The sequence below is a fragment of the Kogia breviceps genome, chromosome 3 (genome assembly GCF_026419965.1).
Source record: "Kogia breviceps isolate mKogBre1 chromosome 3, mKogBre1 haplotype 1, whole genome shotgun sequence".
NCBI lineage: Eukaryota > Metazoa > Chordata > Mammalia > Artiodactyla > Physeteridae > Kogia > Kogia breviceps.
Window position 1 is genome coordinate 26,211,626 of NC_081312.1, and position 282,205 is coordinate 26,493,830.

At 47.3% G+C, this 282,205-nt stretch overlaps 1 protein-coding gene, 1 non-coding gene and 1 pseudogene across 6 annotated transcripts; 2 read left to right on the forward strand and 1 right to left on the reverse strand.

Moving 5' to 3' along the window:
* Positions 1 to 14,024: 14,024 nt before the first annotated feature.
* ESRRB (estrogen related receptor beta) lies at positions 14,025 to 190,615 on the reverse strand. 5 transcript variants are annotated; one of them, XM_067028031.1, is made up of 9 exons: positions 190,546 to 190,613; positions 190,143 to 190,295; positions 74,601 to 74,768; positions 68,297 to 68,706; positions 49,751 to 49,867; positions 32,841 to 32,951; positions 31,850 to 32,011; positions 23,302 to 23,571; positions 14,025 to 17,769 (listed from the first exon to the last, which is right to left on the reverse strand). In XM_067028031.1, exons 3-9 carry the CDS (start codon positions 74,663 to 74,665, stop codon positions 17,525 to 17,527), a joined length of 1,380 nt encoding a protein of 459 aa, XP_066884132.1. In that variant the 5' UTR covers positions 74,666 to 74,768; positions 190,143 to 190,295; positions 190,546 to 190,613; the 3' UTR covers positions 14,025 to 17,524. The 5 variants fall into 5 exon arrangements, with proteins under 5 accessions (XP_066884132.1, XP_066884133.1, XP_066884134.1 ...); XM_067028032.1 differs by lacking the exon at positions 74,601 to 74,768 and adding an exon at positions 177,171 to 177,257; XM_067028033.1 differs by lacking the exon at positions 32,841 to 32,951 and having other exon boundaries at positions 190,546 to 190,615.
* Positions 174,722 to 174,794, forward strand: TRNAE-UUC (transfer RNA glutamic acid (anticodon UUC)). Its single transcript has one exon. It is a non-coding gene; the product is annotated as a tRNA-Glu (tRNA).
* A 28,326-nt stretch (positions 190,616 to 218,941) lies between the features above and the next one.
* LOC131753093 (small ribosomal subunit protein uS10-like) lies at positions 218,942 to 219,287 on the forward strand (annotated as a pseudogene).
* Positions 219,288 to 282,205: the final 62,918 nt, after the last annotated feature.

Sequence of the window (282,205 nt, forward strand, 5' to 3'; positions counted from 1 at the left end):
TAAGAAGTCCACATGCTGCAACTAAAAGATAACGCACGCTGCAGTGAAGATCCCACATGCTGCAACTAAGACCTGGCACAGCCAAAATAAATAAATATTTTTAGAAAAAGAACAGGGTGGGGACTAGCAGAGGGACATTTTGTGAGCTGTGAGCGGTGTGGACACTGGCTGAAGGCAAGCTGGTAGGTGGCATGGGTGTGCTATTGTGTGAGTTGTGACCTCCTCCCCCCCTCAGGGTGTGTATATCTACCTATAAAGGGTGTCTCAGGGTACATATTAGTTAGGAGTGGGACGAGGCTCAGATTTAGAGGGTAAACGCACTGTGAGTTTTAAGGATCCCCAAATAACTGGCTATATAGAGGACAGGGAGGAAAACTACCCAGCTCCCCCTTTGCTGTCTGAGGATGGGTTGGTCTGTCTTCATGGTGGTGAACTCGCTATGGACTTCACAGTTCTTGAGGCCATGTCTCCCAAGTGGCCATTCAGCTGGGTTCCTGGTTAATGGTATGATGGCTTTCCTTCCTTCCTCCCTCCCTTCCCTCCCCTCTTCCTTCCTTCCTTCTTTCCTTCTTGTTTCTGGGTGAGAGGGGGCTGGTTAGGCAACGGTCAGCATGAGCAGTGAACTAGACCAGAATGACGATAGAAGGATAGAATATAGTTTAGATTAAGTCTTTTGGACCCCAGGGGCTACATGGGTGTGTTAGTTGTGATAGGTAATGCTGGTTAAACAAAAAAAAAATCAGAAACTTACTGTAACAAAGGCTTATTCTCATTTATCCCACATGTTAATCACAGGTCAGCAGGGGGCTCTACTTGGCATTGTAGGCACTCTAGGATTCTGACTGATGGAGAAGCCACCATCTGGATCATTGCAGGTTTTCAGAGCAGAAGAAGGGAGAGCTCTGGCATTAAATGCTTCAGCCTAAAAGTGACTCTTGGTAATTCTGCTTATAACTCATTGACCAGAATAATCATATGGTCCCCACCATGTGGGGGGCTACAGGGGGGCCAAGGAGTGCAATCCTACTGTGTGCTGAGCAGGTGGGAAGTTAGAACTACTTGGGGGATAGCACTAATGAGTTTAAGAGGCTCCATGGTTCCAAGCCCCTTCATCATGAGCTTTCCCAGGACTGTGGCTATCAGCTACTCAGTTGTCAAATATTTGCTGAGGGCCTCATTCTCAGTCCATCATTGGGCTGGGTTCTGGAGATATAAAAGTGAATAAGCCGGGCTTCCCTGGTGGCACAGTGGTTAAGAATCCGCCTGTCAATGCAGGGGACATGGGTTTGAGCCCTGGTCTGGGAAGATCCCACATGCTGCGGAGCAACTAAGCCCGTGCACCACGACTACTGGGCCTGCGCTCTAGAGCCTGTGAGCCACAACTACTGAACTCCACGCGCCTACAGCCCGTGCTCTGCAACATGAGAAGCCACCGCAATGAGAAGCCCGCGCACCTCAAGGAAGAGTAGCCCCCGCTAGCCATAACTAGAGAAAGCCAGCACACAGCAACAAAGACCTAACGCAGCCAAAAATACGTAAACTAAATAAATAAAATTTTTTAAAATGGTGAATAAGCCATGGATCCTGCCTTCAAAGACTCTGAGGATTTATGAGGCAGGTGGGCAAACAAACAACTGGGACTCATTATTGTAAGTACTAGGATAAGTAAGGGCAGGTGCTGTGGGAACATGAAACCCAAATTGAAAAGTCTGGGCTGGCTTCTTGAAGGAGGTGAAGCTTCAGTGGATCCTGAGGATTGAGGAGGAGTGAGGCAGAAGAAGAAAGGGAAGGGCATTTCAAGCAGAGGGAGTGGTATGTGCAAAGGCCCAGATGCATGGAGCTTTCAGGGAGAACTACAATATGGCTGGTGAGTGGGGTAGGGAATGCAATTGGTAAGAGATAATGTGGGAGAGGCAGACAGAGGCCAGGTCACGAAAGGCCTTGTCTATCATTCTAAAGACTGTGAGTTCAACCTGTGAGCATCAGGAAGCCATCGGGGGTGGAGCTGCATTTTGGAAACAATCCACGGGCTGTTGGGTGAAAAAAATGGCTTAGATATGGTAAGACTGGAGACAGGGACAGTAGTCAGGAGATAGCAACAAACAATATTTCAGGTGAGAAATATTGGTGGCCTGACCCGGGCGGTAGCAATGGGGATGGATGGCAGTAGACAGAAGGGGTGGTTTTAAGCTACTTATTGAGTGGTTGGGATTGGTTGACCAGTTGGACAGGATAAGCGTGTTGTGAAAAAGGGCTAGAATTTGTGTCATGCTTTGTTTCTGTGCAAGTCTACTCTGTGTTGTCTACTTTAATTGTTTTCTAGAGGAAGGCAGGGCATAAAACTATTATTCAATTCGTCAGTACTTCCTATTTGCTGGCTGTGCACTAGACACAGAGGAGTCAATGTGAACGAGGCCCAGCCAGTGCCTGGAGGAGCTCACAGACTCAAGATCAATTCCTCACCCAGCCACACAGAGGCAGAGGCATTGGCTGGAGGTGGTGAGGGGGCGGGGCAGGAAGTGGGGGGAGGCTCAGAGCTTCTCTTACACAAGTGCTGCCCAACTTCAGTTACTCCAGCTCCACCTTCGCAAAGGTCACCAAATTCATATCCCACTTATACTGTTACATACTTAATATCTTTATTCAAACGAACTCACTTTTTAGCCTTATGTACCTACTTTAGCTTCTTTCTAAGCAAAATATCTGTAGATCATATTTGGATAGGTTAGTAATATTTTCTCTAATACACATTAAAGTAAAATAAAGCAAAACAAAATTTTAAAATAAAAAGAATTTTTTTTTTTGGCCGCACCGTGCGGCATGTGGGATCTTTTTGTTCCCTGACCAGGGATTGAACCCGTGTTCCCTGCATTGGAAGTGCAGAGTCCTAACCACTGGACAGCCAGGGAAGTCCCAATAAAAATTTTTTAAATGTCCAAGCATCATGAGAAAATGTTTCATAATCACACTTTGAGAAACACTGTCCTATAGGGAAGAACTAGAAAGTCCAAAACAGAGTTCCTTTTCAGGTCTGTTCCCTGGGTGGCCAGGTGACCTCCCTTCATCATTCTTATACTCAAATTCATTGAGCAAAGGTGAAGTACCTGACCTCCACTCTTGCTCAAGTTCTTTTCTTTCCAGCTACGTAAGGTTTTATACATTCAACAGCACGCTTGTTAAGGGCTTCTTGTAAGGCCAGCTCTATAAGCCCATGGAGGGCACTCAGTGGCTCCTTCCTTGTTGACTTGTTAAATGCTATTGGGCAGTGTTGGGTCAGGGGCAGTTGCTGAGATTATGTGAACTGCTGACTCACCTGGCCTGGCCTGTGGGAAGTATCATTTCAGGTCACAGGTGCACCCATGTCTGGGCTCAGGCACAGAGGAATACCCTCAGTGGGAAATGCCAAAAGATACTGGCATATATGGCATTCTCTCAGGGAGCCTCAGAGTTTTCTCAGAATTCTCCAAGGGATCCCCAGTTGCTGAACAGGCGCCCTTTTCTCTCAGGAGCAGACAGTAAAGCTTAGCAAGATTACTCCCTGTTTCTCTATTAAAAGTCTCCCCAGCCAAGAGGCAGCTTTACTGACAATTCAATCTGTGCCACCTCCAGTCACTTTCTGATCCTGGATTCAGGATTCTAACAATTTATCATCAAGGTCACTGATTATAAGCACCAGACATTGACCCTGGAGAAAAAGGGATTTTATTGGAGCAACACTGGAGAGTTTGAAGAACTGAGGAGATGGACAATCTGACCTCAGGCAGGGCAGGAACCTGGGCAGCTGGGCAGCTGGACCCACAGTAGGTCCCTTGGGGGGCTGCCGACACGTGACCCTGTCCCAGAGTCTGATTGGCCGAGCTTGGATCCTGGCCCCACCCCTTGTTGGGGAGGGCAGTATGGTTGACAGCCTGGCCAGGACTATGTGGAAAGGGAATGGTGAAGTGGGGTGCTGGGATCATAAAGACAGAAATGGGTTGAGAAAACCACAGATGCCCATCGCTGAGCTGCACAAGGAATAATAGAATAAGAAAATAGGAAGGTAACTTGGGGTTCATTTACTCAACCCAACAAGTTAGGGATTAGGAAATCAAGACTCAGAGAGGTTAAATAACTTTTCCATGGCAAAGCCAGACCCCGAACCCAGGCAGGTTTCCTGACTGTCAGAGCATGGCTTCTTCCACTTCACACCCTACTGTGGACAAAGGAAGAAAATAGGCAACAGTTAAGTCTCTGGGATCTTCTCATCACCCCCAGCAGTTGTGTTTCAGTTTGCTTAGTCTTGGAGCATCTTTACTTTAATATTTTAGTGCTCCATAAAAGAGGGTGGGACAAATGCCCTGCAACACGCATGGAAGCCAACACCATCTCGTTGACCCCAGGCAAGGAAAGGACCAGTAGGGTCACACGAGACCGCTACTGCCCAGGAGGGGGACATTGAAGAGGACAGCTGGCTCAGGTTGACCTCCTTCCCTCTCACCAACCCCAGGATACACATCTCCCCCAGTTTCAGAAGACACCCCAAGGAAGACGAGCAGAAGAGGACTGAGAGTCTGTGCCTCTTCCAAAAGCAAGGCACTGCCAGGTGCCCGCGTCTTGGAATGTGTTGGCTTCATTGCTCTGACAGCATGAAAGATGTTTGGTTTTGTTCCCAGCGCTGTTATCATTTATCATCCTCTTATAAAAGCTGGCACCCTCTGCCTGTTCCCCCTTCCTTCCCTCTCTCCCCACCCCCATCTCCAATCCAACCACCTCATTCTGCCACTGAGGGGAGCCCTCTCACATTTACCCCAGAGGAACTTCTCTCGCATTTGTTCCCAGAAGTGTCCCAAGAGACACGCCAATTGAATTCAACTCATCAATATGTACTGAGCGAGTCCTCTGGGCAGAGTAATGTGCTTGGGGCTTTGGGTGGGAAAACAGAAGACAAGTCCCTGACTTCAAGGACCTTGCATTCAAACAAGGAAATAACATGATGTCCCAGGCAGCAGAACACAGACCCGTGCAGAGGGTGAGGGAGAAGAACCACTTGTTTAGAAAGTCTGGGAAAGGCGGTACTGACTGCCTTTCAAAGAGCAGAGGCCATTGGGTGGAAGATGGCAGAAGACAGAAGGCATGTGTGAAGCGTGAATCAGGAGGGAGACAATGAAGACATCAATATCTTCAGAACAGAACAGCTAAGAACACAACGAAAGGGATGAAAGTCACAGCTGGAAGAGGAGCTATCAAGTTTGAGCTAGTTTGAAGGTGAAAGAGGAGGAGCCAGTGGAATGGGCAAGGTTGAAAGTACAAGACAGAGGAAATAATTGATGAAGCAAAGGCCCCAAAGGGGCTGGGGGGAGGGCTGGCTATGGAGGGAAGTCAGAACAGATTTCAAGAACAAAGGAAAAGAGAAATTGGTGTGTGACCATGGGAGGAAACTTGGTGATAAAAGGAAGTGTGTTGCCTCCATCTTCTTAGTGAATCAGGAGGTGAGGTCACCTGCTAAAGGATGAGATTGGCTTGGGATCTTAAGAATACTGGAAGTCAGAATATCCACTGAAGATAAAAATATAAATATAAATATAAAATAAAAATTCTGAGCAATGAAAGAGTTGGCTAACATTAAGCCCCACTGCTGAGATTCAGCCTCACCCCAGGGCCTTTGCACATGCTGTTTTCACTATTTAGAACATACTTCCACTCACTGTGCACAGTTAACATTGTCTCATCTTTCAGAGCTTGGCTTTAATGTCATCTCTTCAGAGTGACCCTCCCCAATAATCCCACCTAAAGTAGCTTTCCTCCCCATCCCATAATTCTCCATCTCAGCTTCCTTATTCCTTTCTATCCCTCACACTTATAATTACTTTATTAGCTGCTGCTTCTTCTTTTTAAAAAAATCTGTCTAACCCAAGTAGCATGGAAGCCCCAGTGAAGCAGAGACCACAATTGTCTTTTTTACTACTGGATCCTCAGTGTCTACCCATGTGTCAGACACATAGCATGAACTCAACAAACAGTTGTTGAGTAGAGGAATGAATATTGAAGACAGTGCGTTTGGAGTGGAGCTCACAGCAAAGCTGAGCAGTTTTCCCCAGGGTTGAGGACCACAGGCAGAGGCTAAGATGGGGTTGGGAATGCAGGACATTTATGGGTGGGGGGATGTGGGGGGAACCTGTGAAAGATAAAGGGAAGGAAGTAAAGTTGTTGCATGTGGCCTGGAAGGCAGAATCAGGATGGGCTGGGATGCATAGAAATAACAATAAGACAGAGGTGGGCTCAACCCATGACTTAGTGATTAGATACGTGCAGAAATGGAATGGATCGTCCAGGCTGTAGGGTTGCCAGATTTAACAAGCAAAAATACAGGACACCGAGTTACATTTGAATTTCAGGTAAACGACAAAAATCTCATGCAATATTTTGGGCATGCTTATACTAGAAAATTATTCCTTATTTATCTGAAATTCAAATTTAACTGAGCATCTAGGATTTTACCTGCTAATCCTACCAGGCTAAGTTTTTGTCACTGAAGTTACACAAGCCGAGTCTGGAGCACCATGATGAAGACCAGGTATGGTGATTGGCTGAGATATCAGATGGTGGGCTTGAGTTTAAGAGCCCCACCCCACCCCTAACCAGGCCTTCAATTTCCCCAGTTTTCCTGGGGCAGAGTGTTCAGGCTAGGGGCATCCTCCCCGCTCACCCATAAGGATTTAATTCACTGTCCCTGAGCCTGTCAGCTCCTTGTTTAGAGCTCTGTCCTTCTATCACCTGCAGCAGCATCCCAAGAGCAGCTAGCCTGGGGCGGGGGGTGGGTGGTGTGCGCAGGTGGCGAAGCTCATCCCTATTTCTGGGAATCCACCGACACCCCGACCCCTTGCCCGGGGCTGGGCTCCCTCCTCCAACCCCCTATCCAGCCCCTCTTCTGGGTGGCGAGCTGTCATCCACCCTTGTGCTGCTCCCCGGCCTGCCTTCACCACAGGCACTCGATTAGGGGATCCGAGTGACTTACAGGGGCTCCTCTTCCCCAGGGTCTGTATTTGCATAGGGTGATGGATGCTAAGATGTCATCTAAACACATCTGCACTTCGCTTTTTTTTTTTTTTTTTTTTTTTGTGGTACGCGGGCCTCTCACTGTCGTGGCCTCTCCCGTTGCGGAGCACAGGCTCCGGACGCACAGGCTCAGCGGCCATGGCTCACAGGCCCAGCCTCTCCGCGGCATGTGGGATCTTCCCGGACCGGGGCACGAACCCGTGTCCCCCGCATCGGCAGGCGGACTCTCAACCACTGCGCCACCAGGGAAGCCCTGCACTTTGCATTTTAAACAAAGCAATTTCCAGAGGAAGCTGAGGGAGCTCTTTCTCCTTCCAGGCACATTGCCTCTGAGTCAAATTCTCTCTCTCTCTTTCTCTGTTGCCCAGCTTGTCACATCTGTCTCAGGTCCCCCTCCTCTACTGGCCTCCTACTCACTCCCACACCCACCCCACCCTCATGGCAGTGATCCCAGTGTGGAGCAGGGGGTTACATGTGCCGTAGGATGAAGAGGACGTAGGACCTGGCCGGGGACAGGCAGGGATCGTCCATCCCCTCCTCTGTGCTGGACACTTGTACCCCCTCCTCATGTCCACTCTGCAGGAGACCTGTGACTAAGAAAGTGACCTTAGGTAGAACCAACCACCTACCAGACATGGTTTGAGGGACACACAATACCTGCCCCAGGCATCCCTGTCTACCTCCACCTCCCAGGGTACCCTACGGTCCTCCACGTTTTATTGGGGGACAGAGGATCCCTTCTATCTAAGCTCTGACCTCTGATAGCATATAACTGAGGCTTTTCCTCTTAATGAGTCTACACCTTCCATCCAGGGAGCTTTAGGATGACGACAGAAATGTCATCACAATATTGGCCCATGAGGCAAGGCTGAAATTTTTCAAAGACAGGTGGGAAAGAATAAGGTATGGAGTTCCTGGAATTTTGTCCCCGGTAATGTAATCTGAAGGCCAGCAGCGTCACCCCAGCTTACCTACAAGGGGCATGACTTTGGGTAAAGTCACTTAACTGGCACAGCAAGACCCCCCTCCAGAGGCCCCTTTGCGATTGTGCACATGAGCTACATGGCACAGAAGAAGGCTCCCTCTCCAGCTGGAAATACTGGTGAGCTGACCTGGATGGGCAGCAAGCTGGCCCTGGCAGGGGTGGAAGCAGACATCTGTGGCTTGGGGTGGCTCCTGTGAAGCCATGTGGCCCCCTGCTGCAGGAGGAGATCTGGGAAAGGAACGGACACTTGCTGAGTGCCTACTATGTGCCTGGCCCTTAAATAATTAGTCTGAAATATGGTGTGGTGGTTAAGAGAAGAGATTTTCATTGAACTCATAGACATCTGGATTCAAATTTGAGCTCTGTGACCTTATGCAAGTTGGTTAACCTTTCTGAGCTTTAGTCACCCACCAAATGAAGACAGCAGCATTCGTGTCAAACACTCATCATGAGGAACGAACGGGATAATACGTGTAAAGTGTCTGGGAGGTAGCTGGGGTCCCACGAATATGTAACTTGTTAGCATCTTTACAGGGTATGGTAAGCTCCATTGTGCAGATGGAAAGGGAGGTGCCTGGCCTTGGCCACACTGCCAGTGAGGGCAGAGCCTAGGCCAGTCTGAACCCAAAACTTGTGCTTCATGACCATAGCCAGCCCATGGAGGATAGAAAGCTTGACCCACTATCTCTAGGTGGGAGAGATGGATCTGACTATGTCCCTTCCCTGTTTAAAACTCTGCCAGGCTTTCCCATTTGTTCTGGGATAGAGAGCAATGTCCTCAACGAGGCTGACCGACCCCTATGCAGTCTGGCCCCTCTGATTTCCAGCCTTCTCTCCTCTTCCATCCACTCCTCTGCCACCGACCAACCAATCAAATGGCCTTCTTCCCATTTCTTGAGCAAGCCTGGAGCACATCATCCTCTGTGTGTGTGTGTCTCTCCTCTCTCTATTCTGGAAATTCTCTCCCCAAGGCTCACCTGGCTTCCTCCTCTCCTACAGGTCTCAGCCTCCACCTGCTCCCAAAGGATGGTTACTTGCACAAACCCCACTCCCCCAAAGACCGGGTTGGTTGCCTTGTTACACATGCCCATATGTTGCTGAAAATCTCCTGGATAAGATGGCCTCATAAACCGCTAGTTCGCCATCTATCTTCTCTGCTAAATCAGGAGCCCTCACCATATCCCCAGATCTAGCCCCATGCCAGGTGATGCATTCATCACCTGAGTAAAGAGAGCAGGCCAAAGTGACTAGAATTAGCAAGGAAAAAGAGGGCTTACTGAGAAGAGACAGCACATCCTGGATCGGAAAAGATTTGCCTTTCTGGGTGTTTCCCTAAAACAGCTGCCAGCCTTTGAGCCTGGAGGTGGGTTCCTGGATGGGCACGTCCTGGTTCTGTGGGACTACAGTCTGCACGGCAGAGCCTCGGGGCAGGTAAGGGGCAGCTCTCTGGGATTCCATGTAGCATCTGTTCCTTTGGGGGCGAAGTGAATTTGCATCAGAGGCAAAATAAAATATACAAGGTGGTGAGGTTTTCAGTCTTCTTCCACTGCCCCCACCCCATGCCCTCTGCTCAAGAAGAGATTTTGCTTCGTGGATCAGCTTCTAACTCCTCTTTAGCTTGTTCAGAAAAGTAGAAAGAAGCTGGAGAGGCTGAGCTGATCTAGGTAGCAAAGAGCCGAATCAGGGATGGGACAGCTAAGAAGGGGTGCCCAGAAGATTGAGTTAGGGGGAGCTGGGACAGTATGGAGATGCACAAGAGAGATGTCCAGGAGCAGGTACTGCCTGGGAGAGAGAGATGAAAAAAGAGGTTCTTGATGAAGCTTTGCTGCACATTGATCATTTAGCATCCCACTGGTGGTGTTAAGGGTATGTATGCTAAGAGTAAGACTACAGTCACTTTTAGTTATTTTGTGGTTGCTGGACTGTTGTTTCTTTGTAAGGGACCAGCTGGACATTGAATGTGGTATTGGGGCTTTACCTGGAACATGTATTTAACGAGGGGCCTTGAGAATGGGGTCGAGTGCAGTCCGTGTGGCCCATGGGTTGCTCCGGAGTCTTCTCTCCCTTGTGCCAGCCCCTGTCCCAGCCTTGCTCCAAGCTTGACTGTAGGGCTTGTCATGTGCGTCTGTGGGAGGAAGTGACAGGAGGCTCTGGTGGTCCTTCTTCTCCGCAGGGGAGATGGGGAGACTCTTCAGTACCCAACTGAGAGCCACAGTGCCCTCTCTTTGACTTGAAACAGCTGCCAATGGGATCTTTGCACAGATGGGCTGGGCATTTGGTCTGAGAACAGGGGGATGACTGCAGAAGTGAGACCAACTTCCTGGAAAAAGTAAGTTGGCAAAAAGGTCTCCTGTAGAGAAGAAGGCTTGGCATCTGATAATCAGACAAGGGATTTTGAAAGGCTAAGAAGCCCCAGGTTCCCTGCGCATTCCAGGCCAGCGAGGAAAATGATCAGAAAAAAACCCACAGATGGAGCTGAACATGTAGGGACAGTCATGGGAGGGCCACTTGAGGCCAAGAGGAGGTGGAGGCACCTTCATTCTCAGCACCTTAAACAGGGACCACAGGGTTTGCCAGCAAGGCTCTCCACTACTTCCAGACAGGAAGCCACAGGTGCCATCTTGTTTCCCCAAACCAAAAGTTTACATGTAAAAGGAAACCAGATCGGCCTGACTGCAGAGACTGCAGGACCGGACCCCTCTCTCCTCACACCGCTAGGTTGAGTCTAAGTAGGAATCGTTCACGTAGAGCGTGGGACGTCTGCCCCTGACAGATGTGTCGGGGTCAGAGCAAGACCAGGTGAGGCAGAGGTGGCATCTAGTGGTGGGAGGAGCTTGGTAAGGTGAGTTGACACCCCCAAATTCTGTTCCCTGGAACCCAGAGTGGGGGGTTTCCTTGATAATGCCCAGAATGTGTGTAAATCAGTGTTTTTCAACCTCAGCGCTGTTGAAATTTGAGGTCAGATTATCCTTTGTTGCGGGGCCTGGCCTCCGCCCACTAGATGCCAGTAGCGCCCCCGATGTGACAGCAAAAGATGTCTCCAGACGTTGCCAGTGTACCCCTGGGGACAAAGTCGTCCCCACTTGAGAACTTCTGGTCTAAATCAAGTCAAGCAGCTGTTCATGCCTCGGTCCAGCACCCTGCACTGTTTTTGAGAATCAAGGGTGAGGTTAGAGTTTAGGCTCATTTCTCACAACTGTCAAATAGGGATATAAAACGGTAGTTGCTAAGCCCCTTCTGTTCCAAAAATCTGTGTTTCTAAGATGAATTCTACTTTACTGCCTTAGAGAGCAACGGCTGCTGTTGGCTGGATGTGAGAAGGAATTCACAGCCGCTGAAGATGGTCAGTGCTAATATCTGCTCTCTAGGGATGCTCTCTCATTGCCTGTTCCCTATTTAGCAGGCCCCACCCCTGCTGTCTTCTTGGTGTCTCCTCTGGACTTTCAATAGCTTCTCAAACGTAACACAGTTGATTCCCCACCTCTGGCTCCCGGAGCTGCCCTCTCTGAGGCTTCCCACCTCAGTGGATGGCAACCCTAGACTAGTCGTTGGGGCCAAAATCTTTGAAACCCCATATGTCTCCTCTTTTCCCTCACATTCCACATCCAATCTACCAGCAGATCCTGGTGACTTCGAAATTGATCCAGGACTCAAGCACTTCTTAACCCCTGCTCCTCCCTGACCCCTGTCTAACCCACTGTTCGCCTTACCTATGGTCTCCTAATTGGTCTTCCTGCTTCCATCCTTGTCCTTCTATGGCCTGTTATTAACACATCAGCCAAAGACTCCCACTGAGACATGAAATCACAGGACTGCTTTATTCAAAATCTTCCACTTAAAGTGAAAGCCACACTTACTGTGGCCTCGAGCCCCCCTGTGATTTGCCCACTCTCCCTTGCGTTACCAATTCCACTTCAGCCACACTTGTTCCCTTGATGTTCACTGAACGCACTAGGCATACTGCTACTCAGGGACTTTGTACGGGCTGATCCCTCTACTTGGAGAATTTTTCCTCCAGACACCCACATGACCCTCACTTTTTCAACTTACTGTTCAATGAAACATTCTCATTGAGGCTGCTCTGACCACTCCTTTAAAAATTGTTTTTTAAATTAATTAATTTATTTGGCTGCTCCGGGTCTTAGCTGGGGCATGTGGAATCTTTAGTTGCAGCATGTGGAATCTTTAGTTGCAGCATGCTGGATCTAGTTCCCTGACCAGGAATTGAACCCGGGCCCCCTGCATTGGGAGCATGGAGTTGTAACCACTAGACCACCAGGGAAGTCCCTCCTTTTAAAATTATAGCCCAACCTCCCATTCTTCATCCCCCGTATCCTGCTTTTTTCCCCTCACGGAACTTATCACATTCTAACAAACTATATAATCTGGTTATTTATTGTGCTCATTGTCTCTCTCTTTCTCCCACTAGACTTTGTGCTCCATGAAGATAGAGACTGTGCTTGTTCTCTTTACTGGTATCGTCTCTCTGCCCAACAGTGCCTGGCACAGGGTAGACCCTCAGTAAATATTTGTTGAATGAATGAATGACCTTCAGTTGTGTTTTTTCTCCTTTCTTTGAAGCTTCAATTCTTTTGCTAACACAAAGGGGGGAATATTTGGAGAACGAATGAAGAGAGATAAAGAAATGGATGAGGCTTAAGTCTCTGAAAAAATGAGCTATTAGCCAGTCTGATCACAATTATCTAGACAAATCAAAGACGTAGTACAGAAAATCCTAAAATAGATAGTCCAATAAAAATTTCTATTTTGATTGCATTATATGATGCTCTGGTTGACTCTTTCCTAATTATTTTTTCTTAAGGTAGTAGCAGGAATACCAGCTGTGTGTTTGTGTACACACGTGTACACATGCACCAGATGTAGGTGAATTGGGAATTTACCTAAAATAATCCACAGACCAGGTACTTTCATTCCCACAAACACTTTATGTATTAAATGCACAAGACTTGCTAGGTATTGCGTTCAAAGACTGCCATGTGGATCTTCTCTTCCAAGAGCTTCAGGAAACTTACAAAGAGCCTATTGAAAGTTGACCAGACCTTGAGTTGTCTAGGTGTGTGGGTTCTGTGGGCATCATGATTGGTTGGTCACCTCCCAGACTTTCAACCTAACCCTTTTTGTGTAGCAGCTAGACTAATGTGGGGGACTGGTCCCACCCCAAGGTGGTCAGAGTGGTCCATTAAAGGATAAGCACAAAAGCCATTGGGATTTAGCATGAAGCTCTCAGATATTTTCCATGGTTGTAGGAAGAGACTTTTTTCTCTCTCCCTATGATGCTAAATAAAAATCTGGCAGCCTTCTTGCTACTATGAAAGAGGCTAGTTTGAGGACAAAGCATACAGACAGAAGAGGGCAGAACTGAGAGAATCACAAATGTAGAGCCAGAGCCCTACTGATTTTGTGAACCTCTGGATCAAACCCTGCCTGAAGCCTGATCCACTTTTAGACTTCACATATATCCAAGGCAATAAGCCCAGCAAGCCTTATAAGCTGTGGTGTCTTTAACTTGAAACAAAAAATAATCCTGATATAGTCCTCTTGATTTCTTTCAGGCCCTCCCTTCTGCCTCTCACAGGTCCTTAGTGTGTCCTGGTACAACACGTGGGCTTTCTGCACTGTCTGCGTCATGTACATGCATACACAGGTGCATTGCAAAATCCTAAGGCAATGAAATGTTTTTGGTTCACATATACCTGGTGCTCCATTTCTCTGACATTAATGAAAATAATAAAGGGCCTCACCATTAATACTAAAAGTCTGAAAAGAAGTAGAACTGGTTCTCAGACCTGTATCACACTGCTCAAGTTACGTTACTGAGTTTTGCTGCTGAATACACATTTTAATGCTCACTTGAATCCCCAGAGGACTCTGAGGCTGAGCTGGTTCTCCTGAAGGTCTCTTCTAGCATCAGCCTGAGACCCGAGGGCAGTGCTGTCCAGGGGACAGCCAACCAGCAAAGATAACATGTGAAGAAACTCTCCGATAGGCCGTTCCTTATTTATTAGATTCCAGATACATGGGACCAGGATGGAAGCATCCTAGGGTGTTTGGGAGAACACATACAGAGGTGGAAGTACGTACAGGTGGGTGATGCAATGAGGGACTGCCATTTTAAAAAATATATACATCTTAAGAAGCCATTCCAGCCATATTATCATTATTAGAAAATAAAACAATCTCCACATAGTGCTTTTCTTTGGTGATCTTCCGTGGGCATGGGCCCCTCTGTCTTCTGGTCACAAGTTTGTCACTACCTCCCCTCACCACAACCTCCCTCCACCTTCGCCAACTGCGCAGGGGGAGGGGAGAGTCTGGAGGGAAGGGAGGCCCCTGACACAGGGGTGGGTGCAGATTCTGGCTCCTCTAAGGCCCTGCCATGGCCTCCCACCCAACATCCTACTCTGGTCTTCCTACTCGGTTCTTAAACTGTGCCCTGGGAAGTCACTGAAGTTTCCTCTATGCCCAAACTTGGAGCCACCATCAAGGTTCACATGAGACAAAACCAGTCTAGAATCTCTAGAAAGGGTGGGGACATGGGGACCAAACAAAACCCAGCCAATACCACCTTCTCCATGGTTGGATTTTTTTTCATTTTATTTCTTGGTTCATTTCAATGACCTGTATCATGAGAGTACAACTGAGAAGGGCTATTTCCTCTTTACAGATTTTCCAGGAACAGCGGATTTGCGGGTAAACTTCAGTTTTGCTCTGTTTGGGGAGATGGGGTGTACTGAACTCTCCTTGCTCCACCGTCTTCCACTAAGTCAGGGCTCCCCTCTTCCCGGGAGGTCCCAAAGCTGGCTAGACTTCCAACTAAGAAGTTGGCTCCTAAACTTTTTCTCTGAATGCCAATGGATCCATCACGTACACACCAGGGCCTTTCCCATTGGACAGAATTCTCATCATTCCTGATACATTTCCTGTTGCCATTGGTGTTCTTGAAGTGTAAAAGCAGCAGCAGGATCCATCTCACTAGCACCAAGCCGTCAGGACCACCGCCCCCTCTTTTCTTTAAAGGGGCTCTGATGCCGGGACACTTGCAGATGTATGCGATCCGGCGAGGCAAAGCTGCCCTGTGTACAGAACACCCACCCACCGCAAACCAGTTGTTGCACTGTTAGCCAGAGATGCTTTTTCTAGAAAAGGTGGACTGCAGAGGCCACTTGTGCACAAGCCCCTGCCGCAGCTCACAGCTTGGGTCCTCATGCTTGAGCAGTGACGCTACAGAGAAGGGGGTGATGAGGTGCGACTCTCTGCCCCACCTCCTCGAGCACACAGCACAGTGAGGGGCTAGGGGAGGCTCCCGCAGAGCAGACACCAAGTACTCGCACTGTGCCATCTCCCTCGTCCAGACTTCATGGCATGGCCCCCAGTGGCTAAGTTAGGCCTGAGTTTCACCCCTGGTTCCTTAGAGGCACCTGTGCATCTGTCCGCCCAGAATGGAGGCTGCACAGAGAGCTAGGGCTGAAGCATCCCGGATCATTTCAGTGCTGACTGACAAGTGACTGTGGCTGTCCCCACAGGCAGAAGGGAGGGGGGACACACTTTGCTGGTCTGTGAAGTCTCCTGGAACCCCTGACATTTTCTATGTGAAGGTATCTGAGAGCAGCTGCTAGGATTTAGCCAACCCTCCTGCCTGGGGTGACCTCAGCACGTCCCAGCAAAAGTTCAGAAGGAGCGGTGTCTGGGGGTGGAGAGGTGGAACCAGCAGTAGCTGCTTCCCTTGGAAAGCTGCGAGGTTGTGGAGGAGGGCACCTGGCCTCCTGGTCCTAGTGACGGGTGGGTGGGACCTGCCCAGCCTCTCCAAGTGATGAGAGGTGGGGTTAGAATGTGTGGGGATTCCCCAGGGATGTGCCCCAGGGGGGATGCTCTTAGCCCTGCTTTCGAAGGCAGCTGATGGGAAGGAGCTTCTCCAAAATGCTCAAAACCCTTCATCCTTGGGAGATCCTCTGAGCGGCCCTCAGCCAACCCCGTGAGCACCGGATGGCATGTTCAAGGCTGCCCCCGACCTGCCACAAGTGGGTGAGAACAGACTTTCACAGCCACTCGCAGAAACGGGTGACCAACTGTCCCCATGTGGGCAGGACTGAGGGGTTTCCTGGGAAATGGACTTTCAGTGCCAGAACCAGTCCTGGGCGAACTGGAGTGCTTGTCACCTTACACAGCAGCCTGGAGGACTGATGGGTAGCTGGAGTGGTTGTCCTGCCAGAAAGCTGGTCTTCTAAGTGCACCCAGGGAGCTAGCTATGCCTCCTTAGGCCAAGGATGGCAGGAGCAAAGCCCCCTGTGGCGCTGATTCACCCAGCCCTTGGAATGCAGGGGAGGGGGCTTCCGTGTCCACTGCCCCTGGATACCAGGAAAGATCTGGCAGGCTGGTGACCTCCACCGAGCCTCTGTCCGCAGGGCTCCCCGGCCTGCTCATCTCTGCTTCTGGGCCTTTCTGTGCTCGGCAAAGATTGGTTTGGGCCTCTCCCTATCCTGACCCGGTCCTCCCAGGGCTGCCAGAATCAAGTGCCCAGGGTGCCCTCAGATGGGGTCAGGCCCCTGCATATCCCTCAGCTCCCAAGGCCTACCTGCTCTGGACCTGTCCCCGGGGACTGGGAGAAGCCAGGAGAAGGGGGAGCGCTGGGGAGTGTTGCCTGGACCCTGCTCTTCTCTGAGCCAGCACCATTCCCACCTACGGGCCCTGAAGTCTTGGCTGGCTGACCCCACTGCAGGAGTGAGCTCTGAGGTAGGGCCGGGAGTAGCAGCAGGACTCCTGGGGGAGAGAGGGGGAGGACAGGCCCTGGGGCCGCGGTGACAGGCGGGCAGGGGGTGCGCCGAGGGGTGGGGTAACCAGGAAAACGCATCATGAGTTCTGGCGGCTACTCTCCTGATGGTGAGCCGGGCCTGGGAGCTTAGAGGAAGGATGGAGGGAGGGAGCCGTCTGGACTGTGGAAGGCGTAGGGCCTCTTGAGTGGCCCCACAGAACCCCAGAGTAGGCAGCACCACTGCAAGAGAGTAACTGCCCTCTGGGAAAGGGAAATCTCCAGAAGGTACCCCACTTGAGTATGCCAGAGTCCTGGGCGCTAAGCACTGCCCACCCAGGCCACGGACAGAGGACAGGGGGCTCGGGCATGGGGTTAGGAAACGTGTTATGTTAGTGCTGCCCCTTGGTGATTTGGCAGGGAGAGGGGGCGTTTCCTCGGTGGTCTCCAGCCTCAGGGGAGTCAGCTCTGGCCCAGGCCTCAGCGTTGCCCGCGGCGGAGGAAAAACATACCAAAGAAAAAGCCAGTTACAGATGAGCCCCGCACCCTGCCCTCCCATCCCCGTTCCCCACTCCACAGCACCCAGGACTCTGCACACAGCCAGGAGGCCAGGAGCCCCTTCCTCTGGGACTGTTCGTGGCCACGATACAGGACTTGAATGTTGAGGCTGGTGGCTGTGGAGGTCTCCCCGTCGGTGTGTCTGTCCTTGGGTGGGAGTCGGTCCTTGTGCCAGGCCATCAGACCTTGGCCTCCAGCATCTCCAGAAAGAGTTTGTGCATGGGCACCTTGCCTTGCAGTTTGATGCTGTAGAAGTGCTGCACGGCCTTGGCAGCTGTCTGCCGAAGCAGGGGCAGCGTCAGCAGCAACTTGCCCGTCCTCCGCGGCTCCTCGTGGCGCTGGCTCATCTCGTAGTCCTGCAGCGCCTCATGCAGCAGGTCCTGCAGCTTCTGGACCGCCTCCAGATCCTCGATGTACATGGAATCTATGGACACAGGCAGAGCATCAGCGGGTGTGGCCGGAGAGCAGCGCCCTGGGCGTTGGGGCCACCCCAGGGTCCTTGATCTCCGCTTTGGAGCCTTCCAAACCCTCGCTTTACAGAGAGAGAAACCCAGGCTCAGAGAGGTTACGTTGCCAGTCTGAAGTCACAGAGGCCAATGACAGAGCTGTGGTTCACACCCAAGGAGAGATCTGTATCCACGGAGGACTTTTCTTGAGAGCCCACCAAGAGGTGGCAGTGGAGTCCCTGAAGGGCTTAAACACGAGCAGACCTGTCATTGTCCTGGAGGTGCCAGGTGGACTCTGGACCCAAACTGGTGGAACTGTAATCTTGCGTCCCTCGCCTCCTAGCTCTGTGACTTTAGGAAAGTTCTAGGCACCAGCTCAGGTCTTCAGTGCATTCAGTAACCTCACAAAATAGCTGTTACAGTATACATACACAGATAAAGGGGCTGAGCTCCGTGTCTGGGTGCCCTGTGGTGGGGGATATGGGGGGACTAAGGTAGCATGGCTGGACACATGGAGCATAGTGATGGAAGATGCTCTTGGGAGTTCTACAGAATCCTGGGGAGGGCTTTGGACTCAGGCCGTGAACTTCAAATGAAATTTACCTAAATCCCAGAGGCGCAGGGAGGCGCCTGCTGACAGCTGGGTCTGAGCAAAAGCAAAGTAGAACCCACTTCATCGCCTTGGGGAAAATAACCAGCCCTCTTCTGATGTGCCTTAAAGATATGGAGCCACCACCCTGAACAACAGCCCCCAGGGCCTGCCAAAGGTGGGAGGATAAGGGTGCATGTGAATCGAGGGAACTTGAAGCTCTGGGTGGGTTGTCAAGGAAGACTGGGCACATTTCCTGAATTCTTCAAAAAAAGCAGGGCAATTCCTTTGCATGTTGGGTTGGTTTATATTGGTTTTTTTGTTTGTTTTATTTGTTTTCTGTACGTGGGCCTCTCACTGTTGTGGCCTCTCCCGTTGCGGAGCACAGGCTCCGGAGGCGCAGGCTCAGCGGCCATGGCTCACGGGCCCAGCCGCTCCGCGGCATGTGGGATCTTGCCGGACTGGGGCACAATCCCGTATCCCCTGCATAGGCAGGCGGACTCTCAACCACTGCGCCACCAGGGAAGCCCTGGGTTGGTTTAGATACCAGACTGCCAAGGGCAGTTGTACCAACTGGCTAGCCCCAGTAATTCCCTCTGACATTTTGAATCCATACTCAGCCCATGCCTCCAAGGGTCCAATCTCTTTTTCTTAGGAGAATAGCAGTAGAATGAGGTGGATAAGACTCTGGAGTCTCAGATGCTGTGTGACTCTGGCCAAGTTACTTAGGCTCTCTGAGATTGTTTCCTGTCTGTGAAATGGAGCCAATGAGAGTGCCTACCTCACAGAGTAGTGGTGAGGGTTAAAGGAACTAGCACATCACCAGGCACTAATAAATGTTGTTATTATCATTACTGTGAAAACTCAGACTGCAGGAGAGTGCTCTAGCAGGGCCGGCCCCATACCTAAGACCCCTCCACATTTTTCTGCTCCTTGTTACCAAGGCGGTAAGGACTCTTCCTTTGCCAGCTGGGGATGAAGCGTGGCTCCATTCCTACACTCTTGGCTGATTTCAGAGCTTGCAGTCAAGATGTGCTAGTCCCTGTAAGGCTGGGACCTGGCCATTCAGATTCCTTGCCTCCTGCCAGTTTCCTCCCCACCCCCCCGCACCCCACACTCCCCAAGGAGGCCAAAATTGGTAGCTGCCTTCGACCAAAAATGAAATAAAATAACATTGGAAGATTAATTCCTTTGCAATCCATCAGCAAGTCTGTATCAATGGCATTGATAAACTGTTAATTACAAAATCAATGGCTATGAATTTTTTTCTGCTGTCAGGGAGGCTTGGAGAGGCCGGGAGGTGGGGTGAAAGACAGCCAGCAGGCTCCGAGGGGCCGTGGTTTGGGGCCAAAGCCTCTGACCTGCTGCCGCCCACTCAGCCTCAGCAGTGGCACCCATGGTGGCCCTCGGGGCTGCCACCAGCCCCACTCCAGTGATCTCCTAGCCCCTGTCTCTCCTTCAGCTAACACACTGTCTTCCTGGGTGACTTTCCTACCTCGCTGCTGGGGACAGGTCGCTCCTCCACAGCCTTTCAGGGCTCCCTATACCGACCCTATTCCACCCCACTCCCTTCAGAGTCCTGGAGCCTCTGCTCTGACACCAACAGCTCTTCCAGTCTAACCTCCAAACAGGCCTGTTCTTTCTGTTTCCTGCCTGCATCTGATCGCTCCATGATGCAGCCAAGGCCCAAGGCATCACAAGCTCCTCTTTTTCCACTTGGAGCTCTTGAACCTGCACAGAGCTGCAGGATGGCCTGGTAAATGCCACTGGGGCAAGAAGTCCAGGTTCCCGGCACTTTGTCTCTCATGGCAAAGCACCTACTCCGGCAAAGTTTGACGCTAGCGGCAGCTCCTGCCGGGCTCCGTCGGTCCTCAGGTGTTTTGTATTTGTACGTGTGTATGTCTGTGTGTGCGCATGTGCATGCGTGCATGTCTGTATGTATTGAGATCTAAGGCCAGAGCAGCTGGCAGAGATAAAGAGTCCTCTGAAAGCTTGGCGTTGAGGAGTGGGTGGAGGAGACAGCTGAGTGGCCTCCTACCTCCTCACATTCCTCTCCTGGCCTGGGCAAGCATGAGCTCCGGGTCTTGTGAGAAGTGGTCAGGAAAGTCCAACATCCAGGAGGTGCCCTCCAGGGTCTGGGCAGCCTTGCTGCATCTCGCTGTGCTTGCCCTGTGTCCTCTGATTTCACTGGTTCCCTCTCCTCCTCGGCCCACCCAGACCCCCAGCCCCTCTACAACCGCTGATGACAATGCTTCCCTTGGAATAGGAGAGTGCAGGGAACTGTGAGGGTGTGAAACTATTCTGCATGATAAGTGATGATGGAGATTTGTCGTTGTGCATTTGCCAAAACTGATAGAACCGGACAACACAAAGAGTAAGCTCAGAAGGCAACTGTGGACTTTTGTTAATAATAATGTATCAGTATTGGCTCATTGGGCTTCCCTGCTGGCGCAGTGGTTAAGAATCCGCCTGCCAATGCAGGGGACACGCGTTCAAGCCCTGGTCTGGGAAGATCGCACGTGCCGCGGAGCAACTAAGCCCGTGCGCCCCAACTACTGAAGCCTGAGCGCCTAGAGCCCGTGCTCTGCAACAAGAGCAGCCACCGCAGTGAGAAGCCCGCGCGCCACAACAAAGAGTAGCCTCCGCTCGCTGCAACTAGAGAAAGCCAGCGTGCAGCAATGAAGATCCAACGCAGCCAAAAATAAATAAATAAACGAAACTTGAAAAAAAAATAATCCGTCAGATTAAAAAAAAAAATTGGCTCATTAATCGCAACAAATTACCACGCTAACGCAAGATGTTAATAATAGGTGGAATTGTGTACAGGGGCTGGGGAATAAAGGTGAGATGGTGTATGGAACTCTATACACTATCTGCTCAGTTATTCTGTCAATCTGAAACTGTACCAAAACGAAACCAACAGCATTAGCATTCTCTAACAGACTACATTACAATTTTGGAATCAAGGTGTGTGTAAATGGTCTTTACAGAAGTATGTAAAATGATTAACTCTTATTTTGCATTAGTTTTTTAATAAAAGGGATTTGAACTAAAAAAAAAAAAAAAAAAAAAAAAGCTTCCTTCTGTCTATTAGGTCACATTCCCTGGAAGCAGAGCCTAAGATGGGGGTTCGGGTGCATGGGGTTTGTGGCGAGCGTGCTTTCAGGAGAGAGGAAGGTGAGGAGGTGGGATAGGGCGAGGATGGGGCAAGCACGGTAAGGATGCGTGCAGCCTGGCTTGTGCCTGATCCCACTCCAGGAGTCCAGCCTTTCGTTCCCCTGTGTGGGTCCGCTTTGGGCTGAAGGTGCGAAGGGGCCGGGGAGGGGGGTTGGATATGTAACCCTCCAAGCAAGGCAGGTGAGGGTAGGTCTCTGGCGAAGGGGGCAGTTGTGTGCTATCAGCAGCAAAATTCAGCAGCTGGGGCACGGATGCACTAACCTAGTAAAGGGGGTCTTGAGTGGAGCAGTGACAGCATCCCCTGTATTCTCTGTGAAGCCATTTGCTAGGGGACCAACTGTCTCAGTTTTACAGGGAGTGAGCTTTCCCAGGACATGGAACTTCCAGTAAAAGTGTGACAGCATTAAGCAAACTGGCTGGTTACCCTATTTGTACTGTCTCCATCTGGAACCAGCTTTCTCTCTTCCATACACTGATAACACTTGTTTTCTCTAATATTAATAATAATGATAATAATTACTATTTATTGAACATTTCCTCTAGGCCAGGCACTGGGCTAAGCGCGTCATCTTCAGCCAATCATTTAAAAAAGTGCTTGGAGGAGGGATGGGGACATCCCCACTTTACACACAGGACAGAGCTATGGAAGGTTGCCAACTTGCCCAAGGTCACACTGCTACTAAGTATCAGAGCTAGAATTTGAACTTGGGTCCAATTTGAACTTGACTGAGATCTGAGCAATTGACTAGTGCATGCGCCCAGTAGCAGAATTATGTGTCTGCGTGCCTGACACTCTCTCTTTAGGACAGGGACCCTGCCTTTCTCCTTCCTCTGCAATCCCCACCACAACCCCTGTACCTGGCCTGGTACCTGCAGAGTGTGGACACAGGTTACATTCAAGTTCACTCACCTGAGTTACCAATGCCCGGCCCCTCTCCCCAGATAGTCTAGCTAGAAGTTGGTGGGCGCTAAAAGAAATGGAGTGAAGCCTCCTTTTTTAATGCCAGGAAAGTTTTCTCTCTTGGGCCTGAGCAATTTGAGTGGGAGATTCAAGGAGTGTGTACAGCTTGGAGTTGATTTTGGAATCAGAGGACCTTGGTTTGGGTCCCAGCTCTGTCTGACACTCTTTAACTGTGTGACCTTGGGCAATTTGCTTCACCTTTCCAAGCCCTAGTCTCCCCATTTGTAAAATGGGGTTAAAATAATAACTTTGCTCACAGGGTTGATTGTAAGATGAAGTCAGTTCATGGCTAATTGATTTAACAGACTGAGTACTTATTATATGCCAGGCATATTGTAAGCATAATTATATATAAATAAATCCCTTCCATAGCCTTCTGGGGTGGAGTCTTCTGGACTGTTTGTTGTTCCCATTTTACTGATGAAGAAACTGAGGCACAGAGTGAAGTGAGGCACAGACTTGCCCAAGTGGCAGGAGCAGGATTTGACTCTTAGCAACCTGCCTCTAAAATCTGTGCCCTTAATTAACCCTGTGCAAGGGCCCAGCAGAATGCCCTGCAAATCAAGGCCTTACGAAATACTCAACCAATGCCAGCCTTCATATCACCATCTCTTCAACTCCAGGCCACCCCTTGCACAATCTTTGGTGACAAGAAGCTCTGGCATCTTCACACCATTCCTGCCCCTTACAGAGGTAAGGGCCCCTCACAGGCCCCACAGCTGTGCTCCCCAGGCCCCGAAGACCTCTTGGAGCTCCCCTGGAACGCCCCACACCCGTCCGTACCTGAGTTGGCCAGGGCCAGGGCCTTGAGCGTCACAAACTCCTCCTTCTCCACCTTGAGCTTCTTGTACCTGCGCACCAGCTGCAGGATGGCCCGGTAGAGCTCCAGCAGCCCCGCGAGGCGGGAGTGCTCCTCGTCCATGATGTAGTCCTCAGCGTACACCAGCTTGTCGTCGTAGGGCAGCGAGCGGTACACGATGCCCAGGATGAGGATCTCCATCCAGGCACTCTGCAGCAGACTCATCTGGTCCCCCAGAGACAGGTTGGAGAAGCCTGCAGGAAGAGGGGGCAAGCAGGGCAGCAGAGGTCAGGTGGGCATGCCAGGGGCCTCCCTGGGGCTGGTGGGGAACCTCTGGATCCTGCCCCTCCCTTTTACCTGCTGGTCTCATTGTCCTTCGCTTGCGGGAATTCACGGCAAAGACTTAACAAAACAAGAGCTCCGTCAAGGTTGACAGTTGTTATTATCATTATTATTGTTAGTTCTATGGTATTTTTCGAACGTGCAGAGGCTCTTTGATTAATTAAATGCATTTGTAATTTAAGGAGTTATCGAATCCATAGCAGAATCAGGAGGTGGCAGTATAGGGTGCCCTCCACTCAGAGTTTCCATATCCCCCTCTCTGCTCAGCGCAGGGGAGGCTTTAGTGCTTTAGCGTGACGCCTGACCTCAATGCAGAGTCTCAGCTGTGCCGAGACCCAGGGGCCCAACCGGGAAGGAGGAGGAATCAGCTGTTCCCGGCCAGTGACCACAGCCCAGGGCTGCTAAGAGCTCAAGAGCACCCAGGGTCAGGGGGCACTTTCTCACAGGCAGCCTGTCCTCCCAGAGGTCAGACTCCCACTGGCCTGGCCATCACTCTCCACCTATCAATGACCCAAGCAGTCCTGTATTCTGTGAGCTTGGATCATGGGCGTTTCCCCCTCCCTACTAGCAAGGAGGCTTGAGTTCAGAGTGAAAGAAGGATGGGGGCAGGGGCGGCTCCAGAATTATGACACTGTCTTCTTCAGTGTGCTCTGGAGATTGCCTGGGCTTGAAGCACGACTCCGCGCTTACTACCTGTAGGCGGACCTTGTAAGAGCTGTGCTACTTCCCCAAACCTCAGCTTCCTCATCTATGAAATGGGTATAACACTAGTGCCTGCTTCAGAGAGTCACTGTGAGGTCTAAATGAGACCATGATTACAAAACATACATTTACTGAGCTCTTACTATTATTATTAATGATGAGAAGAAAGTCTTCATCTGCAAAATGAGAATGACACACTGGAACTGTAATATATATGCACTTAACTTAGGTAAAGTCAATTAACATCTTGATTTAAGAGAAAGAAAACAAAAAGGAAGGAAGGAAGGGCACAGCGAGGGAAGCAGGGAGGGAGGAGGAGGGTTGATTTTCAAATATCTTGGTCACTAAACACAAGGCAGTAACTTCAACCAGAACTCAGTGATGGGTTCCAAGACGGACCACACGCGATGTACCGAAAAGGAAAGGTATCCACAGAGCCATCGCACTATGCACCCGTCATGGACAACTGAAATTAAGGGAGCTCCACGGGTAATTTTGCTTATGTAGGACTCTTTACTTGCTGACCTAGAACCTAACCCCACTTAGATGCAGTGTTCTGACTCGGGGTGCGGTGAGGATGAAAAGAGATGACCGTGGGAAGCACCTAACACCTCCCACTGCACACAGTCGGTGCTCAGTACACCTGAACGAGGAAGGTAGTGATGGCTGTAGCTGTTACTATTACTGTTGTTGTTGTTGTTAGCGTGCTATTGACGTGATTCTTCTCCCCCGCCCCCACACTGGAGGCCTGGGGCGGTCCCGAGCCTCTGGATTGGCCCAGCCCTCTGGGTTTTCTTGGAGTCTATTCCACCCTCATCTGCTGTCCTCTGTCTCTAAAGGCCACCGTCCCTCCCTGTTTTCCAACCAGCGCAACAACCAGTGTCCAACTGTAAGGGGCATCCAGGGGAGGAAGCCCCCCTTCGCTCAGCAGGTACCCCTTTCCCAGTAAAAACCTTTTTTCGTCTGACGATCACAGTTCGCAGGCCGATCTGTACAACCCGGACGTGGGATCACCACCCGGCTGCGGGCATCCCCGGGTGATCGCCCACAGAGCTGGAGCGATTATACTGCCGACACGGGGTGAGGGTGGATTGATGCGCCTTCTCGGGGGAGAGGCTGTGGCACAGAGGGGTCAGGTGCTCGCGTGTTGTCGTCCGGATCCCAGAGTGGGAGCGGGTGTGGGCTGCCCGTGGGGGCGGGGAGAGCCGGGTGGTAATGAAAGATAGATAGAAATGGACATCCAATTTCCCTTATCGGGCTTCTGAGCAGGAGAGGCCTGGGGCGACATTAATTAACAGATACCAATCAGCCAGCACCGGGGGGGTGTATGTACGTAGGGACGTGTGGGACTGCACTGGGGGTGCGGGTCTGAAGGCAGACAGACTGGGAGGGAAGATGTAGGAGGTGGACGGGGCAAAATTAATAGACAATTGAATTGGAAGGTGGCAGAGAGGGAGGGTGAGGTAGGAGCTAGGCTTCTGGAAACAAAAGACAAAAGATTCACGAGAGGCTCACGGCTAGAAGAACATGAGTAGCACGCTCTGCCCCCTCGTCCACGCCCCACATACTTCCTGAGCACCTACTAAGTGCCAGGCCCTGTGCTAGGCACCAGGGACAGCATGGCCAGCTGGAACCAGAGCCGATCCCTGCCTCCAAGAGCTCAGTCAAGAGGGAAAGCCACGCCCCAAGTTACGCGTGTCCCCATGAGGTTACAGCTGTAAGAAGAGCTCCAGTGAGATGAAGGGCTGAGAACATGCAACGGGGGAATTTGGCCCAAATGAGAGAGTCCGGGGGACTCTGCCGACGAGGAGACTTCGGGGACGAGCTCTGAAGGGCGAGGTGGAGCCCCGGGCTCCCGGGAGCACGGATAACAAGGTGCTCACCTTCCGAGCCCCACTGCCAAGTGCCCAGCCTGGTGCAAAGGGGCCCCACCAACATTCCTGGCACAGAGGCGAGAATGGACAGATGCCGCCGGGCCTTGACTCCTGGGTGACGAGAAGATGGGCCAGAAGAACACGGTTGGACCCTCTTAGTCCTCTAGACATGAGTCTGGATTTAGCTGCCTTTGCTTATCATGCCTGAGCCAGAGGCAGGCCTACAGGGCAGGTCGGTGGCAGAGGGTGCGGGGGAGGGGGGGGATGGAGCACTTTGGGGATGTGGGACCACCACCTGAGGGTGTCCTGAGGCCCGTGTGCACACCCCCTGCTGGGCTGGTTTGAGGAGTGACTCAGCCCCTGACTCTTGTCTTCTTCCTTGAGCTTCTACAGAAGGAGCTAGAAATAGCTTTGAAAATCCAGGTGCTGCGCAGCGGATAGAGGCTGCTTGGTTTTGTGCAAGGTCAGGGGGGGAAATAGTGGATACTTTCTAATATTTGAAATAGCTCAAATATTTTCTAATGTTTGACAAAAGAAACACAAGAGGGAAAAATGAGAAATACAAATGATCTCTAGGAGAAAGGAGCGGGAGGGGATGGGGATGGAGGTGAGAGTTCTGCCTACGCGTTTTTGTCTAGTTTTGGCTTTTGAACCTGTCCCTGTTGAAGAAGTGACATTAAATCAAGCATAACATAAAGGGCATTCTCCCTTCAACCTAGCAATCTCACTGCTAGGAATTTCTCCTAGAAAGAAAAGTATGCATAAACATACTAAGATAAATGTGAAAGGGCTATTTGTTAGATCTGTTTGTAACGACCCAAAGCAGGCGACAACCTAAATGTAACCAATGTACTGTATGTACTTATTATATAAATGTAATAAAATGTAATTATTAGCTAGGTGAATGGAACAGTAGAAGCCACTAGAGAGAATAAGGAAGAACCATGAATGTGGATGTAGAAATATACTCACTGCCCAAGAAAGATGTTAACTATTAAGAGCACAGATGCCACAGCCAGCCCGTCTGTTGGAGTCCTAGCTCTGCTGACCACTGGCTGTGACCCTGGGCACGTTTTCTGTGCCCCAGTTTCCTCATCTGTAAAATGGGAATAATAATAGTACTTACCTCATTGGGTTGTTTGGATTAAATGAGCTAATGTGTGGACCACTTAGAACACAGCTTAGCATCTAGTGAATGCTACTATTTCATATAACTAAATGAAAAAAGCAGAGTGTCAAGCAGTGTTATAGTATGAACGATGGCAGGGAGGGGACACACACACAGTGGCTATACACATACACAAATTCCCAGAATGATGCTTAAGAAAGATGGGTATTTGGAACACATCACTTCCACCCTTCTGCCACATCTTTACTGGAAGCACATATTCTTTCTTTTATTAAAACCCAAACAAAGGAGCTGAAGCACTCCTCCCTGCCCTTCAGCAATGCACCTTTCGGGCTGGGTCTCCTCCATCAGGTGATCAGCAATTCTGGGGCAGAGGGGCTGCTGGGAGAGGCTACTGTGTGGCCCGTGCCCCTGGGGCTCTCCCAGCTGGCTGCCCACTCCCACCTCTCCCACCTTGAGCTCTGCTGCCCCACGGAAAGTTGCTTTATCTGCACCAACTGATCTAATAACATTCAGGCTCTTCCCAAGCCCCCATCCCCCCAGTGATTTGACAGCATGAGCTTCTAGAATTTAAAAAAAAAAAAAAAAAAAAAAAAGAGCACATAATTTGTGGCAAGTGGAGTTCATAATCTGTTAATTTATTATCGTTTCTGTCGACCTGGAGGGCCATTAGCAGAGGTAATAAAGGGAGATGTAATTATAGGATCTGAGGCCACTCCAGACACAGCTGCTGTCACTCGGCAGCCCATATTTCATCGGCCGCTGGTGTTCTTCTCTCCCCAGTGTGAGCCAGACGGTGGCTTCCTGGTAGCAGGGTCTCTGAGGGACCCTCCGCTAGGAGGCCTCTGGGGGGGGTCCCCTGCAGAGGCCGTGCACATGTCAGCCTGGGCTGGGCAGGGCCAGCTGGAGGAGGCTGTCCTGGCTGGTGCACCCTCGGGGCTGCCTGGGCTGGGAGGATAACACCTAACAACATCTGCAATCTGCAATTCATCAAGCGATACCCACTGGCTGTGAATGTTTGTTGCCTCTTGTTCTAATCTCTCGCTCATGGGGAATACGAGGTGGACACTCTAAAGACTTGGGCTTGTTCTCTGGGCAGCCCAATACCTGGAGAATTCAACTCAAGGGAAAAGCCTACGTTGGGGTGGGCAACTTCAGACTGACTCAAACAAAAGAGTGCTTGCTGTTCTGGAGGAATCACAAGCAGCCCCAGCTTTCCCACGGAACTCACCCTTGCAAAAGTATCCTGTGTGTTCAATAACATGGGGAAAAGGGAGGGGGGTGCTGGGAATGAGTTCGTGCTCAAATGAGCCTTCCTTCCGGCTAAGCTGGCCACTCAGTGCCCACATGAATATGTCCGCTTCTGTGCACAGCACTTAATGTCCCTCTGGACTTTTCCTCCATGGCCACTTGCCTATCAATCCTGAAGGCCTAACTCCTGTTCTACTCTCTCCCCCGAAGCCTGTGGCATCCCTCCTGCCTCTGCGCTCCATCTTGTGGTTCTTCCTGCCGCATTCTAACTAAGCATCTGCCTTCTCACGTGTGAGATACAGGAGGTGGGAAATAGGTGGGTAGAGAGGAAACAAGATTGGCCGTGGGGGGATAACTGTTGAAGCAGGGTAATGGGGAGGTTCATCATACTCTTTGGTCTACCTTTGTTTGAAATTTTCCATGAAAAAAGTTTCTGTTTTTGTTTTTTAAATTATATAACTTATTCCCAAATGAGACCCTTAGGGCAGCAATTAATCTAATTCTTTAGATGGGCCACAACTCCTAGCAAGAGAGTTTACAGACAGTTAATGCTCAATAAATGCATGCAAAAGCAAGTAGGAAGCACCCTCTGTGTGCCAGGCTCTGGATTAGACGATAGTGAGGCATGAAATGTGGTATCGTGTGCTTAATTCAGGGCACCGGCTTGGGCTCCTCTCCAGAGCTCTAACCTGAGCCGTCTTAAGAAGCCAGTCCTTCTGTCTGTCCAGGGACCAAGGTGGACAGTTGCTGACACAAGTCCCAGGGTGAGGCCCTGGCTTGTATCCTCCCTACTCGACCTGCCCTCTTTCTCATTCTCTTTCTCATTCTCTGACCAGGCCTTCAGATAAGTTTTCCATCTAATCTGAGATGGGATTAAGTCAATTAGTTTAACTGTATCAGGCACTTGATTATGTCATCACCCTTAATATGAGGTTTACATGCAGTAGCAGGAAACCCTATTAATTAATTTTACCTTAAACACTAGAGGGCACGAGGGAAGAGATATGGGAACATATGTATATGCATAACTGATTCACTTTGTTGTAAAGCAGAAACTAACACACCATTGTAAAGCAATTATACTCTAATAAAGATGTAAAAAAAAAAAAAAAAAAAACAAAAGAAACACTAGAAGTTCAGGCCCAAATAATTCAGCATGCAAATGTGTGCAAAATAGGCAAATTAGCATTTGAGACAGACAACTGAGCCCCTATGTTTATTTTATTTTGTAAGCAAAAAGAATTCAGCTTTGGACAAGGAGAAATGATGATGTGAAAGGAGGCTTTTAATACTATTAGCAACGACAAGGACCATGGTCACAGCCTCTACCATTTATCAGGTGCCCACTCTGTGCGGGGCCTGGGCTAAGCGAGCCAGGTCCTCCCAGCAACCCAGTGAGGGAGGCTCTACTACTCACAGGTGGGGACCCTGCCGCACAGAAAAACGAAGCATCTCGCACAGAGCCAGTAAGGACAGAGCTGGGACGAGAGCCAGGTCTGCCTGAATCCAAAGTCTGTGCCCTCAGCAACCATTCTGCTCTGCCCACTGCCCTCTTGGTTGGGCACAGACGGGAGGTGGAGCTGAGAGGTGAGGAGGAAAATGGGTGCAAGGGAGGCACTGCCTCCTGGTTCTACTCTACCTCCTGGGGGTTACTGTGGGCACGAGCTGGTAGAAGAAGCAGGCAGTGACCCACGGGTCCGCCAGGAGCCACTCCTGAGCCGTGGCTGCGATGCAGTATCTGCTCAGCCTGGAAGAGGAGTGTGTGATGGGAAGGGGGTGTGTGCAGGGGGAGGCGTGCCTAACTTGGCCCTGGGTTAGTGGAGCAATCCAGGCTGAGGTGTCTTAAGCAGTGGCCTGACCCCACATTGGTGCTGAATCAGCGCAGGGCAGATTCAAAAACTACTGAGTGTGTAATCCCAAGAGGCTGAGCTCCTTAGTAAGGGCGCTCCAGCCCAGATCCCCAGGGAGCCCACCCGTGAGTCAGGGAGTCCCTGTGGAAGGAATTCTAGGCTTCCTGCCAGCTAAGTGACACCAGCACCACCTCTGAGCTGTTGTCCGCAGGAAGGCTCGCTCCTTCCTGTAAGCTGTGCCCATAACATCTTATATAAGGGCTTTCTGACTTGCCCTAATCAACTGTGGGCCTTGGCCTCTAAAGTTTCGGACACCTTTGCTACATAACCATGCATGCTGTATTCATCTTTCAGAGCCAGTGGCAAACACAAAAAGGATCTAGAGACAGGAAGATATAAACTGTCCCACATTACAAAGCTAGGAAGCATCTGAGTCCATGGTAGGTCACTGCCAGAGAAGAACAGGACGTCTCCCTGACACTATGAGCCAAGCTGTTAGAACCGCAAAGGAATAAACTGCACAGACTTTAGAAAGCCCCCCAAGAAGGGTGTAATGCAGAATATGTGGCTATCGGAGTCTACAAAAACAAATTAAAAATCAGCTCCCTCCCTTTATCCAGAATGAAAAAGACTGAAAGAGGGGTTTGGGGCCACACACAATGAAGAGAAGTCTGGATCACCCAAAACACATTCGTAACATGTACTATTCATGCCAGAAATGATCTTAAAATCATAGAATCCAAACTAAGAGACAGGTCTCCCTTAAGATCAGGCAAATGGCAAGAGCGAGACGTCGTCAGGATGTGCCAAAGCATCATACACACGCTCGCATTTCATCCCCATGTCAAAGCCCATGAAGGAGGTACTGCTGGCATTTCCTGTTTGCAGAGAGGTCGGGCGACCTGCCTTGGGTTACACAGCTAGCAAGTTGCAGACCCAGAACCTGAATCCCAGTCTGATTCCAAAGCGCATGTTCTTAACCACTGCACTTCACCTGCCTCTAATAGGAAACAAGAGAGTCAATCCGTCTTCTGTGTTGTTTTCTAGTATATTTCCAATAAGATTTAGGATAAAACCCTGTTCTTTGGCCTTTAAGGATTCAAAGAACCTGCTCTGATTATTACCTATTGTAGAAGCAATCATACCCCTGTTAGAATGATAATCCGTTCTGAAGAGCCCCCAGCAGTTCAGGAACATCACCGGACCTTCCAAACAACGGCTCACCTCCAATCCCACAAAGAGAGAAAGGAGGCCAGAGAAAAATAGTCTTGCCAAGATTCCACAGGGCTCCTGGGTCACGGGCTCCCATGCATCAGAACCAGAGCCACGGGGAGAGTGGCTGTGAGCCTCTCACTACACTCGCCCCCAGTCCTATGGGACTCACCTGGGATGTGCTTGGCCCAGCCAATAATGACCACGAGCTCCCTGTCTGCCAGATCACAGAGAGTGGTCAGGGCCTTGATGTCGCCCTCTGGCATGCCAGGGGGTGGCATGGCGTAGAGTTTGTCCGGCTCAGCCACCAGCAGGTAGGAGACGATTTTAGTCACTGCAACAACAAAAGGGAGAATGTAAATGCCTGGGAAAAGAGGAAAGGGGCCAAGGTGGAAGCTCAGACGGCTCAGGAAGAAAAGTCGGGTTTCCAAGGAGTCCCAGGAAGCTCAAACATGGCTAAAAACCCCCCTCCATTCCTCCCTCCTTCCCTCGTTCTTTCTTTCTTTCTCTCTTTCGTTATCTCTTTCTCTTTTTCTCTCTCTTTCTTTCCTTCTATTTTATTGGTGATAGTTGATTTACGATGTGTTAATTTCTGCTGTACAGCAAAGTGACTCAGTTATACACACATACATTCTTTTTTATATTCTTTTCCATTATGGTTTATCCCAGAACATTGACTACAGTTCCCTGTGCTGTACAATAGGACCTTGTTGTCCATCCATTCTATATGTAGTAGTTTGCATCTGCTCACCCCAAACTCCCAGTCCATCCCTTCCCCACCATCCCCTCCCTTTCTGACTCCACAGAGCTGCTGGCAGTGATGATTTGGGCTCTTGGGAAATATCCCAACAAGGGGAGTTGCCTGGTGAATTCTCTTGAGAGGAAGGTGATTCGAGTGGGAGGTGAGGGGACATGTTCTGGATGCCAGGCCTCTGCCTTCTTAGGAGCATGCTGCATTTGGAGCTACATTCTGTAAATGCCATAGGAAAGGTCTTCTGAATGAAGCCTGAAGTACCCGATACCAGTGCCAGACACTGATGTCCCTCCCCGTGACCCCCAGTGCCCCATGACCCAGCAGTGTGAAGATGGCATTTCCCCAAAGGGACGCCAGATGTTCCAGGAACAGATGCTGGCAAGAGGGGCAGGGACTGCCCTGCACTCACATGGCTTTTTAGCAGGAGGAGAAATCTGTAAGCTCAGGTACGGGCTGCTCTCTGAGTCCAGCCGTCGCTTGTATTTCTGGCGGCCTCCACGCACTCGGTCAAGGCGCACGCCTTTTGGGGAGGAAAGGGAGAAGGTCTCAGAGTTGTTCAACATCACCAGGGGTGTTAGCCCTGACTTTGGAATTTCAGCAATGGCTAAATCTTCAGGGTTACGCCCTGATGGCTTTTTTTTTTTTTTTTTTTTTTTTTTTTTTTTACAGCTGCCACATGGCCAGCCTCAGGCCAGGTGGTTGGACAATCTTAAGATAATTGTCTTCACGGTAATGGCCCATCCCGGTTGCCCTAGGCCTGGTCCTGCCTCTCTGGAGTCAACATCCTCCTGAAATCCATCCCAAGCCACCTTCGGCTCTTGAGTCTTTCTGTCTCCAGAAGACAAAGCACAAGAAACACACTCCTCCAACGGCTGGGGAAAGAAGACACATCATTTTAGATCTGCTGTGAATCCAGGCAGGACTGAGTTAGCTTACCAAGAGAGGGCAGGAGTCCTTGCCACGGGCGGCCCCTCCACAGAGCTATGACAAAGATTTGCAAACTTCTCACATAAGAAGCATCTAGATGGGCACTCTTTACAAATGTCAATTTCTGGATCCCTCCCTCAGAGATTCTAGGATTCAGTTCTGTCTATACAAACGCCCCACGGGATGAGGATGCTGTCTGTCCTGGCCACACCAGGAACACCAGTGCCCGGAAGGCTCTCAATAGCAGGTACAAAAGCAGCTGTGGCCATTCCACCCTGACATCCATTTCCAGGAGTGAGGCCCTATCCTCCTAGGGAGACAGACCCCTTATTGTCACTGGGTCCATACCACCTTCAAGAGTCCTGCCCACCCACAGCTCCTGCTGTCTGGATAGAGCTGTTGGTACCATTTGACAACCCCACCAGCAGGCAGGGCGGACAGGACCTCCAGGGGGCTCCTCACCCAAGGCTACACAAGCCTGTGTGCGGTCACCAACCTATGTGACCTGACATGAAAAGATGGATGGGAGGGCTTCCCTGATGGTGCAGTGGTTAAGAATCCGCCTGCCAATGCAGGGGACATGGGTTCGATCCTTGGTCTGGGAAGATCCCACATGCTGCAGGGCAACTGGGCCCATGAGCCACAACTACTGAGCCTGCGCGTCTGGAGCCTGTGCTCTGCAACAAGAGAGGCCGCGACAGTGAGGGGCCCGCACATGGCGATGAAGAGTGGCCCCCGCTTGCCACAACTAGAGAAAGCCCTCACACAGAAATGAAGACCCAACACAGCCCTAAATAAATAAAAATAAATTTATTTTAAAAAATAAAAATAAATAAAAAAAGATGGATGGGACCCATCGACTGAGCTCCAAGTGAGAACTAACCCAGAAAGCAGAGCAGCTCTCCTTTCCTTACCATGAAATGGGCCTTGACTAAAACACACAAGAAGTCAGAGACAGAGCCAGAGTCCCCAGAGGCAGCAAGCTCGGTGGCTTCAACTCCTCCTCCTTTCCCCGAAGGTCAACAGCATCATGGGCACAGAGCCCCGGTCCGTTGATCTCCGGGGCCCTGTCTTTCCCCGGCACTTCCTCCTGCCGGTCCCACCTTCCTCCATCTTCCTAGCCCACAGGGGTGCTCGGAGGGCCAGGAGGATGCTGTCAGCACACCCAGCCGGGCTGCCTGAGGGGACTATCTTTTGGGGGCCAGTCAATGCTCGGCATTTCATCAGCAGCATCCTTTTTACCCCACAACCTGGCACTTTTGTATTTGATGCTGAACATGGCTGTAGTGAACTTTTTTTCCCCAGGAAAGGGTCTACCCAGCATCCCAGCCCTGCTTCCTATTTCAAGGCAATTCCCCTGTTGTGAGTCATCTTACTGGGGAGGGCAGCAGTAGTGCTCTCAGCCGCAGGGGTGTGGGCAGCCCTGGGCCAGACTCTCTTGATTACTGCATCTCCCGTGCCTGGGCTCTCGGGGGATTCCCTTGGTCCTTGTCTGGCTAAGTGTGGTCCTTGAGCCTCCTGACACGCTTGCAATGAACTCCCCTTCTGCTTCGAGAGTCAGAATGGGTTGCAACTGACCACCTCTATAGTGAGTTCTCTGGGACAAGACACTGAGATAAGGACATGAATGTAGGCAGTTTATTTTGGAGGCGTTCTCAGGAAGAAAGTCAACAATGACCACAGCTTCCTAGCGCATGTGGCTGTATACTCCACTTCCGTCAGTACCTCGGACCTTGAAGGGGCAGCCGAATCCCATCCAGCACAAGACCATACTCACGTGCTGATGGGACTCTGGCTCACCCCTCCCGGCCCCTTCTGTGAGGGTAGAAGGAGCAGGCACATAAGGGCAGGAAGGAGGACAGTTCCTCCCTTTGGGGAAAAGGTTTTTGGGGAGAAGTTCCCTGTCTGGAAGAGTTTTCTTGACCCCATCCTATGACACAGCCACAAAGCAGCTCAGCCCTGACTACTACACCCGAGGCAAGTCAAACCCTCCACCAGGCTTCTCCCCCTGGAAAGCTGGCAAGACCAAGAGTGAAAATGCCAAGCGTCAGGCATAAAGGACCGTGAGGACCCCAGTCTCCTGAGCACCTACTATGTGCCAGGGTCTGACTTGGAGTCCAAGATGAGCCCCTTTCCCTCTTCACTGACTTTGTCTGCTAGATATGCCAGCCTCATGAGCTTCCCCCTCCCACCCAGGCTGCCTGATCCCAGACAGATGTCAGCAGGAGAGTGAACTGCTCCACAGAAGTAAAAAGAGGCGCCCATCCCTCAGCGAGGCGAGAAGACGGGCAGATGCCACCTCTGTTGCGGCCTCCATGTGGAATACTCTCTGTCCTGATACAGGCCTGGCTCTTCGTGGGTGTTCAAGAAAGTCTTGACACGTACTGGAATGGATACGCCTCCACCCAGGCTGGGTGCTTCTTCCTGGGCTCCAATAACACACTGGGCTTCCCCTAACGACTAGGCGCCCCTTACAGCCAGAGGCTGCTCACCGTGCTACTCCAGGGACTGTCGTGGCACCCAATGCGCCACGTGTATGCTTAGAAAATGTGAGCTGTTACTGTGATCATCGCTGTCATCATTCTTATTACTCTTCCCCTGTGCTGCGTACAACCCTCTGGTAAGTCACATTGGTAATGATAATGAGAACAGCCTAACTCATGAAGGACTTTCTGTATGTGTTGCCCTATTTAAGCCACAGCATATAAAGCAGGTGCTCTTATCCTCAGTTTACAAACAAGAAAAACTGAGACTCACAGAGATGTAGCAAGTTGCCCAATAAATGAGCCAATATCCAAGCTCTTTGCCATTCCAGGGTATGACTTCCAGGGCACAGCAGGTATAAACTCTCTAAATTTTCTCCACCAGATCTTTATAGCACCATGGTCAATAGCTCCAATCAATAAGTGTATCAATCAACAGGTTATTCTGTTTAAAACAAAAGTAGCCGGTCGTGTTTGATTGTGCACAAACTGATACCTGCCATGAGGTGGGTCTGTTCTCCTTGCTTCCTGTCTGCTTTCCAAGTGCTACTCTGAACACAAACCCAAGTCACTCAAGCCCACGGGATCCAGTGATCAAGGTCCCTTATGAGTTGCGTGGCCTTAGCCAAGCTGGCGCTCGTGGCCTTGGTCTGGGATACAGGGGAGGAGGCAAAGGTAGTTAACAACTCCGCTCATGGCATGTGGCTTTTGTGACAAAGGACATCACAGTGGGAAAATTACTGGTAAATTGGGAAGTGGTTTCAGTAGCCGGGTGAGGCCATCACTCCCATGGCTCTGTGCTCTATGACACCCACCTGGCACTTCACATGCCACCTCCAATTCAGTGGGCTCTTAGAGGACAGGGCCCAGGTCTGCCCCATTTTCTGAGTTCTCCCTTCCCCCCTCCACTGCCCCACAGTCAGGGTTTATCAAGACCATTTAGGGTAGAGGGGTCCTGGGGCATAGACCCAGGCTGGGGTTGGGCAGATGGGCCCCCACATAAGTGACCTGCCCATACCATCAAAGGTACCCTTGAAGGTCCCGTTCAACTATTACCTCTACTGGGAAACCCTTCCAGACTGCCCTGGCAGAGTTGGCCATGCCATTCTTGGGCTCCCTTTGTTCTCTCTCTATCCAGCAACCAAGGTCAAAACGACTCTTCACCATCATATACTATGTGCCCATCTCCCTGGTGGACTGTGGGCAACTTCTGGACAAGGACTTTCATTTATCATTGCAGCCCAAGCTCAGCACACAGCCTGCGGTCCGTAATCAAGTGTCTGAGTAAAATGACGTGCCCAGTTAAAATGAAGCTCTTCAGGGTTAAGAAACAAAAGAATCTCAGGGTCTGGTCCTTGCCCCAGCTTCCATTTGTCTCTCCAGCCTCCAGAAATTCACTCTCTCAAGGCAGCCTATTCCTCATGAAACTTTCTCTTTGTATTGAGCTGAATTCTTTCTCCAGATCACTCCTTACCCTGCATCCCATCCAACAAGACCACCTCCCTTCCATAAGACAACCCTTTATGGACTTGAACATCCTTGGGCATCCACCTTCTATGCTCAAGTACCCTTTATGTTCTACATTTGTACAGTGTTCTAGGCCAGCCACCTCTTCGCCTTCCACACATTTGTCTGTACTGATGCGACCTGATGCGAGAAAGGTCAGCCCCTCAAGGGCAGAGATAGTGGACAGAGGTCTGAATTCCTTTGCACTTTGCCTAAACAGACATTGGTCTATGTTTATACTTACTATCTGCCAATGTGTGTTTTCCTGGGGACTTCCCTGGTGGCACAGTGGTTAAGAATCCGCCTGCCAATGCAGGGGACACGGGTTCGAGCCCTGGTCCGGGAAGATCCCACATGCCACGGAACAACCAAACCCGTGCGCCACAACTACTGAGCCTCTGCTCTAGAGCCCACGAGCCACAACTACTGAGCCTGCGTGCCACAACTACTGAGGCCATACACCTAGAGCCCGTGCTCCACAACAAGAGAAGCCACCGCAATGAGAAGCCCGCACACCGCAGCAAAGAGTAGCCCCCGCTTGTTGCAACTAGAGAAAGCCTGTGAGCAGCAACGAAGACCTAAAGCAGCCAAAAATAAATAAATTAAATAAATTAATTAATCAAAAAAAAAAAAAAAAAGAAGAAGCAGCCCCTCCCCAAGAGGTAATACAGCAAGATGTTGTATTATGAATCCTTTAGAAGTGGATCACCAAATACTAACAGTTGGATCTGGCAGACATTATTAGTTTCCTACCCAATTTCATTCCATTCCCCCTCTTCCATGCTAACAGAGACTGGATTTTTGTCATAGGCACATAGGGCTTACTTCATAGAGAGCCCTAGCCAGTCCCAGCATTCCTGTTCCCCACTTTGCCAGTTTCCCTGGTAACCAAGGCTGGTCATATGACCTGGTTCTGGCCAATGGGATGTAAGGTGAAGTCCATGGTGGGGGCTTCTGGGAATGGTTTTGCTTTTCTGATAAAAGGGACAGACATAGTTGGTACAGCTCTTTTTGCCCTTCTTCTGCCCTGACCTGGAAGATGAAGCCTAGAGCTGTGGCAACCACCTTGTAACAATGAGGCAGCCATGTGAGGACACCAAAGAACACCAGAGAAGAAAGGCAGAGCCTGAGCCCTTGATGCTGTGCCTGAGAAGCCTGTGCAATTGGGCCATTTCTGGTCTTCTTCTTAGGTGGGTCAATCAATCTCATGTGTCGATGCTTAAGCCACTAGAAGTCAAGTTCTCTGTAACTTGCAGCAGAAAGCAATTTTTGCTGATAAAATGGGCAATTACTTTTTAAATTAGGATGCTTACGTCTTACAAACAGCAAATGGAAAAAAATAAAGGTGGGAACTTGAACCTGAAATAAGAGTTGCCTTATTGTTTGTGTTCTTATATTAGTGAAATATCTAAAAAAGTAGGCTCAGGGAGCATATTAAAATACTAATTAACTTAAAATTGCTGTCCAGGATTATTAGATTATATCATCTTATTGATACTTTCTGAATTTAAAAAAGCATCAATAATATTCTCATGTAAAGTATACCAGAGCTCCAAATACTATAATAAATACTTATCCTTTGTTTTAACTACAGTTCAACACTGTTTCATCTTTTAACATGTGCAGGCCAAAATTTAAGTATTCATAAGTGTGTCACGAATATGTAGTGAGTGCTCAATAAATGTTAGCCAATATAATTATTATTAAAAGTATCAATACTTCACCCTTGAAACCGTTCCGTATCTTGACTGTATCAAAGCAAATATTCTGGCTGTGATATTGTACTATAGTTTAGCAAGATGTTACCATTGGGAGTAACTGGGTAAAGGGTACATGAGATCTCTCTGTATTATTTCTTACAACTGCATATGAATCTACAATTATATCAAAATTTAAAAGGTTAATTAAAAATTTGTTTAACTGCTTGTGGAAATGTAACCCAGCGATTCCACTCCTAGGTCTATACTCAAAAGAATTGAAATCAGGACCTCGAACAGATACTCATCTGCAAATGTTCATGGCGGTATTATTCACAATAGCCAAAAGGTAGAAGCAACCCAAGTATCCTTTCTTTTTTTTTCAAAGGTCCTTTTTAAATTAAAAAAACTTTTTAATTTTAAGGTTTTTTTGGCTGAGCTGTGTGGCTTGTGGGATCTTAGTTCCCCGACCAGGGATCGAACCCAGGCCCTGGCAGTGAAAGTGCCGAGTCCTAACCACTGGACCGCCAGGGAATTCCCCAACCTAAGTATCCATCGACACACCATGTGGAATTATACGTACATTCAGTCATGAAAAAAAGAATGAAGTTCTGATACATGCTATGGCATGGATGAACCTTGAAAACATTATGCTAAGTGAAATAAGCCAGACACAAAAGGAGAGATGTTGTAGGATTTCATTTATAAGAAATAACTCGAATAGACAGAAAGTAGATTGGAGGACCCTAGGGGCTGGGGGTAGTGGAGAAAGGGGAGTTATAGTATAGTTTCTATTTGGGATGATGAAGAAGTGCTGGAAACAGGTAGTGGTGATGGTTGCAAAACACTGAACGTGCTTAATGCCACTGAATTTTATGTACCCTTAAAAATGATTTTTAGGGAATTCTCTGGCAGTCCAGTGATTAGGACTCAGCACTTTCACTGTCGTGGCCCAGGTTCAATCCCTGGTTGGGGAACTAGGATCCCACAGTCACACAGCTCGGCCGGAAAAAAAAAAAAAAAGTTTTTAAAAGGTGAATTTTGTTGAATATGTTTTGCCACAATTTAAAAAACAATGTAATATACCTAAAACCACTGAATTGTACAGTTCAAATGGGTGAATTATATCTCAATAAAGCTATTAAAAGATTTTTTAAAATACTTCACTTTTCTCTGATTAGCGTAATTAAATAACATAAAATGTATGAAACATAGTAATGTGCTCAGTACACAGTAGGCCCTCAAGAGGAATCTCCTACCTTTCATCTGCCTATGAAAGTGGTAGTGTCTGCCTTGAACTGCTAGCTTTCTTTTTGGGAAGAGACAGAAACACACCCCTTTAGTTATAACCGTAGGTCAGATGTGTTAAACAAAACTCTCAAGAAACTAAGGCTCAGAGAGGTTGAATACTGTGCGTAGGGGCACACAGCGCCAACACAGGTACTCTCTTGAATATGCTCGGCTGCAGCCATATAATCCCCAGCCCCTAGCAGTCTCCTCAGTAGGCTGGTGCCCCTGTATCTGCAGTGTCCAATTCCACTTCCCAACTCAGGGCACAGGAAAGAGCAAAGAAGCTGCTGGGCTGCTCTGGGGAAGAAACTGCCTGCGGGGAGGGGAGTGGGGCTCCCCCAAGCCCCTTCCCCATCTACTGACCTATCCACACTGCAGGCACGTCAGAGCAGCCAGAGCCTGCGGCTGCCGCGTCCTGGATCAGATGTCCACTTGCTGACTTGATAAGATCTGGCTTCTGACTTTTTTCTTAATGGAAGTAAAATAATTCCTGCTTCCCTTCAACTCCCCCCTTTACTCCTCGGTCACCCTCCCTAAGCTGGATGAGATCCCAGCCTTTCGGAAGTAAAAATAGCAGAGTGTGCAGGGGCAGCAGCAGCGGGGGGCAGTTTTAAGTTTCTTTCTTTTATCCCAGGCACTAAAAATAACCGGTTAAAGCTCAGAAAAGCGTGGCCCTGCACCTGGCCCCCAGCCTGTCCCAGGCGCTGCCCCGTCACATTTCTCTTCCCACAGGAAAGGCTCAGACAAGGCAGAGAGGGAGACGTTCTGAGCCTGTGTCCTTCTCCTGCCTCCTCTGCAGAGCTGCTGTCCTGACACTGCAGAGCTGTCATGGTCAAGACTCTTCTCTTCCCCTTACCTAGAAACCCGCCCCCAACACACACACCCAATTTAATGTCCTTGGTTTATTAAGGATGTGTGCAATGCTTTACAGTTTACAAAGCTATTTCCGTATGTCATTTGATCTGTGTAACAAAACTGAGGGAGGGAGAACACATGATGATTATTATTACTCCCATGTGAAAACTGAGGCTCAGAAAGGTCAGGTGACTTTCTCAGGGCCACACAGCCAGGAAAGGTCTGAGGGAGGATCTGAACCTTAATCTCTAAGTCCTATCTCCTTTGCCCTGAACTTGAGACCACCTACCCTGTATGACTGTCAGAATGCCCTGAAAGCCTTTGAACTACACAGACCTTAAGGACTTACCCACTTCGAGGTTCTAAGTCAATAGGGGAGATGTACAGGAATAGATAATTTTGCAATGCTCCTCTAATGATTCTGACTACCTACCAGGTCTGGGAAGCATGCACTAAACCTATTTTATGCAGTACTTTTGTCTAACTAGTGTTCCTTCCAGGAGACTTAGATGTTGACTCTCTACCTATAAGTTCTACCAAACTATAGCTGACCCATCTCCAGAAAGAGGAACAAACCACACAAAAGGTGATAGGAGAACTCTGGGCTCCTGAAGGCCCAGGGGCTGTGGGTCACATGGACACACTGATGGACACCCCAGCCCACGCACGGTCTGAGCTCCCTTCAGCCACCTGTCTGGCAGGAGGTCCTGGGTGACAGGTGAGCTCACCTTGCTGCCTCCGACAGGACAGCTATCTCGGGCTGCCTCTTACCTTGGTGCCATATCATAATGGTGAAGAGTGCCTCACTCCTGACTCACTATAAGCCAGGAGAGCCTTGTGGGTGGATAAACACACATGCCATCTAATACTCCAGGGCTTGTGCCAGCTTCTCCAGGATGGGTAAGATGGTACTGGGTGATGAGACCCTGGCCTTCTGCTTATTAAGGAAGTGTCCACTCTCCTGCTGCTCTCTCCTCTGGACACTTCTCTCCCAGGGTACCATGTCCCGAAGGACATTTCAGTAGGGCTGTGCTATCCTTGCATTCCCAGCTGCCAAAAAGTCTCTAAAAGTGAACACCCAACCAGGAAAGACTATTTCAGCTCAGCCTCCCTTTCCATTCCCTTCCTCTTTTTCACACTTTGAGGAAGGGCTATAGGCTTTGCTACTGGCCAACGCATCTCAATGAGTTGGATTGGGCTTCTTAGAAGGAATTCTTGTATAACCAAGGAGACTAGATTCCACTCAGCTCTGTTATTTACTAGCTGCATGGCCTTGGGCAAATCACTTAAACTCAGTTGCACTAGATCAGTCATGGCAAAGAGCTGTCAGCTGTGCCACCACCCTCCATTTCCTAGTCTGTGGCAGACATTGCTAATCAGTCACAGCACTCTTGCCTACTGATCCCAGGCGCAGCTGCCTAAGAAGCCTTTCAATCATGCATTCTAGGCAGCTGCTCCCCACCCTACAGTTGACAGTCCAGCTAAAAGCAATTTGCCATCCTGAAGCCAGCTCATTGTACTCAAAAGTCAAGTCCAGCAGGATCCAAGACTAACATGGGTAAGGCAGATAAGGAAAGCATCTTTACAGTAGCAGGTTAAGTAAGTAAGTAAGTAAGTAAATAAATAAATACTATATATATTTTAATGACACAGAAGTGCAAACCATAAAGGAAAAGACTGATACATTCAATTTATTAAAATTACTAACTTCTGTTCATCAAAGGATGCCATAAAGAGAAGAAAGCTACAAATGAGATTTTTACAACACCAGCTACTGAAAAAATGACTCATAAAAATGACCAGAATATATAAAGATTTCTAAGTAAAGTAGAAAATTTGGGAAAAGGCTCAGACAAGTACCTCACAGAATACAGCTCTGTTTACTCCTTTACATACTGTCTGTGGCCACTTTCACATTACAACAACAGATTTAAATAGTTGAGACAGAGAGACCTTTTGGCCCACAAAGGCTAAAATAAGTATCTGGCTGACTCCTGTAATACAGAAATGAAAATAAATGAATTATAGCACCATGCAACAAGAAGCATTCATCTCAGAAATACTGATTAAAATAATTAAGATGCAGAAGAATATGTATAGTATAATTTCATTTAAAACTGAAAAACATGATATGATTTGAGATACAAATATATGATAAAGCCATAAAGAAAGGCAAGGGAAAATAATGTGAAATCAGGATTATAGTTGCCCCTGAAAGTAATGAATGCGGGCTCAGGCACAGAGGGAATCTCAAAAGTAAGCGTAAAATTTCTTTTTCTTAGACTGGGTGGAAGGCATCAATATTCTTCCTACATCACATATGTTTCTGGCAAATGACAATGCCTGTCCTTTAAAATATGTTATTCTTTTCCCATCCCAACATAGTTTTAGCTGGAAAAATGGCATCCCAGCTAAAGACTACAATTCCCAGACATCCTTGCAAAGATGTGCGGCGGAATGACTAGATTCCACCAATGGGCTGTGAATGGAAGGAACTTGGACCACTCTGGGTCCTGCCCTTCGAGTGATGGGATATAGGCTTTTCTTCCTTTTGGCTGTCTCGGAGATGGGTCCACGAGTGGAAACCACTTGCTAAGGATGGCAAAGCTGCCAACCAGTCCTGGATCACCTTAGACATACTGGACTGTTACATGAGAGATGAGAGAGAATTAAAGTTCTATCTTGCTTAGGTTTGAGTTTTTTGCTTTGAGGGAGGAAGGGTGTCTCTTTGTACAGTTTAGCCTTACCTTAACTAATATAACATACTATAAATATTTTTCTCGATCTACTTGATGCTTACTTAAAAAAATTTTTTTTTATTTATTTATTTTAGCTGCGCTGGGTCTTAGTTGCGGCATGCAGGCTCTTAGTTGCAGCACGCATGTGGGATCTAGTTCTCTGACCAGGGATTGAAACTGGGCCCCCTGCATTGGGAGCACGAAGTCCCACCGACTGGACCACCAGGGAAGTCTCTCGATGCTTACTTTTCTTTTTTTTTTTTGGCGGCACGGGGGCCTCCCACCGCGGAGCACAGGCTCTGGACGTGCAGGCCCAGCGGCCATGGCCCATGGGCCCAGCCGCTCCGCGGCACGCGGGATCCTCCCAGACCGGGGCACAAACCCGCGTCCCCTGCATCGGCAGGCGGACTCCCAACCACTGCGCCACCAGGGAAGCCCGATGCTTACTTTTTAAGGAAGTATTTTGTTTGTTTTCATTTTTATTTTTAAAGTGGATAGATATATAGTAAGTGCTGTCAACCCTTCAGGAAAGTTTTGTTGAGAAAGGGAGCAGGGTAAGGTAGCAGCAGCTGAATGGAGATAAAGTTTGGATCAAAAAACATTTGTGGGTTTTTTAAATTAAATTCTGTTTGGGTGCTGATGAAAATGATCCAGCAGTGAGGAAGGGTTTGATGGTGTTGGAAGCAGACATGATACTATAGGAGTGAAGTCCCTAATAAAGAAAGCAATGCGATTCAGCACAGAGATGGGGAGACTGGCTTTTGATAGGAACAGAAATACCTCTAACAAGAGAGAAGACAGAAAACATGTAGGTATGTTTGTGGATTCAACAGCAGGAGGTTTAGAAATTCCCCACTTGACTGTTTCTATTTTCTCAAGCAAATATGAAGCAAGGTCATCAGCCAAGGAGCAGAGAAAGGGGCTACAGGAGATTCAAAACTGCCTTCTGAAACACAGAAGAAACCAATGATGTAATATGATACAGAGCATCTTAAATCGGTAACTAACATTTTACTCTGTGGTACAACTCTAGGGGCTTTCCCTGGTGAATCAGGAGCAAGATGAAACAGAAACTAACTACTATCATTCCCATTTTACAGGGGAGGAAAGGGAAGCTTAAAGAAGTTAGTAAATCACCCAAGGAGCTGATAAATGGTGCCGCTGGGGTTTTACCAGGTCTGTATGACCACTGAACCTGTCATCCAATGTCTGACAAGCCAGAAGCCCTGAATGAACAGTAATAAGGGCTCAGCACAGACAAGACCATCTCCTGTGACTTCATTCAATTAACACTTCCCCAACCAGAGGTCATCAAGTCATCGTGTCCGAGTGGCCCAAGGCGTGAGGCCACAGGGGAAGATCTTGTGAGGCGTCAGATGTGTGTGCGTGAGCATCTGTGTGTGTAGGGTGGAAAGTGGTTCGGGGGATACAAACAGCCATCAGAGTTCTTGGGCTCTAGTTCAAAACTATTCTTTGAAGTGCTCAAGAGTTGTTTTGTTTCAGAACACTAATGTATTTTGGAAAAGAAAAAGAATTTTTAAAGGCAAGTCATCTCTCATCCTCTTTCTTCATTCACAGGGCCAGAAAAGTGGTATTTCTGGCATGGGCTAGAGGCAGGATACTCTATAAATACAAAGCCATTAAATCCCATGCAGCGGGAACCTGATCAGGGCCTCCTTTTAATTTCCTGACATGAGCTGGCCACTAACCCAATTACCCAGAATCCCCGGAGGAGCCTCCGCCTTCCCAACAAGCACAAAGAGACTGAGAGCGTATTGCATGGATGTCAGCCCAGCTTTCACTGAAATCAAATATCTTTTAGAAAACACTTGGGGAAAGGCCGACCAGGGGCTGAGGGGAGGAGGAAATGAAGCGGGCCCTGGAGGCTGGTGGCCTGAGGAAGCTAAAGCAGAAGGAGAAGTTTGCAGGGACAGTCTGTGCAAGAAGATTTGCAGAATTCCCAGATGTATGGGTGCCCCCTGTGACATGCAGCAAATGGTTTTCCAGGTTCTCCTGGCTTAGAGGCCACACCCTCACCTATCTGGGGAGAGCTTCTCCATGGTCCTCCCAAGGGACCCTTTCAACCTCATTTTAGACCCCAGTCTAAGGCGATGCCACCTCTAAGACTCCCACCAGCCAATACAGGAGGAAAATCAAGGCATCTGGACACTAGTATGCCCCACCTAACACAATGGGCGCAAACGAGAGTATCATTGAATCCAATACTACTTTAACACGCCCAGGAAGCCGACATGTTAAAGCAGCCCCACAGCAGATCTTACCAAGGAGTTGTCCCCTCTGGTCCTCACCTTGACCTAGTGACAGAGAGCAGGTTCCAACACCCCTGCTCCACAGGTGAAGAAATGGAGGCCCAGGCACGTAAGTGAGAAATAATAGATACAGCAAGGATACCTAAGATCCAGGAGGGGACACAGGCACTGACTCCTAGCCCAGAGCAGATTTTGTATTCAGTTTCTTATAAAGAGAATCATCACTCTTTTTCTCTGAAAATACAGATTTTCATACACGGGATTTGCTTGAAGCAAGACAGACCCTTGGACATCACCTGTGTTCCACAGCCGATGCTTCCAGAACTCACAGCAGCCTCGAGGCAGAGGCTGAGCTAAAGAAAGCCCCACTTCTGACCTTTTCCCTGGCAGTTGCTGGGCCCCCCCCCAAATCACGTGGCACTTTCTCAGGTTATTTTACTTAAGAAAGGAAAGGCCGAATAAGGCATCCAGAGCTGCTGGACAAAAGAGGGAAACTGTGTTCTGATTCGCAGGTGAGATGGGGAGGAGGGGGAGGCTGGCCTTCCATTCTCCCCTTCTCCATCCCCCTCCCCCAGAAGACCCAGGACCCCAGCCCCTGGCTCCCCGACGTCGAGGAGCCTTGAAGATGGGGGGGGCACCTGGGGAAGGCTGGGGTCTGCATTTCAGAGTCAGGTCAGAGTCTGAGGGAGACAGAGGGAGGCTGGGCGCCTGCACGTGATGGGGGGTGGGGGGGACGGGCACCTAAACAAAAGCAGGAACCAGGGCAGCTGCCTGGCAGGGACACAGGCTTCTCAAGGAGGCACGCTCCTCTTAAGGGGCCGGTCCCCGTGGAGCTTCAGATCCCAGGACCTTGCCAAGGCTCTGTACTGCGGGGAAGAGCTAAAGGAAGGCTCTGGGAGCCTTTGTGTCATCTTCCCCCGTCAGCAGCGGGGGGGCTGAGCCCCCGGGAAGTTCACCTCAGCGCTCCTACCAACAGCCTCAAATGCCCGCCATGCATGTGCTCCCCACCTGAGGCTCTCGTTCCCCCAGCACCCCACACCATCATCCTGGGACACACAGCATCCATCTCACTCCTTTTAAGCAGCTGGCGGGGTGCCTGGCCTGCTGTTTCCAATGGATTGCACCCCTGGCCACCTGCTTCCCTGCCTCTGTGGATCCCCTCATCATTCTGCTTTCTGGGGCGCCACTGGGAAGTACCCCTGCTCTCTTCCCAGCACTGGGAAGCCCCTCAAGAGACTCTGCTCAAAGGTTGCAAGGTGGTCCAGGGATTTCAAGAGGCGGTCCCCACTTTTTCCTTCTCTCTCCCTGCCTGCTCATAATCCTGGGGGGAGGGCAAGGTGGCCTGGGATTGGAAGCCTCCCCACCCCTGACCTGGGCCGTGGGAAGCAGACACAGCAGAGCCAGGAGGAGCTCCAGGCTCCAGGCTCTGGGACCAGCTCCCATCAAACCAGCGCGAGTCCCTGCAGGACTCAATTTTGTCTCCCTTCAAATTCAGGAGTATATTGATAGCAATCAGCTTCTTCTGTTCCAGGATCCTCAGATGCTGTGAAGTGAGCCAAGAAAGGCTACACGCTCCAACCAGGAAAGGCTGTTGGACAGCTGGCCCCTGCCTGAGTCAGGGCCCTCACACCTGGCTTCCCAGAACATCCTTACAAACTTAAGAGCAGAGTCTCTCCAAGGCTGACAAAGCCTTCGGTTGGTTCTCAGCAGCATGCAGAGGGGGAAGTCAGGAGATCAGCACGGAGGCACGCTTCTGAGGGCCTCTGTGCCTCCGTTTCCTCATCTGTGAACCCCAGGATGCTCTGCAGGAGCAGAAAGAACCTGGTACAGAAGACAAAGAACCTGGTTCAGCCACTAGCTGGGGTCACACCCTACACAGGGGTAGACCAAAATTGGGGAGAATCACAATGAACAGACACAGTCTTTCAGCAGGTACGGTGCAGCCTGTTTCTAATCTAGAAAGAGAGCTGTTTCTTCAGTTGATGCCCCGGGTGTGGCAGCTAGCATGTGAATAAGAGCTGAGTGGCCTCCTCCACCTCAAAAGGGTTGCATGAAACAACTAGTAAGAAACGCAGTTTAAAGGTCGACGTGCCATGTTGACACAGGGGTGGTGGAGGAACTGGGCTGAGCTGAGGTGAAGGAGGAGCCCGGAATGGAAAACGGAGGGAGTCCATGATTTCCACATCCCAACAACGTCCAAGTCGTCCTAGTAACAAAGCACCTTAGATTTGGGCCTTCTTCCCAGAGGGCGCCCGGAAGCCAGGAAGGGAGGAGGGCCTCAGGCTCTTAAAGGCTGGGCGGGGCTCCAGAAGCCCCTCCCAGTGAGGGCCTGCATTCCAGTCCCGCCCCTTCCTCTTCTCTCCCAGCTCCTCTGGATCAGATAATCCAATCATCAGCGCACACCTCTTTTCCCGACTCCTCTCATTTCTGGAAGGATCCCAGGGCCCAGAATCAAAAAGGTGATCTGTAGAAATTGCCACTGGCTCCCCTTGAAAGCAGGGGAAGGGGAGAAACACACACACACACACACACACACACACGCTACCCATCTCCAAAAATGGCACTAAACGAGGTTCATCAGCCTGATCAGATCAACAGGGAAGGTGGTGCAGGAGACCTAGAGCCGTGCTGTCCTAATAATGAGAGCCACAGGTCACTTAAAATTCTCTAGTAGCCACACTAAAGAAGATAAAAAGAAGCTGTGATATCAATGTCATAATATGTTTTGTTTAATCCAATATGTCCAGAATATCATCATCTCAACATGTAATCATTTAAAAAATGATTACTACAATATTTTATGCTCCTTTTTATCATCCTAGTGAGTCTTCAAAATCTGCTGTGTATTTTACACTTAGAAGACGTGGCTCATGCTGTCATGTTGGATGGCAGGGCTCTAGAGGAGAAAGAGAGGCAAAAGGCAGAGAAAGGAAAGGGAAGAGAGAGGATGCAGGTGGGGCAGGGAACGGGAGGAGGAAAACACTGGCCAGGTGACAGCCATGTCCTGTGCCCCTGCTGGAAAACAGAGGTTGACCTTGGCAGGTGAAGGGTACGTGACGTGTCATTCTGGGCCTTAACGTCTCTGCTCTCTGCATGCCCACACTCCATGGGCCACCAAGAGGTAACAAAGCATCCCAAGCCTTCCTTCCCAGGGTGGAGAGGGTTCTTGGCCCTGACAAGGGCCTTCCCCAGAGCGCCAAGCCAGCTTTTCTAAGGCCCAAGTGGGGTCATGATTCCCCAAAGGATCTTTAATGGAGATCTTCCAACTCCTGCTCCCCAAAAGCCTCCCGAGAGCGCGGAGAGCTTTAGCTGCACACGGGGACTGGAGGCTGCACGCTTGCCTGCAGGGTGTGTGAGACAGGCAGCCGGGGGCGGGGGGGGGGCAGGGCCTTCACCTGCGCTACTGGGAGAGACCTGTTCTCGTGCGCCACTCAGGGGGAAGGTCCTGAGCTTGCTGGCATTTCCTGGGGGTCTGAGACTTCCCGTGGGGAGAAGAGCTTGCCCAGGACCCAGGCTTCGGTTCCGCATTGCATGGCCAAGCGGGGCCTCTTACCTTCCTTCAGCATCCCCACTTTGAGGCATTTCATGAAGCGACAGGCCTGGCAGGACTTGCGCCTCCGTTTCGTGATCTCACACTCGTTGGTGGCCGGGCAGCTGTACTCAATGTTCCCTGTAAGCAGACACAGAAGGGTTGCCGGGTGCTGCCCCCATCTGCCAGCCACAGGCTGCATGGGGACTCACCGACCAAATCACTACTCTCCAGCCCCGAGGTTCCCACAGGGCAGTGGTTCTCAAAGTAGGAGGTGCTCCGAGACACGTGTCAGGGTGTTTCCTACTCTCTTAAATACAGAGATCCCAGTGCCAGAGGTCAGGTCGGCCAGGCAGCCACAGCTTTGAAGAATGGTCACCCACAGTTTTGTTTTTCTTTTGTGGTACACGGGCCTCTCGCTGTTGTGGCCTCTCCCGTTGCGGAGCACAGGGTCCGGACGCGCAGGTTCAGCGGCCATGGCTCACGGGCCCAGCCGCTCCGCGGCATGTGGGATCTTCCCGGACCGGGGCACGAACCCGTGTCCCCTGCATTGGCAGGAGGACTCTCAACCACTGTGCCACCAGGGAAGCCCTCACCCACAGTTTTGAAGCCACCACTGAACTGGGACATCAAAACTCACTGAGCTGACATTTTATCCCAAGCAGAGAAATTTTATCCCACTGCTGACCAAAACGTCAGTGTGGCCCACCGGCCCTATGCCCTCCAGCCTGGGCCCCAACTCATGGGAAAAACCTCTTGGCAGCTCTGAGCCCGCAGGGACCAGGGCCTGCATCCCACATCCCACGGCAGAGGCCCAGGCCACCCAGCCTGGCTGACCTTGAGAAAATCACTTTCCTCTCACTGAGTTGCAGTTTCCTCATCTGCAAAATAGTGTGATATCTGCTAAATGAAGGATTAAGCAAGATCATGTATATAAGATTGCTTTAAAAATTGTAAAGCCCGATTTGACGTGAGCTGGTGATTTTATAAGCACAGTTCATTGCTGCAGAGGGAAACTGTGATTAATTTTCCATGTCACCCCTTAACTGGGTGATAATAATGGCTTCCATGAACCTGACCCCATGCTCCTAGTAGGCTGTGAGCACCACGAAGGCAAGAGGTGTGCCGTTCATCAATCACGTCATCTCTATTGCACTGAGATCAACCCCTGCTGCACAGAAGGCATGCAAGACAAGCCTGCTGAATAAAAAATCTACCGAATCCTCATAGCAATTCCATGAAGTAGGTACTGATACCATCCCCATTTTACAGATGAGAAACCTGAGGCTTACAGAGTGGTTCTGTGCAATGTAACTATATGAGTCTTATTCAGGATGAGCTGATCTTTGAATGCTCTGGGGAGGCCATTGTCCCTTTTCAGTGCCTCTTCCTGGGAGGGCTGACAGCATGGTCGGGAGAGGCTGCAGCTGCCTTTCTAACATAGGGGCACAGCATCTGTCCTGAGTGCTCTTACGTGTCTGCACTCATGTCACAAATGTGCACTGCGCAGCTATAACAAGCCTGGAGGCCAAAGGAAAGGCGATGGGAGGGGGAAAGGGACTGAAATTGATAGGGGTGGGCGGAGAGACAGGCAATAGAGAGCTACAAGTGCAGGAGAGCGGACCACCGTGCTATTTTGGATTTTATCGTGTCTCCCCGGCCCCCGTCCCAGTCAGTGCAGTCTGCTTGAGTCTGGTTTTTCAGAGAACAGACTCTGAACTAGTGCAAACCTTTCATCTCAACACCCATCCAGCTGCCACCTCCTCAGGGAGCAGGAACAAGTGATGCTCAGCAAGCTGCTTGCCCAGATTCCCCTCCCAGGCCCAGCTCACCCAACAAGGACACTGCCTGGCACACAGCAGCCTCCAAAAGGCCACTCCCAGCCCTGCACCGTGCTAGAAAGGGCAGCTCCAGGCCTGACTGTGCCCAGAACCGCGCCCCCACCCCCCACCCCCCACATAACCCATCCACTTTAGCAGCAATAACAGCCACCTTCATTGTGCACCTGCTATGCGCGTGACCCGCCTCAGCTCCCTCCATCCTCAGGACAACCCTCTGGGACCCACCAGTGCCCCATTTTACAGGCCAAGCAACGGAGAGTCAGGGAACTGAAGTGAGTTACCCAAGGCCACACAGAGCCCCTGTGCCACCCCTGCACCCCACAAGAAGCTTGGGGACTTCAGACAGGTCCCTATGCTAACCCAGCTACTGAGGTGGTCTAGAGGAAGGGGAGAGGGGCTGTCCTCAGGTGTCCCTGTGCCTCAGCCTCCCCAGGTAGCATCTGGATCTTCTGAGAACAAGCATGAACCTGGTTCCACCACTGACAAAAGTGTTTTGAGGCACTGAGATTATTGGGCCCCATTACAAGATGCCTAATTACACTGAGTACGCACAACGTCCCAGTGAGGATTCCGATCCTTATTTTGTACAGGTGAGAAAACTGATGCTCACAGAGGTCGATTTGGCTGGAGCACCTTACAGATCTCTCTCTCTCTCTCTCTCTCTCTCTCTCTCTCAAGTCCAGCTGGCACCATCTTTCTGTGGGGAGGGGGGCCAGAAGTCATCCTCTGTGCTGGAGGATGGGAGGTAAGAGGAAAGGGGAGGAATAAAGATTCCGTGTGCCTCTCCCTTCTATTACCTGACCCTAACCATTTCTTAGGTCACTCTCTCTGTGACTTCTTGGGAAATAATTTCAATATTCACATAAGCATGGTAAAAATTAAAAAGAGAAACAAGGGAGGCATAAATTAGGAGCTTGGGATGTACAAATAAATACTATTATATATAAAATAAACAACGAGGACCTACTTATAGCACAGGGATCTATATTCAATACCCTGTAATAACCTATTATAGAAAAGAATCTGAAAAAGGATACATATGTATAACTGAATCACTTTGCTATACACCAGAAACTAACACAACATTGTAAAGAAAGAGAGAGAGAGAGAGAAAGAAACAGAAAGGAGGAAATCCCATACATAAGCTAGTTCATCCAGGTCTATCCCGGCTTAGAAGGTTCTGTAGAATTTGGCCCCGGCCTCCACCCCACTCCCCTCCTCTCTCTCCAGCCTCACCTTCCCCATTGCTCTGCATAACTATCAGTTCCTGGAACTCCGTGACCTCCTAGGCTCCCAGGACTTTGCTGCTTAGGACAAGGCCGCTCTGCTCCCTCCACCTCCTCGCCTGGCCTGCCCACACCTCCTGATTCCCTTGGGAAGGTGTTCCTTCTCTCCATCACCCGGTCGCCACTGTGTGTCTCCTCCTCCCAGACCAGCTTTTCTCCGTAGGCCCAGTGCCTGGCACACAGTAGCTGCTCAATACACACCGAGAGCTAACACTGACGAGAGCTGGTTATGAAGCAGCTGCGGTTCTACTTTTCTTAGGTTGAATCTTTAATTTTCCCAACAACACTGGAGGGAAACATCTTCCTCTCCATCTTACAGATGAGAAAGGTGAGCCGAGCCCAGGATGAGGCAGAGCAAGGACTTGAAACCAGGGGGTCTGGCTCTGCTCTGCTCCCCTTGGCGGTGAGTTTACAGGTCCTGGGGCATGGGGACTCGAGCCGCCTTGAGATGCCACTTGCTGGTGGCTAACTCTTCACGTTCACTGGTCTCAGCCCCCCAGCCAGCCTGTCAATCCCTTGAAGGACAGATCTTAGGTTGTTACTCCAGCAAGGGGCCCATAAGTATCTGTTGATTTGGCACTGCTGCTCTCCCAGGACAAGAGATTGAGCATTAACAAGAACCTAGGGATGTTCTTGACTCTGTGGCTCTGTGGGTGTGGCTGTGTGTGTGTGTGTGTGTGTGTTCCCGCGCGCGCGCGTGTGTGTGTGTGTGTGTGTGTGTGTGTGTGAGAGAGAGAGAGAGAGAGAGAGAGAGAGAGAGAGAGAGAGAGAGAGAGAGAGAGAGAGAGAGATCTAATTTTATTTATTTATTTTTGTTCCTTTCAATTAGTTTTATGGCCCCAGCGGCTGGCTGCCAGCAAAGCCAGGCTGGTGGCCTTGCCTTGTAATTTCTGTAAGTGCCTCCTTGATAAAGTGATGAGATTAATTCATCAGAATTCCTGTGGTCTCTGGAGGGCAGTCTAGGAGAGCACAGGAGCAGGGAGGGACGCGTGTGCGCGCGCGCGCACACACACACACACACACACACACACACACACACACACACACACACTCTCTCTCTCACTCACTCACCAGGGGCTGAGGGGTGGCAGGGTTGGGGGTGGGCTCTCACAGGACAAGGACACAGCCAACATCTAGCATAAATCCAGAGTTCTAATCTGGGAGTGTGCCCAGTATAGACATATGCAGACTCTACCTCAGGCAAATCACCCAACTTCTCTGGGCCCCAGCTTCCTCATCTGTAAAATGGGCAAAATATGTTCCCAACTATACAGTCGTGCGGATTCAGCACATACAGGGCTTAGTGAAGTGCATACACTGGGTGGCAAGCAATCAAAGTGAACCTGCTTATTTTTACATCCATCAGGGCTGCCAGGGTACATATAGCCAGAAGACCCCAGGGTTAAGTCCTTTCCAGGTGTCAGACCTGAGGCCAGCCACCCATTCTGCCATTTAAGAACATTAGGACCAGGCCTCCCATAGACAGACCTCAGAGCTGATGTTGCCTGTGGGAGGGAGGGGGTCAGGAATGCTCTGGATTTCAGTGTGACCTCAAGGCAGAGGGAAAATTCCCACCATCAACTCTCTTCAGTCCTGTGCCCCAGGAGAAGGAAAGCCCGGGGACATCCCCATGAGCTGTCCTGAAACAGCTACAGGAAAAGTGGGCAGTCCCCTCCCTGGGGCTCAGGGATGGGGGCGGCAGAGCTTAGATAAACAGCTCTTGAGGAATTTATGGGCTCAGAGGCTGCTGGTTAACATCAGAGCGTGAATGGCCACCATTTTTAGCTCTGGAGTGATAGGGCTGGGCTGGGAGTCACTTGGTTTCACTCCCTTATTTATCTCACTCCTGGAGGACAGAGACTATCCCTTTCATCCCTGCACCCTTCCCTCCTCCTTACCCTCCAGCTGATGATCTCATTCATGCCACTGGCTTCAGCTTATGTAATTGGCAAGGGCGGGCAGCAAGAGGCACTGTCTGTGCTTCAAACCCTTATATCCATCTGCCTGCTGGATACTTCCACCTGGAATTCCCTGGGGTTCTTCATACTTCCTCCACTTGAACCCATCCTCACCCAGACTTTCTCTTACTGTGTTCCTTGTCTCAGCAAAGCCATCACTAAGCCACCTGCCACCTGGGTCAGAAACTGCGGTGGCATCGTGGATGCACCCCTCTCCTTTACTTCTAAGGTCCTTTTCATCCCACTTGCCTGATATTTCCCGCCTCCTTCCCCTCCTGCCACAGCTAGTTCCCACGCCCGTCATCTCTTGCCTCTCCTCTAATGCACTTGCTTCCTCTTGTCACTATTGCCCTTTCCAATCACTCTATCCTCCACACCGCCCCTGGAGAGACATTAATAACTCCTGTGCAAAATGCCTCGATGGATCACCCACTTATGTCTGCATGCCTTCCCAGGAGCCCGCTAAAGGGCAGTAAGGGAGTGAGAACAGTCACAGAAGAATGAAGGAAATCAAAACCAAAGTAACCAGAGGGGATTCCAGATAAGAAATAAGCCCTTGTACCGCAGAACCTCAAAAAGCCTCAGGTGTTGAAGACACGGTAAAAGATGGAGTGGGGTATGGGAGTAAAAATGGGAATTTGCTGGAAGTCTGTAGTTAAGGAGTACTTAGCTGCCACTACAGGTGGCCACCAAGGATCTCCCCACAGCCTGCACAAGAGAAGCCAACTTAATCTCTGGAGAGTATAAGCAAGTGAATCGGGACTCAGGGACCCCAGGCTTAGCTGAGGGCAGAAGGGAAGCTGAAGTTTCCGAATATCAAAATTCTAGCAGGCAGACATCTACTCCACACCCTCACTCCCACCCTCCACTCCCCACTCCCCTAGCCTGAAGATGGGAATTCATAGCAATCTTCTCTGGAAAAACAAATGGACATCAGAGAAAAGACCAGCAGGTATAGGGGCAGGACAGGAATAAAGACACAGACATAGAGAATGGACTTGAGCACACGGGGGAGGGGGAAGGGGAAGCTGGGATGAAGTGAGAGAGTGGCATGGACATATATACACCACCAAATGTAAAACAGATAGCTCGTGGGAAGCAGCAGCATACATAGCACAGGGAGATCAGCTCGGTGCTTTGTGACCACCTAGAGGGGTGGGATAGGGAGGATGGGAGAGAGGGAGATGCAAGAGGGAAGAGATATGGGGATGTATGTATATGTATAGCTGATTCACTTTGTTATAAAGCAGAAACTAACACACCATTGTAAAGCAATTATACTCCAATAAAGATGTTAAAAAAAAAAAGACCAGTAGATAAAAAATAAGCCAAAGGAAAGCTCCTTCTATGCTTTTTACCACTGTTTGCATTTAAGACAGCCAAGGATTATCACAACATCTATGAAAAGCTTCAATATAAAAACTAACCTAAATAAACAGGGGGATAATTATGTGGGAAGAAACCAGGACAAAGCAAGAAGGAGAAATAAACCTCCACAAGCAAAACTCAGTATACTGTTGACTTGAGAAGATAGAAATACTGCATTCATGAAACAAGAACAGCATGCAATAAGAAGAAAGTATAAAATGGAGCTCATAGAAATTAAAAATACAAAAAAATTCCAAAGAATCACCTAAGCAGCTACTCTAAAATAGAACAAAATATCAAAAAGATGGACAGTAAGCCAGAAAAGAGGTAAGAACTAGAAGATTGGTCCTGGAAACTCAATATCCAACCCTTAGGAGTTTTTGAAAGAGAAAACAGTGGAGAGGAAGTTATCACCAAGGGAGAAAGGGAAGGCGAGAAGAAGGGGAAGGACGAAAATGTCTAAGACCAGAAGAATATGAGTTTCCAGATCAAAAGACCTGCTGAGAGTCCAGAAGAATGAATGAAAAAAGACCTGGACAGTATTATAGAGGTGGAGAACAAATTAGTGGCTGCCAGTGTCAGGGAGGAAAGCGGGAGGGAGGTGGTGTGGCTGTAAAAGGGTAGCACCAGGAATCCTGTGTAATGGAACTGTTCTGTATCTTGACTGTGGTGGTGCTCACAGGAATTTGCAGTAATAAAACTGCATAGGGCTTCCCCGGTGGCGCAGTGGTTGAGGGTCCGCCTGCCGATGCAGGGGACACGGGTTCGTGCCCCAGTCGGGAAGATCCCATTAAAAAAAAAAAAAAAAAAAAACTGGATAGAACTTAACACACACACAGATGAGAGTGTACAACTAGTGAAATCTGAGTAAGGCTGATGGATATCAATGCCAATTTCCTGGTTGTGGTATCTTGCTATATATAGTTATGTTATATAGCCCATATGTGTTATGTCATATAGCTACATATAGTTATATATGCTACATTGTTATGTAAGATGTTACCACTGAAGGAAGCTGGGTGAAATGTATGGGATCTATGTGCATGGAATCTCTCTGTAATATTTCTTATAACTGCATGGGAATCTACAATTACCTCAAAAGAAAAATATAATAATAATAATAATATAGGGCCTTCCCTGGTGGCGCAGTGGTTAAGAATCTGCCTGCCAATGCAGGGGATACAGTTCGAGCCCTGGTCCAGGAAGATCCCACATGCTGAGGAGCAGCTAAGCCCGTGCACCACAACTACTGAAGCCTGCATGCTCTAGGGCCTGTGCTCGGCAACAAGAGAAGCCACCACAATGAGAAGCCCGCGCACTGCAATAAAGAGTAGCCCCCGCTCGCCGCAACTAGAGAAAGCTCACACGCAGCAACGAAGACCCAATGCAGCCAAAAATAAATAAAATAAATAAATTTTTTAAAAAGTATCTGAAGGTACTAAAAAAAAATAATAATATAAAGACCTATACACACAACATAGATTTTTTTTATCATGGAAGACAAAAAAAGGATCCTAAAAACTTTCAGCAAGAGTGTTAAAAACAAGTCAAATACAAAGGATCAAGAATAAGATTGGCCACCATATCTCAAACCATAAGGGAAAAAACCCTCTCTGTACACACACAAATACACAAAACTAGTGCACATACCACTCTTTTTTTCTTCTTAGCACTCATCACCTGACTTTTGTTTATTTAGCTTGTTTATTATCTGCTTTGTTCACTGCTGTTTTCCAACACCTAGAACCATGTCTGGGAAAGAGTGAGGCCTCCATATACATTTTCTAACCGAATGAATCAAACTTCTTGACAGCAGCACTAGAAGCTAGAATACAAAGCAGCAATGGTGTCCAAATTCGGTGGAGAGATTATTTTCAACTAGCATCTAATGTATGGGTTGAAGGATTGAGTAAAGACATTTCCACACATCCAAGATGTCAACAATTTTACCTCTCCTGTGCCTTTCTAGCATGAGCTTCTCCTCCATGCCCCACCCCAAAAGGGAAGGACCAAAAATAGGAAGAGGACAGAAGATCCTACCAAGGGAAAAGTCAAGGGGACATGCAGGAGGAATTGGCAATAGACAAAGAGATTTAACCAAAAATTGTGATATAACCATATTCAGACAATGGGAAGGTGGGAAATGTATGTGTGTTGGGATGGTTTGTATAATGGGAACTCACTCTTCATCTTCCATAACAGGAAGTCAAGAAATAATGTAAAATTGCTGTCAGTAAGTATAGCTGTAAAATCATAGTAGTAATTAAGAAGACAAAGGGCTAGAAGAAAGATTTCCTTAAATGGCTAACTCTAGATCACGGAGGGAAAGGGAGAGAATGGATTGGGTCAGGGTCTCTTATTTTTTATTATAAGAGTTCTACTTTGGGTCTTTTTAAACTATGTGCATATATTATTTTGATAAAAGTTAAAAATTAATTTAAAATTAATTTGCTCATTGTGTAAAGATGAAATCTAACCTCCAGGGAAGAGCACATCGGGCCCTTTATGCTCTGGCCACCTCTGACCAGTCCACTGTAATCTCCCTCCACCTAGGCCCCCAGTTTGTAGGCTCCAGAAAACCACATGGAGCCTCTGGGCCCTCTCATACCTCCCTCTAGCTGACACCCATCCTGGCAAACTCTTCCACATCCTTGGAGCCTCAGCGTGCATGTGGCCTTTTCAGTGACACCCTCTTCCCTTCTGGCCCAGGTAGGCGTACATGCCCCTCCCTGTTTGCCCCCATAGGCCTCATCCATCACCCTGCCTGCCACACACATACACACACTGAAAGCAACTAGCTTAATGTTTCATAATCAGGATTTTGCATGCTGTCCTCCCTTCTGAACTGCGTGCTTACTGGGGATAGGCATTGTTAGGTCTTTCATTTCTGTATCTCAAGTACAGTGTCTGCCCCCTGAAGCACCCGTTGATCAAGGCAAATAAATTGAAAGCAAGAGTGCCCACCCAGAGAAACCTAGAATTCAACAATGACCTTCCAGTTGTCAAATGCAATCCCTTCCCTTGGGCCTTCCCCATCCTGGTCCTTCCTGAAGCAGCAGACACCCGACACACCTCTTAAAACCCACTCTGTTAGGGCTTCCCTGGTGGCGCAGTGGTTGAGAATCCGCCTGCCGATGCAGGGGACACGGGTTCGTGCCCCGGTCCGGGAGGATCCCACATGCCGCGGAGCGGCTGAGCCCGTGATCCATGGCTGCTGAGCCTGTGCTCCGCAACGGGAGAGGCCACAACAGTGAGAGGCCTGCGTACCGCAAAAAAACAAAAAACCCCATTCTGTTAGATTTCTTCTCCCTTCTCTCCAGGGACTCTTGTAATGTCTCTGATCGCTTCTATATTTATTGCATAGAATCTAAGATGCTTTTGATGGTAAGATTGCACCGTTATTTTATATACCACCAAGAAAGAGAGGAAAAACATCCGCCAATCAAAGTATGGCTGTGCTTCCTTGCCACTAGCAATTTCTTTTTTTTTTCTTATTAAAAGAGCTCTTTGAGACTTATTGATAGATACAGATTTGATCATACAGCATTCTTATGCATACATGAAAGGGAAAACATAAGAAAAATAAATTGAAGATATTGCTAAAACTTCTCAGAGTGTGACTCTTCTGAATCCTTTTTGATCAAAGTCATTGTTTTCGTGTTTTTCCACAGAATGGTCCTCTCTGCTAACAAAGGAGCTGAGGACGCTGTGCTTCTTGAGTGTCCCTTGTTCTTGAACGGGTTTCCTTCCAGGTCACCGGCCCCTTTCTGCAAGTTTTAATGTGCTTGTGAGGGCAGTGACAACCACATACATCTGTCACCTAGCAGACAGTAACCAGCCCGATTCAGAGATGTTACATGGGGGAAATGTGCATCTTAGAACTGATAAAATATGGTATTTCCCAGTCTCCTTTCAAGGCTCTGACCCCTTGCTTTCACCAGGGTCCCTCTTCCAGGCGCCTTAACCCTTTACCCACTCCTTCAGAGCAGCTTTCCCTAGAACAAGCTCTCCCAGAGGGCCTGTTAAATCAGAGCCTCAGATTCTGCAGGCTTGAAATCTGCATTTCTAGCCAGCCCCCTAGTGAAGCCTGTGCTGAGGTCTGGGGACCATACTTTGAGAACCCCTGCCCTAGAAGATCTCATTAGACCCAAAACCCCACTCGGATTTTACTCTTGGAGTCTAGCCCCGCATTTCCAACTGCCCAGGTTAAGGCCTGTGAACTGATCAAACTCGACATGCCTCAGACTTCATCCATTATCCCAACTTCTCCTCCCTGCCCACCCCCCTTCCACCAGCAAAATTATTCTTTCTAGGTTTCTCCCCCGCCAATGGCTTGACCATCCTCTAGTAGCCTAAATTAGAAATCTAAGAGCCAAGTCTCACAATCCAGTCACTGTTTTTTTATACTGAAATCACTTTCAAAATCCTAACCTCTCCTTTTAATCCTTCTGCCACTGTTGGGGTTTGGATGCTTCTAAGTGGACTGTTAACTAGATCTCTGAACTGGACTGTTAAAATCGCCGCCTAGTCTGCCTGCCCCTCGACTCTCCCATTTCCAGCCCATCTTCCCTATCATTGCCAGAATTATCTTGCTAAAAGGAGATGTGATTAATTCCCTGCTCAGAAATCTTCAATGGCTTCTCGTTGCCAAGTATAAAGAACACATAACAAATCCTATTTATCTAATGGTTATCATATGCCAGGCACTAAGCTAAACACTCTACATTCGTGTCTCATTTAATTTCTGCAAGAATATCCTAGGAGCAGGAACTATTTATTAGCCCCGTTAGTCTCCTTTTATTGACAAGGAAATTAAGGACCAGAGAAACGAAGGAAATTGCCCAACTTAACACAACTACGAAATTGTAAAGTTGGGATTCTAAGCCAGGTGAAGCAGCCCAAGCAGAAATATTACTCTATACTTTTCCTTAACAGGGTCTGTGAAGACCTTTGCCGTCTGGTCCCAGCTTCTGTTCCAGCCCCTCACCTACCACTGGTCTTCTCTTCCCGAGCAGAGCACATTCAACTTCTGTGGGCCTCTTCCTGCTGTTCTTTCTACCAAGAACGTTCACTTTCCACTCCAGCTTAAATGTCCCTTCCTCTGGGAAGCCCTCCCTGCTCTGTCTGGCTGTGTCTCAGCTGCCTTTCACCCTGGCTGTGCCTCTGAAAAGAGGAACTGTGATTTGTTCTTCCTCTCATTGCCTCAGTGCCCAGCAGACAGCAATGTTTTGTGGGTTTAATTGACTCTTTTTATGCTTTTGTACAGATGAGGAAACTGAGGCCAGAGGATCCTAGGCCCTGCTCAAGGTCAGCTTGCTGGCAAGTGGCAGGGCTGGGACAGCACCCCACTCGGGGCTCCCACTTACTCCTGGCTTGTCTCTGTCCCCTGGGATACCAGGCCTCATTCACCAGGACAAAAGGCCTGGAGGTGGTCCAAGGCAGAATAACCCATCAATCATCCCCCCCCCACCGCCCCTCTCCTTGGGGAGTTTCCTTCCAAGCCTGCATCGGGCACCATGTGAACAGAGGAAGCTCGGTGCCAGGGCCTCTTTCTTGCTTGTTCCTCCTCATCTTAAGGAGCTACTCAAGGGGCCTCCCGGTGACCTGAAAAGTTGGCCACTTGCCCTGGGAACATAGGGAAGGGGACAGGGCGGTTTTACCCTCCGCACAGCCCCTCATGGCCACGCAGCATGTGTTGTCGACGGCTTCCATCCCACCTAGAAGAAAATCCAAGTGCTGCACGCACCACAGCCTGAGATTTCGTCAGCCTCTCAGCACCATCTCCTTCCACTTGGCCTTTACTCACTCATAAAAGCCACACTGGCCCTCCTTCTGGTCCTGAAACAGATACGCTGTTTCCCCTGCCTGGAACGCCTGGAGCTTCCCCTTACCTTGAAAGTCACCTTCTTAGCACGGCCTTACCTAATCCTCAGACTAAATTAGACCCCCTCTCTCAGCCACCTTTGCTCTCATCACTGGTTTTTCTCTTTCACAGCACTCACCTGGGGCTGTCATTATGCCTCTTTATTTGTTATCATATATACTGTCTGCCTTACCCCTGAGAATACAAGGCCACAGAGTAGGGCCCATTGTTCTGTCTTCAACTCCCAGCACAATAGTTGGGACTCAGTAAAGTATCACCAAAGAACTGAACAAGTGTTTTGTAAGCTCAGATGTAAGGCAGGACTTTTCCCCCAACACTGTCCTTTAGAAAAGAGGAAGTGGGCTTCCCTGGTGGCGCAGTTAAGAATCCGCCTGCCAATGCAGGGGACATGGGTTCGAGCCCTGGTCTGGGAAGATCCCACATGCCACGGAGCAACTAAACCTGTGAGCCACAATTACTGAGCCTGTGCTCTAGAGCCCGCGAGCCACAACTACTGAGCCCGTGTGCCACAACTCTGAAGCCTGCGCACCTAGAGCCCGTGCTCCACAACAAGAGAAGCCACCGCAATGAGAAGCCCACGCACCGCAATGAAGAGTAGCCCCCACTCGCCACAACTAGAGAAAGCCCACACGCAGCAACAAAGACCCAACGCAGCCAAAAATGAATGAATTAATTAATTTAAAAAAAAATAGAAAGAAGAGGAAGTTGCTTAATATCTGCGTCTTTCTGAGGTGCTGTGTCAGTCACTTCATATTGAACAACCTCCTTTCAGGGAGACTCGGTGCCCTGAGAAGACCCCAATCAAGGCTCATCACCAGACTGAATCAGTAACAAAGGCAGAAAGAAATTTAACACAAATTTAGTTATTGCTGGGAATATGAACCATAATTAACAAACACTGAGAGTCAAAAGCAGTATGGTACCTGATATGTTGTGGAAACCGTGACTATAAATTGACCCAACTATATAAAATAGGTAAACAACAAAGATCTACTGCATAGCACAGGCAACTACACTCAATATCTTGTAATAACCTATAAAGAAGAAGAATCTGAAAAAGAATATATATATATATATATATACACACACACACACACACACATATATATGTATAACTGAATCACTTTGCTGTACACTTGAAACTAACACAACACTGTAAGTTAATCATACTTCAATTAAAAAACACTGACACAACTAAAAAAGAACTATCCTCGTGGTCTAGGAAATGTACTTAGGGCTCAAAATGAAAATCTGAGGGACAGCAGCACATACATGCTCATAAAATCTCCCATAACCAAGATGGAAGTGAAGGTGGTGTGCTCTGAAACGCTGCACCAAATGATGTGGAAAGTGGCCCTAGAGAAGGCAAAGACACTTACTTTCATCAAAGAGTCATGTGAAACATTTGATAAACCTTGCCTTCCAAAATGTAAGAAAAAGTTTTTCAAAATATAATACATGGTCTTACATAATATGACTGAGAATATGCAAGTTTAACAAAAGGGCATATTGTTGTGTTTTTTGTTTTGTTTTTGGCCACGCAGCTTGCAGGATCTTAGTTCCCCAAACAGGGATCAAACCCATGCCCCCTGCAGTGAAAGCACAGAGTCTTAACCACTGGACCTCCAGGGAAGCCCCAGAAGGGCCTTTCTTTTAAGACTGGAGATACTAACAGTATTTAAATGCTGATGGAAAGGAGCCCATAGGGAGTGAGATGATGAAAAGAGAGGAGATAATGGGTAGGAAGGTCTCTGGGAAGTGGTGAGGAGATGGATTCCAAGCCTGAGAAAAGCTGAGCCTGGGGTGGAAGCCACCTCTCCCCGCACGAGTGGGTAGCAATGAAGATCTGTGCCATCAGTAAATGAGAGATGCTGCCGAGAGTGGGTAGGTCTGGTGGCAACAAGCTGAGGGAGTTCCCATCTGAGGGCCTCCACTTTCTCCATGGAACAGGAGGCAGGGCGGTTGCTGAGAGAGGGTCAGAGTTTGGGGGTATAGCTTGGCAAAGATCCCCCAGGTGGCTCCCCGAAAGGCCCCCTCATCACTGTGGTACTCATGATAAAGGTTTTCATTACTGTGGGTCAGCGTCACAGTCCAGAAGCTGGCACTTAGCCCTATGATCCAGAAGCCTGACTGTGCCAGCCACAGAAAAGGGCTCCATCTCTCAGGGGCTGACTCACATTGCCCAAATTCAGGGACCAGATGTATAAGTCCAGGATGCCTGCACACTCAAGCATGATAAGAAATTGATCTACCCAGCCAGCGTTCTGCCTAAACAGCAAGTTGGCTCCAAGCAGAAGACCAACAGGGGACCCAGATTATAATCAGAAAGATGTTAATCAAATCCATTGAATGTTTAATCACAATAGGCTGTCCCAGGCTGACTCCCTTTACCTAGGGCTGGGCCTTTGCCAAAGTCAGCTTTCTTTTTCTGTGCCTCCAGGGCTGATCCATCCTCTTTTTTTTTTTTCTATCGATATGCTAGTAAATTCAATCAGGTTGAGGGTTAGTTCCTTTGCCATGGAGCCTTTCTGTCCCTTCAGGACTGTGCCTTTTTGTCTATCTCCGAGCTCATCTACTTTGGGTGAGTGTCATAAGCCCCAGCACCGACAGCATAGACTTGGGCAAAGTGTAATGAACACTTAACATGCATTACTAGGCATTGAGGGCTGGTGGGCTGCAACTACCTCGTTCAGTGCTGAAGTGTGTGTGTGTGGGGGGGTGTGTGTACACGTTTTTACTGTAAAAAGCCAGAAAAGTGTAAATGCTTTCTGCGTTGTGGCCAGAAAGTCTCTGACAACTATTCCACCAAAGCACCAAAACAGACAATATGTAAACAAATAGGTGTGGCCCTGTTCTGATACAACTTGATTTACAAAAGCAGGAAGCCGCTGGCAAACTGTACTTTGCCCACCCCTCCCATTCCCTTCCCCCATCCACACAGTGCTAGCCCCCAGCGCAGACAAGCACACAGTAAGTGCTCAATAAATATTTGTAGGCAGGGAATGGCGGTCTGAGGGCTTTCTCCCTAAGTCTATCGTGACTTCTTTGTTTCCGTACCTTTCTTCCCACGTTGACGTAACCACCACCGAACTGGGCAGATGGAAGGGATCTAAGGAGGGAAGGGGGGTTGTGAGCGAGCATGATTTGCAGAGCCGTCCAGGCGTTTACTTTGCGAATGGATCATTCTGTGACTAAAGGCCTTTTTAAAAATGGCCTAAATATCCTCCTTAATTGGGGAGGTGCTTAGGAGACTGCCCTGGCTGGGCTAAGGCTGTGCCTGCAGCTCGTGTGCTCTAAGCCTTAGATTCCAGCTTCTTGAGGGCAGGTACCCTGTCTCTTTCTCTCCCTGAAGCACCTGACTCAGGGCAGGGTCTAAATTAATGCTCTCTTGGTTCTAAGCTGACTCTGGGGTTGTCCAATTGTAAGTCATTTGTTTCCTCTTTATATTTTCCCCATTTTTCCAAATTTCCTACAACTGTTATGCTCAGAAACAACAAAATCAAAAGCTTTGTTAGAACAAAACCAAAGAATTGATAAAATAACCAGAGCAATCCGTCAGCCTCAGAGTTCACTTGTCCCTGTTTCAGATAGAAACCTTTCTGGTTGGAAATGAGTAACTCTTCTTGTGACAAAGAAAAGACAGAGTAGTTCAGTTCTGATCGCAAAAAAGGCTGCTGTTTGTCTTTGAATTTCTAGGAAGAGATCTTTATCCTTTACGTGGTAGCAAATAACTAAGACTATTTACAAATCCTTCCTCTGGGCTATTTATTTATTAAAAAAAATTTTTTTTTGGCTGTGTTGGATCTTTGCTGTGGTGCGTGGGCGTCTCATTGCGGTGGCTTCTCTTGTTGCGGAGCACGGGCTCTAGGCATGCGGGCTTCGGTAGTTGTGGCTCGCGGGCTCTAGAGTGCCCGCTCAGTAGCTGTGGCGCATGGGCTTAGTTGCTCCACGGCATGTGTCCCAGACCAGGGCTCAAACCAGTGTCCCCTGCATTGGCAGGTGGATTCTTAACTACTGCGCCACCAGGGAAGCCCCTTCCTGTGGGCTCTTGACTTGCAGAAGATGTTGTCAGCACCCAGGTGGCTGTTGAGGGTGTAGTAAGGTTTCTGAGTCTACACCAGGCTCTTGTTTCAGAAAATTTAATCCAGAACTCTCCAGCACATTTAAGAATATGGACAGACGAAAATGTAATTGTCTCTTAAAAAGCAATTTTTCAAAAACTGCCCTCCAATAGTCTAAAATAGTGGCAATCTTATCAAGATTACTTCCCAATTTGGAAAGAAAAACACTGTTATTTCAGTAGCTTAAATTGGTTTAAACATCTCATGTTTATTTGTCAAATATCCAATGATACTGATTGGACATTGGACTGGAGGTTTTCAACCCTGGTTGAGGCAGGATACTGAGAATTAATGCAGTGCTTTTGACATTTAGAGATTCCAGGGCCTCCTCCCAGACTGGGGAATGTGAAGCTGGCAGGGACCAGGATGCATCCATTCACTGTGCTGAAGGCTAGCACGGTGCCTGATACAAAAGTGCTCAATCAATATTTGCTGAGAGAAGTTGGTATCATGACTCCTTTGGGGAAAGGTATAGGGAACTGGGGCCTAGGGTTTTAGGAAAACTTACTTTTTACTGTCTTATTTCTTTGTACTGTTTGAATTTTTACCATGTTTATATTTTTTTAAAGGGTTCAATTAATGAATAAATTTATCTGTAGCTAAAATAGGTAAAATAGTTTAAATCCTGTTAAGTCAAAATAGTGATTGTGCGGTTTCATTTAAATGTATGCTAATTACAAAGGCCTGCTCTGGAAGATAACACAAATCTTGTCTGTTGTCTTAATAATGTGTCCTAAGTGATATTGTGAAAGTGAAAATAATAACTGCAAACATTTATTTAGCGCTTACTAAGTGCCAGGCAATAGTATGAGTGCTTTATAGCTATTACTGCACTTAAGCCAGTTTTAACAGCTCTGTGTGAGGTAGGCATGACATCATCACACCTCACCCAAGAGCCAACTGAAGCAGAGAGAGAAACTGAGGCAAATGCCCCAAAGGCATTGAGCTGTAAGGTAAGGGATGGAGCTGTGTGACCCAGGAGCCTGCCTAGCGGTTGGCCAGGACACCACACCATCTCAACTAATACACAGAACTTGAAACACAGCCAGTCCTAGTGCCCTCACTTAGTTTAATAAATAACTCGTCACAAGAAATTTAAACAAATATTCGTTGAATGAACAGGCCAAGAATCATCCCAGGGAAGCTCAGCCTGCCTCTCCCAAAAGTGAAATAGGGGAGTGACGAACCGCCAGGCAGGACAGGGACAGGATTGGCACCCCTGGGTTTTCTCCAGTCTGGTTTGTAGTTTCCAGGGGTCGGCACCTGCCCATCTCAGTGACCTCCACAAGCAGGGCTTTTGGTCTCTCCTAGCGTCAGGCTGGCACTTAGTAGGAGTTCACAGATACTCGATGGTAGGGAACGCATGAAGCAAGAGCTCCACCCATGACCTACTGTAGAAAGAATCTTGGCTAGCATGCCCAGCCATTCCTCTGCCCTGGGCCCTGGGCCATGACCTTCATAACAGCCCTGGGAGGGCGGACCCATTGTTATCCCCAGTCTGCACAGGACTGACTTCATCAGACCGAGTACCCACTGAGAAAGACAACCACCTCATGGCCATTGGAACATGACTCAGCTGATACGCACATGCCCTCAAAGAGCGGGCCCCACGGGGATGGGACAGGATGAGTAGTGGGGGGGGGGGGGGAATTCCCTTGCTCTGTGGCCCTGACTGTTTCACGATGAAGAAAAGAGTCACATTCCACTTGTGCAATTAAAAAAGATAAAAACAAAAGGAGAGACCCATTACATTTCAAGAGGTCTGGAGTTGCAGGGCAAATAGGGCTTTTTCTCCAAAAAATCGGCTTTTTAGGGACACACATCTGACAGCGTTCCCCATCCTAGCGAGAGAGGCACCTGTGCTAAGGCATTTGTGTGGATTTTCTTTGGGTCTTCTGGGGCGCCCTATGGGGGTGCATGCCATTTCAACAAAAGCCTGGGACTTAGAACCCTTGTCCAGAATCCCCAAATGAGAAAACCTGGGAGACAAGAGAAGGGAGCCTCCAGAACCTCGGCTCCAGTGGCTCCCAGACCCAAGCTGGCAGCTCGCGAGAATCACCCGTTTCCCTGCCGGGCCCGCACCCCGCCTGGGCCCACCCTGCTGCCACGCACCTTGGATGGTCCTCTTGAAGAAAGCCTTGCAGGCCTCGCAGGAGGCCACACCGTAGTGGTAGCCGGAGGCGATGTCCCCGCACACGAGGCACAGGCGCTTGGGGATGGCGTTGAGCATGTACTCGCACTTGATGGCCGAGTCCTCCATGATGCCGCCGGCACAGTCCTCGTAGCCCTTGCGGCAGGGGGTGCCTCCCAGCCCGGCGCCCGCGAACATGGGCGGTGAGTCCAGACCGTTGGCGTGGGCGCCCAGGGCCAGGCCGAAGCCGCCGCTGGCGTCGGACGAGCCGCTGGGGCTGTGGTGGCTGAGGGCATCGATGCCCGAGGACGGGCTGGACGGCTCGGTCTTGATGAAGGAGCCGCAGCTGGAGACCAGGTGCCGGTCGTCTGCGGACATTCTGTTCAGCAGCCTGGGGACACAGAGCGCAGGAGTCAGCTTGGAGAGGGTGCGGTGGGTGTGACGCTGTCCCCAGGAATTAGCTTTGGGCTCCGGGCACCGGGTGGGCGGGGTGGCTGGGAGGGGCCCTACGTTAAGGCATTGGTGAGATAAAATGCTGGCCGAGAAGGTCAATTGGGCTGAAAAACGGCACAGCCCAGAGCAAGTTTCTGGCATTACCCACCAGAACCTTCTGAGTCCTCAAAACAAAAACTACATTTTGATCGATCAATAAACTTCAGATGAGGCCCCCCCCCAGTCCTTTGCATTTAAATTGCTGGTCTGAGGGTGACAAAAGTGATAATAATTCAGCCAAAATATTTGGCCAGCCTTCCGGCACAACAGTAATACATTTGAAAGTCCATGGGTGCCAGCTCCTGGACCAGACACCCTCAGTACAATGACCTGATGGCCCACTTCACCTGATCCCCGGGGCAGCAGGTAAGCCCAAGCTTGGAGTTTACCCCAAATGGCACCAACGCTGAGATTGGGACCAGAGATGCCAAGTCATCTGGTCAGGGCAAAAGGTAGGGCTTGTGGCCAAGGCATCCGCCAAATTGGCTGCCCTCTGGGTTTTGCCTCCGGCCCAAGGCACATCTGGTGGGTGGCTCCCAGGCCCCCTCTTTCATTCCTCTTCATAGCCCCGATCAGGCTGGCCTCCCCCTCAAGAGACTGTGCCTCAATCATGCAGCATGAGGAGGCCTTCCAACCCCAACTCCACGCGTCCTCCAGCTGTTTCTTAACCTCAAACTTCAACCTCTAAGGCCCCTGCCTCACTATAGAGCCAAGGGAGCATTAACAGTGAGGCAGGATCACGAGGAAGGGTCATAAGACATTTCCCATAACAAAAACCTCTCCTCCCAGAACCATGCTGAGAGGGTAAGAAAGAAGGCAGGCAAAGGCAAAGTGCGACCCTCACACATCCCAACTCCCAGGATGAGGGGAGGGGCTTCTCTCCCGCCTGAGCAAGAAGAGTGAAGGGCCAGGAAATGCATTCAGCAAAGCCCAGCTGCAGTCCATACGCAAGAGCTCTGGGCCAGCCAGGCCCTGGAGTCAGGAGGCTGGGTCAGGGTTCATCTGTCCATGTCCCAGCCTGGCTGGGTGGAGGTAAAGAGGAGGCCAAGGCGGATGCCTAAGGAGCAGGTGAAAGTTAAGAGGGAAGGGTCCTGCACAGGTTCGATCCCTGGTCAGGGAAGATCCCACATGCCGCGGAGCAACTGAGCCCGTGCGCCACAACTACTGAGTCTGTGCGCCACAACTACTGAAGCCCTCGCGGCTAGAGTCTGTGCTCCGCAACAAGAGAAGCCACCGCAATGAGAAGCCCGCACACCGCAACAAAGAGTAACCCCCACTCGCCACAACTAGAGAAAGCCTGCGTGCAGCAGTGAAGACCCAACACAACCAAAAATAAATAAATAAAATAAAATTGATTCTTTAAAAAAAAAGAGAGAGAGAGGGAAGCGTCCTGGAGAACGAAAAGGGCTGGAGAGAGTGGCAATACAGCCCCATTCATCGAAAGATGGCCCCAGTGGGGACGGAGGGAGTGTCCAGTGCTGGAGGGCCCACTGGGGAAGCAGCCACAGTCCAACGATGCTCAGAGGTGGCCCCTGTTTTCTGAGCAGATCTCTGGGGAAAGGATTATTCACCATATGGGGAAAGGTCTGTCTTATCACACCCACAAAGCCCACCCTCCCAACAAAACCTTGGCCACACACTTGCACCACCAAAAGCAATCTTATGATGGGGAGGGGCCTCCACTGTCCCTGGTCCCACCAGTGATTTCATAGCCAATACCCCTCCCAGGGCACTGTCCCATCCATCTACACTTGAACATGTCCAGAGGCAGGGAACACATTGCCCTGCAGACAGTTCTAATCAGAAGCTGGGAGATGCTTCTGATAAAAAGATAAAAGATACCTATAAGGATCCTACTGTCAAGAAGTTTATTATCTATTGGAATGTAGTGTTTGAAGATAGAGGCTCCCAGGTCTGTTCTGTTCCAAACTGAATATTCCTGAGTCTTCTGAGACACCTCTCCTACCAGCCCCAAGTGTCCCTTACATTGGCAGAGGATACCACACTGAAAGTCTCCTCTGGTGTTTTTTTGTTTGTTTTACATCTCTGGCTGGTGCCCTGTCATGTCCCCAGCCTCTACGAGGCTACCTGCCACCCCTCCATCCACCAGAGGCTCCCTGGTGTGTTCCCAGGAAACGCCATCTGCCTGAGAAACACAAATGCACCTGTGGGTTAACTCCCCCACAGTGCCCTTGTGCTGGGCCTGCAGGGAGAGCGGACCAGGTGCTCTTACATTTGTAATCCCCTCCTACTGCTGCTTTAGGCTCTGCAGTGCCCAGGAACACCCCAGGCCCACCATGACAAACACTGCAGGGCAAGGCAGCTCCCAGACCCAAGCCCCCATCCCACTCCTCTCCCAGGCTTGTGAGCACCCCAGAGATTTCAGGAGATACACTTGATATAAGCAGTAATTATAGCAACTGCTATTTAGTGAGCATGTGTTATATGCCACCCGCTTCAGATCTGTCCCTTGGACGTATGAGAAGCTTGTGCTCTGAGAGATGCAGCTGGGGAGCCCTACAGCCATGCCCAGCGGACAGCAAGCCACAGTTGCCCCAGCTGTCTTCCCCAGACTTATGGCTCAGCCAGCCCTGAAGGACACTCAGGGCAGGCAGTGGTTTCATACCCTAAGCCACAGATCTCCCCTCCTGCCTCTCTCCTTACTGGTTCAAAGCCTTCTTTAGTGGGCTGTGCGACCAAGATGCACCATGTCCAGGCTGCTGCCCCCAGGCCCTGGTCAGAGACTCTAGGACTGAGAAGGAAGCAAACTTGACCCTGGCCTCAGCGTTGGCACAGAAATCCAGCTACTGGTTTAGTGCCTGAGCCCCAGCTGAGGAGGGTCTGATGATTTCATCCCTGCAGGCGTCTCACTTCTGTGACCATTATTTTGGCCCCTAGAATGTCTTTTCCAGTGTGAGTCAACAGGTACTTCGGGCACCTACCATGTGCCAAGTGCTGGCCAGACAGCAGGACGTGACCAGCGCAGCCCATGATGTCAAGAAGCTCATCCTCTCACTGGAAGGACAGACACGAAAGAAACACATGTGTGCTGAGCACCAGCAAGGCAGGGGCTGGGGGTGTGGAACACGACACGGACAGGGCCCCCTCCACCCCCCCCCGCCATGCCCCTTTGGTCTGGCTTCATTCATTCACTCATTCATTCATATTTGCCTTCATTTTCCCTCCAGGAAACCTGCCCCCTCCCTCCACCCATCCTTGACCTCCTGGACATTGTTCTTTTATTCAAAAGCAAAATTTAAAGGCAAGACAGAGGGAAAGAAGTCCAAGAAGAGGGCAGAGAAGAAGTGGCCAGAGGAGCTGGAGAAGAGAGAGAGTCGTGGACATGCAGGGAGGAGAGCCATCGAGAGGGAGGTGGCAGCATGTCATGTGCAGCCACAAAGTCAGGGGAAGTCAGGAGTGCAGCATCCCCTGCAGTGAACAGTCAGGATGTGGCTGGTCAGAGGAGTATCACGCATGGGGGGATGGGAGCCACAGGGCCGGGTCTGCAGGAGGCACTGAACAGCAGACAATCCTTTCAGGGAGTTTGGCCATGTCTCAGACAGAGGAGGGAGTAGGGGTGGCGGCCTCCTTGCTCACCTGTAGGCAGCACCATCCACTTGAACTTAGGGGCAGTGGCGGCAGAGAAGGAATGTTTTTGTTGTTATTGTCCGTAATTTATCAGCTTCTTTGATGAGGAGGGGGTGTGTCAAGAACGTAAGGAATTTAAGAAATTTTAAAATTACTTTCCAGTTTGCCCTGGGCAATCGTGATCCCACCTACTGACCCCGTATAATTACCCATCGCTCCCCACTGCTCCCCAGAGGAGGCAATGAATTCTATGGTGACTCCATGTTACATGCTAATGGTAAAGAGCAAATCAAGATGGAAAGATTGCAATTACAAAAGATTTTTCTCAAATTCCAGTCCAATCTTGATCGGAGTCAGCCAACGTGCTGGTTGAACAGGTAGCTTCCTGGACCCAACCTCACCCCAGTCATATTTTGGACATTCAGTCCTGCAGGAGGGGCCCAGAAATCTTCATTAAATTTTTTTTTTTATGTATTTATTTTAGGCTGTATTGGGTCTTTGTTGCTGTGCGTGGGCTTCTCATTGCGGTGGCTTCTCTTGTTGCAGAGCACAGGCTCTAGGCACGTGGGCTTCAGTAGTTGTGGCACACGGGCTCAGTAGTTGTGACTCATGGGCTCTAGAGCGCAGGCTCAGTAGTTGTGGTGCACGGGCTTAGTTGCTCCACAGCATGTGGGATCTTCCCGGACCAGGGCTTGAACCCGTCCGTGTCCCCTGCATTGGCAGGCGGATTCTTTTTTTTTCCTTTGCGGTATGCGGGCCTCTCACTGTTGTGGCCTCTCCCGTTGCGGAGCACAGGCTCCGGACGCGCAGGCTCAGTGGCCATGGCTCACGGACCCAGCCGCTCCGCGGCATGTGGGATCCTCCCGGACCGGGGCACGAACCTGCGTCCCCTGCATCAGCAGGTGGACTCTCAACCACTGGCAAGCGGATTCTTAACCACTGCGCCACCAGGGAAGCCCCTGCATTTTTAGTTTTGCTTATTGCTTTGCTTTCAGCACCCCAGCTGTGAATCTTAGGGGAGTCAATTTTGAATCCTACAGGAATAACACATGCAGTCAGGGGACCTGGTGGGAGTCTGCAAGGTATCTGGATGCCCTGGAAGAGAAGAGAAACGAGCCAAAGCAGTAAGAGGGGGAGGGAGGGTTGGCTGTGCAGAGGGGAAGTTTGTAGGTGGCCTCCCTCGCCCCCCACGCGGCCTCTCCTCACTCCGTGAAATGGAGGTGAGGTCAGGAGATCTAGCAAAAGGAAGAAAGTTTGCAACAGCAACTGTGGGAGGAGGAGAGAACACAAATCAGGGGCATAAAGCTTTACCAGGCCCCTTAACTCACTCTGCAGGGGCAGCAACACAGGGGAGCTTTGATCTGCCTTTCTCAACCCGGGCACTACTGACATCTGGGGCAAGTAATTCTTCACTGTGGGCCACCCTGTGCGCTTGCAGGACGTTTAGCAGCATCCCTGCCCTTTACCCACTAGAAGCCAGTAGCACCCCCAGCCCCAGATATGACAACCCAAACCTTCTCCAGACACTGCCAGATGCTCCCCAGGGGGGCAAAATCACCACCAGTTGAGAACCACTGACTTGGCGTTGGCGGGAAAGGCATGGGCACAGGGCCCGGAAGCTGAAGCGTGGGCACATGGTGTAGTTTGGGGCTAGAGTGATGTCACAAAGCGCGGAATTGGGAGAAGACGGAGCGCCCAAGAGCATAGGAGCTTCCAGGCGGTGGAGGCCAAGGTACAGCAGGAGGACGGAGCAGGACAGCTGGAAGGATGGGAGATTGGGTCAGGGAAGATCTCAGAGGTGGAGCCTGGATGCCAAGGCCCAGGAGGATGTGGCCACGGGGTAGGTGGTCAGGGTGGGGAGCAGGAAGAGCACAGCCTAGGGATGAGGGGAGGTGGCTAACACTTGCGCTCTGGGGAGGAGAGGGTCATGTCGAGTCCATCATCTGTGGTTGGCTGGGTCCCAGTTCCCAACTGGTCAATGACTATTGACTTTACGGGAGGGGACCGCTGCCCCATCGGAGCCGCCTTTGAAAGAGCAGTAGTCTGTGGTCGAAGCCCCTCGAGGCATCATTTTCCCTCTGATCCATCTCGTAACAGGAGCACAGCCAGAGCTGCCCTGGCCTCAATGTCACCACCATCTGATTAATGTGGGACCCCTCCCCCACCTAGACCTGCCCCTCTTAGCGTCCAGTGTGGGACCCTTACCCCAGAGCGGCCTGACCTCCAGGGACGCCTGAGCTTATTGGGGACTCTCTGCCTCTGCTGGACATCACCTTGCTGGACAGTGAAGTGGGCTGAAGGTTTTCCGAATACAATAGAATCTTGGAAGTTCTGAAGGAAACTCAAACTCTTCAGCTATTTAGCCACGGACCTCTAGAGGAAGAGAAACTCCAGGATATCAGCAGGAGACAGTCATAAATCTTTAGGTTGGAACAACTATACTCCAATTAAAATTTTTTTTTAATAAAAATTTTAAAAAGTAAAATAAAAATTTGAGCTGGAATCCCAGGGATCTATCCCCCTCAAGGCTACCTACTGGTGGGCAGGCAGCAGAAGAGAAGCTTCTGGAGGAACAGAGGCTCCTGGAGGGAAGAGAGATGTGATGGCCTCATTAGCCTAGGGCCTGGCTTGTTGTCGTCTACTGAGTAGAGTCCACCCTACCACACGCCAGAATCCGGATCACATGCAGAGGGGCTGCCCTCACAGCCGCCTTTCGGCTCTGTGCTGGGGTTGCCCCTGTAACAGCAGAAACAAGCCACTGAGTCACTTAACGGTTAAGAGCCATCACTCTGACGTCAGATGAGCCAGTTCACAGTAGCTGCTGACTTTGCGTTAAACAGGTCACCCTCTCTGGGCCTCAGGGTCCTCGTCTGTAAAATGGGCTCCACCACAGCACCTCCTTTCTAGGGTTGTTCTGGGAGAGCAGGGGCTAATGCAGGCAAAACGTTTAGAATGTGCTAGGGCTCCGCAAGCTCTCAGGGGACAGTGGCTGCTGTTGTGATTCTCCCAGGAAGCCCCTTCCAGAAAATCCAGCAGCTGGCCCCGCAGCCTGTGGTTAATAAACCCAGCAAAGCTCTTCCCTCAGCCAAGTCCCCAGGTCTAGAACTGAGGATAATTCCACAAGGAACTTGCCATTTACCAGGAGAGAAAGTAGCAGGTGAGGTGAATTAAGAGGATAAATAAGCCTGAAATGGGAATCCACTCTACAGAAGAAAAATGGTTTCCATATACTTGAGAAACTCTTATGTACATTTCCATGATTAATTTCCTAACCAGGGGCCACTGAGCTATTCATTAAAGCAGACCCTCAGACCCTCCAGCAAGGCTTTATTTGTTATGAATCAGCCTCTCAGGCACCTGAAAGTAACACAGCTAAACTTCCTTTAAAAATATTATTAGAGGGCTTCCCTGGTGGCGCAGTGGTTGAGAATCCGCCTGCCGATGCAGGGGACACGGGTTCGTGCCCCGGTCTGGGAAGATCCCACATGCCGCGGAGCGGCTGGGCCCGTGAGCCATGGCCACTGAGCCTGAGCGTCCGGAGCCTGTGCTCCACAACGGGAGAGGCCACAACAGTGAGGCCCGCATACCACAAAAAAAAAAAAAAAAAAAATATTATTAGATAAAGCACAATGGGCCTTTAATGGAGGTATAGGATGCGGAGGACCATGTGGCTAAATTGACAAGGTCCCATGGATCCATGGGTACTTATTACACGGGAGGGAAGAGAGGAGGGAAGGAGGAAGGGAAGGGAGGGGAAAGGAAAGAGTGGGAATGGGAAGCCAGTGATGAAAAGTATTATGAACCAAGGATTATAATTAATCCAATTCCATGCATCTAAGTCTATTCATTATATATTTTTTCCTTAAACTCAGATATTTCTTTAATTCAAATTGACCTTCTCTCGTAGTAGTCTGAATCACCTGTTTTAATAAACAGTGTTTTTATCACTCCTTGTGAAATCCTTTAATGAGTATCTTTCATCAGTGGATCTATTTTTCTGGACAGACAGAGCACAGAGGGAGTCAGTGAAACATAAGTGCTCAGAGATTCTCCTGCCTGGCCTGGTGACTTCCAGATGAGGAGCTGAAGGCCCTAGAAGTCGTCACTCACTCAGAGACACTAACTAGAGAGCCAGGCTGGCTGGAGGCTGGCTGGGGGCTGGCTGGGGGTGTAGAGACACAGTAGATAGGTGACCTGCGCAGGGGCGCAGGCTGACTCAGCCCACCTGCTACCCTCCATCACCACGTCACTACCGCAGCACCGGTCCTGTGCTGGTTCGATTTTGTCTGGTCTCCTCAGGAATACTTTCCTCATACTTTCTCTCTCTCCCCTCAGGGGACCCTCTGGGACTTAAGACTACAAAATGACCTGATAGCAAACTGGCTTCAGTGAGAGCTGCCTCCCCCTGTACTCCAGAAGTCAGGCAAAAATCTGTAATTAAGCATCTTGTCGTTAGAAAGATTAGTCAAAACCAGGTTGATCCCAGACAACTGATTGAAATCTCGTTCCATACAAATTACGGCATGGAAAATAATGATGGGTAATTAGTGCCTTTCAATCGGGGCTTTTTATCCATGATGTCCCAGGCTGCATCCATCATCATGAGAAGTGAGAGGCTCGCCAAAGCAGGAGGAGACCACTGGAAGCGGAGTGGCTGCCACGGGACAGCTGGGAGGGCCCAGTCCCCCGGCAAAGCTCCGGCCCACAATGGGCAGCCGCTGCTGGCTCATTCTGTGGCTCTGTGTGGATTAGAAAGAGGGGCCCCCTCTGGGGAGACCAATTCGAAATTTCAGCCCTCACCTCGGTCCTCTCAAGGGAATGTCCTCATGCAGGAGCCAAAGGTACTTGATGGCTCTTACTTTAGCCCATATGGCCAACTCCAGCCTCTGACACCACAAAGGGGTGTGTCTGGAGGAAGGACAGCTCACAATTTCAGAAGATGCCCCCACACACACCTCTAGTGATCTTCCTTTCAATAGCTCTTGGAGATCTGACATCTGTGAATTTATCTGAACTCTTCTTGAATCTGTTTTATTTTTACCCCATATCAAGCAGTGATACAGCATAAACATCACACCTACTGTCACTGAACAAATTCGGCCGTTTCCAGATGGCATTTAATCCTGGAGGAGCTGAGATGCTGGGCCGTAGAGCTCAGTGGTTGGAGCTGGACTGCCTGAGTCCGAATTCCAGTTCTGTCCCTTACAAGTTATTTAACCTTTCTGAGCCTCAGTTTCCTCATCTGTACAATAGGGATGATAATAATTATCATATTCACCTTATAGGGTGGTCTTGAGGGTTAGTGAGTTAATACAGAAAAGAGCTTAGAACTGTGCATGGCAAAAGTGCTCAATAAATACATGTTAGCAGTTGTTACTAGCACCCTTTTTGGTAATGAGGAGATGGCTTCCATTCAGTCTCTAAAAAGTTCATTCCCGGGCTTCCCTGGTGGCTCAGTGGTTGAGAGTCCGCCTGCCGATGCAGGGGACACGGGTTCGTGTCCCGGTCCGGGAAGATCCCACGTGCCGCGGAGCGGCTGGGCCCGTGAGCCATGGCCGCTGAGCCTGCGCGTCCGGAGACTGTGCTCCGCAACGGGAGAGGCCACAACAGTGAGAGGCCCACGTACCGCAAAAAAAAAAAAAAAAAAAGTTCATTCCCACAGCAAGCAAGACTGTCTTGCTCCCTCTCTCCTTCCCATCATTCATCTATCCGTGCATCCATCCATCCACCATTTAATCATGCATTTGTGTGCCTCTCTGCATGCTGGAACTTCCACTGAGGAAGTCCCCTTTCAGACAAAGGGGTTCCTTATTCAGGCACTACTAGAACCAACTATTAGAACTAACTAGCCTCTCTTCTAGGAGCTGACAACCGACTGCAGCCTCCTTTCCCTCTTATTCCTGTGTGCACGCCAGGCTCCCACAGGAATCGCCACATTCGCATGCACCTCCACCTGCTACCCAGCAGAGTCACCCAGGGCTGTGCAACTGACCCAGGCTGGGCAGTGAGTCTCTCCCATGAGACCTTGGTGTCACGGCTGCCTCTCCAGGGACAGAGGCAGTAAGACGGACAGCTCAAGTGTGAGCGAGGTCATACTTCACACCAACGTGCAGCGAGAAAGAAGAACATGGAAGCTGGCAGCAGAGAAGGGTGCCAGCCAGGGGCAGGGGCCCGGGAGCCTTAGTTGGCAGCTGCTCGGCAGCGCGGCAGCACCTCTGCTCAGGTGAGCGACGAGGCCTGACTCCCCGGTGTGGCAGCTCAAACAAGGGGGTTCTGACAGCTAACCAACTGACACGCCGTCTCATTCGTTCATCCACTCGCTCCTTCTCTCCCTCATTCATCCCATTACTATTCCTGGAGTGCCCACGGTGTGCCCTGGGGATGGTTGGTGCCCAAGGTGGATATGTTCCTGTCCTCAAGGAGTGACAGCACCATATTTCATTGACTCTAAACTACACCCTTTTTTCACTTTTTAACATCTTGGCAATCAGAATGCATCTTGAGCGGATGGCTTGCCATAGTTTAATTTAATTAGTCGTTCCAAAAATAATGGTGTCTATGATGTCATAGATTCAACAAAATATGATAATAAGTAGAGCTGAGACTGCCACGAGGTCATCAAAAGCAGTTTCATGTTCTTTCTAGACCCAGGAAGACCATATTTCCCAGTCTCCCTTGCAGGTAGCTGTGCGCATCAACTGGGTCCTGACCAATGGAATGTGGCCAAAAGGATGTAAGGCGCTCCTCCCTCTGGCCCATAAAAATCTCCCATGGCACTCCCCGCCCCCACTTCCTCCCTCTCTCTGTTCTCTCCCATCTGCAGGCCACACAAGATCCTTGCAGAGGCTCCAGGAGGGGACTCCAAGGCCCCGGGGGATGGCAGAGCCACAAGTTGGAAGGAGCCTGGGTCCATGAAAAACCTCATGAAAGGTCATCTGCCAAGTACCTTCACCAAAATGTTACGTGAGCAAGATGTGTAACCTGTCATGCTAAGCCACTGAAAAACTGAGGTTGTATGTAACAATAGCTAGTGTGACCCACCCTAACTAATACAATAAGCAAACAACCAAATAGTATAAATTCAGGTCGTGATGAGCGCTATGAAGAAAGAGCAGGGCCGGGGACAGATGGCAGAATGGAGGAGTGTCCAGACACAGTGGCCAGAGAAGGCTTCTCTGAAGGGGTGACATTTCAGCAGAAGCCCGAGGAAAAACAGATAAGGAGGCAGGCAGGGAGAGCTCCGTGTTGAAGGAATAGCAGAGAGACAGGGAGAGGTAGGCGGACAGGGCCCTCTCTCAGCCAGGGACACTCGGACCAGGCCAGGACCTCAAAGGGCTCCTGGTCTGTCCCATGGCTGCCTGCCTTTGCTAAAGACCCCAGTGATAAGGAGATCACTAGTTCAGGCAGCAGCTGTTTCCATCTTTGGACAACTTAAGATTTTTTTTTTTTTTAAGTTCTTTGTCAAGAGCCAAAATATTTCTTCTTTCAGCTATAGTTTATACAGCTCTCTCCCTCAGGACCTACAGAACAAGTCTAACCCCCCACTTCCATCTGACAGCCCTCTAGATTGCTGAAGGCAGCTTCCTGCTCCCTGCTGAGCCCAGTCCTCACCAGGAACACATCTCTTGGACCTAGAATCACTCCTCCACACATTCTGCCCTCCTTTGAGAATAAGCCATCTGCTCTGTTTACTCCTCACAGACAGGAGCATCAGAGTACAGCACAGCCTTCCAGGTGAGTTCTGACCAGTGCAGAGCAGTCCTCACACCTCTCTCGTCCTAGATACTATACTTCTGTTTTTTGTTTTTGTTTCCTCTAAAGCTAAGTTTGTTTTTTAAAAAAAAAATTTTTTTGATACTATACTTCCGTTGATGCAACCCTAGATTGAATCAGCATTTAAGACCCTTGGCTCACACTGCTGACTTCTACTCTGCTCCTTATGCGATCACACACCTGAGTCTCTTTCGTGTGTGCTGTTCCTGGGTGTCGCTGCCCCCTTCTTATGTGCTTTCCTGCAGGGCAGTGTGCAGACCCAGTGAGAGGGACCACACTTCCAGATGTCACCTGGTCACAGCAGTGGCCCTTTCCATGTGGCCCAGCAGGGATGACACAGGAAGCTTGGGGCTCCCAGAATCCATTTCTCTTCCTGACCCAGTTTTTCAGTCTTTGTGCCAATGGGCAGCCTGGGCAGATGACAAAGATACATCTTAACTCGGGTGAACGGGTGGGGACCTGACACTGCAGCCAACTGGAGACCTGCTTCTGAGCTCCATAATGGTGACGACCGAGGGCTCACTCTGCGCTGGGCACGGAACTATACGCACGAGGTCAGCGATTCCTTTCAACGACCTGTCGTCATTTTGCAGACGAAGAAACAGAGGCCAGAGGGGCTAAATATCCTGGCAGGGGTCTCACTGCCAGAAAGTGCTGGAGTGAGTTACAAAGCAAAGGGGAGTAAGTCACAACACTCCCCTGCTCCAAACCGCCAGGGACTTCCCATCACACCCCCAGGAAAGCAGGAGTCCTTTCCACAGCTGCCCACTCCCCCACGGGGTCACTCCGGGCCGGCCACACCGGCCTCCTGGCTGTTTCTGGACTAGACCGCACGCTTCCACCTCGGGGCCTCTGCTTTCTTCTCTGTTGCTCTCCACTGTCTAGGACGCTACCGGACACAACAGATGCTCGGAAAATATTTGTTGAGTGAACACATGAAGCAGGAGGTCTGAGATTTGGGTGGGATACGAGTCCCCAAGGCCTGCCCCCCCCCCCCACCAGGCTGTGAGAGTCACAGGCCTGCGCCACAAGATAGGGCCAGAGTCAGGGCAAGGGAGTCAGCCAGCACCTCAAGAGCAGAGGCCCAGCCAGCAGTCCCACTGAAACTCACCCCCAGTTCCCATCAAATTCCACTAATCCTGGCGGAAAAGACTTTGCTTACGATGGATGGATTTTTCTTACTTTTACTTATTTATTTATTTAAGCACCCAAATGCATGTAATGTGCTTGGAAGTAACTTAGAGAAGCTAGCGTCTCAGACCCACTTATCAAGAAATCTAGTTTTGAAATGTTAAAGAAGATATTTTAACACAAAAGGCAATGTAATTAATGAAAACTTGTGGGAAGTGAGGTTGGAAAAAGCTTGCCTTGACTTCAGAGCCAGGACCCCGACTCTGTATAAGTGAAAAAAAGCCACTGCCTCTCCCTGCCCTCTAGAGGGGACAGAACCAGGCCCAGGCACAAGGGTTCTGGGCCCAGATCACCTAGGTTCGAATCCTGGCTTTGTCACCTACAGGCTGTACAACCGGTTGCTTTACCTCTCCATGCCTCAGTTCCTTCATCTGCAAAATGGGTAATATAAAGATACCTACCTCAGAGAAGTGTTCTGGGGACTAAATGACACAATAAATGGGAGGCACTGACACCAGCGCCTGCACATAGTAAGTGCTCAATAAACGTGAGCTGTTACTATGATTCCTCAGGTCTCTGGGATGCAGGTCCTTCCAGCCATGGCAGGTATGGTCTGACAATTTGGCTCTCAGTCCTCTCCTCTATAAACTGGATATACGAAGAAAATGAGGAAAGGGGGAACAAGTGGTGGGTCACTCCCAGGCTCCTTGGCTCTCCTGAATCTAGACCTTTGGGAGTGAGGGGCTGGATTCACCAGGCTTGCCCTTGGAAATGCTGTCACTTATCACGCGGACTTCTCCAGATGGGGCATTTTGACTATTGATCTGATAAATAAACAGCCTGCTGGCTCGATCAAAATGTTATTTTGCATTCCAATTACTGCTCACTAATGCAACCTTCATCCCGCCAAGATGCTGCTGGCAATGACACCAGCCCTGCCACTGGCTTGAGAGGTGGAGCCACCCCCTGCCAGTACTAAGCAAGGATTAGGGCCCTTCTCCCAGGGAAGTCACAGCTGGGGTGGGGAAGGCAGCTGCTCCAGGAAGGGGAGACAGGAGGATGGCAGGAAATTGTCCTTTTCCTTCATGAGGGGAGCACTGGAGGGGCAAGGGCTGCTGTCATTCCGGCCAGGAAAGGCCCTTGGGGCTGCAGGTATGCCAGACTGGGATACCCCTAGGGACCTCAGGGTCAGGCCTCAGTGCCTCCACTGCCTTGTGGACTGGCCTTGGACAAGTCACTATACTCCCTGCATCTCAGGTACTGCACTGGTAAACTGGATCCAAGAAAAACCACCCTACTTTCCTGGGTGGTTGTAAAGACTCAGTAAGAAAATAGACGTGGAAGCCTTTTAAAGGAAAAAAAAAATTAATGCTGCTGTATTTTTTTTTTTTTTTTTTTTTGCGGTATGTGGGCCTCTCACTGTTGTGGCCTCTCCCGTTGCGGAGCACAGGCTCCGGACGCGCAGGCCTAGCGGCCATGGCTCACGGGCTTAGTTGCTCCGCGGCATGTGGGATCTTCCCGGACCAGGGCACGAACCCGTGTCTCCTGCATCGGCAGGCGGATTCTCAACCACTGCGCCACCAGGGAAGCCCGCTGCTGTATTATTTAACGCAGTAATTATACTAAATTTCCTATCTTGTTTAGCAGGCATTTACCATGTATGAAGTGTTTTGCGCATACAAGCTTATTTAATCCTCCCAATAATTCTGGATTTTTAGTCCTGTTTTACAGATGGGAACATCTGTGGGGGCACCGACGGTGAGCCTCAAGGGGCCGCACAGCTTCTATGGTTCATTGAAGGTTGAATGTTAATCCAACCTGACACCCACGGTGAGGGGTTCAGCCACTCTGCGCAACCTGCCCCCTTCCAAAGATCAAGGACTGTCTCTGGAGAAGTGTGATGACTCCAAACAGTTGCTTTTTCCCTTTCTTGGCCAGTCTGGTCTTTAAAGGTGGCAGAAGAGAAACTCTTTCCTCCTCCTAGTGGGTCTGGCTGGGAAGAGGGGCAGAGGCTACTGACAGCCAGAAAGAAGACAGCAGGTGACATAGACTCAATGTGTCTGTCCTCAGCCCAACATTCATATGTGGAAAACTACCCCCATCGTGATGGTATTAGGGGGGCCTATGGGAGGTGACTGGGTCATAAGGGAGGAGCCCTCATATGTGGGATCAGTGCCCCTATAAAAGAGACCACAGAGAGCTCCCTCCCCTCCCCGCTGCACCACGTGAGGACATAGGGAACAGACAGCTCTCTATGAACCAGGAAGTGGGCCCTCACCAGACACCGAATCTGCCAGCACCTTGATCTGGGACTTGCCAGCCTCCAGAGCTGTAAGACATAAATTTCTGTTGTTCATAAGCCACCCAGTCTACGGTATTTTGTTATTGAATCACAAACGGACTAAGACAGAAGGTCTGAGCGGAAACTCTTCTCTGGATCACCCAGGTATGGTGACCCATGTCCCAAGGCCAACCACCAGGGCCAAGAGGAGGAGGCAGCGGGCGAACACTCAGCCTGCTCCGTGAGACACTAAGCTTTTCAGAGATCTGAAAACCTGGGCACATCTCGCTGACGGGGGACACGCAGAGGAGATATCACTTAGAACCAGAAGAATTGCCAGGGCCACGTCATCCTTGTGCAGAGCTACGAGAGTTTGGGGGCAGCCTGTGAGCCCTGAATGTAGAAAGTTCAAAGAGGATGGAATGGGAACCTCAAATATCATGGGAATGGTAGACACAGGCCCCAGAGGTCCTTTTAGAAAGGACTGCTCCCCCCCTCCACCCTCTGTGTGCCTTGGTGGAATAGAGGGTAAATTCTGGCTGTCAGGCTTAAATACCAGAATTGCTTTGTTCTTTGTCCTCATAGTGTGCGTATACACACACACACACACACACACACACACACACACACACACACGCCCTCCAGCTCCCTTTTCAAGGGTGGAATTGCCATTTTGTAGTTTACGTTTCAGGTTTTTAAAGAAATAATAAACAGCACAAGGGTCTTCTGATCTCTTATTATGCCAGGTAGAAAGAGCCCAGTGACTAATAAGGCTTCTGCCTCAGCTCCAAGGCTGTGTGTTCTTGAGACAGTCACTTGCCCTGTCTGATCTCAGTCACTCCATTTCCCTTTCTGCAAAATGGAGACAGCTTAGCCATCTCCAGGAGAGGCCTGAAGACACATGACACAGGAGGTAGCACAGTGGGCCCTCTGGGGGGAAGCTGGAGCCACTGGTCCCAAGATTTCCCAGGGAAGCAGGCCCCAGTCACAAGTTTTTGGCTCATCCTAGTTTCACGGGTAATTCAAGGGTTAAAAATGAAATCACTTAAAGAAAAAAAAAAAAAAAAAACACCCACATTACAAAATGAAAACACTCCCTGTACTACAAGGCCTGGGATCAATATGACATGTACAGACTGGGAATCCACAGCTCTCCAGTCTCTTGCCCTGATGTGTCCAACTAGCCAAATGCCAGTCCACCTGCCCCATATGACAGACCCCCTGCTCCAGCTCCGGATCAGCAGAGCAGGGCTTCTGCACCCACATCCACCCCAGAGCTGCCTGCCCCACCCACAGGCCAGCTCAGGCCAGGCTAACACTGGGAGGAGTGCCAAACCTGGGCTCTCCCAGTCCAAGTTCCAAGTCTCAGCTCTGGTCCTTCCTTCCTCCATGACCTTCGGCAGTTTCTTAACAGTCTCTGAACCTCAGTTTCTTCACCTTTAAAACGGGGCTAGGGACTTCCCTGGTGGCGCAGTGGTTAAGAATCCACCTGCCAATGCAGGGGACACAGGTTCGAGCCCTGGTCTGGGAAGATCCCACATGCCGCGGAGCAACTAAACCCGTGCGCCACAACTACTGAGCCTGCGCTCTAGAGCCTGCTGAGCCACAACTACTGAAGCCCACGTGCCTAGAGCCTGCGCTCCGCAACAAGAGAAGCCACCGCAAAGAGAAGCCCGCGCACCGCAACGAAGACCCAACACAGACAAATAAATAAATAAATAATTTAAAAGTAAATAAATAAAATAAAACAGGGTTAACCCATCTTGCTACCTCATGGAGTTACTGTGGGGATCAAGTTAGGATCTTATTTCCAAAAGCTTTGCAAAGTGTCAGCTTCCTACAAAGTTGTCACACCCTCCCCCGCCATCCTCCTCTCTCTGGCATTTCACAGCTCCTGGAGAGGAAGTGAATAAGGTCTTCAGGGCAATCAGTCCCAGCAGGTGTCCACCTAAATGAATACGAAAATGAAACCTGAATTTCTGAGCACTTAAGCAACCATCCAGTGAACCCTCACCGGGTCCCAGCGGGAGGCACCTCTCGCCCACTGCAAGGGGGGAGGAACCGAGGATAGAAGAGCTCCTCAGTCAATGTCGCCTCGTGGGCCGGGGGTTGGGGACACAGCTAGGATTTGAACCCAGGCCCTTCCAACTCCTGCATTCCAAGCTTGACCTCAGCATTTCACAGCCTCTCAACATCACGATTTCAGATGGAAATAGAAAGTTTAAAAATGCAAAAAAGCAGGGCTTCCCTGGTGGTGCAGTGGTTGAGAGTCCGCCTGCCGATGCAGGGAACACGGGTTCGTGCCCCGGTCCGGGAAGATCCCACATGTCGCAGAGCGGCTGGGCCCGTGAGCCTGTGCATCCGGAGCCTGTGCTCTGCAACGGGAGAGGCCACAACAGTGAGAGGCTTGCGTACCGCAAAAAAAAAAAAAAAAAAGCAAAAGCAAAATACCTAGCCAGCAAGCTTCAAAGCTGTCAAGGTCATGAAAAGTCAGAGAAGCTGTCACAGACCAGAGGATATTAAGGAGACATGACAATTGGATGCAGGGTAGAGTGGTGAACTGGGTCTTGGAAGAGAAAAGGAACACCAGTGGGAAATGAGTGAAATCTGAACAAAGTTCAGCGTTTAGTTAATAGTAGTGTCCCAATGTCATTTTCATCATTGTGACAAACGTACCATGATAATGTTGTAAGAAGTTAGTGACAGGGAAAGCTAGACAGGAATGTACAGGAACTGTCTACACTATCTTTGCAATTTTTCTGCAAAAGCAAAACTATGCTAATAAAAAGTTTTTTTAAAAACTGGAAAAAAAATGGAAACTTCCCTGGTGGCACAGTGGTTAAGAATCCGCCTGCCAATGCAGGGGACACGGGTTCGAGCCCTGGTCTGGGAAGATCCCACGTGCTACGGAGCAACTAAACCCGTGTGCCACAACTACTGAGCCTGCACTCTAGAGCCCGTGAGCCACAAGTACTGAGCCTGTGTGCCACAACTACTGAGCTGGCACTCTAGAGCCCGCGAGCCACAAATACTGAAGCTTGCACACCTAGAGCCTGTGCTCCGCAACAAGAGAAGCCACTGCAATGAGAGCCACTGCAATAAGCCACTGCGTACCGCCATGAAGAGTAGCCCCTGCTCGCTGCAACTAGAGAAAGCCTGCGCACAACAACGAAGAACCAATGCAGCCAAAAATAAATAAATAAATAAATAAAATTTTTTTTAAACTGGAAAAAATGTAAAAGCTCCAACTTTGCCTCTTGAAAAGAAGGTGAAGAGCCACGCATGCTGACTGTCCTTAGGTGGCATCTACCTTCCCATCGCCCACTGCTCCTTCAGGGCCAGAGGCCTCCGGACAAGCCTTACTCTTCCTTGGCTCTGCTCCTTTGCACTCACAGACCTGCTGGCTGCAATGCCTTCCCCTCTCTCCACCACAAGTCACAGCCTGGCCATACTGGTCTAGTCACACAAATGATCAAACACCAAACTGGTCACCTCAATGCCTACTGCTTTAGACTAAGAAAGTTCACCAGAAGCCAAAAGCCATATGCTTGAAATGCAGCCTGTAGTGTTCACTTCAAACACACATGCACGCACACACACACACACACACACACACACACACAATGCACACACACTGCCCCACTGGAAACAACCTCACTGTTGGTAAATAATGTCACATCCACTGGGTTGACTTTTGAAACAACAGGAATTGGAAGACAATGGCAAAACCTGTTGGGAATAAAACCCAGCCCCTACCAAGGTCTACAAAGCCCTGCACGCCCTAGCCCTGGCTGCCTTTCCAACTTCACCTTCCACCCTTCTCCCCATGTTGTAGCCATCCTGGCCTCCTTTCTCGTCCCCAAACACGCCAAGGGCGTCACCGCCTCAGGGCCTTTGCACTGGAGAGATGTATATATTCACAACATAAAAAGGGTATGCGTGGAAGATAATGTGCAAAAAATGAAAAGAGAAGTGATATTTGGGGAAATTAGCTGAACATTTTTTTTTTTTTTTTTTTTTGCGGTATGCGGGCCTCTCACTGTTGTGGCCTCTCCCGTTGCAGAGCACAGGCTCCGGACGCGCAGGCCTAGCGGCCATGGCTCACGGGCTTAGTTGCTCCGCGGCATGTGGGATCTTCCCGGACCAGGGCACGAACCCGTGTCTCCTGCATCGGCAGGCGGATTCTCAACCACTGCGCCACCAGGGAAGCCCTAGGTGAACATTTTTAAACCCTTTCTCAAACTATTGAACATTGTACATGGTAGAACACTATATAAAGAGGACATGCTTTCATATCATTCGCACCTCATTTACTTACTGTGTGGCTTTAGGCAAGCTATTGAGCCCCACCAAGCTTCAAGTGTAAAATTGGACATTGTAAAATAGTAAAATTGTAAAATTGCTGTAAAATTGCTATTGCATTCCCCTAGTCACAGGCTTGCTGTGAGGATTACAGAGGAAATGAGAAGGGCTTAATTTAAGCACAGTACTTGGCACAGAGGGGTGACCTCCATAAAGGTCACTGCCCCCCATCACAGTCTGTTTTGTTTCACTTTGCACTGAGGTCACCCCCTCTACAGCTTTCCAGAGTTAGGGACTCCCCTCAAAACCCTGTTGAACTTAGAACACAGGTAAGTTATAAATGCTGGAATCTGCTGCTTGTCAGGCTATCCCCACCCCAGCTCCTGGAAGGCAGGGCCCTGGTCTCACTCACATCTGGATCCCACAACACCTGGCTGAGTGCTGGGCACAGGGTCTCAGTGATGCTCAATGAATGAATGATTCACAGACCAAGGCGGGAGCGGGGGCAGGGGCGGGGGATGGTGATACTTAGATGTAGAGTTTTTATAGACTTTTGGGGCAGGAAGGGATCAGAAGGCTCACTGAGTTCAATCCCCTTTTTACAGAGGAAGAAACTCAGGCTCAGAGAGGGTAAGGAACTCACCGCAGGTCACTCAGCCAGTCAGGGTCAGGTGCCTGGCTCCCAGCCCGCCAAGCCATGCTACTGCCAACAATCAGCCCAGGTCCTCTCTGGGCAAAGGTACAGGCTGGGGGAGGAGAGGGTTACAGAGTATCTCCTTCCAATCAGTGATTGTGCTAATCAATCAACTCAATTAAATCTCGAAGGCTTTAAAAAAGTAATAAACAAAAACAGCAGCAGAAAGTAATGACTAATAATCAAGTAAAATTGGATTACTTCCGTGCTGACTGGTTGTGGTGGGGAGGGAAGTGAGAAAGTTCACTGGAGCGAGGGGAGAGAGAGAAACGGCTAGCTCAGCAGCTTGGGGGCCTGGGAGAGGGTGAGGGTGGGCTGGGAGGATCCGCAGGGGCAGCATTCCAGAGCCCTCCAGAATGAAATCCACCGCCCAACACAGAACAATGTCCAGGCCCTGTTCTAAGTGCAGCCCTTACTTCATCTTAGCAGCAACCCTAAGAGGTCAGAACTATTACAATCCCATTTGAAGTGTGGGGGACCTGAGAAGCAAAGTAATTTGGTCACAGAGCTGGTGTAGAGCCAGGATTAATTTCGACTCCCATGGTCTAACACCGGTGTTTGGTTCTTAAGGACATGCTGTATGCTTCCTGGGGGATGTGGTGCCTGGGGGTGAAGCACATTTACCTCACATTAAAAAAATTTCTTTTACTACAAATGTACTGAGTCAAACACAAGGACCCTGCCCCTAATCTCAGCAGCTCACAGCAGCTACAAACAAGTGAACGCTGACAGTAAAGTGTCCAGCAGTGTTCTGATAGAGTCACACATGCCTATGCACCGGGACTCTTGAAGCAGAGAGGAAGGGTGTCTAACCTTCCTCAGGGGAAAGGGGTCAGGGAAGCCTTCCTGGAGGCGGTGTCCTCTAGGCTGTCTTGAAGGACAAGTAAGGTATTAGCCAGGCCAATAAGGAAAGCGGGTGTGGAATGGCCTCTAGGCAACGGGACCACCACGTGCAAGTCACAGATGGGAAACAGCAGTATACATCGAGGAATTGAAATCTGGAAAGTCTAGGACAGGGGCAAATGAGGGCACGACAGGAGGTCTGGATGGAGAGGTGGGCAGGGGCTCGTTCCAGAAAATCCCTGGGGGCTACATTAGGGCGTTTGGACCTCTGAGCTTTTGCGGGGCGGCTTCGGGGCTCGGGAGCATCTGCTGGGCTGCTGCATCACACCCACAGCGTGCGAGGCGGGTCTGCCCCCCCTGCTGCCGTTCGAGCTGGGCGCCTTAGCTGTGCAGCGCAGCGCAGCCTTGACACAGCGGTTTGCAGTCCTCCTGCCGGCACCTCGGGGCAGACGCTTCTCACTTCCGTCAAGGAAACTGAGGCTCCACGAGGTAAAATGACCGTCACGCAGCAGGCGTAGAACGAAGACCTTCTGCCTCACAGTCCTGTCCCCTTTTTTCTCCCACCCCCTTTCTTTGTAGTACAAATGCATTAGCAAAGCCAGCTATTTAAAGGAACCCCGCAGCTAATCCTTGTGTAAGCAGAAAATCTTTAAGCAAAGCTAATAATCGCCCGTAATCCAGCTGTTACATAATTCTGGGTTTTACACTTCAGCATCAGGGCTGAGGTCTTCTGGTCCATACAAAATCTTGCATGTGGGGAGAGGGAGCCTAGCCCTTTACCCCATGCACTCCCCAGTCCCCCCAAAGAGCTTGGACTGCGATTGACTGCCCTGTTCTCATTCTCCCCTAGAGAAATTAGATTCAGAATGGAGATAAAAGAGAACCAAGTTCTTGATTTAAAGCTGGTAAAGGGAAGGGAAAAAAATGCAAAATCACATTTATTGAGCGTTTCTTGTATGCCTATCATTACACTAATTCTGTTTTTTTAGCTTATATTTATATTTATTAATAGTAACAATATCAGCCCACCCCTTATCAACATCCAAAAAAACTCTTCTTAATCATATTTAATCCTCAAAGACAAGAGCATAGTCTTATTTACTTTTCAACATGATATAGCTATTCTACTCACAACAAAACATACTAAACCTTTCCCCGGAAGACAAAGTTTCTACTCCTGACTGATTCACAGCATCCTTTTGATATTAAATAATTTTGAAGATCAAGTCAGACACTAGTCGAAGTGGTAAGGATCCTAGTTAAAGTGGTAAGGATGGTAATTGCTATTGCAACAGGGAAAAGTCCAGCAACAGGGAAAAGGTCCAGCATGAACTGGACTCAACTTCACAGAAAGAAAAAGGCAAGACAGTTTTTAAAGGTTGGGATGTGCTAGGGGAAGGGCACTGAAGGATAAAAAGAGGGGTTTGGTTCATGTGACCAGACCACGTGGGTGTGCTAACTGGTGCTTGTTTGGAGGAGAAACGAACCTCTCCCATCTTTAAGGCAGGAGGCAGTGGTACAAGCTGGAGCACGGTGCCCACCAAAGTTAGGTCCTTACCCTTGCAGCTGGGCAGGGAGTGTTGAGAGAGTTATCTCCCCGGATACTTGCATTTCCAAGGGACAGCTCTTGGGTCCTTGAAGAGACAGTGATTGTCGGTCCGAGATTTACATCTCAAAAGTTAGAGAAAGGATTTATAATTGCAAACTTTCTAAAGTAACTGCTCTAAGAGGAGATTCAGGGGCCTATCTTCTAAGCACCAGGTTTTGGCTAGAACAAAAAATTTTCCTGGCAGGACTGAGCTTTCTCAGCCAGGCATTTTATGGGGTGGCTGAGGTCGTCCTAGGGACACAGGCCTTAAGCTGTTAGAATATATGCTTGAGCTCAGTCAAGTCTCCTAAAGCAGGGATGTGAATGGAGTCATTATGTGCCAAATGAACTTTTTATATTTTCCCATACAAAGTTATAAAGTTAGCTATTATTAACAAATATTATGTTAGGTTATGAGTGGATAAAATAAGTAAACAAAAAGTTTGTTTTTATATACAAATTCTTATGAAAATTAGGAAAAATACTTATAAAACTTATAGTCCTCATTTCTGAAACTGGTCACCACATGGCTATATTTGGTATTTATAACTACTTTCTATAGCTAGACATTCTACATGCCTTTTGCCCTCAGCAAGTAGTTCATCTGGTCATGTTTCCTTTCTTTGTGGGATGACAGGAAACTTCATTCCTAAAAGGTCCTGCCTAAACTGCATTATCATAGTTCTCTATTGACTTTAATTATAGGAGTACGAAGAAGTGCGTTAGAAGATTTTCTGCATTACCAACATAGTCCTCCTTATTCACTGTGTGCAAAAACAATCGGATTTCTTCTTGATAGTCAGAATCAATCACCGTAGCCAGTACAGAATCTTTCTTCTTTGCCTGTTACTTCACTGGCATGAAAAGACTAAGGTATACAGGTATGCTTCTCAAATTCCAGTTCATCGGAACCACTGCTACATTTCTACCCCTTGAATCTGTATATTTTAAAACAGTCCCCTGGGAAGAACACAGTATAGCATCTAGGGCCGCTCAGTTTTCTCATTTCGATGATCTCCTGGGAAGAGGATAAATGAAGTGTTTAATTCCTGCATATGATTCAGAACCAGGAAGCCACATCCCAACCTGTGTTTTCAGAGCCAACTGTCAGGATAATATCTGGCAAGAGCCTTTCTTTTTCCATTTCCAGGTGGAATAGCCAGAGATCCCAGGCATCACCAATGTGCAGAAGATCTGCCCTAGTGAACAACCTGCTAGTGTTGGAGGGTGTCCTGCAGAGGCGGGGGAGTGGGCTGTGTCTCACTGTGGGGACAAGGACACTGGTGGCAGAAGCTCTGGGAAGTACTGCTTGGTGTGAGCCATTCCTGAGTCCACCATTAGCACCACCAAAGAGCCTGTAGCCTCCTAATTCTGTTTTTTAAAAGCTCTATTATGTAAACAGAATTATAATTTAAATAATATTAGCTATTAAATAATAGTAAATAACAGTATAATAATATAAGAACAGTACTATTCTTGTGTTTTGGTTGGGGTAACTTGTACAGAGTAGATGAGTAATATATGAAAGGTTACCTAGCTAGTATTACTAATAATTGCTAATATTTATTGAGACATTACCATGGGCTAGGTGCCATGCCATCATATCATTCAGACCTCCCAAGAACCATATGAGGCTGGCACCATTACCGTCTGTAATAAGCTGGGCGCTGACCCTAGGTTCTGAAGCCACACTTATTTTACAGCACTCACTGCCACTTGCACACGTTTCTCCCCTCCTCCACACACACACAAGTGCCTGGTAGGGAAGGGGACAGAAGGAGGCCACCCACAATATCCTGATAAAACAGACGAGGATTCACTCAAGGCCCTCTCCTGAGGGCTGTCGAATTGAAGGAGTCTCCCACCAAGATGCCCTTGCAAGTTTCCATCCTGTTTTGAAGATTCTTGAGTAATGACAGCACATGAGTGGACTCAAGAAAAGAGTTAGAGAAATAAAAATCCAAGGGTTTAGCTTGAAGCAATCCCCTCTCTTTTCAGAGCTGGCACATGATTCCATGAAAAGACCCCAGGATGTAAAGCCAAACCATTGACAATTTGGGTCCTGGCCCTGCCACTCACCAACTGGCATTTTACCAATCTGAGCCTCAATTTCTCCATCTGTGAAATGAGACACCCAGGCTCCCTTGCAGGTTTGTTGGAGGCATTAAGAAAGCTCTGTATGCCCATGGAAAATCTGAGAAAACATACAAGGTTCATAGAAAACTTGGTAACAGTGGTTACTTTGGGAAGGCTGTCTGTGGAACTAAGGATTATGGGAGAAAGAATAACTTACCAGTCATTGCCTATACTCTCAAACTCTTTGACTTTTTTGGTTATACATGTGAATATTACTTTAAAAAAATTTGTAAAATGAAAAAAAGATACATTTGGGGTTTCATAAATTGGCAAGCAATGCAAGTCCCTTTAAAAGTTTGCTTCATTCTCCTGGACTGGCTAAAACTATCAAAAATGCACACCCTTGGAAATCTTGGGTACAGCTATACCCAGGACCTGCGCAGAAAACACCTCTTTCATTTCCTCAGCCTTCCCACCATCTCCCTGCCTCATCCCCCCCAAACCCTCTCCCCAAAGGAGCCCCCTCAGCTTGTTTGGCTAATGTATTCGCAAACCAAATTAGGGGCCCTGGCTCCCAGGGAGGTCCCCAAGCCAGTTGCTAGATGCAGGGAATTAGATACCATCTAGTGCTCAAATCCGATTAGGTCCCCCCCCACTCCCACCCCACATGCAAAAGCCCACTTTCTAATCAATTTTACAAAGGGCCCTCTGCAGATATACACTAATGGTATTGAGCTGAGATCTTTAAACCAAGTCTGCAAGAAGTCTGCAGAGATAAAATGTACACATTGTATGAAGGAGGAGGCCTGTCGCCAGTGTCCTGCCCCTCAAAGAGAGAGGCAGGGGTGCAGGGGGATTGTCCGCTGCAGACAAATGCCATCCCTGCTCTAGGGATACCAGACTCAACCCTCACCCCAACTCCTTCCCCTTAAGGTTCCTTTTCACTTAACCTTTACACACTAGAGGCCCAACAAGTGATCCAGAGACTGGTATGTTATTCCCTCTCTCCTAATTCTTGGTCCCCTAACAGCCTCCCCACAGTAACCCCCGCTACCAAGTTTTTCCATGAATCTTTTGTATCTTTTCACAGATTTTCCATGTGCGTTCATGCGTAGCTTTCTTTTTTTTTTTTTTTCTTTCTTTTTTGTTGTACGCGGGCCTCTCACTGTTGTGGCCTCTCCCGTCGCGGAGCGCAGGCTCGGTGGCCACGGCTCACGGGCCCAGCCGCTGCGCGGCATGTGGGATCTTCCCGGACCGGGGCATGAACCCATGTCCCCTGCATTGGCAGGCGGATTCTCAACCACTGCGCCACCAGGGAAGCCCCATGCGTAGCTTTCTTAATCCCTCCAGGAAACCTGCAAGAGAAGCCTGGGTATCCCATTTTACAGATGGAGAAATCGAGGCTCAGATTGATTAACAATCGGTGAGTGGTTTAACACCTGGCTCTCCCACTTACTACCTGCATGGCCTGGAGCATTAACTTAACCTCTCTGGGCCTCGGGCTATGCAACTGTATGGGAGTGATAGCAATCTCCAAGGGTTAAAGAGATTGCTATCACTCCCATTATACTGTGGCATCGCCTGAGGGTTAAGAGCATGTGTAAGAACATTGCCTGGTTGGGACTCAGTGTTTAATAAAAGTTAGCTCTTACTTCTCTCAGACTACTGGTGCATTACTGGTGCATTTGTGACCTGCACACCATGTGCTGCCTGGTGTCTGTCAGAGGGCTGGGCAGCCAGGACCCACAGCCCAGTGTCAATAGTCACCCAGCCAGGGGCTGCACCTGAGGAATTCACGGGCCCTTTGCACAAGCAGATTAGGCCGGGAGGATCTGTCCTGCTTCAGAGAAGCCGCCAATCAGCTGCCTCCATCCACACTGGACTCATTAGCTTTGGGCTGTTCAGCTTCCAATGCCAGCACTTCTGTGCCCCATGCCAAGGTCATCAGGCAGTAACCGGTTACCTCTGACCTCCTGGGGGCACCCAGACCTGCTCCTCCAAGACAGTTCGGCCCCTATCAATGTCCAGGCTGAGTGTGAATCAGGCCCAGTGGCCTGGCTGGCCCCGCAGGACCTGGTGTGCGCCCTGAGCTGCCTGTGTGGTTGGCAGCTCCCAAATCCTCTGGTCTAAAAAGAAGAAATAGGAAAACTAGAACTCCAGCACCCAGGGGTACCAAGCCAGAGTCACGGTTCTCAGTGCAGGCTCCTGGGACCTTCAGAGGGGCAGCCCCATTCCCGCCTGCCACCAACTTTGGAACCATGGGCCCTGGGGTCACACTGCATTCCAGCTTGAGACAGCCCAGGGGCTCTGGGTTCTTGTCTTGATCTGCAAAATGAAGCACAAGTTACAACTAGTGCTTGGTGAGGGTTTCTCTCAGTGTGGTCTGGTGACCAGCAGCATCGGTGTCACCCAGAAAGGTTGTTCAATTCAGATGCCAGGGCTCTGCCCCAGACCCATGGAATCAGAATCTTTGGGTGTGAGGCTTCAACCTGCACTTTAACACCTTCTCCAAGTGACTGTTACCAAGATGGAAGTTTGAGAACTGCTGTCCTGTGAGCCACGTAGTGAACACCTGGAAAGTCCTCTGCAAACAGAAAATGTGCTCTGACTCCTGGGACCCCTGGCACATTAGTTCATTATTTGAAGAGTGCATCTCCTCTTACCTGATTCTCCTAACAGCCCCTGGAGGCAGGCGGACAAAGATCATTCATTCGCTCGTTTATGGAGCCAACAAGTATTTACCATGTGGAGTTACTAGGTGCCAGACACTGTCCAAGGAGCTGGAGACGCCGCCATGATCAAAACACAGTCCCACTCAGGAAAAGGGTCCAGACAGACCACACGCAAGTAAATAAACTAATGCACGACAGTGAACACTCCCTAAGTGTCTAAGATGTGACTAAGATGACATTTGAGGTAAGGTCTTGACTGAAGAGAGGGAGGGAGTTCAATGGCTGTCTGGAAGGTTGGAGGAGAAGCACCCCAGGCAACAGAACAAGGCTTCAATGCCTTTTTACAGATGAGATCAACTAACAAGCAGAGAAGACTCCAGAACACAGCCCTGACTCTTAGCCCTAGCTCTACCCCAGTTGGCTCTCAGAGACCCTGGGCTTCTCCAGCCATCACCTTCCCCTTCTCCACCTCCCCCCCCCCGCCCCTTCCCTACCCTGTAACTCCCAAGGGTGGAACAGGATCGGTTTGTCCACTCAGCTCTATATACACAGAGCCTCTGGCCTGTGAATTTTTTCAAAGACCTTCATATGTTTGAAATATGCAAAATATTATTAATCCCCAAATATGAAAAGGAAAAAAATGCAAAATCAAAAATTTTAAATGTTTAATTAAATGTCCACAAAGCATAACATGATGTCAACTTGCCTCGTTAATGATTTATTCATAAACATTTCATCACATCTGAAAATAATTGGTAGATTAGATTCTTTTTTTTTTTTTTTAGTAAGAATATCTGAGTTGGCTTAATGATTTCCAAGAAATCAGAGCCTACTGTAAATTCAATGAGTTATTTGCATCCCTGTAATTCCATATGTTTTTCAACATTTCCAAGTAATTTTTACAATAAAAATTGTATTAATGAGGCATTTAATATGGCCGCTTTGCTATGGATTTGTGAAGATCTTAAACAGCCTTGGCTGGGAGTGTGCAAGGCTCTGTGCTAAGCTGTGACAGCAGCAGCAGGGGCAATGGCTCCAAACCAGGCTCAGTGCCCAGTGCCCCAGGATCAGGGCTCCCGGAGCGTGGGCAGAAAGTGGCAATGCAGCCCAAGGGCCAGTGCTGTGGACAGCATGAAGGGCCTGCCCAGCAAGAGGTAGTCTGTGAGGCAGGCCACAGCCGTTCTGTCCCACTCTAACTACACCAGGGCCAACCTCTGCCCCTGCAGGGGTCCATCCATCACAGGAGAAGGGCCTGGCTTCCTGAGTAGCTGCTCTCCCCGGCAGGTAGTGAGCACAGGGTGGAATAAGATGCGAGCATGGGAGAGAGGAAATCAGAGCGGGAGGAGTCGCTGCCGAGGTCCCACAGTGACACGTCAAAGGCGGAAGGAAGGCTTGGCACAGAAGAGCTAAATTAACCTTGGTTTACCAACCTAACCAAAGCAGGCCCTTGGAGATTCTGGGCTTTGTCCACTTCCCTCTCCCCTCTGGGATCTGTTTGCTGAAGTTCACAGAGCCTTACCCCCAGGTTCACTCGGAAGAACTGCCGGGAAGACTCTACCCTTTTCTGATCATGCCCAGAAACTCAGCATCCAAGCTCCCAAACCACCTCAGAAGGAAACTTAGAAGGCAGTTCATCCCACCCTTGGGGCACTGGGCCGTCTTCAAAAAAGTATTAATATTCCAAAAAATATTAGTGTGATTACTACTACACTCATTTATCATCTCTGGGTTAGTGACCAACTTGGCCAACAAACCAGCTCATAGGCTTGGCTCCAAATGACTTTTGTCTCTTAGAAAAAAAGGTAAACATTGTCATTCAAGAGGCTGGGTTGAAGCCAGAGATGACTCTGGGCGCCAGGGACCTGGAGGGGAAACTGAGCAAGAGGGAGGGGGAGGAGGAGACGAGGGAGGGGGAGGGGAGAACTGGAGGGAAAGGAAGGGAAGGAGGGGGAGGGGAGGGGGGAAAGGAGGGGGGAGTGGGGAGGGAGGAGAGGAGAGGAGAAGGGAGAGGGAGGGGGAACAGAAGAGAGGAGAAGGGGAGGGTGAGAGGGAAGGGTAGAGGGAGGGGAAGAAGGGAGAACTGGAGGGGAAGGAGGAAGGGGAGGAGGAGGAAGGGGGTGGAGAGAGAAGGGAAGAAGGGAAGATAGGAGAGGGAAGGGGAGGGGTGGGGGAGGGGACAGGAGAGGGGGAGGGGGAGAAGGCTGAAAAAGCTAACCTAAGTTGCCTGAAGGGCTCTGCTGAAGGGATGCAGTTCACATGAAGGTGTAAATTTCAGGACAGTTTACTAACAGATTATACCTAGTGGTCTGTCCATTCATCCATTCATTCATTCATAATATTTATTGGGTACTTCAGTGTTCTGGACACTCTCTGGCAGTGAAAATAAGGTCTGTGACCTCAGGCAGCTTTTATTCTCCTGGGCGGGACAGATGATTAACAAGGATATAATACAATATGATGCATAATTATAATATAATTGAAATAATTTAAAAGTACTGTGTGATGCAGGAACACATTTATGTGTGGTGTGTACACACGTAAGCAGATACACTCCTGTGGGCACCTCTGTGGCAGGAGCCAGCCCCTCCCTGATGGGCACCGACTGCCAGGCCTATGACCGGACCAGAAGTCCTGCTCCCAATTAGCAGGACCTTGCTGCCTGTTACTACCTCAGCCCACTGGCGCTCTCAGGGATCATCTCCAAGGGCACCAGGCCATTCCTGCACCAAGTGAAACACACAGCTGAGCAGGGTCTGTCTGTCACCAGCAACGGGGGCCGTGGGCCAGGACATTCTAAGCTGATGTTCTTCTGCCTTTCCCTATGGAACATGAGCACATTTTACAAACAGTCTCTCTTCCCTAGCCGGCATCATCTTCCTCCTCTTCCCTAATTCTCTCCAATTTTCTCTTTTGCCATCAACAGACCGATTTCAAACTACATACCTGTGAGAACTTTGCTTCCTTTGTTCCTAAAGGTTTCCCAGTCACACACTGCAAACCAGGGTAGCATGGTGGTAAAGGGCATGGTTCTGGAGCACATGGGCTCCAGAACGCATGTTCAAATACTGACTTCCCATTTGCTAGAAAGTCATAGAAACTCTGCCTATTTCTCTTCTTTTTTTGTCTGTGCCATGTGGCATACGGGATCTTAGTTCTCCAACCAGGGATTGAACTCATGTCCCCTGCAGTGGAAGCGTGGGGCCCTAACCACTGGACTGCCAGGGAATTCCCACCCGTGCCTGTTTCTTTATCTGTAAAATGAGGTATCAGTCCCTAATTCAAAGGGTGGTTGGAACAATTGAATGAGATCATGCATATAAATAAGGCACTTAGCACCAAGCCAGCACTGAGTAAGTACCTGAGAAAAGCCACCTAATTAAGAACTCTCAGAAAGTTCTCTCCTAAGTCCTTTTACTTTTGGATGCAGTTTGACCATGATAGTGCATGAAATCTTCTACATGCACAATAGCCCCAATCACGGACAGGCCACCTTTGTGCCAGCGCAGCATGGGGGAAAGCAGGGAAGAGAAGCCTAAGAAGCCAAAATCAAATATTTTCAGGGATGCAGTTATGGCAGAGGAAGTTCTGAGGACCAGTGATGTCTCAACTAACATCTCCAGGGCAGTGTTTCCCACTGCCTGATCCATAGAATCTAGTTACATGAGATTTTAACAGGTATCTTGTCTGTTCCCCACACCATTTCCACAAAAAAAAAAAAAAAAAAAAAAAAAAAAAAAAAGAAAGAAAAAAATCATTGTCAAATAAATAAGCAAAACACCTGGGCAAACAAGTCAAATAGGTTTTCTTTACTGCAGAACTTCTCAGAACCTTTAATACACTAACACACACTGGAAGGTGTAAGACACAACTATAGTATACAGAGTATCCCAAGTTCATCTGACCCCTTGATGGTTAATTTTATGTGTCAACTTGACTGGACAACTTGACTGGGCAAGGTGCTCAGATATTTGGTCAAACATTTTTCTGGCTGTTTCTGTGAGGGTGTTTCTGGATGAGGTTAACATTTAAATCAGTAGACTGAGTAAAGCAGATTGTCCTCCCTTATGTGGGTGGGCCTCGCCCAATCAGTTGAAGGTCTGCATAGACCAAAAAGGCCCTCTCCCAAGTACGAGAGAACTCTTCCTGCCTGACTGCTTTCAAACTGGGACATTAGCTTTTGCCTGCCTTTAAACTCAAACTGAACAGCAGCTCTTCCTGGGTGTCCAGTCTGTCGGCATTTGGACTGGAACTACACCGTCAGCTCTCCTGGTTCTCAGGCCTTTGGACTTGCTGACTGACCCGCAGATCCTGGGCTTTGTCAGCATCTGTAATTGCATGAGCCAATTCCTTAAAATCTCTTTATATATACATATATATATATGTATATATATATACATATATGTATATATACATATGTATATATATACATATATACATATATATACATACATATATACATATGTATGTATATATGTACATACATATGTACATACATATGTATGTATATATGTACATACATACATATATACATATATGTATATATATATATGTATATATACGTGTGTGTGTATCCATATGTGTGATACACACACACACACACACACACACCCTCCTTATTTGTTCTGATTCTCTGGAGAACCCGGACTAATACAACCACAGAAACCTTTTTTTCCCCGAGAGCATCTTGCAGTCCCTAAGTTCCACGAACGCTTCAAGGAGTGCTGTAGCTGAGGGTCAGAATTGAAGAGGGCTGTAGGATCTGCTCCCACCCACTGCCCAGAAAGTGGAGCCACCCCCAACCTAAATCCTGGGGTGCTCTCTGAAGTAATGTGTCACTGTGCTCACTATTCATCGTGGTCCTTTAGTATGAAGTCTCCCAGGCTGGAAAGGCTGGAGTGGGGATTAAGAAGACATGCTCTTTCATGGATGACAATTTCCAGTCTGTTTCAGACTTTCCTTTATCGATCCCTTCTCCTTTGACACAAGGACTTGCTTTTCTCCTCTCAGTCCTCCCACATGAATATCTGGGGCTATGCTGGCCTCAACGGTGGCCTGGCCCTGAACTGCCATGACCACAAAGGGTAACAGGAGCCTTTCTTCTCAGACACGCAGCTGCCGACGCCTCTCAGGAGGCCAGACCTTCGGGCGGAATCCAGGGAGGGTGAAGACAGCGTTCTCAGTAGCACTTGGCCAAAGCCGAGAAGAAATCTCCTCTCTCTGTGACTCCTAGTCAGCTGCCCTTTGAACAGCACAAAGACCAGAGCTCCAAGGGGGAAGAAGATTCCTGGGTGGACGGAGCCCCATCTCGCCGGAGCCTCCCCCTGAAAAACATCAGGTGGGAGCACTTGTTTCCCGTGTCTGCACTTGCTGCCCCAGGTTCCCTGCAGAGCCCGTGGTCCAACTTGAGGACAGCTGGTGTCTGGGTTCTGTGTTCTAGGCCAGTGGTTCCCCATCTTTCAGTCTCACAGAATGAACCTCACTCTATCCCACTACCACCAAATTTGGGAATCAATACAAGGTTGACTGTTTTGTCAAGTAAGAATGTTAATGAAAAAAAAAAAAAAACGAGTATGACCATCATCTCATAAAAGAAGAGCCATTTAAAAATAAAAAGAGAAAAGCCATTTTAGCACCCCAAATGAGGAAAGCAATAATCTCACAATAAAGGACAAGCTTGCCCTTGAAGTGAACGCTTTTGGAGAGTTTGCGGTGCTGTTCTTACTTTCCCATTTTGTTCTGCTCTCTAATGGTCTTCAGACCAGCATGTGAGGTCCACCTGCCACTGTTCAGGGTTCTCTGCCCCCGTACTCTGCCTTTCTCCCCAAGTTATGTTCTTGGCTTGCTATTTTCTTATTCAAAACTTCCGAATTTCTACGTTTCCCAGAACGGTTTCTCTGGAAGTTTTCCCAGAAGCAAAATGCCAGGGGATGGCGGTACAAGAAAAGGGGAATTAAGTGCCCACTTTTAGGGCTCCCAATGCCAGGCTAATTCTCAAGAGCAAACGATGTACGGGAGGTCGGGAGGGGCTGAGTGTCCTTTTTCCCTTTTGCCGCCCTCTAGACTCTCCAAAGCTCCAGCTCATTTGGCCTTCCTGGCCGAAGCAGTGTGGGTTCTGCTGGGTAATTTGCAGGTTTGGCTGGTAAAATGAGGAACTTATAGGCATCTTGCCGGGCCGTTACTTATTCTGAGACTGACCCGTGGCTGCCACAATCACCCAAGTTCCCCTGGATGCCTGCATGAGTCCCCCTGTCCTCGCCCTCCCCCAAGTCTGTTCTGCCAACGGGGGTAGCTCGTCAGGAGCAACGGGGTGTGACTGTGAAGTCAGGAGACCAATTGTGACCAACCGATATTTATACACCTGGAGAGTGCTGTCCCCTTCCACGTGGTCACCTTGGGCATCTCTTCCCAGTTCCCAGCGATGCTGTCTTTGGTCAAAGCCTTTTTAAAACTCCTCTTGGGAACTGCCTTGAGAGCTAGATTACCTGAGAGAGAGTCACATCCTCACTTTTCCTTGTAATCAAGAATCGCTTTGTCACCCAGCTAATTCCCTACACTTGCCTCCAAATGACCTTGGCTATATTAAAAATGAAATCCCCCCCATGGGAAGAAGACTCGCCACCAGCGGGCAAAGTCAGTGAAGATGATGCAGACTGTGAGGGCCCACCGAGGAGGAGTGAGGGATGGGGGTACTGCTAGGCTGTGGCTCCCAGGGAGTCGAATCTCACCGTCGTTGGAGACTTGATTTCACCCAACCCTCACATGTACCCAATGAGCTGGGGTGATATTATCCGCATTATACAGATGAGAGAATGGAGGCTCAGAGGCTGACTAGTTAAGGGAACTTCCTGTTGGACTGGCCAAAGCATTCCATCTGTTTAAATCCGGATGTGAGTACTGATTTTAAAACAAGCAAAAAACAACCAGGCAGCCAACACATCATCCAGTCTCCTCCCCTTGCACACAGCCATGTGACCATTCCCTTCCAAATGATCAGCATCTCCTGTTTGGACCCCTCTGCAAAGAGAACAGACCGGAGACAGGGGACAAGGAGGGGCCTGGTGGTAACTTTGGTCCCCAACTTCTGACTTCAACACGACACTCTGGGGCCTCAGGGTCTTGATCTGGAAAAGGAGGATTAGAATAATCCCTCACTCACCTATGGAACTGCATCTCTTCTGTTTCTCCGTATATCCCCCCTCAACAAAAGAGCAGAGACTGATGTCTGTAATATGCAGGATGGCGGTGGAGAGACTGAGTTAGGAATCAGGTAGATCCTGATCTGATCTGAATCTGACTCCACTGTCCACTAGCTGATCAACCACGCAGCCAATCTGGGCATCAGTTTCAGTGTTTGTGCAGTGAGGCACAGGAGAGCTTCCGCTCCACTGGGTTATTGCAAGGATCGGATGAGCATGTGTATCTGGGGCCTGGGAAAGTTGACCCTGAATGAGATGCCCGACACTAAGCACCCCCTACCCCAGGTGAACGCCTTCATGGAGTGTTGCCCAGAGAGTCCTCTTCTCGGACCCCCTCCCTTGTAGCCCTGCCCTCCTCCCAGCCATTAGACCTGCCAAGGCAGTAAGCAGCAAAGCAAAGACCACCCAGTTTCTTGACTGCCTTCAAACTCTGAGAGCGTAAACAGTGACAAAAAGGAGAACCAAACAATTTCCAACAGGGAGCAAAGAATACAGGGGGAGCCATTTGTCATCCACAAGTGTGCCCAGCAGAGTGGACTCAGAGGTGGATCTGGGTTCAAATCGTGGCTTTGCCTTTTATTAGCTTTGTGACTTTGGGGATGCTACTCAACCTCTCTGAGCCCCGGGCTTCTCATCTGTCAAATGAGAAAAATATATGTGCCTACCTTGCAGTACTGTTGAGATTCAAAGACGAAAAGTAGGTAAAAGCATGCAGTGCTGTGCCTGGCACATAGTAAACACATAGATATGTGTTAGCTATTAGGGTTATTGAACCAACTTTCCAATAAGTGCAAGGTAGCTCAGGAGGCTCTGCCCCATGCTGGAAAGATCAGAAGTAAAAAAGTGAGATGCTGTCCAATGTGGCCCTGTGCAGGTCCACCATCTGCTCCCCACCGATATGAAACGAAGGGGTTTTTTCTAAAGAGCAAAGTGTACAACAGCAAGCTCAATCCAAACAGGTCCCCTTTCCATTTACATGCCCCTAGTGATGGAGAACTCACTGCTCAGAAGATAGTCCAACTTTGAGTACCAAACATCCAGGTTAATCAAAGACCCTCTCCTTTGGGACTTCCCTGGTGGCGCAGTGGTTAAGAGTCTGCCTGCCGATGCAGGGGACACGAGTTTGATCCCTGGTCCGGGAAGATCCCACATGCCGTGGAGCAGCTAAGTCCGTGCGCCACAACTACTGAGCCTGTGCTCTAGAGCCCACAGGCCCTAGAGCCCGAGTGCGGCAACTACTGAGCCTACATGATGCAACTACTGAAGCCCGTGCGCCTGGAGCCCGTGCTCCGCAACAAGAGAAGCCACCGTGATGAGAAGCCCATGCACCACGACGAAGAGTAGCCCCTGCTCGCCGCAACTAGAGAAAGCCCGTGCGCAGCAACGGAGACCCAGTGCAGCTAAATAAAAAGACCCTCTCCTTTGCACAGAATTACTTTACCCCAAATCACACTCTATTTTGGAATTACCCTAAAGCCAGCCACCTCTGCCTTCCTAAAACAAACACGGATCTGAGACTAAAGCCGATATTCCCAGGGCCAAGGTCAAACTCTACACGTTTGCTGACACCCCAGATTGGGTACCTGGCACTTTGGCTATTTTGTGTGGGAAGAGTCAGACTGCAGGGAAGGCAGCCCAGAGCTGGTAGCACCAGGAAGTTCTGGTGCCTGGCCTGGCCCCGTGGGACTGGCCTGCCTGGGGCGGGGAGTAGGATCTTGCCTTCTCTATGGTCCTGGGCCTCCCGTGCAAGCCCCCTCCTGAGGATCCACAGGACGGGAGGCCCCCGGCCCCGCAGACAGCCTCTGGAGGCTGCACCTACCTGTGACCTTGAATCAGAAGGCCCCGCCAAAGGAATAACAATGAGAAATGTCACCAGACACAGCTCTATTTGATGTGTCCCGACCTGGGGAATTCGTGTCAGAAGACACACAGAAAAGCCAGATGGTATGTTCCAGGGTCACAGTCCACCACAGAGAGAAGCCCAGGGCCCCTTTCATGTCCTTTCCCGAGTCCGTCTGTGCCAGGGCGTTGGGGGTGGGAGGCCGAGGAGACACAAGATTAATGGCTTCCGAGGCAGGGGGGCAGCCGCCCACTCATCCAGCCAAGATCCTCCAGCGACTCCCCCAGCCTGGCTCTGCGAGGCGTGAAGCGGAGAAGGACTGTGGTGAGGCCAACCCTTGCCAAGCCGGGAGAGCCCGGCTGCCTCATCCACTGTCAGCACCACGCCTGCGAGCCCAGACTGCGGGCGGACCTGCACCCAGGTTCGTCTCTGCGGCTGCTGCGGGCAGAGGTACCCACCCCTGCGTGGTGAGCCGTGCACTGCAGGGGCCGAGGGGGAGCAGGGGGGCAGGGAGCCGGGCAAGGACAGAACCCCGTTTCTGGAAGTCTGTCTGTCCGGAGCACTGGCTTCCAAGCTTGTAGAGGACCCTTTTTTATTTCGATGTTTTTCTTGGGAGCATTTGCCAATGTGCTTGCTTAAGTCGGTTTCCTTAACTTTTAAATTACAATTGTTTTCATATAGAACCCATACTCACATGTGACCAAACGGTTAAGGTCAAAAGAAAAATCTTTCCCAATTCCAGGATTCCCAAGCAGACTCCCCAGAGGTAACTCAAATGACAGCTTTTTGTGTCTCCTTCCAAAAATTCCCAAAGCATATGCCCAGCATTTGGAACTTAAAAAGCCATAAATGTAATTTTACTATATATTTTGCTCAGCCATCTGCTTTTTCACTTAACTCTGTGCTGTCTGTATTTCTGCATCAGTCCATATGGACCTAGGAGGGCTTTTTAATACCCAAACATTTCCTGATTCCCCTGTATCATAATCTTGGTACCTTTATTCTTCATCAGTTGGAAAAATACATAATAAATTCACAATTCAGTCATACTTTAAAATGAATTTGCATGTTTCCTTTCAATGACCACAGAATGTTTACAGAGAATGCTTGGGGCATAACGGACTTTGTGAGGTCCTGTGTGAACATTTTACAAGCATTATTGTATTAAAACTTCTCACAACCCTTAAGGGAAAGCTTATTATTTCTTTTCTTTTCTTTTTTTTTTTTTTTTAGCCGCACCACGTGGCATGTGGGATCTTAGTTCCCCGACCAGGGATCGAACCCGTGCCCCCTGCAGTAGAAGCACAGAGTCTTAACCACTAGACTGCTAGGGAAGTCCCAGGAAGGGTTATTATTTCTATTTTTCAGATGAGGCCAGCGTGGCACAGAGAGGTTAGGTGACTCTCTCAAGGCTGCACAGCAAGGGGAGCCAGACTTACCAGGTGAATTCAGACCAGTCTGACATCAAAGTTTCTGCCCTCTCCAGCACATCACACAGGGGTGGTCTATTCCTGCAGGTCCGCTAGTGTGAGTCAGGAGTCAGGAAAGGGTACCCTCTCCTTCCTCCAAGGGGCCTTTCTCTAGCCCCGCCAGCCCAGCCGGGTGCATTTATGTACACGGGAGTATTACAGACCCTGACACTGACCTCGGATCAGGGATGGCCAGTTAGGTGCTGACCTTGGACATGGGCTGCAGCAGCTTGGATGCTGCCTGAAAGTGCCCACAGGGTTGGCAGCAGGGCAATGTGTTCTTTTTTGGTGCCAGCCATGGGGTGAGGCACCAGGAAGGCCAGCGTGAGCCAGACAGAGCACGTGGTCATTACTGTCACGTGGCTCAAATCTCCCACCTTCTCCTCCACATGGGGAGATCCTTGCTGTCTCCACCTTGGTCACTGAGAGCAGAACCCAGTCTAAGAGATGCCCTGGGAGGGTAACGTGAAGGAGCCCACAGGCGTGCACCGGGGACAGATGGCAGGGGAACCCCAAGGAGGGGGAAGCCTCCTTGCCCAGGACCACCAGCTTATCTCTCTTCCTGCCAGTTTCCAACTATGGAAACTCTCTCAATTCTTCGATGTTTGAAAAAGATTGGAATTGTTCATGTCAGTCTGTCCAGCACCCCTTTGATTCTCTGGCTGGCTCCTGCCGTCTTATTGCCTGACCCGGCCCGGCTAGGGTGGGCGCACAGGGTAACAGTGGAAGAGAGAGATGGTGACGAGCACTGCTCGGCCCTGAGGCTCACAGTTAAGGTCCCGGAGGCCCTCCCTGAAGCTGAGGGCAAAGAGGATTTACATCCAGAAAGCTAGGCAGTGCTCGACCAGGCGCTGGGTAGGGCCTGGGCTGGATTCTGCACACGAGCTGCAGGACTGTAGACAAGACGCTCATCTGCTCAGGGCCTCAGTTTCCCATCTGTCAAATGAGGGCTGAGGCGCCCATGAGCCTCCTGGGTCTTCCCCAGCCCCCAGGTTCTGCCTTCTCCCTCTGGGAAGTAGGGAGTCCCACACACCACCCATGTATGGTGCTCAGGGGATCCCAGGGCTGAGTCTTTAGAACAGAAGGTCTGGAAAGGGAGGACAGAAAAGATGCGAGTGTCCACAGGAAGCGCTTTGCACGGTGCCTCACTCCGAGTAGGGACTCAGCAGATGTTAGTGATGATGCCTGTGGGTGGCCACGAGCAGCAAGAAGAGAAAAATACAGTGAAACAAGCCTAGGATGACAGAGGCAGGACTGCAGGGCTGGGAGGCAAGTATGATGCAGAAACAGAAAAGAGCTGCAGACACGGAGAGAAAGTGGTTTAGCCTGGAGTGGCTGGGTCTCCCAGTCATGGGCACCGTCTCTGGCCTCACCTGCGTGGCCAGGAGTTGTGATTACTGAATAAACCAGAATCCAGTGATTCCCCCCGAGAAGCCTGCGGCTATGGCGTCCCTTGCCCGAGTCCCCACCTCTACACCCCTCGGTCCTCCTGCGCGCCCGTGGAGAGGCCTCTGATTCAGATCCTGCAGGTATCTGCTGCACATGGCCGCTGGCCGCTGGCTGGGCCCCTGCTCGGCAACACTGTAGACCCACCGACCCATGAGCAGCGGCCCACATCGGCCACACCCACGATGACGACCTCGCACTGCCAGGTCACCTGCCTCCCATCCTGACCTCTGCACTCCCTGTGGGCCTGGCTTGGCTGCCAGGGGTCCCTATTTTCTGGGACTGCTCTGATCTCAGGTTACTTTAACCTCTGCCATAAAGGAATTTCATGCAATATCTAGATGTCACAACATGTAACATTTTTTAGATAAATATATTTACAGACCAAAAAAAAAAAAAAAAAATCCATTGCGGACCACTGTAACTATATTTTTTACTATTACCGCGGGAAAGTACCTGGCAGAGTAAAGACTTAGGAGGTTGCAGGGGTGGAGGAGGGGTGAGCAAGGCTGAGAGCCATGAGCACATGTGTGGGTGTCTAGCTGGGCCAAGCTGGGGCCCTTCCCAAGGCGATGAGCGCCTTTTTGCTGAGGGGTTCCTGTCCCCAGGGAGGGCAGGGTGGGTCCCCTACTGTTGCCCCGAGTCAATCCTGGGACTGCTCTGCTGGTCGGGGTGAAGATGCGGCGACGGGGAGGTTGGATATACAGGAGAGAGAAAACCTCAAACCCAAATCCAGGCCTGCTAAACACTGGCCACAGCGCAGACAAGCCAAAGCAGGCTCCCTCTCCACTGTGCCCTAAAGGCTACACGCAGGACACTGGCCTCTGGCACATCCCCTCCCCCACAGACCTGCATGGAGGCCCTTGGAGGCACCAGCCACAGGCCTGAGCTCCAACTCAAGCAGGCTGACTGCTCTCAGCAGCTCCAAGGCAGCTGACCTGGAAGCAGCGAGGGGGTGGTATTTCATTCCTCCTCTTCCCATTTTGGCGAGAAGACGCACTTTCCTCAACCCAGCACAGACATCCACAGGCACCAACATCCACACTTCCGGATGCCCTGACCCTCTGCTCAGGTACCCCGGGCAGCTCAAGAGCCACATGCCCTTTTCAGGGGGCTCCGCTCCCCCTTCCTGAGCCCAGGGGCAGCTCGGGACCATGTTATCATGATGGGAAATGTCAGGAGGGCTGGTCTGGAGTGCTGAACTATTTCAGGCAGGCTTGGATTTGCAGCCTGGATCTTTAAAGTGGACCCACGTGTCACCTTGGGCAAGTCACTCAATCCCTCTGGACCTCCAGTTCCTCTTCCCATAAAGGGGGAAAGGACCCCCTACTTTACTGAGGTGTTACTGTAAATTTAAAGAGATCATGCCTGCGAGCACCCGATCAAATGCTAACATAGCAGTTCCCTTCCCTTTCAAGTTACTAAGCTCCAGCGCTCCCCGAAATTTACTCACCGAGGCCCTTGGAGCCCAGGGACCATGTGACAGTCTCCCTCCAACATGCCCTGCCAGCCAGGGCCCCCGCCTGTCCACACCCACACACCACCCGGCCCCTTGAGTCTGGGAACACAGGGGCCCAATGTGTTGGGCAGCAACAGAACAGGGCCTGGGTGACCCTTCCTGGTCTTGCCTATGGAGAGCTGTGGGGACCCACTAAGAACTGCAGTTAAACAAAACAGAAAGCTTTCTGAAGACCTTATCAGGCTCTAAATTCAGGCTGCAAGGATGGTGCTGAGCAGACAGAAACACAGCGGCCTTTAGAGAACCATGACATATGTTAGGGGGGGTGTTCCCAGTGTATGTCAGAGCCTGAGACTCCTCAGCCCCTCTAGGCCCTGAACTTGAATACTCACTGCCTCTCCTCCCCGCCATGTGTATCTTGGGGTGAATTAGAAAAACTAGGTTCAGACCTCACCCACCCCCTCAAACAGGAACTCTTGGTCAGTGAACAACCTGTACAACTGTACAGGTGGCCCATCAGCAGCTCAACTCAGTGCACAAATTTTCTCAAAATGTATCCAAGCTTTCACCTCATATTTACTGAAGGCTCCTCCATGCCTGGCCCTGTGCTGCAGATTCACAAATAAATTGGACCCAGGCCTTTATGGGGCAGTACTCATGGAGATGTGGGAAAGAGGGTTTGAATCTCAAGGCTGCCTCTTCCTTGACAAGGCCACTTCTAAGGACATTTCTCTACAGAACAGGGATGCAGAGAATGAAGTGAGCCCCCGGCGATGAGATGCACCCCTGGCCTGGAAAGCTGTGCAGATCTAGCTGTTACCCACGTCTGCAGGCTTGCAGTCTTCTCAACACTGAAAGCGGGCTGGCCTGGCCTGGTGGCTGTGTGTGACTGAGTCATTGAGCTGGACCTCCTGATGCCAAAGGTCTGAGCCAGAAGCAATTTCCAGGGAACTGCCAGTGCAGAGACCTCCTCTGGGGCCAGAGTTGACTGGGGCCCGAGAAACCAGCCAAGGAAGAGAACAGGAGAGCCTAGTGCACTCTGGCCTCTCCTGGGCCTCTGCTGTGCTGAGAGCCGTGGATTTTCCTGTGGCTTCCCCAGCAACTGCAGCACGGCCCATGCAACCCCAGCTCAAGCTGATTACAGCATGTGTGCTAACTTGGGGATGGTCTGGAACATTCCTTCAACTCCCAAGCCAGAGGAGCCCTTGCCTCCGCAGGCATGGCTGCACTGCCCAGCATTTCCTGGGAGAGGATCTGCCCCCTCATGCGATCTAAGGGACCCATTGCAGCCGCTGCACAGCCTCCCTTCACCCTGGCGCTTGGCTATTCTTTGCATCTGCTCTGTTTCTCTCCTGACTTCACCTGTGCCCACCTCACCTGCTCAGCCACATTGGTGGCTGCTGTGGTCCCAGTTTCTCTCTTGGCCCGGAGGCTTGAGTGTCCCTCTCCACAGGGGCCTTTCCCCCTGGAAGATTAGTGCTTTCTGCTTCCTGCTATTGGCTACCACAGTTAAACCCCATGGGCAAGGGTCCAGCAGGGAAAAGCAATAACCTTACACGCTAAGGATAAAACTCACACTCTGCTACCTGGGGAGGTCATTAGTTTTGATAGAATTTCAATAGGGACATGCCTGGAACCGTGAGGAAGAAACACTAAAAAGAGCCAAAATTTCTTGAGCACTTATTGTGTACCAGTCTCTGCTTTAAGTACCTTATATTGATCAATTTTTAATCTTTACAGAAATGAAGGTCATCACTGATAATGAGGAATCTGAGGCACAGAAATATTAAGTAACTTATCCGGGGTCACAGAGCTGGGATGTCACACAGCCAGGCACTGGTGTGACGGTAAATGTTTAAGAACCGGATGGAAGAAGGGGACTGATTTGCCTGTTTCCATGGTGTAAATACCATGTGGCCAGCTTCAAGCTACCAATGTGAAATCACTGATGCCGTGTTACTGTGAAGAGATGGTAAGTAACAGTCTGTCATATAGTATTCCTACCATGCAGACATACTAGATGCAAATTTAGTTCAAGAACATAAAGGTAATAAAATATTAAAGTAGTGAGTTTTGAGTATTTATTACCTTTGTTTTCTTTGTTGTTTTGTTTTTGTAAAAACAATTATTTTCTACTTAGCTTTTTAAAAAAATTTATTTATTTAATTTATTTTTATTTTTGGCTGCGTTGAGTCTTGCTGCTGCATGCGGGCTTTTCTCTAGTTGCGGCGAGCAGGGGCCACTCTCCGTCACACTGCGTGGGCTTCTCACTGCAGTGGCCTCCCGTTTTGGAGCACGGGCTCTAGGGTGCGTGGTGTTCAGCAGCTGCGGCACGCAGTCTCAGCAGTTGTGGCACACGGGCTTAGACGCTCCGCGTCATGTGGGATCCTCCCGGACCGGGGCCCAAACCCTTGACCCCTGAACTGGCAGGTGGATTCCCAACCACTGCGCCACAAGGGAAGCCCTACCTTTGTTTTTAAGACAACGTATTTACTAGTAAGTTTATATAATTTCATTTAAAATGATGATTATGTTTAACAATCAGCTACAAAATTCCTGAAAATTTAATGGTCAGTTCTCCCGAGCCAGTTTGAGCTGGTTCCAGAACACCACTGGGGCCAGGATTTAGACTCAGTCATTCTGGAGCCAGCACTTTCCCTCCTAACCTAACCATTACATTATACTGCCCCCAAGAAGGGCATGGAGGCCACCTAGCCAGCCAGATCTGCCCTCATCGATCAACAGGGCAATAGATGCTGCAGAGCCAGGCCCCTCCTGGCCACTGTTTCCATGGCCTTCTACCTCCCTCTTATGCCTCCAGAATTCCCCTTTACCCATATCTGATCTCCCTAGGTTAGCCTCACCAACGTGCATTAAGCACCTACTCCATACCAGGTGCTGTTCTAGGCAGCGGGGACAGAGATGAGCTTGTACTCTAGGGGCTCATGAAGTAGTGGGAAAAGATAAACATATATTCAAATCCAACAGGTTACAACCCAGTCAGGGGCATGGGCCAAAGTGTAGCTGCAAAAAGAGAGAGATTACTTCCCCCTGGGAGGTGTCAGGGATGGCTTCACTCAGAGGGGGACACATGAGCAGGGTTTTAAAGGATAAATAGAGGGGACTTCCCTGGTGATCCAGTGGTTATGATTCTGCAGGGGGCTCGGGTTCAATCCCTGGTCAGGGAACAAAGATCCTGCATGCTGCGTGGTGTGGCCAATAAATAAATAAATAAATAAAAATTTCAAAACGTTGAATAAAACTTACAAAATTGAAGTTAAAAAAAATAAAGGATAAATAGAAGTTTGCCAGGCAGACTGGGGGTTGTGGGTATATAATAGCACAGATAGGAAAGAATAGATCTGAGGTGTATATTTACATAGACGCTCCATATCCTAGCTGGAGGTCCCTGCATCAAGACAGAGCGAGACAAGGGAGACACGGGGAGAAGCAGTTTGGAGGGCGATGCTGCAATTCTCTTTTGCACGTGCTGGCGTGAGGTCCAGCCAGGAGCCCAAGCTGGACACCAGAGTCCAACCCTGAGATTCAGACTTAGGAGCTGTTGGAGAGTGGGTGATGAGAAAACAAGGGGAGGGCATGAGATGGGAGGAAATTACAGCTTCAACATACGTTGATGACAGACCCAGAGGGAGGCACAAAGGGGGTGCCCCTGGAGGCTGGCCATGGGCTCTTGGAGGATGAGGTCAGGAAGACTAAAAGTTCCTTCTCCAGCCTTCCCCTCTGCCCATGACACAGGCTAAGGGGGGAACAGGGCCCAACCTGCTGTGGCCATTCTTCCCTCTACTTTTTTAGGAATAAGACATGAGGCCCAATTTTCCCCTTCCACCTCCACCCCAAACTTTACCTATGTGTTCGATGCACACAGCTAAGAAGGGGTGGTGTAAAAGCTAGAGTTAGAAAGCTAGAATTCTAGACTCAGTGAGTGACATACAACACATACAGCACTGGCTGGAGTGCAGGCACACAGCCAGATTGCTCCTGAGCAAATCCCATCTTTGTCAGCTGTGTGACCTTGGGCAAGTGACCTAGCATCTCTGTGCCTCAGTTTCCTTACCTGTGAAATGGGGATAGTAATTGGACCTAGTTCCTATTTTCTTATTAACCCCAATAGGGTTATTGTGAGAAAACAGTGAGTTAATACATGAAATGTTCTTAGGACAAAGCCCGGCACCCAGTAAGTGCTCGATAAATGTTAACGACTGTTATTATTCTTAATATTACAATTGCCCACCTCCGACCCTGCAGTTTACTTTCAGCTCTCTTGTCTTCCACCAAATTTTTCTTCCAGCAAACCCTAAAATGATCCCCAGGGAGTTAGGCGTCTTGGAGAAGACAGTCTGGACACAAGTGTCACTTGGGCTCTGAAAATAGCACTGGCTGTGGTGCTCTGCACGCCTGGAGGGCATTCCTCAAGCTGAGCGAGGCCTGAGCAGTGCTCAGCCTGTCGGGAAGTCAGGCCAAGCCACGGAGGCAGAGAGTCCTGCGTGTGTATGTGTGCGTGAGGGGAGGGCATTGGCATACCACACTAGGAGGCAACTGCAGTGCTAAAAAGCATGGAGCATGGCTCCGAAAGGCGATTCCAAAACCAGAGCTACTTTCTGAAGCCGGGATCCTAACCCTAAACCATTCCTCCAGGATCCTGTGTTGCTGCAGGCTCACCTGCTGGGATCCTCCACATTCCTTCCCACCCTCAGAAGGCTCTGTAAGTGGGAGGGAGTCGCCCACGAGGTGCAGTGCCACTGATGGCCTGCAGGGGGCTCTAGAGCTCTTCCATTTCCCAGATTCTGGGCTGCGAGGGTACCACGCTTAAAACAATGGGTTGTGTTTACCGGGCTGAGCAACTATGCTGCTCTGGGAGGTGAGTGAAGAGAAGCTGGGATTCGCTGGTCCCTCGCTGGTGTGCCCCAGTTCATCCATGCCCCCAACTGACTGTATCAGGTTCAGCCCTTTGTCCTTCCTACTCCACCACCTAACACTGATTTGGGCCGTTTCCCTCACAGCCCCCTAGGGGATGACTCCAAAAGGTCAGCCTCTTGTTCTTGTGTGGGAAGGCAGGGAGAGGCCCGCTGCTTTGGCCTCCAAGGTGCAGCAAGGGTAGCTTCCAATTGCAAAATTCAGTAGCTCTGGGTGCTACGCTAGGAGACCTCATTCGGCAGATCTGTTTACCTGACTGCAACTCTATCAATATATCCGGATGACAGAAATCACTTGTATGCACTAACTTCTAAGGACATGGCCAACCTAACAGGTTAATATTGGCAAAAATCAAAGATGGTCATTTAAAAAACACTTTGAAAAAACTACACATTGTTCTTTGGGGCTTTGTCAAAAGTAGAAAAGATAAGGGAAATGTGTTTTTAAATCAGACCAATTTAAGAAAAACACCCATGGCAGGGTTGCCAGATTTAGCAAATATCACATGGGACATACTTATACTAAAAAATTATTTGTTGCTTATCTAAAATCCAAATGTAACTGAGTGTCCTGTATTTTATTGGGCAACTCTACCCATGGTCCAAGGATATAGGAATTCATTCAGAGGAAATTTCCTATTCATAACCTCAGCCCCAAATTGTAATTCCCTCTGTAATCCCCTTGTGTTACATATGGAAACCCAAGCCACATTGATCGCATTAAACAAAGTAATCAGTTCAAGCACCCCAATCTCACTGCTGAGTAGGAAGGACTTTCATTGTGAGGTTATATCAAAGGAATGAAAAGTAACTTCCAATAAGATAACATCAAAAAATTAACAAGAACATCAAACATTTAATGTACACCCACTATGTGCCTGACACTTGTGAATTACCTCTGTTTAATCTTCACAATAACCCTGGGAGGAAGATAGTATTCTGGAAACTAAAAAGAGTATCTACAAGTCTAATTTCTCTACTTCTTGCAAAGGCATGTAAATTTCTAGTCAATTACCTCCCAGGGAAAGAAAGGGGAGGGAAATCGAGAGACAGACTCCATTCCATCAACAAACTGGCTTATTCATAATGCAATGCCGGGTCTGTTGCTCTTTCGGTTATGTGCCACTTACACAGGAAACTGGCTTAATTTCAATGAATGATCACTGACTTGTGGTATGGGATCGTGAGAGAGAACAGGGTGGGAAACCCGTAACAATCTTCAGTAAGTTGGCCTTACAACTGAGGAAGACGTGCTACACGTCGGGATAATAAACAGCTCATTTGCTGTGAATAAAGGCACGCTCAAGCCACCCCGAACACACGGTGACAATGACACGCAGATTCCAAATGTTCTCTGTAAGAAAAAACACCCTTTCTCCTAATCCTTCTTAACTCAACAAGACTGATTGGTTTTTATTATTCATGAATTAATTTTTTACTCAGGGTCCAACAAGGGAATTGAAGCTATAACATTTCTCACCGATTGAGGGGGAAAAAAGCAGATCTCAGCCTCAGCAACACAGCCAGATCCTTGCTGGGATTCCTTGTGGGGTAGGATGTTTTGTTTGTTAAATCAGACAATAATCAATTAATAACCCCCAAATTTAGGTTGTTGGGTATTTTAGGGGGAAAAATTGAGTAAGAACATGAGTAAGAATATTTAAGTAGAAAAAACATACAGTCGTGGGACCTTGGTATATTAGGTGGCTCCTGTTATGTTAGGCTGGTATATTAGGCTGTCTCCTATTTCCAAGTCGCACATACAAAAATAGGGGGGTGGTGGTGAGAGAGGAAATAACAAAAGCAGCACCAATTTCAAAAGTAATGTGCAGATGAGCAGTTTGCAGGTGAGCAGGTCCAGGCCTGGGTATCAGCATGAAAAGTCACAAGAGGGGTCCTCAGGGATCCAGAGGGGGCAGCTCCCTGGCGCCCTCCCTCTAATTTCTGCCTCCAGAGAACAGGTTGAGGTACCCAGGAACAGGGACAGCAGCCCTGGGAGACGATGAATGGCCAAGAAGGCGATCAAGGGTGGTGAGGTGACTTTGCCTCTCTCTTCACCCAGTTCTTTTCCCAGCTATTCACATGTGCCAAGTCATAACCCCCCTTGTCCTCTGTGTGCCTTTGGTCTGCAAACTTCTCCTGAGATTGCAGCCAGAGGAACCAAGGAATGTTGGGGGCATGGAGAGGCAGAGCCTGGCATGGGCCTCAGATGCTTGTGACAGGAGGGTCAGACCCGACCCAGTGTCCTTTACAAGAAACATTTCTCCCTTCCCAGTTCAAAGGCAACACACCTAGCATTTCTGAGGGGGACCATGTGGCTGACACCATATTCTCCTTCACCAGTCTGTTCAAATTTCAGACACCAGGCAGTTTTTGCTCTTGGATGAATTTAGACATGCAAACCTGAAGCCTGTGCAAGTTACGTTTGCAGAAAAACATTTATGTTCAGAGGCAAGACACAGCAACCCTCATCCAGTTACTACGAGGAAACTGGTTATGAGAATTGCTTTGCGCTTTTGGGGAAGAAAAAGCTGCAAGCTGTTATTACTGTTATAATTATTACAACCATCACATTCTTGCTATTATTTCTGTGAAAGCGGTGTTCTTTCTGCCACAGCTTATTAGCCTGACTGCTTAGGTAGACAATGTCAACACACCCAAGGGACAAATGACAAAGAGTGAGGCTAAAAGGAAAAGGATAAATACTGCACTCTGCATGCGTGCTGAAGAGATGTCTCACCATCAAAAGGGAATGTTTTTTGCCGATCGATTAGGAAGGCAAAAACAAAAGCATACACTAGCTCATTCACTCAGCAACACCAGGATTCCAAACTAGAGCTCAAAGTGCTAGGAAGTGAGATAAGAGAGCAGAGAGACGGAAAAATTGGCTTCGAATAAAGTTTGGTGCGTCCTGACACCCTCTCACCTGCACCTCCTCAGGTAACAGACAACCAACCTGGAACGTGAGGTTTTTACCCTCTTTGGTGTCCCTACCAAATGCGAACAGGCCGTCGACAGTGGGTCAAGGCCTTGATGGCTGAATCGGAACAGGGTGGCCCATAATAGCCATTCTGCTTTGGGACTTCTCTTGACTAATCTCGCTCAGCAGCTCAAAATGGCTCCAACACACCCTCACACCCAGACACACACACATGCACACACGCTCAGGTAGACACACACACAGACGCACACACCCTACACTCCTTCCTCCAAAACATATAAAACCAAAGAGGGGTGAAAGGACAAGGGCAAACTAGAGCAAGTTGGGATGAAAATAGAGGGAAAAAAATAAGTGAAGACAAAGGAAAATGTTAAATTGTAAGACATGAGAGAATTTCATCTGAAGCATCACCTTTCGCATCCTCCACCCTCCCCTGGAGCATTTTCTTACGGCTGTATTTCCTTGTTCTTTGCTCTTTGGAAACCAAGAACACACGAAAAGACCAGTGATGCTCAAAAACCTTTTGCAGGGTATCTTTCTAAACATACAAGCCAGGTGAAAATACCGAAAGCATAAATCTAAGTAAATATAATACTTTAAGAATTTTATAACAATAAGAAGAAAAAACCCAAATTTATGAATTCAAGTTAATTCAAACAATTAAAAAAAAACTAAAGAGCCAAGTTAAAATAACACTTAGCATTTGGGGTTTTGAAACTCATGGCTTCCTAGATTGAAAAGCTTGACTCTAATTGGGCACTTCACATCTGTGCAATTTTAATGTAGTGTTTCAGTAAACACTGACGGTCAGTCCTGAGGCTGACTGCTGCTGTAATTGGCAGGAGAGGATTCTGATACAGTTTTAAATGAAAATTGATCACGTTTGAAACAAGAAGATAAAAACAAAACCTTGTTGGAGTTTGTTTAACTGCCTTTTGACCTCTGGATGAAATGACATTGAGAAACAAAATAACATTATCCAGAAAACCATTCCCAGAAAAGGCTCAATTCCGGGGACACCAAATGACAGTATTGAATAGAATATTTTAAAGTCCTAAGGAACAGAGGACAGAAATTTAAAGAGAGAGAGAGGCGGGGGTGGGGGGGAGAGGAAAAGAAGGGGAAAAAGACTTCTTTGGGACTACAATGTGTATAGGTTAAAAAACATGGCAAAATGAAGGTGAAATAAATTATGTCTGTAACCCCCAGGAAGACTTAAAATAAGCTTGGGGCTTATTTTAACCCAAGCACACACAACTCTGAATTTAAGACATTTTGCCAATAGATTTTTTTCCCCCATTTTGTCCAATTCCATACTGAACGTCCCATGGGCAGATTAAAACCAGTCTGATTTTCCTTGACTTAAGAACACATTTGACCTTTTAGGCGATAGACTGTCAATGGCCTTATCCAGGGAGAGAAGGGTTAGTCGGGGACCTGGGGCAGAACTCCCAATGCTCCTTTGAGCGTGGCCATCTGTTCTGCTGGAGAAGGGCGGTACAGCCTGCTCACCCTCTCTGGGGTCTGCCAGCCTTACCCAGGCCCGGAAAACTCAAGAGAGCCTCTAAAGAAAGACTGAACTCCTCTGGCAGCAGGGACAGCCAGCCCTTGGGTCTCTCTGCACCCCCTCTCACACCATGGAAAAACCCCAAGGCTCAGCAGCCCCTCACGGAAGTGTGGCCACAGCCTGACCCCGGTCTAGGCAAGGGTTAAAAGGCAGGGTGGCCGGGGCTGCGTTTAAATAGCAGAGCCCTTCGCCCCCATGATGCCCATCTGAAAGGGGAGCCCCACCATAGCACGCTCTCACACCCGTACACACACAGACACTCTCCTAGGAACAGATGCGGCTCTTGATGTTTCGGGGTTCAGAGATATCCTCTATATCAAGGGTGTTGACGGCAACAAGCAAGGGTTTGACACTCCCTTAAGCCAATGCTTACAGCTAAAGGTGCTATTAAAAATCCTTTCTGTTCTAATCCTGATCGGTACAGAAAGGCCCTCTAGGTGGGCAGAGACCAGTACACTCACAGGAGGGGGTGGGGCCGGGGACCAGGCGGCTCCAAGTTCCCCACTCGTCTGGTTTGTCAGTGTCTTTCGCTGGATGGTTGCTTGGGGGTCTCTGCTCCCAGAGACAAATTGAGCCCACGCTGTCCTATGGCGTGCCTCCCCCTGCCACATCCGGAGTGGGGGCAGCCCCGCAGAACCTGGGAGCCAGCAGGCATTCACTCCCCTCTGCCCGCTGAGCCCCAGGAGCTCTCCTCCAAAGTCACAGGATGCCCCCTCCAGAGCCCTGCTTTCCCCAACAAGGCGCCCAGAGCCGCAGGCCAGCACGCACCCAAAGTCTTCCGGTGACCACCTTCCAGCGTGGCCCAGGAAGTGCATGAGGAAATGCTGCACGAGGGCAGCCTGCCACGCGGGGTCACACTGTCACTAGTGGTAAGGGTCACATGCCCAGTGGCCTAGGGAAAAACTACGCCCTCAACGACTGACCTCTCCCAGGCATTGCCCTGACAGCCTCTCCGAGGAAGGGGTCTGGACCTGCCATCCCTCCCCCGGGACAGCCCTGCCATTATCAGTGAAAGGTCAGCGGCCTCACCAGAGGGGCGGGGGGGGGGCAGGCTGGCCCGGGGAGGGTTAATCTGCCGGCCAGCCAGCCCAGGGGTCACTGTGATGTGCAGAGAAGTTGAGCATCCCAGTCCCCCCAGAGCTGGTCTGCTAATTACATTTGCAATTATAAACATCGCAACCTCCCTGCGCAGGGACCTGGCCATACCAGCCCATGGGACAACCGAGATGTGATCCTGCCGAGATGTGATCCTGCCGCAGGCCACCCCAGCCACGCGGCACACCGGGCCAGCAGAAGCCTATGGGCCCCTCCTCCAAGGAAAGACCATGCACGTGACCCTTCCCCTGAGGTCTGAGGCTGATGGGACTGAGAAAGGGGACGCTCACCAGAGATGAAGCCCGGTCAGGGGTCACCAGCACTTACAGTGCTAAAAAGACCTTTGCTTTATCCCTAGAAATCAGCAAATGGCCTCAAGGGCAGGAGGTGGGCTCAGATTTGTCTGGTTCCAGCATCCCCAAGTTGAGCCCTTCCAGGATTCCTGGCATGGTCTGTGGACCCTCTACTAGCAGTCCCCACCCTGGGCCCACGTACCCTCTGGGAACCACGGCCACTGCAGAGGACATCAGAGGCTCAGTCCTCAAGCCATGCTGGGGTCCCCCATGGGATCATTCAGCCAAAAGCCACCCAAGACAGAAGCTCCCAGCAGAGCTGTGAGGAGTCCTGACTAATTCTGGGCAGACCTCCTGGTCAAGCTGGAAGGGACTGGGAGGGCCTTGCTTGCAGAGAGAAAAGGGACAGAGCCAGATGATGGCTGGTAGGTGTGGAAAGGCGCCAGCCTGGGGTGTGCGGGGTGTGGGCTGGACTTTACTTTGAAGGAGTGGATTACGGTCTAAGTATCTGCTATTCCTTCCCCTTAAATTAGAACCACGAATAATCTTAATCATATTGAGGAAACCACTTAAAGCATCTGCGAAGACAAGTTCTAGGGAACAGCACTGCAGAAGCGTGTCAAAAGCATCCCACCTCTTACCTAACTGTTCGGGCTGTCTTCCGAACTGAAGGAAGACAGGATTCCTTTTGAATCCTGCTCTCTCTCACAGCCAGCTCCATCGCCCACCCTCCAGGCAAACATGCTCGCAATGTCTCTCTTACAACCCACCCCTCTTTTTTAGGGCTGCCAGACTTGTACAGAGCTTCCCAGTTCCAACTGCTGAAAAGAAACTAGGCATTTTGCAGAGCACTGAGGAAGGTGACAAACTTTCAATGAGTATAGATTATCTTAAATAAAAACCATTTGGCAAAATGTCCCATTATCAGGAATACGGATCAAGCACACAGGACAAAGTCACAAAGGCCCCCTGGGCTAGGGCCAGGGGGGCCACTCTGAGAAGGCAGGATTGTGACATGAAATCTCTATCACAGCCACTTCCCTCACAGAGCTTTCCCCGAAAGTCTCCTCTGTCCCTCCTCTCTTAGACTAAATGGAATAGGTATTGATTACTCCAAATCAATAGAATGAAAAGGTTCTTGTTTAGTGGGTCAGTTTGTTTCTTCATATATACTTTTTTAAGAAACATATTTTTATATGTCCCAATTATTGGTAAAATCAAGAACTGTTTATAAAATGGGAGTTAGGGAAATAAGCTCCGAGAGGAAATTTCCAGTTGATGTCAAGACCTCACTGAGCTGGAAAGGGCCTCACCAGGGACTGGGGCGCTCTGCGTTGACCCACTGTTTCCTCCTAGTTTATCACCCTCAGGCCTGAACGAGCCCACCCTCTTCCACGGCAGCTCACACCTCCAGAAGTGTGGCAGGCACATAAAAGTTTATTTCCTAGAGCCCCTCCCTCAGAAAAGCAAGACTAATGTCCTCACTCTGATTTATTTTTACATGTACCATTAAAAATTAATTTCCCCCTTTGTTTTTCTCTGGGTCACTGATTCTGAATTACCATGTGGCATTTTTCCTACGTGTGAACCCACATATTTTACCTTCAGGACAGTTTGTTCTGTTTCTTTAACATCAGCAAAGTGGTCATCGGACGCTGGGTGACGCAGCGCCCCCTGCTCCCTGGATTTTATGCCGAGGGTCTCCATCAGGTCCGTCCCCGATGCATTTGTACACAAGCCCACACAGGCCAGCACACTCACTCCCACTCTGGCTGATTATATATGTACATAAAATATTGATTAGAACTGGTAATGGAGTCACCTACAGAATTGGCTACAGGAAAATGAAAATGAAGGAGAGAAAGGTATGAACGTCCAGGTATATCTCTGTGTGTGTGTGTGAATTTCTCACCTGGAAAGTGAAAATAACACTAAAGCATTAAAAAAAATGCTCTCTGTACATCAGCAGGTGAGAAGGAAGTATAGGGCGCTCTTTCTCGCTGGACTGTGTTCCCTGCACCCTTGGGTTTTTTTCCAGTTCAGGTACATCAACTAAGCCAAATTGGCAGAAATTGTGTGTACAGAGCACTAGAACCCACTCTTGTATATATTCCCCAAGAAACATCGAAACCATAATGGATGGATTCATTCTACCGTCCTTCCAGCAAACCGAAGAATGCAGTCCTCTGTCTTGTTACTTTGCTACCAGTGGCTCTAAAGCTGCTTGTGAAGCACCGGGGCTGAGGTCAGAAAGATGCCTCCCCCCAAACCAGCCTCTGACCTCCACAAGCTCGTCCTTGGAAATTTTGGACCCCTGTAACTACAGCAGAGGTAAACCCTCTCCAGGAAGCACACGCCTGTATATGGGGCCGGCTCACTAATGCTTCGGCGGCTGCCCAGCAGGTCCTGGGCTCTGAGAAACAGCATCTCACAGGGATGCTTAGCTCCTCAGTAGAAAAAGCAGGCATGTTTCTGGCTTTTCCTCTGCCCCATGGAGTGAGAAGCTAATTCCTTGCAAAGAAACCAAGAAGGCTAGGGAGTCCAAACCACTCTCAGGCTTACTTTGTAACTGATTTCCACTTCAAACCCTTCCCAGACACCCAGGACCTCAGCTCCCTCTCTCCACTTTGCCGCTTCCCCGACATTCCTTCTTTGCCCACATTTCTCCTCAAACTCAAGCCAGGGTTGCCGTCAACTCGGTGAATTACCCAGCTGCTAAATCCCCCATCTCTCCTTGTTTTCTTGGTCAACATAATCAAAAGATGTACTTCCCCATAGGAAATTTCGTATCTATTGACTGTGACTTGAGCCAGGGACAAATACATAGATATTTCAAGCTCAACTAAAGAAGGCACCTCTGGAGAGAGTGACCTAAATAATTTAAATATCCAATATTTGTCGTACTTGGTAGTATTACGTGAGGAAATGCCCCACAAACATCATACATTGTTCACAGCTTCGCCCACGCCGGAGGTTCCTTTGGAGGCTCCCACTCCCTTACGGAAGGGGCACCACCGTGTGAAACTAACCCCAGCTCCATCCCCACCAGCCACGCAAGCTGGGATCAGTGTAACCTTTAAAAAGAATGAAAAGCCACTTTTCAAACGGATGGAAATCTGAATCCATTATAATTAAAGATTCCCCTCATCTCCCAACGCAATCGCGTTCTTCTGACACTCTGTCTAAATTCTGGCGGCACCTAAAGGACCCTCTGCCGAGGCAAATCCCAAAACTACAAGCAAAAAGGTCAGCGTGGAGGCTGGACAGTCCGGTCGCCCCCAGGAGATGCTGCTGTGAAGTTGCCTCCTCTCTCACGCGTGGTCCACCTGGGGAGGAGGTACTCTGTGCAGCGAGGGGGATGTAATCACACTTCCTGGGACCCCACGTTATCCAGAGTATTGTTGTAGGGATGTCACGGTTCTTGGAAGGAAGGAGTGGTACAAAAATGAAAGGATGGCGGAATGAGAACTGACTTTGGTAGTTCTGTTTGCTTCAGAAAAAAAAAAAAAAAAACAGACGAGGAAGAAGAGGAAGAAGTTAAACAGTTCCGCGAGAACCTAGAGTTTTCATTGTATTATTGTTTGAAGCCTTCCGAGGGACCACGCTGCACGCGCCCACACCCCGACGCCGGGACACCAGCCCGGAGCGCGGCGGCACGCGTAGCGCCCGCGGGGAGACCAGGGCAGGTACCCGGGCAGGTGGGACGACAATCGCGGAGGGGGCCCTGGGAGGGAAACCGCAGGTGGCCGGGGCAGGACCCCGGAGAGCCCAGGCTGGCCGCGCGGGGCAGCCTCCCACCGTTCAGGGAATCAGTTCTCCGCTTCCTCACTCTACGCGCTCGGCACGCTGCCCGAGCTCGGGGGCCCGCGGTTACTGCGAGTCGCTTCCTGCAGCCCCCGCCGTCACCCACGCGCACGCCGCTCAGACAACCCCGGGTTGCAGGGAGGCGAGCGCTAAGCCGCCCCGGGGCACGGAAATCACGCCAGTCTGTTTCGCAGGGCGCAGCCTCTCCTAAAGCCGCGAACCAACTTTGCCTCCGCCGCTGCGCCGAGCCGACTGTCCCCACTCCCAGCGGGATGCGGGCTCCCCTCGCAGGGCGTGCGGGGCGCAGTCTGTCCGGGCCGCGCCGCCCGCACCCCTGGGGTGGCTTGAGTCCACCGCGCCGCGTGCGCGCCCTCGGGGCGTCCCACTGGGACCGCGGGGCGAGACGGCGCTGGCCGCCCACAGTTTACAAACCTGCGCGGCACGTTCGATTTCGTCCCCTTGCCGGGATCGTTGTTGGTCCCCAGTATGGAAATAAACATTAAAGTCAAAGGGCTCGCAGGGAGGCTCTCCCGGATGGGACAGGGCATCCTTGCGACATTCCCGCACCTGTTCTAGGCTTGCTCCTCCCCATCCCACGGAAACTCAAATATTTTCTCCCCGCGGGGAAGATCTGAGAGAAAGAGGGAATGAGAAAGCTCCGCTCTTACCTAAAAGTGAGGGTTTGTAAAAGGGGGTGAGGGGACAGTTAGAGTCGGGTTTATCCCCCAGAAGGAGACCCAGGAAGTGGGTGGTTTTCCCCTTCCAACCTCCCCCAAGTGCCGCCGGGGTCCCTGCCACTTCAAGAATGCCTAGAAGAAGAACTGCGACACCCAGGACAGAGACGGCTAGACGGAAGGACAGACACAGACGGAGAAGCAGAGGACCTACTGGTTGTGGTAGCCGAGGGGGTCCGGGATGCAGAGTTCTGACACGTCCATCAGTCCCCTTTTAGCATTCCCAGTTGGTAGAGAAAGGCGGCGGGGAAATCACGCGGAAGAGCGAGTGAAGGGCACCGGCGAGGTGCGAGTCCGGGCTGGGGCACGGTGAGCGGGGAGAAGGCAGGGTGGGAGGAAGCACCGTGGTGGGGCGAGAGGGAGGCAGAGAGCCTTGCGCGCCCAGCCCAGCGCTCCGAGCGGGCAGAGGGGATGGGAAGCCGTGGAGGAGGCTCGGGCACCAGAGACTTGGAGCCCACTAACCCTACTGTAGCTTTAAGGCTGGGAGACTGATGTATGGTTTGGCTCCTATTGGCTATCTCTCAGGGGCTGGACTTAAAGTGACAGACTCGAGCTGGGGTGGGGGGAGGGGGGTGAGCCAGAGAGACTTCAATGGAATCAGACGCTCGCGCGAGGTCCCCACCTCCTGAGGAGTAGGAGGATTGTGCTGTAGAGCCGCAAGGCCTGTCCTCTCGCCATTAAAGAAAAAAAAAAAAAAAATTGTCCAACTGGCTGGTGGGTTTGGGGGGGGGTTGAAAGATATGCCCCTTGTATATCTTCTCACCCCCCCCATCCTATCTTTTAACTGGCAGGTTTAGCAAACTCGCCTCTCAGCCTTTTGGAAGGGGTCTGTTTTACAAATTAAAAGTGAGTCACTTTTCTCCTCCCTCATATCAAGGAGAAGAGGCCAGCGCCTCAGAAATTCATAGCCTCAAACCTGGTGTTCGGTGCACAGAAGTGCAAAGGGTCAGGCCAGCAGGTGAGGCCCAGCAAGAGAGAACAGGGTAGAAACTGATTCCCTTCCAGCTCTGGGCCAGTGGGTTCTGAAAGGCTCTCCTATGGCGAGACGCAGGGCACGCTTCTCTAAGACGCTCTCTAGATGTATAAAATGATGCTCACACTGGCAACTCTCAGAAACGTACCCAGGACACAGACACGAGCAAATAAATTCCTGTCTGCTTCGAAAAACACAGTTGTGGTTAAAACAACCAACTTACCTGCCACATCCACTTCGAGGGACAAGTAGACACTTCAACATACACACCTGAATCCCCAGCTACAAACACACCTGCAGTCCCTGTCTGCTGCTCTCTCCATGAACCTGAACGTTATGGGCTGCCACTGTACCCAAACCAGCTTTCAGTCGAGCCTCAATCCTTCTTCTGGGGCTTGTCATCTTTTGAGATGTGCCAGCCACAGGGATAATCAATTCGATGATTCCAATGATTGGAGGGAGAGGATAGGTATAGAATTATTTAAAGAGGGGGGGGAAAGCCCTCAGGAGAGACCGCCACCTTATTCTCCTATATTCTACAAAAGACAATGAGCTGTAGGGGGGAAATTTCCATTTTATCACCAAAATAATGTCTAAATGGAGTGTAACTGCAGGCAGTGTCCAAGCACTTCAGGAATAAAAGCAGGAGGGTTGTGAGCAACCCCAGGAGGGGGGCTGGCTACTCAGGAGGGGCTGGGGAATGGGCAGCAAGACAGCAGATGACACTTGACTTGGATAAATGGAAGCTTGTGCAGGCTGGGAAACAAAGCTGAGGTTTTTCCTATGTGCTGAAGTGGAGGAACGCATGGGATCCTCCAGGCTCGGGGCGCTGGCAGATATCTCACAGAGAGATGGATGAAGATGTCGACTCTGTCAGCAGAACCCCTGGCAGCCCGGATTGTTTTAATCACATAGGTACTTGGTTACACTGGAGACGGAAAGAGAGGTGCAGAGACACAACCACCATCTCTTGCCAAGACCTCAGTGACTGGTTTCTCTGCATCCTTTCTGGCCCCTGGAAATCCACTCTCCAAGCCACAGCAGCCAGGGAGTGCATTGTAAAATGCACACCCAAAGTCTCCTTTGCAATTTGTTGCAATCAGGAAAAAGGCCCCAGTCCTTCCCTGTGGTGTACAAGGCAAGCCCCTGATGACAGGCTCCTGTGTGTCTCCCCGCCTCTCCTCAGCCCATGCCACGTCCCCCTCAGGCTCTGCCCCTGCCACCTAGAACGCCCCACCTTCCAGATCATGCCAGAATCTTCTGCTATTTGCCTTGCTTCAGGTAATTTATTAGTTTGCAATTATACATGTATTGGTGTGAATAATACCCCCTACCCCGACACACACACTAGATTGTAAGCTCCATAAGGGCAGGACCTTGTCTGTTTTTGCTCACTGGAGAATCCCCGGTGCTTACTGGTGCCTAGCACACAGCAGTTGCTTGATAAAGACTTTGTTGAATGAAATGTTAGACCACAGCAGTTTGGGGGCTGGGAGGGGGCAAAGCCTGCTGAGGGGACAGGCTGGCTACCCTGGAGGGGCTTAGTCCCTGACAGGTCGTATGAGATCTGTTGGCTCCTTGCTTTGGGTGGGTGCACCTTTTTTTTTTTTAAAAACTGGAGACAGAGCACACTCGATGGAGCATGCAAAGAAAGACAACTTCACAGCCTGGAGCAGTGGGTGCAAAGCCACTGGGGGCGAATAAGGGAAAACAGGAAGTCTGTGTTGGCTCAAAACACACACACTACTATATATCATATAAAGTAGATAATGAATAAGAATACGCATGGCACAGGCAACTCTACTCAGTAATGACCTATACGGGGATAGAATCTAAAAAAGAGTGGATATATGTATATGTATAACTGATTCACTTTGCTGTACAGCACAAACTAACACAACACTGTAACTCAGCTATACTCTAATAAAAATTAATTTTAAATAAAAGCTAGGCTAATGCCCACACTACTACTGTCTGCATCCAAGGCACAGGGATGCAGGAACTGAGGCCCTCACCCCTGGGCACAAGCTGATTGTCCTCCAGGGTGAGAATGAGGTCCCTAAGATCTGGTCCTCCTCTTCTGACCGTCTTTCCTCCGCGGTGCCCGTCCAGTCCCCTTGCACACGGCCCTGGGGCACAGTTCTTCCTCCTTTCCCTCCCTGGCAAGTGTGAGCCTGTGGACTCCGCTGCAGGGGAGAAGGGGACCCACCAGCGGAGACAGCCCAAAGGGAATGGAACAAAATGTATTGGACACAGTAATTGTGGAGGGTAGAAGGGGACAGCAGCTGACTTTCTCTTGTGACAAATTCCTTTAAATAGATATTTATTACATTCACAGGACCTTACGGCTGGGGAGTGGAGGCAGGGGAGGGTTCAGGGCATCATTTAGAACCATCATCAGACTTTATAAATAAGGAAATGCGTAAATGGCCCTGTGTGGTGAAGGGACCTCCCCAAGGTGACACGGCGAACAACTGGCAAAGCATGGATTTCTACTTATTCAACTCCTAACTCTCTGTACACAAGTCTCTTCACTTTCCCTCCTCCCTCCGTGCCCAAGTTCAAGCTCTTTCCTAAGGAATATGAAGCCAAACCAGAACCATGCCCTTGGCAACAACGCTCCACACACATATCACCTGGGAGATGGTGGGGACCCAGCCTTCTGTGTCCACACCCTTCCCCAAGTGGTCTCCTTGGGGTGGGGTCCTGGAGGCAGATAAGTAGATAAGATACCCAGACACAGCTCAGAGTGTTCTGTCCCCCAAATCTATGTTCCTCTGGGTACAAAAAGCACCAAGTATCTCACGAATAGCCGAACTCAGGTCCACACTAGCCACGCACTCTTTCCCATCCCATTCTGGCTAAGTCCTTAGAATGGGCTGTCCGAATGCCTGCACCTGGATCTCGAGGGCCACTCGAGCTGTCTTGCCATGATCTATGCTGCTGACCCCAGCGCGGCACCCCTTGCCACAAGTGTGGTGACGATCGCCACCTTGCACCGGTCTTGGTGTGTATGTCCCTGTCTTGAGGCGCCCCCCCCCCGCCCCCGACACTGCTCATTTCTGCACATGCAAGGCAGCAGCAAGCAGTGTCTCTCGAGTTCTTGAATCCCCTCCCTGGATGGGCTACTTCCAGCTCAACAATGGGGAGGCTTTTCTCATCTTTCAAGCCAGGCAACCTAGCAGGAGGACCTAATGGCTTCATCACTAAAAGACAAGAGCAACGAGAATTTCTGGCAATTCCACCACGTGCTCCCTAAGCATGGTGAATGCGGGACGCTAACTGTTTGGTTACAGCATCCCTGTCCCTCAACCGTATCCATGTTCCCCGAACCAAGTTTCCAGGTGAGAATGATGCCTTGAGAAACACAAGGTATAGAGTTAATCCTTACCACCAGCCCAGGAAGGAGAGGATGGCTCCGTGGAACTGTCTGAACCACAATCCAAGCCTGTTTCTGTTCCACCCCAGGGTGAGCACTGGGGGAGGTGAGTCGTGGAAGCACAACCATTGACGGTCCAGGAGGACTAAAGTGGGCCCAGCCTGGACGGTGAGCCTAACCCGGACGTCTCTGGATACCGTGCCGATCGGGCCAGGGCGCCATGGACTCCTGGCCAGAGAAAATGGCCCAACCACACACCCCTGTGGGCCCACTCTCTTCTCAGTGCTTGAATTTGGGGTGTGGAGTTATATCCCCGAGTGCTGGTCAGCAGACTGGCTGCCCACTGGCTGGCACGTGTCCCAAGAATCATAATGAACTGATAACGCTAATACAATGCGAGTTTGTGCTCCCATAATAGTCTCCTGCTGACAGATAAATGCTGTGGAAACATGATGGCTTTTCCTGAAGCTGTAATGGGCCATTATTGAGGCAAGAAGGCTCGTGTCCTATTAGGACTGCCGCCATGACACCAAAGATAAAATGTGAAGGGGGTGACGTCTTGAGTGGATAAATGCTTGGGTTCCCTTCCACTACCACGATCGGCCGTTTCATTATCTGAAATCCTTACCAGGGGTCTTGGAATAACTTCCAGATATTTCAAAGCTCCATTTTTTTTTTTTTTTTTTTTTTTTCCCCCTGAGCCTCAAGATCCCATTCTCACCAACACAGCTGAATGGCATATTGAAGTTCTTTGCTGACCAAAAAGATTCCTTGCCCTGTGCAAATGGGGACGGCGGTGAGCAGGCAAGCTGTGGGGTCAGGAGGGTGAGACATGTCTCTGCATAGAAACAAAGATCTTTTTCCTTCCTCGTCACCCGGAGAATAAGAACGCATCATGACTCTAAGAGCTTTGTCACCTGCCACATTTGGGGGTAAAGAAAGATGAGCAAGAAGAGGAGTACAAAGAGAGGAAGAGAGGCAGAGAAGGAGGATGTGGGGAGGGGGGAGAAGAATATGCCTTGATAGTACCTGCTACCTAAGAGGCATTAAACAACTAGCTATTGACTGAATGAATGATCTGTCTAATGAAATAATTTCCATTACAGTGGATTGTGGGTTTTTTTCCTAACGAATAACAAAGAGATTTGACCTTAATTTCCTCTGTCACATATTAATTTTTCACCTAATTTCTTGTGACTTTTGCATCAATTTAAGCATAAAACATAGTTGGTTTCAAATACCAGGCAGGCAATTTGTTTCTAGGGCCTCATCAGTGGTAGAAGGCAAACTTTTTCTTTGATGATAGTTTTAACGACCAAAATCTCACGGTCAACACTAGCCACAGAAGGAGTGAAGAATTTGCTTTGCAAACTCACAGATTATGCCTCCTAGTTCATTTCTCTTCTCAGGGATAATTATCTTAAAGAAATCATTAAATACATGAAACTTTGGGCAAATTAATTCTAAACTACCACACGCATGTAAAGTGTTGTCATTTACTGGGAACAAAGAAAGATGTTGGCTGAGCCTGTGTTCCTAGCATTAATGACATAAAAGTCAACCCTGGGAACACTGAACCGTGTTTTCATTTCCTAATGGCTCAGTTAAGGTAAAACTTCTGATTTCATTATTTTTCAGAATAAAATGCATTTTATTTTTGTTCTAGTAAAATGTTTTCTGGAGAGGGAAAAATAGCAAATGCTTTTAGGTTTTAGGAAAAATCAAACATAAGTGTTTTATAAACTGTCAAGTGCTCTAGCTATGTAAAACATGATTAAGATGATAGCTTTCGGCTGTGTTTTTACACGAGAAAAGTGCTGGCCAACTGTTAGCTTCCCAAATGCATATCGTAATGAAACCGGTTCCATCGGTGAAGTCCCCACTGCTCTGAATGATGTAATTATGAATGGGTCAGTATCAATTCCAGATGAAGTCTCCAGCCTTGTAGCAGGGCCACCTCTAACAGCTTTATTCTTCGTAAACAATTAGGAACAAGCTTCATAGAACTCCTGACTTAGAAGGGTTTGCCTTTCCAAGAAGGACAAGGCAAGGCAGGAAGGGAAACTGCAGGAGGACCAAAGAGAGTTTACAGAAATGGGTAAAGGGCAGTCAGCGATACAAGATTTAATATGGATAAACACGGGTAATACACTTGTCAGCAATGACCCTAGAATGAGCCAGACTGTAGGAGAGCTGGTGGAAGAGCAGCGATGCAGGGAGACATCTGGGGTCAGGACAGATAGCACATTAAGCATGGGCCTCCAGCTCAATGCCATGATGAACACTGCTTTGGGGTAATTCTACAAAACCCAGCCGAGCAAAGAACAGCCATAATTCCTCTTTACTCTCCCTTACTAAAGGCACTGATGGAATTTTATGCTCAGCCCTGAGGGACTTGCTTCGAAAGCAGACTGGAAGGGTGACGAGGAAAGGACTGGAAGAGTGGTGGAGAAGGTTTCAAGGCCTCCTGAAGGGTGTCTGAGCCCCACAAGGAGAGGGTCAAATGTGGGACAAGGTGGGATGGGTTGCCCCTGCACACTGAAGGACAGTACCTGAGTCCAGAGCCCGAGCCACACGTGCACTCTGTAGGTGTCATTGCAGGTTCCCTCGACCGTCTCCATTTTTCTCTCTCTTGCTCAGCACCCACTCGGGCTGAGTCTCACCTCCACGTCCGGTCCATGAGGTTTGGTTTACTGAGGGGCCAGACGATGCACCCCAGAAGTTCAGGAGGGTAGCTCCCTGAATTCTTCCCTTCTTTTTCTGCCCTCTGTGCACTGTTTCATGGTGTGATTTCTCTTTATAAACCTTCCAGAAGAGACATGCACCCCAAGCAACCTGCTAGGTCTCTTTGAGGCCAGATGAGACGTGGTGGCCAGCACAGTACACATCATGTCACATTGCTTGGCATCTGTCCTCCCCCCCCCACCTCCCCTTTTCATCACCCTCCATTCCCTGGCCTTGCACCTCTCCAGTGAAGTATCAGCATTTCAAAGCTGGCTTCAGGCTCTGTTTGCTAGGGGACCAAGGCTAGGATAAAGACTGAATCAGCAAATGGCTCCGGGCCACTGACTTTCTCTCAGTTCACACTATTTTATTGTTTACTATGCCTTCCTTGTTTGGGGAGGGAAGCATGATGAGTGCAATGATTGATGGATTACGATGGGTGGTCCCTGCACTAGTAACAGCCTCACTGGCTCACAAATGCCCATGTGGACCCTGTCCGCCACCCCCACTCATCCACTCAGACACCCTGGTTCTGGTTCAGTTGCCAAGACGTTCAGGTCAGTGGTGTCATCCGAAGCCAAGCATCAGAACCCCCTGGCCCCATGTCTCTTCTCCACTCCCCTCTCTTCCTTCTCCTCCACACCACGGGAGGCCCAGTACGTACTCTCCCTTCTCCCTGGTTTTCTCCATACTGAGCTGTGCCACTTCCTTGGGTGACTGTGTTTCCCCACACGCACACCCACTCAACGCTAACTCTATACTGGTTTTGGCTTCAAGCACCAGGAGAGTCCAGTGGCTTCAGGGATAGGAGTCTATGATCTCACACAGCAAAGACTCCGGGGGCAGGTGGTTTCATCTTTTTGGTGGGCCGTCCTTAGCATACTGGCTGTCGCCTTCGCCTTGTTCCCCCAGGGATGAAGGCTGCGTCTTGTGGCCTAAGCACCCCTTCCTCACCCAGTGTGTCCAAAGCCAGGAAGGGGATGTATGCGTATGTATGTTTATGTTGGGAGAAATGTCACCCCTTATGTCTCTAGTTTGTTTTTCAGTGTTTGTTTGTTTTGATTTGATTTGATTCTGGAGGAAAATCTTTCCCACGAGTTCCCCATTCCCACTCCAGCAGACTTATCCTCACATCTTCTTGGCCAGAATCCAGAAACATACCCCAAATCAATCACTGTCAGAGGAGAAATGGATTGCCATGATTGGTTTAAAATATGTTTACTCCCTGAAGCTGGGCGAGAGGCTCACTTTTCCTGAGGACATTAATGTTCAGTGACAAACAAGATGGACTTCTGTTAGAGGAGGAAGTAGGAATGGCTGTTGGGTGAGCACTAAACAGTGCCTGCCACACCTGGGCCTTACCGTCGGCAGGGCCGTGGCGATAGGCCACCAACGGGATGTAAGCAAGAAGAGGTTCATCGTCTGTAGGGATGTGAAAACAATAATAAAACTGACTCTAAGTCAGGCTACTTTTTTTTCTCGTCTTGCTCTAAAAGTCAAAACAATGTCAGTGAAAAAATACCCCTCTCCAAGAAAACCTCTTGTTGGTCTAAGTTCTAAACAACTGCTGCAGTTGCTGTTGAGTTTTAATAATATATGTAAGCTTCAAATTAGCATGTTCTTATTACCTGTTCTTTAATAAAAATCGCATTCCACCTGGAGGTTATGAAGTCAGCCAAACACACACAAACTTAGCTCCCCTTGGCTCCCTGAGTGTTTCAAGAGTCCATACTTTACCTGCCATCTAGCCCCGATAGCTGAGGTGCGTATCAAAGGGATGGTTTCAGTGAGCCCAGACTCTTGCATCTTCCCATGCATAGAAAAGCGCTAAATTTCTTAACTTGGGATATCTGGGTTTTTTAAAATTAACAATAATCTTTTGAAGCTCAGACTACCTGCCCTTTGGTTGCAAAACTTCTATATAACCTGATGCACCCCCTGGCCTCCTTGGAGCAGTTTTCTCAGTGTTACTTGAGATGCTGCCTCCCAGGCTTGAAGTCCTAAAAATTCCTGCCAAATAAAACATAACTCTCAAAAAAAAAAGTCCTTTCTTTTTTTTTTTTTTTTGCGGTACGCGGGCCTCTCACTGTTGTGGCCTCTCCCGTTGCGGAGCACAGGCTCCGGACGCGCAGGCTCAGCGGCCGTGGCTCACCGGCCCAGTCGCTCCGCGGCATGTGGGATCCTCCCGGACCGGGGCACGAACCCGCGTCCCCCGCATCGGCAGGCGGACTCCCAACCACTGCGCCACCAGGGAAGCCCAGAAAGTCCACTCTTAAAATGCAGAATTGTTCAAGCTCACTTATGGCCCGTTTGTGTCTTGGTCACTGTGGTACTTACTAAACATATCCCTGTGTTCAAACGGTAGGTTCAAAGTAAACAATGATAGCACGGTGTCCTAGAGACAGAGAAAGAACTCAGCTTACTTCAATCTTGTTATTCTATGTGAAATTTTTGTTTGCACTTAAAATTTAAAACGGTGAAACAGCAGAACTGTGAGGCGGGATATTTGTAAGCTCAAATATTCGTTCCTACGTGACAAATTTTACTGAATTTGAATAATATCTTTAACGTTGAAATTTGTTCATGGTTTCAAAGTGTTTATTTTTAAATTAATCAACAAACAGGAAAATACTGATTACTGTTAATCATTACATGATTATTACTCGGTATAAATTTGTTGTAGAGGAGGGTGGATCCAGGCGTCAAATATTCAGGGTCTGTCCACCATCCCTCCTCTTGCCCAGCTGTTCTGTCTCTTCCTACCACCAGCTGGACTGACAGTCCAGAGAAACAGAGAAAGACAACTGACCACGTTCCCCTAGGATATTTTTAAGGGAATTCATCGCCAAACAGGTCAGCAGTAACCATCCCTGAGCCCAGAAACTGTCCAGACAGCCCCTCAGCATCTTCATCTTGTCTCCATCTACTCCATCTTCCTCCAGTTGAATAAGTCTGCCTGTTCTCTAATACCAGCAATAGAGACAGAAACTCTATTTCTTATTCATGATATGATCGATTCCCTGTTTTGGTTCATCACTAATATTGTAGCATTTTCATTTTCTCCTCTTTGTTCATTGTTCATCGAAGAATGCCAACTCTAATACGACTCTTCAGACTCAATGATGGGGGTGGAGAGGGGTGATAGGGAAGTACCATTTCCTGAGCACCCACTCTGTGCCGGGCACTCAGCACTGCTCTGCCAGTTAGCCCTGACTCAAGGGAATCAAGCCTCCTTTGCATCTGAGGTGGGTGTCAGCACTCTCATTTTATCTACTGAGGAGGAAATTGTAGCTCTGAGGGTAAGTGGCTCAAAGACAAGCTAATCTGAGATTTGAACCCAATTCTAGCTCATCCCCAAACCTGTGTTCTCTGTCCATTCCACCATGTCACCCCGAGAGAGTCCACACCAGCTCTGCCTCCCATGGCTAAAGAAGAGGCTTCTGTGTGCAGGCCTGGGAACCCAGGGCCAATGGCTGGATGGGAAAATGTGTGCTTAGGTCCGGTCAACCAATTTATAAAAGTACTTTAGGGACACAGCCCCTGGGAAGGCAATATGGGTCAGACCTACTTCCACTGTACATGTGTTTAGCAAGACATGTTCGTCCATAATAGAGAAGGTCTTTCAAATCAGAAGGAGGTGTGTGCTCAGCACTGAAGGGAGAAAATGAGAGAAAGAATATAACACTGGGGAAGAAACCAACAGACTTCATGGAATGATGCCAAAGGGTGAATTTTAACTTTCTCTGACTTGGAAAAGGTGAAGGGCAGCCGAAAGAAGACAGAGCGGGTGGTGAAAAGGAAGACGATCTACTGCCAAGGAAAATTTCCCCATTAGGGCCAATTTGCTTGGTTGGAGCAGGTTCAAATGCGCAGCAATTCTGAAACAACCTGATGCACGCGAATGGTTTCTGCAAACACCTGAGAAATTAGGAGGCCCCCCTCTGGAGGTAGAATAAATTCCCTAATAAAACAAGGAGGGCTCCTTACCCCATATTCCTTCCCCTTCCAGTCTGAAAGGCCACCATGAGACCGAATAGGTGGTTTTATTTTCCTGTTTCTTCCAACATCCACCAATGCACATTTCCTTTTGTTCCTTGGATCCTAGCTAGCCCAGCCACTCCACAAGGGAGACTCACTTCTTGCCCCATTATCAAAGGATAGGCCAGAGGATGGGTCTTTACATAGATTTAGTGCCTGAGCAACTCTTCCCTGCCAGCCGGTAAGTGGGTTCACAGGAGAGGGACTCGCCCACAAGCAGGAATGATATTGCCTATGGGATTGCAAAAGCATCATTTTAAAGCAGTGGTTTTCAAACGTTTAAAAAGACCCCCCAAAAGTCTTTCTTCAGATGGAACTGTACGTAGAACTCTGTTATATAAAGCAGCAAAAAAGTAGCTGTTCTGTATGGTAAGTCGTTCCCAGTCTAGGTCTTTCACCAACACCTACAATAAGTCCATGGACCATATCTATGGAACCTCTAAGCCCCACTGGAGCATGCTTTGAAAAATCAAAACAGTATCTCTAAAATCAGTGTTCTCCACTCTACAACATAAATCACAGCAAGATCCTTTTTGACCCATCTCCTAGAGAAATGGAAATAAAAACAAAAATAAACAAATGAGACCTAATGAAACTTAAAAGCTTTTGCACAGCCAAGGATACCATAAACAAGACCAAAAGACAACCCTCAGAATGGGAGAAAATAGTTGCAAATGAAGCAACTGACAAAGGATTAATCTCCAAAATTTATAAGCAACTCATGCAGCTCAATAACAAAAAAACAAACAACCCAATCCAAAAATGGGCAGAAGAACTAAATAGACATTTCTCCAAAGAAGATATACAGATTGCTAACAAATACATGAAAGCATGCTCAACATCATTAATCATTAGAGAAATGCAAATCAAAACTACAATGAGATATCATCTCACACTGGTCAGATTGGCCATCATCAAAAACTCTAGAAACAATAAATGCTGGAGAGGGTGTGGAGAAAAGGGAACACTCTTGCACTGCTGGTGGGAATGTGAACTGATACAGCCGCTATGGAGAACAGTATGGAGGTTCCTTAAAAAACTACAAATAGAACTACCATACGACCCAGCAATCCCACTACTGGGCATATACCCTGAGAAAACCATAATTCAAAAAGAGTCATGTACCACAATGTTCATGGCAGCTCTATTTACAATAGCCAGGACATGGAAGCAACCTAAGTGTCCATCAACAGATGAATGGATAAAGAAGATGTGGCACATATATACAATGGAATATTACTCAGCCATAAAAAGAAATGAAACTGAGTTATTTATAATGAGGTGGATGGACCTGGAGTCTGTCATACAGAGTGAAGTAAGTCAGAAGGAGAAAAACAAATACCGTATGCTAACACATATATATGGACTCTAAGGGGAAAAAAATGTCATGAAGAGATTAGTGGTAGGACGGGAATAAAACACAGACTTACTAGAGCATGGACTTGAGGATATGGGGAGGGGGAAGGGTAAGCTGTGACGAAGTGAGAGAGTGGCAGGGACATATATACACTATCAAATGTAAATTAGATAGCTAGTGGGAAGCTGCCCCATAGCACAGGGAGATCACCTCTGTGCTTTGTGACCACCTAGAGGGGTGGGATAGGGAGGGTGGGAGAGAGGGTGATGCAAGAGGGAAGAGATATGGGAACATATGTATATGTATAACTGATTCACTTTGTTGTAAAGGAAAAACTAACACACTATTGTAAAACAGTTATACTCCAATAAAGATGTTAAAAAAAATAAATAAAATCAGTGTTCTCTAAACAGCATCGAATCAATCAATCAACTAGTAAATAAATAAATAAAATAAGAAGCGTCACTACTACAAATCAGACCCATGCCTAGAACAGCAACCCCTTTGGAGACCCTGGGGCCATGTTAGAGGAGGACTTGGTTGAAAGGTAGCAACCTGCCTAAACACCCTTGCTTTTTGTATCGATGTCCTTGGCCACTCAGGATGAGACCAGCCCCATTTAAGTGGCTGGCCTTGCAGCATATGTGAGCGAGGACCAAACTCATCATCGTGGGTAGTATAGCTGGGTGATTCTCAAACAATGTCGTGATGTACAGGTGATTTCAAATCGGGTATGGTATGAAGTCAGTTGCTAGGAATGTTAATATTGGTAAAGTACCCAAATTTGCAAGCACAATATTCTTTCTCATTTAGTACTTAGTAATATTAAATGGTATTTAATAATATCACTTTCATTCACTTGCATGGGATGTGCTTTTTTTGAGTGGGAGCAAAAGGGGTGAATCAAGATACGGCTAATGCTTTGTGAATTACAAGGAACACTCTGATGCTGCTGGGAGACAGTCTCCAGGTAAAAGTCTCCCGCCGTCTGTGTCTGGGGGAAGCAGTTAAGAAGCACAGTAGAGGGTCTATCTTTGGAGTCTGGTAGACCTGAGCTCAAACCCTCACTCTGCCTTTCATTAGCTCCATGATCCTGGGACAGCTGTAACCTCCTTGTCCGTGTTTCCTCCGTCTTTAAACTGGTTTGTTGCATGGTAGTGTGGGTAGAGCTCTTTGCACAGTAGCTGGCACAGAATCTGTGTTCAACAGACACGGGCTCCACTCTCACAGTGATCTTCTCCTGCATAACACATCCACTGTCCACATTACATTCAGCCCTCCGGAGAAGAGGACCACTGAAGCTAAGGTTAGCCAGTGGCTAAACTTATTCGCTGAGACAGCCCATACGAGTCCTGTTGACAGCTTCCCTCTCTGCTCAATTGCTGCTCCAGATGCCCTGGGGTCTGAAGATGGGAGGATCTGAAGCAGCAACTTCCCAGCTGTGATGGGAGCATAGCTCTTCCTAGCCTGGGCACCCTCTGCCCACCTCACCATGAGCTTCCCAACCATGTAACCCAAGGGTTGAACGCCTGGTCCATCATGGTAAGCTGCAGACTCTCGTGCAATATCAGGGTCAAGGCCACACAGTTAGGACTACCCATTAGAGATGCCCTTGGGTCTGCTTTGAGTCTTTGTTGTGATTCAAACATGGAATTTCATGCTGACGTAACATTCCACTGGGATCTGAGTCTTTCAACAAGGGCCAAAGGAACTGCCATTCCTGTAGCCTCTGAGGCTTACTCCCTTCTTGGAAATCCTTCTACACACCTGTTGATAGCATCGGGTGTGGCCCAGGCAACCCTCAGAAATGTATATATTACTCCCATCTCTTAATCTTGGAGGAAGAGTCATCAATATGTAAAAATCCAAATGCTGGCTATTTATTCTCTAAAGGACCTTTTGGAGGTAATGAAGAGACAAGGATTATTTAGTCTCCCACGGCTGGACTCACTTCACCTCACTGTGTGGCAGAGAAGAAGCTGACTACTTTGAGGTCCCCCTCACACCCCAGCCTCCCATCTCAGGGGAACTCTCAATGCAGCCACCTTGAATGGCCTCAGATAGCAGCCCAGGCAGAGAAGTGTGTGAGACCCTGGTCCTACCTGCCTGGCCCTGGGTAGCCAAGCCATCTGGGATATGTTGGGACCATCTCCAATGAAGGATGGTCTCAGTGTAATGAAAACATTGGAATAGCTTCTCAAATGTGTCCTTTCATGATACCATGACCAACAATGTGAGAGAGGCTGCAGGAGGGCCAGGTAGCAGCCCCTCCAAGTAGGGTGGAAGCTCTGTGTGTGTGTGTGTGTGTGTGTGTGTGTGTGTGTGTGTGTGTGTGTGTGAGAGAGAGAGAGAGAGAGAGAGAGAGAGAGAGAGAGAGAGAGAGACAGATGCCTTGCCATCTCAAAGCCCCTCCTGGACACTGTCTCGTGGCTCTTGTTAGCTCATGATCAGAGGCAGAACAGTACCTTCCATCTGGTGAAGGGGAAATAAATAAAATCAATCCACCCTCTGGGTGACACTCCTGGGTCCCTTCCCCGTGTGGGGGTGGGTGGATTGTGGAATGAACAGATATTAAAGGTGAATAGCATGTCCTTACAGTTCAGGATGGAACAACCCAGAAAGGCAGGCAGGTGCTATCAGATCTGAGATCAGGGAGACAGAGCAATAGTGAATCTTGATCATCTATTAAGTCTTGTTATACAAAATGCCAGCCAACACAACAGAGCTTCATGATAAAGCAGTCTGCAAAGCAGTAGACTTGGTCAGGTGCCTCAACTCATAGAACACTTGTACACTAAAGAGAAAGGGAGAGACTTCCCCGGTGGTGCAGTGGTTAAGAATCCGCCTGCCAACGCAGGGGACATGGGTTCGATCCCTGGCCCAGGAGATCACATGCCGCGGAGCAACTAAGCCCGTGCGCCACAACTATGGAGCCTGCGCTCTAGAGCCCACGAACCACAACTACTGAAGCCCGTGTGCTACAACTACTGAAGCCCGCGCACCTAGAGCCCGTGCTCCACAACAAGAGAAGCCACCGCAATGAGAAGCCCGCACGCCACAACGAAAAGTAGCCCCTGCTCGCCGCAACTAGAGAAAGCCCGCACGCAGCAACGAAGACCCAACGCAGGCAAAAATAAATAAATTAATTAATTTAATTTTTAAAAAAGGAGAGAGAGAGAAAGGGAGACCTTCAGCCCCCTCCCCATGCCTGCAAGTGAGAAGGCCAGGGTCTGCTGCAGAGACCCAGCTGTCTTGGGTCCATGGGGAGGCAGCAGGGAGCAGGGGTGAAGAACAAGCACCTACGGGGGGGAAATCTGGGTACTAACAAGAGCCCTACAGAGCCACGCAACCATCGTGAGTGGCTGCACAGGGCGAGCTCGCCCCCCTCACACACCAGGTCGCATCCAGAGCAGAGCAACACGACAGTGCGACGGGTGCCGGCAGGGCACTCTCAGCCCGCCAAGTTCACCCAGAGGAGGGAGGAAGAGCAGCTTCTGGAAGGGCTCCCCACCAGGAGGCTTCAAAGCACTTCAGCAGCACCTTCAGGCCACTAAAACTAGACCCCTGGCCACCTGACCTTAACCACTCCTTTTTTCTTTTTCTATTATGTCCCTTGTAGAAAAGTCAGAAATTAAGGAGAGGCCGAGTCCTGGTAGCCCTGGTGGATCCAGCCACTCCTGAGGGCAGGATCTGAAGATAAGTGAGCCTTTGGGGCTTCTGCTTCTCTGAGTTGCATTTCTTTCATCCCCAAATCCCAGCAAAGCCAGCCCATGGTGCCTTGCGTCCTGGATCTTTCCCTGTACAATGTATCCTTCTCCTCCCGCCTTCTCAGGTCAGCCTTCCCCAGAGCCTACCTCTTCCACCACCCCTTCCTACGAAACCCATCCTTTCCCTGTTCTGCCCGTGCAGGCCTCCTGGCATCCCTCCTCCCTGGCCACTGCTGCAGGTGGTTCCAAGGGGGAGTGACTGGGTGCCCACCAGCTCTACCCATGCATGGGTAGTTTAGCCACATGCTCTGCACCTGGGCTTCCATCCACACATCTGTGTATACACCATGGTTTGGGGCTGCCCGTTGGGACAATGATTGTACTGACCTCGGAGGGTGGTTCTGAGGATGCACTGAGACAAAGAACATAAAGCTCTCGGCATAGTGCCTGGCCTAGGGTAATTGCTCAGTAAAAACTGTAACAGTAAAAAACAGTAAAAATAACAGTAAGAAATGTTACTGTTTTTTTCACCCCCTAAAAAGGCACTCATTTGAGTTTAAAGATACAATGCCAGGTGTTCTAATTTGTATGTTCCCCATTCTTGAATGATTTTGACTCTATGTCCCTTTCACACCAATACCAGCCTTGGCTAGAATTTTTGGAAGGCATCTGTAACACCCATCAAAATCAATTCCTTCCGCACAGAGCAGAGCACCAGATGACCAGAGGCACTGACATCTTTTGGGGTGGTAGAATCATGATCATCAAGACCTAACAGTAGGGCTTCCCTGGTGGTGCAGTGGTTGAGAGTCCGCCTGCCGATGCAGGGGATGCGGGTTCATGCCCCGGTCCGGGAGGGTCCCACATGCCTCAGGGTGGCTGGGCCCGTGAGCCATGGACACTGGGCCTGCACGTCCAGAGCCTGTGCTCCGCAATGGGAGAGGCCACAGCAGTGAGAGGCCCGCGTACCGCAAAAAAAAAAAAAAAAAAAAAAAAGACCTAACACTATCTTTGGTTTTGCAGAAGGAAGACTATGTCTTGACATTCAAGCCTATGTCTTAACACCCTCAGAATGGGAGAAAATATTTGCAAACGAATCAATAGACAAAGGATTAATCTCCAAAATATATAAACAGCTCATGCAGCTCAGTACTAAAAAAAACAAACAACCCAATCAAAAAATGGGCAGAAGACCTAAGTAGACATTTCTCCAAAGAAGATATACAGATGGCCAAGAGGCGCATGAAAAGCTGCTCAGCATCACTAATTATTAGAGAAATGCAAATCAAAACTACCATGAGCTATCACCTCACACCAGTTAGAAAGGGCATCATCAGAAAATCTACAAACAACAAATGCTGGAGAGGGTGTGGAGAAAAGGGAACCCTCTTGCACTGCTGGTGGGAATGTAAATTGATACAGCCACTATGGAGAACAGTATGGAGGTCCCTTAAAAAACTAAAAATAGAATTACCATATGATCCAGCAATCCCACTACTGGGCATATACCCAGAGAAAACCATAATTCAAAAAGACACATGCACCCCAATGTTCACTGCAGCACTATTTACAATAGGCAGGTCATGGAAGCAACCTAAATGCCCATCCACAGGTGAAGGGATAAAGATGTGGTACATATATACAATGGAATATTATTCAGCCATGAAAAGGAACGAAGTAGGGTCATTTGTAGAGATGTGGATGGATGAAGAGACTGTCATGCAGAGTGAAGTAAGTCAGAAAGAGAAAAATATCATATATTAATGCATATATGTGGAATCTAGAAAAATGGTACTGATGAACCGGTTTGCAAGACAGAAATAGAGACACAGATGTAGAGAACAAACATACGGACACCCAGGGGGAAAGTGTAGGTGGTGGTGGTGGGATGAATTGGGAGATTGGGATTGACCTGTATACACTGATATGTATAAAATAGATAACTAATAAGAACCTGCTGTATAAAAAAAATAAAATTTTTTAAAAAGGACTATGTCTTAGCCCTCCCCTACCACTAAGCTTGGGATTCCAGATGGTTATTTTAGGGCAGTGATTCTCAAAGTGGGTTCCACAAATCAGCAGCATAACCTGGGAACTTGTTAGAAATGCAAATTCTCAGACCCCACCCCAGACCTAGGTAGACCTAACAATCTATGTTTTAACAAGCAGTCAAGCCATCCAGAAGGTTCAGATGCATGCTTTGGTTTGGAAACCACGAAACTGAGGTTTCACAGAGATTAGGCACTATAAATTCTTAAGCCTATCTTCTTCTTTTTTTAAAAAAAATTTAATTTTATTTATTTTTTTATACATAGGTTCTTATTAGTCTTCAATTTTAAACACATCAGTGTATATATGTCAATCCCAATCGCCCAGTTCATCACACCCCCACCCCCACCCCACTGCAGCTTTCCCCCCTTGGTGTCCATACATTTGTTCTCTACATCTGTGTCTCAACTTCTGCCCTGCAAACCGGTTCTACCAGTTTGTACCAGTTTTCTAGGCTCCACATACATGTGTTAATATATGATATTTGTTTTTCTATTTCTGACTTACTTCACTCTGTATGACAGACTCTAGGTCCATCCACGTCTCAACAAATGGCCCAATTTTGTTCCTTTTCATGGCTGAGTAATATTCCATTGTATATATGCACCACATCTTCTTTATCCATTCGTCTGTTGATGGGCATATAGGTTGTTAAGCCTATCTTCTTGCTGCCCAGCTTCAAACAATCCCAGAGAAAAGGAATTTTAAAAACCGTCATTCCTTAAGAAACTAAAAATAGTGCTACCACATAATCTGGCAATCCCACTCCTGGGCATATATCCAGAGAAAAACATGGTTCAAAAGGATACATGCACCCCAATGTTCATTGCAGTGCTGTTTACAATAGCCAAGACATGGAAGCAACCTAAATGTCCATCAACAGATGAATGGATAAAGAAGATGTGAGATATATATATATATATGGAATAGTATTCAGCCATTAAAAAGAATGAAATAATGCCATTTGCAGCAACATGGATGGAATGGACCTGTAGATTATCATACTAAGTGAAGTAAGTCAGACAGAGAAAGACAAATATCATATGATATCACTTACGTGCAGAATCTAAAACAAATGATACCAATTAACTTATTTACAAAATAAAAAGACTCACAGACTTATAGAACAAATTTATGGTTACCGGGGGGGAAGTATGGGGGAGAAGGCAAGACTGGGAGTTTGGGATTTACGTGTACACGCTGCTATATTTAAAATAGGTAACTAGCGAAGACCTACTGTATAGCACAGGGAACTCTGCTGAACACTCTGTAATAACCTAAATAGGAAAAGAATCTGAAAAAGAATAGATATATGTATATGTGTAAATGAATCACTTTGCTGTACACAAGAAAATAACACACATTGTTAATCAACTATACTCCAAAATAAAAAAAATTTTTTTTAAGTCATTACTAATTTTTAATAAGAGGGCCTTTTAGGGAAAAAAGGAAACCCTTACTAACTGTGTAGGCTACAGTTCAGAGTGTATCCAATAAAACATGAGGTAGTCACCATTTCTGTTTTTAAAATCTCATTTTCTTCTTTTATTTTTCAACTTTTCATTGAAGTAACATACATACAGAAATGTTCACATATCCCAAGTGTACAGTTCACGGAATGTTCATAAGATGAACACATCTATGTACCCAGCACCTAGATCGAGACATTGAATGCTGCTGGCACCCCAGATGTCCCGCTTCCAATTACTACCCCTGCATCGTTCATTTCTTTCTTTTTCTTTTGAATTGGAGTATTTCAAGCAAGGAAAATTTTTTAAAGGAAGTTACCACCCTAATCACTTCACTTTCACCGAAATATTACGGTTTTGCTCATTCCCTTCTGCACATACATTTTATGTAGTTTTGTATTTTATGTAGTTACAATGTATCGTACACATGTTCCCAGTTGTTACATATTCTTCATAAGCATCATTTAAAAGGATCTCACATGATACCATCACATCAAAGTCTCCATTTATTTCACCATTCTCCCATATTTAGGTTGTTTCTAATTTTTCACTTCTGTGATGAACCCATTTAGGCCTCATGTTTCCTCCTTCTTCTCTGGAATGATTTCCTTAGAATCAGCTCTCAGAAGTGAAATTACTGCGTCAAAGGCCCTGAATGTTTTACTAGGGCTCTTTATTATTTGCACTGTTTTTTAAATACAAACTCCATTTCATTTTGGGTAATACTTTTGCACATTTCTGAGCTCCTCCCAGCATCTTACGTTTCTGGATAGAGATGCTTCTCTCCTATCCTCCTGTGAACTCAGAAAAAATACTTTTGGTAACCTTGGAGAGGAGCGGTGAGTGCTAGTGAATTACCGTCCGCTGCGCCCCCCTCCCCATTAGAGGCTCTGCAGCTGGGCAGGGACACCAGGCAGGAGCCCGAACAACCGTCCCCCTGGGGTGCATGTGGGGAGGAGGGGGGTTTCAAGGACAGAGGAAGCCTTCCCTGGGGATCCCCACAGGAAGCTTTTAGTGGCCATCAGAGGTCCAAAAAAAGCCCTTTCCTCTCCTCAGGAGAGACAGAAATCCTGGTGGAGGCGGTACAGTGAGGCAGCATAGAGTTGGACAAAAGAATAAGGCCGAGTTAAACCCACAGAGAGTGTCCAGCCACCCAGAAGGATCGCAGGGCTGTGGCGGGGGGCGGGGGGTGGGGTGGGGGGGATGGGGCGGGACAGGAGTGTTACTTATTCATGAGCTGCTTATTCTCATCCTCTGTGGACTCTCCTCTTCCCCTTGAGAGCTGGGCAGCGCCAGGAGGGTAGGAGGAATCTCAAGGGAGCTTAGAGCCGGGAGGTCTGAGCAGAGAGCAGTCACCTGGGGCCATGAGACACTGGCGGGCCCTGGTACCAGGCCATGAGCCAAAATGGTGGGCTGGCACTAGAAGAAATCAGGCTGCGGGGTTTAAATTAAAATGTTCATTCTGTCATCCCAGAGGCAGTGCAACAGCGGTAGAGAGCACAGCTTCCAGAGGCAGATTCTCTTAGTTTCCTTATCTGTAACGTGTGAGAAATATATAGTACCCAGCTCACAGGGTTATTGTGAGGATGAAATGAGTTAATATGAGGAAACACTCAGACACATCCAGTAAACCTACCCTGTCCACACCATGGGAGCCTACGCTTTGGCTTCAAGACACCAGCCAGTGGAGAAGGGTAAGACGTGTCTGCCATGCCCTTCGCGCCATCACTCACGAACCCGGCGAGAAATCCGAGCCCCATCTCCCCCCACCCATTCATTCATTAGGCCATTTCTGGTGGAGGCGGGATAGGGCTCCGGAGCAGGTCAACTGAGTGACGGTCACACTGGGAACGTCCACCTTGAGCTCCGCATTGCTACAGCGGGATGCCGGGGCGACAACCGAGACCCAACCCCCACTCTGCTGGGGCCAGGCGGTCCCCAGCCCTTCCCTTCTGGTCCCCAAGGTTGCAAAGAAGACTACAAAGGAGAAGGCATCTGAACCTCTGAACACCAGCCACCAGGGCCCAAGGTGGAAGGTGCTACTCACCCCCAGTCAGAGCAGGAAGCCGGGCGCTGATCCAGCCTGATTTGACAGGAAAGATGGGAAACCGACATTGAATGTTTGCCTTCTGTGTGCTGGGCCCTGTGCTAGGTACGCTGACGTACTCAGTCTCACACATATGGATGTATTATCCCCATTTTACAGAGGAGGAAACTGAGGCTCAGATAAGTTTAAGAGAAGTTGCCTTCTCTTAAGCATCTACTAGTGCTCTGCATTGTGCTGGCCACTGAAGGGAGGCAAACAGGACAGAAGACCTGACTCTTCTCTTTAAGAGGCATCCACTAGCATAGGAGAAACAAGACTAGCCCAGAAATCCCTGACATGACCCACACGGACACAAACTCAGTGCTCAGTGACATGGCTCAGTGGAGTGCGATGGGGGTGGAACAGAGGAAACAAACAATAATGTGGCCAAGAGAGACATGGTGAGGCTTGGACTTGGGGAAAGGAGAGTGAGGCAAGCACTGCAGTCATTAAACAGGGAGTGAGACATGCCAGGGCCCAGCAGGCAAACACCCAGCATCCCAGCCCCCAGCTGCCCTGGGTTCTCAACTCCTCCAGCCCCTACTTGGGTCGCCACTGCCTTGGTCACATGGTCCCTGCTTCAGCCTGCACAGAAGTCTACATGGAAAGGAGACATGCCAGGGAGGAAGATGGACCCAAAGGATGAGATCTTTCAAGGGGAGACCCTGGAGAATAAGACAGGTGCTAATTTTAAATTCTCTCCTCCCTGGCCTAGGCAGATAAAGCCTGGGACCTCCCCACACGAACACCTCCACTGTCCATCAGGCCCTCACCTTTTCCTTGTCTCTCACTTGTCTCTGGCCTGAGAAGCTGAGCACAGAACAAGGGACTATGTAAGAACATCTCCTGTTTGGTTCACTCTGTGCAGTTGGCTGAATCTCTTAGCCTCTCAGCATTTCCATCTCTGAAATGGGACTAATGTACGTTTCCTCACCACTTCAGAGGCAATGGTGAGATGTGTCCCTGGGAGAAGGCAGCTGCTATTTGAGACTCGCTTCATCTAATGAGCACCTGCTGTGTGCCTGGCGCTGACAGAGCAAAGACAAACAGCAAATAGTCCCAGCTGTCAGCAACTCCAGAGCCCAGGAGCAGAGGCAAACAAGTAACCCAGGTGACAGGCATATGGAGAGATGGGGCTGGGAGTGGGGGTCCAGGGGACCCAAAGAGAGGCAGGGAAGAACCCACGGGAGCGTTTGCCAAGTGGGCCTCCTGGAGATGAGGAGGGGAATTCTAGATAGAGAGGTCGGGGCATACATGTACAAGGGTAGGGGTGCAGCAGCACAACACAGAATTCATCAGGGGGTCAGGAGGACCGGTTGGTGGTGACATCAGCTTGGATCCAGACTGCCAGGATCCAAATCCTTGTTCTGTTTGATCTTCCACAAATCACTAACCTCTCTGAGCCTCAGTTTCGTCCTAGGTGCTGCTGTCCCTCTAGGTCCAACTCTTTTCAGGATAAAAGGAGTTATGCACATAAAGCACTTAGAACCCCGCCTGGCACGGGCTTAGTGCCAAATAACGTTAGAGATGATGACAATGGAATCCTGAGGCTGGAATGCCAAAATAGGTCCACATAACAGACAGGGCAGGAACTCTAATCCTCTAGTCTTAGGGGCTGGAGAAGGCTGGATATTCCAAGATATATGGGGTGAACCCCCAAAGGGGCAAATTTATAGATATCAGGCCCTTTCAGCGGTCCAGTCAGTTTCAACATCATACTAAGGAAAAAAAGTAGTGGGATGGGGGAGTGTAAAAGAGACCCTCAGCTCTGCTCTCTGGATGAGGAGGGTGCCCTCTGTCTGCCCCCTCCGCGCTCTCCAGGCCGGTTCGGCTCCTGGACTCTCCAGAACAGCTGCAAGTGCGCGAAAGAGGCCGCAGAGAGACATAGCTTTTCCTACAGACCCCCTGCAGGGACGAAAGCCATGGTCAAGGGCATCTCAGAACAGGAAGCGTCAGAGCCGTGAGCGTGCCCACTGATGACTCTCAGCGCGGCCGCCGAGCGCCACCAGAGGGCGCACTGGATCTCACAGTGCGCGGAGCTGCCAGGCGCGAGTGGGCGCTGGCGCGGGTGGGCAGGTGCCTGCCGTGCGCGCGCTGGGGGCGAGGGAAAGCAGAAAGACAGCCCGTGTCCCCAGAAGTCAGCCCGGAACTCGAGGGTCAGGTTTTCCAAGGATCTAGCCACAAGCAATCAGGGCAGAGGACTTACAAAAGTGATACTAATAATACTAACGGTACATACTTCTCACTGTGTGCCGCACTCACTGCAATTCAATCCTCACTAGAACCCCAGGAGATAGACGCTATTACCTCCCCACTTTCGAGTTGGAGAGACTGAGTCTCAGCACAGCTGGCAAAGGCCAAAGCTGGGATTTGAACCTCCAGGGGCAGCCACAGACACAGCCTGTGCCCTAATGGGTCACTCTATCATATTATCTCCCTAGCAATCCATTCTCCTCCTTCCACCTGAGGGTTAATCACTTTCTCACTAGCAGGTCACTGGTTAAAGCAGCTCAACCCTTCCCTGCAGAAAAGAAGTGTGTAGCTACATTTCCACTCAGCAGGTTGGCATCACTCCAGCTGTAAAACTCAAAGACCACACCATGGCCTCCAACAGATTCTGATTTAATTAGCATTTATTGAACACTTACTATGTGCCAGAAACCAAATTAATGCCTTTACATCGGTTCCATACAATACTCCCAATAATGTGTGAATTATGTGTCCTCATTCTTATTTCCATTTTGCATGTGAGTCAGGGAGGTAAGTGACTTTCCTGGGGTCACACAGTTAAAACCTGACAGCCTCTGGAGCTCCCACCACGATATTCATTCATTTGTTCATTCAGAAAACATTTATTGAGCACCTACTTTGTGCCAGGCACTGTTTAAGTGCTGGGGACTCAATAGTCAACAGGACAGATAAAGACTCTTTCTTTCTTGGAGCTGACATTCCTCATCAGCTATAGGAGTCCCCAGTGACATTAACTTAGTTCTTGTTTCTAGATGCCTTATGAGAAGAGGCCATGCGGACTGAACAGAAAGGAAATCAAGCTTTTTGCATAGGGTGCCTTATATGAGATAATATTCCTGACCTTCACCTGGAAGGAAGGGCATGGATGGTTATTATGGGTAGAATGGTGTCCCCCAAAATGATATATGAAAGTCTAACCCCCAGTATCGTGAATGTGGCCTCATTTGGAAATATGGCCTTTGCAGATGTAATCAACTTAAGATGAGGTCAGTGGAGTAGGATGGGCCCTCATCCAATATGACTCATGTCCCTATAAGGAGAGAAGAGACAGTCACACACACACATTCACACACAAGGGGGCAACGCCATGTGACAGGGGGGCCACAGGCTGAAGCGCTACAGCTATAAACCAGGGAACTCCAAGGATTGCAGGCCACTGCCAGAAGCTAGGAAGAGGCGAGGAGGATTCTCCCCTCTAGGTTTCAGAGAGAGCACGGCCCTGCTGAGACCTTGATTTCAGACTTCTAGCTTCCGGAACTGTGAGACAATCAACTTCTGCTCTTTTGAGCCACCCAGTGTGTGGTACGTTGTTACTGCCCTAGGAAACTACTATAATGGTATTAACTCTTTTTTTTCCCATTAATGGGGATAAACCTGGCTTATCCACCCACTGTTTGCCTCACTCCACCCTCACAACTATCAGGGTCAGGGTATTCCTGGTACAGAGCTCACTGGCTTCAATGGCATCAATCCCAAGCCTGTGGTCTCAGCATTGCTGTCCTCTACCTGTCTGAACTAGCCCATGGCTCCCACCAGGATGGCAAAGGTGCCTCCAGTTGGCAGACAGCAGGGCAGATAGCAGGCAGGTGTGCCTGGGAGCCCGCACCTCCTCTGCCAGCCCCAGCTCTGCCAGCCTCGCTCAGCATCGCCAAGCCCCGCATTACTGCTGTGCTGCTCATTGATTCCTGGAGGGGGGGTGGCAGAGGGAGAGGCGGCGCCATGCCAGTCCATCCAGCTGTGTCCAGGTGGCCCACGACAGAGGCAGACAGAGGGCACCAGCCTCATGGGGGAGTCACGCATGGCCCAGACCCTCTCACTCAGCAGCCGCCCTACAAAGTGCCTTCAGACCAGCCGTCACTGTGCCTGGTTCACCTGAGAGCTCCAGGGTTTGGGAGGCAGAATATTGACTCTCTTGGCTTAGAATATCCTGGTTTGGAAATGCACGAAGTGCCAGATCTGAAAACTATGAGGGACCCAGTCCCTCATTGTGAAGTTGCCGATACATATGGACCTAGTGGCTTCTGCTATCTTGGGAGGCTGGGGCCCTGGCAGCGCTCGCTCTGAATCTCCCTGCAGCCCTGCAGCTCAGCGAAACCCTTCTGGGCAGAGACAGGTTTTCAGATGCGGCTCCAGGAGACAGCTAACTTTGCAGGGCGGGGCTGGTCCAGCACAGTGCCTTCCTCAGTCAACGGAAGCCGGGCACGGGGCCCGCCCTGCCCACAGCCCCAGCTGGCTTGAGGGAGGACATGCTTGAGGGAGGAGTAGAGGGTCCTTCCGAATTGTCCCGCCCAGCCTACGTGGGAAGGAAAGGAGCGGAGATTCCATTTACATGTCCCACCTGGGACTGGGGACAGCTCTTGGCTGGAACCTCCCCTGGGGTGGATATTTCAGAAATCACAGCAGGTTGGTGGGTGGCCACAAGGGTAAGGAGGCAGATAAGAAACCTCCACATCATTTGCTAAGAGAACACTTGTCTTCCCCGTGAACAGGTGCCCGAGGAATGGGGTGAGGATGGAAGGATGGTATAGAGTAAGAATGGTACTGCTCTCACCAAGCTTGTCACTTCTCATTAGGCCTACCCTGTTGCATGGATTTCCCGCCTCCCTCCCTCCCTCCTTCCCTTCTTTCCTCCCTCCCTCCCTTCCTTCCTCCCTAGTTCACTCATCACTTAACAAACCTTTAATGAGTTCTACTCTGAACCAGGTATTGTTCTAGGTGCTAAGGGACCCAGCAGTGAGAAAACAGAGAAAACATCCTGCCTTTGTGGAATTTACATTCTAGAGGATGCATCTCTCTCTTTGCCTCTTAACAACTCATTTCTTTCATTCCTCTCTCACAACCTACCCAGCTATTGGCAGCCAAGATAAACCCCAATTGGAGAGCCTAAACCTCATTCATTCATTCAAAGCTGTCAATTAAGTGTCTACAATGTGTGGGTACCATTCTAGGCCCTGGACATCTTGGGCATCTGTCAGGAGGCCACACCTCCATGGGTGAAGAGCAGTCGAAGAGAATTACCCCTCCCAGCCAGACCAGTCCATCTCTCTGGGCACAGAGAACGCACAGGGAATTCTTGATTATTTGTGAAGATTGTGTACAGAATCCAAAGGACAGGGGAAACAGCCAATATTAAGCCAAACTGTTGAGCTAGTTTGGAGAGTCAAGGAGGCCTCCATCGCCCCCTGGATTCATCTCCCCGCCTAGACTTGGATCACCCCCATTGCGACCACGGCCCCCTTGCACACTTTGGAGCCCAGCAGACCACAGCCGAAAGCCCAGCCGCACTGGGCCCCATGCCTGCTGGGAGTCATCTCCTGCGGCAGCAGACCCTCCCCGCTTTAATTAACTCCGCCTGGATGCGCTGACTCACTCGTGGGCTCCGTGACGCGCCTGGTCGGGGAGGACACCTCCTCAGACACAATTACATTTGAGAATGAAGCGTTTCCTCTGGGCACAGAACAAGCTTTTGCGGGGGAGCAGGGAGGGGGCCTGTTTGGAGATGACTCACCAAACAGGCCTTGAGGTGAGGGTGCATCTCACTCAAACATTATCTGCCAGGCTGACCTTATTACTCCATGGAAGTTTCTCTTCTCGGGGGAAGGAAGGAATGTGTCTACCTTCCCAGACAAAAGGGCCCTAATACACACATTGAAGGGGTCATATCCAGGCCCCAGCCTAAGCACCTATGCTTAGAATTCCCGAAGCTCCGGTGGCAACTAACAGCTCCATAATCAATCACCCGTATTTATTTAATACACTCTATGTGCCTGGGAAGACACAAAAGATATGGAACATGATCCTTTATCCTAGACTTGGGGGAAGCATCAAGGACTCCAAGCTCCGTAACGTTCCCGTGAGACAGATATTTTTAGTCCCATTTTATGGATCAGGAAATCAAGGCTCGGAGAGACCAAGTGGCCCGCTTTCTCAGGAACTGCACTGCCTTTAAAAATGAAGTTAGCTAAAAATGATTCTGGGGTCTAGCACAGGTGAGTGGAGACCAGCCCAGAAAAAATGGAAGCCTTAGTCCCCTTTCCTGACTTGTGTTTTGAAGACACGAGGAGAGAAAAGTGAGAAATCAGCCTGTGGGGATGTGATGGAACAGTGTTCTGCTGGGAGGAGTCCTGTTGTCTTCCAAGTCCAGCCCCCTGCAAGTCTCTGGGGGCCAGCAAGCCAGACCCTACCCGGGGGGCCAGTCCAGCCCTGCACTCGGGACAGGGAGGAGGGGTTGGAGAAGGTAATTGGTGTTTTCTTTGCTGGGAGCCAGCATCTCTGTTTAAATTGAAGCAGAGGGGACTTCCCTGGTGGCACAGTGGTTAAGAATTCACCTGCCAATGCAGGGGACACAGGTTCGAGCCCTGGTCTGGGAAGATTCCACATGCCGCGGAGCAACTAAGCCCGTGAGCCGCAACTACCGAGACTGCACTCTACAGCCCATGCTCCGCAACAAGAGAAGCCACTGCAATGAGAAGCCCGCGCACTGCAACAAAGAGTAGCCCCCGCTCGCCGCAACTAGAGAAAAATCCCACGCGCAGCAACCAAGACCAAATGAAGCCAGAAAGAAAGAAAGAAAGAAAAATTGAAGCAGAGAAATTTGCATTTTAATGATGATTTTTCCAGGTATGTGCCACCTTGAAGTGGCTGTTATTAAGGATATCGGACAAGAAAGATCCAATGGGAAATGTGGCACATATTTAGTTTAAAAAGTACCCAGACGCTTTTCTTATGAAGCTGGTAGGGACATATCCATCCATCCATCCAACCACCCAGGTACTTCCTGCCGAGTTTTCAGGTGTCGGGAGATCAGTGAACTAGACACACATAGTGCATAATCTCCGAAGCTCACAGTCTGATGCACATGCTATAAGTCGTATAGACAGTCTTAAAAAAAAAAAGCAAAAATCCAATAAGTTCCACCCCTGAACCCCCACTAGCCTCGAGCAACAAGATCAGGGTTTAAGCTCCACAGGAGGAGAAACGTCCACCTGAACAGCCCTTGCATGGGCAGGAGAGGGGAAGGAAGGAGCCGCTGCTTTGGCAATTGAGTGGGTGGTGACTCAGTGGGGCAAAGAGGCTCCTTCTGAACTGTTTGCTTGGAGTCCTTGGCTTCAAAGCAGGCCTAACGGAGATACCCTGGCACTTAGGGCTAGATGGAGCTGGCTTTGAGTCCGGGCTCCATCATTTAATAGCTATGCAACTTTGGACAAATTACTTAGCTCCTCTGAGGCTTGAGTTCTTTATATGCAAAATGGAGCCATGCCCACCTAGAAAAGCTGCTAGGCCGATTAGTGAGCTAGCTCAGTATCTATGATATGCCTGCAGTAGCATTAAGCATCCATAATAATAGCTAATAACATCTATCCTGCTACTGTGCTAAGTGCTTCACATGAATTCTTATTTAGTTATCCCTCTCCCTACCCCACCCCACTCTCCTCTCTTTCTTCCTCTCTCTCTCTCTCACACACACACACAGACACACACATTCATGAATGAGTGCTATTATTGCTTCATTTTACAGATGAGGAAACTAGGACTCAGGGAACATGTAACCAGGGCAGGGTTGCATAGGTGGTGAGGGACCTCACTGGGATTTAAGCCCCATCTCTCTGGCCCCAGGGCTTGGGCACAGTATTAATCTTTTCTCACTGCCTGCATGCACAAGCATAGACTGACTGCAGGCAAGTCTAGGGGCTGGACCCCTCCCTAAGTCCACAGAGAATAAGCCCAAGTTGGATGGGAAAAAAATAAAGTCTGAACGAAACCATCTCCTTCCAGAACAAGGCTGCTGCCCAGGTGACCAGGCCTCTAGCCTGTTGCAAAGGGAACGGGGCAGGGGCGGTCAGGCAGAAGGGGAAAGGCTCCCCCCTGCTACCTCCCCAGTCGAGGTGGCTGGAGACCCAGCACAGGCCGGCTCTGTGGGCAGTGTTGCACTAGCACGGGCCTGTGAGCGAGTATTGAGGGCGACGATACTCATAGCCGCTGGCCAGTGGTAAATAAGACAGTGGGGCCTGATTCATGAGGTCTGACAGGAAATCTATAGCGTGTGGTGTCTGTAATCCGCATGCTACGACGTGGCAAAATGAAAGAACAACGGTCCAATTACAGAATCCCGGTTGATCTCGGGCACATCCCTCAGACCGTGCAGGGCCTGGCTCAGCCTGGTCGGGGGGGACAGCCTGTAGGAGCGGCCGGGAAGACGCCCCCAGGGCCTGGCCATGTGGACCCCAGGCCCCAGAGGCAGCAGAGCCGGCTGCTGGGACATGAGAAGGGCTGGCCCGGTGGCCGGCTTTCCCTGCCAGCTCACCGAGCACCTAGTGCCCTGGCCTCTTGAGGCCTGGCCCCAGAGGAGTCCCTCTGGCAGACAAAAAGCTCCTATCCTCTTTGCCTCCTGGTTTAGAACCCAGGATTCACAGTGTTTTGTCCTGGCTGGTGGAGTCATTTCAGGGTCTGGCCTTTGAGGTACTGAGAAAGGCCGGGTTCTAGGGTCTCAGCGGGGCTGTTAACTTCCCCCTTAGGCCATATAGCAGTTCCCTACCAGGTGTGACAGTTATCCATATAGTGGGTTTCCTCCATCTTTCGGGCAGGATCTGCAGCTATTCCATCATTTTCGCCCCGAAAACGGCCCTGATGGTGTACTGACTGCTGTACCACTAAAATGGATGTCCACCTGTGAATGTGACCTTATTTAGAAACAGGGTCCCTGCAGATATCATCAACTTAAGGGGAGGTCATGCTGGATTAGGGTGGGCCCTAATGTCCCCATAAGAAGAGGGAAATTTGGACACGGGAACACAGACACACAGAGAAGACCATGTCGGACAGAGACAGAGATGGGAGTAACGCATCTAGAAGCCAAGAACTCCAAGGATTCTGGCAACCACCAGAAGCTAGGAGAGAGATATGGAACAGATCCTTCCTTAGAGCCTATGGAGGGAGCATGGCCCTGCCAGACACCTTGATTTTGGACTTCCAGCCTCCAGAATTGCGAGAGAATAAATGTCTGTTGCTTTAAGTCACCCAGTTTGTGGTACTTTGTTACAGCAGCCCTAGGAAACAAACACAGACAGTATCCTGCATACAGTAAATACCTAAGGAGATGCATGTGTGCAGAGCACCTGAAAGGTCTAAATTCAAATCTTGGCTCCACCACTTAACTGAGCCTCCCTGATCCTACTCAAGTCACACTGCAGTGCCTTCCCTACACGGCAGCCAGAGCAAGTGTTTAAAAGCATAGCTCTAATTGTAACAGAGCAGGTTTTGAGCACATCATACATGCCACGCACTGTTCTAGTCCTTTACAAGCAAGAGTTACATTGATTTCATCCTCACAACAGCCCTCTGAGGTACGTACCATTACTAATCCCATTTTATAGGTGAGGAAACTGAGCCCAGAGAAGTTATGAAACATATACAAAGTAACACAGCTAATTGGTACAGGCATTGAAATCCAGGCAGCCTAATTCCAAGAACGCATGCTATCACCCACCACATTTGCTGTCACCCCATTTAAAATCACCCAGTGACTTCACATCACACCTAGAATAAGATAAAAACTCCTTACCATGACTGACAAGGTTTTGCCTGATCTATCTCTGACCTAACCTACCTCTCCAAACTCCCTGGTACATGGTTAAATTCTTTACTATTCCTCCTATTATGAAATGGAGTCTGATTCCTGTCCCCTTGGGTTTGGGCTGGCCCCAGTGGCTAGCTTAGTCAATAAAATGAGGCAAAAGTGATGACGCATGATTTCTAAAGCCAGATCAGAAGCAGCCAGTCAACTTGGAATATTTGCTCTTGGAACCCAAGCACCATGCTGTGAGGAAGCCCAAGCAGCAGAGGCTCATGTGGGGAGGGCTTGAGGCCCCGAGCTGACAGTCTAGCCAGTAGCCAGCACCACTTGCTAGATACATGGGTGAGCCATCCACTCTCGCTCCAGCCCAGTTTGATGTACACAGATCAGCCACAAACCATTCTCCCCATGCCTTGCCCACGTTTCAGGTTTGTGAGCAAAATTAATGATTTTTATTGATTTAAAGTACTAAGTTTTGGGAGGGGTTGGTTACACAGGACTCGGATCCGGATAGCCTGGCTTCAGATTCCATGCTCTCAAGCACTGCATCGCACCATCTCTCCCATCCTTAAAACCACTCCAGGAGTTCACACTGTGCTTAGAATAAACTACCAGCTCCTAACCATGACCTATGAGGTCCTGTGGGTCCATCTGTCCAACTTCTTCTTGGACCACCCTCTGCCTCACTGTGCTCCACACATCTCTGTTCTCAGGACCCCAGGCCTTTGCACGTGCTGTTCCCTCTACCCGGGCTGCTCTTGGCATGACTGAGTCAGTCTCACACTTCTCGCTAATGTCAAGAAGTCCTGAGCTGCCTTCTTTGCATACCCTGGGATCTAGACGATCTCTCCGTCTCTCCAGACACTATCTCCCCACCACCCTGTTTAATTCCTTTCTCACCGATTATTCCACTTTGCAAGGATCTCACTCTATGTTTACTCGGTCACTTCCCACCTTCCCACTAGAACACAAGTCCCTCAAGAGTAGAAATTTGGGGGACTTCCCCGGTGGCACAGTGGTTAAGAATCTGCCTGCTGGGCTTCCCTGGTGGCGCAGTGGTTGAGAGTCCGCCTGCTGATGCAGGGGACATGGGTTCATGCCCTGGTCTGGGAAGATCCCACATGCTGTGGAGCAGCTAGGCCCGTGAGCCATGGCCGCTGAGCCTGCGCGTCTGGAGCCTGTGCTCTGCAACAGGAGAGGCCACAACAGTGAGAGGCCTGCGTACCGCAAAAAAAAAAAAAAAAAAAAAAAAAAAAAAAAAAAAAAAAAAGATTCTGCCTGCTAATGCAGGAGACACAGGTTCAAGCCCTGGTCCGGGAATATCCCACATGCCACGGAGCAGGTAAGCCCACGTGCCACAACTACTGAGCCGCATGCCACAACTACTGAAGCCGATGCTCCTAGAGCCCACACACTGCAATGAGGAGTAGCCCCTGCTCACCACACTAGAGAAAGCCCACGTGCAGCAACGAAGACCCAACGCAGCCAAAAATTAAAATAATAATAAATAAATAAATTTATAAAAGAAAAAAAAAGAGTAGAAACTTGGCTGTCAAGTTTGCTGCTGTGATCCCAGGACCTGGCACCATGCCTGGCATGGAGTAGGTGCTTGACAAGTATTTTCTTGATGGATGAATGAATGAACGAATAAATGAAGAATCCAGGCGGTTACTATTTATAGAGTTCTTACTCTGAGCCAGAAAATATGCTAAGTAACAGCTGTCCAACAACTCTGTGGCATGAATGTTACTCTTCCCATTTTACAGATGAGAAAATCAGAGCTCAGGTGGACCGAATTCAAACCAGAACTCTTTGGTCCCATAGACCATGCCCCTAAGCACCTGCTTCCTCATCTGGATTAATGGGAATGATCCTATCACCTACCTCTCAGGGTAGCCGGTGACTGGGGAAGAATGCGGGTGGAGGTATGTGTAACGTGTTAGGTGTCGGGTGAAGGGATGGCTTTTCTGTGATCGGCAGTGTTTTCCTGGTCTTGGAAAGGCCTGGAGCTCGGTGGGCTTTGCTTGCAGGCCTGCTTAGGCCTGCAAACGCTTGCCAAGTTTTCCCCGACCCCCCACCTTTGCTCACCATGTTCCTTCTTCCCTGCTAGGATGCCACCTCTTCTGAAAGATGTGTGATCTGCAGAGGCAGAGGGGCCCGCTCCTTCCCGTGAATGCCCTTCTGGCGTCCAGTGAGCTCTCTGCTGTCCTCTGGCGGGTCCGAGTGTTAGCTCCTCCCCCGCACATACGTCCTGATGTCTCTAAGGTGAGGCTGAGGCTGCTGTTCACCCTCATGGCCACCTCCACCACCTGTCCTCTCATGTCCCAACCAGCCTGGCATTCTGGAGCTCCACCCTGGGGTCCCCGTCAGCCCATGCCCAGCATCAACCAGGCCGATGGCCTCGCGGGGCGCTCTCAGGGGCCATGAACTCTGTCTCCGAGAGCACCACCTTCTACGCCGTTCTCCAACAGACCTGGGGCTGTCCGTTCAGGGAAAGGTGAGTCTTGGTTTGTTAAAAGCATCTCACAAGGATTATCACCTAGGGACATTCTCAGAGTATCCCCGAGCCTGTGGTGCCTGGTCTCATTCAGTTTTGAACGTTCTCACTTGCCTGTCTGAGTAGTTTAAAGAAGATCAACTTGACCACCAGAACTAGGTTCAAATTCTGGCTCTGAGAGACAGTGGGTGAGTTTATTCACCTCTCTGAGCAGGGATTAAGATCTCGGTCTAGAAAGGCTGTTTTGATCAATTAAATGCTTCGTAAAGAGCTAGCGTTGAGCCTCTGTTCCCCACTCTACCCTGGGAACCCCGGGGCCTGTACCTTCCTGGGACTCGGCCTGAGACCCCAGAGGCCGGAAGCATGTGAAAGCTTTAAAGCCAAGTCTCTTGAGACGGAAGCGCTGGCCGCGGGGGTCTGGGAACAAGGTTCCAATGGTGTCAGGAGAGCTGGGAGGCCTTGTGGGACGGGAGGCCACAGGGAGTGACCACAGGAACTGGTTACTGGAGGCCTGGCCAAAGGGGTGTGAATTTGAGGTATCTGTGAAAGAGGTTCGAATGTGGTAGGAGGGTAGGGGCCATCAGGACAGGAGGCCCCCAGCCTGAGAACCCGTGAACGAAGAGCTGGGATGGTGTCTAGACAAGGGAGCACCATGCAGCCCTCTCTTCTGAGAAACGGCAGGTCTCAGAAGGCACCAGGCGCGTGTGGATTAGAGCGGGGTCGGGCGACCTCAATCTCAATGAACCCACCAAGCAGCTACCTGGGTGCAGGGCTGGGCCGAGTCTGGGTACTTCTTCATGTGCCAACCTCCCAGCCCTGGAGGGAGGGCTGATTACACCATTCTCATGAGGAAACTGAGGCTTGGAAATAATAAACAATTAAATACACTCATAAGAGTGCAAGCATTCCAATTCAGGTCCCCGACCCTACGTGTGTTCCTCCCGTCACCTCTGAGCCAGCGGACCTCACCGGAGGCAGAGCTCGCCAGCCTGCTTCTCTTGTACCTCATTTTCCACCCCCAGCTCCACCATCCCTGATGAGTTTCAACACTGCTGAGCAATAGACTCACCTCGGAATGGCAGGAGGCTTTGTCTTTAGCCTCTGATGATGGCAGCTGTCCCCACTCCCTAAATAAAGCTGCTCACCAGATGGATGGGAAGGACAGAAAGGCAGGCAAGGAAGGAAACACATAGATACCTGGACACGTTTCCGTTCACGGCAACAGCAATCCCACGAGTGGTGGGTCTATCCCCAGTTTTCAGTGATGGCAACTGAGCCCAGAGAGGATAAGCGACTTGTCTGAGGTCACAGAAACAGATTGACATGGAGCCAAGTAGCCAAGCCATAGGATTCAAACTTAGAACTTCCTTGCTCTTTCTACCATGTCATTAGAAACACGGAGCAAAAGTGAAATTCAGAGCTACAGAGAAGAAAGAAGGCAGTATCAGGAGTTCAGGGATTGGAGATGGGGATCCTTACATCTGTCCATCTCCTGGCTTGGCCATTCCCCATGCCCCATCCCTGCAATCACTCTGACGGCTGTTATCTGAGGCCACATCCCCTGCCCCTGGGTATCAGGGCCAGAGCGATTCCCTCCAGGTTGCTTGGAAAGGACGCTCTCCTTGGGTGAACGGCTGCTCACCAGGCCCTGCTGTCCTTTCCCTGCCTCCTGGGCTCCCCACCCTACCCCCCGACTTGTTATCTGTCAGTACACGGTAATTAGAGATGTGGCATGCTTGATAAAGATTGCCGCCTGCCCCAAGATGGAACTGCCCTCTCGGACGTGTCTAATTAAAGTCCTGATTGATAAGATGAAGAAATCCCACCCGGATGGATGTGTGCCGGCCTCTCCCCTCCTCTGTGCGCCCAGCCTCTTCATTATGGTGGCGAGGGAGAGAGATATAAAGGACCCCAGGAAATGCTCCTACAAACCAATCAATATGTCCTTTTGTGCGACGTGATGGGGCATGCGGCATGGCCTTTTGAACCATTCCTGGGGTCGTGGAGACAGCTGTGCAGCTGGAAGAGCCCGCGTTGCCTCGGGCTGGCCAGGCCAGGGGGCTGTGCCTCTGTTCCAGCCTGGGTTTGCTCAGGGGATGCTGGGCCAAGGCGCCAGCCAGCCCGGCCCAGTTCTCCCACCCAGCCCGCCTTCTCCATACAGCGAACCATCGAATTCCTTGCAAAGAGCACACGCACGTCCACACAACTGGACGCCACACATCCTGAAGCGGCCTCAAGCTGGGCGGGCATGAACACGTATACTTGAGGCGGAGCCCAGAAACCACATGGGCCCCGCATGAGGTGCAAGTGGAAGGGGGAGAGAGGATATTAACGATGACGTCCTTCATCTGTGAGCGCTCACCACCCGCCAGGCACATCGCCCGGCGCGTTTGTTATCTCACGTCATCCTCACAACAAACCCGGTCAGGCGGGTGCTATTATTATTCCCAATTTAGAGGTAGGGAAACTGAGGCATAGGGAAGTTAGGTTACTTGCCCAGGGTCACAGAGCTGCAAGCTGCAACTTGACGCCACAGTTCATGCTGGCTGACACCCATGATGCTATAGAGTGGAAATGAGCAACAGTTCCCAATAGACTGTACCATCCTTGGACACACGTATGTTATTTTAAAGAATTTTTAAGAGCCTAGAAATATACATAATAAATTCAGGATACTTGTCACTGGGGAGGGATTGTGGGGAATAAGGGAACCGGAGGATGGTCACAAAGGAGTCTCTAACTTACCCGAAATGTGAATTCTGCTGTTATATATGTTTCCTGTTTTAACAACATATTATCAGTCGTCGATTTGGGGTGGTAGATACATACTGTTTTCTGTACTGTTTTCTTAAAAACACTATTTTCTTTCTATTCTTTTTTTTTTTTTTTTTAAACCCTATTCCCCAAAGGAAAACAAAATAGTCTACAGTCTTCTCTCCCAAAGTAAGGGAGAATACATGTGTTCTTATAAATACACTGCAATTTCCTTCCCAGCTCTGCCAAGGACAGGCAGTATGGGGCTGAGATGCGCCCTCTTGTCTATGAGAATACGCAGGTACCCGCAAGGGGCCATCACGCTTGAGTAATAGGTGACTGCGGTTAGGTGTGCCAATAGCTCAGCCCGGCTCTCCTGTGAGGCAGAGCTGGTGCCAAGGTGCCAGGGGGACGGAGGGGCTGAGCCGCAGGCCAGGCATCGAGCAGTGCCCTCCTCCAGCAGCCGGGGTGCTCTGTTCCTGCCCACCTTAGGCCGGAGCTTCATGGGATGACACAGTGCTGTACCAGCTAATAAATAGAAGTAATTTGATTAGCTTTCTCTAACTGGTGATAAGATCCTGACAAACCCTTTTTAATGCGTTTCTGGAGCAGGACGAAATTGTTTCATTCGGAGAGTAGGGCCCCCGGGAGTCGCCCTGAAGCTCCTTTAGTGAGAGGTAAAAATATGCCAATCATTAATGAGGGGAGAATTACGGAGCCTTTAATACAATCAGAAAGAGGAGCCCTCAGGCAGCTCGGGAATAAAACCTGCCCTTAAATCTGAGAGAGGCGGCTGGAGGCGGGGAAGAAGGAGGGGTTAACGTAAACACAGGAAGCAGAAGCCTCAGGCTCCACTGGGCAAAATAGCCTTAGCCCTGTGGCTCCCTCCCCACAGCGGACATGTCACATCAGTGCCTCCTACCTCCGGGCAAGCAGGAGACACACGACAGGGTGGTAAATAATGAGGCTGTGTTCCTTGAGTGTCCCCTGGGTACAGTCTCCTCAAAACAACGACCAGGAGCTCGTAAGTTCCTAGCAAAGTCACTGACTGACTGAGGCCTCCTTTCTAGCGCAGCTGTGGGAACAGGGGCTTGGAAGAGTCCTTTCCCGGAGTGAAGAGAAAGATCATTTCCATTGTAAAGAATTCCAGGTGATGGAGCATCGGTCAGACAAAAAGTCAAGCAACTGCCCGCACCTCAACACACTCCCCATCACCCATTCCCTAGAAAGTTCTATGGATTCCACCCACAGTACCATGGAAGGTGAGAGGAGGACAAGGGGTGAAAGTGGACCAGTCTTCTTCTAGAACTCCCTTGGTCAAGAAGCAGGGGTTGCAAGGATAGAAACATCTACCACTGTGTACTTCTTCTACCTGCCGGTGGTTTTCACAGACCCTCTCGTATGTCTTGAGCTGATCATTAATGGGCGGCTCAGGGAGACTGACTCCATGGTGAAAGTCCTCTACTCCCACCCACTGGACAGGCAGCCTCAGGGCCACTGCAAGTGATTTCTCTCATTGACACCTTCAGCCAAGGACATCAGAGGGTGTCCATTCATCCTCTGAGGTTCACTCTCTCACGGCATCTCTTTCCACACTTCTCATTTGCTCCACACCAGCTACCAGCCTCCTTGCTGTGCCTTGAACACACTGGGCACATTTCTACCTCAGGACCTTTGCACTTGCTGTGTGTTCCCTATTCCTGAGATGCTCTTCTCTGGACTTTTGCAGGGCACCCTCCCTCACCTCCTTCAGGTCTCTACTCAACTGTAGTAAGGGCTCTCTGGCTCCCTTGTTTTCCTATTTCTCCATATACTTACCTATTTAATATACTAACTGCATTTTTTTATCTTAGGTTTGGTTCTGTTTTGTTTTTATCTGCTCCCTCCCACCCCCTGACACACATGAATGTAAGATCCACAAGAGCAAGGACTTCCGTCTGTCTTGTTCACTACTGTATCCCCACACCCAGGACAGGCTAGCACATGTGTTGGGATGCATGAAGAGTGAGGAGAGTCCTTGAGGCAGACTCCCTACTCCCACTCCTGCCCTGGGCCACATGGGGAGAAGCATGGGCTGCTGCTGACTGGCACCCCAGGGGGAAGACAATGGAAAGGAGGGGGGAGGGGCGCCGGCTATGAAGTGGGGGCATAGGGCGAGGAGAGCAGAGAGCAGTGGGCCCAAGAGCCCAGGAATAAAGGTCGATGGAGTTCAAAGATTGCTGAGAGGGCTTCCCTGGTGGCGCAGTGGTTGGGAGCCCGCCTGCCGATGCAGGGGACGCGGGTTCGTGCCCTGATCCAGGAGGATCCCACATGCCGCAGAGCGGCTGGGCCCGTGAGCCATGGCCGCTGAGCCTGCGCGTCCAGAGCCTGTGCTCCACAGCGGGAGAGGCCACAACGGTGAGAGACCCGAGTACCGCAAAAAAAAAAAAAAAAAAAAAAAAAAAAAAAAGGATTGCTGAGAGGCAGGTACAGACTCAAGGGGTCAGGGGCTGCTCATAGGGCTTTCTGCCCCCTCCATCTGAGACCAGCTGTCCGTCCCCCGGTCTACTAACCCCTGTAAAACAATGCTCAGGAAGTCAGCCCAGGGCTAAGGCTAGCCTGGGCCAGGAGGCCCATTCAGTCAAGAGTTGGTCTTAAGCCCTTGGACCAGTCCCTTCCCGTCCCTGGTCCTTGGTTCCTTTGGCTGAAACATGAGAGAGGTGCAGAAGAGGACCTCTGAGGCCTCCCAACAAGGCCTTCTATGATTCCTGGAGGGTGTGGTGCACAGCCTAGAAGTAGCTAGCAATGGCTGTCAACTAAAAGGCAGCAACTTTCTGCAAATGGGGTGAAAAGGTCTTTCTGACCTATTTTATATATGATAGTAGGCAGCTGCAGGGTGACCCAGTTGGTTTAAAGCACAGACTTGGGTCAGGCTGCCTGGGTTTCTTTCCCAGCTCTGCCCTTTACTTGCTGTGCAACCTCAGACAAGTGACTTAACCTCTCTGTGCCTGACGTTCCTCTTTGGTAAAATGGGTTGAATGATATTACCCATTCCATGGAGTCGTTGTAAAGATTAAATAGGAATGGTATTACCTGTATTGGCAAAGTGGTTAGCACCTCACACATAACAAGCACCTAATAAACGTTGGTGGTTGCTATTATTTTTTATTTTTTTTGCGGTACGCGGGCCTCTCACTGTTGTGGCCTCTCCCGTTGCGGAGCACAGGCTCCGGACGCGCAGGCTTAGCACCCATGGCTCATGGGCCCAGCCGCTCCACGGCATGTGGGATCTTCCCGGACTGGGGCACGAACCCGTGTCCCCTGCATCGGCAGGCAGACTCTCAACCACTGCGCCACCAGGGAAGCCCGGTGGTTGCTATTATTAATTTATCACATCTGAGATCAGAGTTAGCCGAATCAGGACAGGGGCTTCCTGGCAGGAAGTAGGTAAAGGCCCAACTTGGGAACCAGCCTCGTAACTATAAAGCAAGGGGGAAGAAAGTGACACAATCTGAGAATTAGGCAATTTAGAACCAGCCAGCCAGCAAGCATTTACTGAGCACCTACTGTGTACAAGACACAAGGGCAGATACAAAAAGAAGCATGGGACACCTGTTGGTTTGTTTAATCTTCTCCACCAAACTGTAAACTCTGCGAAGGTGGAGAAATGGCTGTTTTCTCCACCACTGTAGCTGCAGCACCCAGCACAGTGCCTGGCACAGATAGGCCCTTCATAAATGCTGGTGGAATAAATAGCATGTACACATCAAAGCATACTGGCCCCTGGCCCCTACAGCTTCTTTTATGCCTCCCACTACAGCACTTCCCTTACGGTGAAAAGGTTTAGGGGCTGACCATTTGCCCTCCCCATTAGACGGAGTGAGCAGGCATAGTGCCTGGTGCATACTGGGTGCTCGGAGATTGGGAGGATGGACAGGGGGATGGTCAGAGGGCAGCAGCAGTGCCAAGGGGATGGTGCAGACTTGGGTAATGTGATTGGAAAGGAGACCAGGAGCTGGTTGATGGTGACTGTCATTGTGGCCGGGCAGCCAGGGAAGGCTCATGGAGGAGATGCGATGCAAGCGGGACCCTCAAGAATACCAAGAAGGACGAGGGAGAGCATTCCAGACTGACTCAGTGCAAAGCTTGTCACCAGACAGGATGGGCCAGGACCCAGCAGCCAGCAGAAGGTGATCCAACGGGGGACTAATGTGCAGCTTCCTTCAGAGAAGGGCCAGCCAATCACCAGGTACCACCACGGTGAGGTCAGCCCAGAAGGCCCGCTCCGTGTAACCAACCACAAGCCTGACAGAGGTCCAGAGACAGAAGAACGACTCCAGGTCTTGGAGGATGGGCAGGTAAAACTCTCTGCAACCTCCATACCCACATGGCCCCTCGCCACCCCCATGGTTCCTTGTCCCTGCCGTGGATCAGCCAGAACCCTTTAGGGAGACGGTCGAGTCTCTGCTACCCCCAGCTTCTACCAGCCCTAGCCGATGCACACCCGGTGTTTCTGGTTCCCCTAACCCAGGAGCCCCCTTTTGGAAGAAAGTCACAGCCCAGAGAGAATGGCTTGCAGCACACGGCACAGCCAGAGACTGGCGCCACAGCTAGACCCTCTCTGAAGTCGGGAACAGTTCTGGCACCAGAATGGGGAATGTGGGCTGGGAAGCCAGCTCCCCCTGGAGCTGCAACCTCCTAAGCAGACCCTTCAGGGGGGCCAGCCAGCAGGGGCTGCCTTGCTGCAAATGACTCCCTTTGTCATTCTGTTTTGTTATGATTAAAAATGCATGTCGCAGGCGAGGCCCTGGAGTGGAACCCGGTTGAAAATGGAATCATTAATATTCCCCCTCCAGCTGACGCCCCGGTGCTTCCCAGACGGCTGTGAGAGGGTAGCATGCAACAGTTTCAGAGGCAGAGCAAGACGGGGAAGACTGAGGGGTACACCAGGCCTCCCCACTCCCCGGGCTCCCACCGCAGCCCTTGAGACAGGAACAGGTGCCAGGCAGAGTGTCAGCCCCTAGAATTCTCTCTCCGGTTTCTCGGGCTCTGCTCACGGAGCTGTAAAGGAAACCAAGCTCTTCAGGGTGTCTTGATGGTGCCCGCCCCGCTGGCCTCCTCTGCTGCGCCCTGCCGCCCCGCCCGGCCACCGGCCTCTCCACTCTTCCTCCCGCTCTTTGTTTTCTGCCTTGAGTGAGTTCTCTTCCTTCAGAGATTTATTATTCTCAGTTTTCTAATTCTTCTTATTAATAGCTAACATCTAATAGCACTTTCTACCAGCCACGCACTATTTTAGGTCTTTATGTTTATGAGCTTAATTCTCATAACAACTACAAGGGATAGGGTCTATTACTACCCCATTTTGCAGGTAAAGAAACCAAAGCACATAGGGGTTTAGCAACTTGCCCAAGGTCACACAGCTAGCAAGCGGTTCCAGATTTTGTACTCTTAACCTCTGGACTTGTGCTGTCAAATACAGCAGCCACTAGCCACATGTGGCTGTTGAGCACTTGAAATGCAGTTGTTAGTCTGAATTGAAAAGTGCTGTGAGTGTAAAATAGACACAGGAGTTCGAAGATTTAGTACAAGAAAAAGAATGTAAAATATCTCAGTAATAATTTTTTACATTGATTACATGTTGAAACGATATTTTGATATATTGAGTTAAATAAAATATATAATGAATTTTACTTGTCTATTTTGACTTTTTAAAAATGTGGCTACTAGAAAAATTTAAATTACCCAAATTGCTTCCATTTGTGGCTTGCATTATATTTCCACTGGACAGCACTGCTCTAGCCCACACAGATGCTAATTTAGCTCTCTCCCTGTTACTTAGGCTGAAGCTGAAATGTCACCTCCTGAGAGAAGGTGTCTCCATCGTCAGAGAGAGGCTGCCCCAGCCATCCTCTTATTTACTTGTGCAACACGGATTCTCCCACTATGCACAAAATAGGTGCTTCATGAATATTTGTGTAAAGAATGATCTGTAAATTGGCGGGGGCAGGGGGTATAGGCAAGACTGGTTCTTTGATTTTTCTGACTCTTAAGCTAGTTTGAGAGGCAGGGACCAAAGCCACAGTGCCCCAAGGCAATGGCCATCGAGGGACTTCCCGTGCTCCCAGTGCAAGGGGCCTGGGTTCAATCTCTGGTCGGGGAACTAGATCCCACATGCATGCCACAACTAAGAAGTCTGCACGCTGCAACTAAAGATCCCGCACGCTGCAAAGAAGATTCCGCATGCCGCAACTAAGACCTGTCACAACCATAAATAAATAAATATTAAAAAAAAAAAAAAAGGCAATGACCATTATTGAGAGGTCTGGGGGCTGGGCACCAGGCCTCCTAATCTCTGTTCCGTGGGCCAGACCAAGTCCAGAACCAGGGAGACTCCCAGTCAGCACAGTCAGGGAGGCACCCCTCACTCCCTGCCCCCCAGGGTCTAGGAACCGTCGCAGCTCCTCCCCATCAGAACCAGAGAGACAGGGGCAGGGCTGAGAGGGAACAAGGCTGGGCCTCCATCTCCAGGTCAATGTGGAGATCTCCCAGTTAGCCCCTGGGCAAGAGGACAGGGTGCTGCCCAGCACAACAGCCCTCCCCCACCCCCGTCCCACCTCTCACCCACTCCCATCATCCTTCAACCTGAGACCTTGGAGGGTCCCAGTACAGCCTCGCCTGTCCCGCTTCACAAGCAAGGAAAAAAACTGGGTGAAAGCAGGGGTATGAAGCTCCCTCCCCAGCCCCGCACATGTCCCACTCTCCACCCTCATGTCTTTTTTTTTTTCATTGAGCTATAGTTGATTTACCATATTAAATAAGTTTCAGGTGTACAACATAGTGATTCACAATTTTTAAAGATGATACTCCACTTATAGTTATTATGAAGTATCGGCTATCTTCCCTGTGCTGTAATATATATCCTTGTGGCTTATTTATTTTATACTTAGTAGTTTGTACCTCTTACTCCCACCCCTATGTCTTTAAGGGCAGGCACTAGACGGCTGGAGACCTCACCACAGCCAGCTCTGTGTTATGAACCTCACAGGTATTAACTCACACGAGACAGGGACTCTTTCATCCCAAGTTTACGGATGAGGAAACAGGCACACAAAGGTGAATATAGCGGATGGAGCCAGGATGTGACCTCAGGCCTTCTGATTCCAGAGCCCACGATCCTAACCACTGGGTGCCCACCACAGGGCACTAAAGCCAGGGGAAACATTCAGCTCAGAGGCAGGCTGGGAGGAGTCAGGCAAGGGCTGGTCCATTTCTAACGTCCCCTGACAAGTTGCACCTGGCAGATTTGAGCTTGCAGCTGCAGGGGAGAGGGAGGAGTCTGGGAAAGCCTATCCCTCTCCCTTTGGCCCCCTGGATGTTCTGGTCCAGGCCATTTCCCTTCAGTTCCAAGCTGAGGGTTTACCCTAACACCTCTCCTCCAGGGTAGGGCAAGGCCGTCCACAGGCTCTCTAGCAGGGCTGCTGTACTGTTGATTTGGGGGCACAAGACATGAAGACTGAGCCCTCGGCTGCCAGTCAGGCCCTCCACGGGCCGGCCTCCCCTTCCATTCCCAGAATTTCCCGGGAGTCCTGAGCACGCACCCTCACCCATGCCCCCTCCCACAAGACCTGAGGCCTTTCACCCCCAGTCCCAGGATTCCCCCTGTGCCTTTGCCCATACTGTTTCCCCCACTGGGCTCACCCTCCCTTCCTGCCTCTCTACCTGTATTTGGTTTCAGATGGAAGCTCAGCTGGAATTCTGAATCCCTCACAAAGCCACCTGACTACCCAGCCCGAGGCTGCCAGGGAGGGGCTCTCCAAACTTCTATTCCCAGGCCCTGCTCACTGTGGGAGAAATGGGTCAGGGAGAGTGCACCAGACAGAGCAAGGGGGCAACCCGACCTGGGGTCACCTCAGCCTCATTTTAGGGATGCACTCAGCCACCTCTGTGGCCCCTGCAGACTTGGAAGGGTCTTTGAGTTGTCACCCATACCGTTCTGCCAGCAAAAGTATAAGGCAGCTCTTTGGGGCATTCTAAGTGGCGACCCTCTGCCACTGTGTCCAGGCTGGATGACAGTCAAGGTCCAAGAGTTCAGCCCTTGGGAAGACAGAGGCCTGGTTCCAGGGACCCCACCACCCAGCCTCGGCCCCTCAGGCCCCAGAGGGTAATGGAGCGTGTGCTTCCCTGCGCCCAGAGCCTCTTCAGAATCCAGGGCCCCTCCCTGCGCCGTGGAAAGTCTGGACGGCTTGCCACTTGGTGGCTGCTGCCCTGCCGGGGGCTGACAAACCGTGTCACTCACCCGCCGTGGGAAGCGGGTGCCCAGCCAGTCGGGGAGACGGGAGCGAGCAGGTGCATCGTTCATTCGCTCCTCTGTTCCCCACCCCTTTGCCCCAGACCCTCACCCCGCCCCACGTTCAGCCACACTCAGTCCCCTCCCCCCTTACCCTTCCTCCCTCCCCCACCCCACCTCCCCAAGGACAAGCAAAGTTATTACAATAATGAATTAGCCAACCCGCTTACTGCCGCCACTGGCGAAGACAATTATCCCCCCGCACATCCCTAGCCGCTGCTGGCTCCCTCGTAAAGACAGGCTTTTGGGGCCGCTTTGTGCTTTGATTGGAAATGAAGAGATTGCTAATTAGGGAACACCTGCTGGGACCCGGGCTGGCTGGAACTACGGCAGGACCAGGGCGTACGCAGCGGCCATTTAAGGCAGGGCTGTGTCCGCGTGCCCAAGGGGTCGGGGGAGGCAAGAGGAAGCGGGAGGGCCAGCACCGCATGCGCACCCCAGTGATTTAATCCGCCTCCCCGTCACTCCCACCTCGAAGCCGTAAACAAAACCCAGACATCTTATGGAGCTTTTCACCTTTGAAAGGATGCTAATTTGTTTATGCGTGGCTGTAGTTCTGCCTGTGTTTGCACAGGTCAGCGCCTGGCTTGGGCTGAGCGGTGTCTGTGATGCGTACAGCTGTTTCCAGCTGCGCCAGCTAGTGTGGAGGGGCACACAGGCTCCAGCTCCCTGCAGAGGGACAGGGATGGGGAATTGGCACACAGGGGTGACCTGCGGGCACAGGTACTGCCTGGCGGCAGTGACAGTCAGGGACATGAGGTCAAAGGGAAATTAAACCTGAAATGGACTTATTTATTCTTCAGCTGGGAACCGCCTCCTTCTCCTCACTCTTTCCTGGGCCCTGGGAAAACAAGCTTATCGGTGGCCCCTTTCCCAGAATGAAAATCCAATTTTACACTGTAGTTAGTGGGGCATGGTGGCCAAACACATAACGCAATTGCTTTTGCCGGAGTACCGGAGTACCGTAAAACCCTGGCGACGAGCCCCGGACTCACTCTCCCAGCAGCGGCCCAGGCTGAGCCAGCAGCTCCCTTCACAACCGGACCTTTCACTCATCGCTCCCTCTCTGAACTGAATTCATGAAAGTGTTTTGAGCAGCTATTGTGTGCACTGAGGATCACACACACACACACACACACACACACACACACACACACACACACATCTCTTTAGGACAGTCTTGTGAATATTGCAGCACAGTTTCAAGAGATCTCAGCTCTGGCAGGAAGACACGTCACTCTAACTCCCGGGAGAGTGCAGAAGGGGGCACGGGGTCCATGGTGCACCAGGGCCAGAGAGGTGACTTCTACCAGAGGGGGCGTGAGGGAAGGCTTCTCTGAGAAGGGGATAAACAGTCGTAAATGTGTCTGTGTGAGCTGGGACACAGGAGTGCAACTCAGCCTGGCCTGTGTTCAGGAAAATAGAGTGTTTGAACAGAGCTAGCGACTGGGACTCAAGGGCAGTGAAGGGCAGGAGGGAGGTGGAGGTGAGGGCGGAGCCTAGGAGGTGTGCTGGGGGCAAAGTGGGGCCCGGGCCATGGAGAAACATAGGATTTGTACACACCCAAGCTATTTAGGCTGCCTGCTGCTCCTGCGCCTGGATCGGGGGTATCATCCAGAGTCATCCAGAAGGTAGTGATCCTGGACCCTGACTCGGGGGGGTTTCAGTGGCCTTCCATCCAGCACACCTGACTGCTGGGCCAACTCTTGATGCTTCCTCACTCGCCTCTACCTTCCACGATTTTGATTTCTAAAACGCATGAGTGCATCTGCCCACAGAATGGAGCATTTGCTAAAATGCATGAAAAGTCTCCCAGCAACCCTGCAGTTCACTGCAGGAGGTGAGGACCCTCACAGAGTCCTGTATTGGCCTGAGCGTGCTCTGACCACTGGCCTCAGTTTTTCCACCTACAGAATGCGGAAGTATTCATTACTTGTTTGTGGTCTCCTACAGCTTTGATATTCCATAATTCCACTAAGCATTGCACAGTGTTGAAATGCAGTGCAGGAATGGCTGCTAAAAGTATAACTGTTACCAGAAATAAATCCTTGCAAATATGGTCAAATGACTTTCTATGAGGTTGTCAACACCATGCAATAGGGAAACAGTCTTTTCAACAAATGGTGCTGAGAAAACTGGATATCCACATGCAAAAGAATGAAGGTGGGCCCTTACCTGACATCATACACAAAAATTCACTCAAAGACCTAAATGTAAGACCTAAAACTACAAAACTCTTAGAAGAAAACACAGGGCAAACTAGATATGGCAATGATTTCTTGAATATGACACCAAAGGCACAGGCAGCAAGAGAAAAAAAGAGACAAATTGGAATTTATAAAAATTAAAAACTTCCATACGTCAAAGGACACCATCAACAGAATGAAAAGGCAACCTACAGAATGGGAAAAAATGTCTGCAAATCATATATCTGATAAGGGATTAATATCCAGAATATATACAGAACTCCTAAAGCTCAGCAACAAAAAGCCCGAAACAACCCAACTAAAAAATGGGCAAAGGACTTGAATAGATATTTCTCCAAAGAAGATATACAAATGGCCAATCAGCATGTGAAAAGATGCTCAACATCACGAATCATTAGGGAAATGCAAATCAAAACCACAATGAGATACCACCTCACATCCATTAGGATGGCTACTGTCAAAAAAACCCCCCAACAACCAGAAAAAGTCAAGTGTTGATGAGGAGGTAGAGAAATTAGACCCTTGTGGACTGTTGGTGGGAATGTAATATAATTCAGCCACTGTGGAAAACAGTATGGCAGTTCCTCAAAGCATTAATAATAGAATTACCATATGATCCAGCAATTCAATTTCTGAAGAATTGAAAGCAGAGTCTCAAAGAGTTATTTGTACATCCTTGTTCATAGCAGCATTATTTACAATAGCTAAGACGTAGAAGCACTCTAAGCCTCCGTTGGCAGATGAATAGATAAACAAATAGTGGTATGTACATACAATGGAATACAATTCAGCCTTAAAAAAGAAGGAAATTCTAATGCATCCTACAACATGGATGAAACTTGAGAACATTATACTATGTGAAATAAGCCAGTCACAAAACCACAAATACTGTATGATTACACTTATATGAGGTAATTGAAGCAATCGAACTCATGGAGACAGAAAGTAGAACTATGACTGCCAGGGGCTGGGGAAAAGCGGGGATAGGAATTTATTGTTTAATGGCTACAGAGTTTCAGTTTTACAAGATGAGATCTGGAGATGGATGGTGGTGATAGTTGCACAAAAATTATGAATGAACTTATCACTTAAAAATGGTAAAGATGGTAAATTTTATGTTATGTGTCTTTTACAGTTTTAAAAAAGCTGGCAAACAAAGCAAGAAAACTGCAACACAACTATCCACTGCTTAATTTTTTAAAATTTTAAAGTTTTTGAATATATAATATATACTTGTGGTTCAAATATTAAAATGTATATAAAAGTATGTGGGGGAAAAAAAGAAAGAAAGCACACATGTTACAGAGAGGCCAGCCTCAAATCCCTGTGTGGCCATTCAGCAGCCGTGTGGCCTAGGACAAAGGGCTCAACTCCTCTGGACCTCATCTTTCTCATCTGTACAATGGGGGAAATTATAGCACCTACTTCCTAGGGTTGCTGTGTATGAGAAGGTACAACAGGACTAGAGCACCAAGCAGAGTATGTGCTTGCTCAGTAATGGGGTTCCCTCCCCCTCCTCCTCCCTTTCCTCCTTCTCCTTCTCCCCCCCCCCCATCATCACAAGCTGTATATTTTCCATGGAGTCAGGTTAGAAAAAAACCCATCCCTAGATATTAGTGTCAACATCCTTTCAGTACAATTTATCAAGTATCTCTGCTCTCAGAGCCATCTGCACGATTTTCCCCTTTGACTCATGTGAGAATGGATATTTTTTAAGGAGTCTCCAGACCTGTCAGAGAGAAATGGAAAAGCTGGTAAAGACCCACACTGACTTGGGGTCTATGCTCCTGGTGGGACAGGCAGCCACGGATGTGAGAGGGCCTCTTGGTTGAGGATCCTTTGCCAACTGCTGGCACAGGCCAGGCGATGCGAGCCTCTGGTCTTGAAGGACAGTGGGCCCTCTGCCTGGCAGCCAGGTTGGGCCCCAGAGAGACACAGAAACACAAGCCCCCGATGGGCTGAAGGCACAGCTGCGAGGTCACCCAGCCCGGGCTCCCCCAGCCCAGGCAACTGCCAAAAGCTGGGGCTGAGGTCCCGGAGACGGGGCTGGTGCTGGGCCCGTGCACCCCAGAGTCCTCCCTCCACCCAGGGGGCAAACGTGCCAGGTGCTCGGAAAAGCTGGTGGCAGGAAGGGGCTTTCTTTCCCCACTCTGTGCATGGCACAGCCCGGGACAAAAGCTGTGTGGCCTTTTAAATGTGTCATGGGGTCCGAAAGGTTGAGGAGGAGTGAGGAATCGTGTGGAAACGTCTTGCAAAGCAAACCTCATGCTTACCCTCTTCCCACGTCTATGATCAAATTCTTGAGTCAGCAGAATTTCAGATTAGACTAACAGTGCTACCATCAGAACTGCCCCTACCCTGGGGGCTTTGTGTCCATGAAAACCCTATGGTACTCATTGTCCGTGAACTTTAGCCACTGAGCCGTGAGGAGGGCAGAGCTCCTGAGCCCAGCCTCGAGCCCGTGTTTCCTCCTGCCTCACCTCACTTAACCCTCACGCCAGCCCCATGAGACTGGGTTTGATCACCCCCTTTGCACATGTGAGAAAACTGAGTGCAAAGAGGCACATTAACTTGCCTGAGACCATGAGCTGAAGACACAGCAGAGCCAGACTTGGAACCCAGATTTGCCCTAAGTCCAGTGCTGCCACTGGCCCACCAGGTAGGCTCCTTCAGCATGGGGACATCGTTGTGTCCTGAAGTTCTCTTTTCGTTTAGATAACACAGAGCTCAGAGCGGTGTTGTGGACAGACTTGTGGGCGGCATTCTGAGTGGGTATGTAGGAAGGACGGAGCAGGGAATTCCCTGGAGGTCCAGTGGTTAGGACTTGGCACTTTCACTGCCAAGGGCCCAGGTTCAATCCCTGGTCGGGGAACTAAGATCCCGCAAGCTGTGTGGCCAAAAGGGCTGAGCAGCTGGCACACAGAATGAACGCCTGTGTCCATGAGCGCGGCCGTGAACATCTGTGGGCTCTGGGTGCACGGACGCCTTGTGGGAATCAGCGATGGGTGCTGGACATGCGGAATGGGGGTACTTTACTGGGCTTTATATCACTAGGGCAGGTCCGGGGAGGAGACATCTTAAAATATCACAGAGAAGATGTGGTTTGGCATAGGGCTCGGGGGGAGGGTGCACAATGGGTGTGCATGATGGCAGGTGGATGAGAGGAGGGGATTGAGGAGGGCAGGGGAGCTCAAGAGGGAGAAGCATCAAGCCCTTGGGGACTGGGTTGAACTGGGCAACCTGGAGTCGCTGGACCGGCGTGCCCTCAGGGGCCTGACCACAGTGTTCCCAGAATCGGGTACCCAAGACCTCCTGGTTTAGGGATGGGGTAACACGGACTAGAGAGGGAACCAGGTTTGATTTGAAACTCATCTTTACCATTCATAGGTCTGCAGTGCTCTCAGGTAGGCTGATGTGAGAGCCTCTGTTCCTTCAGCTGTAGGTTGGAGATAACAAGTCCTTCAGGGTTTGCTGTGGCCATCAGATGCAGTAACACACAAAGACCCTGGCTGCGTACTCGAAGCATGGTCCTTCAGCACTCGTGGTTTCCCTCCCTCAGCTACTTGCTTTCCTTACACACATCCCTGGGCCTTTCCCCTGAGGCAACTAGATGAGTTGCAACCAAGTACAAGTATGCAGGTGATCCCTCCCTCCTCGCAACTCCACCCCCCACCCCAACTAATTTCAAACTCAAAAAAAAAAAAAAAAAAAAACATCGGAGAACTGATCTTTCGGTATTTTCTCCACACAGAGCCAGGCACGTGGCCATTTATAATACAGTTAGGTCCCCTACATACGAACCTTCAAGCTTCGAACTTTCAAAGATGCGAACGTGCATTCACATGTCCAAATCACATAAGTTAGTTCACGTGTCTGGCGTATATTGTCATGTGTGTGCATCCTCTAAAAGTGGTTGTGCTTTTGTGTACTTTACAGTACTGTATAGAGTACAGTAGTACAGTATCTTTATTTCAAGCCCAGGATGTCTGGAAGCAAGCGTAAAAGCAGCAGTGATGTAGCTGTTACTACTGTACTTTTCAAGGTACTATACTGTAAGATTTAAAATGTTTTCTTTATTTTCTGTGTGTGTTTGTTTTTTATGTATTATTTGTGTGAAAAGTATTGGAAACCTATTACAGTACTGTACTATATAGCCGATTGTGTTAGCTGGGTACCTAGGCTAACTTTCTTGGACTTATGAACAAATTGGACTTATGAACATGCTCTCGGACCAGAACTTGTTCGTACGTAGGGGACTTACCATAAAGTGCTGCTTGGCAACAGGTAATGCCTACATACCCCATCCTTTCCTTTGGCTCAAGGCAAATCAAAGGCCAAAAGTGTCTCCTGTAGGGAGGCTCTTAATTCCACCGAAGGGACCTAGAGGGAAGCCATCCTCTGTGGAAGAGGAAGAGGCTATTTCTTACTCTGTTTCCAGCTCCCACAGAGTGAAAGCATGAGGTGGTGAGTGATTCTCTCTTCCTCTGCCTTTGGTGAGCACAGCCGGTGGAGAGAGAGGGGGAATGCAGCTCCGGGCACTGGCATCTTCAGAGTCCTGCCATCCTCAACACCCAGGTGCTTTATAATGGCTCTTCCCTGGGCTCATGTTGGAGAGTGATGGAAGCCCACCGTCAAATTCCACGTGGAGGTGGAGAGACAGAGGCCCACACTCGGACAGTCTGTCTGTAGCAGATGCAGTTGTGGCTCTGCTCAGATCCCTTTCACCCCCAAACCCCCGGTACAGCCTTCTCCTGAGAATCGCCCTTGACCACTGGGAGCCCCCTTGGTCCAGAAGGGTCTGGGAGGTTACTGCCTCACCTCGGGGCAGTTCACAACCAATGCCTGATTGACATGGAGGTGCACCTGCCCAGTATGCTTGCCTCAAGGTGGGACAAGTCTGTGGTATAATTCATGCTCCAGAGCGCCCCGTGGGATCAGGCTGAAGCTAGACCTCAGCTGAATCCATGCACTTACTCAGCTCCCTCCCCTCCCCTCTCTCTCTTTCCTCACTCCCCTACAGGTGCCTCCAGACAGCACTCCCTCAATACATCTCTCACCCAGAATTTCCATTTCAGGCTCTGCTTCTAGGGACACTGACCAAAGACACTCTCCTCCCCATCTCTCAGGAGTCTTCCCCAAACTGCCAAGGTGATGGTGGAACCCCAAGCAAGGCAAATGCCAAAACGTCGAAGCAGAGACACTTGCACACTCATCGGATGAAGAGGCAACAGCTAAGCAGCAGACTCACCCAACCTGGGGAAAATGCTGGCCTTGGATCTGCAAAGGCCCCAGAAGTAGGAGAGAATACTATTCGTCTTCTCTGGGTCACGGTTATCTGGGGAAGCAGAGCCTGGGTTTAGGCTACGACTCAGGAAACCAACAGGTCCTGCAGTTCACACTAATACCCTGTCCCACGCAGCTGAGGACCCAATGGGCTCCGCCAAGAGCAACGACAGTCACATCAAACAAGCTGCCGCCACCCCCGCCCGCCGAACACACACAGAAGAACTTTCATATTCTCCCTACAAAAAGAGAGATGGAGGATTAGAGACCCTAAGAGTCTCAGACAAGGCAGGAAACAAAGTCTCCAAGGCAAGCGAGTAGTTCAGAGACAGAAAAGTTCTCCGCTGACTGTCTAAGCAACTTCAATGATCTCACATAGGTTCTCAATGTGACACCGTGGCTTGGGGATAAGGGGGAAACATGAAACGTTGGAAATCGTAGCAGTGACTATCAAACATCCATTAGCATTTCATTGCAAACGCCCCTACCCAGTATTCAGGAGGCAGATTGTAGGCTGTGAGGGCCCCTTAAGAGAAAGGGAAGCCAGAGGAAAGGCGGAAACCTGATGAACCTGTACCCACGGAAGGTCATGGACAGGGAGATGATAAACTCTTTGTCCCAGTGAGTGTGTGCTGGACTCCATCTAAGGTGGGGAGATATTATAAGTCTGCTCTGGCATCCCAAGAGCCAAGGTGGGCGGGTCAAGAGGAGCTAAAGATCACAGGAGACTAGGCAGGAAGTCCAGTCATCCAAGGCTGTGGCATTGGCATTGGCGAGAGACCCCTATTCCCTCAACTCACTCCCTCAAAAAAAAAAAAAAAAAAAGTGTGGTGGATTATGGTTTGTGTAGTTCACACAAGAGGGAAGGACACACAACATCCTACAGGAAGTCAGGATGATACTGATGGCGGGAGAGGGGTGCAGCCTCAGTGTCAGGTTTACAAAGTAGATGTAGCTCTCAGAAGACAAAGTCAAGACAGATGACGTGTGGTTAGAGGAAGGTGGGGGAAAAGACAAAACAGGACACGTAAAGGGAATGAAAACACTGTCTGTGGGCTAATTGGAGGGAGGATATAAAGGCAGAAGTGGGACAGGTGATGGGGGAGCAGGCATTAACAGAGGACTCCCTTGATGGAAGCATCTGTGTTGTACTATTTCCAAGGACGCAGGGACTTGGGGAAGAAAAGCTAGTATTGTAGGATCTCTTGACAAGTCCGTCAAGGGGCAGATGTGACACTTTTCAAGAAAATAAATAAAAACACTAAAACTTTGCAAATGTTGGAACAAGTCCAATGTTGATGTAAATGATACCAAAGGGTACTGGTGTGGTTTTCATTGGCTGCCTGCTTGCACTCAGCTCTGCAGTATATCGTGGAGGGTGATGTCAGACCATAGAGCTTACCACCTGGTGATCTTCAGCAACGTCCTCAGTGCCTCTGACTCCTCTTCTGTAAAACGGGAATAATAATACTACTTACATCTTTCAGTCGTTACAGGGGCCAAGTAAGATAAACTATGTAAAGTTTCCAGCATATAATGGGCCCTTGATAAATGCCTCTTTTCTTCTGCCATACTCTGAAGAGTAGTTGCAGAGGTGGGACACATGAAAAAGCCAAGAAACAAAGCAAGCAGTAAGCAACAATGTAAGGAAACTGTAAAGAAATGTCTCAAGGAAATGTCATGCTTAGGTACAAGGTAATGGTATTGTTGACATGCGGTGAGAAGGGAAAAAAAAGTGGAATCCTTCACAATATGGCACAAAAGAGTGATGCTGAAGAATTTTTTAAGGCTTTAAGTTCGTAATGTGGTTCACCTGCAATGGGAAAACTGCTGGTTAAAGAAAATATGAGTTTTAGGGGATAGACAACAAAGCATTTCCCCAGGCTCAGTAAGGAAATGACAGCAACCCAAGACCACCTGAACTGTGAAAGTCCAATTGTCAGAACCGTCCTCCTGGGATATTTTGGTGGAGGACTCGGAAAGGACTGAGATCAAGGGTCCAACTTATAATCACTTTATAAGTTTTATGAAACAGCAAAGACAGAAGTGAAAGGGGCACAAGGGACCAATAGGAGTAGAGTTGGGGTCTTGTGGGAGAATATTTTAGAAATAAGTTAGACAGAGTAAAAGAATTGTCACACAGAGATTAATGATAAAATTAAGGCCACTTAGTAAAAAAATAAGAAAAAAATCTCTATAAGGAAGCACATAGGGACCCAGAAAATGGATAAGGGATATTTTGTGCTCTGAGCTCTCTTTATTTAGCAAGTCTCCAAATGTAATATTTTTAAATTAATAGAGTAGGATGGAGAGAGGGAAGAAAGAACAGAAACAGACAGCAGAATGGTCATACAAAGAAGTAGGTATGGCAGTTGGGAAATCGTGTCACTCCTAAAAGGTGTTTTCAGTGGGTTGGTTTTAGGCAGCTCAGTTTACATGTTGCTAAAAGATTTTCCAGTTCACACCATGGAGACACAAACCACCACCCCTGACCAATGAGGGAGGACACAGAGGGTGGAAATTCAAGCCATTAAGAACCATCAGCCAGGCCTGTGGCATTTCTGGAAACAGCCAAGTTGATACTGGGTTAGGGACTTGGCATTTACTTGTGTCAGTTGTTTCATTAGTACCTTCAAAGGCAAGTTGGGTGCCTGTCATGTCCAGGCACTGGGCTCGGTAATGGGACCACCAGTCCCTGCCCTTGGAGCTTTAATTCTGGAGGGGAAACCACCACACAAACAGCTGTGGTTCAAGATGATCACTGTTTAGGTGGGGCACTGGGGAGGCTCAGAGCTGCACCCAGAGGAGCACTTGGACGTTATCTAGTCCCCCAATTCCTCTTACACATAAAGAAACAGAGGCAGAGAGAAATCAAGTCGCTTGTACAAAGTCATCAGACAGTGGCAGAGATAGGAGCAGTACGGTCACCTGGAAACGAATCTAAAGCCTCACTCAATATACTGCCACACAAACCAGTTTTATTTCCGTAAGCAGTTTGGTGGCCTCCACGACAGTGTCCAACTGCATCAGTAGAGTGTCGTATTTCAAAGTAATATATCAGATATTTTTAGCAAATAGATTCTACAGGTTTCATTATAATGCATCTACCTGCCTTCCGTCTGCCCCATTCCCCACCTTCAGTGACCAGGCAAATTCATGCCCCTCCCACCAAATGGGGATGCATGTTTTAAAACTTTAAATAAATGCTATAATCCTATCTCTAGAATTTTTCCGAATGCCTTTCCTTCATCAGTGCTGCTGACTCTTCAAATCCACCAAGACAGCTGATTTGATTAATGGTTGGTTCTGCTTCGAAGCTTCTATCCCTAAGGGCAGAGATCTGCGTGAAGATTCTGCACGAGAAAGATGCCACCACACTGCTTCTGTTGCCCGAGAGTAAACCTTGACCTTGCAGGGGCTAATATCCGTCTCATGACCTTTTTTCCATGTGGTGCTTGGTTCCCACTGACTTCCAAAGGAGCAGCAGATGGGCATCGGAAGGCAGAAGTAACTCAGGAGTCATTACGTGAGGGTGTTCTCAGTTGAGGGCCCTAGAGTAAACAGTAATTACGCGTTCCTTCAAGGTTACTCTCAGCCTGAGATGGGGGAAAGAAGAGAGTCCGGGATGACTGACCACGATACCCTTAACGCGAACACATGTGCACAAACACACAGGCTGGTCCCAAGTCTGAATCTGGAATTCTCCCCTAAGAACGTGATGTTGGTTCTACAGGTCCCTTGAAATATACAAATTGGGCCCCCTTGGAGACCTCAGAAGTTGCTCTTACCTATTCCCATTTTTCTTTCCTTGCTAAGCACTCCCTAAATACGCACCATCAAATATATGGAAAATAAGCAATCCCGACTCAGTTATGTTGTACAGGAGGAGGAACTGGCTCTGCGTAAAAAACACACTCTAGTGACTTCACTGCACTTATGGACACACAAGACAACCCATCTAAACCATTTCCAACCTCACACCTGGACTTTAGCAGCCATGTACGGTAGGCCATGGAGAGCAGATTTCCATGACAGATGACAGGCTTGGGCAGATCACCCCAAAGCCCAGGCAGGCACTGGGACAATGCCCACTTGGTTATTGGATATGGAAGTGCAGGGAATCGCAGAGGACCCGGTATGTCTTTAAATCACCTCTAGAGTAGCACCTTCTGCTGCATTTGTAAGTTACCCAGTGGGGCTTTGGGAGGAATGGAAGGAAGCTTTGAAAGTTTCCTGCCTCTTGGCCTTTTGGGCGTGGGACCCTAGAAAATGAGGGCAACAGCCAAGATGTCAGCATCTTCAACAATGGCTTTCCGAATTTGTTATCTAGCAGGTACTGCTCAGGCCTATACGTGGGTCTCCTTTAATCTCCACACAACTCCATGAGGGAGATGCTCTTACCACGCCCATTATACAGATGAGGCAACGAAGCGTGGAGTGGACAGGGTGGGAAACCTGTCCAAGGTCACAGCTAGTACAAGAGGACATGGGTCCGGCAGCGTGGTTCTAACGCTCGTTTTGTCACCACCCAACCACTGCACGGAGTCACTGTGCAGGAGAATAAGTTAGTCTAAAATAGGTAAGCACTTCCCTTTCTCAAGGAACGTTTGCCCTCTGATTCTTATTTTAGCTTTACGCCAATCTTATGAGGCACTCAGAGCAGGTTTCAGCCCCTTTTGCTGGTGAAGAAATGAACGTAGGGCAAGGTTAAGGACTTGCTGAGGTCACCCTGTTTGGTAACTCTCTTCCCAAATCCTTCTGTGCTCCCACCTAAGGGTTTGAGCAAACCCTGAAGAGCAGCAGGTGCCCTGCTGCTGGGGCTTCTCCAGACACCTAGAGGCCCGGATGCAACTTCTGGGGTGGATTGTGAGGGAGGAGTATTAGGACCACAGAGCTATAAAACCGTGGTCGCCACCAACTGAAACCAAGATTAAAAATGCAGAGTTTATACAGTATTTGTTTTTGAAAAAGAAGGCCTGACCAGTTTTCCACTCATCGCCCAGGTGTACATACAGACAGAGGGAGGTGAGGGTAGAGAACAGGTTGAAGAAGATGATAGATAATAGGGACTGACTGAGTTGGTAAAGGCACAGAGCCCCCCAAAGCCAAGTCTGGGCCCAAGGTTTTGCATTAAAGGGACACAGGCGGGGGCTTCCCTGGTGGCACAGTGGTTAAGAATCTGCCTGTCAATTCAGGGGACACGGGTTCAAGCCCTGGTCCAGGAAGATACCACATGCCGCGGAGCAACTAAGCCCGTGCACCACAACTACTGAGCCTGTGCTCTAGAGCCCGCGAGCCACAACTACTGAGCCCCTGTGCCACAACTACTGAAGCCGGCGCGCCTAGAGCCCATGCTCTGCAACAAGAGAAGCCCCCATTTGCCACAACTAGAGAAAGCCCCCACACAGCAACAAAGACCCAACGCAGCCAAAAATAAATAAATAAAATAAATAAAAATAAAAAAGAAGGGACACAGGCAGTCTGAGCTGCAGTTATTTGTTATGTCAGGAGTACCATGAACCAGGTCCACCACAAACAGTTCTAAAATGTAAACTTTTAGAGATGGAGGGCCTAAGAGATCTCATCCAATCCCTCATGTTATGATGCAAGGAACTGAGGCCCTGAGAGCCTGTGCACCTCAATTATCACTGATCTGGGAGTGAACTGGACTGAACCCGCTTGGTACCTGCCTCTGCCCGGGGTACCCAGCTGGCCCTCCATCCACTAGAGCCACAGATAGAAGCAGACCTCAACAGTGGGCTTCCCTCCAGTTGACTTCTGTCTTTAATTTTTTTTTTTTTTTTTCTGGCCGCACCTTGCGGTTTGTAGGATCTTAGTTCCTCAACCAAGGAAGGAACCTGGATGCCTGGCAGTGGAAGCGTGGAGTCCTAACCACTGGACCTCCAGGGAATTCCCGGTTTTTAACTTTTTGTTTCAGAATAATTCTAACATCACAGGGAGTCGAAAAGAAAATGGCCAGCGAGATTCTGTGCACAATTCATCCTGCCCCTCCAGCTGACGTGTACCCACACAGAGTTCTAATATAACTGCAGATACACGTGGGGTGATAGGTCTCTTCTTAAGACTGATTTAGGAGCGAACAATCCATAACATTGCTTTCTCAGATCTTATCCTACCCTCCTCACTGCTGTGAGCCCTAACACACACACACACACACACACACACACACACACACACACACACACACACACAGAGTCTAATCAGCAATAATTTCACTCCTGAATATTGCTAGAAAGATCACTAAGCCAAGCTAATCAATTGTCTCAGCCAGCAACCAGTCCCCAAGAGATGTCTAGGTTTTTCACCGCTCTCATTTAACCCTCTGCAGCCTGAGCTTTTCTCCCCTGACTTCGCAAAGAGCAGAAATGCTGTTCTGGGAAGAATCCAGTGCCTAAGATGCATGTTCCCAAGATGCCACCTTTCAAAAGCCTTGTCTGTGCTAATGGAAGCAGACACTCTGGAGCACTTCAGAAGGAGGGTCTCCCTCTCATGTGCACCAACCGGGACCAGCGTGATTAAAGCAAAGGAGGAGGAGGAGGAGGACCCCAGAGTGAGAACAGCCAGAGGAAGCAGGTACAGCCCGGAAAGGGGAGAGGGGAGGGCGTGACAGATGAGGGAAAGCATCACAGGAGAGGTACCAGTTTAGCAATGAAATTTGACATCAACTTAGACAAAGCTTCCTTACTGAACAGCATAAAATTCCGGGGAAAGTTTGACCACATGTGCATGAAAGACACACCTCATCCTTTTTTTTTTTTTTTTTTCCTGGATGGAGGAATGTGAAGACAGGAGGGACAGAGAAGGGTAGGGACAAAGACCATGGTCAACAGGTCACGAGCTGATGTAGTTAAGGCAGCTGGACATTCATAACTTCAAATCACTGCCCCCTCCCTACAATTAACGTGTTGGGAGCGCCCCCTTGAGAGGAGAGGCTCCATGCAATTCACTTCGCGTGCAGTTATTGAACACATACTGTACGCCAGGCATTGCGCTTGGCACTGGGGCATCCAAAGCTGAATAGCGAGGAGGCAAAAGGGAGGCTGTGACAATTCAAGTGTTTAGTAGTGTCATCTCCGGCTCTAGGAGGGAGAGCAGAGAGGAGGCGGGGAGAGGAACATGGGGCATTTTGTAAGTTTGGGTGGCGCCGCATACACACTCCGATCCCCTGATCAGTGGGGGAAGAAAAGGAGGAGGGTTCACTGCCTTGCTGCATAGAGTCTCTACAAAGACACACAGGGAGGGTCAAGGACATTGGCACTGCGGGCAGCCCAGGAGAGCACGCCTCTGGCAGGAACTCTGATGACACCCTCGTGGCTCTTGGATTCATTGGTCAAGTGACCCTGTTGAGAGAGAGGACTAGCAGGCCTTGAAAACACAGCCCAGTGGGCCTCACAGCCAGGACTGGCCTGGCCTACTGTGAGGGTGGAGCCTGAACTGCCATCTGAGAATGCAGGGCAGAGAGGGGTGCAGGATGACTCAGAGACCCAAGAACAAAGCTGTTCGTTGGAATGTGAGTGAGGCCAAGAGAGTTCACCAAACTCTGTTTCTGCAGAGCAGAAAAGAGTCAAGCCTTCTTCCCCTGATTTAGGACTGCCGCCCGAAGCCCAGCTCACATCCTCTGCTCTCCCAGAGTGGTTTAAAGCCCCAAGTTCCTTTCAGGTTTCGGGGGAGGATGTTCCCAATATGCCTTGAACTCTGATTTCCATTTGGAGTCGCCCATTGGAGGGTGAAGCTGGAAGGTTTGCTGACACAGGACTCTGCCCACCAAAATTCAGGGAAAATAGCCTGTTATGTACTGAATGTGTGTGTCCCCACACAAATTCGTGTGTGTTGCAGCCCTAATCTCCCATGTGATGGTATGTGGAGGTGGGGTCTTTGGGAGGTAATTAGGTTTAGATGAGGTCATGAGGGTGGAGCCCCCATGATGGGATTAATGTCCTTTTAAGAAGAGGAAGAAACCAGAGCTCTCACTCTCTCCTCCATGTGAGGACACAATGAGAAGATGGCCTACAAAGAGGAGGTTCCTCACTGGAACCACGCTGGTACCCTGATCTTGGACCAGCCTCCAGAACTGTGGGAAAATTAATTTCTGTTGCTTAAGCCACCAGTCTGTGGGATTTTGTCATGGCAGTCCGAGCTGACTAGGATATAGCCCCTTAGTGGGAGGCATAGGGACCTGTTTTTAGTGGTGTGACATGGTGCGTGCAGAAGTCACTATGCTGTGCTGAGCAAATAAAAGGGCTAAGACTCATTAGTAGGGCAAAGGGCTAACACTTCACATGCATCTCATCTCCCCGACAATCCTGTGAGGTAGGTTCTATATACCCCCATTTAACAGATGAGAAAATCGAGACCTTAAGAGATTAAGAGCTCAAGTCTCTCAGCTGAGAAAAGGTGATGCTGGAACTTGAACTCTGGCTGTCTGACTCAGAGTGCACGCTCTTAGCCACAGCCCCGTGCCGTCTGCAGGAGGCACTTGTCAGGGCAGGAGGACGGGCATGAACAACGATGAGCTAGGCTTACAAAGGGGAATGTCACGTAGCCCCTGCAGTTGGGGGTTCCTGGTACAGTGAGGGAGACCCATGGGGCCAATCGCCCCATAGGGGTGAATGAAATGATGGAGGGACATCAGCTGGGGCCCCAAGAAGAGGAAGATGCCAGCCAGGTAAGGAAGGCAGAAGGGCTGGTGGAGACAAGTTACAAACACCACCCTGACTCGAGAAAGGGCAAATGCAAGAGGCCTCACGGCCACTGAGCATGAAGCACTAAGAGAAAGAGCAGTGCCCAGGTTGGAGGGGAACCAAAGGCCAGAGGACCCTGTGGACAGAAAGGTGGCTTCCAGAGCCTCTGCTGACTGACCTTGTGGAGCAGGAAAAAAGACCCAAGCGAAAGGACTAGAAACTGCTCACTTGGCTGGTGGAGAAAAAAGGCCAAGTGTCCACAGAGCAGTCAGAATCCTCCTGTATAAGGGATTCCTGCCCTTTTCCCCAAAGCTGGGGAAGGAAACTGCACTCTGGGGGAGCCAGGGCACGTTTTGGCAGCCTTACGGCTCGCCTTTCCCCTCTCCTCTATCGTACGCTTGTGCAGAACTTAAGACTCCTGACCTCAGCTTGGCCTTGAATTTGCTTAACCTTGGTCAAGTTGCTCCATGCCTTCTCTGGCTGGAGATGGGCGTTCTCCACCTGCTTTCTCCTGGGCACAGCCGTCCAGATGGGCTTTGAGGTCCTGGTGTGCAGAGAGCGAAGCCAAGGGACCGAGGGACCCAGACCAATGACATAGCAAAGGGGGAGCTTGTGGGGATGTGAATTTGCTCTGGAAGGGGAAGCCAGCCCTCAGTATTTCAGAGGCAAGACGGAAGTGGGGGAGACTCCTGCCCGCCAGCTTCACCAGGCAGCTGGGGGAACTCTCCTGCTGCTGGTAAATTGAGCCATTCTCCTGTCTCCACGAGCTTACCTCCGGACTGGAGGAGAATTGATTGGGGGAGTTGAAGGCACACAGGCCCTCCAGGCCTTTGGTGAACCCAGGATCCGTGTCTGTTACGGGAGACTTTTTTTCGGCGCTTCTGTCACAGTTTCCATCTTCAATTGTGAAATGATTCCCCTCTCTCCCCTCCGCCTTCCACTTTGCCCAAGTTGTACAGCAGCCTGAAAGTGCTGATGGCTTAACCGGTTTAATTTTTTCCCCCAGCAGCCCTGAGGGGCTTTAACTCTTTCCTCCCGCAGAAACCCTGCTTTTGGAGTTGAATGTTTAAACTCTCACTGGGAGACTCATAAATATTCGGAGTCACTCTCTCCCTCTCTGTTTGATTAGGAAATGAGCCTTTAACTCAATGTAATCCCCAAGCCATTAACAAAAAAGCCCTCAACAGCTCCACTATTAGAATTTCACTCTTAACCCGCTGAGGATTGAATTAGATTAACATAACTACCCACAATCTGAGTTTATTTTCTGTGCCAGATAGAAATGTGTTTTTCAGGGAAGGCGAGAAGGGGGAGGAAAAGGAGGAGGGAGGGAGAGACAGCGCGCAGGAAGATAATGAAATGTAAAAGTAGAGATAAGAAAAAGATGGACAGATACAGTGTAGAGGTGAAGTGATGGGGAGAAAGAGTTGTACATGGTCTGTGGTTGAAACATCCTGCCAGCTGCCATTTTTTAATTTGTGGGATATTTGGAGAGACCTCAGCTCTGGAAAATTGTTTGAATGAGGGGAGTGCTTTCCAGGTATTTGCGATTCCTTCTTCCCCGAGACTGATGGTCCTGTACCTGAGCCTGCTGCATCCAAAGCACCTGCTCATTGGCTCCACTGTCCCCAATTTGGGAGGAGGTCAGGGCTGGGTTTCCACAAGCTTAAGGGAGGAGGGGCAACACATAAAATGACAGCATGTACACAGGCAACTGCAACTTTACATCAAAGAAATAAACAAAGATGAGGGTGGAATGGGTGAGATTTTTACAGACTTGAAGTCACAGACAGCCCTGTGACCAATTGCATGTAAGCAATCAGTTTGGGGAAAAAAATGAGATTGACGACAGCTTGGTCCACGTACAATGAATCATTACTGAAGCAGAAACTAAGTAATCAGAGGCTGCCTTATGCAAATACATTGAAGTTTCCCCAACTGCATCGCTATAAATAAGCCCAAAGGGGAAAAGCCACATCCTGAACTTGAGGATGAAAGCCAGGCCTTCCATCACACTGCCAAACAAGCCCCCATCCCACCTAAAAGCAGCCACAGGTGGCCAAAGGAAGGAGCAGTTCTTGTCTAAATGTGCCAACAAATATTCTTCCCTCTCAACTGTTGACGCTAATGAGAACATAGGACTTGCTCAGAAATTCGGGACTCTCTCCCAGTGCATTTAATCACCGGCCAGCAGGCTCCAGGGTGCTTGTTGAGAAGGGGAGGGAACAGTTTGCTCTTGTATGAAAAGGTTTTTTAAATGTCACACTTTTCCTAAAAAGCCATTGAGATCAGAAAATCCTAACAGTTCAATTTTGCCAACAGCTGACTGCTGAGATTTCTGAATGCAAGGTCTCAATCGTTTGATTCACTTGAGCTTTAATTAATGATCACCCACCAAATCCCACTTCAGTATTATTGTGGGAAACCTTTGCAGGATATGTTTATTAAATCAGAGTCCTTGGAATAGAGAAAATAATAATGCTACGTATATAATATGCTCAATTCCTGTTTTTTTTTTTTTTTCCTCTCTGGGATTTTACTTTCCCTACTAGGTTTGAAATAGTGACATTTCCCCCGATTTTACGCCAAACTCCTTATTCTAATTTCTCTACCAATGAATATAGTGAACATGTGAAGTGTACTTTCTAATCTCTTATTCCTTCCCGATCCCCATTCTGTCCTCCAAAATAATGAATGAATGGATTAAAGGAATTAATAACCTTAAATAAATACTGGTAAAAATAAAGAACCAAGAGAAGGAAAGCAAAAGTTTCATAAAGGTCAAAATAAAAATGAGAATAAACTGCCTCTCTAAATATATGTGTGTGTCCATATTATTTAACTTTCATCGTTAGATTTGCTGCTAAAACAATTTTGGTTTTAATCAAAAGCAAGCCAGACATATCTGCTTTGTATAATGCTTTTAAATTGTTGGGAAGATTGTTTTTGATTTGTTAGGATGCTGTTTTCCCAAACAAGTCAAGAAGTAGTGCTTAGCAATACAGTATATGGTAAGCATTGTTTTAGTAAATAGAAACGCAGGGATTATTCTACTCGTAAAAAGACATGCATTTTAAAAGTTGTATATCATATACCTTAAGCATCATCACATTCTTTTCCAAAATTTAGTAAATTAAATTTTACTAAATTTATTATTTACTAAATAGTACTACTATTTCTTCGTAAATAATATATAGCAAATCTCCCCAAGTGTAGCATTTTCAGTTAACACTGTGCATTTTCCAGAAACTAAAGTCCCAAATGTTCCACAGGAAGCTGGTGGCATGTTAGCTGCGTGGACCAGTGGACAATGCCTGGGGACTGCCGTCTCTAGGAGCCACCAGTGTGCTCACAGAGCCTGTGCTCTTGAGTGTCTGAAACAAGCATGGCTTTGACAAGGATCGTGATATTAAGTTTCTTCCTTCGGGAAGGATGCAGAGCAAGGGCTCCATGGCACTCCACACCTGGCTTCTGATCTTTCAGACGTTCTTCCTCCCCCCCACCCGCCCCCCGCCCAAGTTCCCCTTTCAGGATGAAGAAAACACACCAAATCAGTGAGCCAACGAAAGCCCGGAAGGCCAGACAAATTGTCAGCTCTCATCCCTACTTCTCAAAGCAAACTCACCCTGTGCAGCAAAAAAAAAAAAAAAAAAAAAAGTCCTTTTCCTTTAAGACGCTATAGAAAAGCTGGCCACTGGGACCGTCAAGACTCCCCCTGAACCTGGAAGCTCCCGGGCTCAGCCAAACCTGCCGGCAGCCCTCCATCATCACCTGTCCTGTGTGAAATGGGTCTTCCCTCTGGAACCTTCCCAGCTCACCCAGTGCCGGAGCTGCCAGCAAATAAAAGTTTTTACGCTGGGAGACAACCACCCGCTGAGTCGCATGTAAACTTTCCCTTGCCCTTTTGATTTACTAACTTTTTCTCAGTGAAAACAAATAAAAATAAAAGAGAACGTCCTGGTTCCAAATGAGTTTGTATAACTGTCCCGCCCAGACATTCCTGGTCCGTCTGACCTTCCCAGGACAGTCTGTGAGAGGCAACGTTTTCCTCTGGGCCACCCAGAGATGCTCAATGGTGCCGAAACCCAGGATGAAAGAGCAGGCATGCGGAGATATTTTTATCCATTAAAAAGAGAGAGGGAGAGCGAAAGAGAGAAGGGGGCTGTGTGGGAAAAAGGACAGGAAGGTCCAGGGCAGGGTCTGGGGCAGAGGGGAGGGAGAAGTCTGGTACTTACATGCTTGGGGCTGGGGAGGGGACAGGGCTGGCAGGGAAGGGTCTCCCCCTCAGCTGTTCCCAGTTGTTGATGGCTTGTCGCTCAGCTCCTCCGACACCAGCTGACAGTCCCCTGTCTGTGTCTCTTTGTGACTAAGGACACAGTACTCCCAACCTATAAATAGATCCCGACTCCGTGATTGATATAACAGGCAGCTGACAAAAAAAAAAAAAAAAAATCCCACAACCATAACCAGGTCTTAAACAAAACAGCAAAAGGCTCTAGACTTTCAACTCCACAGAGCTCCATGCAGATTATACAGATGGGCACTGGAAACGGGGGTGGGGGGGGGAATATACAATAAAGGGCAGGAGGAGACGGTGGGGCAGGGAGGACAAAAAACAAAAGTGTGGAAGACAGTTACTTCTCTGGTGGTGGAGCAGTCACTTGGTGTCACCGGAGAGCCAAGGAGTGATTGTCGGTGGCAGAGACAGCAAGGGGGGGACAGGCAGGTCCTGACCCCGTGAAGGAGAGGCCCCGCCCCATATCCCTGAGCCCCTGGCCCGGTCAGGGCTGGAGTCAAAGTCCTGACTTGGGAGCATTCGTCAGCACAAGTGCTTTCCACGAAAGTTTCCATGCCTCCTGCCAGATCAGGAGGAAAGGAGGGAGTAGACAGAGCTTTCCTAGCCCAGAGGCCAGGCAGTCTTCTTGGGGGACACGCAGGAGGCTCCTGGAGCCTGGAAGGGTGGGGGGAGGATTTTCAGGTGAGGGTTTGGGACAGCGTCACCTGTGCCTGGTGAGGTAGGGCCCAGTGGGCCCACTAGCAGCACGTAATGGGTTTTTAAAAGGACAGGGGGTGACATTCCAGGCAGAAGAATTGCCCAAGGTTGAAAGGTCATGGGGGCATTGCTGTCTCTGCTTCTTCTAGAAAGATTTCCTAGGAGGCTGAATTGTCTGAAGAAGTTTCTTCTTGGGGAAATGAGCCCCAGACTTTGGGATACTGAGGAGTCTCTAAGAAACACTGGTTGCCCCAGTTTCTGCAAAGGTGGGGCAGCCTCCCCAGGGCAGTCCAGCCGATCTCTGAAAGCTTAGCCACGGGGCAAAGTTTCCAGAAAGCAGGAGAGTTGTGGAAAAACGACAGAAGTGTGAACTGTCCAACAAGTAACCAGGTGAGCTCTTGATCACCCCGGGGGACTCCCATCCTGCCCTCTGGAGACCACGTGCTTTGATCACACACGGGTCCTCTACCTTTGATGATCTGGTTACCTGTAAGCACTGATTTAGGTGGAATTTCAGGTGAGTCTCCCCCCTTCAAGAAGAGTGATGGATAGGCCCAGCCCCTTGCTGGTGGTAAGGGACAGGCACTCTATCATCCTTAGAACTTCCCCATCTCCAACTTTAAAAATAAATGAAGTGGAATTTCCTCTTCACATTAGATCTAATTCTTTACTCTCCAGGTGAACAAAAACTCTGAGGCTAAGGGTACCCAGGCTGTTGAAATCAAAGCCCGTTTAATATGTAGGACCTCAAACATTTCCATGAATAACCTGCCATTGGAATATAAGCTCTCAGCAGGGAAAGACATGTGTTCGTCTTATTCACCATTGCATCTCCAGTGCTACCACGATACCTGACACATAGGAAGACTTTCCTGGGTGCAGACTGACTAACTGATTGAATGAATGAATGAATGAATGGAGTGAATGAGCGATGCCTAAGAGACCCACCATCTGAGTTACGCGTTTAGACTAAGACATTCTCTCCAGAAGAATGCCTGTATTATGAGAGTGCCCCTAGGAAGGCAGAGAGTTAGGAGTAGGACTTTAGGCAGATATTGTCTGACTGACACACCATTTATCCATAGTTTCATCTGAGAACTTCTGTGCTCTGGGTGGCTGGCCAGTGTGGCCGCCAAGCACTTCCTTCTAATCAGGCCTGAGCGCTCACGGGCTTCTCAGGTGAGTGTAGTTGCTAGGAAGTCTGAAAACCCTGCTGAGAGGCGGGGTTGGAGACCAATTCCCATGCTGACGACCGGGGCTATGGCCGCTTGGACCCACATTCACTGCCAGGCTCCTTCTCAGGGGAAAACCTTTGTCTTCCGATGCAGACGGAAGACTTATCTGCTTTCTATTCAAATTTTTCAGCTGCGCCCATTCGGACTCTTGCTGACCCTTGCCTGACTTCTGGCAGAAATCATGCATGAGTCTTTCTCTGTGGCTGCAGCCTCCCCCAGAGCCTCTCCGGCCTCCAGCACCATGCCTTGTCTGTAGTAGGCTCTCAGTGAATGCACTGAACCAAGCCACGCCTCCTAAAAGGCATCCTCCTTAGAAAGCTCCTGAGGGACTTCGGTTTTGGCTTTTTACCTCCAGGCTGATCTCTGAATTATTCCCAGTGATTCAGCTCTCCCAGCTGAATGAACCAAGCCTTGGTGTCTGCTCCCGCTAAGCGGCCCTGGGCGGGGTTGGGGGGTGGGGCATCTGATAACCATCAGGCTTCCCTCTGACCACACAGGGCTCCCTTGAAGTGCTGGTCATCGTCATGGGAGAACATAGGCCTTTGCTTTCAGGAGGCTCTTAATAGCCCCGTTTTCTCATCTAAAGCTTCTCTAGCTTCAAGAGCCAGGCGCCCTGGGCAGATGCACACGCAGACACACCCCCAGCAGTTAAAACACAGACCCTGGATCGGGGCTCCCAGGGTTGGAATCTTGCCTCTTCCACTTAGTATTGGGGAACTGGTGAAATCCCATAACTTCTCTGTGCTTCAGCTTCCTATCTGTAACGTGGAAATTCTAAGCGTCTCCTTCTTCAGATTGCCACTTGGACAAAATGACTCAATGCAAGGAGATGCTGAGAACAGTGAAGGTCACATGAGAATCCTCCATAAATGTTTCAGGGAGCATTACCAGCCCCCATGCACACCTCTGCCTACCTTTGCCACATTACTCAGCGCGCTCTGGCTCTTCTCCCACAGCTAGAGGCGGTAGCGCTGGCAGGGCAAACACCTGACCACAAGAAGGGCTCTGCCTGCAGAGCCTGGCCAGAGGTCAGAGGTCAGAGGTCAGGAAGAGAAAACTGCGTGGGGACTTGGGGGCTTTAGTGTGTGAGCTTAGGGGCGGGTGAGGCAAAGAATAGGAGCGTCCAGAGGACCCTGACCCCCCTACCACCCAAAGGGCCAGGTTCATAACCTGCTCGCCCCTCTGTCCACCATCCCCTCCCTTTTCCCAAGAGATTCTCTGCCCACCTTGAGTATTCTGAGCGTTCTGGTATCTCAGGATCCCGGAAGACTTGAGGATCCCACCTCCAGCTACTATCCAGCAGCTGACCAGAACACAGCTTTGAAAAAAGTGACCAAAGTATCACTGAAACCCCCATTACTGAACCTATTATTCCCTGAGATTATGAGCTCTCCTTCCTCCTTCAAAGGTGATTTCAACTCTGGGACTTCTTGAGTTTTCTGCACTAACCTTTCTTTTTTCGTAGCATGCAATATATACTTTTTCTTAATATTTAAAATTCACATGATGCAAAATTCACTGTTTTACCCATTTTACAGTGCACAGTTCAGTGGCATTTCATATATTCACAGTGTTGTGCAGCCATCCCCACTATCTGGATCCAGAACATTTTCATCACCCCCAAAGGAGACACTGGACCCTTTTGTAGCAGCCACTTCCTATTTCTCCCTCCCCCCACCCCCTGGCAACCACGAATCTGCTTTCCGTCTGAATGGATTTGCCTACTGTGGACAAATCCTGTAAACGAACTCACGTAACGTGTGGCCTCCTCCTAACCTCTTGCACCCCACACATCTGTCCTATAGAAACAGGAGCCTGACCCTTTGGCAGCACCTCTTGTTTCATGTGGTCCACCAGCCTCCACCTGTGGGCCTCCACCCTGGTCTTGGCCCCTGTGTCTTAGGGTGAGCCTCCTGGCCTGAAGATGTGACAGTTCTCTGTGAGCACCCACGACGTGTCAGCTCCCTCACATGGGTTCCCCAGTGACATCCTCACACAGACCTAAGGAGAGAATTATTATTTCCCTGTGTTCGTTTGCTAGGGCTGCCATGACAAAGTACCCCGAACCAGTTTGTTTACAACAAGAGAAATTGATTGTCCTACATTCTTAGAAGCTAGAAGTTCAAGATCAAGATGTTGGCAGGACTGGTTCCTTCTGAGGGAATGCAGGAGAATCTGTCCCAGGCCTCTCTCCTAGTTTTTGGTGGTTTGCTAGGAAACTTTGGCATCCCCTGGACTTGTAGAAGCATCACCCCAACCTCTGCTTTCTTGTTCATATGGCGTTCACCCTGTGCACGTGTCTGTTTTGGGGTCCAAATTTCCCTTTTCATAAGGACACAGTCGTATTGGATTAGGGCCCACCCTAATGATCTCACCTGAACTTGATCATCTGCAAAGACCGTATTTCCAAATAAGGTCATTTTCACAGGGTTTGAGGGTTAGGACTTGAACATCATTTGGGGCAAGACAATTCAACCCATGACATCGCCTTTTACAGAGGAAGCAGCTGAAAGTTCAGGGGGGCTTGCACTCAGTATGAGACACAGCTGAGTGGGTGTCACCACAGGAAAGACACCCACTCAGAGGGAGGTGAAGCCTTGACAGGCCGTCTTCATGCCGTAGGCATGCAGGCACCTGCCCTGGCTTGGTGCCACTGGACTCCGTATGGCTTGCCCCAATGTCATTAGTCCTGGCACATCAAGGTGACTTTATGCTGTTTACAAGGGCCACTGAAGGTACAGTCATCCCTGCTCTCACTGGCTTATCAGCTCATTTACCTTTCAGGGTTCCCTCACAGAATGCCATGGGGAGGGGTGGGCAGGGACCCGCCGCAGCCCAGGAAGGGCCTGCCTTCATATGCTCTGGAAAGAAAAATCTATCTTCTCAGGAATAAACCTAAACACAACACATCGGTGCAGCTCGGTCATTAATCATCTCCACTGGGACACAGGAGACCAGGGAGCAGCCATCGTGGGCACTGGCGTTCCACACAAGGGCCAGGCGGAGCTGGGACACTGCTGGCTTTTCCTTCTGGGGGGCGTTCCACAGGAATGTGGGCTGGGGATGTCTTTCATGGGAGGAGGAGGTGTGAGGGGCAGTTGATCCCCTCCTAGACGGTCAGCCATGAAAGGAGGTGCCCCCAGTGAAATACCTACCCCCTCAGTGGACGCAGAACCTCTTGACCAGGAACCCCATTTGCCTGGGAACTGCCAGGCCCAGCCTTTTGATGCAGGCCTGCAACCTTCTTGGGGGTTCCTACACTCTTAGAGGAAGGGGAGGTACCAGAACAGGGACAGGGGAATAACAGGAGACCTAACAAGGGGCCAAGTCAACAAATCAAAAACCCCCAGGCCCAGCCCCCCTCTCCCAATTTCTCCCATTCCTTTACCCCAAGTGACCCCGTCCTGCTGCTCACCCAGGCTACACGGTGTCCCATCAATAAGCTCTCCCTGCGGGGTGCATTCCTAGCTCTACTGCCTTCTCTCTCTCTCTCTCCCCTAATTTGTATTCATTCTTCATGAGTGTGACGTCCTGCCTGTCCACTCCCTGCCCACCGGGGGTCTGACCTGCTGCTCTCCCCACCGCCAACAGTACATCTCCTTCCAGCCACCCACCGCATCCCACTTTGCCCTGAGTCGTGTACTGTCTTCTCTTGTGTATTTGTCTCATGCTACAGCAAAGAGGTGATAATGGAAATAAGGCACCATGCCCTGAGCACCTGCTGTGTGCCAGGGTCTGTGTAAAACTCTAAGTTGTCTTATTTAATCCTTACAATTACCCTATCGGGCAGGGATACTTTTCCCCATTCATCATGCGGGAAAGTGGCAGTCGGAGAATGAAGTGAGATCACACAGTGGGAGTTAGGATTTGAACCCACATCTGCCTAACTGGAAAGGCTGTGCTCCGAGCCACTGTTGAACCATCTCTGCCATGGATTCCCGCTTGCACGGCTCTCTACATTCTATGGGATAAAATCCAAGTCCTTTGTCTGGCTCTAATCTATAGTGAATAATTCTGCTCTGTGTATTATATTCTTGATTACATCTCTCACTGCATCCTGCCACGTGGAGCTTTTTCCTCTACAACATTGCATTCTCTTTCATACCTCTGCCCGGAACATAGCATGCAACCTTCAAAACCCAGCTCCAATGTTACCTCCTCTGGAAGCCCTTCCTAACTTCAGCCACTCCTTCCTCTGTACTCCTACAGTCTTGTGTGGTACTCTCAGCTATAGCACTTATCACCTGGTACTGTAAATATTTGCTCACATATTGGTCTCCATTCCTGGGAGGCGGCTGCTAGAGGATGAGGACTTGTTTTTTGTATGTTTATTTCATCCTCTGTCCCACTACCAACCAATGCCTATCACAGGTCCTGGCATTTACTAGGTAACCAATAAATGTTTATTGACTGACTGACTGAAAACTGATGAATTATGAAATATAGAGTAAGAAGGTGAAGGGTGAAGTCAGAGATCGATGTAGGATGAGTGAGAAATGGTCCACAGGGCTGCTGGTGGAGCAGGTGGTGCACTGCACAATTCCAGGAGGCACCGTTCATGTGAGGGTGCACATGAACTTCCTAGGATCATGCAGATTACTACCTTTGTAGCTATACGCAGCAGCCTCAGAAAAAGAACAGACTTAGGAAGGCATAGACCCTTTTCCAGGGAAAAAATAACCAGGCAGTTAATGTGAGTTGGGAGGGGTTTTGGGAAAAGGGAACATAGATGAGAATTCTAGAAGAGGAGCTTGAGCGAGCTTGGAAGACATGATTGGTTGGCTACCCTACAGTCTTCTCCCACTGCATTTCCTGGCTGGCTGGACCCATCACACACTGTAGAGGCTGAAAATGCCACTGGTTTTCCCAGCCTTCCTTACAGCTAGAGGCTGCCTTATGTCCCAGTTAGACAGTGAGACTTAAGGAAGAGTCTGTATGGGGAGAAGGGACATTTGCAAGAGAGAGAGAGAGAGAGAGAGAGAGATAGGAAATGTTGCAGAGGCCACCTTGCCACCATGAAGAAAGAAGCTTGAAGGAGAAAAGCCAATATGCAGAGGATAGCAGAGCACAAGAGGGGAAAAGGCATGGGTCCTTGAGGGCATCGGTGACCTGCTGAACCAAAATTGACCCTGGAATCATGTACTTCTTGTTATAGGAGATAATGTGTGTTTTAATCACTTAAATCCCTATTAGTTTTTTTTCCCATTACTTACATCCCCAAGTGCTCTAAGTGATGTATTGGTGTGTGGGGGGGGCAGGGAGAGTTCATGCTAAATATGGCAATGCAAGTTGGGAGCCAGTTAATTAACGTAAACTGGATGTAAATGAGCAGAAAATTCCTGAGACTTCATGAATTAAGAATCCCTAAACACAAACATCAGTCAGTATCAATAGTGTGAATTTGATTTTGTATTTTTGGTTATTCCATTTGTCTCTGATTTGTGTATGATAAGTTGGTACTGTCTCCCCTTAGCTGTAATCCAAGCCCCAACCTTCACCTTCCCCCAAATGGTTAGTCTTTGGGCCAGAAAAAAAAAACTGCATACTTTTTGTTGCAATTTACAAAATGCTATTCATTTAGTTAGGCCACAATAGCCCCCAGGCAGACGGGACAGGGGTGAGGAAACAGCCAAGGGACAAGCGGTAGCGATGAAGATCACCCTCTTTCTCTGTATCAGTTGGGCCTTGTGAATGAGTTTCTTGAAGAACTCCTTTTGCACCTGAGCACTTATTATGTGCCCTGTTCTGAGTACTTTACATGTTAGCTTATCTGATCCTCACGGCAACCCTATGAAGTGGAGATACCATTCTCATCCCCATTTTACAGATGAGGAAACTAAGGAAGAGGGAGGCCCTATAACATTCCCACCTTGAAAGAGGCAGGGCTGGGACATGAACCAAGTTAGTCCCACTCCAGACCTACACTTCCCCCACAACCTGCTCAATGATGGGGGCAACTCCTTCCTGGAAAGAAATGAAAGCCATTCTCTGTTTATGAATCTGTGTCCCTCCAGGAAGAACCTAGAGTTTGGGGAGGAGCTAAGCATTCCTCTGTCTTAGCTGGTCTTTATATATGCATCCTGCCATCCTCCTGTTGGCTCACTCCAAGATCTAGGGAAACTTGGGTTTCTCTCCCAGCACTTGACACCCAAGGAGTAGGTATGAGGGGTGGGGTTACCACTGCCATCACAAGGACTACCAAGGCTTACTTAATAAATAACCTGGAACTCCATAATCCTTCCCCGCAGATTGCTTGGTATTTGCCTACAGTAGACTCAGAAGTAATTAAATTACCATGCCACAAGCCTACAAGTCTCAGGAAAAGACCTGAGCTAAAGTAAAGCTTTACTAATTCAGACAAATGGAAGGAGGGAAGGGGGGGGAAACCAGACGGAACTGTGGCTTTCCTTTTAAAAGAAACACATTTTTTACATTTCTAGTACTTACAGTAAATCACACTAAACATTAACAGCAGCCAAATGGGGTTCTTGCTGAGTTTGCATGAATGAATAAATAAAACTAACTTTAATTAGCATATTCCTTATATGCAAATATCTTCTATTAATTCTCTTTGGAGAGCTTGTTGCTTGAAGGTTAAATATTCATTCATTCATCCAACAGGCATCATAGAGAAACATTACTGAGAATCTACAATGTGCTACTATGTACTCTGTGCTAGAAGCCAAGGATAAAGAGTTGAATGAGATTCAGAAGATGCCTTGGAAGATTCTATATATGCAAACAAATAAACTATGATACAGTAAGCTAAGATTTATAAGAAATACATAAGCAATGTACTGAGCAACCACAATCCATAGAACATCTGACTCTCCTTAAGAGGAGGTAAAAGAAGTCTTCCCTGGGAAGGTGGTATTTGAGCTGGGTTTTGAAGCATGAATAAGAGTCTGCCAGGAAGAGAAAAGGAAAAAGCCTTGGGTGGCCACACGACAAGGGTCAGAGGATCATTCGGGGACCCAGTGATGATGCTTCAAGGTGGCTACTTGTCATTCATATGAGCTACTGCTCACGTGTCACAAATTGTGAACTGTTGGAGTAGAATTTTTCAATTAGATGATTTAATGCAGAAAGCTTTTTTAATACAGAAAAGTGCAAAAGGTAATAAATACCTATGTACTCACCACCAAAAGGAAGAAATGTTAACCTTATGTCATTAGCTGCAGATTTTTTTTTTTTTAGGAAACAAAATTTTATATCATTAAGACATTGACACTGCTCATCAGGTGTTCTGTTACCTCTTCCAATGGCCCCTTCCCTGACTGCCCTCTACAGAGCAGACCCCTCTCCTCTACTCTCTGTCTGGGGCCTCTGCTTATTTCCATCTCCCAAAGTTAGAGGTCACCTTGTTGATTTGTTGACTCACCTCTCCCCCACCCCACTGTGCGGTCATCACTGTAAAAGAGATGCCTGGAATGGCTTATTTACCATGGGCCCCTCTGTGCCTGACATATATTAGGTGCTCAATTAATATTTGTAGAAGAAAGGAAGGAAAGGAGGAAGGAAAGGTGGGCAAGCTTCTAGGTTAGTGTGAACTCTTCTAGGAGACCGGCCATCTTCACATGAAGGAAACTTAGCAGAAGGACAGCAATTTGGTTTAATTCCGCAGATACTCTCTCAGCACCTCCATTGTACAAGGCACAGGACAGGCCGTGCCCCCTAGGCTCTTACTCTGAAATAACACCCAGGGCTCCTAGGAGCTGGACTCCAGGCAGGGACGGTTTGGGGGCATGTCCGGGAGACTTGGGAAGTCTAGCCCTGGGCCCCTGGCACTGGAGACAAGGTGTCAAAGCCTCTGTCAATCAACATGGAGGTGGGCAGGCTTGTGGAGTGACTGCAGTGGGATTGGAGCTGCGCATTGTAACCAAGGAGACTGAGCAAGGTGAACGTGTTACAGGCAAATAAAAGAAATCGACATTCAGGAAAGGTGACCAGTTACACATTAAACCATGGAGGGCCAAACCTCCCCCACAGCATATACCTAACGACCTGCCTTTGTGCTCAGCACGCAGAAGACAGTTTCTCCCTTTCAGACAGTCTTACCATTTCCCTTCCTGGTACTATGGGGGATGAGGCGTTGGGCTGGGGGTGTAAGGACTTGGTAGCAGTGACTTAGGAAGAGGAGTCAACCCAGGCTAATTATCCTGACTACCTGCCCAGCCTGCTGATACCATTCGTGGAGCAAATGTTTATTGAGCACCTACTAGGAGCCAGGCATAGGGCTGAGGACTAGAGATCTGAAGATGAGCAAGGCTTCTTAAGAAGGCAAACATACAAAAGCAAAATATAACACAACATAATAAATACTAAGGCAGAGGTAGGAGCAAGTGCCTTGGATGCTCAGAGGACCCCAGTGAAGTTGTCAAAAGAGAGTTTATGAGGAAGTAGGATATTTGAGCAGGGCTTTGAAGCCTGAAGAGGAGATTGTAGGCATATAGGCAGGTGAGCGTTGTTTTCCAGGTCCAGACAAGCAAAAAGCAAAAAAGGCTCTGGCATGCCCAGGAAGAAGGAGTGGGGAGGGGGAGGGATTGGCAAGAGCTGGCCCCTGTGCCTAAAATGTCACAAGAAGGAGCCTACCTTGCCTGGCAGGCTCCTTCTTGTCATTCAGATCTCAGCTTTGTGGTCACCTCTCCGAGACACCTTCCCTGGCTACCCACCTGTCAGAGTGTCTGTAACTTACCTTAAAAGACCCCAGCATGTAAGTGTGGTATTCTATGTGTGAGACCTAGGTTAAGCTATAACCTAGGGACCTCTAGCATTTCAATCAAGAATGCACAGTGCAGGGTGAGGGTTGCCCATTAGCTGGGAGACCCATGGTCAGATCATCTGGTATTTTTGTCTAGATCAACGAGCAACACTTGGCTAAGTAGCACAGTGAATGTCAGAAATGGAATTTTATTGGTAAATTAGAAATGAATTCTGTTGTGAAATTTTCAACAACCGTGTGAGAGAGTGCCCCATCCCATAACCCCTCTGCCAATCTGGGTTCACCTGCATCTGAGTTGACAGTGTCTGACAGCTTGGCCACTTCCCACCTCAAGTGTCTGTGTCTCTTTTCTGCTTGATTCTTTCCTCTGCCACCACTGGAGCTTGCTCTGCTAAAAGCAGGTCCAGCCAGGAGAGTTAATGCCCCCAGGGGCAAACTTCAACTAATAGGAGATGGGAGTCATTGGATAAATACCCCAGTCTCCCAGTCCTTTGGTGGAAAGATTTTTGAGGTTTTCTCCACATGGTGTCCCCGAGGGTCCCTGATGGGTTAAGGTCCAACCACTCACAGCAATAACTCTCTCCTTAGTAAAACCTTTGCTGTCTTTCCTCTCTTCCCTGTTCTACTTCCCCTATTCCCTCACTTGTGTTTCCTGAAATCATCTCTGAAATAACAAAGCTGTACCCAGGGTTTTGTCTCAGTGGTCTGCTTCTGGGAGAACCCAAAGTAAGACAGCAACTGGCCTAGCTAAAATGTGTGGAAGCATTCTACCTCCCTTGTATGTACAGAGTATATGAATCCAGTGGAGTCTGTAGGTTTTACCCATCGGGGAGATACTCTAAGTCAAGTCCCAAGTTATTCTATCATCAGCCAGCTGTGAATTATGGAAAATTCTGGTTGCTGTTAGGCTTTCAGGGTAGTAAGAATCCTGCCTCTGGAATCTTGGTAATGTTTGGAGCACCTAAAAGGACAGAGAGCTGGGATTTCTTTGAGCCTACAGAATAGGTGTATGAACTGTTTTTGTGCTTGACTCCTGGTAGAAGTTTAGTTCATGAACGTCTCTATGAGGGTGTAATTTGGTCTGCAGTAGCTTCTCTTATAACATGGTTGTGAAATTGTGGGGGAGAGCTAACCCTCATCCTCTTCAAACTTCTTTAGCCACTCCCATTACCAACCAAAAATAACCTAAGGGTTATCATTGACCAAATGGCCGAGTTCAGTTTGCAACACCACCTAAAGTAGCCTCTCACTAGCATTCATATAATCTTACTTCAATTTCCCAAGTGGCACTTATTAGTTTTTAAAAAATATGCTATTCTTTTTATTTATTTGTTGTTTTCTATCTCTATACCCTCTCCAATCCCAGCCCTTAATGAAAGGTAAGCTCCATATGTTGTTTATCTCCATTTTCTCTGGCACACACAACAATGCCCAGCACTTAGTAGTACAAAAATGCCTGGCTCAGCAAATGTTCTGTTAAATATTGAGGAGTGACAGCAGGTACAACTGACGTCAAATAACAGGGGACCTTGTATTTTAAGAAGGGAGATTGCCTGTTACCCTTCAAGCCTATGATTCTTAGCCTGTGGAGGTCATGGACACCTCCGAGAATCTGAACAAAGCTATGAGCCACTGCCTTCCCCAGAAAAAAAATGCACACATAGTGACACACATTAAATTGTACCTGAGATTTCAGGGAGTGTATATACCCTAGGTTCAAAATTCCTCCCTCTAGCCCCGTGCAAGCCAAAAAAGGCTTTTAAGCAGATATGTGACAAATCCAGCTTTGTTTTTTAAGAGGGTAACTCTAGGGTCCTATAATGATGGAGGAACAGAGAGTAGGAGGCAGGGAGACTCGTAGGAGGCCTTGAGATAGACCAAGAGGAAGAAGACATGGGTGTAGATTTAGGCGATGCTGAGGGAATGGAGAGGCATGGGGATCTGCAGTAAACATATGTGAAATAGAATTTACAAGATCTGATAATTGACTAGTTGTTGGAGGTGACAGAGGGAGAAGAAGCAAGGTAGCTGTGAGAGTTCCAGCCTGGGACCCTGGTGGATGATAACAACTAGAACCAAGGCAGAGATGGATGTGTTCCTCCCTCCGAGAGCCGGAGAAGTGATAGCCTGACCTTCAGGGTTGAGTCATAACTGCAGACTTTGATCTCCCCTCGGGCTGCCCTGCAGTTTCTGGAAAATAGCCTGAACCAAAGGGCAGGGGCAGGAGAGAAGGAATCTGCTTCTTTTGTTTCTGAAGGTGCCGCTTTCCCTTGGCACAAGTTTTTCCCCCTTTTGTCGAATCTTTGTTGGAGAAGCCAACTATTTAGTATGAAAATACAAGTGAGGGACTTCCCTGGTGGTCCAGGGGTTAAGACTCCATGCTTTAAATGCAGGAGGCGTGAGTTCGATCCCTGGTAGGGGAACTAAGATCCCACATGCCTCATGGTGCGGCCAAAAAATAAAAATAAAAAAATTAAATAAAGTACAAGTGAAATATAGCAGTCATAGGATGAACAGGTCAGAAACCTTATTCTTCTTGGATATCTGTGGCCTAAAGCAGCCTTTGGCTCACGTTACGTGACTACTGTTGAACTGTCTGTGCTCCTTGCTGAGGCAACCCCCATGCATGCACGTTTGCACAGTCTCTGGCACCTCTTGAAGGACATTGCTCCTATAATTCTCCCCTTTTTCTCCTCTGTCATCAATTTCCCCTTCCACTAGACCATTCCAGCCATAAGGGCAAACATGCCATTTTTTCTCCAATTTGAAAAGCCGCTCTTTGACCTCTCTTTCCAGTGCAACTTCTGCCCATCTTCTTTGTCCTGCTTTATTGCAAAGTCCCCGAAAGGAGTTGCCCATACTTACTTTCCACAATTTCTCTTCTGCTGAGCTCTCCTGAACCTATATCATAAGAGCCTTTCCTTCCTACCATGATGCCAGAAGGCTCTTATCAGAATCACCAAATGCCTCCATGCCACTGAATCCAGTGGTCAGTTACCCGTCATTATCAAAGTGGGCCTCAGTGACATAGGTGGTCACTCCCTCCTGGACATCATTCTCCTAATATGTCTTCATTTTCCTAATATGTCTCTGGTTGTTCCTTCCTAGTCTCCTTTGACGTTTTTCCTCATCTCCTGGACCTCTAACTGTTTGAGAAGCCTGGGGATCAGCCCTGGTCTTTACCTCTTTTCTACCTACGTCTCTCTTGGAGACATCCTTAGGTCTCATAGCTTTAAATACTAGTTATATGCCGATGCCTCCTAAATTTACATTTCCAGCCCAGTCCCTCCCTGGAATTTCATATTTTTATATTCAACCATCTGATTCCACTTGAATATCTAATAGACATTTTCAGTCATCATTCAAAGTTGAGCTTTAGCAATCTCCCTTCCAGCCTCTACAAACCTGCTCTTCTCATCTTAGTAAATGATTTTTCCATCTTCCAATTGCTCAGACCAAAAATCTTGGATATCCTTCATCCCCCTCTTTCTCACACCATATCTGATCCTGTGGGCTTCATCTTTGCCTTTCTTCTTTACATCCTGATCCAAGACCTTTCCTACCTAGATTATTGCCTTCCAACAAGTCTCCTTGCTTCCTCTGTCGCCCTTCTATCTGTTCAATACATAGTAACCAGAGTGAACCTGTTCAATCGTAAGTCAGTCATGTCACACTTATGCTTAAAACCCTCCTATGGCTTCCCAGCTTATTTAGAGTAAAAGCTAAGGGCCTTACAATGACCTCCAAGGTCCTTCATAAATGGCTCCTTTTCCTCTCTGACTTCACCTTCTACTACTCTCTCATCACTCATCTTTCCCGCCACACTGGCCTCCTTGCACATCCTTAAACATACTGGGTGCCCCTGCCTCATGGCTTTGTACTTCCTGTTCCATCTTCCTGGAAGGCTCTTCCACCAGATATCTGCATGACCTGCTCTCACACCTCTTGCAGGTCTTCATGTATGTGTTATCTTCCCAGTAAGACTTTAGCTGGTCATCCTGTGTAAAATTACAACTCACTCCCCTAAACATTTTCTATTCCCCTTTCTTCACGTATTTTCCCTAACACTTTTCATTATTTCATACACTATATATTTTATTTTTAAAAAAATTTTTAAAAAACATCTCTATTGGAGTATAATTGCTTTATAATGGTGTGTTAATTTCTGCCGTATAACAAACTGAATCAGCTATACATATACATTTATCCCCATTTCTCCTCCCTCTTGCGTCTCCCTCCCACCCTCCCTATCCCATCCCTCTAGGTGGTCACAAAGCACCAAGCTGATCTCCCTGTGCCATGCGGCTGCTTCCCACTAGCTATTTTACATCTGGTAGTGTATATATGTCCATGCCACTCTCTCACTTCGTCCCAGCTTCCCCTTCCCCTTCCCTGTGTCCTCATGTCCATTCTCTATGTCTGTGTCTTTATTCCTGTACTGCCCCTAGGTTCATGAGAACCTGTTTTTGTTTTTGTTTTTGTTTTAGATTCCATATGTATGTGTTAGCATACGGTATTTGTTTTTCTCTTTCTGACTTACTTCACTCTGTATGACAGACTCTAGGGCCATCCACCTCACTATAAATAACTCAACTTCGTTTCTCTTTATGGCTGAGTAGTATTCCATTGTATATATGTGCCACATCTTCTTTATCCATTCGTCTGTTGATGGGCATTTAGGTTGCTTCCATATCCTGGCTATTGTAAATAGTGCTGCAATGAACATTGTGGTACACGACTCTTTTTGAATTATGGTTTTCTCAGGCTATATGCCAAGTATTTCATACACTATATATTTTACATCATCATTTAGCCAATTTTCTATCTTTCCCAGTAAAATACAAGCACCACATGTACAGGTATACCTAGTTTTATTGCACTTCACTTTCCCACACTTAGCAAATATTTCATTTTTTACAAACTGGGGGTTTGTAGCAACCCTGCATTGAGCAAGTCTATTGGCGCCATTTGTCCAACAGCATTTGGTCACTTTGTGTCTCTTTGTCACATTTTGGTAATTCTTACAATATTGCAAACTTTTTCGTTATCATTATATTTGTCATGGTGATCTGCATTCTTTAATGTTGCTGTTCTAATTGTTTTGGAGCATCAGGAGCCTCACCAATATAAGACAGTGAACTTATTTGATAAATGTTGTGTGTGTTCTGACTGCACCACAGACTGGCCATTCCCCATCTCTCCCCCTCTGCTCAGGCCTCCCTCTTCACTGAGACACAACAATATTGAAATTAGGCCAATGAATAACCCTGCAACGGCCTCCAAGTTTTCAAGCAAAAGGAAGAGTCAATTTATTTACTTCAAATCGAAAGTTAGAAATGATTAAGCTTAGCGAGGAAGGTGTATCAAAAGCCAAGATAGGCCAAAAACTAGGTCTCTTGCCCCAAACAGTTAGATAAGTTGTGAATGCAAAGGAAAAGTTCTTTTTTGCGGTACGGAGGCCTCTCACTGTCATGGCTTCTCCCGCTGTGGAGCACAGGCTCCGGACGCACAGGTTCAGTGGCCATGGCTCACAGGCCCAATCGCTCCGCGGCATGTGGGATCTTCCCGGCCCGGGGCACGAACCCCTGTCCCCTGCATCGGCAGGCACGCTCTCAACCACTGCGCCACCAGGGAAGCCCGGAAAAGTTCTTAAAGGAAATTAAAAGTGCTACTCCAGTGAACACACAAATGATAAGAAAGAGAAACAGCTTTGTTGCTGATTTGGAGAAAGTTGTAGTGGTCTGGGTAGCAGATCAAACCAGCCACAACATTCCCTTAAGCCAAAGCCTAATCCAGAGCAAGGCCCTGACTCTCTTCAGTTCTTTGAAGGCTGAGAGAGGTGAGAAAGCTTCAGAAGAAAAGTTCAAAGCTAGAGGAGGTTGGTTCATGAAGTTTAAGGAAAGAAGCCATCTTTATAACATAAAGGTGCAAGGTGAAGTAGCAAGTGCTGATGTAGAAGCTGCAGCAAGTTATCCAGATCTAGCTAAGATAATGAGTGAAGGTGGGGACACTAAACCACAGATTTTCAATGTAGACAAAACAGCCTTATAGTGGAAGAAGATGCCATCTAGGGATTTCATACCTAGAGAGGAGAAGTCAATGCCTGCCTTCAAAGCTTCAAATAGGCTAATTCTCTCATTAGGGGCTAATGCAGCTGGTGACTTTCAGTTGAAGCCAATGCTCATTTGCTACTTCAAAAATCCTAGGGCTCTTAAGAATTATGCTAAGGGCTTCCCTGGTGGCGCAGTGGTTGAGAGTCCGCCTGCTGACTCAGGGGACACGGGTTTGTGCCCCGGTCTGGGAAGATCCCACATGCCATGGAGCGGCTGGGCCTGTGAGCCATGGCCGCTGAGCCTGCGCGTCCGGAGCCTGTGCTCCGCAGTGGGAGAGGCTGAAACAGTGAGAGGCCCGTGTACTGCAAAAAAAAAAAAAAAAAGTAAAAAAAGAAAAAAAGAATTATGCTAAATCTACTCAGCCTGTACTCTATAAATGGAACAACAAAGCCTGGATGACAGCACATCTGTTGACAGCATGTTTTATTGAATATTTAAAGCCCACTGTTGAGACTTATTGCTCAGAAAAAAAGGTTCCTTTCAAAATATTACTGCTCATTGACAATGCACCTGGTCACCCAAGAGCTCTGATGGATGTACAACTAGATTAATGTTTTCATGCCTGTTAATGCAACATCCATTCTGCTACCATGGATCAAGGGGTAATTTCGATTTTCAAGTCTCATTATCTAAGAATACATTTAATGGGACTTCCCTGGTAGTGCAGTGGTTAAGAATCCGCCTGCCAATGCAGGGGACATGGGTGCGATCCTCGGTGCGGGAAGATCCCACATGCCATGGAGCAACTAAGCCCATGCGCCACAACTACTGAGCCTGCGCTCTAGAGCCCGTGAGTCACAAGTACAGAGCCCATGTGCCACAATTACTGAAGCCTGCGTACCTAGAGCCCATGCTTCACAACAAGAGAAGCCACTGCAGTGAGAAGCCTGTGCACTGCAACGAAGAATAGTCCCTGCTCGCCACAACTAGAGAAAGCCCGTGCCCAGCAACAAAGACCCAACACAGCCAAAAATTAATTAATTAATTAAAAAAAAAAGAATACATTTAGTAAGGCTATAGATGCCATAGACTGTGATTCCTCTGATGGATCTGGATAAAGTAAGTTGAAAATCTTCTGGAAAATACTCACCATTCTAGATGCTAATAAGATGATTTGTGATTCATGGGAAGAGGTCCAAATATCAACATTAACAGGAGTTTGGAAGAAGTTGATTCCAACCCTCATGGATGGCTCTGAGGGGTTCAAGTCTTCAGTGGAGAAAGTAACTGCAAATGTGGTAGAAAGAGCAAGAGAACTAGAATTAGAAGTGAAGCCTGAAGATGTGACTGAACTGTTTCAATCTCATGATAAAATTTTGACAGATGAGGAGTTGCTTTTTATGGATAAGCAGAGAACGTGGTTTCTTGAGACGGAATCTACTCCTGGTGAAGATGCTATGAAGATTGTTGAAATGACAACAAAAGATTTGGAATATGACATAAACTTAGTTGACAAAGCAGTGGCAGGGTTTGAGAAAATTGATTCCAATTTTGAAGAAAGTTCTACTGTGGGTAAAATGTTATCAAACAGCATTGCATGCTACAGAGAAATCATTCATGAAAGGAAGAATCCATCAATGCAGCAAACTTCACTGTTGTCTTATTTTAAGAAATGGCTACAGCCACCCCAAACTTCAGCAACCACCGTCCTGATCACTCAACAGCCATCAGCATCAAAGCAAGACCTTCCACAAGCAAAGGTGGCTCAGATGATGACTGGCATTTTTTTTAGCAATGAAGTATTTTTTAATTAAGGTATGTACATTGGTTTTTTTAGACATAATGCTATTGCACACTTAATAGACAACAGTATAGTGTAAACATGACTTTTACATGCACTGGGAAACCAAAATATTTGTGTGACTCGCTTTATTGTGATATTAGCTTTATTGTGCTGGTCTGGAACTGAATCTGCCATATCTCCAAGGTATGCTTGTACAGTGATTTTTGCTCTTTATTTACTGCTGTATCTTCAGCACCAAAACAGTGCCTAAAATTATAAGTAGAAACTCAACAAATATTGTTCAGAAAATGTATGAATTCTAGTCCTGGATCAGAGCCTAAATGACAGTTCTAGAGATTATAAAAAGAATATTTGTTACATTCTGCTTCTCACTAGGATGCAGTGGCTTATATTAGACCAATGTTCCCACCAAGAACAAATAGAAAATCTGGATAAAATACAAAATTCTATCTGAGGTCAGTGGAGCGTTTCCAAAACAGCTGGACAATGGGGACGGGCCTTGAAAACATCCTGAACTCCCAGTTAGAACTTTTGGAGGGCTACACCCTAAGAGTAAGAAGCATCAGAGGTAGAACAAAACTTTAAAAGTCTAAGTCCAGCTTTGCATTATTTCAGTCTCTAATTGGATTGAGGTAAACTGCCTGCCCTGGCTGCCCCAAATCCTGCTCAAATCCAATACCACAAATCTGGTATTGGATAAAATTTCCTGGTACAGAAAAGAAAAGGACAAAGCAATAGAAACAGATCCACAGATGAGCCAGATATTAACATTATTAGACATAGATTTTAAAATAAATGTGATGAAAGTGTTCAAGAAAATAACTGAAAAAACATTGGAGTCTCTATCACTGAAAAATATAATGTCAAATTAAGAAGTCAATACATGGGTGTAACAGCATAATGGACAAAGATGAAGAGACGATTGCTTTGCTAGAAAATAGGTCAGTAGAAAAAAAGTCAGACTGAAGCACAAAGAGAAAATGTGAAAAAAAAAAAAAAAAAAGCAAACAGGCATGAGATAGGGTAAGAGTTCTAAAATATATGAATTTGTAGTCCCAGAATTTGAGAAGAGAGAATTAGTGGAAGCAATATCTGAAGGCCTAATAAAGGCCTAGAGTTTTCAAAATTGATGAATGATATCAAACCAAAGAAGCAATACAAACCCCAAGGAGGATATATACAAAGGAAATCACACCCAAGCACATCTTAGTCAAACTTCTGAAAACTGAAAACAAAGAGAAAATCTTACAAGCTGCCATAGTGAAGATACATCACATTCAAAGGAGCAACAATAAGTCTGACAGATAACTTCTTACTATAAATGATGGAGGCCAGAAGACAAGGAATGGCATCTTTAAAGTGCTTAAAGTTTTCGGAGTTACAGGTCTTTTGTCTTCTAAGTAGGTTAATTCATAGGTATTTTATTCTTTTTGATGCGATGTAAATGGATTGTTTCTTGAATTTCTCTTTCTGATCTTTTGTTGTTAGTGTGTAGAAATGCAACAGATTTCTGCGTGTTAATTTTGTAACCTGCAACTTTACCAAATTCATTGATGAGCTCTAGTAGTTTTCTGGTAGCATCTTTAGGATTTTCTATGTATAGTATCATTTCATCTGCAAATAGTGACAGTTTTACTTCTTCTTTTCCAATTTGGATTCATTTTATTTCTTTTTCTTCTCTGATTGCTGTGGCTAGGACTTCCAAAACTGTTGAATAAAAGTGGCAAGAGTGGACATCCTTGTCTTGTTCCTGATCTTAGAGGAAATGCTTTCAGCTTTTCACCATTGAGTATGATGTTAGCTGTAGGTTTGTCATATATGGCCTTTATTATGTTGAGGTATGTTCCTTCTATGCCATTCTGGAGAGTTTTTATCATAAATAGATGCTTAATTTTGTCAAAAGCTTTTTCTGCATCTATTGAGATGATCATAAGGTTTTTATTCTTCAGTTTGTTGATGTAGTGTATCACACTGATTTGTGGATATTGAAAAATCCTTGCCTCCCTGGGATAAATCCCATTTGATCACGGTGTATGATCATTTTAATGTTCTGTTGGATTCGGATTGCTAGTATTTTGTTGAGGATTTTTGCATCTATGTTCATCAGTGATATTGGCCTGTAATTTTCTTTTTTTGTGGTATCTTTGTCTGGTTTTGGTATCAGGCTGATGGTGGCCTCATAGAATGAGTTTGGGAGTTTTCCTTCCTCTGCAATTTTTTGGAACAGTTTCAGAGGATAGGTGTTAGCTCTTCTCTAAATGTTTGATAGAATTCACTTGTGAAGCCATCAGGTCCTGGACTTTTGTTTGTTGGGAGTTTTAAAATCACAGTTTCAATTTCAGTGCCTGTGGTTGGTCTGTTCATATTTTCTATTTCTTCCTGGTTCAGTCTTAGGAGACAGTACCTTTCTAAGAATTCGTCCATTTCTTCCAGTTTGACCATTTTATTGGCATACAGTTGCTTGTAGTAGTCTCTTAGGATCCTCTGTATTTCTGTGGTGTCAGTTGTAACTTCTTTTTCATTTCTAATTCTATTGATATGAGTGCTCTCCCTTTTTTTCTTGATGAGTCTGGCTAAAGGTTTATCAGTTTTGTTTATCTTTTCAAAGAACCAGCTTTTAGTTTCATTGATCTCTGCTATTGTTTTCTTTGTCTCTATTTCATTTATTTCTGCTCTGATCTTTATGATTTCTTTCTCTCTACTAACTTTAGGTTTTGTTTGTTCTGCTTTCTTCTCTAGTTGCTTTAGGTGTAAGGTTAGGTTGCTTATTTGAGACTTTTCTTGTTTCCTGAGGTAAGATTATATTGCTATAAACTTCCTCCTTAGAACTGCTTTTGCTGCATCCCGTAAGTTTTGGATCATCGTGCTTTCATTTTCATTTGTCTCTGGGTATTTTTTGATCTTCTCTTTGATTTCTTCAGCAATCCATTGGTTGTTTAGTAGCATATTGTTTAGCTTCCACGTGTTTGTGTTTTTTATAGTTTTTTTCTTGTAGTTTATTTCTAATTCGAGCAGAAATTATTAAATAGAAAATAAAGGTATGTAAGATAAAATCAACAAAGCCAAAAATTGGTTCTCAGAAAAGACTAGTAGACTGAAAAACCCTTAACAAGAATCACACAAAAAGGGCTTCCCTGGTGGCACAGCAGTTGAGAATCCACCTGCCGATGCAGGGGACACGGGTTCATGCCCCAGTCCCAGAAGATCCCACATGCCACAGAGCAGCTGGGCCCGTTAGCCACGGCCACTGAGCCTGTGCATCCGGAGCCTGTGCTCTGCAACGGGAGAGGCCACAACAGTGAGAGGCCTGCGTACCACAAATTTAAAAAAAAAAAAAAAAAAAATCACACAAAAAAATTAATAATAATATTAAGAATGAGAAGGGGAACACAATTACATATTCTACAGACTTTTAAAAGATTAGAGAATAACAACTTTGTGCTGATATAGTTGAAAATTTAAATGAAAAGGACAAATTCCTTTAAAAATAAAACTTAAAACTGACACAAGAAAAAAATAGAAAATCTGAATAGTTCTCTTTATATATTAAAGAATTTAAATTTGTAATTTCTAAGCCTAGATGGCTTCATTTGTAAATGCTTCTGAAGATTTAAGGAAGAAATAAAATACCAGTTTTACCCAGTCTCTTCCAGAGAATAGAAAAAGAGGAAACACTTCCCAAAGCTTGTTATTTGGGTGAGCATAACCTGACCAGCATAATCAGACACAAAATATGATAAAGAAAATTACAAGAAAGAAAAGTACAGTCCAGTATCCTTCATAAATATTGATGCAAGAAATCTTAAATGAAATATTAGCTAATCAAACCCAGAATTATATAAAAAGGAAAACTAGGGTTTAGGGTTTATAGAAAAGCAAGGTTATTTTAACATTCACAAATCAACGTAATTCACTATTATTGCAGAATAAAAAGAGAAAACATATGGTCATTTTAAGATGCCCCAATTTTTTTTCATAAAATATATTCCATAATTAAATAAAATAAAAGCCTCTTAACAAACGAAGAATAAATGAGAGCTTCCTTACCATAAAAATTGGTATCTATGTAAATTTTACCAAAAAACCTTATACTTAAATCATAAATTATTGAAAGTCTCCCTTCCTCTATGAAATTGAGAATGAGATAGGATTCCACTAAAAAAACTTCTGTTTACTATTGTACTGGGATACTAGTCATAGTAGTAAGGCAAGGAAAAGAAATATAAGGTGTAAGAATTGGAAATGAGGAAATAAATTTGTCACGATTTGCAGGTAACATGATTGTCTATGTAGAAAATACAAAAATGATACAGATAAACTATTAGAATAAGTGAATTTAGCAAGGTCTCTGGATATACGACCAATACCCAAAAGTCAATTTTATCTTTATATACTAGAAGCAAACAATTAGAAAATGTACTTTAAAAAGATGTCATTTAAAAAATCACATACCTTAAATATAACGAAAGATGTGTGAAATTTTTTTACATAGAAAATTACAAAATTATTGAGAGAAAGTGAAATCCAAATAAATGCAGGGATATGCAATATTCATGAATTGTAAAAAGGGTAACTGTTCATTAATTGATGTATATATTCTGTATAATCCCAATTAGATCCCAAGCAGTTTTTAAAGAAATTGATAAGCTGATTCTAAAATTTATATGAAAATGCAAAGTAAAAAACCAAAACAAACAAAAAACACAATGTTGAAGTAGGAAAACAAAATTTGAGGACTTATAAGAAGATACCAAGAATTTTTACAAAGTTCCACTAATTAAGATAGTATGCACACTTCTAAATAACACATGGGTCAAAGAAGAAATCTCAAGAGAAATTTTAAAATATTTTGAACAAAATGAAAATGAATACACAATTTATCAAAATTTGTGGGATGCAGTGAAAGCAGTGCTTAGGAAACTTATAGTAGTGGGGAAATTTATCTAAGCTTCCAACTTTGGAAACTAGGAAAGGAGAAATTAAGTCCAAAGAAGCAGAAGGAAAGAAACAATAAAAGTTTGGGCAGAAGTCAATGAAATTGAAAACAGAAAATTGATAGAGAAAATCAATGAAACCAAAAGCTGTTTCTTTGAAGAGATCAATAAAATCAATAAGCCTCTAACCAGCTAACTAAGAAAAAAAGAAAGAGGTCACAAATTACTAATATCAGAAATGAAAAAGAATACATCACTACAGATCCAATGGACATTAAAAGGTTAATTAAGGAATACTATAAACAACTCTATACTCACAAATTTGATAACCTAGATGAAATGGACCAATTCTTTGAGAGACACAATCTGCTAAAACTCACACAAGAAGAAATAGACAATCTGAATAGGCCTATACTACTAAAGAAAGTTAATCAATAATTAATAACTTTCTAAAACATAAAGCACCAGGTCCAGGTAAATTACAGTGAATTCTACCTAACATTTATGGAAAAAATTATACCAGTTCTCTACAATCTCTTTCAGAAGATAGAAGAAAAGGGAATATATCCTAACTCATTCTATGAGGCCAGCATTACCCTAATATCAAAACCAAATAATGACCTTATAAGAAAAGACAGTATGGTATTGATACAAAGACAGAAAACTAGACCAATGGAACAGAATAGAGAAACAGGCTCACATAAGTGTTACTTGATTTATGACAATGATGTAACTGCAATGAAGTAGGAAATCGTTGCCTTTCCAATATATGGAACTGGGTCACTTGGATATCCATTCACAGAAGCCATTTCCAGATTGAATAACTAAATGTGAAAGGTAAAATAATAAAGCTCTTTCAAGAAAACAGGGGAATATCTTTATAACCTTGGAATAGGTAAAGATGTCTTAAACACGTCGTAGAAAGCACTAACCATAAAGGAAAATATTGACGAGTTGGATTGTATTAAAATTAAGAGCTCTGTTCAAGAAAAGACACCATTAAGAGAGCATAAAGTGTCACACTGGTCAGAATGGCCATGATCAAAAAGTCTACAAATAATAAATTCTGGAAAAGGTGTGGAGAAAAGGGAACCCTATTACACTGTTGGTGTAGGGAATGTAAATTGATGCAGCCACTGTGGAAAACAGTATGGAGGGTTCTTAAAAAACTAAAGATGGAGTTACCATATGATCCATCCTGGGCATGTATCTGGAAAAGACATAAACTCTAATTCGAAAAGATACATGCACCCCAATGTTTATAGCAGCACTATTTACAATAACCAAGACATGGAAGCAACCTAACTATTTATCAACAGACGAATGGATAAAGAAGATGTGGTACATATGTATACCATGGAATATTATTCAGTCATAAGAAGAATGAAATAATGCCATTTGTAGCAGCATGGGTGGATTAAGAGATTATCAAACAAAATACAGTAAGTCAAACAGAGAAAGACAAATATCATATATCACTTATATGTGGAATCTAAAAAAGTGATACAAATGAACTTATTTACAAAACAGAAATAGACTCACAGACATAGAAAACAAAATTATGGTTACCAAAGGGGAAACAAGGGTGGGCGTGGGGGGGAGGGATAAATTAGGAGTTTAGGATTAACAGATACACACTAGCATATATAAAATAGATAAACAACAAGGATTTACTGTATAGCACAGGGAACTATATTCAATATCTTGTAATAACCTATAATGGAAAAGAATCTGAAAAAGAATATATATATGTATATATATGTATGTACAACTGAATCAGTTTGCTGTACACCTGAAACTAATACAACATTGTAAAACAACTATACTTCAATAAAAAGAGCATAAAGTCAACTGTAGATTAGAAGAATATATTTTCAATACCCATATCTGACAAAGAGACCTGTATCCAGACTATACAAAGAATTCATACAAATCAGTAAAAGGTAAACAACTTTATTTTATAATTTGATTTATCTTTGGCTGCGTTGGGTCTTCGTTGCAGTGTGCGGGCTTCTCATTGTGGTGGCTTCTCTTGTTGTGGAGCACAGGCTCTAGGTGTGTGAGCTTCAGTAGATGCAGCACGTGGGCTCAGTAGTTGTGGCTCACGGGCCCTAGAGTGCAGGCTCAGTAGTTGTGGCACGTGGGCTTAGCTGCTCCGCGGCGGAATCTTCCAGACCAGGCATCAAACCCGTGTCCCCTGCATTAGCAGGCGAATTCTTAACCACTGCGCCACCAGGGAAGTCCCAACAACTGAACTTTAAAATGACTTAAACAGGCACTTCACACACACACAAATACCCAAATGGCCAATAAGCATTATCAAAGGTGCTCAGTATCAGTTGTGACCAGGAAATATAAATTAATTGCAATGAGATACTACTCCACACCTGCTAGAATGGCTAAAATTAAAATTCATCAAGCTGTACACATGATTTGTACATTTTCTATATGTAGCTTTCCAAAACATTAACTTCAAAAATAGCTACATAATATTTTTGATTTGTGTTATTTTTATCCATGTTATTGAGGCATATAATAAAATGTACCTACTTAAAGAATATAGTTTGAAGAGTCTAGACCAGGGGTCAGCAAATTATGGCCCTTGAGCCAAATCCAGCCACATTCATTTGTTTACATATTATTTATGTCTGCTGTCATGCTACAGTGATAAAATTGAGTAGTTGTAACAGGCACCATATGGTCCTCAAAGTTTAAAATATTTACTATCTGACCCTTGATAGAAGAAAGTTTGCTGACCTCTAACCACCATCACAATCAAGCCATAGAATATTTCCATCATCCCCCAAAAGCTCTTTCCTGCCTCTTTGCCTGCCCCACCCCTGGTCCCAGACAACCAATGATCTGGTTTCTGATACTCTAGATTCATTTTGCCTTTCCTAGAATTTCATGTAAATGGAATCACAGTGTACTTTTCTGTGTCCGACTAAATTTATTTCTCATAATGTTTCTAAGATGCATCCATGTTGTTGAATGTGTCTGTAGTTTCGTCCTTTCTATTGCAGGTTAGTATTCCTTTATTGATATACCATAATTTATCTGTTCACTGGTTGATGGACATTTGGGGTTGTTTCTAATTTTTAACTTTTACAAATTAAAGCTGCTATGAGCATTCATGTTCAAGTCTTTGCTTGGACATATGTTTTCATCTATCTTGGGTAAATAACTAAAAGTTGAATTCTCAGTTATGTAGTAAATCTATGTTTAACTTTATAAGAAACCAGCAAACAATTTTCCAAAGTGGTTGAACATTTTGCATTCCCGCCAGAAATGTATGCAAGTTCCAACTGGTCCTCCTTCCCATTAGCACTTGGCATTGGCAGTCTTTTCAATTTTAGCCATTGTAATGATCATGAGACAGTATTTTGTGGTTTTAATTAGTATTTTCCTGGTAATTGGTGATACTATGCATCTTTTTGTGTGCTTATTGGCCATTTGTATGTCTTCTTTTGTCTGTTTGAATCTTTTGCCGATTTTTAAATTGGGTTGTCTTATTATTGAACTATAAGACTTTATGTATTCTTGGTACAAGTCCTATGTCTGTGTGCGTGTGTGTTTTCTCATGGCGTCTGTATTAGTTTCCTATTGATGCTGTAACTAGTTATCACAAACTTAGTGGCTAAAAACCACACAGATTTATTGTTTTCTAGTTCTGGAGGTCAATTTTACTTCCTTTGATGGCTAAAATCAAGGTGTTGGCAGGGCAGTATTCTTCTTGGAGGTTTGAGAGGAGAATTGATTTCCTTGTCTTTTCTAGTTTCTAGAGGCTGCATACACTATTTGGCTGGTGGCCCTGCATCATTGCAACCTCTGCTTTCATCATCACATCTCCTCTCTGTCTCTGACCCTCCTGCCTCCCTCTTAAAAGGGTCTTTGTGATGATATTAGGCCCACTGGATAGCCCAGGAACATATCCCTATCTCAACATTCGTAATTTAATCACATCTGTAAAGTCTCTATTACCATGTAAGATAACATATTCACAGGTTTCAAGATTAGGACATGGACAATTTGGGGAGGCCAATATTCAATCTACCACTGTGTCTTTCTTTCTTTCTTTCTTTCTTTTTTTTTTGCGTTACGCGGGCCTTTCACTGTTGTGGCCTCTCCCATTGCGGAGCGCAGGCTCCGGACGCGCAGGCTCAGCGGCCATGGCTCACGGGCCCAGCCGCCCCGCGGCATGTGGGATCTTCCCGGACCGGGGCACGAACCCGTGCTCCCTGCATCGGCAGGCGGACTCTCAACCACTGCGCCACCAGGGAAGCCCTACCATTGTGTCTTTCAATGAACAAAAGTTTTTGTCTGTATTAGGGTTCTCCAGAGAAACTGAACCTGTAGGAGATATATCCATATATTTACGGAAAGAGATTTATTGCAAGGAATTGGCTCATGGGATTATGGAAGCTGATAAGTCCTAAGATCTGCAGAGTTGGCAAGCTAGAGACCCAGGAAGAGCTGATGTTTCATTCCAAGTCCAAAGGCAGGAAAAAGTCATTGTCCCAGCTCAAAGGCAGGAAAGCAGGAGGAATCCTTTCTTACTCAAGAGAGAGTCAGCTTTTTTGTTCTATTCAGGCCTTCAACTGATTGGATGAGGCCCACTAACATTAGGGAGGGTAATCTACTTCACTCAATCTGTTGATTTAAATGTTAATCGCATCCAATAACATCTTCAGAGAAACATGCAGAATACTGGTTGACCAAATATCTGGGCATCCCATGGCTCAGCCAAGTTGACATGTAAAATTAGCCATCACAAATCTATAGTCCATTTTGAATAAATTTCTGTATGTGGTGTGAGGTAAGAAAAATTGAGGTTTTTGTTTTGTTTTGTTTTTTCCAAATGGCTATCCAGCCATACCAGCACCATCTGTTGAAAATATTATCCTTTCCACATTGAAAACCTTGGAACCTATGTAGAAAAGCAACTAAAAATATCTATGGGTCTACATTTGAACTCTCCATTCTGTTTCATTCATCAATACGCCTATCCTTATGCCAATATTTACTGCTGTAGCTTTTAAGTCTTAAAATCTGGTAGTATAGCTCTTCCAACTTTTTTTTTCTTTTAAAAAATGTTTTGGTTTATTACGAGGCCTTTGCATTTCCATATAAATTTTAGAATATGTGTGTCAATTTCTATTTTTAAAAAGCCTCCTGGCTCTTGGAGGAAGACGCGGTCCCTGCAGCGGAGCCTCCAGCCACCCACTCCTGCTCCTGACTCACCGCTGTTCGCTCTGGCCGAGGAACAAGTCGGTCAGGAAGCCGCGCCGCAGCTATGGCTTTTAAAGATACCGGAAAGACTCCAGTGGAGCCCGAGGTGACGATTCACCCTCACCAGCCGCAGCATGCAGTCTTTGGAGAAGGTATGTGCTGACCTGATCAGAGGCGCGAAGGAAAAGAATCTCAAAATGAAAGGACCGGTTCCGATGCCTACCAAGACTCTGAGAATAACTACAAGGAAAACTCCTTGTGGTGAAGGTTCTAAGACTTGGGATCATTTCCAGATGAGGATCCACAAGTGACTCATTGACCTGCACAGTCCTTCTGAGGTTGTCAAGCAGGTCACTTCCATCAGTACTGAGACAGGAGTTGAGGTTGAAGTCACCATTGCAGATGCTTAGATCAACGTTCTTAATAAATTGATAATCAGTTGTTAAAAAAAAAAAAAAGCCTACTGGTATTTTGATTGGGATTTCATTAAATCTATAGATCGACTTGGGGAATATTGGCATCTTTAATTTGAGTTCTTTTTTAAAATAATATTCTAACTGTTAATAATCTGAGGGTCCTCATTGTTGATGCTATTCATAACAAATGATAATAAAAAGAAAAATAGATCTAATTTGCTGAACTCAGCCTTGTACAGGTACTCTATATAAATTTCACTTAATAATCCCAACAATCTTATGAGATAGGTTTTTTAAAATTTATAGATGAGGACTGTGATTCTGAGAGGTGAAGTAACTTGCCTGAGGTTACAGTGTTTGCAAACAGCAGAGTTAGGCTCTGAACCTATGGCTTCCTGACTCCAAAAATCCATCCCTTGTCTTCAAAAACACTATGGCTATTTTATATTATATCTCTCGCTCCCTGCCTCCTCCTGTCCTGATTTCACTCCTACCTAATTGACTCCTTAGTTAACATTTATTAAGCACCTACTATGGGGGCCTGGTGCTGGGCTAGGTGATTTATGCACAGTAGCTCATTAACTCCCTCAGAGAGATACACATTCATACAGATCTATGGGCATTTGTGTGTATATACATGCCTCTTCCACAGAAGTCTCCCGTGACTGGAGTGAGGTTCTGCCCACTATCAACTGTGCCATACAGGCAGGAAGCAGCTGAAGGGGGGCTCCTAGGCCTGGCTGCTTCCCCCAGCAAGCCCCAGGCCTCTGGGTTTCAGGAGCCTCTTGTGTAGCTGCCCTGTCTAGCTGCTCATTGCAGAAGGGCTTGCATATTTCCACCTGCAGGTGAATGATTTGGTCCTTTTCTCTAACTCTCAATAAATAAGCAAACTTGCACAAACCAGCCAAGACGAATCACAGAGGACCCATCTCTAAGCGTGGGAAAGCAGCGCTGCTATTTTTAGGTAACCCACTTGCTCTGCTGCCTCAGCCCTCTGTGGATAGATCCCCTCTGCTCACACGGGGCTCGCTCCGAGGAAGCAGGTTTCCTGGACACTCTTTCATTCCCGGCCGCTCTGAGGGATCTCCCTACCCCATCCGTCGGCCTCCCCATGCCCAGGCCCTCAGGTCTGCATCTGCCTTTCAAAGGCCTAAGAGGGAGAACAGCAGTACCTGAACTCCAGTCACCGTCCACAGCAGTAGCAACTCCTCTGTACAAAGTCCTCACTCTTCCAATGTTAAGAGGGAACTTGCATGCACACAGGGTAAAATGGCATCTTGGCGGCACTGTCATCTTTGTGCCATACTTAGTTAGCACAGAATACTTAGACACCCCAGTACTGGTGTCTGGTGCAATAGTAAAAATTAGGGAAACATTTAGAGGCAGGCCAGATGTGAGCCAAACAGAGTCCTGCAGGCATTTACTCCCTCATTCAGCAAACATTCATGGAACACTCATCACAAGGTCCCTGGTACAATATTAAGTTCAGGGAACGCAAAGGTGAACATGACATAGTCTTTGGCCTCAAGAAACTTGCTATCTAGTGCACAGGCTACAAAGAGCTACTTTAATAGCAGGAGGAGCTTCCGGGGAAGAAAGAGAGAAACAACAGGGCAGAACAGGACTCACCAGGCAGGAGGTTCACCCAGAGCGCAGAGGGATATCCTGTGGTCCAACTCTGCTCACAAGGAAAGGGTAGAGGGTGGAGGATGGACCGGCCCAGGATGAGCTACTTCGCGCCACAGCTGATTCACTTACTGCCCCATCTGCAGTGAGAGATTGCAAGGAATTAGGCGAACTCCATGCGTGCACGAGGTAGATGACTTGATGGTGCTGCCAGTGGAATGGGTTGGCCCATCTCCCTATTTCGTTCTCTAAAATCGGGAACTAAATGATGGCCTCAGACCTTGGGAAACATGGTGGTGCCCCTCCTGCAGGATATTTAAAGTTCCTGCATGTGACATGCTGAAGAATATGCCTTGAGAACTTTAGGGCAGAATTGGGGAACTCAGGCAGACAAAAGAAGACAATATATTTGTTGACTGTGCATTATCCACTGAGCAGTGATTAAGGGTAGGCAGGGCTGGAATCGGGACCACCTTGGGTGCAAAATTCAGTTTCACTACTTCTTACTTGCTGTGTGACTATGGGCAAGTTGTTTAACCTCTCTGAGCCCCAATTTCCTTATGTATAAAAAGGGGCTAAAATACCTTCTCCCTAGTTATGAGAAACAATGAGGCAAATGAATGTTAATGTCCCATTCTCTGTGCCCCCCCCACGCCCCTATCTCATACTTGTTGAATAAATGAACGAATGAAGTGCTACCGATACTTCAAAAAGCACCCATTGTCATTATTATCATCATTCAAATGCCCACCCAGGGTTTCCCTACTGTGCATGTTTTCAGAGCTTTTGTAGAAAGCCAGGCAATACAAGCACAAGTGTAGCTCTCCACCAAGGGCTGTCCGCTAATCAGAACATGGCTGTCTTCTGTCATCTCCCCTTCGGGCTTTGGACCCAGATCTCCTTCCTAATTCCAGCCAACAGTTTTGCACAATGAGCAGAGAGGATCCTGGCCTGCACCTCTCTCTGTGTCTCTGTTCCTATACCCTCCTCCCCGCTCCTTTATTTTGGCCCAGGAACATGTCAACAGCAGTGGGAAGTAACCTAATTAGTAGTTAGTTGATAGACTGCCCACCCTCATGTCCCACTGGCAATCCAGCAGCCTGTTTCTGCAGACAGGAAAATATTTCCTTGCTAATTAACCTGAGCACAGGGATTTGAGTTTGGACCAAGGCAGGGAAATCCATCTCCACGAGTCTTGTTCAATTGCATCTGTCTCTCCAGCAACCATTTCCTTCCCTCTGACTCCCCCTGCTCCAGCCCACCCCTCTCCCACTTCATCTTCTACCTTTATTAAGGCTGGTTACCCTGACGACTTTCCCGCCTGCCCCCCGTGGCCTCTCTCATGAAGAGGCTGCTTGCTCTCTGAGGACTTGCTTTGGGTTGATGTTCCTCCAGCACCGGGTGCTGCCCAAGGATAGGAGAGATCACGCCCCTCAGCTCGGGGTGGATGAGACTCCAATGGCCCCGTCTGTTCTGCTCCCAGGCCCCACCAGAATAGCACGCACCTCCCCACAGTGCCCCCTTGCCCCCGCAATCCACACTGGCAAACAAATACAGACATCTACTGTCATTTTTAAATAAGGCTCAGCTTCTGTCTCTGGGCCCTGCCCTGGTCCTCTGCAGAATCGTCTATCTGCATCCGAAGTGGTTCCTAAGAAAGGGTAACCGTACACGTCATTTCACATATGTTTCCTCCCTAGTCTCTTCTGCTCGGTCCTGTTATGTCTCTAGGACACACGCTGGACACAGGGAGTGGGAGGCGGACTTGGGTGTGGATGGGAGTCCATGAAGGGAAGAAGGGTCTTTCACGACATGGTGGTGATGAGCTCATTTCTGTCGATTGAGCTTGGGCTCCAATGCAAGTGAGATAAAAGCCAGATTGTTTTCCTGTTGAAGAGAAGTCCTGCCAGCCTTTGAACCCTTGTTATTTACCACAGGAGGCCTCCTTGGCTTGGAAGCATTCTTGAGGATCCTATCAGAGATTCTTCTCACTTGTCCAGGGCCCCCTGACAACCCCCATTTTTTTTTTTTTTTTTTTTTTTTTTACAAAGGCCAGCTCTTTCCTCACCTACCAGCCACCTAAAGAATAAAGCTCCTCTAGACCTAAAGGATATGTATGTCTCCTCTTTCCCTTGCACAGGGCTAAATTAGTCCTAAGGGAGAAGAAACATTGTCCAGGTGGTGTTTGCGAGTCACTTCTGACCAGGACGTTATTTTAAGCTCAGTCTGAATCTGTGACAACATGAGAAGCCATCTGAGCTCGCTTGCCCGTCTCAGACAGGACTGAAGAACTGAGTGGCTCAGCCCTAAAGGGCTCCTCAGGTGCCAGGGAGCGAAGTGGCCAAGAGGACAGGCTCTAGAGTCCAGCAGCCTAGGTCCGAATCCTGGTTTGGCTATTACAAGTTGTATGGGTTATCTACTGCTGTGTAACAAATTCTCCTCAGACTCAGCAGATGATTGGTTTTGTGGGTCTGGGTCTGGGTCCTCTGACTCAGCGTCTCTCACAAGGCACAGTCAAGGTGTGTCCAACCGGGTGCGGCAGTCACCTTAAGGTCCCACTGGGGAATGATTCACCTTCAAACTCACTACCAGCGTTGTTGGCAGGTTTGGGTTCCTCATGGGCTGTTGATCAGAGGCTGCCCTCAGCTCCCTGAAGCTTCTCCATACAGGAGCTCACCACCCGGCAGCCTGCTTCCCCAGAGCGAGTGACCTGAGAAAAGCTAGGAAGAGAGAGACTGGGCGAGACAGTTGTCACAGTCTTCTGGAACCTAATCTCTAAAGTGTCATCCCATCGCTTTTGTCATACTCTTTTCACTAGAAGCAAGCCACCAGGTCCAGCCTGCCCCAAGGGCAGAGGATGACACATGGGTGTGAATGCCAGAGGTAGAGACCAGTGAGGGCATCTTAGAGGCTGCCCACCTTAGCCGTGTGACTTTGGCAAATTATCTAACCTCCCAGGTCCTCAGTTTCCTTAACTGTAACATGAGAATGTTACTAATTAATAGCACATAGTTTATGGTGATATTATATTGATTAAATGCAGGTAAAGTACTTAGAATATGCTAATATGTGTCCAATACACATTAGCAGTTAGAAGGATGAGAGAACAGGAGAAATACCAGAAAGTGGTTCTGAAATCCTAGCATGCACCCATCAAACCAAGCACCTGCCTGCTTTCTGCAGCGGCAGTCGCCAGTCCAGTACTACAGAGGGGGAGGGGAGGAGGCGGCTGCAGGTCAACGTGTTAGCAGGATGAGGATGCCAAGGGAGGGGAAAAGGAACTTGGCAAACAGGGCCAATCCTGGAGCCCAGGTCTTTGTCTCCTAAAGGGAGACAAAGACCTACATATATTGGGCCTTTCCTACATGCAAGGCACTGTGCAAAGCACCCTGCATGCATTATCTCATTTAATCTTCATAACACCCCTGTGAAGTAGGTACCGTTACTACCCTCAATTTACAGATTGTGTACACTCCTACAGGGAGGATTGTAAATTGGGGATTTAGAGATTGAAAATTGAAGCTCAGAGAGGTTAAGAAACTTGCCTGGGGTCACACAGCTCCAAAGTGGCTGAGTGAGGAGTCAAAATCAAGGTCTGTCTGATTCAGTATCCATTGGGCTAGCAGACAGGGACCAGGCAGAGAACAAAGAACATACTCATAGCATCACCATTCTTTCATACTTTGAATCCCACTCCATGGCCTCCCCAGATCTGCACAAGCTGTTATGCATCCTCCCCTCCCCGACCCCTGCAACCCAAATGTGGCTCTTAATAGGGTCCTGCTCCAGGCCAGCCGACTCAGCCTCCTTGGCCCTGCGCACCACCAATCTCAGCATCATTCTTAGACCCTATCCTGCTCCTTTAGATCTCTCAGCTGGTCCAACCTGATTCCACATCCTTCCCAAAGCCACCTTTCTTCTCCACTCTCATATTAGCCTCTTTCTTCAGATTGTGTTCATCTATCTTGAGCTCACAAGCCACCCTTGCTGCCCCCTGATTCCTCCAACATCACTTGGATGCTCTCTCCCACCAACCACTACATCCAGACTCCTCACCACACAGTCACCACGCCAGGCCAGAGAGATGCCCGCTGCCCCGACAAGAGGCCCTCCGGGAAGAGAGGAGAGTTTTCCCTGCTCATCGAGAAGGCCAAAGCCCCAGAGGAAGGACAAGAGAATGATGAAGCCCGAGGTGTTGATTCGAGGGGAGAGAGTGTGCTCCAGGGGAGCTATAAATTCCCTTCTAATTCCAAATAATTCCGATTACATGGATGAGTAGTTTTCAATCAGGAAGATAATCTCAGAGATAGATGGCAGGATAATTGTTCGTAGCGCCGACGTAAATATTGTGTCGTTTCTATTAATCTCCGCGAATCGGCTGTCAGAGGTGTCACTCATTCATCACGACAAATTAAAAATAAAATTTTAAGAGAGAAAATCGTGCCTGGGGATGGGGTGGAAAAGGCTGGGGTTACTGCGGGGACTGGGAATAAGAGGGGGAGGTGTAGCCAGCAAGCTGTTGCCAGAAATAAATTTGGCTTACCTATTTAATATATTTATTTATAGAAGCAAATGGTAACGAGGGCTGTAGATCTCTATTAACCTCCCTGTAGGGTGTGCACACATGTGAGCCTGTGCGTGGTGTGTATATGCATGGGGGGGCCGCCCTGCTAACATTGCCTGGAGGTGAGCCAGATCCTCAGACCCACCTGGACGGAGCACGTACATCCCAGAAGCGGGTCACCTGTGTTCCGCACACCCCAGCCTCACTCAGCCAACAAGGGGTGGTGGGGCGGACGGTGGATCTGGGCAGTGAGACCCCCCCCCCATTCATAGCGAAGATCAGTCTTTGAGAGAAGCAGTAATCAGACCCAAGCCGGCGTTCCCGAAACTGGCTGGTGATTTTCCATTACACTGTTGTCTTGCAGGGTTACTCAGGCACCTAGGAGCATAAACTCAGAGTAAAGACTCTTTAGAGAGATACCTGAGAGGTAAGAATACAAGCTCATTCCTTCGTCTCTCTCCTATTTAAATTCCTCAAGGTGTGGGGTCCCTCCAGGAGAAGTTACACATTTCCCAGAACCCTCACCCCTACACCATGCCTAACCATCCATAGTGGCAGATGTACTGAGACATCACTGGAATTTAGCCCCTGCAATGAAGCAAATTCTCCAGCATCACAGTGGGATAATCAGCTCTATTCTTGGCATACGTATCCGTTTATATGAATCGTACACTTGTATACACTTCCAAAATAAATTTGAGAAGACCTACCAAAATGCACACGATGCCAGCGTGCAAAGTCCAGGAGAGCGAGTCCATGGGCCCCAACGCTGAGCCTACTGTCTGGCACACAAAGTGCATTCAGTCCACCTGTGTTTGCTGAACGAGTGAGTGAGTGGATCAATGGATGGAAATCAGAGTGAAATTAAAATAAGGTGGCATCGTAATGTCAGGAATAAACTTAGTGCCCAGAAATATATATCAGAACGTTCCACACAACTTCTCTTGAGCCGGACAGAAGATGTGGAGTTAAGTTTCCTAGAGGCAAAGCAAAGGAGGAGGTTTCCTTCATCACAACGTTCACAATGTCCCTAAGATGGTGTTCCTGGGCTGTTTGACAGAAGCACCACTAAGGTCTGGGGGAGGGCACGTTGCCATAAAGAAATAGCAAAGCTCCTGTAGGTCTTTTCCCATATGGTTTCACAGGCTTCCTGAGAGGACTCTGCCCCTCTCCAGTTTGGGTTATATAATAAATCTGACTACTTGAGTTCTGGGAGGAGGATGGGGAAGGGCTAGAGGGGGTTAACCCTCTGTGTGCAGACTTACACTTAATGCTCCTGTTGTCTGCAGGGGATCCCTGCCCTCAGGGGTGCCCAGAAGCGCAAGTCCAGAGTCTTTCTGGCTCAGTTTCTCTAGAAAATAAACCTCTCTTCTTTTGCTGGAGTGGGATAGAAAAATCAGTTGTCCATGTGTGGAGGAGGGTAGGGGGTGGTCTAAAGGCTACTTTTAGAAATTTAAACCAGTCCCTCTGTTTTTGGTACCATCTGTCCCCTCACTTTCCAAATGCTCCCTGGCGCCTCTGACACCTAAGCCTTTCTGGGATTGGGCTTAGCCTGCCTCTGGGCTCCTCTCTCACCGCACCCTACCTCCGCCCCGTCCTGACTTAGGCTTCAGCTTTCCCAGAAGTGGCCAGTACCCACTTGTTTATTTGTTTTCCAACTTCCAAAATTTAATTGCTGTCATCTCCTTCTCGTTCTCTTTATCTTCATGGGTTCATGCCTTTCGAAAATCCATTTACTATACTTTTATCTGGGTTTGGGGAAGGAATGGGAATAAATGCATGTGTTTCCATCCACTGTACTTAATCTCAACAGCCTTCTTATAACAACTAAGCTTGTGTTTTTCCTACAATGTGGCAGAGACAATGCCGTGGGTTCACCAGCCTGTTTTCTCTTCAGGGGCACTCAGGGAGATGACATTTTCCAGAACCCCTTTTAGTTTGGGATCATGTAGCTGAATTTTCAGGGAAGAGAATGTAAGTGTCAATGAATTCTGCTCACTGGTTCCCTTCCGCTCAGCTGCTTCATCCTCAAGAATGAGAGAAAAGAAATCAGAGACAGCTGAGGAGCCAGGTGGAAGCAGCTTAGATTTCTGAGTCTCTTTGGGAGAGGACCACCTGACCCACATCAGACTGCAAGGTGAACACAAAGTCAACCTTTGTTGTGTTAAAGCCCTGAGGATTCAGGGTTTATTTGTTGTTGCATCATGACCTGGAATATCCTGACTAATACAACGGCTTTTTATAGCACACTTCAGTAAAAACCAGTGGCATACTCCCAAGAGGTGGTTGTACAGGGGAGCCAAAGCCATGCAGCTGAAGTAGCCATACGGTTCTTGGGTAGCTCTGGCTTGACCCAGGGTTGCAGTCTGGAGTATCTGGAGAAACGATTACACGGTAAGCGCTCTAAACAGTCTCCATGTGAATTACATTTTGAAATCAAATATTTTTTAAAATTTATTTATTTTATTTTTGGCTGTGCTGGGTCTTTGTTGCTGTGCATGGTCTTTTCTCTAGTTGTGGTGAGCGGGGGCTACTCTTCGTTGCCGTGCGCGGGCTTCTCATTGCGGTGGCTTCTCTTGTTGCAGAGCATGGGCCCTAGGCACGCGGGCTTCAGTAGTTGCAACATGCTGGCTCAGCAGTGTGGCTGGAGGCTCTAGAGCGCAGGCTCAGTAGTTGTGGTGCAGGGGCTTAGTTGCTCCGCAGCATGTGGGATCTTCCCAGACCAGGGCTCGAACCCGGGTCCCCTGCATTGGCAGGTGGATTCTTAAACACTGCACTACCAGGGAAGCCTCTGAAATCAAACTTTTTATAAGTTAAATCTTTAAATCTTTATTCCTATCAAGAATTTATAATGCAGATATTGTGTTTCCAGTGAAATGCTGAAACATATGCTTTGAAAATGAGCCAGGTAGGAGGTGGGATTAACATTCTCTTATGAAAATGAATTTGCTAAAACCAGTACTCAGGCCTGAAGAGGAGGACAGCTTTGGAGCCTCTGGAAAATAGCAGACTAAGGGGATCCATCAAACAGGGCCAAAGAGTTCCCCAAATAACAGTTCTAAAAGTACTCCAAGGGGCTTCCCTGGTGGCACAGTGGTTAAGAATCCGCCTGCCAATGCAGGGGACACGGGTTCGAGCCCTGGTCCGGGAAGATCCCACATGCCGTGGAGCAACTAAGTCCGTGTGCCACAACTACTGAGCCTGCGCTCTAGAGCCCGCAAGCCACAACTACTGAAGCCCGTGTGCCTAGAGCCTGTGCTCCGCAACAAGAGAAGCCACCACAATGAGAAGCCCATGCACCAAAACGAAGAGTAGCCCCTGCTTGCCGCAACTAGAGAAAGCCTGCATACAGCAACAAAGACCCAACGCAGCCAAAAATAATTTTAAAAAAATAATAAAATTACTCCAAGACCTGGCCAAGGAAGGTAGCGGCCCCAAGGTGGATGGTCAGAGTGGACATCTATGTTTTATCTGCCTGTTGGTTATTTTCTCTTCCTCTGGTAAGAATCTCTTAATTTCCCTTTGAGGGACCTCCCCTCCTTCTCTTATCATCAGTGTGTGTTAGGTGGGGCTGACCTCGCCTACCTACAGACATGTGACCCCAGTCTGGCCAATCAGCATGCTGCATTCTCCAGGCCACAGTGACTGGTTCAGGATGCACAGGAGATCTAGGTACACCGAAGGAGAGTAAACCCCGGGGATTTTTCTGAAACCATTGGGGAAGAATTTTTTCCCTGGGGTTGTTAAGCTGAATGAACATGAGCCTGGGGTTGCTGCAAACCCTGCTGTCACCATGAGAGGAACAAGTTTCCTGGGAATAAATCTAACCCAGAGGAAAGCCAAGCCAAGAGATTAGAGGGACCAGAATTGACTTCATTTGAGATCCTAGATCCAGACAAACTTAAATCCCATTCTATCTTTGGATCTGGGGTCTATATTTCCTTTTTTTCTTGGCCAGTCTGTGTTGTGTTTCCACACTTTCAATGAGAAGGGTTTTGACTCATAGAAAGATCTTTCAGCCCACCTGTTGCTCACAGTAAACTCCAAAGGCATTCCTGGATTCATAAATAGGAATGAAGATCTGGAACAGGAAGGCACACTAGTCACCAACTGGATTTCCTTCGCTTTCACTTTGGTATAATTCACTCCCCTGGCTGTCAATATTGATATAAGACCTGCATCCCCATTACGCTTTTGGCTGATGTGAGTTTTTTTTTTTTTTTTTTTTAAACCAGTCTCCCTGGCATTCAGAGAAACATTCTGGAATGCATATGCAGGCAGACCATTAAAAAACAAATCTATCTAGGGGCTTCCCTGGTGGCACAGTGGTTGAGAGTCCGCCTGCCGATGCAGGGGACACGAGTTCGTGCCCCAGTCCGGGAGGATCCCACATGCCGCGGAGCATCTAGGCCCGTGAGCCATGGCCGCTGAGCCTGCGCGTCCGGAGCCTGTGCTCCGCAACGGGAGAGGCCACAACAGTGAGAGGCCCGCGTACCGGAAAAAAAGAATAAATAAAAAATAAAAATCTATCTAGTACAGGGAGAGCCCTCAGACACTATAATTTCACTGCTACCCATGATGCTTGGTATCTCTCCATATATCTTTATAAATAAAATCATTTTTAAAAAATGGAGTGGTAGCAAAAGCTGCTATCATTTATTGAATGCTCATTTTAAATCAGGCCCTTTGGCTTTCACAGTGAGCCTATTGGGTCGGTATCATTATCTCCATTTTACAGATGGGGATACTCAGTAGTAAAGTAACTTCTCAAGGTCTGTCAGCTAGTGAGTGACATAATTAGGATTGCTGAAACTGCTTCACTGAGGTATGATTTACATGCCATAAATTTACCCACTTTAAGTGTACAATCTAATGATTTCTAGTAAGTTTACGAACCTGTGCAACCCTCACTACTTAGTTTTAGAACATTTCCACCTCCTTAAAAAGATCACCTTTGTCCCCATGTGCAGTTACTGCCTGTTCACACTCCACCCCCTGTCTCCAGCCCCAGGCAACCACTCATCTTCTTTCTGCATCCAGACATTTGCCTTTTCTGGACTTTTGTTATAAATGAAATCATACAACTTAGGAGCTTTTGCATCTGGCTTCTTTCATGTAGCTAATGCTTTCAGGTTCCTCCATGTTGTAGCACGTGTCAGCACTCTACTCCTGTGTATCGCTGACCTGTAGTCCACTGTATAGATATGTCAGATTCTATGTATCCATTCTTCAGTTGATGGACATTTGGATTGTTTCCACTTTTGGGCTATTACGAATAATGCTGCTATGGACATTTGCATACATGTCTTTGTGCGGACAGGTGTTTCCATTTCTCTTGGGTAGGCACCTAGGAGTGGAATTGCTGGATCATATTTGGGATTGGAGTTCCAAGTGCGTCTGACCCCAAAGCTTTAACTCACTACCCTATACTCCCTCTGTTTCTCTTCCCTTAAAATCAGTCTCTGGCAGCCCACACCCTTAGCCAGGACATTCCCTTCCTCTCATCACCCAGACCCTACAGCCGGAGCAATTCTTTCCACCGGGTGAGACACTGAGAAGGCATACTCTGATGGTGGGTCCACGGAAGAAAACAGCCCTCTTCAAAGGCACAGGCAGAGAGAAGTGTTGCAGCTGAGGGACCCGTGACCCCCACTCCCTTCATCCTCGGGGGCAGGGGCTGCATCACACTCGTGGGGGGTTTCAGCACAGCTGCATGTGTCCTCTGGCCACACCTGACCCCCATCGCTGGTCAACAGGCCGCGTGATGCCTGGCTCCTCTCTCCGCCTTGCTCCCTCCATGCTTTCCAAACTGAAGTGACGCTTGGAGGCTGTGCGTGTATGTGTGGAGGGTGGGGTGGGGGAGGGAGGAATGGAGGGCTGACAGACACCTGCTGTCAAGGGTTGTCAGAACAACTCTGACCATAGGCAGTGTTCCCCGGGTCAGGTTCAGGACTAACACTGCTGCTTCCTGCACACGGTGACCGGCTCTCAATGGAGTCTTTGAGGAGCGGCTCAGCATCTGTCATCGTGTTGTCTGGCTGCAGGGAGGACCCAGGGACTGTACGCATTGGGGTGGGAGGTGGGTGAGAGAAAATAGCAGGGATGCTTTGGGGGGAGGGAGCTATGGAAGAGAATGGTTTGTCTTCCCCACCATACTGTAAGCCTCCTGAGGGCAGGGACTGACTTGCCAAACCCACGGGGACCGCATGGCACCTGGCACATAGCAGGTGCTTCGTAAATATTTGTGGGATGAAGGAATGGGTGAGGTGTTTGGATACCTTCAGTGAGGCAGGTTTGAGGAAGTTCAACAGAGGAGGTGGTTACTAGCCAAATAATCACGGCCATGCTCCCGTTAGCTGGGGATGTTCTAGCCTCGGGAGAGGGTGGCTCTTCAGAACACACAGAACAGGGGAAGTAGGGGTGGAAGGATCAGCCACTTCCGCTCACAGACCCCCCTAAGGTGGCAGGAGTGCAGCCTGGGCCACCAACGAACCCCGGCCTCTCTGTGGCTCTGCCGGAACTGTGTGCATAGAGAAAGGGGCCTCGTGGCTTGAGTACCTGGCAGCGCTCACCTGTCCTCCCTCCTCCCTCTCCTTTCCTCGACAAGCAGCAGCTGGGCCCTCTGCACAGGAGCAGCCACAGTGCGGCAGGAGGAGGCTCCGTGCCCTCTCGTGCCATCAGGAAAGATCTGCCTTGAGAACCTGAGAGCTGAGGGCAGCTAGGACATGTTAAAGACCATGAAGAGTCATCAAAACGCAGAGGTGACAAGGGTCTCTTATCGTTTGGCTGATGTGGCAGTTTTGAATATCCTTCCCTCCCACTGATTCCAGATCTAAAATGTGTGGCAATGTTCTAGGACTTCCTTTAAAACTTCTAGCCATACACCAGTCCATCTGAATAAGATCATACTGCAATTTAGATGGCCTCTCTGAGCCTCAGTTTCTTCATATGTAAATGGGAATAATAATACCTACCACACTCAGTCGTGGTGAGGGTTAAACGAGTTGACAGAGGTGAAGTGCCAGGAAGGATGCCCAACTAATATTAGCACCTTCCTTCTCCTGCCCTACAAGGCTGACTTTCTTTCTTTAGGAACCGAGAACCCACTGCTCACCCTACACTTATCCCCAACCCTACCAGATTGTCACGCCACCAAAGAATGTATAATGCACTCTTGTTGGTGTCTGTATCCCTCCAAAAACTTAGTCTTGAGTCCTTCTGAAATCTTCCCCCATGGTTAGTATCAGGTGACAATGTGGCTTGCAATGGCAATGCCTGTGACTCCTTGATACTAAAGCTATAAATCGAAACCTCAGCTCTCCCCAAGAGCACCTTCCCATCAGCCTTGACCACCACCATGTTCATTACTTTTTTCACAGTTTCTCAGGCACATTTCACTCTGCTGTGCTAACAGTCATTAATGCGAGGAATAAATCCTCTGGAAGTCGGCAGGCAGCTCTCCCAGAACTAAAATCGTATCTCTTCAGGTGATTCTGCATTTTTAAAACAACAATGAATGAGTGTTTCTCCAAATACCAAAGTGGAAAAGACTGAGGCATTGTGCCCTGTTCTGTCTGAGGGTCTTTGTCCCTCCGTTAATTTAAGAGAAGACTTGGCTTAACAGGCTCCTGCATTTTTTTTTTTTTTTTTTTTTTTTTTTTGCGGTACGCGGGCCTCTCACTGTTGTGGCCTCTCCCGTTGCGGAGCACAGGCTCCGGACGCGCAGGCTCAGCGGCCATGGCTCGCGGGCCCAGCCGCTCCGCGGCATGTGGGATCTTCCCGGACCGGGGCACGAACCCGTGTCCCCTACATCGGCAGGCGGACTCTCAACCACTGCGCCACCAGAGAAGCCCCGGCTCCTGCATTTTTAAGGCTTGGTTTACCAAGTGATGAGGACTCCTGGCAATAAATGTGAACATCTTCCATTCCTCAGAACTGACCTAAATATGAGATTCATCATTTCGTTGGCTGTCCAGAATATAATCCCTTCCTGTTACCATCCCAATATGGGAAATCCCCACTAGATGCCTTCTTGGGAAAGAGGCATCGTCTTAAAGGGGAATTGCCCATGTGGTGACATCTTGGGGGTAGGGAGGGCCTGCCCATCATTAAGGAAGCTCAATCCTGACTCCTTTGGCCCATCCCCAAAGGTGGGAAAGAACATGAGTTCAAATTGGCCAATTGGACACTCTCTCCCTGGAGTAATTCAGGATGTGGGACAGTTGGAGGCCATATTTATCTCAGCAGTCACTGCAGGGCACGGACCAGCCAGTTCCTGCTCAGGTGGCCTTGGCTGTTGTTCCTGCTGCACAGTCCTTAGAAACAGCCCCCTGCCCTTGGTTCCTGACACGCCCAAGCCTGGCTCTCCTGTCTCCTAACAAGTTTGTGAGCCCCTGATATCCCTTTAGAAAATTTCCTTTTACCCATAAGAGAGCCAGAGCCAATTCTGTTGCTTGCAACCAAGAATCCTGCCTGACACAATTTGCATTATAAAAGCTACCATTTATTTACCACCTTCTGAATGTGGAATATTGTTCACTTTGTGGTTTGACTACAGCCGTCTTTGTATGAATTACAAGACACCACCTCTGGGCAGGAAAACTTGAGAAGTTTCTCCCTCTGTCAGACAAACTACCAAAGATGCCCCTTCCTCCATGGTGACATGGAGACACAGGGCTCGGCAGCAGAGCATGCACTGGTCCCTTTGGGCTTGAGCAACCTGCCTGGTCATACTTGGCAGCCTTGATGTAATTCCTATAAGTACCCCTCAAGGTAGTTGTTTTCAACAGTTTCTAGGAAACCCAGGCTCAGAGACATTACATAATTGCTCTTTTCACTCAGCTAATAAGTGGCAGAGCCAGGAGACAGACCAAATCTGCCTGACTCCAAAGCTTGCCAATGATACAACATCCCCTGCCCGCAGCAAGAGAAGTGGACCACGTGGAGACGGACCTAACCGTTGGAGTTAGAGAACTAAGAACGGACAGAAAATGAAGCCAAGGAAAGACGATTTTAGGGTGAGAACCAGCCCTTCTACTCAGCAGCAACCTGCTGAGCAATGTCCACAAGCAGTTGTCTAGGGCTGTCTGATCAGCATCACCAGAGTGAGGACGGGACATAACTACACTGCATGCACTCAAGTTTATCAGAAAAGACAGCGAAGCCATGAGTGGGTGAGATTCCATCGCCCCACTGCTTCTCTTTCCACCAGAAGCCAGAGTAAAGGTACATAAAGTACAACTTCCCTCTGACCCAGCACTTCCGCACCTAGATATTTTCCCCAAAGAAATGAAAACACATATCTCTAAAAAGATTTTGACACAGATACGCAGAGCGCTTTGTTCATAAAAACCCCAAACCAGAAACAACCCAAATGTCCGTCAACTAAAACTGGATAAACAAATTATGGTACACCCATACAATGGAATTCTGTTCGGCGATTAAAAGGCAGAAACTGCTGATACATGCAACAAATTGGATGAATCGCATAAGTGTTAGGTGAGTGATAACAGCCAGACATGAAAGATTCCACAGTGTGTGCTTCCGTGTAACTGAAATCCAAGACCAGACAAAACTAACCAATGGTGATAGAAGTCAGAACATCAGTTTTCTATGGTGGGGTGGGGGCAGGAGAATAAGAGAACTTTCTGGAATGGTGGAAATGTTCTATATCATATCAGTTTCCTAGGTGTACACATTGTCATAATCCATGGAGCTGAGCTTGCGATCTGCTCATTTTTGAATTGTCTTTTCAAATGTCAGTTAAAAAGAAAAAAAGAACAGAGGTCAGAAGCTGTTCTTCTCTGGGGCTCAGAATGCCGCTTATCTCCCCTCCCCTACAGGTGTGGCCATCTTACAGGGGACACCTGGCCGGCACCCCACCCCCACCTGCTCTCCACCCCCAGGCGGGTCCACTTATCCTCAGCCTCCAGCCTTATCACTCCTTCCCCCAGCTGGTGATGGAATTATCTCCACAGGCTTCTAGCTGGGAAGAAAGGCACTAAAGAAACCTCTCAACCTCCTAAGGAACTCCTCGGCTTTGGTTACGACTGTCCTGTTTAAGCCACCCATCTGTCTGAGCCACCGTGTGGACAGACACAGCCTCAGAGGGGGAAGTGATAGCTCAGGTCTTCTGGTCCAGGGAGTTCCTCTGGGAAACAGAAAGAGCCCTTGTCTCAGCCCAAACTGAAGAAGAAAGATGAAATTCCAACCGCCTGCTGAGATGCCCTTGATGACGCGCTGGGAATCTAAGTGGGGGAGAAAGCTCCTCTTTTCTGAGAGGCTTTGTAGTGTGAGAGAAAGAGCATGCACTCTGAGGCAGAGATGTGGGTTCAAACCCCAGCTGTGCCACTTACCAGGAGTGTGGCTGGAGCAGGAGACGGCCTCTCTGAACTGGGAATGAGGCACACTTGGAATCCTCCTTATAAAACGCCTGCCCCTCCTCACCCTGAGCTAAGCACATGGTATGTGAGGATCCTTCCAACCTTCCTGCTGTGTTTCCACAGGCACGTAATAACATACGTGTGCAGAGGTGACCTGTGTGCTCATGAACAGGCAAAGTCCTCACCTTTCTTTGCATCTCAGGCTAAGTGTCAGTTCCTCAGTGAGGCCTTCTCAGACCTCTTGCAAACCAAATTAAACACCCTTTCCGAATTCTCTCTCAAGCACTTATCCCAAATTATTATTATATAGTTATTTGGGTTCACTTCTCTCATGTCTCCCTTGCCCCCAGGCTACTATTTTCATGAAGGCAGAGACTACATCTGCTCTCTTTACCCACTACTTTCAGTAAATACACAACACAGTGCAGGGCACATAGTGAGTGTTCAGTACATCTTGTGAATGAACAAACTCAGATCCACGGTAAAGACGGTTTGAAATTTATTCTCCCCAGAATCTGGAATGTGACAAAACCTGGTATATAGCTACATACTGCAAAAGATATGAGATGTTGCACAAAGACATGCGTTCATAGAGGTTATCATTAAAGTGAAACCCACAAAATTTTATTCCTGGGTTGGGATCCAGCCGTAAACTAGCATCTGGCAAAAGCATCATTTTTCATTCTAACAACCTGCATCTGTAAGTGGCACGTGCCCATAACAGAGCATACGCCTTTTCACTTTTAAAAGCTCAGTAAATCATTTGTGATATCTTTAATGGAGATGAAATTAAATTAAAACTATCAGCTTTTATTTTTTATGCAGTTCACATTTTCAGCATTTATTTTAGGGTAGTTCAAGATCTGTAAAACGCAGTGCTTTGAAATGGTCTGGGGTTAATTTCAGGGTTAATTTCGATATTAATTTAAACTACAAATGTGATTAAGAAGTAAATCTATTGCCAAAATAATATATATGTGTATATATATATATATATATATATATATATATGCATTCTGAAATCACAGGTGCATTTGGGATTATCAGTGGGTATAGATTTCCAAGGCAAAGGAGCCCTCAGTTAATATGAGGGGATGAAATTTGCTCCCCTAGTTAAATTTTTATGGAGGTCAGCTTTTGAAGTTTCATGTCATCCTATTAATCAACAACTTCCCTTTCTTAAAATTGTTCCCTATGACTCACTTCTTCTGAGAAGCCTGTTCTAAGCCCTCTTCAAGGAAAGCAAACTCAGATGTAACGCTGACTGCCTGCCCGTGAGCTCTCCCTTAAAGGAGACAAAACTGTAACTCTGAGTTGAGTTTGCAGGAATATTCTGAACAAGGAGCCAGCTCACCTTTGCTCATCAGGGTCTTTGCTCTGGGCTGGGCAGCCCCTGTCCAGCCGGTTTCTCAGGAACACCTGACATTTTTATTTCTGAGCATATACAGTGAGTGGGACACTGAGCTGAGAAACTTTGGTAGATCATCTCAACTCTATAAGGTCAACCTCTTTCTCTCCCCATCTTGCACATAAAGAAACCGAAGCCCAGAGAGGTTAAATAACTTGCCCAAGGTCACACAGCAACTAAGTGGCAGAGCCAGGCAGACCACCTCTGGACTGCTCTCTGAATCTCTCCACTCTATTGCAGTGAGCCGAGCAATCTCTAATTCAATGTTCTAGTGTTTGAAAGTCTGCAAAGCCATCTACAAAGAAGAAGAACAAAGGGGAAGATCTGAAGGATACTGGTAGACCCACCCTCACTCAAAGAGCAAAGCTCAAGTCTTGGAGGGGAGAAATGGGAGACAACAGGCGGGTGTCCCACATGCCTGGCAAAGCCGTGGGAAATGAGCTGTACCAGTCCCACCCGCCGACCTGCTCCTGTGCGTCCCTCCAAGTTCTCTCCACCCTGCCCCCCACACCGTCTCACCCAGAATTCCTTGCTCACACCCCCTCTGTTCCCAGCCTGGAGCCGTACCTTCCCCCACCCCAGGCCTGAGGCTGAACGCACTTTGCAGCACGTCCAGCGTGCAACCGACTACCATCACCCTCTGGCCTCTATCATCTCTTGAGCGCCTATGATTTCTTGCAGCTGGGCCAGTTGTGGAGGAAGCTGAAAGCTTAAGTCCCTGCCCAGAAAAAGTTGAGAAAGATGGCATAGTAGAGCAGTCTGGAGTCAGATAGATTGGTACTTAAATCTAGCTCTCAATTTACCAGCTACTTGACTTGACTTACCCTCCCTGGGCATCCATTTCTCTGTTATGAACATGAGAATAAACAAAACCTACCTCTTGGGGTTCATGTGTGGATCAAAATAAGATGAATAGTAAAGCCTCGGGGATGGAGATTTCTTGTTTTCTTACTCTGCACCCTGTTGCCCTTCTTCTATAACGAAGTCTTGGCTTTTCTACAGGGAACCCCTGTCCCCCTCAGTCTATGTGGTTTCATCAGGCTGACTCCACCTTTTGTGTGTGTGTGAGTGGGGGTGAGGGGATGCCAAGGTCAGTCGAATTAGAATCTCAGTGATTGGTGAAGAGATGGGCACATGACTAGTCAGTGTCAATGAGAACTGGCCCCAGGACTTTTCCTGGTACCACTGGGTTAGAAGCTTTCTTTTCCCTGGAGTTGCTGAGCTGGTGAAGACAAGCTGAGAGCTGTGACAGCCATCTTGCCACAGTGGAAAGGAAGCTTTTTGAGAATGATTTCAAGCCAGAAAACATGGAGATGAGGCAGGGAGGAAGGGCACAATGTTCCAAACAACGTGGGGTACCTGGATCCAGCTCTAACAACTTGATCAACCACAGCATTTCAGATACTGGAGGTGATAAATTCTCTCTTTCACTTTATCCACCGTGAGTTGGCTACTGTTACGGGCTGAAATGTGTTCCTCCCAAATTCATATGCTGAAGCCCTAACCCCCAGTACCTCAGACTGTGACTGGATTTAGAGATAGGGCCTTTAAAGAGGTGATTAAGTTAACATGGGACTTTGAGTGAAACTTAATCCAATCTGACTGGTGTCCTTATAAGAAGAGGAAATGGACATACAGAGAGACACCACAGTCATGTGCAAACAAAGGAAAGGCCATGTGAGGACACAGCATGTAGGTGGCCATCTGCAAGCCAAGGAGAGAGGTCTCAGAAGAAACCAAACCTGCTGACACCTCGATCTTAGACTTATAGCCTCCAGAACTGTGAGGAATAAATGTCTGTTGTTTTAATCATCAGTCGGTGGTATTTTGTTATTGCAGCTGTGATGGTTAATTTTATGTGTCAATTTGACTGTCATAAGGGATGTCCAGATAACTGGTAAGGCATAATGTCTTGGTGTGTCTGGGAGGGTGTTTCTGGAGGAGATTAACATTCAATTCAGTAAACAGAGTAAAGAGATCCACCCTCTCCAGTGTGGGTGGCATCATCCAATCTGTTGGGGGCCTGCATGGAACACAGAAGTAAAGGAAGGTGAATTCTCTCTCTTCTTGAAAGAAGAATGTCTCTCATTTTCTGGCCTCAGACAATCATAGTTCCTAGTTCTCGGACCTTTGGACTCCAGGACTTTGACCTAGGACTGGGAGTTATACCCCCAGTTTTCCTGGTTCTCCAGCTTGCAGATGGCAGATTGTGGGACTTCTCAACTCCATAACAGCCTGAGCCAGTTCTTATAATAAATATCCTCTTATCTATCTATCTATCTATCTATCTATCTATCTATCTATCTATCTATCTATCCATCCATCCTATTGGTTTTGTTTCCCTGGAGAACCCTAATACAGTAGCTGTAGCAAACTAATGCAGCCACCAAGAGAATCTTGACGAATAGGGCTTTCCTTTTGTGCAATCTATGGGGAGAACCATAAGTAGCAACTTTTCAGTGCTGGATAAATATACACGAAGAGTTTCAGAGATGGGAGAGCACAGGGTGCTGAAATAGTCAGAAAGGGCTTGAGTTGAGGGAAAGATGAAACTGGGGTTGGGCTTTAAAGAATTCATAGACTAGGATAGAGGAGAAGATAAAGACGTTTGTGTAAAAGGAACAACTCAGCTAGGAATGAGCATTTTCTGTACAGGAGATAAGATAATTAAGTAAACCAGAGAATAGTTGGGAGAGAAGAGGAAGATTGGGTAATTAGGGGCTAGATTATGGAGGGTTTTAAGTTCCAATCTGAGGAGTTTGGAATGTATGTTGTAAATGACAAGAGTCTGCTGTTGGTCTTGAGGTAGAGGGGTGACAGTTTGAAGGTCGTGTTTGAGGAAGCTTAGCTGCCCACAGGGACAGGGAGAGACCAGAGTCCGGGAAGCCATCTCTGGAATATGGATCCCTTCCACCATCGCACTGGGAGATGGAGAGAGAAGGAGGCAACCCAGCAGTTTGCTTGACAAGGCCCAGTTCCAGGCAAAGGAGTCTCTGTGGGTGGCAAGGAAAGCTTTGGGTTCAGATTTGATGAAAGTTTCAGTCTGCAAATGCTCTCTACAGTTCCCACGGATAAGCCTCTGCCTCTCTCCAGGGGCACAGCTGGATGCCATTGTCACTGCCAAAGGCACCCAGATAACTCACCCTGCCATTTCTGCCCCACCCCTGATGCTGGTCACTGTCAGAGCTTCCCAGCTCCACTAACCCCCATGGCCTTTGTGAATACGCCTAATGTAGACAATGAGGTCTTGCTACCCCGACAAAACACCCATGGATCCAAAGTACCCTCCAGATCCAGCCTCCATCCTGGAAGAGGAGTGAAACCATCGTCTTCCCACAGCCTTACACAATGCCAGCTCTGCAGAAACCAGCACCAGAGGCCCTTTCACTCAACAAATATTTCTTGAGTATCTACAATGTGCCAAGCACTGGGACAGGCACCGGGGATAGAAATATAGAATTCAGGTAAGATCTAGGTGGGAGTTCATCCACTGAGTATAAGACTTATTATAAAGCCGCAGTAATTAAGATTGTATACAATTGGCTCAAGGATAGGCAAATGGACCAATGGAACCACATAGAGTCCAGAAACAGACCCATACTTATAGAATCACTTGATTTACAGCAAAAATGACGCTGCAGAGCAGTGGGGAAAGGAAGGTCTTTTGAATAAATGGTACTGGGTCAATTCAATATCAATAAGGAAAATAAAAAGAAAGAAAGTCAACCCCTACCTCGTATCATACACAGAAATCAACTCCAAGTAGACTACAGCTCTATAACGAAAAGAGAACAAGTAAACAGGATAGTACGTAAGAAAAAAGCACAATGTGTAAAGGAAGAGATTGCTGTATTTAGCATCATTAAAATTAAGAACGTCAGTCCATCAAGACAGTGAAAAGCAAGCAACAGGGTGAGAGAAGATTATTTGCCAAACATATAACCAGTATAGCACTTATATTTAAATATATAACTCTTTTTTAAGGCAAACACAAAAAAGAAAAATGGGCAGGAGACTTGAACAGCCAATTCAAAAAGAGGATTCCAAAGAGCCAGTAAACACAAAAATGTTGACCTCATTATGAATCAGGGAGATGCAAATTAAGGCCAGAATGAGTTACCACCTCTATTTAAAAAACCTGACATCCCTGTGCTAGTGAGGCATGAAACAACAGGGGGAGGGAAACTTGTAAAAACAAAGTGAATACTTTGACCCAGAAAGTCCACCCTTAGATCTACATCCAAGGACAATGCATGCAGAGGAACACCAAAAGATGTGGACACAAACGTTTATAGTTTACAGCAAGACTTTTCATAATATTCAAAAGCTAGAAACTGCCCAAATGTCCATCAACAATAGTCTAGATAAATAAACTACGGCAAGTCCCTACAATGGAGTACTATACCAAAATGAAAATAAACGAATTACAGCGATGCATAACAACACCAGGCTGGGCAAAGGAGACCAAACACGAACGAGAATTTACATTATGCTCCCATGTAGCTCTAGTTCACACATAGACAAAAATAACCGTGGTGCTACAGGTCAAGGGAATTGTTACTTGGGAAGGAGAGGAGGTGTAAGGCTTGAGAGGGGGATGGGGGGAATTTTCTGGGGTGCTGGCAATGTCTGGGCAGCGAATACACAGAAGTTTGTTTTACAATAATTTATTGCACTTTACCCTTTATGTTTTGTGCAATTTTCTATATATGTGCTATATCATACGATATAAATTGGTTTTTAAGTGACTGTTTATACCACCAACAAATTCACTGTCAAGCTGGGAAAGCAGAAATGTAAACAGACACTTATAACACAGTGAGGTAAATGTGAAGACCGGGCTTCCCCTCCCAGCTCTGCCACAGCCTAGTCACGTGATGACAAGTGAATTCGACTCTGTTGGACTTTTCCTCTTGTTTAAATGGGAATGATAATCACCACCGCCTCATGGGGTTGTTGTAAAAATTAGATGAGTAAATATAGGTGATACGGCTAGAATACACCTTATGTATAATAATTGATCGATATTTATTTTTATACATTTATTTATTTATTTTTGGCTGCGCTGGGTCTTCGTTGCTGCGCGCGGGCTTTCTCTAGTTGCGGCGAGCGGGGGGCTACTCCTCGTTGCGGCGCGGGCTTCTCATTGTGGTGGCTTCTCTTGTTGCAGAGCACTGGCTTGGTTGCTCTGCCGCATGTGGGATCTTCGCGGCCCAGGGCTCGAACCTGTGTTTCCTGCATTGGCAGGTGGATTCTTAACCACTGCACCACCAGGGAAGTCCTTGATCGCTATTTTTGTTAGCTATTATTATCATCACTACTAGTTCCACAGGAGCTCAAAGAGGGGCACATAACCCATACAAGAGGCAGTAGAGTTTCTTCCATCTATTCTGTCTGCTCTTGATCACTCTCCAGCCAGCTATGGTACCCAGGAAGGTAGAAGAGGAAGGCGCTGTGTTACATTCCCCTCCCCTCCCCACCAGGGTCCTGGAATCAGCCACAGCAATCAATTCTCAACCTCATTTTGCTCAGAATCAGGCAAGGGACCACCAGAGCCACTACTAATGCCTGAGACACCATGCCAGTGCTCTGTACACAGCAGGTGCTCAAGAAATGTTTATTGAATGTCTGTAAAATAAGGGGATGAGAATAAATGAGAAGGTGGGTGAGTGAGTGAGTGAGCAGAGCAGACTGAAAAGCAGGCAGGAAACCCACGTGCCCCGACAACTGTGACTACAAGCGGAGGGGAGGTACCAGTTGTCCTCTGGCCACCTCCTTTTCCCTCCTTGTGGCCAGAACCTTTCTTCTCCCCTGCTCCTCAAACCGCTCAGATCTGCTGCTCACCCAGACTAGAGGTCACATCGTGATCTGCTGAGACACCTACTACTCAGATGGCCATGTGAGGGAATCACTATTTATCTTTGTTACTGCTGCAAGTTTCCGAGAAAACACAGCTTCAAAGATCACGTCTGTTGGGATAACCTATTGATTTGTGTCACATTTCTCCCAATCCCCATTTTATTGTTGTTCAAGACGGGGTCAGGGTAGGTCAAAAATAACTCTTTCCAATGGAGGCAACAGACTGGGGAATTCTAGCAGGAATTCTAAATTCTCTAACAGGCGTGGGCTGCGGAAGTAATGGAAGACCGAGGTAGCCCAGGGCCAAATTGGAGACTGTGGCAAAGAGAGGGTCAAAATGAGGTCTCTGACATTCGAGCTTAGGGAGAAAAGAAAACATTAACTAGGAAGATAGAATGGATTACAATTTAGGATTGATACCCAGTACAAGCTTTTAGAAGACTTTTAAAAATTAGTTTTTCATACTGGCCAAACCAGTTTGCTGAATATAGTCTAAGTATTAGCCAACCATCCTATGATCAATGAAAGGGAAGGCATTTCATATTTATGAATACCAGATCATCTGCCAAATACTTCATCTATAGCAGCAGTCAGGTGCTGTATGACCAAATCCAACCACTGGCTGTTTTTGTAAATAAAGTTTTATTGGACCACTGTCACATCCATTCATTTATATATTGTCTATGGCTGTTTTGCTGCAATAGTAGAGTTGAGTAGTGGCCTTAGAGACCATATGGCCTGCAAAGCCTTAAATATTTACCATCTAGCCTGCTGCAGAAAAGTCTATAGGATCTTAGTTAATTGCCACATCACCGTTTTACATGAGAAAACTTTAATTCACAAGGGTTAAATAACTATTCAATATCATATTTAAGGATAGTACTGGGACTTGAATACAAGTCTGCTTGATGCAAAAAATTTCCCCTAGATGCGTGCTACTTTCCAAAGGAGAAGGTATTATGTTCACTCTTAACAACGCTATCTATATGTCAAATATCTATACAAATCGTACCTATACAAGTCAAACTTGGCTCAAGGACCACTCAAACCCCACTGGTTCACTAACATGTCATTCAGTTGAGTGGTTTTTGAGGTTAAAGAAGATACCATCTTAGGTTTAGAAATCTTTTGATTATACTGAGATTTCAGTGTAATGGCATTTGTCATTGAGTTAACTTATGGTCCATTTCATCTTAATAGCTCCAACTTCCTCCTTAGTCTTGACCAATACTGACCAGTTGGATGGGGGAACAAATATGACCCCCCTCTTACAGGAGGCTACGTAGAGGCATGAAAAGGCAGTAGTAATTTAGGTATAACTCAAGTTTTCTATGCGTTTGTCTTTCATCTTCACTCCCTTCCCTGGGAGTACAGTCATTCCCTCAGACACTGGGCACAGCTGTCATGATACTCAGGATAGTGGAGGTAGAAAATTGTAGATTTTCTTTCTACAATGCTTTCCAAAGAATCTCTGATTCTCTCAGATAACTAATAGGAACAGACAGGATAACTGATAGGAATAGATAACTGATAACTCAGAGGAAAAAATAAAACTCATTGTGGTCAGAATGGAATGAGGAAATATGCTGTTTGAAAAAAAAAATTACTAAGTGAGGGGGAAAAGGCAAATACAGAGGGATTCACAAAGGACATGACATTACATCAGCATCTTGAGAGAGATTGTTTAGGGATAACTAAGAAGAAATAATTCATAGAATGCTATTTTTGAATAGTTCCAAAGGACTCCAATGTAAACCCCTGGTCCCATGTGCTCTGTAGCTCTGTTATTGTGGAGCCATTTTCCAATGCTGTGAGTAGCATGGTCATGGAGCTTGCAAAAAATGATGCCTGATATTTGCGGAAGGATCTCAAAGGTAAGGAAAGAATAACCATGGGGGTATTTCTTTGGATGATGTGGAATAAAACCCATCAATGCAACTGATGGCAATTCCCCATCACTGCCAACCCTAATTCTGAAGCAAAATACCTTCAGGAATATGACTCTACTCGAAGTCAACCTGGGAACTCCCAAGAGACGCTAACCTTACCTATTTTGGAGAAGGGATACTCTAGGTTAAGCCTGCCCCTCTTCAGCTGTCCCGACATCCTGACTCTCATCCCACAATTCGATTCCTCCCTTGTATTACCCTGAACCAGGCTTCTCTGTCTGCGTCCTTGCTAGCTTGAGGACATGGACCATATAACCGTGTGCACACTCCATCCTTGCCATACAGCTGCCCTACACAGGATCGCTGGCCAGAGAAGAGCCTTGGCATCACTGCCCTATTGAGACTCCAGAGAAAGTTTAGATATAGCGATGGGAAAACCAGGAAGGCCTGGCAAGGGCAAAGCCCATGAAACTGACAAACACACAAGGAAAGACACAGGGATGGGACAGTGAAAACACCGCTGAAAAATCTCAACTTACTTTGTTTCTTCAAACATCCCACCTAAATACTAAAAGGGAAATGAGAAAAAAAACAAACCAAATACGCACTAAAGATGGAAAATGGTATACGCCCTTAATAGCAAACCTAACCCTGTTTTCCCTCCCCCTCAAGACCACCTTTTCCAAGGGGAGAACTTAAACCCCACTGTGGTCTTTGAATGCTGCTGGGGGTGTGCAACTTCAGGTCCAAAGCAGCTCTGGTCCCAGGCAGAGGCACCTCAGGAGTTAACCAGGGGTATTTATTTACAGGTTAAAGAGGCCAGCTCCAGAGTGAGCGCTGTGCTGAGGAGACAGAGAGTGGGAGCTAACAAGACGCTCTCTCTAGCGGCATTCTGGGCGATTACTCCTGAGCACCCAGCCATACCAAAATCAATAAACAATTTCAGCGCAGCCCAGGGAACTTTGCCACACTTAATAAAAGTCTCCAGCTGCAGTTATGGCTTCATTTCACCCTAACGTCTTCTTTAACTGTCCCTTCTTTTCAAGATCAATTAGAGGTACATGCAAAGAGAATAAAGAATTCCGCACGTGCAGGCACCCACACGCTAACACAGACACCACGAGCAAACAAGGTCAAAACTAGTTATGTGTGCAGGTGGGCTCTCCCCTCCCTGCTCGTAATTTCCACTTTAGGGTGACCAACAGTGGATACGTCTAGGGATGGGGTTGGGGGAGTTGAATTGGGTTTGTGGGGGGAAAGGAGTGGGAGGGAGTAGGGGGGGATTGGCCCCATATTTCCTAAGTACATATAACTAATGTAGATATGCAAAGCACTCCTACTCTGTTTATAGGTGTCCAAGGAGCTCTTCTTTTCTGAAAAACACCCATGATATTTTGCTTTTGGCTGTTTCCTGACTCCCCAGAATATCAATTTGAGAATAAACAGAAAAAGAGAGAGAGGAAGTGAGACCAGAATGCGTCGATTTATTGTTAGTGCCTTGAATTAAAGAGTTAAGAGACATTGCCTGGGGTTGGGAGGCTGGAGGGAGAAGAAAAGCTTCAATCTGTTGGGTTGTTTGTGTGTTTGTCTCATACATATTAGAAGCCCACCATCACACTGGCTCTGGAACTGGGACTAGTGCTTGCTTGACTGACCTGTCTCATTGGTCATTTTCCAGGCTAACTTGGATATATGACGAAACTAAATGAGAATCTGTTCAATTTTTTAAGAATGGTCCCAGTGAGTGTTACATTCTAGACATTTGAAAGTTTATTACATATGCACATCTCTATGTGCACAAACCCTTTCCTCTCGCTTTAGAAAATTACTGGACTCTGTGAGATGAACTGCTCACCCCTTTAGGAAGTCAATAACACTAATTAATTCATCATCTCTCTTGGATTCTTTGCCACTAAAGTGTGGTTAGAAACAAGTAGTAAGCTCCAACTGCAAGAAGCAAGAAGATAAAGATCTTCTGTGAAACACACTTTACAAAAACAAAAGGAGTCACTCAGATGATAGGAATAGAGATAGTATTAGGACTTTCAGAGTGAATATAAAAATGGTGACACTCCCCCTTCTTATTTCCCTTTCTCCAACTATAACTAACTCTGAGCGGTGAGCTCCAAGAAAACATAAAGCCAGCTATCTTCTTTCAGGTAGAGAAGTCCTTTTAGAGGAGGAGACAGTGACTCTAATTGCTTAATTGATGCTCTATCTTTTCCCTAGACTGCAAAGACACCCTTGCCATTGACTATGTGGAAAGTGGACATACACAGTTAAGGTGAAGGCTTTTACCAAGGGCTCTTATCCCAGGATCCTCTCTGCCTCAAGGTGTGTCAGTCCATCGGTGCTGGTTCTCTGAGCTATAGGCTTTCTCCACTTTTCTGAGGACTTGACTCTATCATCAAGTCAGCTGCAACCTCTACTCAATTCTCTGCTTTCTTCCTCCAACTCCAAACATTCTCATTCCCCTAGACTCTCACACGTCACCAGGTGTGATACCTCACCAGGTATCTTCCAATCAAGCTTTGGGAGACCCAAAGCTGTAGCAATTACAGCAAAGTTCACATTTCCCCCTGCCAGTGTAAGAAGTGGTTCTGTGTAAAAGTTCCATTTTTAGGGGAAGAAAGAATAACGGTGAGGTATTTGACAACCTCTAACGCTGTCATAACAGGTTGGGATGCTAAAATTTGCAGTTTGATAGAATATTCTTTAGCATTTCAGAGCAAAGAATAAAGACATACCAACCACAGAAATAAAGCAGACTTTCTAAATTTGTCTATTTTTGTTCTAAGACCAAACTAGGTATGTCGACAAGTCAGTCACAGATCTGTCCATGCACTAAGCGCTTCCTCAGGTTCCGGTGGCCTTCCATTGCTTACTAGCATGACAGGTTCCTGACACCTAGTTAACACATTAGGCAGGAAATCCTAAGCCTACTGGTAGCTAACATAGGATAACCACAGGTACACCTACCTTTCTAAAACTCAGTCAATAAACACATTTGTAAAAAATATTCCACAAAATGTAGACTGATCTGCAGGTTCCAGTGGAACAACCCAACTACAAAGGTGTGTGCTCTTGTGCCTTCCTCATGCTTCTAGCCTATTTAATATTTTCATGGTGAGTACAGAGGGGGAGACTCATGTCTAATTCTGTCTTTTGACGTCCTGCAGGAGCTCAGGATGTGCAACTATCTTTCTAAGCCACCTTCACAAGCACACTCGTTTAAAAAATAATCAACTGGGAATCTGGTTAGAGTAATGCTTAGCAGTTGAGGACTGAGAAAGGCAAAGTGGAGATTAATACAAAATATATTAGGTAGCTAAAAAGGAGAGCAGTTGGACACCTGGGTATCTGAAGACCTCCTTTATTTTGAGAAATACATAAGACTTGTAGGATAACACACTTTCAAGTGGTGATTCAAATGGTATAATTCACCAAATTCACAAATGACAAGATCTGATCTTTGTATGTTTTCTGATCTCTGTATGGTTCTCTATATCATACAGAGCTTTGAATTATATATATTTGGAACCAAACAACATAGAAACTGACTTCAGCTATAAATCAATTCCTGGCTTGTTGATTGCTTTTTAAGGAAATTATTTGACGATTAAGTGTATATATGAGCTATGAGAGGTAATTGAAAATCACCTAGAGAAGATGAGAAATAATCAGACAACGTGCTGACCTGGCCTCTCCCAACCTAGGCTACCTCCATCATCCCCACTCACCCCACCATAACATGCATGGTAATTGATCACCTCATACCCAAGTCTCAACCAAACTCACTAGGCTGCTGATACTGGGGTCTGCGTAGCCATAGCTAGCACTGCACTCCATGCTCCCTTAGGGCATGCCTCTTAACTCATCCCATATCACCCAAGTCCTGCAGGAAGATCTAAACATCTGCACGAAGAGGACTGGGGCCTCCATTCCTATTTGCTGTATTAGTATAGGACTCTGGTTCTCAGAAGGTCTATGTTCCACTGTTGGGTTTTGTGGGGTCCCCTGTTGGGCTAAGAACTAGCATAAGTTCTTTCTTGGTTCTTTTCAGGGCAAATGATGAACAATTACAAAGACTTTTCTTTTGCATATGACTAAGGGGTTCTTACTAGTAACCTCTTAAGGAGGTTATTAAGGATTACTGAACTTTCACATTCATAAGCTTACATTAGCACATTCCCTGGGTTCACCAGGGACTTGGAGTCCTGGGTCTGCTATGCCATCTGGCATCTACGCAGTCCTGGGCCACACGGAGCAACTCCTGAACACGCACGCATAGACTCAAAGTTCCCACAGCTTTTGAAAAGGACAATTTATTATCAGTGTACTGTCAATCATCAGTGTTATCCTAAGTTGGTCAGGGGTTTTTTGTTTTTTCATCCGTACCATGTGGGATCTTAGTTCCCCGATCAGGGATCGAACCCGTGCCCCCTGCATTGGGAGCGCAGAATCTTAACCACTGCACCGTTAGGGAAGTCCCAAGTCAGGGTTTTTAATCGTCATCATTCTTTCTTTTAAATTATTAATGACTGTTTGTTTCACTTCAACTTTATGAATTCTGTAGTATTTTCTGATACATATGTGCAGATCTACTTGGAATCTGTAGTTTTTTACTTGACTTCAATTACTTGACTTAAAGACCTGTAATTTTGCCATTCAATGTGAATTACCCATACTGCTTATGATAAAAGATAGATTGATAAATCCCCACCACACACACAATTTCATTGTAAGGGACCCTGAATTGCAATCACTGACTTTTTTTTTTACATTAGAAACTGAGAACAGGTAGGTGGTTAGCCAAAGTCACAGACTCTGGCCCTTTTCATGAGCACACAGGGATACTAACAGTTTAATAAAGAAATTTAACATCTGTGGGAAATTATATGTTTCTTAGTGACATTAAATTTTCACATGAGACCAATCAGTATTGAAGCAAGTCACAGTACACATTGTAGAGCTTTCCCGTGATTAAAATAAAAAAAAAAAATCACCCAACACCGTAATGTTTCCATTTATAGAAATTCTGAAGGTTGTTCCCAGTTTTGGGAGACAGTTCACAGAAGAGCCGTACTAATATCACTATACAAACCAAGTCCTTTTTAAAGGTTGAATCAGAAAAAACATTCAGGAAAAGGTAGTTTGTTGAAACGAAAATGATTCTAAGAAAGTCAATAAGACCTCTAAGAGTCTTGGCCTGGCAACTTTTACTGGACTGTTCCCACACCAAAGATCTCGTTCCTCTTCTCCAAGTATCCTAACATGGCCCATTCTTCCCCATTCCAGCACTCTGGAAGAAAGATAAACTTTTTCTTCGTTAACTCCCCTTCCTTACAAAGGCTTGATTCCATTTTGTCAACTACCACAAGAAAGAAGTTATACCAACTTCTAGAATTCAGACAAAGGGCAACTGCAATACACTGATGGATGAATCCTTTGTTGACTCAAATTTCAAATGGGAATGGGTGCTCCCCAGCCACACCCAGCTGACCTCACACCCTTTGTGATCCCAGCATAGCACAGTATGTATGACTGTTGGCTTACTAGGGTTATTATTACATTTAACTCTGTTATATACAGCATGGAGAGATGTAGCTATAGAAACAGATATACACATATATGTCATATAGAATATTAATATTATATAATGATCCTTTGTTAAGTATCCATTATGTGCAAAGTAGGTTCTTTGAAGGTAGAAAGACAAGAGGGTGAGGAATGAGAGTAGATGACTAAGAAGACAACATCTGAAAAACCATTTGGCATTATATATATATCAAAACTGAACACACACCTACTCTATGACCCATCAGTTCAGCCCCTAGGTATGTGTACATACATTCACCAAAAGAATGTAGAAGAATATTCATAGCAACACTATTTGTAACAGCTCCAAACTGGAAACAACCTAGATATCCATCAACAATAGAGTGAATGCATAAATTGTGGTATATTTATACAATGGAATACTATCACAATACTATCACAATGAGAATGAACAAGATTACTGATAGATATTACAACAAATCGGATGAATCTCACAGACGTAATAATAAGCAAAAGAAGCCAGACCAAAACAGTAGCACTGTATGCTTCCATTTGCATGAAATTTAAAAACAGGCAAAACTGATCCATGTCATGAGAAGTAAGGATAGCGGTTACCCTAGAGAGGGGCTGATGATTAAAGGTGGGTAGGGAAAGAATGAGAAACAGAAAGGGAAAAGTAAAAACGTTACTTTTATTTACTTTTTAAAAATAAAAATTGGGGCTTCCCTGGTGGCGCAGTGGTTGAGAGTCTGCCTGCTGATGCAGGGGTCACGGGTTCGTGCCCTGGTCCGGGAAGATCCCACATGCCGCGGAGTGGCTGGGCCCGTGAGCCATGGCCGCTGAGCCTGCGCGTCCGGGGCCTGTGCTCCGCAACGGGAGAGGCCACAACAGTGAGGCCCGCATACCGCAAAAAATAAATAAATAAATAAATAAAAATTGGATATATTTAAGATGTACAACATGATGTTTTGATATGCATGTACATAGTGAAATTATTACCATAGTCAAGCTAATTAACATATTCATCTCTTCACAAAGTTACCTTTTTTTTGGTGCTGTATAATGGCAAAAGCACCTGAAATCTACTCTCTTAGCAAATTTCTAGTATACAATACAGTATCATTAACTGTAGTCATCATGTTGTACATTAAATCTCTAGACTTATTCATCTTACATAACTGCAACTTCGTACCCTTTAACCAACATCTACCCTGTTTCCCCTACCTTCCCACCCCTGGTAACCATGGTTCTACTCTCTGCTTCTACACATTCAACTTTTTAAGATTACACATATGTGAGATCATGCAGTATTTTTCTTTCTGTCCTCCAGTTTCACCCATGATGTAGCAAATGGATATTATATACATTTCTTTATCCACTCATCTGTTGATAGACACTAAGTTGCTTCCATGTCTTGGTTACTATGAATAATGCTGCAATGAACATGGGAGTGCATATATCTCTTTAAGGTACTGATTTCATTTCCTTTTGGTATATACTCAGAAGAGGGATTGCTGGGTCATCCGGTATTTCTATTTTTAATTTTTTTGAGGAACCTCCATACTGTTTGCCATAATGACTGTACCAATTTATATTCCTATCAACAGTGTACAAGGACTCCATTTTCTTCACATCCTCATCAACACTTATCTTTTGTCTTTTTGATAATAGCCATTCTTACAGGTGTGAGGTGATAGTTCATTGTGGTTTTGATTTGCATTTCCCTGATGATTAGTGATGTTGAGCATTTTTCATATACCTGTTGGCCATTTGTAAGTCTTCTTCAGAAAAATGTCTATTAAGGTCCTGTATGGTCAGGCCACTCAAGATGGCTGTTCTCTTGCTCTTTGTACATCCCCTGCTGGACCAGTCCTTGCTTCACCTATACCCTACCTACATAAATGAGTTTGCCCCCTGCCCCAGCTAGTGATAGTTCTACTCCTTAGGCCAGAACGGCTCCACCTGCTAGTTTATTAAAGGGAAACATCTGACCTCGTGATGGCCGTTAACCTGAGGGGCTGTGAGGGATGGGCCCCAGCTGCTGGTTTCCCTGGTAACTGATGAGCCAACCTGATGTCAATTCCCCCTATAAATGGTGGCCTCTTTCCCCACCAAGTAGCAAAGATGGCTGCCATGGTCTGCTTGTCAGCTGCCGTTCACAGTGGGGTGTCACTCTAGGACTTTTGCCGTGGACCAGTAAGATCCCCTGTCCAATAAACCATTAATGTCTCTGTTATTGTCTCCGGGCTCTTTCTTCAGTCTCCAGACTGGGCAATTACAAAGCTTGCAGGCCCTCAGGTGCAGCCCAACAGTTGAAGAGCCAGCCAGGAGGCTGAGAAAACTCCTGAGAGCACCAAGACGTCGGGAAATAAGGATGGGGAATGGAAAATTGCAGGGGTGATCCTGAGGTGGCTGTCCACTAGCCTGTGGGGTCCCATGGCAGCCAACTGCCATGGGAGATGTCTTTCTCTTCCATTAGACTGATGATATCCTGTTAACCTTGCAATGTCTTACCCATTTAAAAGTAACAGCCCCATGCTTGTGGTTCCTCTGACTACACGGGGATCCCTGGTGAATACAGAAAAAAACACAAGGACCTGGATTATCTATCAGATACTTAGGTGTTGTCTGACCCTCCACCCCTAAGCAGTTACAGACACAGGCTTTAGGGATATTAACTCAGGGACGGACTTGTGACTTGGACGTGGCCAGTTACCTGGAAGGGTTTGCTTGGGGCCTGTGGCAATGGCAAACTAATAAGAGTGTCCTTGGGCTCCTGATCCCAGCTACAGAAGTGGACAGAGCAACCATATAGTGGATGGAACAGCAGCCATATACATCTACACAGCATTACAACAGGTGGGAGACCTTAGAAAAGGCCTACTCGAGGCCTCAAGCAATGCCAAAAATCACTATTCGGGGTCTAGAACAGTTGTGCATGATGTACAGGACCCCCATGGACATTGGATAGTGACCCAGGGATCCACTTTACCGGCCATGAAGTTCAGGAGTGGGCCGATAAAAATGACATACGCTGGCATTTCCACCTGCCCTACAACCCCATTGCTGCCCGGCTAATTGGAAGGATGAACAGGCTACCTAAACAACAGTTGAAACAGGAAACCACTCTTTCAACACGAGGACCAGGAGGCTAACTCGAGCCCTACGAATTATAACTGAATATCCCAAGAGTGATGGTCCCAGTGCCTAGGCCGTGTTAACCCGTTGGGGTGGGGTGTCATTCCAGGACCTTTTGCCTCGGATGTGTAAGATTCCCTTTCCAATAAATCGTTGATGCCTCTGTCACTGTCTCTGGGTTCTTTCTTTGGTCTCAAGGCTGGGCAACTACAAGGCTTGCAGGCCCATGGGTGCAGCCCAACAGGTCCTTTGACAGTTTTTTAAATTGGGTTGTTTAGGTTTTTTTGCTATTGTTGTATGAGTTCCTTGTATATTTTTGTATATTAACCCCTGTTAGATACATGGTTTGCAAATATTTTCTCCCAGTCCATAGGTTGCTTTTTCATTGTGTTGATTGTTTGCTGTGCAGATGCTTTTTAGTTTGATGCAGTCTCACTTGTTTATATTTGCTTTTGTTGCCTGAGCTTTTGATGTCATATTCAACAAATCATCACCAAGGCAATGTCAAGAAGCTTTTCCCCTATGTTTTCTTCTAGGAGTTTTATGGTTTCAGGTCTTTAATCCATTTTAAGTTGATCTGTTTATGATGAAAGATGAGTCTGATTTCATTCTCTTGCATGTGAATATCCAGTTTTCCCAGTACCATTTATTGAAGACATTATCCTTTCACCATTGTGTATTCTTGGTGCCCTTGTCAAAAATCCTTTGACTGTGTATGCTTGGGTTTATTTCTGGACTCTCAATTCTGTTCCATTGATCTACATATCTGATTTTACGCAGTCTCATACTGTGTTTTGGTTTTGGTACAGTGATGGGTATGCATTTATTTAGAAATCAGTACCTTTCATCAATGCAAATGAGACTATGTAGAAAGATATAAAGAGGGGGAAATATCAACAGAAATGATAAAATACTTAGGAATAAAATTACAAAAGTTGTGTATGATCCTATAAAAGATGTAAAACACTAGAAAGACACAATGACTTGAACTGGAATGACCTACCATTGTTGGGGAGGAAGAAATTTTCCTCTACCCTTCTAGGTTCTTCTAGCTGGTCTAAGAATTGACATGAGACAGATTAACAGGAGAAAACCAAACTTTTACTAACATGTATACATGGGAGAAACCCAGAAAAACTGAGTAACTCACCAAAATGGCCTAAACCCTCACCTTTTAAATATCCTCTTCAGCTAAAGACTAAAGAGGATGTTGGGGGTAGTGATTTGGGACTTCAGAGTGGAGGAAGGCTATTCACCTGGAGATGGAAAAGCAAGTGTTTGGTAAACATTTGCTGGGCCATGCCAAGACAATAGGACAGAGTGGACCGTTAGCTATGAGTTTCCCCACCACATCTAGCCCATATTTATTGCAGATATCTCTGGTGATAGAGGCTCTATTACAGGAATAGAGCTATCTAAATTCTTTAGGCACTTACGGGGAAGGTCAAAGTTTCTGAGTCTTTTGGGGGCTTGATTATTTTTTTTTGTTAAGCTCAAAATAATCCACATGTCAAAGATATTTTGGGGTGGCAAACTTTGTTCCCCTACAGTCCCATCTTTGAAACCTCTTTAAGTTTCACTGTCCAGAAGATGAAATTGTTAGACTGTTCCATCTCATCAAATGGTCTGAATGCTGATAATAGGTCAGTACTGTTAAATTCATTTCAAGAGCCTGTACCATATTGTTTTGATTACTATATCTTTGTAATATAATTTGAAATCAGGAAGTATGATGCTAATCTAACTTTCCCAAGATTGCTTTTGGCTATTTGGGGTCTTTGTGGTTCCATACAAATTTTAGAATTATTTTTTCCTACTTCTTTGACAAATGCTATTGCAATTTTGATAGGTATTGCATTGAATGTGTATGGACATGGGTAGTGTGGACATTTTAACAATATTCTTCCAATCCTTAAACCTGGGATATATTTTCATTTATTGGTATCTTCAATTTCTTTCAATGTTTTCTAATTTTCAGTGTACACATTATTCCCCTCAGTTAAATGTATTCCTAAGTATTCTTTTTGATGCAATTGTAAATGGGATTTTTTCCCCCTTCTGGGATAGATCATTGTTGGTGTAAAGAAACACAACTGATTTCTGTACTTTTTTATATCCTGTAATTTTCCTGAATTCATTTATCCTAACAGTTTAATGGGATCCTTAGGGTTTTCTATATAAAGGATCATGTCATCTGCAGACAGGTAATTTTACTTCCAGATTTAGATGCACTTTATTTTTCTAGTCTGATTCCTCTTGCTAGTACTTCCAGTCTGATGTTGAACAGAAGTGGCAAGAGTGGGCATCCTTGCTTTATACTGGACCTTAGAGGAAATCTTTCAGTTTTCCCCATTGATTATGCATTTAGCTGTTCATAAATGGCCTTTTTTTGTGTTGAGGAAATTTCCTTCTGTATCTATTTTGTTGACAGTTTTTATCATGAACTTTGTTAAATGTTTCTTTATCTATTGAGATGACCATGTGGTTTTTCTTTCAGTCTGTTTACACAGTGTATCATATTGTTTAATTTGCATACATTAAACCAAACTTACACCCCAGGGATAAATCCCACTTTGTCATGGTGTATAATCTTTTTGATGTGGTGTTGAATTTAGTTTGCTAGTATTTTACTGAGGCTTTTTGCATCTATGTTCATCAGATATTTGTCTGTAGTTCTTGTGGTGTCTATCTGGCTTTGGTATCAGAGTGATGTTTGTCTCATAAAATGAGTTTGGAAATATTCCCTCTACTATTCCTTGGAAGAGTTTAAGAGGGATTGGTATTAATTCTTTGAATGTTTGGTAGAATTCAGCCATGAAGCTATCTGGTCCTGGGTTTTTTGAGAGTTTTTTGATTTCTACAATCTCCTTCTTTGTTGGTGTGTTCAGGCTTTCTATTTCTTCTTGATCCAGTCTTGGTTATATTTCTAGGAATTTATCCATTTCTTCTAAGTTAGCCAATTTGTTAGCATATAATTGTTCATAATAGTCCCTTGTACTCTTTATTTCTGAGGCATCCATTGTAATGTCTCCTCTTTCATTATGGATTGAGTCTTTTTTTTTTCTTAGTTAGCTTAAAGGTTTTTCAATTTTGTTTTCAAAAAACCAACTTAGTTTTGTTCTATTACATTCTCTATTTGAGGATGCAAGGATATTTTAAAGATGGGAATGAGATCTAGGGAATATTTTCAGGCTAGTGGGCAAAGGCGTGAAAGTGTGAAGAGTATTCAGAGCAAAGCAAATAGTCCAACTGAGACTGTTTAGGGAAGTTATGGGAGATGACGTAGGAGGGTCTTGGTCACCTAACTGAAGAGTGAGCACCTAACCTGAGGTAATGAAGAGTCACTGAAGGTGTCTCAGAAGGAATGTGACAGGATCAGAGTCTTTGCAGCAGTGGTGTAAATGTTTGTCTTGTGTATTCCCTATTACTGTGTAACAAATTATCCCCAAACTTAGTGCCTTAAAACAACATACTTTTCTTTCAATTGAAGTATAGTTGATTTACAACATTGTATTAGTTTCGGGTTTACAGCAAAGTGATTCAGTTATATATTCTTTTTCACATTTGTCATGATGGTTTATTGCAGGATATTGAATATAGTTCACTGTGCTATACAGTAGAACCCTGTTATTTTATATACAGCAGTTTGTATCTGCTAATCCTAGACTCCTAATTTATCCCTCCCACCCACTTTCCCCTTTGGTAACCATAAGTTTGTTTTCTATGTCTGTGAGTCTGTTTTCTGTTTCATAAATAAGTTCGTTTGTGTCATATTTTAGATTCCATATGTAAGTGATATATGGTATTTATCTTTGTGTTTTTGACTTACTTCACTTAGTATGATAAACTCTAGTTGCATCCACGTTGCTGCAAATGGCATTATTTCATTCTTTTTTATGGCTGAGTAGTATTCCATTGTATATATACCACTTTTTTTTTTTTTTTTTTTTTGCAGTATGCAGGCCTCTCACTGTTGTGGCCTCTTCCCGGACCGGGGCACGAACCCATGTCCCCTGCATCGGCAGGCGGACTCTCAACCACTGCACCACCAGGGAAGCCCTATACCACATCTTTATCCATTCATCTGGTGATGGACATTTAGGTTGCTTCCATGTCTTGGCTATTGTAAATAGTGCTGCAATGAACATTGGGGTACATGTATCTTTTCCAATTATGGTTTTCTCCAGATATATGCCCAGGAGTGGGATTGCTGGATCATATGGTAGCTCTATTTTTAGTTTTTTAAGGGACCTCCATGCTGATTTACACAGAGGCTGCACCAATTCCCACCAACAGTGTAGGAGGGTTCCCTTTTCTCCACACCCTCTCCAACATTTATTATTTGTAGACTTTTTAATGATGGCCATTCTGACCAGTATGAGGTGGTGCCTTACTGCAGTTTTGATTTGCATTTCTCTAATAATTAGCCATGTTGGGCATCTTCTCGTGTGCCTATTGGCCATCTGTATGGCTTCTTTGAAGAAATGTCTATTTAAGTCTTCTGCCCATTTTTTGATTGGGTTGTGTTTTTTTTATTGAGTTGTATAAGCTTTCTGTGTATTTTTGAAATTAAGCCCTTGTCAGTAACAGCATTTGCAACTATTTTCTCCCGGTCCATAGGTCGTCTTTTTGTTTATGGTTTCCTTTGTTGTGCAAAAGCTTATAAGTTTGATTAGGTTTCATTTGTTTATCTTTGCTTTTGTTTCTATTGCCTTGGGAGATGGACCTAAGAAAACATTGGTATGATTTATGTCAGAATGTTTGGCTATGTTCTCTTCCAGGAGTAAAACAACAAACTTGTCTCAGTTCCTGTGGGTCAAGAATTTGGGGGCAGCTTACCCGGGCAGTGGTATCTTGGTGTTTCATGAGGTTGCTGTCAAAATGTTTTCTGGGGTTGCAGTCATTTGAAGGTCTGACACAACTGGAGGGTCCACTTCTGAAGTGGCTCACTCACAGGCTGTTGGCAGCTCCTTGACACATGGGCCTCTCCACAGGGCTGCCTGAGGGTCCTCACAACATGGCGGCTGGCTTCCTCAGACTGAGTGATTCCAGAAAGTGGGGAAGGTGGAAAGAAGGTGCAATGGCTTGTATAACCTACCTTCAGAAGTTATCAAGTTTCAGGTAAAATATGACTTCTGCCATATTCTATTCATTATAAGAGTCACTAAGTAGAGCCTACCTTTAGGGGATGGAAAGTTAAGCTCCACCCCCTGAAGGGAGGAGTGACAAAGAATTTGTGGACATACTTAAACCATGATGGGGGGGGGGGTACTGATTCCCTGATCTCGATTTAACTGGCACTAGTAGCAGAGCCAAGGAAAATATACCAGCAAAAGTGGCCAACTGGTCCTACGAATGCAAGGTGTTAGGTGGCTAAGAAATCTTGTCCCTACTCGCTCTTTGTTCTCCCTAAACCCTCTTCGGTTGGTGAAAGTGGCCAGACTCTGACCCAAATGAATGCCTTCTAGCAAGTGCTTTTAGTTTCAGATGATAGTATTGGGAAAAGAGCCTGGATCTTAACTCAGCAAATTAAATCTTTTAGCCTGCCACCTGTATTGACATATTTTCCACACATGTGGATAATGTTTATCTCATTTTCAGATCATTCTCAGGATCTGAGCAGCACCACACGGTGTTTTGCCCAAATGAGAACTGTGGAAAAGCCCAGCGCTAGTCTGTAGAGAGCACGCATGCGCATGAAGTCTAAATTTGCTTCTCTGTGACTTCAGCGGGAGCTACTCTAAACCTTGCCCAGCCAAGGTCCTAGTTTGGGTCAAGAACAAAGCCAAAAGACAGAGGCTAGTTTGGGCTAGTTTTCACTTTTTCATTTTGAAGATGAAAAAATGAGATGGGAACTCCCAGATGTACATGAACTGACTGTCCAACCTAGGATGGTTTAGGGGAAAGGAATTTTTTCTACAATAGTGGTTCTCAAAGCATGATCCCTAGACAAACAGCAACAGCACCACCTGTTAGAAACCTGGTAGAAATGCAAATTCTCAGACCCACCCAGACCTCCTGAGTCAAACTCTAGAGATGGGGCCCAGCAATCTGTGATCTAATAAGCCTTTTAGGAGATTCTGATACATGCTCAAGCTCTGGAATAATTATACCCCCTACTCACTGCATGTAATTTAACAATAACTTGGTAAAGAAACTGGACTAGACACTTGCATTCACTCTTATGCACGAGCACACAATGGCAGAAACACACCAGATCATGACACATGGCACAGTGATACAGATAACCACTTAGAGTCAGCATCAGAGCCCAGGTTCCTTGATTCCAGAAAGTAGGAAATGTCTAGTCTTTCAAGAAGAATAAAGAAGTGTGGGGAAGGAAGAGAAAGAAGAAAAGGAGAGAGAGGAGGAAAGAAAAATCATTATTTTAAACTTGATTCCATAAGACATCAATTCTTTTTTTTTTTTTTTTTTGAGGTACGCGAGCCTCTCACTGTTGTAGCCTCTCCCATTGTGGAGCACAGGCTCAGCAGCCATGGCTCACGGGCCCAGCCGCTCCGCAGCACGTGGGATCTTCCAGGACCAGGTCACGAACCCGTGTCTCCTACATTGGCAGGCAGACTCTCAACCACTGCGCCACCAGGGAAGCCCAAGATATCAATTCTTAAGACAGTCACAGGGCTTCCCTGGTGGCGCAGTGGTTGAGAATCCGCCTGACGTTGCAGGGGACACGGGTTCATGCCCCGGTCCAGGAAGATCCCACGTGCCGCGGAGTGGCTGGGCCCGTGAGCCATGGCTGCTGAGCCTGTGCCCCGCAACGGGAGAGGCCACAACAGTGAGAGGCCCACCTAGCACACACACACACACACACACACACACACACACACACACACACACACACAGAGTCACAGAATTCAAACACCAGTGATCTTCAGACAGCCTTAAAGTTAAACATTTTCAATAATTCTATGCCCCATGACACTCAGCATTATTGAGGGCATTGTTCACCTCTTTGAAAGAACAAACATCCCACCAGAGATGTTTCTGCTACTTCAGAACTTTCTCCCAAACAACTAGTTTGCTTTTATCTCATAGACACTGAGGAGGGAATCGTTGATTACGTTTCCTTCTTCCAGAAAACCCAGAATCACATTAGCAAGTGCACATCAATCAGCCTCTGGTATAAGAGACTTGCGTGGCTGTCTTATTTTTCCTGCCCTTATTTCTCCCACCTGATGCTCCCCCCTTACCTTCTACTTTGCTGTACTATTTGTATTTTTGTCAGACATCTCAAATCCTTTCAGGAACAAGACTGGCGATAAGAATTCAAAAGGCTGAGGGAGTCTTTTCCCAAGCAAACTGAAAACCCAGGAGGAGTGGCTGGGTGACAGCCCTCAGCACAACAGGACCCCCCCTGATTTCTTTTGGCAGCGGCGGCCGCAGGCTCTGCAATCAGGGTCAGCCTTTGAGAAAGCAGGAGCTAACGGAGGGAAGAACAGCTGTTAGCGGCAGAAAAGCTCTCTGCAAGTTGTTTTCTAGGGTTAAGAAAGGGGGATAAGGAGAGGAAATCGAGGTCTGGCTTCTTCATCTTTTGAAATGGACCTATTTCTGTCCTCCTTGGTCTTAAGGCTAAGTCAGCATCCACACAAGACTGGCATACCCGATGCTGGCCCCCCCAGATCACAAGCATTTCTCCCTTTGGGTATAAGGAACCAGCTACAGATACAGACCACCCGATTCCACTCTGCTCAGAGTTCCCAGGGAGACAGGCTGGCTTCAGGATAGGAAAGCAGAGACAATTAAGGGGGTCTGGTTCAGGCTTATTGCAAAACTGAAAGAATATTGTTTTGATTTCCTATCTAGTTTGGAACAGGTCAAGGGTATTTTCCCTGGGTAGCTACCTTGGAGGGACTTATTTTAGCTTCCAGGCAGGCTGACTGGAAAGGATTCAGGAGTCAGCCCCAGACCAGGGCAGTGGGGGCTGTCTGGAGCTGCCCACTCCACCAGCCGGCAGCGGCGCCCAGGAAGATTTCCATCAACCGCTCCATCAGAACTGGAGCGTCAACCTTGACCGGTCCCTTCTGAGCCCAGTTACATCCATAATGACACCTCTCCACCTTCCCCTCCCCCAGGAGCGTGACAGATGAGAGGCTTCATGGAACAAGTCCCTGAGCTGTGATGGGAATCCGTCTCGCTCCACTGCCGGAAAAATATGTATCCCTGAACAGCTGGGAGGAATTCTTTCATTATTCATCTGCGGTCTTACTACTAGTCCTCACTTCCTCATTCTACAGGAAAAAATGAAACCAGATTGAATGGCATATTCTGACAACGCTTGTTTTTAAACACCAGGCTGAATGGAATCTGGGAGGTGGCAGAGAGAGCCCTAAGAACACAGGGTTTGTGAAGCACTGGGCTGGGCTGCGGAGACAAAGAGGAGAGCTGCCCCTGCAGGTGGAAGGCGAGGGAGCTCCCCAGGGTGGTCTGTGTGCACGGTGAGCACACAGGGTCGGCTCAGGGCTGCAATGTTTATGTCCCACTCAAAAGCTTTTTGTTGGGAGCAAGTCACAGCCATCCAGATATCAGACTGGGGAAGCTGTGTAGAGAGGAGAAGGTAAATTATATCAAAGGCAGAGATAGTCACAGGGTGAAGAAAGTGCAGGGCAGACACCCAAAGACCATACGCTCAGTGCTGTCCACATTAGCAGAAAGCACCAGGCATACTGAGAAGGTATAAACCCTTGGAGAGCTCTCATGAGGGTGCTTAGCCTCCAGAAGCTCATCCTAAGGTCACTGTAAGCAGACTGAGAAGAGATCATGGGGAAAGGATTGAGTGGTGTAGGTGGTGTAGGGCAGGGAGGCAAAGTTGTTGGAGTATAGTACAGTCGGCCTGGCTGGAAGGAGGACCTGGCCACCTCAATCAGTGCCAATATGGGTCACGAACCACCTCAAAGGCAATGGCAGTGGTGGTGATGTTCAACCACCTGGTCAATGGCTGGAAGGCTCGTTCAGCTAAAAGCAGAGCGTCTGACCAGTTCTTAACTAGCCTTCTGTATTATGCATAGGCTTAGCAAACACCCTCTGTATTCATTTTCTATGCCACTTAACTACCACAAAGTTAGCATCTTTAAAGACACATTTACGATCTATAGCTTCTAGAGGTCAGAAGTCTGCACACAGCTTAGCTGAGTTTCCTGCTGAAGGGTCTCACGAAGCTGCAATCCAGGTGTCAGCTGTGGCTGTGCTCTCATCAGAGGCTCAACTAAGAGACCTGCTTCCAAGCTCCTTCAGATTGTTAGCAGATTTCATTTCCTTGTAGTTGCCAGAGTTAGGGTTTTAGTTTCTTGCTGGAATCTACCCTCAGCTCCTAGAGACTGCCCACACCCCCTTGCCACCTGAGCTGCTTGCTTCATGCAGGTTGCTTCTCCAAAGCCAGCAATGGGGAAGGAGTGACGGAGGGAGGGAGAAAGGAGTCTTCCCTAACATAATCATGGATGTGACACCCCATCGCCTTTGCCATATTCTAATTGTTAGAAGGAAGTCAGTCAAGAGGAGGGGGTGACTCAAAGGTGTAGACACCAGGAATACAGCCGTGAACAAGTCATGTCTTAGAGGGAGGCGGTGAAGGAGAGGAGGGAGAACAAAGTCATCTCTAAGGCGGAGGCAGAGAGGGAGGAGGGTAAGAGAGAGGATTCATAAATTAAAGAACATATGTTAGATTAAAAAATGTATCAAAAAAAAATGTATCTACACATCTCAGTATCTGGACCTCATTTGGATCCTGGTGTTTTTTAATGTTAAAAAAAAACCCTGATAATTATGAAACAATTGGAAATTTGAATATCAACTGGATATTTGAAGACATTAAGAAGTTATTAATTTTTGAAGTATAGTAATTGTATTTGTGGACTTTTAATCGAGTCCTTCTAGAAATTCATACTGAAATATAAAAGATAAAATGATACGTCTAAGCGGTTTTCTTTAAAAAACGATGAGAGTGAGAGAAGATAGAGCTCTGAATGAGGTAGAAGCCCCAGAGGTTAATGGTTGTGCTGGGATGATGGGTGCATGGGAATTCATTAAGCTATTCTGTCAACTTTTGTGTGTGCTCAAAACCCTGTATAGTAAAAGCTTTAAAAATGAACATGAGTATATACCCTTACTAGTAATCATAGACAAGCAAAAGCCACGTGATACCACTTTGTGTCTATCAGATTGCCAGAAATTTTTTTAACTGACGATACCCACTGCAAGTGAGGGTGTGATAAAACAGATACTCTGCTGTGTTCCTGGGTGAGGATGGAGAGGAGTGGAGTATAAATTGGTTCACTCTTCGGGAAACATTTTGATAATATGTATCAAATCTTATCCCTTGATCCAATAATTCCATTTCTAGGAATCTACCCTAAAGAAATAGCCCTAAAAATGGACAAAACTTATGCACAAAGATAGTCATTACAAGATGTATACCAGAGTAGTCCAGCCTTGGCCCTCAGCTATTGGGAGTGATCTTTAGGCCCTTAGGATGTCCCGCCTGATAAAGAGTGTCTTTGTTTACCTGTGGGCCTTGGCCACCGAACAGAGTCTAACACTATGATTTATGATGGGGGCTTTGGGCCAAGTGGTATCCACTCTGTGTCTGGATGGGCTGGAGACTAAAGGGGCAGTCACCCAGGGAGCCCTTGGCTATGGTATATCTGTAATCTCTAGAAATCAAGGCTCATGTGAGCTTCCCTGGTTGGCAGTGCTGGTGCCTGTTGTCACACATTGTTGCCAGAAAAGTAACACTGTCTGTGACTCCATGGGAAGAGGACTGCTGGAAGCTCTTCCCTTGGCTGATTTTCATCTGTATTCTTGAGCTGTAAGAAACCATGACCATGAGTATAATAGCTCCCAGTGAGTTCTGTGAGTCCTTCTAGTGAATTACAGAAACTCAAGGTGGTCTTGGGAACCCCTAAACTTACAATGGTGTCACAAGTGAGGGTGGTCGTGTAAACTGTTCCCTAACTTTGCAGTTGGTATCAGAAATTAGGGTAGTCTTGTGGATCGTGTCCCTCCTCCAACCTCACATGCGGTTATTTATAAAAGAAAAATTCCTAGGAATGACTTGAGTGTTCAATAATAGAAGACCTATGTTTCATGTATGCAATATTATGCAGGCATTAAATATAGCATTTATCAAGAACTCATATCGATAAGGGGGGCGAATGTAACATGTCCAAAACTTTTGATGTACAGTATTTTTACTATACACATGTAGATTTTGAAATACAGGTAGAATAATGTGTACATGAATTATACTAAAATGCCAATGGGTAGCTGTTCTGGATGGTAAGATTGTGATTTTTTTTCTACTTCTCTAAACTTTTCAAATGGTCCACAGTATGCCAGTAAGTATAACTTACTTTGATAATTAGAAATGTGTGTGTGTTTAGTCTCGAAATTTTAGCCATATTAGCAATGATTCCATAGCATGAGAAAGGTAGTTCATGACTGGGAAACTCTCAAAAGCTCAAACCTGACTATGTAACTAAAAATGTCACCAAAAGGAAAGAAAGGGAAATGGACTGTAAGAAAATCTAAGTAGCTGCAGGAGGAGCTCTGACAAGCCCAAATATAAACGGTAGAAAGAAGAAACACGAAACCAGGGACCTACATAACTCTGAGAACAGTGACGGGTAGTGCTATAGAAGTTCATGATGACAGGGTGATGTGTGTCTATAATGGGGGCCGTGGCCCGGTGAACCCTTAGGATCACTTCCAGATTAACACCAACAGCAGAGGCTTCAGTCCTTGAGTGGGGCAACAGGATCTTGAATTGACACAGTGCTCAAAACATTTTCCCCAGTAACGCTTCTACCTCCATGGGCTTCTGTTCTTCATAATCTTAGCAGAGCAGAATGTGAAAAAAACGTTAACAAACAAGATGGCTTTTGGCTAAGAGTCAGGAGGCTGAAGCCAGCAATGAGTGGAGACTTGTGAAATGAGTCAAGGGTATCAAAAATGGCTTCTGCTTTTTAAAGTTAAGTTTAGGGCAAGTCAAAGAAAAAGATGCCGTGGGCACTATTTAGGAATGGTAGTGATTTTTATCAGAAAGAAGGCAGAACTTCTACACCCCCTAATTTGCTTCCATCTTTTCTGTCAAATAAAATCTTTTACCATGAAATGGGTAACACAAATGTTTGATAAGAGAGAATTAAAGCCCTGAGTGAAGAGATTCACCTGTTTTCTAGCTACTCTAATGAATTAAAGTCGCTTACCTTGATGAATTACTCTCCTGGATGCTGATAACTCTTGCAAATGGGATTGCTAAATTATTGTCAAGGTTCTTGGAAGCAACCGGGAGAATAGAAGATTCTAGAAGATGAAGGTTGGAGCTTTATAACAAACTGCTGCCTAGATATAATGCATTACATTTCACTACGTATTTTCACACAAATTGTTGTTTGTTCTTTGCAACAAACAAGTATATATAGTTGGATCAAATGAGAGAATAAATGCTAAATGATAAAGCCACATACAGAAGCTTGGAATCATAAGTGGGATGGCATCCATCTTACAGATGAGGATGCTGACGTTCAAACAGATCTGCCAAAGGTCCCACTGCTAGTTTATTTTGCAAATAAAGGGGATTATTACTGACACCCAAACAAGAGCATCAAATTCTAAACAACCTCCAAGCACTTAAAATACAAAATGGTGAACTGAGGGATGCTGTGTGGCTTCGTTTATAAATGCACATGCGTAACATCAGATCGACATCATTTCTATCCTTGCCATGATTATTAGGCTCTTGGATATGGTATATCTGTAATTCAGCGAAAGATTTCCTGATCCCCTCCCTTCAGGCACAAGGCTGGGCTGTCCCTTAATGGATGTGGACACATGTCAGAGGCATCGCCCAGGAAACCTGGAAAGTTGTGTTAATGGGGCCAGAAGCTGAATCAGGGAAAGCTGCGTCAGACCCTGGTAACAATCAAAACCTGCACTTTATTTTTCTTAGTTATATTGCTATAAGCAATAGACTCCCTCATACCTTTAAGGGGAACAGTGGGCTTCCCTGGGAAAGTAGTGGAGAACTCACAGAATTGGTAGGAAGTGGAGAGGCAGGGCAAGGATGCACAGGACCCAACTGGTTAGAACTGTCTTGTCAGGGCACTCCCACTGGCATGCATGGATCTGGTGTTGTCTCTGGGGGATGGGAGGCTGTCCTTGTTTCACTCACTTAAAATGGCTATAGCAGTGGGACACACTGTACCAAACTTCCTTTTAGTGGTATGCCTATCCCTTGAGCTTAGGGAAGAGAAGGAGAGATTTCATCTAAACATCATGAAGTGAGAGGAGGACAGATCCCCTAAGGAGATCAGACCTGTTGCTGGAAATACGGTGAATGAACTATGTTTGGACCCCTGGGGTAATCTGTTTCCAGGGTCTCTGTTAACATGTGGAGGTACTTCAGCAAGGAAAGTATAAAAGAGTTATATTTTATACCTCCACCTATAAGAGTTCAGGTAGGATTGAATGAGAGAATGCATAGCAAAGTGATTCGTAAATGGAAAGGCACCATAAAAGGCTTAATATTATTAACAGGATGGGAGGAGCAAAAACTTCTCTGGTGCATTTTGAGAAGGAACAGAGCGTGTCCACCAGCCCCTCCTAGGCTCTCTTGAAGCCTGCCTGCCCACTGGGAGTCACCGCCCTGTTATGTAGTAATTTGGTGGGGTGGGCTCTGTCCCTGCACTCCATTCTGTTAGAGGGTTGACATCTTGGTCTCCATCTCTCTGACAACTGGGTCTATCTCTCAGTTGGTTCCCAACTTGGGAAGGCAAATGGATCTTATCTCTACACTTTCAACCCCATCAAACCCAATCTCAGTGAAATCAGAGGAGCCAGTGAGCAAGAAATATTGAAAGGGGCCGGTGGAAGGCAAGCTGGAACAGGTCCCCAGGGTGGGACACTCATGCTCATGGTGGCTTTATCCAGCTCTCACACTGGTTTGCATGAGCATGCAGCTGCTGAATGTTCCAGAATACACAGACACATGACAAGGAATTTCACAGTGCAGTGGATGAGATATCAATATAAGAGTAGGTAACAGGGACTTCCCTGGTGGCACAGTGGTTAAGAATCTGCCTGCCAATGCAGGGGACACGGGTTCGTGCCCCGGTCCGGGAAGATCCCACGTGCCGTGGAGCAGCTGGGCCTGTGAGCCATGGCCGCTGAGCCTGCACGTCCGGAGCCTGTGCTCCGCAACGGGAGAGGCCACAACAGTGAGAGGCCCGGGTACCGCAAAAAAACAAACAAACAAAAACAACAAACAAAAAAAACAGCATAGGTGCTAGTTTAATTAGTAGGGTTAGCAACTACCACACCCAATGAGATTGCTTCAGAGATACTAATTAAAGAGAGGTTTTTAAAGATTATTCAAGGACCCTGTCCTGGACCCCATCCTCTCATTTTTGCCTCTATTGTAGACCAAGACAGAAAAGGTATGCTTATCATATTTCAGATTAACCAAAGCTGCGAATGAAGGTGCATGCTTGCAATGGCAGAATCTGATTTTAAGGATCTTTAAAAGGTGGAGCAACAAACCAATCTAACAGGATAAAATGTAATAGTAATAGTGGTATTGTTCTTCATGTAGGTCCAAGTAAAATCAAGTCATACAGGTATAAGACAGAAAAATGGCTTTGTAGCATGCATTAAAAATGCAAAGAGGGGCTTCCCTGGTGGCGCAGTGGTTGAGAGTCCGCCTGCCGATGCAGGGGACGCGGGTTCGTGCCCCGGTCCGGGAGGATCCCACGTGCTGCGGAGCGGCTGGGCCCGTGAGCCGTGGCCGCTGAGCCTGCGCGTCCGGAGCCTGTGCTCCGCAACGGGAGGGGCCACAACAGTGAGAGGCCCGCTTACCGCAAAAAAAAAAAAAAAAAAAATGCAAAGAGATTTTAGTTTAGAGCTATCTTAACACAAGTCCAAAGGATGTCTTCCAAAGCCAGCTAAGTGACCACAAGTACAGAAAATGGAAGAGGATGCTTCCCACTTACCTCTGGGCTGATGGTGGGGGATTAGGCAGGAGCAGGAAGGCTACCCAAGGAGTCTGAAAGGAGAAGGACTACTGTCATGCTTCCAAGCCAGAGTCTTTGATGAATAACCAAATATAAGGGTTAGATCTAAAGGAACTTAACAGGATTATTGGTGGGAAAGAATCAGAAGAGGTTGGGAACCAAGTGGGAACTGGATCTAAGTGAACGCGGAGGGTCATCTGGAGAGGAAACTATGAGTGAGGTCCACAAGCACCATAAAACAGATTTTGGTTAGTGTGAGAAGATACTTTCCAAGAGCTGAGCTTTCTGACAATGGATGGCCAACACTGGGAGGCAGCAGTGTTCAGGCAACCATTGGGTTTATCAGGAAATTTATAGCAAATTCATACATCAGATGGGGAATAGGGCTGGCACGTAGATTTAAGTCCCTGTCAATTCTGAATTTCTGTGATTCTATCATGAAACAGTGAATACACAGCCTTGTTTTGACTGCAAGCACAACATCTATCATATTAGGGAACATCAGTCCATTATGTAACCCAGAAATTAACGTTCAGTAAAGTCACTCCTTAGCTGCCATGTTTGATAGTTAGCCAAGCTCCTGACACAAGAGTTCAAAGAAATTGAAGTCATGTTTTTTCTTGATGCCCACAGAGAGTTTGCAATCACCTGGCTGTGAGCTGCAGCCCTCTGGATGGAAAGCATGTCTGAGTCAGCGCCTGTGTCAGGAGACAGATGGGAGCTGGCCACATTACCCGTGGTCCCACATCCATTCCACCAAATGGAGAGACATGACAAGCCTTTTATTTTCAGGACAGAGCGCCATTGATTATTCCCTGTTAATGCTTCCCTGTCGATGGCAGGCAGGGACTAGAGGGAAATGGAAGGATGTGATATCTGGGCCCCCCAAAGGGAAAATCAATGTGATATGGTTTGTATTTCATCCTAGGATAACCTCTTTCTCTGAGTCCCAACCCACAGGCCACTGTTTCTCTCCACCAACTCCTCCAGACACTGTCATGTCCTTTCACACTCACCAGAGGACAGGGAGGCAGGGGAGAGGAGATAAGGAACGCGCACCAGGAATTATTAAACTCTGCTTTCACTTTCTTTTAGGAATTTACTGTCACTAAACAGGCTACAGGATACAGGGAAACTTCCTCAGCAGGTTCAGATCAGAGGGAAAGAGCCAACTAAGTCAGTGGAAGAAACCCTTGCCTGACTTGTTACAGATGCATCCAGCAGTCAGCTAATCTCAAAGGATGACCTTGGAAAACTGACAACCTAGAAACTGCATGCCCCCTGGCACAATGCTGAAACTTACAAATTCAGAGAAAGAGGCAAGAGACTTGCAATGTGGGGAGGTGAGAGGGAACAAGCAACCTTTCTTTGTGTACACACACACACAAATCAAACACCAAAAGTGTTTATGTTCCTCCCTCCCCAAAAGGAACTCAACATTTGAAAATGCTTGAGAATCTTGGGTCTAACAGAGGGGAAGTTTTGCTCCTGTGGGGTCCAGGGGGAAGAGAAAGCAATACTACTTTATTATCTTTTTAAGTGGGAATGCAAACCAGTAATATCCTGATACCTAGCACTTGTACTCACCTTCTGGTTCCAGACAGGGCTTTTTATTAGCATTTAACCTCCTCAGTGCTGCAGCCACATAGACCTATAAGGCAGTGCTGCTTCTGGAAAGCTCCAGGATTATCTACTGCTATTTTTCCCTTTCATGTAGGAATTGCCCCAGGAGATGTGAATAGACATTTTTACTCCACTTACTTTATTTCCCAGGGCCAGGAATCTTGGACCAAGCCCTCTGGCTGGGGGAGGCTGGACCAGGTGACCTCCAACGAGCTTTCCAACTCTCAGACTCTGTGTAGGGTCCCTGCGGTGATGACCGGAGTGTCCAGGACTAGGAGGCTGTTTTCTGCTTGTAGGTAGAATTGAGCAACTCATGTTTTACATACCTACAAAATGTGGATACCAATTCCACCAGTTACAAGCAGTACTTTTCCCGATGCATTTCTACATGTAGAGGATTATATCTGTGTTACATAGATGAGCTACTTTTAAGTCTCTTAGAATAAAAGCATGTGTCCTAGCAGGAACATGATTCATTTTATGTTACTCAATTCACAAATGACTTGCAAGCAATCCACACCAGAGAGGCTGTGGGTCTTGAACATCCTAGAATGGTCTTGAGGCAGTGTCTCCTCACATCCCTGGATTCAACTCCCCACAGGGGTTCAACCTCATGCCTTGGGTTCTACCCCCATTGGCTGGTCACCGTCACTTCCGCCTGAGTCCTTGTCCCCTGGGCCCTGGGGCTCCATCAGTCTCACTTCCCTGTTGCCTGGGCTCTTTCCTCTACTCCACACTAACGAGGTAGGTACTCAGGCCCTTTGAAGCTGGAGGGGGACGGTGGTAAAGACATCTGTGGGCAGCTGCTCAGTCCCACACCAGGGATATCCTACAGGGACAGAGACTATCCTAATCAGAAGAGATGCTGGCCAGAAGACTGGAGACCGAGTCCCAGCATGGCCTTCTCTGTGGAAGATCTTTTTAAAACAACATGGAGAATTATATATGGCCCCATGACCTATTCTGAAAGGAAATGCCAGGGTCTCTCAAGAATCCCCAAATGGCAGGGTGGGAAGACCCCTCAAGGCAGTCTAAGAGGGAGGGCCTCTGTGTAGTACTTCCTGCCCAGGTCCGGAGCTTCAAGGGAAAGTGGGGTCTACACATGCCCTGCCCTGGCTCTCAGACATGACCCTACACTCAAAAACACCCCTGCTCACAAACATTTTTTTGTTGTTTTATTTTGTTGTTTTTGACTACAGCATACTTCCAGAAAAATGCACAATTGTAAATGTACGGCTCAGTGAATCTTCACAAAGAGATCACACCCTCTAAACAAAGGCAAGAACATTGCTGAAACTTCCAGAGGCCTTCTGTCTCCTTCAGTTATACTCACACCTACAGGAAAGACTGCTAACAGCAAAGTTCAGTTTTGCTTGTTCTTAACCTTATGGAAATGGAATCATACAGTATGTTCTCATGTACCTGGCTGCTTTGTTCAACATTATGTTTTCGAGCTTCATTCATGTTGCTGCATGTAGTTTGTTAATCCTTGTTTCTATGTAGTATTCCACCGTATGACTATATCACAATATACGAATTCATTCTGTTGATGGACTTTTGTGTCATTTTCAGTTTTGGCTACGCTCTATAGGGCTGCTATGTGCATGTGTTTTGGTGCACGTATGTACACATTTCTATTTTGTATATACCTAAGAATGGTAGTTCTGGGTGGCCAGGTTTGCATATGTTTAGCTTTAGTGGATATTGTCAAATAACTATCCAAGGTGGCTGTATATACACCCTTACCAGCAGTTTAGGGGAGTGTCTGTTGCTCCACATACTTACCAGTACTCAGTGTTGTCAGTCTCTTTAACTTTAGCCATTCTGTTGCGTGTGTATGGCTTTGTGGTTTTAGCTTACATTTGATGAATGACTAATGATGTTTAACCCTCTGTCATACACTTATTGGCCATTTGGATATCTTCTTTTGTGATGTTTTGTATGAATCATTTGCCTGGTATTGGATCGTCTGTTTTAGTTGATTTGCAGCAATTTCTAAAATAGATTCTGGATGCAAGTCTTGTCAGATACTTGTATTGCAAGTATAATCTCCTACCCTGTGGCTGACTTTCTTACTCTTAATGAGGTCTTTTGAATAGAAAATTTTAATTTTAATATAAACTAATGCATCAGTCTATTTTTCTGGGTAGTACTGTTTATTTTGCATAAGAAATATTTACCTACTTCAAGGTAATGAAGGTGTTTTCCTGTTTGTTTGTTTCTGGAAGCTTTATTATTTTACCCTTTCACCTTTATAATGCAATCTTTATGGAATTGGTTTTGTTTAAGTGGTTAAGATAGGGCTCAAGATTTATATCGCAAGTGAATATCCAACTGAATGAGCACCTCTTATGAAAAGTTCATCCATTCCTCACTGCACTACATAGTCACCTTTGTCCTTAGCAAGTGATGTATGTGTGTCGGTCGCTTCTGGTCTCTACTCTATGACATTGGTCTACTTGTCTATATGTACACCAATACCACACAGCATTATAGCCTTATAAGGAGTCTTGATACCTGGCAGCATAACTCTTCCAGCTTTGTTCCTTCAAGACTATCTTCTCTATTCTTGGTCATTAACATTTTCATATAAATATTAGAATTAACTTGTTAATTTCTCCCTCAGCCAAAATGCTGTGATTTTGAATGGATTATATTCTTTCTATAGAGTAATTTGGAAAGAATTGATATTTGAGCCTTTAATTCATGAACACAGCAACTCTCTCCATAAGGTCTTCTTAATTTTCTCTCAATGTTTTCTCTGTAAATGTCTTGCATATCTTTCATTAGATATATTCCCAGGTATTTTATATCTTTGATGCTATTGTAAATAGTATTTTAAATTTTCATTTTCTGTTTTTTGCAGATATGTAGAAATATATATTTCTTGAATCCAGAGACTGAATTTGCCCCAATTGCACAGGCACACAGTTATTTTTAGTCCCATACAGTTTCTCTGTATTTTGTTGCTTGAGGAGAGGTGTGTCCAGGTGCAAGCACTGCAGCACTGCAGCAAAGTGTCCAAGTCCCAGTCTGTCTCAGTATATCACTGTGGTTTTGATTTACATTTCCCTAATAACTAATGGTGTTGAGCATTTTTTCATGTGCTTATTGGCCATTTGTATATCTTCTTTAGAGAAATGTTTATTCAAGTCCTTGCCCATATATTTTGGTTTAGTGGGGTTGTATGTCTTTTTGTTTAATTGTAAGAATGATTTAAATATTCTGAATTCTAGACCCTTATCAGATATATGAGTTGCAAATATTTTCTCCTACTCTGTGTGTTATCTCTTCATTTACTTGACAGTGTCTTTTGGAGCATAAAAGTTTAAACTTTTATTCCAATTTATCTATTTTTCCTTTGGTTGCTTGCACTTTTGGTGTCATATCTCTGGAACCATTGCCTAATCAATGTCATGAAGATTTACACTTGTAGTTTCTTCTAAGAATTTTATATTTTAGCTCTTACTTTTAGATTTTTGATCCATTTTAAGTTAATTTTTGCACATGGTGTATGAAGAGATCCAACGTTTTTTTTACATGTGGATATCCAGTTGTCCCAGCACCATTTGTTGAACATACTCTTTGATTTTGTAATGTTAAGCCAAACTTGTATTCCTAAAATAAATCATATAATATTTTGTTTAGTATACTTGTAAATATATTCATGAGAAATATTGGTCTATAATTTTCCTTCTTGTAGCATACTAGTTACCCTTTGGTATTAAAATTATGGTGGCCTCAAAATGAGTTGGAAATTGTCTCTTCTTTTTCTATATTGGAAGTTTGTGTAAGATTAATGTCATTTCTTTAAATGTTTAGAAGAAATTGCTAGTGAAGTAACCTGGACCTGGAAATTTCTTTGTGCAAAGGTTTTAGTTACAGATTCAATTTCTTAAACAGACACAAAATATTTAGATTTTCTTTTTCCTCTTCAGTTGGTAATTGTTTTCCTAGAAATTTAATTTCATGTGGATTTTCAGATTTATTGGCATAAAGTTCTTTGTAGTATCTACTTATGACATTGATAATTTATATCTTCTTTTCTCAAAAAAATTTATTTTATGTATTTATTTTTAGCTGCATTGGGTCTTCGTTGCTATGTGCGGGTTTTCTCTAGTTGCGGCAAGTGGGGGCTACTCTTCATTGCGGTGCTCCAGCTTTTCATTGCAGTGGCTTCTCTTGTTGCAGAGCATGGGCTCTAGGCATGTGGGCTCAGTAGTTGTGGCTCGCAGGGTCTAAAGCTAAGGCTCAGTAGTTGTGGCTTACAGGCTTAGTTGCTCTGCGGCATGTGGGATCTTCCTGGACCAGGGCTCGAACTCACGTCCCCTGCATTGGCAGGCAGATTCTTAACCACTGCACCACCAGGGAAGTCCCTTTCTTCTTCTTTATTTTCTTGATCTAGCAGTTCTTTTCCTTGCTAGCAGTTTATTCATTGTATTGGTCTTCTCAAAGAACCGACCTCTAGATTTGTTGATTTTCTTTTATCCATTTTTCTATTTCATTAATTTCTGCTATTACCTTCATTATTTTGTCCACTCTTCTACCTCTGGATTTAATTTACTATTCTTTTTCTACTTTTGGGGATGGACACTTAGATCAATTTTTAGCCTTTATTATCTTTTATTATATGAAGATTTAAAGAAATAAATTTCCCTTGAAGTACAGCTTTAGCTTTGTTCTTCAAGTTTTGATATGCCATATTTTTATTGTCATTTAGTTCATACAGTCTAATGTCCATTGTAATTTCTTTTGAATTATTATTTAAAAGTATATTGCTTGATTTCCAAATATTTGAGGGTTTTCTAGTTATCTTTTTGTTATTGATTACTACCTTAATCCCACTTTGGTCAAAGAACATGTTTTGGATGGTTTTACCTTTTGGAACTTGTTGGGACTTACCAGCATATGGTAAATTTTGGTAAATGTTTTATGAATACTTAGAAAGACTACATATTCTGACAAGGTTGATTGTAGTGTGGTATGTATGTCAATTAGATGAAATTACTATTAGTTGTGTTATTACTTATTAATTACTTATTAATTACTTATTAATAAGTAATTACCATCACTTATTAGTTTTGTTCAGGCAGGACACTTTATCTCTTTTTGACTCAGTTTTCTTGTCTGTAAAATAGGGATGATAAGAATATCCACCTCACTAGGTTGTTGTAAAAATCAAACAACTGTGGAAAGTTGAGCATCTTTTCATATGTTTAAGAGGCATTTGCATTTTTTTCTGTGAACTGTTCCTATCATTTCTCTATTTTTCTATAATACTATTTTTAGAAGCTCTTTATAAACTAGAGATATTAGCCCTTAATCTGTGATATAAATTGAAAATGTTTTTCCAGTTATCACTTGTATTTTACTTTACTTTGGTATGTTTGAGATGCAAAAGAAATGTTTTTTTGTTTGTTTTTTGTTTTTTTTGCATAGCCAAATATATCTCTGCTGTATCTGGATTTTTAAGTCATACTTAGTCTGGAGGATTACATTATTGGCCCCAATTCTTCACCCTTCTCTGTATCCCCATGCTTTACCATGTGAATTACAATCCCTTCCACCAAATGGGTGGAGAATATTTTCCTACTGATCCAAGGAGACTGAAAGACGTGTGGCATTATTATGCAATAATTAACCAATACTGTTAGGAAAGTTTCCTCACTCCCATGTTACACAGCAGGGGTTGACAACCTTTAAAAAACTATTTAAAATACTTTAGGGTTTATAACCAGATATGATCATGTCTTTTTCCTCCTTCTCCTTGTTTATTAAACCCTTCAAAAGTGAAAAAAACATTCTTACTTAGCTCTCAGTAGCCCAAAAATAGACTCACAGATTTAGACCAGCCAGTCTACTGAGGAATTCATCTTATTTTTTCTAGTAATTGCATGGTTTAATATTGTACAATTAAATCTCTGATCAATTTGAAAATTATCCTGGCACATAGTGTGAGGAACAGATCAATTTTCATTTTCCATATGGCTATCCAGTTATCCCAATACCATTTTTTATAGTCCATCTTTTCCCTCCACTGACTTAAGGCACCACCTTTTATTTTTTATTGAAGTATAGTTGATTTTAAATATATTTCAGGTGTACAGCAGTGATTCAATATTTTTATAGATATTCCATTTAAAGTTATTACAAAATAAGGGCTATACTTCCCTGTGCTGTACAATATATCCTTGTTGCTTATCTATTTTATACATAGTAATTTTTATCTCTTAATCCCCTACCCCTATTCTGCCCCTTCCCACTTCCCTCTCCCCACTGGTATCCACTAGTTTATTTTCTATATCTGTGAGTCTGTTTATTTTGTTATATACATTCATTAATTTTTTCATATGCCACGTCTAAGTGATAACATACAGTATTTGTCTCTAACTTATTTAACGAAGCATAATACTCTCTAGGTCCATCCACATTTTTGCAAATGGCAGAATTTCATTCCTTTTCATGGCTCAGTAATACTCCATTGTGTATACATAGAAAGCTATAGATATAGATTTATGCTACATTTTCTTTACCCATTCATCTGTTGATGGATACTTGTGTTGCTTCCACATCTTGGCTATTGTAAATAATGCTGCTATGAACTTTGGGGTGCATGTATCTTTTCGAATTAGTGTTTTCAGTTTTTTTGGATATATAACTAGAAGTGGAATTGCTGTGTCATATGCTAGTTCTATTTTTAGTTTTTTGAGAAACGTCCATACTGTTTTCCAGAGTGGCTGCACCAATTTACATTCCCACCAACAGTGTATGAGAGTTTCCTTTTCTCCACATCCTCACCAACATGTTATTTCTGATGAAAGCCATTCTGACAGGTGTGTGGTGACATCTCACTGATTTTAATTTGCATTTCTCTGACGATTAACGATGTTGAGCATCTTTTCATGTTGGTCAGCTATATTTCTTCTTTGAAAATGTCTTTGGCCCTTTTTTTTTAGTTGCAGTATGGGGGATCTTTTATTTTTTGGTTGCGACATGTGGGGTCTTTAGTTGCAGCATGTGAACTCTTAGTTGCAGCATGTGGGATCTAGTTCCCTGACCAGGGATCGAACCCTGCATTGGGAGTGTGGAGTCGTAGGAACTGGACCACCAGGGAAGTCCCCAGCCCATTTTTAAAATTGGGTTGTGTGTTTTTTGATGGTGAGTTGTACCAGATGTTTTACATATTTTGGATATTAACTCTTTATCAGTCATCTCATTTGCAAATATTTTCTTCCACTCAGTAGGTTGTCTTTCCATCTTGCTAATGGGTTTCCTTTGCTGTGCAAAAGCTTCTAAATTTAATTATGTCCCACTTGTTTATTTTTGCTTTTATTTATTTTGCCTTAGGGGACACATCCAAAAAAATATTGGTACAATTTATGTCAAGGAGTGTTCTGCTCATTTTCTCTTCTAGGAGTTTTATGGTTTCAGGTCTTACATTTCAGTCTTTAATCTACCTTGTTTATTTTTGTATGGTGTGAGGAAATGTTCTAATCTTACTGTTTTACATGTAGCTGTCTAGTTTTCCCAGCACCGCCACGTACTGAAGAGACTGTCTTTTCTCCATTGTATATCCCTGCCTCTTTTGTGGTAGATTAAACGACCTTAGGTATGTGGTTTATTTTTGGGTCGTCTATTCTGTTCCACTGATTTATGTATCTGTTTGTGAACTCACCTTTATTGTACCTTGAATTTTCATATGCAATTGGGTCTATTTCTGAATTTTCTATTGTGTTCCACTGGTCTATTCATGTGCCTATACCTCATTTTCAGTTTCTGAGACTTTATCTTTTAATACCCTCCCTTCCCAAGTGCTCTTTTTTAAGGGTTTTCTTGGGTTAGTCTTGAACACTTGTTCTTTCAAATGAACTTTATAATTAATATACCTAGCTCCAGAAAGAGCTAGACATTTCCAGCATTTTCAGTGGATCACACAAAATCTTTCTACAAAGAACATACAGTCTCAGCTTTTAAACTATTGACTAGATTTGTCTAATGTTACAGGACTAACCAAGCTTTCTATTTCTCCCATCTGATTTTTGGTAAATCATCTTTCTAGAGATCTGTCCATTTTGTCTAAGCTTTCAAATTTATTGGCTAAAGTTGTTCATAGCACACCTTATTAACTTTTAAATCTCTAAATCTATAATTATATACCCCTTTGATTCCTAATATTTTTATGCCTTCCCTATTTTTTCTTAATTAATGATGTTAGAGATTTGTCTATATTATTTGTCTTAATTTGTGGCTTTGTTGATCTCTCAATTACATGTTCATTTTCTATAGCATTAAGTTCTGATCTCACAACTTTTATTACTTTTGCCTTCTCTATTATTCTTTTCTAGAATAATGTTGTTCTTTTAGTAAGTGTAAATGTAGAATGCTTACCCCATAAATTTTCAGTCCTCTTCTTCTCTAACTCAAAACATTTCAGACCATAAATTTTCCTCTATCCATCCCTTTAGCTGTATCTGAAGTGTTACTTCATAGGATTTTTATATAACTATTATAAGTATTTTCTAATACCCATTACGATTTTTCATTGATTCATTGGTTTAGATATGTTATTAAATTTCTAAATGCATTAGAAAATCACACCTCCCCCCCTTTTTGGCTATTGTCTTTTAAATTTACTTTCATTGTGATTAGTGTGATCTATGTGACTCTAATCTTTGGAATTTACTAAGATTTGCTTTACGGCCTAAGAGTTAATTTTTATAAATGTTCAATCTGTGCTTGAAAATAATGTGTAATTCTTCATATTCTTGGGTGTGATTCCATTCATGTCCATTACACTGAGCCTATTTGTTAAATATGCTATATTCATAAACATTTCTGTCCACTTGTTCTATCAATTACTGAAAGAGTATATTTTAAACTTAGTTCTGCTTATGTATATTCAGGCTATATTATTAAGCTTAGTTGAGAATTAGTATATCCCCCTGACAAATTGAACCATTTATCAGTAATTGAACCAATATTTATTATTTTGTAGAGATTATCCTTACTTTTTCTGATATCTGCCTCGTATATTTTTTCCATCCTTTTCCTTTCCAGTCTTTCTTTAAAGTTTTAGATATGTCTCTTATAAAGAGCATATAGCTGGACTTTAAAAATCCAGTAGTATAGGCGTTATCTTTCAACTGGAGTAATTCATTTACACTTTATACTATATTTGAATCCTTTTACCATCTTATTGTATACTTTTTATTTTTCTTAACTTTCTAATTTTTCTTATCATTCCTTTTATCCATTAGTTTAAATGCTATGGTCTTTATATTTATTCTTTTAAAAGTTACTCCAAATATTTTAACAGATCTACTTACCTAAAGTCCCTAACTAATAAGATTCTTTACTCTCCTCTTGAAAAATTAAAGGGCGGTAGGACATGTTAACTCTCATCAACCCCTTTCAAAAGTATATGCTTTTGTTGCCTGGTGTTTTGAAGCCTCTCTTTGACTTCTTGAAATATATTTAAAACATGTGTAATATGTTTATATTCTGTGCTAATAAGTACAATATTTAAGTTGTTTGTGAGTCTGATTCTCCTGTATGTTGTTTCTGATGACTTGCACTCATGGTACTTATTTCCTTCTTTGGTTTGTGATTTTTAACTGTGAGCTACCCATATTCTTTGTAATTTTATCTGTGGGAATTCTTTGATACCTAGATTGAAGTTTCATTCCTCCAGAGAGAATGTGTTTGCTTCTGCCAGTCATCTGGGGTTACCACCTACCTGGGTCCATTGTAAATTAAATTCTCACTTGCAGTATTTTGGACCACACGAGTAGTATAAATTTGGGCCATAAATCTCTATAAGGGGCAACTTGTTAAAAATTTTTAGGTTAAAATAAAAGCTTTTCCTCCATCCAGGGCCAAGGTCAAGAAAGGCATGTTCTCTTGCTGTTATTTCTCCTTGGTGGGTTTATTTAGTATCTACCCTTACACTGTAAGTGTAGCACTTTGAGGGTCCTCGCTCTGTGGGAGACCTCAGATCTCCCTGTCTTGAGCAGACCCTGCTTTACCTCCTGCACGCATCACAGTCATCATGACAGAGACTCAAGGAGACCAGCTCTCAGCAGATACCTTCAGGGTGAAAGCTGGCTTTCATCTTACTTGCCTCCCAAGTTTCGAGCTTTCACATCCCTTTTTGACCTCTACAGATTCTTTCATTTCTTGCCACTGCTTTGTGCATTTAGAAAGATGTTTTTTGACCCTCAATGATCAATGATAAAACTACACCCAAAAGTAAAAGTATGCAGTAAGTTAGCAGGATAAAAAATTAGCATATAAAAATCAACAGCCTTCACATATACGAACAATATAGAAGACATAATGGCAGAGAAAACCCCATTTACTAGCAACAAAGATTAAATACTTAGGGATAAACTTAACAAGAAACACAAACCTATACAAGGAAAAATTTAAAACAGTCTTTAAAAGGCACAAAAATAGACTTGAACAGTAGAAACACATCCCCTGTTCTTGGATAGCATGACTCAACATTGTAAAGATGTCATTTTTCTCTAAGTTAGTTAATAAATGTAATATGATCTCAATAAAAATATCAACACACTTTTAAAAAATGGAGTTACACCGGTTGACACTAAAGTTTATATAGAAAAACAAACATGTAAGAATAGCCAAGAAAACACTGAAAAAGAAAAATTAGGAGGGGACTAGCTCTCCCAGACATTAAAACATACTGTGTTTAAGGAATTCATCTCTCCCCAGTAGAAGCTAAACATTCCAGATAACCTCATTCTCACTTCCTGCAGTTAGGACATAGGCACCTGACAATCAGATCCACCTATTCCAGATTTTAAATCAGAAACTAGTGATGTAAAGAAGCCAGAAACACACAGTCCCTTCTGGTGAGGGTGGAACCCCTACACAGAGCTCCAAAGGCAACATGCAGTGATGTGGAAAATCAAGTTCCACTTTATTATTAGTAGGGAGAATGCCTGAGACTCCAACAAAGTTTTCTGATAAAGTAAGCTCCAACATGGCACCCAAGGTCAAAAAGAGGTGAGGAAATGGGTCTGTCTCTCCCCTAAACTCAAACTAAAATCTTACCAACAGCAGCAAGTAAAAAAACTGAAGCAAGTACTAGATGGCAGGTAGCCTTCTTATATGTAGAAGTGGGCCCAGGCCTCCTTACCAGCCCAAGACCCTGGAAGGCGAAAGCAGAAAAGGGACCACAGTTCAGCCTGACTCTTCATGAAGAATAACTCCACCCACTAGTAAATAGGGGCCCTCCATCACAGAAACTGACTAGTGTGGTGAGCAATTCTTCCTACTTCAGTGGGCTTGAAGGAGGAGCAAAAACAAGTGAGGAAAGGAGGAGACACCTTGAGTTGGCTTTCTTAAGTTTACGATAATTATCAATGAATGGAAGTGCTTCACTCCAATCTGTGCTTTAAGCCAGCACATTAAGGCGGCATGGCAAAGGAACTCACTAGCACATGGGTATTAATGAAGTAATGGAGGCGAGGGGAGGGCAGAGGCAGACATTCAGTCTGCATTGGACGGACCTACCAACCACTCTGCCTGAGAGGCTGAGAAAGGAGAAAGATCAGGAGAGCACGGTCAGAAGAGTCAGAATTCCAGAAAGGAAGCAGTTATATGGTATCAAGACATAAAAATCAACCTAAGGACTAAATTTTGGCAACCAGAAGTCACTGGTGAACCGAGCAAGAACAATCTTAATGGCGGCGAGGGTAGCGGCCAGGTTGTAGCGTTATCGGCTCTCAGCCTCGGCTGCACGTTGGCTGCACATCTTTGCTTTAAAAAGACTGTCCCACTACCCCATTCTGGTGTAATTGGCTTGTGGTTCAGTCA

Excerpts from the sequence above, each read along its gene's own strand:
- ESRRB (XM_067028031.1), bottom strand. The coding sequence starts at position 74,665 with ATGTCCAGCAGAGGCAGAGAGTCCCCAATAAGCTCAGGCGTCCCTGGA. Across the intron at positions 49,868-68,296 it reads CTTCAAGAGGACCATCCAAG|GGAACATTGAGTACAGCTGC; the intron begins GTGCGTGGCAGC and ends GTCTGCTTACAG. Across the intron at positions 32,012-32,840 it reads TCCTCCTGCTAAAAAGCCAT|TGACTAAAATCGTCTCCTAC; the intron begins GTGAGTGCAGGG and ends TTGTTGTTGCAG.